A 288,358-nucleotide genomic window follows, 5' to 3' on the forward strand; every position below is an offset into this window, starting at 1 on the left:
CAATAGATAGTCCCTAGATTTGAGAAAGAGATAGCAAAATAGACAGGAAAGGCCAGATAATGTGTGTTAAAATAAAAGTAGGCAATATTTTCATGGGGCATTTTTTAAATAAGCCATATGAGACACATTAAAACTTTACTTTGGTTTTTTCACTGCTAATAAAGAAATATTCACACTCCTCCTGATTCATAAGCTTCTACAGCCAAATTTATTTTTCCTCCCATCTTTGCTCCAAATGCAACCTGGGTTCCAGCTACTTTTATCTTACGGTTCTCGAACACATCCTCTACCTCATTTCTCTGCCTTGCCATCTCAAGATGTTCCTTCTGCCAGATTATCCTGTCCTATCATACTTCAATTCTACACAGAAAATTCTTGCCTTCCTCAAAAGTAACATTTTCTGCAAAAAAATCCAAATTATCACCAAAGGCAAGAGTTAATTTCTTTGAATATTCCTCAATAATAGCACAGATCAAGGGCCCTGATGCTTTCTGATCTGGAGCTCCAGGCTTCAGAATATTGTCTGATGAAGAGCGAGCACTTTATAATATTTGTGAGTGAAAGAAAGAGGAGCAATGTGGGAGAGTTAATAGTCATCACATTCTTACATATTCTAGGCAGGGAGTGAGAAGCCTTTGAGTGTGCTGTCTCCCTTCATTTTTACAACAACCATTTGCAGTAAATTTTATCCTTTATTTTAAACTAAGGACACTGGAGATAAGAGAGTGACAACTTGTCTATGATCACACACCTATCAAGCAGAGAATATCATATATAAACTGTGCTCTCTCCAGCATGCATACTATAATTTCCATATCTAGAAAGTATTTCATAAATAAGATGTAGTGCTAAATTTTGTGTTTATTTTTTCCACTAGGCTAGATATTAGGATACAAAGGTTGTAGTCTTGGTTTTGCTGCTTACTACCTGTATGAGCTTGAATAACTTTAAAAGAAGTTAACTCAGGTATCACCTCTTTTAAAAGGTGTTTCCTGAAACTTAACCTGGATAAAATGTCTTTCTTCTGTCTTCCCATCATGACCTATGCATATCACTGGTATTCATCCAAATAATCATCTGCTTATTTGTCAATGAGCAGATGTATTAGATTGTACTAGACTGCTTTCTTCTGAAGAGCTAGGACTATGTCTTAAGATCACTTTATCTTTGAGATTAGTCCAGGGACTGGCATGCAGTAGACAGTCCATTAAATGTTTATTGAATTACTAAATACATGAAAGAACAAATTCTTTACCCTGTCCAGGCCTCACTTTTCTAATCTGAAAGAGAAAGGTTGGGACTAGATCAGGGATGGCACAAAATGGCACATTGCTGCCATTTCTTCTTTTCTGCATCCTTGAAGACATTGCAAATCAATTAATTACTCACTCCATCCAGGGCACCATTACAAAATCCTTCTCACTGTAAGATGCATCTACTACCAAATTTATCTCCATCCATAGTCTACATTTTCTTTTCTTGACATTCTCAGAGCCTGGTCCCTTCCATTCAGAAGCAAGTGGGTAAGATACTCTCTAAAGGTGGGATATAAGGGATGATGACTTGCCACTATGTCACTCCTGAATTTTCATCACTGCATTCCTCATTTGACAAGTAATTTAACATCCCAGGTTAGGGAAGGACTGATGAATGAATTGGTCCTCTGTGCATGGCCGTTGGACAGGAAATTAATAAGAATGTTGGCTGACATGATCTATGGAACTGTAAGCTCATTATGCCTGATTAGCTTCCAGCCTTTCACTCCCTCTGACAGCTACAGGGCCTCAAAGTTTCCAATGGCAACCATTTCCTTTTTTTCTAATTGATTGCTAGGTCTCCAGCCATGAAACCAGACCCTGCCACAGACTTGTCAGAGTGGAGGCCATTCTGCATCACGTTACTTTCTCCCTTTTGGCAGTAAGATGGTGGGCTCCTGGGTTGTATAAGTGGTGTTGACAGTGAGGTCCTTTGAACTCAGAAAACAAAATTTAAGGGACCATTTCAGCTCAGTTCATCAAGTTCTTTATCAAACCACTTACTCTGTGTAGACATCTGTGTTCTGTATGAAGGTGACAATAGAAGTAGATCACATGATGCTGAAAGTAGGGGAGAAATATTTTAATTTATGCTAACAAACATAATGTTCCAACATAATGATAGGTCAGGGAATCAAGCACCATGGTATATATTCAATTGAACCCATATGTGTGTGTGTGTGTGTGTGTGTGTGTGTGTGTGTGTGTGTGTGTACATACACAGTCACATTGAATACATACTTTCAAAGCATCTACTGCACCAACTATACCTTCAAATTTGGGCTAAACTCTCTCTGGTGTCTCCTCTCATCATCCTGAAACTCTACTCTTACTGCTTTAAAGCACACAAATGTTTTGTTTTTAATTATTTCACCTTCTTCTTTCTTTATCTTGCTTTTTACACAGCCATAGATTGACCTGCACTTGTCATTGTGAAGAAGATAGATGTAGTCTGACATTTCAATTTCAATACAGACGGGGGAAGAAATGAATAGTAAAGAAATGCAGTTTATACAACTGCTCCTGAAAGCTCTTCTAATGATCTTTCTTATGAATATAGCTTCTAAACAAACCCAACTGGAATACTATTGATTATTTTTCTCCCATAGGGAGCTGAGCAAAGACTTTTGCTAATATCTTAATATAGTAGAAAGGGGGCAACCAAGTCCAAAACTTGCTACTTGAAAGAAATCTTCTTTGACCCCACACAGAAGGTCAGATTCTCTATTAGACTGATTGAAATTGTGAAGTGCTCTAGAAGTACTCTAGAACTGGTAAAATGCCATGCAAATGCTAATAATTATTACCTACTTCCAGGATGTGATCAGAAAGAAATAAAATTGTAAGATGTTTTTGTTCTAACTCTTTGAGTTATGTCCAATTTTGCTGTAGCCTATGGAAAAAGAGTACATTTTTATTCTTTTTCCCACCACTGATTACCAACCATAGGGATCTCATTAGTGACTCAGCTGGTACTTGCCACATCTCTGACTTGATCCAAGAAGTGAGGGGGCCTGAAAGTACTCATGGGCTTGGAAGTATTTAAGCACAAATTTTATGGTATTTAAAGGATACCAAACAGGCAGGCAAACTCAGCCTCTTCCAAATCGTCTCTCGGTGGTCCCACCAAAAAAAAAAAAATTGATATAGTAAGTGCATATTGTTCTGGGCAGATTTTGTGCATGTTAGTTCTATAGTTAAAAGGAAAGAAAAGGCCCATACTCATTCACATTCCTAGGTCTCTTGTCCTAGTCAAGCTTTCTGACCCAAGTTCTATTCAGTTTTCAAGAGATTTTTCTAAATACTTTAAGAGGCTGTTTTTTCCTCTCTTTCTTTCCCAAGACTTGTGGAGGGTGGTGTGGTTTGTTTGCCATGTGAGTCACTTTGTGTCTTTGAAGCTGCTTCCTCAAGTATGAAATGAGAAGCAAAATCTTTACACTATCTACCTCCTAAAGCTGTTTGTGACACTATGTGAGCAAAAAAGGGAAGATCCCATAATATTATAAACATACAAGGAATCTATATTATTGGAGGTCTTTGATGGGAGAGATGGATCCAGGCTGTCTTGGCAAATCAGCTCCAACATTCTCAAAATCAAGTTGACTTGTACAAATAAATAGCCCCATCTTAACACACTAGCAAAACAAGTACAGATACCGAAGCCCTGGCTGATCCATGTGCCCCTCGCTCCTGCCCACTTGCTCAAAGAACATCTTTGTGGTTTGGGACAGCTTGCACTAAGAACTGATCAATGTGAAGAACTTGTCTCTTTTTGTTGTTTCTCATACAGCTTTAGTTTAGCCTAAGATGTAAGAGGTGAAAATTTAATTTCAATAGCAAAAGTAAGAACAAACTAATGTTAACGAAATCTGATTTGGTAAAATATTACTGGCAGGTTTTATGATGATTTTTTTAGGAATGTAGGCTCTAAACAAATCTGCCTAATAGTTTAGTTGATGATTCTCTTTCCCATAGACATCTAAGCAGAGTTTTTCTGTACATCTTAGTGTAGGGAAAGGGAAAAGGTTCTAGTTTCAGACAGTTCTGGGTTCTAATCTTGATCAAATCTCATATATTCTACATATGTATTATAGTAAAGACACTTTTTAGTCAAACATTTTCAGCTGTAGTTTCATGTCTTATAAATTTTATTGCCTGTGGGCCTTCTCATTCTTTGAAGTAATGAATTTCAGAACTTTGGGAAGAAGCATAGCACCTTCCCAAAACATCAGAACTATTGCTCAGTTTTGACAAAAATCAGATACTTGTTTGAATCTCTCTCAACTTGGGCTTAGAAATGACTATTTTATGATGCTGGGAATAGAATCCAGAACCTTGTGCATTAGGCAAGTAGTCTACCACTGAGTTATATCCCTGGTCCTTAGAATGGCCCTTTGCTGTGAAGGAATATATCAGTTATGGTTTGCATTTATTGTGTCTAATAGAAACCTAGGTACTAAAACTCAAACAATAGGGTTTCTTTTTCTCTCATAACAACAAATCCAGGGGCAGGCTATCCAGATCTAGTGTGGTGGTATCCTTTGTTGATCAATTTTATGTGTCAACTTGGCTAGGCTAAAGCCTCCAGTTATTCGTCAAATGCTGATCTAGGTTTCTGAGAAAGTAAGTTGTTGCTTTGATTAAATTCTATAGTCAGTTTAAGTAAGGAAGCTTATACTGAATTATTGAATGGACCTGATTAAATATGTTGAAGGGCCATAAAAGCAGAAACAAGATTTCCATGAAGAAGCCCCATTCTACCCATGGACATCAGCTTCATCCCATGCTTGTGTTCCTGCCTTCCCTTCCCGATGGCTGACCCACAGGTTCACATTTGCCCTGCCAACCCCCACAATCACATAATCCAATCTTTTCCAATCTATCTATCTATCTATCTATCTATCTATCTATCTATCTATCTATCTATCATCTTCCACTGGTTCAGTTTCTCTGGTAGAATAACAAGGATACAGACCCAGGACCATGCTTCCTCTCTCTGTTACCATCCCTTGAGCTTAGAAGCAGCTAATGAACCATGAGGCATTGTGTCTGGATGCTAGATAGGAAGAATGGGAAAAGAGCATAAACCAAACACTGAACACCTCTCACACTCTGCTTCTTTTTAAACAGGAAAACCTTATCCAACAACTTTCACTCATATTTTATTTCATTGGCTGGGACTTAGTCACATGACCATCTCTGATAACCTCTGAGTCAGGGGACTAGAACACTTTGAATTGGGCACAATGGGGTGATCTGCAATGAGGAAGAAGAGGGAAATGGATATTGGTTCAGTAACCATAAAAAATACTTTCTGAATTTCTTTATCATATTAAGAACGAAACTCGAACATCTTAGAGCATAGAGTTTCTTCTATAATTACAGAAAAATTCTCCTTCACCCATAGCAGGTAGGCCCTGAGGCTTGCTCCTTAGGCAGAAGAGTATGTATAGAAACTGGGAGTCATAAAAGCCTATCCTTGCCTACTTGAGAAATTCTCAGAATATGTGAACTAGAGATGAGAGGCAGGCAGGGTATACTTCCCCTCTCTGTGTGCCTCAGCCCAGTGTGGGAGGGGAAGAGGACCTCAGTGAGTGATGTGGGGGAGATACTTGGCTCTACACTTAGAAAGGAGATGCAAAGTAAAATTTTCAGTTCAGAATAAGGAGGCAGAGGGAGGATCAGAATTTAGTTTTTCCAAGCCACCTGTATTTCCCATGTATCAAGATCAGGTGTTCCAAATTCCTCACATGACCCTGGTGAGATGTGGAAAGTCAATGAGTTAAGAGGCAGTGAGTTTGAGATGAAAGTCAGGGACAGGATGGAGACCAAGGCTGAGATAGTTGAGGCCTGTGCAGTGCCTGAGAGGGTAGGAACATGTTGAGCTAATCAGGAAGCACTCTAGCCCTGTAAAATTGAGGGAGGTAGGACTGGATGATGATGGAGAGAGACTACACACATATGTGCACATGCACATACACAAACACACACCCACACACACACACAAATACACACTCACCTGGACTGAGGAACTGAGAGACAAAGAGGAAGAGATAGAGTAAGGGGGGCATTTGAGTTTCCCAGTTGCTGCCTTTAGTGGCAGGGAAAAGGGCAGGGATCCTGGCATAAGAACTGTTGCCAATAGCAATGGCAGCAAGAGCTTCAGATGGCTCCACTGTGGAAGAGGGCACTAGTGATCCAGGCCCCATACCCAGCCTAGAGAAGAGCAAGAGAAGAGAGCCAAAATATGTGAGGTTGAGTACAATTTTACAAGTATCCCCAAAGGGCAAGTTATGACATAAGCTATAAGTATAGTCAACTAAATTAGAATATACTCTCCCCTCATCCCCAACTACCTGCTGGATGTAGACTCAATAATAGTTGCGGTCATGTGCACATATGAATCAGAGTGTAATTTTGTGACCTTCTAATGCAAAAAGAAAATGACAATACTTATCTTGCAATGCAGTTGGAAAAATAAAAATGAAATCTTGTCCTCTCTGTAGAGAACTGATGAGAAGGACAAGCTTACTAGGTTAGCTTACTTTCACCCACCTGTGCCCACTGATAGGCAGCATCTATATAAAGCAAGGCCTCCTGTTGCCCTGGATATGTCAAGAGGAGCACATCTCACAATGGACAGATTGTCGCACTTTTTACCCCCAATCTTCCATCTCCCATCACTCACACTTGCTACTGTATCAACTCATTTCTTTACCTTCTTAGTACATCCACAACTCTGTGTATGTTCATATGGTTGTTGTTTGTCTCTAGGACAACAGCCACGTTTGATTTCTTTAAAACTCTGGTATGTAATGAACATGTAATAATTAGCCAATGAGTGATGCCATTATTTCCAAGGGGCCTTAGAAACATGACTGTATACACACAATTTGGTAATCCATTCATTGGTGTTTTTTCTTTTTTCCAATACTGGGGCTTGAACTCAGGCCCTACACTTTGAGCCACTCTGCCAGCCCTTTTTTGTGATGTGTTTGCTTTTTTTTCCAGATAGAATCTCAAAACCTATTTGCCTGGGCTGGCTTCCAACTGTGATCCAGGTACCTTAGAAATTTGGCTTTATACTCCAATTTGGTAAACCACACATTGGTGCATTTTTGATCAAGTGGAAAAATAATTATAGAACATTTTGTTCTTCTGCAATCACTATCCATTAACATAATTTTCTAAGTTCATTTTACTTTTCAAACCCCATGGATTATCAATATTTTGATAAGCAGCAACGTTGAAATATTTATAAATCAGGATTCAAGTATATGATCTACTTAATTTTTTAGCTTAATACATGTACTTTCTTATGAAACAAGAAAAAGCCCCCTTCCAAGAATTACACTTTTTTTTTCTAGTGCTGGGGATTATACCCAGAGTCTGGATGCTAGACTGGCTCTCTACCGCTTGAACCATGCCCACAACCCTTTTGTTTGTTTGTTTGTTTTGGGGGTGTTAGTGGGAAATGAGCCCAGGTCCTTGGCACATGTTAGACAAGTACTCTTTCACTTAAAGCCAACCCTCAGCCCTTTTGTTGTTTTTTAAAAATATTTCTATTAGCATAAATTAGCTGACCAGGAGGGTTTTACTTCACTGTGACATTTACACATGTGCTTTACAATGTAGCTTGATTAGACTCACCTCCCCATTAAATCCCCCATCCCTTGCTCCCACCCATCTTTAGAATAGTTTCAACAGATTTCATTGTTCTATTTTCATTCATGAATGCAAAGTGCATCGAATAATAGGAGAACAGGGCAATAGAGAAAAAGTAACAGAGGGGGGTAATTCAATTAAAGCACAATATATGCATGTGTGAAATAGCATAGCAAACTCCCCTTGAACAACCAATACACATTTTTAAAAATGAAGAACAGGAAGGTACAACAGGTCCTGTGTGGGAGTGGGTAACAAGTGGGAGAGGGGAGAGTAAACGGAGAGTGTGAAGGAGGGTGAATGTGCAATGTGCTTCCTATACATGTAGGAAAGATAAAGACTCACAAACTGCTGGCCTCAGACAGTGATCCTCTGTCTCTGCCTCCCCTGAAGCAAGGATTACACACATGCAACACCATGCTCAGTTTAAGAATTGTACATCTTTATCTTGTTTTCACTGTAATTTGTTTTCCAAATTCTTTATTCTTAGTGTTATGTGGGAGGAATTGCATGGGGTTATGAAGATTCTCTCAACTATCATATCTTATAAGAAAGAAGTTCCAGAATGGCTTTACAGAGTAATTTCTCCAAAAACCATGTGTACTATCATCTGAATGTTACTGTCCTTTAAAATTGGGACCTAATACCCAATGTGATAGTATTAAGAAGCGAGTCCATCTGGGAGTGATTAAATCATGAACGCTCCATCCCCCTGAATGGAATTAGAGTGCCTTTCTAAAGATCCTTAGTTGCCTGTTGCCATGTGACGATGGGGTGTCCCTCAGACACTATCAGCACTTTGATCTTGGTCTCCTCAGACTCCTCAGAACTATGTGCAATTTGTGCAGTAAATTTCTGGGTTTTTTAAAAATAAATTACTCACTAAATAGATTAATATAATATGAACATGTGTGCGTGTATGCACAGGTTTGCAGGTATGTTTTATATACATATAAATTGACATCTATGTTAACACACGTGTGTGTATTTGAAACACAGACTCTATGAAGAAAAATCATAGTCATACAGGTAAAGCCAGAAGGTTCCTAAAGACTAACATTCAACTGCCTTATTTTAGATTTGAGGAAACTAAAACTTAGTTTTAGAGAACAGACAGTTTGGGAGTGTCAGATCTGTGCCTCTCATGCAAAGCTCTTGACTTTTAGTTGTGAGCCCTTTGCAGGATTCTGTATTATCTTCCATAAACATGTTTCCTGTCTGGCTTGGAACTGGGTCCACATGACCAGCCTAGACACATAACACTCTTAAACGATGATGAGGAGAAACCCCATTTCTTGTACCTTATCCATATGACAGCTCTTTGTACACCTCTTCCATCCATGGGAGACTTTTCACCATACTCTCCTCTAAGCTTCATTGTTATTACAGCAGGAAATTGAAAAAATTCTCATGCCAAAATTGTTGCGCTGAAATTATAAAGCCAGATAGAGCTGCTCCTGGAGGGCATCTGTGGGGAGGAAGAAGCAAAAGAGAGAGAGGACAAGGGTAGGACAGGAAGAGAGACGTGATGAGGAAGAAATAGGAAAGGAAATAATGATAGAGCCAGTATAAGATTAAGACAGGAGCAGAGACAAAGACATTATCACAGGATGACAGAGACAGAGAAGAAAAGGAAGGGTACAAGCAAAAGGCAAGGGTGGAGGGGTGAAGACGGAGACTCCTAAAGGATGTCTAAGTCAGAAGACAGGGAATAAGCTTACTTTTAAACAGTACCTTCATTAATTTTTCAAATAATATGTTCAGTACATTTTCCTTCAATTTCCAGTTATCTTATCAGATGAAGTACCACCATATTTAAAACATGAGGGTCAATTGTTTATCTAAAAAGTTCAAATAGATACACTCTTTTCTTTGTATTTTCAGAAATATTGTATATATTGGCACCTTGGAAAGAGAGACAGGAAGAAAAAAAGAGGAATGAGGGGAGGGAAGGGGAGAAGAGAGGAGACAAGAAAACCCAAAACTACAAACAAGATATAGAGAGGCAGACTCAGAAACTTAGACAAACAAAAAGCTACAGAAAGTCCCTGCTCCTATGTTTGGACTGAGGCACATACAATGGAGTCCTGCCACCTGTCCTCACAAGTGAAGAGTACAAGTGGCCTAGAATAAGAAATCAGAGAAAAGCAAAAGCCAAATGACTTTCCTGGATGAGAGGCTTTGAGGAGAGGTGCTAGGACTGTGTATGTAGGTAGCTGGGGTCATCTTTTAAAGAATGGGTTGGAGATGTTCTTCCCAATGGATGAAAGTGAAGAAAAGACAAGGGGGTCTATACTTATCCTAGTTGATCATGTGTTCTGGAATCTCAGTAAGCATTATGGATAAATTGTATTCCCTCAAATACAGATATTGAAGACCTAATCTTTGAAACAGAGCTTTTAGGGGAGCAATTAAGTTTAAATGACATCATAAGGGAAGGGCCTAGTCTAATAGGACTGATGGATAGCTTTATAAGAAGAAAGAAGTGACATGAGATTTCTCTCTCCTTTCCACTTTCTACTCTCCTTTCCCCAGTCCCTTCTCTTCTCTCCCCACTCTTCTCTCCTCTCCCTTTCTCCTTCTTTCCTTTTACCCTCCCTCCCCCTCCTTCTCCTTCTTCTGTTTCTTCTCTCTCAACCCTTATCCCTATCCTTCCCCAAGGAGAAAGGACCATTTTCTCTCTCTCTCTCTCTCTCTCTCTCTCTCAAAGACCATGTGACTATCATGCTCATTTTACAGATGGAAAAATAAATGATCTTATTTCCTTAGAGATCCAGTTCCTGAAAGTTGCACATCAAGAAGCAGCACAGGCTGAACCCATGTCTTCTGACACCCTCCAGTGTTGTCTTTATCCAGAAATGCTTCTCTGGGAAGGAGTTAGAATTCACTAAATTTACCACAACTTTGAGTTTATCTGAAAAATCAAATGTGTTTCTTTACTGTTCAATGTGATCATAGCCAGGAATTTTTGGCAAAGATTTTTATCATCACAGTATGTTCTGGATCTACTCATGGGTGAAGCGGATGGAGAAGCAAGACATCCATCCATAATGCACAGGGGTGGGTAATGGAGAGAGAGAGGAGGGATAAGCAAAGCCTCTTTGGAAATAGGGACACCACGTGAACCATTGGAAGTTACATTAAACAGAGAAGAGGACTGTCAAAGTCCTGGAACTTAAGAGAAATCCAATACTGGAGCTTCAAGGCAGAATAACTTAGAAGTTCAGGACAAGAAAAATAAAAAATGACATATGATACAGGAAAATGTCTCTGACCTGGACAATAAAATAAAATTAGCTTGCACTGCATGTTGAGAATGCAGGATTTTAAAGAGAGAGAATTTTGGCAATGGTTTGTGACTTAGCTTTATGCAATGGAAAAACTTAACCATACATTGATACAAATACTGTTCACTTTGACTCCAGGGGGTAACAGCTTCAAAATGCATTTATTAAACACCCGTTTAGCCTAGCAGTGGCCAAATCAACAATGCACCCTTATGTTGGCTTTTTCTCCTTTATTTTCCTCCTGTCCTTCCTCCCTCCCCAACTCCTTAGAATCACTTATCAAACAAATCACCTACACACAAGACTTTGCCTCAGTGTCTCACCTGTGGGGACAGCCAGATTAAGACAGTTAGTTACAGAAGAAGTCCTAGAACGTAGACATTCAGGATGAGATTTAGGGGCCTGTCTCTAGATTCTGTTTTCTTAAAGGTCCTCCCTCCCAATCTTGGGGCACACTTCTAGCAAATACAGTAAGATTTCCACTAAACCTCAAACTGCTTCCACTTGACCATTTCAGTCTCTGCACTGCACCAACAGGCAAAGAAAGGAGTTATGTATTGGAAGGGAGAATGAAGCGTAGATATAAAAAGGCACCAGGGTTGTTGCTGTAGAATGGAGACAAAGTTGAATGTGTCAGGAACTTAAGGAGTTTAGTAAAGTGACTCTTGACACTTCATGCATGGTCATAATAGTGAAAAGGAAACTGAAGCTAACATGTACGATAGCCATCAAGGGCTCAAGTCCCTTAGGAATGAAGTTCTGGGGTAGCCCACCTGGAAAACAGCCCAGATCTGTTGAAGTATTGACTCTTCATGAGGGAAATCTGTAGAAGGTGTTAGAGAGGGAGGTGATGAGTATAGATGAAGGCTTGGGCCAGCTTTGCTATGAGGATCTAGCTTGTTTTACTTGTGGCATAATAGTTAGCCACCTGCTTGAAGGAGATGAACTTACTGGAAGGCAGGAGCAAATCTGACCTAGTCAAAGACTAGGACTATATTAGCATCTCTTGTGAGCCACTTCAAGCCCTCTCAACACCACTGCTTACCTCATCTGCTGCTGTGAGAAAAACTAAATTCTCCCAAAACTAATGAACCAATAAAGAATTGGGCACGTGAACTAAACAGAACTTTCTCAAAAGAAGAAATTCAAATGGCCAAAAAAACACATGAAAAAATGCTCACCATCTCTAGCAATAAAGGAAATGCAAATTAAAACCACACTAAGATTCCACCTCACCCCTGTTAGAATAGCCATCATCAGCAACATCACTAACAACAGGTATTAGCGAGGATGTGGGGAAAAAGGAACCCTCTTACACTGCTGGTGGGAATGTAAACTAGTACAACCACTCTGGAAAAAAAATTGGAGGCTACTTAAAAATCTAAGCATTGATCTACCATATGATCCAGCAATACCACTCTTGAGGATATACCTAAAAGACTGTGACACAGGTTACTCCAGAGGCACCCGCACACCCGTGTTTATTGTAGCACTATTCACAATAGCCAAGTTATGGAAACAGCCAAGATGCCCCAGCACTGAAAAATGGATTAAGAAAATGTGGTATCTATACACAATGGAATTTTATGCAGCCATGAAGAAGAACAAAATGTTATCATTCGCTGGTAAATGGATGGAATTGGAGAACATCATTCTGAGTGAGGTTAGCCTGGCCCAAAAGACCAAAAATCATATGTTCACCCTCATATGCGGACATCAGATCAAGGGCAAACACAACAAGGGCATTGGACTTTGATCACATGATAAAGCGAGAGCACACAAGGGAGGGGTGAGGATAGGTAAGACACCTAAAAAACTAGATAGCATTTGTTGCCCTCAATGCAGAGAAACTAAAGCAGATACTTTAAAGCAACTGAGGCCAATAGGAGATGGGGACCAGGAACTAGAGAAAAGGTTAGTTCAAGAAGAATTAATTTAGAAGGTAACACACGTACAGGAAAGCAATGTGAGTCAACTCCCTGTATAGCTATCCTTATCTCAACTAGCAAAAACCCTTGTTCCTTCCTATTATTGCTTATACTCTCTCTTCAACAAAATTAGAGATAAGGGCAAAATAATTTCTGCAGGTTAGCGAGGGGTAAGTGGGGGGGGTAAAGGAGGCAGTGGGGGGAAGAGAGGAGAAATGACTCAAATATTATATGCACATATGAATAAAATAAAAATTATATATAAAAAAGAAATAGTTCAATCTATAAGGAGCAGTGCCATTTTACCCAACAAATCCAGGAAAGTTTCACGTTTGAGTGAGTTAATTCCCGTAAGGTTATGCTTGACCAGTAGAACTGAGAACCAAGAAATCAATTTTTCCTCCATCCACACTCCCCAGGATAATAGTCCTCAGATGCATTCTACAAGGTTCCTTAGAAGCCCTGGCAGGATCAAACATCACTCTCTCACAGAGGTGATCAGGTCCATCATGTATACTCTTCTTGATTCCCCTGTGTGTTTTGTTTACCCTGCTCCTCACTCTTGCCTCCAGGAGTTACTTTCTAAATGAGCTATCTGCACACAAGCCTTTGTCTCTGCTTTTCGGGAATCCAGGCTAAGACAAAATAGTTTGGGTAATTAATTTAAGCAATACTATTTTAAGTAATAATATATTACTAGATTTTTATTTGTTTCAGAGACAGCTTTCAATTTTGAACTTCAGATTATTCACATTTTTATTGCACTTACAATTTTCTAGCAGCATTTGTTGTTGTTTTAATTCCTTCCTGCTGTTTATTCTTATCATCAGACTTTTGCCTTCCTATGTCTGGTACTCAGAATAATGATATTTTGGAGTCTTCATAACAACCTAGAATGCTGATCAGATGACTATTGCCAAGGTGAGTGAGTAACATTTCATAATCTTTTACATTTACTGTGCACTTTTTCCTTACTTTGCTGCTTACTTTTTAAATCAGTGGGTTTTTAAAAAATTATTATTAGTCTTGTATTAAAAAGTTTAGTAGTAGGGAATGGTTAAGGAGATAGGACTATATGAAATGAAAAATGTTAGTAGCTCATAAAACTATAATTATAATCACCAAATTTATTTATAATATAATAGCGAATTAAAAATAGAACATAAACTGTAGTATATTGAATACAATGGCTATAAAAAACACTGACAAGTGCTCTTTCAAGAGCGGAGGGAGCAGCTATAATCTCCCAGTCTTGGGCTGAAGGACAAAAATATGTTTAGAAATCTTTTCTAAGGCTGTTCTATTCATTAAAAATAATTTTAAACATAAATAAGTTAATGCAATTTTTTGGTGCTGAGTAAACTGATGTAATTCAAATTTCATCATGCCTGTCTTTTCCATGCAGTTGGTAATACGCGAGGCTTTATTCTTTCATTTGGAGAAAGTCACACTTTATTAATAATAACAACCCAATCTCTTGAGAGATCTCAGAGCAAAGGCACTGGGCTTTGGAATGCTGGATCCTGCCGGTGCTGTCAGGCTATTCAGAGAACATTTCCTTGGAAGCTAAAGGAACAGTGAGTTTGCCTTCTTTTCATGGCCTCCTCAAACACATGTAACTTTGTACAGCTTAAAGACTTACATTTGTAAAAGCCATTAGTGTCAATTAATGCAGACAAATGATTGAAATTGGGACACTGGGAGGTGCAACTCCACACCTTGTACCATTTATCAGCAGGAAATGAGGAACAATTAGGTTGGTGAGGCTGGAACCCCACCCCCTCCTGTCAACTGCCCTGCCTACATGGGGTCAGCTTCAGGAGCGCTCCATGGGCATGTAACAGGAGATGGGGCTGGGCCAGGATGAGAGATGGGAACAAGAGGCAGCAGTGATGACCAAACCAGATTTGTCACCCTAGCCACCCCAAATCCAGTGTCATTGATAATAATGATGGCAACTTAAATTGGTGTGGATCTATACATACAACATTGGTCTCTTAGAACCATCTTGGAAGTATACTCAGCTGTGGATTCACTCATCCTTTTCTCTCTTTTGACAATAAATATTGTCTGAGTGCAGTCTGTTGAAAGGATCCTGTGGTGCATGGGGCATCATTACCTTCATGGAAGTTACAGTCTAGGCAATTTTAAGGTTGTATGGCAGTGGATGAAGCCTATGGGAGTTCAAAGGTAGCATTCAGGTAACATGAAATTACATTGTGATGCTACATTGTGAATTTGATTTTGACTGTGATGCTTCATTGTGATGATTTGCTTATCCACTGTTGGCTTCTTTCTCCTGTTCATCAGTTGTGCCAGTTTCCAACACCTATCTCTTCATCAGCAGCTAAGATGAATGCTTACCAAGTTTGCTGCTTAAAATTGTATTTGGACTGGAAAATTTGATAACTCAACTCATTGAAGCTGTACTAGATTAGATAACAGATCAAAACATTCTTAGCAAGAGCAGAAAGCAGAGATCATTAGTTCAAGAGCATGAAATACTGTTTAGTAGGTGAAAATGAGGTACTGATGATGCATGGGGGAGAATTGCCCCTTTTAAATGGAGCAATCTACTACTCAGCACCGGTGGGTTATGTCCAGGTAGGAGGAAGCACTGAGTGTTTTGATTTTCCATGAGAATATCTGGATTCTTTTATGTATAATCTATAATCTTTAATGCTAGCAATAAGTCACTGCTTTAGAATGTACTATGTGAGGCAGTTTATTGGATCTTTCCTACAAGCCCACAATTCGCAACTGCAGGCCCATTAACGCCGTCTAAACTAAAACTACTGAGCACATTCCTAAGGGCCTACTCACATAGCTCATCTCACAGAAAAGCTTTGGAAGCAGGAATGATAATGATGCCCATTTCACAACTGTAAGAATGAGACACAGAGAAGTTAAGTAATCTTTCAGGGACACCGGGTAGCAAATGGTGGAGCTACCCTTCAGTTCAAGGCAGTCTGGTTATAGAATCTGCGTCCATAAGTGTTTTATTATAGACTTACTATGGCATTGCATCCCAATTAACCCATGTAAGTAGAAAATATAAATCAAGAGTACACATCCTGACTTAGCCGCACAGTGCACTGATCCTATGATCACGTGACCTACTGGAGGTTGTGGCTGGCTACCGCTGCCCAGCATCATGAGAGGGTCTCAAATCATGTATCATTAGCCTCAAATTATGGTTTCTACCAAGTGTATGCCACTTTCACACTATCATAGGGTCAAAGCATTCTAGATTGAACCATTGTAAGTGGGAGTCACTCTGTATAAGATACCATTAAGAAGTAAGCAGCTGAGAGTGATGTAAGAGAGAGGTTAAAACCCTCTGGAAGAGATCAGTGAAGACTATTTGGAGAAAGTGGCATTTGAGCTGGGTTTCAAAAGTTGAGAAAATTTTGGGCAAGAAGACCTGAAATTAGCTAATCACAGTTGATCTGGGAGAGCATAAACAGAGGCACCAAGATGAGCTAATGGTGCCCTGAAGTGCAAGGCCCTGAGTTCAAACCCCAGTACCACCAAAAAAAAAAAAAAGTAGTAATGGTGCCTCGAACACGCAAAGGCTACTTAATGTACTGGAACCGGAGAGCAGGATGTGAGGAAGACTTGTGTGTACAGACTTCTGCAGGGCTACTACTCAGGTTCAACCAACAGGTAACAGTGCAGCTTATGGACTAGGCCAGAGAAAGTCTGTGTTTGTACATTCTCTGTGCTGTACAGAGAAATCCAGGGGGCAGCTGGCAAACATGCAAACCTGAGGGAAGGAACTTAATTTCCTGTCCCATCAACATTCACTGACTTGCAGAGAAGGAATTTCAGTTGGAAAGCCAGATGTCCTCATATAAAAGCAGGCAGGGGAGGGGGAGATGTGTGGAGACAGAAGATGTTATAAAACAAGTTGAAAATTGGAAGCTATAGAGGTATCTACTCAAATGTGAAAGAAATTGTTCACCTTAAACCTGCAAAGCTTCCCTAAGAGCAGAATGGAATACTCTTCTAATGGGTTCTCTCCTTGCAACAAAGAGTGTGTTCACACTAGAAAAGGACTTCTTATGGTATCAATCACCCTGAGCCCAAAAGAAATCTTTTCTTGACTTATATTATGAACTCAAACATGTAAACTTTCAACTCCAATCTCTGTATCTATACAATAAAGATGATAATGTTTATTGGTTTTTTTGCAGTACTGGAGGTTGAACTCAGAGCTTCATACTGAGCCCAGTCCCCAATCATTATCCTTTTGTTTCTTTTTAGTTTGTTTTGCAGATGTGTCTCATGGTTTTTGCTCAGGCCAGCTTCAAACCTTGTCTTCCTACCTCTGCCTCCTAAGTAGCTGGGATTACAGATATGTACAACCATACCTAGCTTATTTTTGAGATAGGGTCTTGCTAAGTTTTGCCAATGCTGGCCTACAAATTGCAATCCTCCTAGCTCCACTTCCTGAGTAGCTAGAAGATGTTTAAATGAGTTGTAGATGTAGCAATGTGAGTGCAGGATTGTAGTTGTGAGAACTCCTCATGCATTCTCATTGGTGTCTTCATTTAGCATAACTCCTGGCATCTGTCTATCACTTCTCTCCATTTTCCTTCAGGTTACATCCTGTGTCTTCATCCTCCCAATATGTCTTTTCAAGCTACACCCAAAAATGATAAAGACAGACACTCACAGACAAAGGTAGTAAGCTGCAGTGGAAAGGATGATGGATTTAATTCAGAAATAATGGATTCTTTTTTGGGGGGGAGAGGTGGTACTGGAACTCAGGGCTTCACACTTGCTGGACATGTGCTTTACAACTTGAGCCATGCCTCCAGCCCCATAGATTCTTGATTTTAGCTCTTTCAGCTATAGGATGAGTGGCCCTAGACATATCACTTTACTTTTTTCAGGAACCTCTACTAAATTTGAAAAGAAAAAAATAGGGTGGGGAGGGAAGAAATAAGACAATATATGTGAAAAGATTTGTTGCAGTCTTGGCACTTGGTGTATGAGTAATGGATGAGAGAAGAGAAAAGGAAAAACCAAGCAATTCTTAGCCACCAGGTGGCTGAATACAGACTGTCTAAGGGTGGATGCAGATGACAGAGATAGCAAAGATTAAGAAGTAGATAAGGAGCATCCTTTGGTGACCCTGCTGACAGAATAGAAAAACTTGTTTTTCTCTACCCGCATGTTCATCTAAGCCAAACAGAGGCTCCCAAGTAGAGAGCAGAACTCTCCCATTCCAGCCACTTCTTGGATTTTTCATGTCTGCACCTTTGCCACCTGAACATCTATTCTTCTATATTTGATTGTCCTACCTCTGTTGTTGTACTACTGGGGCTCAAAGGCTAGATTTGCATTTTATGATGGTGTCTCTTATGTTTTTCCACATCCATGACCTTGTGCCATGGATGTGATAAGTTCTCAAGAGATTTCTTCCTTAGGAAATGGATAAGAAAATAGATGCTAAGAGTTAGAAGAAAACGTAGACACTCTTTCTAATCCAGGGCTATCATTTCATAAACTAAGATCCACAAAGTATACATGGGGCTCTGTGAACCACTTGAACATACAGGTAAAATGTACATAAATTTGCATCACTTTTTCTAAGTAGGTTTTTCCTATATTTTCAAAGTAGAATATGATCTGCATAATACTAAAAATTTAGATTTTTACTTTATGAATGAGGTACAAAGAGAATACATATTTTAGCCAAAGTGATATAGTTACCAAGATACTGATAGAGCCAGAAGGAGAAACAGGGTTCATCGTTTGTTCTCTCACAGGTTTTGTCAAGAGTATTTGTTCATCCATTCATTCAGTTTTTTTTATGTGCTTGCTCCATACTATTCACTATGGAAGGTGCTGAGCTTAGAGCCTTCAATTAAGTAGACAAATAACTGTGCCTTCAAAGAGCTTCCATTCTAGACAAGGGAGGCAGACAATAATTAGATAGATCAGTAAATCCATATGGAAGGTGATTTGTTCCATTGAGTAAAACACCAAAAAAGGGATGCCTTTGGGAAGGGGCCATGCTACTCTAAAAACAGAGATCAGGGAAAATCTCTTTGGATGGAGACTTTTGAGCTGTCAATAAATTACAATCAATTCTTGTTATTTGTGGGGCTGTTGTGAACATCAAATTAGCAAACAATAAAAAAAATTGCTCCTAAGGGAAATACCAGTTTAGATTCCCATGAGCCTCTGGTCACAATACCTACCTCAATCAAGTATTCCATAGCTTTGTTTTATGTGTGTTTCTGTCTAAAGGCACCTTTAATGCATATTGTTGACTCATTAACATTGAGTGCAGGGCCAGTGACACTGTAACTCATACCTGAATAAAGATTATCTAGCACACAAATTTTCCCCATTAGTCACATCACAGACTTCTTGCATGTAGGAACACTAGAAAATACTTCAGCATTGCTTGAGGACAATTTAAACAGCAAAACCACCAATGGAAAGCACAAAAATGTGAAAAATATAACAGTAATTGGCCAAAGAAAGGACACTTATTCACAGTAGAGAGCTAAAGTAAGATGTCAGAGCATCACCTTGTTAGAGTTCAACTGAGGGTACACACATTTGGTGTCTCAATATTTTTGTTGCCCCCACACATATCCTTGAATGATCATGAAAACAACATCCATGAGTATTGACTTTGAGATTACAAATGCATTTTGGTGAGCAGACAAATTTGTAAAGACAGAGTCAATGTGTAATAAAATTCGGCTGTAGCTGGCTTGCTGGGTAAAAGAGGATTTCTTAGAGGACTAACTGACACCTGCAGGTTTTCTGACTCCCCACTCAGTGCTCTTTAGTAGTTTATATTCTGTGCTTATTCTAAACATTTGTCCCCGACACACTTTGATACAAGACTTTCCTCTATAGTCACTCAAATGCTACTGAGTGGAAAAAAGAAAACAGTGAGAAAAGCCAGACACAGAAGTAGAGAAACATTTCCATCCAGGAGTTTTGTTCCAGCAGACAGACTGCTTATGTTTCCTTAGACCTTTACATGTTGGGGCCGATCCTGGCCACTGTGCAGGGGTAATTTGTGACTCATTTCCAGTGTAATTAATCCCTCCTCTCCATCTCACCTTTAACTCTCTAACTTCCCCATTCCTGAACACAGTCCAAAAAAAAGTTAATGAAGTTTCTTTTCTGATTTGTGACTTGTCCTAAAGAGCATAGCACTTCTAATTGGGTGATTTCAGTCAGAAACTTAGGGCAATTTTATACTGTCTTTAAGCCAGAATCCCCCATCCCTCCCACCCCATGGCTGCCCCAGGCAATGCAACTTCAAATTTTTAAAATGAAGATCACCAGAAACAGGAACTTTTGTAAAAGGTAGTTTGAGAAAGGTAGTTACAGAAAACAGGACTCAGCAATGCAGCTTGATCACACTAAGGGATGTCTTTGAGTGGAGTGACTGACCAATGGTATCTGGTTTGTATAAGTAAGTATGCTCCATGATGTTTACTCAATGGTAAAATCACCTAACCATGTGTTTTTCAGAATGTGCCCCATTATTACATGACAGGTCAGTGTCTCTTAGACACTAGAAAGACAAAATAAAATATCATTTTACTTTTTATCTGCATCCATTAATTTATCAGAAAAATGTTTTGAAATCTGTTTTGATGCCAGTTCATGTTTAAGAAAATATTTCTAAGATTGAAACATTTTAGAGATTTGGTAATTGTCAGTGTTTTGGAATCACTATTGATGCGCTCTGAAGATCAGAAGGTCATTATTAATACAGCCATGGTATTCTTGGCAAGGAAATCTGTATTCCTTAATAGAGTCTCAAACATCTTTTATAGTCTTACTCTTGCCTACCAATTTGAAATTTTGTCTCACTTTTCTTCATTTGCCCCTGGCCCTTTGTTAACCCAGACAAAATTCCTTCAATTCCCTCTCCATGAAAATCCTGTCCACCTTTGTTCTTTCTTTGGAAAACGCATTCTCCCATTTGTCTTTTCAGGATGGGTTTGCTTATTCAATTTTTATGAATCTTCTCATGACTCACCTATTCATCTTTCAAAGACATTGACATATTCTCCCATCCCAAGTCAGTGTAAATTTCAAACACAGTTCTAGTAACTTTCTGAGCTTACTTATTTATACATGCACCTTCCTCACTAAGCTGGGATGTCTCTGCAGATCTTTGTACCTGTGTTCTACGTGCCTTTAAAAATGTTTCACACATGCTAGCTACTCAGCAATATATGAGGAATGAAGAATGAATACCAAATGTGTGGAAAACTGAGAAGGCACACTTTCCCTAAACAAAGGGGTCAATATCTACTTAGCACTAGCTATGGGTGCCATGCTGAGTGTGGGACCAGTATTGCCAGATATTCCAATTTTTCAAGATAAGCCAAAAAAAATCTGATTTTAAATGTGAACTCCCACAATTTTTGATATTTAAAAGTATTTAAAATCTGGACTAACATATATAATACAGGTTTCCAGTTGTGCAATCTTTGGTCTAGGATAAAATCCACATTCTTTTGAATATGTATGGGATACATTTCTGAATTATTACCTGCCTGACTATATTCTCAACTTCATCTTCACCCACTTTTGGCAACCACTTTCAGTTCCTGTCATTCTTACATTCTGTAAGACCACTGCAGCTGCTTTTCCTTTCATGAGTTTCTCTTTCACCATTCTTCAATAGAAATTCTCTTGCATTTCAACACCAGCTATAAATCTTACCTATTTCCTATGAACACCTCTACTCTATCGAGAGACTCTCTCTTCTAGGATCTCATAGAACTCTGGGTGGACTTCTATTATTGTTTTTGTTGCCTGTAGTCACTTGTCTGTGAGCTAGTCTAAAACATTCTTTTATTGGTTTATTTTGCAAAGCTATATTAGATTCCTCCATTGTGCCAGATAATGTATTACTATTAAGGATTCAGATGTGAAATCAACATTGTCTGTGTTTCCAAGAAATAGTAATATTAAATGAATATTTGGAAACAAGAATAAGGCATGACCCCCTCCACTCCTGGATTTACAATCTCATTGGGAATACTGTATGGATTTACCAATCCTCATCTCCAGATATTAATGGAAAATAATGACTGCACTTAAGGTCCCATATAGAAAGTAGATTATCATTGTCACAGCAGTTTAACATGATGAAAATTAAACCATTTGAAAGAGCAGTTAAGAAAGGTTTCAGTGAGGAAGTGGTTGTTGAGCTATGGATTAAAAAATTAATGGTTCAGGGTTCTGGAGAGGGATAAGGAGATGATGTTTATGGATATAGGTATAGATGTAGAAATGGGTAAGTTTTGAAGGTAAGTAAAGGGGAAGCAAAGAAGTAATGCTTAATAAATGCTTCTGATGGGCCATGCATGACTATATACATGTTATACACTTTTTATCTCAGGTGTTTGCTATAAAGAGACTGTAAGTTCCAGAAGGGTCTACTTGCATTCTTGTACCAAATACTGTATTTTTTTATAGTATTTTATGCTGTACTTATCAGCATTCATAAACACTTGCTAATGATAGAATGAATAACTCTACAAATTAGACATTATCATCCTTAATTTAATAATAAGGAAATCAAAGCTTAGAGACAGATAGTGACTTGCCCAATGGCCAGGTCAATAGTTCTCAGAGTGTGGTTTTCACATCAGCACCATCAGCATCTTTTGAGAACTTGTTAGGACAGAAAATTCTTCAGTCCTATTGAGAAATCCAGGGAGTTCTGACTCACACCAAATTTTGAGACCTCCCCGTCCAGGATATTAGGTGACAATGCAAGGTCCAGGTCCATCTGGCTTAAAATCCTAAACCAAAGTTGTCTACAGCCAAGAAAATATTTAAGACTAAATTTTCCCAAGTTTGCTTTGTGGAACATTTTCCGCTCAATGTTAATAAATATTACTTGAGAAAAAAAAGTTCCATGCCCATGTTTTGGGAAATACTGTGTTAAGCAAAGATAAATTACTTTTTGAACTGTAGGAATTTTTTGAGATTTTTGAAGTGTTCTGTATCACCCATCTCTAATCTTAGTTGAGGCAGTACTGAGTATGGACTTTGGTATTTGATCACCTGTATTTAATTCTGTCTTTATCAGTGACTATCTTTGTGCCTTTATGCAATTAAGCTAACAAATAAGTCTCTTCATTTCCTAATCTATAAAATGGATAATAATAATAACTCCTACCTCCACTTGAACTACACCCTCAGCCCCATCTTGCCTCCTTCCATTTGTTTCTCTCAGGTATTTGTCCCAGTGACAAAAAACTGACCAACACACTGAATATCTCAGAAAAAACTTTTTAAAAGGATTCTAAATGTTTTCACCTTAAAGAAATGATGAATGTTTGAGGATCTAAATATATATAACCTAATTTAAACATTATATAATATATATATTGATTGAAATGTCACACTAATATGTACTTATTAAAATGTGCAATTTTTATATTGCATTTATCAGTAAAAAGTAAATTTAATCACAATGTCTGGCATATAGTTAGTTTTCAATAGTCCATTTCTCTTAATGTTGGTATTATCAGTATTTTTAGTAAATATTGTAGACTGGGTCACTCAACACCCACATCATCCACTTTCTAGGGTGTCTTTCTATACTTGCTGGAAATCTAAGAACTGTATTTCCTAGACATTCTTGAAATAAAGTGAAATATGTGACTTAGATTATACTAAGCAAACATACTTAAAACTGGCAATGGGAGGAAGCAGCCCAATAGGGTGATTGAATCTTTTGGAAAGGAGAAATGGATAGGCCTTCAGTTCTTCTGAACTGTTCAGTTCTGGGTAATTTGAGACAGAAGATCTAGATGTAATCTTAATTTTATGAATGCCCTTTGGCAGGTGTAGCAGTATCAATGGGGATTCTGCTAAAGTCTCACTACTCAATGTGTAGTTCAAAGACCAGCAGCACTCACACTATGGAGGGCTTGTTAGAAATACACATGCTCAGGCCATACCCTAGACCTACAGAATGAGAATCAATATTATCTATATCCGAGGAGATTTGTGTGCATATTAAACATTGAGAAGCAAAGCAGTAGAAGTGTCCTGTGGTCAATATCTACAGTGTGACTACACGTCTCCACTAGTTGCATTTGAGTATTTAACATTCAGTTATATAACATTTTTGTAAAACTCCTTCTGCTTACATTAGCTAGGGTAGACTAGAGTCCACACTAAAAGTCTTGACCACAGAAGTCTATTTTGGGGGAAAAAGGGGGCGGATTTAGCATGTAATGTTCTTGAAAGCACTTTAGTGAAACAATAAGGAATAAAAGGCTACTCATAATAGGGAACCAGATTTTAGAGAGAAGTCCACATTTATTCTCTTGAATCTGTTGCTCATAAAAGAAAAAGGTGCTTTGCATTAGCAAGTGTAAAACTCAACTGAGAAAACTGGATTGTGTTTAAACAAGCTGGCAATTTCCAGGGTGGGAGGGGCACTAATTTGCTTCTATGCACTTTGGATAAACAATTATTTCTCCTTACAGAAACCTTACTTTAATATGTGCCAATTGTCTTGGTTAGTTTTAATAAGATACTGAGGACATGTGTTAAAAGCTGACTTAATCCAGTTAGGTCAGACACACATTCTGGAATCCTTTTGGTAGAAAATAATGACTTCAAAGAGTTTGGTTTAGGAGATTATTAGCTGCTCCCTCATAACCTTGCCACCAAACTAATCTCAGTACAAATTTTTCCATACATATAAATGTTTCTTTAAAAACAGATACAGTATATCATTAGCAAGCTGGCATCTAAGAGTTCACACATGTGTTTTCTAAAGTTGATAAAGTTCCAGCTCTTTGTCTTTCCAGGCACTGCAACTCCTATTTTGAATAGGAGGTAGTTGATTCAATATCTGCATTTTCCCACATCTGGATCTGAGAGATCCAGCCTTGAGGCCTAAATAGTCAGAACTAATAAAAGTCAGTCCTGAAGCTCAGGAACCCACCAGTGTCTGCATTTTCCTAGCACAATCTGAGGAAGATCTCCTCTGGAACCTTCAGGGATGTTGTACACTGTGGCAAGATCTCTGTCTCACTGGTGTCTGTGCATCAGGAATGAAGAGGGCTCTGGCCCAGAAGAATGCAAAAACCAGGGCCCACAATACTTGCTCATGACTGGTAGGATCTAGGAGTCTCCCTAACCAACCCACAACTTACAGACTGCAGCCACTGGGACAGAAAGCCTTGGTATTACTCAAGCTTCTCCCTGAGAATCAGAGGAAGGACTGATTCATGTTCCTCAGTTACAGGAATCCACCTCATGAAACTGGAAGAAATGAACATCACACCAGACACACAGACACCAATTTAAGGACTCAGGAAATATGAAAGTAAACATGATACCTCCAAAAATAGACCAATAATTCTCTAGAAACAGAGCCCAATTTAATGGACACTTATGAGATATCTGAAAAATAATTTAAAATAATGATCAGGAAAAACTCATTGAGATGCTAGAGAATGAAAATAAACAATACAGAGAAATGAGAAAAGAAATTCAGAATATGAATGAAAAACTCACCAAAGAGAGAAATAAAAAAAAAAAAAGAGCTGATCAGAGATCTTGGAACTAAAGATTCAATCAATGAAATGAAAAATACAATAGGAAGTTTCCAGAGCAGATTAGATCAAGCATATGAAAGAATTTTGGAATTTAAAAAACAGTTCAAAAAACTGATACAGTCAAACAAGAAAGAGAGAAAGAAAGACAGAAAGGAGAACAAAAGAAAAATGGAAGGAGGGATGGAGGGAGGAAGGAAGGAAGGAAGGGAGACAAATTTAAAACAATTAAGAAAACCTAGGAGATTTATGAAGCATAGCTTAAAAATCAAACATGTAAATTGTGGAGATCCAGAAAGCAAAGAATGGGGGAAAGGGATTGAAATCCTATAATGACTGAGAAGTTCCCAAATCTTCAAAAAGATATGGACATTCTCTCAAGAATATCCAAGAAGCCCAAAGAACACCAGTTAGATTCAACCCAAACAGACCTTCACCAAGTATATTATTATCAAAACGTCAAAAAGACAATACAAAAATTCTAAAAACAGCAAGAGATCAATGTTAAGTCATAGATAATGACCCATCAGACTTACAGGAAATTTCTTAGCAAAAACCTCATAAGCCTGAAGAAAATACAAAGATTATATTGAAATTACTGAAAGAAAAAAGAAAAAAATGCCAACCAAGAATACTGTATTCACAAAAACTGAAGGAGAAATAAAACCTTTCCAAGATAAGCAGAATCTTCCTATAAGAACTATTTAAGGGAAACCTACACTAGAAATGAAAGGATGGTAATTGTCATCATTAAATCACACCAATACACAAAACTCACTAGAAGAAAAAGTTACATGAAAGAGAAGAGAATTTAAATGGAGTATGTCAGAAAACTACCAAAATACACACAAAAAAATATTAAAAGAGGAGGAAAAGAGCAAAATATACCAAATAAACAGAGTACCATAAATATAATGACAGAAAGAAGTTCATACACATTAATAATAGCATTGAATGTAAATGGATTAAACTTACCAATCAAAAAACATAGACTGGCTGAATGGATTTTAAAAAAAAAGAGCCAACTGTACACTGTCTACAAGAAACTCGCATCAGAAGTAAGGATACACATAGACTAAGAGTGGAAGGGTTGGAAAAAAACATTTTCATGCAAATGCAAATAATCAAAACTCTTAAGAGAGGCAATGAATGTCATTACATATTAATTAAAGGACCAATTAAACAAGAGGATATATAAATTATAATCATAGATGTACCCAACATGGGATTCACACACACACACACACATAAAGCAAATTTTATTAAATCTAACTGTAGAGTTAGACTCAAATATAATCATAGCGCAAGACTTCCCTTAATGGAAAGGTCATTCAAACAGAAAATCAACCAAGAAACATTTGAGTGTTACCATAGAGCAAATGGACCTAACAGACATTTATGGAACACTTCATCCATAAAAAGAAAACATACATTCTTTTCATAATCACATGGACTATTCTCCAGGACATATACATTAGACCACAAATTAAGTCTCAGAAAATTTAAAATATTGAAATCATGTACCTTCTCAGACCACAAAGAATTAAAACTACAAATCAACAAGAAAAACAGAAAGTATATGAACACATGGAAACTGAACATCATGCTCTTAAAGACTGATAGATAATGGAAAAAATTAAAAAGTAAATAAAAATATCTAGAAATTAGTGAAAATAACACATTGTGTCAAAATCTGTAGGATATAGCAAGAGCATTATAGAGGAGGAAGCTTATAGTAATAAATGCATACATCAAAAACTAGAAAGATCTCAAATAAACAACCTAACACTATGCCTCAAAACATAAAAACAAGAACAAGCCAAAAAAAAAAAAAAAGAAGAACTGATAGCTTCACAGCTGAATTCTACAAAATTTTTAAGGAAGAATTAATCCCAATTATTCTTCAGCTGTTTAAAAACTCGAAATGGAAGGAAAATTGCCAAAGTTTTATCTGAGGCCAACATTACTCTTATACCAAAATCAGGACATAGATACAGCAAAGAAACGGGGAGGAAGAAGAGGGGAAGGGGAAGAAAGAAACAAAGAAAAACTACAGATGTGGATTTCTCATGAACATAGAACAAAAATTCTCAATAAAAATTACTAGCAAACTGAATTCAGTAACATATCAAAAAACCATACATCATAATCAAATGATTCAATATATACAAATCAATAAATGTGATATACCACATCAACAGAATGAAGACAAAAAACCATATGATCATTTCAGTAGTTCATAGAAAAAGCATTAGATAAGAAGCAACTTGCCTTTATGATAAAAAAAAACTCAACAAACTAGGTAAATAAAGAACAAACATTAATATAATGAAGATTATATATTCATCATAATGAATGAGAGAAAACTAAAATCATTGCCTCAAAGATCAGAAATAAAATAAGAATGTCCACTTTCAACACTTACTTCATATACTGGAAGTCTTTAGCAAGACCAATTAAACAAGAGAGAGAAATAAAGGGCATCCAAATAGGGAAGGATGAAGTTGAATTATCCATATTTGTCGATGACATGATTAGAACTTATAAACATTTTCAGTAAGTAGCAGGATAAAATTCAATGTACAAAAAAAAAGCTAGGTACTGGTATTCATGCCTGTAATCCTAGCTACATGGGAGGCAGAGATCAGGAGGGTCGTAATTGGAAGCCAGTCCAGGCAAATAGTTCAGGAGACCCTATCTCAAAAATACCCAACACATAATAGGGTTGGTGGAGTAGCTCCAGTGATAGGTAACTTGCCTAATAAGGGTGGAGCCCTGAGTTCAAACCCCAGTACTGCCAAAAAAAGGCAGCACTTCACAAGGTATGGTAGAACATGCCTGTAATTCCAATTACTCAAGAAGTGGAAATAGAAGGATGACAGTTTAAAGCCAACTCCAACAAAAAAGTTAATGAGATCCTGTCTCAAAAATGAGCAAGATATGATGGCACACACCTGTCATTCCAGCTACTATGAAAACAGAGGTAGAAGGATCATAGTCTGAGGCCAGTCCAGGCAAAAGTATGAGAACTTACCTGAAAACAAACTAAAAACAGAAGGACTGGGAGCATGACTCAATTTTAGAGAGTTTTCAAAGCAAACACAAGGTTCTGAATTAAATTCCCAGGACCACCACAAAAAAGAGTAGCATTTCCATGTACAGACAATGAACTTACTACAAATGAAGTAAAGAAAACAATTCCATTCACAATAGTTACAAAAAATAAAATATTTAGGGATACACTTAACCAAGGAAGTGAAAAATCTCTACAAGAGATATAAAGTAGTGATGAAAGAAATTATATAGGACACAAAAAAATGGAAGGATATCCATGTTCATGGATCAGAAGAATCAACATTATTAAAATGGTCAGAGTGGTATATAGAGTCTATGTAATTCCCATCAAAATTCCAATGACTTTCTTCACAGAAATAGAAAAAATAACCTGAAATACATATAGAATCACAAAAGACCCAGAATAGCTAAAGTGATCCTGAGCAAAACCAAACAAACAAGGAAAAAAAACACACAAATAGCAGAAAACTTCATAAAGTCGGAGGTAACATAATATCTGGCTTCAAAACATAGTTCAAAACTATAGTTACTAGAACAACATGAAACTGACCTAAAAACATGCAGACCCATGATATAGAATAGAGAGCCCATGAATTAGCCCATGCTCATACAGTCTTCTGAGTTTTGACCAAGCAGCCAAGAACACACTGTGGAGAAAAGATAGCCTCTTAAACACATGGTGCTATGCTGGAAAAACTGGATATGCATGTGCAGAATGAAACTGGATTACTTTCTTGCACCATATCCCAAAATCAACTTAAAATGAATCAATGACCTAAATTTTAAACCTGAAACTATAAAATTGCCTAAAAAAAAAAAACCACAGGGGGAACACTTCTTGACATTGGTGTATGTAACAAGTTTTTAGAAAGGACCCCAAATGCACAGGCAGCAAAAGTAAAAATAGATAGATAGGATTGCAGCAAACTAGATGCTTCTGTTTATCAAAGGAAACAATCAACTGAGTAAAAAAAAACAATGGCCCATAGAATGGAAGAAAATATTTGACTTACAGAATATATTAAGAACTCAAAAAGATGAACACTAAAAAGACAAACAACCCTATGGAAAAAATGGACTATAGACCTAAGTAGACACTTCTAAAAGAAGACATACAAATGAGTAATGAATACATGAAAAAAATGGTCAATTTCTCTGGTCATCAAGGGAAATGCAAATCAAAACAACAATGAGAAATCATCTCATGCTACTTAGAAAGGCTATCATCAAAAAGACTAGAAATAACAATGCTGGTGAGGACACAGAGAAATGGGAACTCTTTACAGTGTTAGTGGAACTGTAAATTAGTATAGCCATTATGGAAAGTGTTGGTTTTCCTCATGAAACTACAAATACAACTACATAAGATCCATAATTCTACTACTGGATATGTATTCAAAGGAGTTAAAATCTTTCTACCAAATGATACTTGCACCCCATGTTTATTGCATCACTGTTCCCAAAAGTCAAAATATGGAACCAACACAGGTGCTCTGCAGTGGATGAACAGATAAAGAAAATGGGGTATATTTACATAATTGAGTATACATTGCCATAAAAAGAAATCCATCACTTGCAGCAACATGGATGAATCTGGAAAACATGTTGAATGAAACAAGCCATACTCAGAAAAAGAAATACCATGTTCTCACTCATGTATGGAAACCAGTAAATTAAACTTGTAGAGGTACAAAATGGAATAATAGACACTGGAGATGAGGAAGGGTAGGGAGAGGGAGAACAGAAAGAAATTAAGACAGACTTTTAGAGATGAAGGAGGATGTAGGGAGAGGGAACTTCTGGGTAGAAGGGTGGATGGAACTGATTATTGCATGATGTATACGTTTGTGGACATAGCACAGAAAACCCCAATACCCTGTGAATTAATGTGTCAAAAATGTAAATTAAATAATAAAAAGTAGATTGGAAAAAAGGATTTTCAGAAAATTAACATGACTTAAGTAATATTTTCTGTATTAAGTGTGTTATCAAAAACAAAATTTATAATTTTTAAATAAAAAAGTAGACCCAAGGTAAATACAGCAGCTTTTCAGAGGCATGGTTCTGTGACCCTTACAGTGAACACCACACTGTAAGGAACTGCCCAGTTCCCTCTTAGCCAATGGATAGAAACATCTAGGACTAAAGAATATGGCACCATTCTGAAAAGTACAGACTGTGGGCCTTGCTAAAATCTTACATTCTGTTACACCAGAGTGGACAGAGTGAAAATTAAGACTGTGGGAAAATCTACAAAATATTTCAGCCAATTCTTATGCATTTTACAAATCTATCTCTAACATATATCATGGAAACAAACCTACCATCAATTTCACTGATGGAATTTGCTATAAAAAGCAAAGCCTTGGAATTGATTCACCTTACTTCTCTAGTAGCTGGCTTTGGAATAAGCCCTTTTTAATGTCATGTTAGCTGATCACTTTTGTGGTACATCATCTTGATTAGAATGCTTGTGGAGGCCACTGCTTTGTAGCTTTTGACCTAAGAAATACACAGATATAGAGGATAAATTACAGACAGTTTAGAAGCATGGGTTTGGGGCTGAATTCTGCAATAACAGGGAAACAAGGCTTGAGTCCTAATAAAGAATTATATTCATTCATTCCTTCACTCATTGTTAAGTGCGTCATGGGCCAGGAGCTGAGGCATAGATTAAAAAGAGGAGTCTCTGCCTTAGGGAATGTAGCACACACAGATGAGGACACATGACAAAAACAACATGTTGGATACTACCACAGGCGAGTCCCAGGTGCCACGATCATATTAATAGAGGATAGGTGGGGGAGAGGGATGTAATGAAATAGGTGGCTTGTCTGGCTTGTCCCTGGGAAGTGACGTCCCTGGAGAAAATGATGACTCAGGTGTATTTTAAAGATAGGTAAGAGTTGGCCAGTCCATGCAGGGAGACAAGGTGGGCAGCAGTGGTAATATTTAAACAATGGCCCATGATTTAAAATCCATTGAGTAATGGTGAGTCTGATGAAGCCCCCTTATCTCATGTACTCTGCTCCACGTATGGTGTAAAGGAATGAAATGAATTTGCATTGTCAGATACCGTGAACTGGAGTTATTTATTTATGCATTTTTTTAGATTTAGAAAATCAGAGAATCTTAGAATAATTTACTGCTTTGCTAAACCCTCTAAAGTTTGGTATAAACACTTATTGCTCATCATTACTGAGTAACCTTCTCGCCTTTGGGGAAGAAGAAAAGCAGTTTCCACAGCTTGTTGTTGTTATTTGTTTTCTGTTATTCAAGTTAACAATTCCTTATACTCACACTTTCATATAATGTATCCCTCAGAACTTTAGGTACAAGTCTTATTCTGCCACTTACCAAGTAACTGAACAAAAAATGATCCTACTTTCTGCACCTTGCAGGCATATTTGTCACAAGAGTTAAATATTTATAGAAAGTGCCTAATCCAGTGCCTGCCTCATATGAATATCATATGATTGATATTCATAGTTCAATTGTATATTTTTTTAATTTAAATTTTTGTTGTCTGGCCCACTCCATAGGTAAGAAGAGGAGATTCATTTGAGGTGGTGGCTCACTAATTGGTTCACTAATTCATTTTGGGAGCTGAGTCATCTTTTAGTTTCAAAATTAAGCTTACAAGGTCTTTTCTATGTGGTTGGTGGTCTGATTTGGCATCCACAGAAGATGCCGCTTGGCTTAAATCATGGAGCTGCCTTCTATGCAAACTCACCTTCAGTGTTCATTTGCTAGCAGCCCTCCCCACTTCTGATCCTTAGCTTCTTTCCTAGATTTCAGAGCTCAGGTTCTGGGCTTCTTCCCAAGACACTTCTATCACTTATCTTCCCACCGTATTTCTAATCTACAATCCACACATACACAGCCAATAAAGACTGCACCATCCTTCATCACTGGAAAGAGCTCAATAAAACATCACGTATGTAGTCCTGGCTCTGAAAAATGAACAGTGTGACCTTGAACTAGGTATATCACTCCTCTGAGCTTCTATTTCCTCAACTGTAGGATGGGGATAAATTATAATGCTTAAGAATTGTTGAGGAGATTGAGAGTGCTGAAGCAGGCGAAGCATTTCATATCATGTTGGTAAATAGTAGATGTCAGGAAATGGGTGGGTGCTGGTTATGGCTTAAATGTGACCCCAAATATTCATGTGTCACATACTTAATCCCAAAATTCATATGCTGATGGTATTTAGAAGTGGGGGCTTTGTAGATAATTAGGGTTAGATGAAGCCATGAGGGTATGACTCCCAGGGTGGGAATATTGGTTTTATAAGAAGAAGAAGAGAGTTCTGATCTCAAGTCATATGATAGCATCATGATACAGCAAGAAGGCCCTCTCAAATTGCTGGCACCTTGAGATGGCCTCCCCAGCCTCTAAAACTGTGAGAAATGAATTTATTTTCTTGATGAATTTCCCAGAAAACAGACTAAGACAACTTTTGTTTGTTTGCTTGAGATAGTATCTCACTATGTAGCCCAGGCTGGCTTTGAACTCACAATCTTCCTGCCTCAGCTTCCAGAGTGTTAGGTTACAGAAATGAACCACCATACCCAGCTTTTTTTGTTGTTGTTTTTATTGTCATTATTTCTATTTTAATAACTTCTCTCCCTGTTTGATAAAAAACAACGCATACAGGTTTGTTCTTCTGGAGCTGTAAGGAGGAAGCAGTAATCTATGTATGATTTTCAGTCTTTTGACAGTTCATCTACTAGCGTCACTTGATCCTCACACCTCTGCAGAAGTCACCCAGCTAGGGTGTCTACACCCCAACTCCCTAAGGCATGGTTTCAGATGTGTGTGGCCCAGCACTTAGGCTAACGTGGCACACTAATACATTTTAAAGACAAAACAGCAAGCCATAGAGTATATGTGTATATACAGGACCTAGAACTTCAGCAAGATTAGTCCTTGAAAGGCAATTTGGTTGAGGGTTTAGAATGTTTTAAAGGGTGAATTTTAAAGTTCAACCCACTTAACCTGTCAGAACTAGCAGCAGTAGCAACACTACAAGTTGCTCCTTTCTTCATCCTACTCTTAAGGGAAGGGGGTGAGGAGGTGGGATTAAGTGTTCACATAAAAAGGATAGATTCAGGCCCAGGGACAGGCAGAGGGTAGGAAACTTGGCCTAAAATAATTCCTTCTTTCCAGTCAACCTCAAAGTCCTGAAGAGAAGCAGTAATAGAAAGTAACCTTAGAAACAGCTAGAAAGATACCTGGCTGTGGGGAACTGACTGGAGACATGGGACAAACCAGAGGGTGAGGTGGCCCAGCGTGGCTCAAAAAGAGCCATGTGTGGAACATATCCTGACCACAGACAAGAGAAAAGTGGAGATTTCCCTCTCTCTTTGTTTTCCCTATCACCAGATGTAACATATTTGTCTACATTTGCTTTTCAGTCACAGTAATTCTAAAGCACACATTACAATTAGTTTTACAGGTTGTCACTTTTTCACAGAACTTAGAAATGAACCACAGAAGGAAGGCAGAACTGATGAAATATATTCACAAACACCTAATGTGAGATGGCTCCACCAGAGGCCCTGCCTCCCCTGGTGATCATGTAGGTGTCACGTGATGCAGAAATAAGAGTAGACAAGTGGATACCACTATGCTCCAGGTATGCTATTAGGATCTTTGTATATATTATTAATAAGCCTCACAATAACCAAATGTTATAGGTGTCAACTTTCCTGTTTGCTCCCATTCCAGAAATGGAGCACCTGAGGTCAGACTCACACTGGGTAACACTACCAGTCAAAGGCTCAGCCTGTGGTCTGATTCCAAAGCCACGATTCTTTCCCCTTCATGGGGCTGCATTTGGAGTCTAACCTTTGGGGACATAAGAGTCCCTTTAGCTATCACAGAGTGACAGGAAATTTGGTACAATCCTTACTTGCCAGTTTCAGATAATGATGCCAGATTTGTTATTTCAATGGAATTCCTCCCTATTTTTGAGTAGTCTTGCTATCACTCTCTTTCCAGTCCCCATCTTTTCTTTCTCCATAGTTTTAGCCCATGTGAATTTCAGTGAAAATGAAACCTGTATGTTTTTTATTCATTTGCACTTAACTCATCAAAATATGATTTTGAGAGAGTAGATTTGCAAAGAAGTGAATTGCTAAACGGCCCATTCTCCTTGGAAAACAGGATGTCTACTCTCTCCAAAATCATAAAAATTTCAAACTTCAAGTGTTAGGGCTTAGCCTAGTACATAGAAATAATGTGATTTGAGGGGTTGTAATTTTAGACTAACACTTTGCTGCAAGCCAAGTACCACAGGATATAAGCTCACTTTAGTGCTACCAAATGAAAGCTTTTAGGTGCCCATAGCAAATTTTTTCTATTGCCATCACCATTATAACAGACATCAACATTGTGGCTAAAACAGTGTTCATATTTTAGGGTTGAAATGGATGACAAAACTCACATTACTCCTTATTATCAGCTTTATCGATGAAGAATCTGAGGTCCTACAAAGATCTGGGGTATGCTCAAGGTTGCAGAGCTGGACCTAAACTCCTATTTCCTGGACAAGTCAAAGCCAGGATCACTGCTCTTTCTCAACCATTTCCCTGGTTCACCATAAAAAATACACATGACATTTAATTGCTTTTACTAAAAAAATCTCTCCAAAATATACAACATCTTTGAATCAAAGTCTTCACTAAAGATGAAAAAGTAAAAAGCCTTTCCTATCTGTACAGCAAAAATAAAAATCCCAGTTTGTGTATCAGCATGAAAAATGATCCTAATTCACTTGAGAAAATGGCTTTTAAGCCACAATGGAGTACATAATAGATGGGAATAAATGGCTTTTTACACATGAAAAATAGAAAACTGATAGATTAAAAACAATTGATCTGCACCAGGCTTCTTAATGGACTTCAACAATAATAGCAACGTAGGCAAGGATGTTAGGTTAGCTCTGGCAAGTTATACCTCAGTAAAAATATCTTTAAGATGATATCATTAGCAATGCTCACCTTGTGGAATGTTGTGAGAATTAAAGAACGCCTGTGAACATGTGTCACACATGCAAAGTGGGGCATACTGATTTTGGTGATGTTGAGTATTTTCAGGTACCAGGTGCCTTGCTGAGCAATTCGTAAATTATTTATCTTAGTCTTTGTGACAAAATTATCAAATAAATGTTCTTATTATCCTCTTTTTCAGCAGAAGAATCCATGATTAGAGGCATATTTGTTTTGGTTTTGGTTTTTGTCTGCTTTTTATGGTGCTTGGGATCAAACCCAGGACTTCCTACTTGCTATGCAGGTGCTCTACCACTTCAGCTAAGCCCCTAGCCATTTTTGTTTTGTTTTATTTTTTGAGATAGAGTTTCACTAACTTTTCCCAGACTGGCCTCCAACTTGTGATCCTCTGCCTCTGCCTCCCAAGTATCTTAGATTACAGGTATGTGCCACCACACTGGGCTTGGTTAGAGAGATTTTACTAATAAGGGGCAGAACAGAGGTTCCACCTGAAATCTGACATCTATTGCATATCTTTTAACCATATTACTATATTTCCATTAATGCATTAAATAATTTTATTTCAATGTCACGTTTCTCTTATGATGCAAGGACTTTTATCTGTGTTATATGTAAAAAGAAAAACCTGCAGCTTACAGATGCCATACCTTAATTAAGATTACAATGTCATTAAAAAGCAAAGTAAAAATTAGTATCCTATTTTCAGATTCTAAGTTCTTAGCTCACTCCATGCATCCTGTTACATATAGAGGTTTGATTGGGGTCCAGGAACTGGATACCACACTGGAAAGAAGGAGCCCCTATCTGTTGTCCTTAGGTCTTCCTGACCTCCTGCTGAGCCTCAGGCAGCTCATAACCGCTAGCTATCCATCTTCTGACTTGAACCACAGGCTTTTAGAATTTCAGCATTTTATCTAAATTTGATCTCCCCCAGAAAATTGGAGTGGCTTCAATGTTTCAGTGTATTTGCTGCCTTGTCTAGACCAACTCTTTTGGGAAGGTGGTTTCCCTTGGCCCCAGCACTGACATGTGAGCCTATCTAACTGCAATTCTTTCACTTTTAGGGATTTTCAAAACACTTTCTTATCTCTATTATCTCTTTCATCCTTGTTACATGGATTCACTATTACTAAGAGTTGGGGAAGAAAAAGAAAGAATGTTCATTTTGTTCCACAATTTAAGTAAATGAATATTTGTTGAGTGTTTGCTTTGTGTTGGGCAAATGCTAAGTAGTAGGGATGCTGAGATAAATAAATGCAGGTTCTTTTGCCTTCTTTCTCCCCTCTTTTAATATGAGTCCAATGAGAAAAACAGAACCTACCCAGGAAGTTTAATGGTAAACTTTTGAAAAGAACTTGAAAGGGAAACAAAGAGAGTGAGGCAATTTCGGGATTAATAATTTACGGAAAGCATTCCTAGAGCTGTAGGAACTAAGGGAAATGAGAATATTAGCAGAACTCAGGAAAGAGGAGCTCCAGCAGGAAGTGAGAATGTGGAGGGAGGAGTTGCCAAAGGACATTATGAGAGTAGAGGAAAGACAGACACAGTCAGAAACTTCTGGAACAGAAAGAGAGGAGCAGAAATACTCTTGCATCTTCTTTCCTTATATCCTCCAACCTTCTACCCGGATCTCCTGTTGCCAAACTGAACTGAAAGCCAGCTGGCAGGGGAGTCTAGAGATTATAGGGTCAGCTTCCTGAACTCCGATGTCCACCATGGTGGGAAATGGATGACATGATCCTGAACTTTCTCCTTTTTTTCCTCCATCCCTGCCATCTTCTTTCTTTCTACCTTCAAATCATAGGACATGGAAAGAACATGATACAGTAAAAAGGGTTGTCCCTGCTGTGACCCTAAGTTGTTTGGTTTCCTCCAAGGCCAAATCTTACATCTTAACATATACACATAGCCATATTGGTTCTCAATCCTTCCTACTGCTCCCACCTCACTTTTTACCACTATCCTACAACCAACTGGCTCCTGTGAAGCCAAGGGGCCATATGAACCTTTCTTCTTACCTTTTTGCCTTTAGTGTCTTGTTTTCTGTGAAGTACTAGATTTTCCTGTCTTCAGTGTTTACTTATTTAAGACTTTTTCTCTAATTCTATGTGTCAGCAATTGTGAAGACAACAAACAAACAAACAAACAAAAGCAGGAATGACATGATCCTTGTTCTCAGAAGGATTCCAGTGTCTTCTTCCCTAATAGAGTGCTAGGTCTGGGTAAGACAGGACATTTACACAAGAGGACAGAGCAAGAAGAGACAGAAGGAAACACAATTTGAATCTTGGGCATGTTTCAAATATTTAACTAGGGCATCAGGCTTAACGATCAGTTTTAAGAGGTGAACACAAATCATAAATTCTAAAAAGCTAGAAGTAAGAAGGAAGGTCATCACTAGTTGGAAACAAGCAAGGTAGCTGATGACACTTGTAATGAGTGGGCTGGAAGTGGTTGGGATAATCTTAATTCCCCTGCTGCATGATGGGTTGGTGTGGCTGAAAGGCATAAGATTGGCCTCATCAGTTAAAGGGTGGTAAGAGGTTGACTAAGCATGCATATTCCTTTAAGCCTGGGGTTGGCCAACTTTTCCTAAAAGTGCCAGATAGTAAATAGTTTAGGCCTTGCTAGAAACCTGATCTCTGATGCAACTACTCAGCCCTGTCATTGTAGTGCAAAAGTAACCACAGATACTATGTAAACAAATGGGTGTGGCTGGGTTCCATTAAAATCATAGTTACAGAAACAGGCACTGGCTTGGGAGCCAGCCCCTGCTAAGTCATCAAACTGTCTCCAGGCCTCGTAACTGGCACTATAGAGTGAGCTCCTGGAACTCTGTTATCATCCTTAGACTCAATGATGAGGCTTGTCTGGATTCAATGTGCACCCTGCTTCCTAACTTGCTCCTGATTTCCATGCCTCACCTCTTCACCAATTATTATTATTATTATTTGGTTAATGGTTTTGCTGCATTCCTTGGAACTGATCTTCACACTACCCTTTCTAGCATGACCATTCTATTTTGGAAATAACCTCTTCCATTAATTCCAATTACATATACTGGATACGTACTAAACATTGAGAGTGAAACCACGTGCTTTATGTATGTTTCAACTACATTGTGTAATTTGACATTTATGTTAACTCAGTGAGATAACTATTACTATTCTAATTCAACAAATTATGTCCTTGAAATTGAGAGGTTAAATATTTTATCCAATGACCTAGCCAGTATATGGCATAGCTGGAATTTTAAACCAAGTATAATTAAACACAAAGCATATATTTTTTCTCTCACTATACCATCATATTGCATCTTAAGTTTTTATGGGAACATAAAAATTTGGCAAGGAGATTTACAAAGCTCCTCTGCAAAAATTAACAGTAGTGTACAGAGATTCAAAGGCATCGATAGACAAGAGAGGTGGGGTTTTCTCAGTGACTTCTAAATATCCTCCTGAGCAGGGGTTGAGCAAACATTTTCTGTAAAAGGCAGACAATAAATATTTTAATCTTTGCAAGTCACTTAAAATCCCAGTTACATATTCCACTTATCTTTTCTTTACTTCCCTTTATAAATACAAGAACTTCTTAGGAAGCAGCAGTACAATACCAGATGTGGGCCAAGAATTGCTGGCTCCTGCTTCAGAGCCCCACCTACTCCACCAGCTCAGGCAGCTGAAATCCACCATAGCAGTCTGCATGCTACTCCTGCACCCCAAATATCCCTAAGAACCAAATATCCCTAGACCCACCAGTGGTCATCTCACTCTTTTTCCCCAAGTCTTGTCTATGCAGGATGCCATGTCCCCTAAAGTATCATCTGACGTCCTATGCAAAGCTTGCAAGGTACTTTAATGGTTGTCCTTGACCTGACACCACAGAGTTTATTCCTAATATTGGGCTCCATGTTAGTTTCTAGACTTTGGTTTTTCATTGACAAGTTAGTTGTGTCTAGTAAGACCCAATTTTCAAATTCCTGTTTCATGCTGGTTCCCATCCTCAGCCAGGGTAGATAGGCTTGCTTCTGGGTATGGCCTGGTATATACTACCTGCTGGAATTTTTCAGCTCTTCTTTCAGGGATGGAAAGTCTATTCCAATTGCTAGGTCCATGCAAGTGTCCTAGCTTCAGCTCCCTATAATTATCTGAGTTTGGTACCCAAACCTTTCCTAACATGAGCATTGAAACTTTTGTTCCTATAACTTGTGTTGGACCCAATTCTCTCAAGAGCAATTCAGCTTCAGTTTCCACTGGACTTCCCTCTGAATTTCTGGCATAGTGATTTCCCTTCCCTGCTTTGTAGTTGGGTTGTATGTTAAAAAAAAAAAAAAACAGTGTTTTATCTAGAATTTCTGTGAGTTTGAATTGCAGAAGAAGTAATGTTAGCATGTTCTTAATCTACCCTCTTGACCTGAAGAGCATGGTTCACATCTGTGAAGTAAGAGGGTTGTGTTTAATGATTCCCAGAGTCTCTTCAAGCACTCTGCTGGTCTTAGTTGCTACATCTAGGCATATTGTGTTTATATATAAATATTGCTGCCAACACTCAGGCACATATGCTAGCCTTGTGGTTATTTATCATTGAAGGAGGACCATTAGTAGGAAGTTAAGCCAGCACACATTTAATATTTGGCAATGGAAAGGGAAAAACGTGGCCAAAATGTTGCATGCAATGATTCTATTCATCATGTTACCAATGCTAATGAATCCAAAAACCCACTCTCCATCACCTATTGTTTACAAAGGTACTATTCATTTTGGGAAGACAAAAAATGTATTAAATAGCACAAAACAAACCACACTTGATACTTGAATTCTAAGTTTCCCAAGTGTAGCAAACTGTAAGGAAGGTGAATTAGAAGCTCTCTGTAGCAGAAGTCTCAGATTTTATGTACAGCTCATATTCTCAGTTGGAGAGTTAATCCTTTCATTCATGCATTCATTCATTCATCATGTATTAACTGCACACCCACTATGTGCTGACCATTGGACTTGGTGTTTGGGATACTAGAGTATAAGATAGAGTCACACCCACTTCTCACAGAGCATGCAATAGAGGACAATAGATATGGATTACAAGGTTGTTGAGTGAAAGAAGATGTTAATTACAGAGTTCCAGGGACTAAATAAAAGAGAAAATGAACTTAGAAGGTTCCAGAGGGTGAACCTATGTAGATGAAATTCAGACTGGTATCTGAAGTCTAAGGGTTAACCAGGCAAGACGTCTCTAAGTGCATGGAAAGGCTGGAAGGCAAGCTAGAGAAAAAGAGAAAAAGGGGGAAAGTGGGCCCTAAAATGGTCACAGAGATGGTTTCATGAACACTGATTTGGGACTTTGTACCAATATAATAGGGAGGCCAATAGAGTGTTAGGTCAAGAAGTGACACTGCTAGATAAAAAGGTCACTCACTTCAGTGTACAGAGTGGATTTAGGGATGTTAATGTGAAAGTTTCTAAGGTAAATACTTATGTCATGATTAAGGGTAGTAACTTAGGGAGGGGAGAAGTAGGTAGATTTTTAGGAGGTAGAATGTACAGAAAGTGGAGCTTGGTTAAATGTGGGTTTGAAAGTAAAGGAAGCCTTTCAGTTTCTGGTTTGAGCTACTGTGTTGGTTCTACTTACTGGGAAAAGAACATAGAGGAGAGAGAGAGAGAGAGGGAGAATAAGAGGAACTAGAGAGACCTGATTTTAAATGCTGATGTGTGCATACACAAATTACTTAAAATTTCAGAGCCTTAATTTTCTCATCTATAAAATGAAGGTATCTGTAGTGTTGACATTCAATGAGGTTTGCATGCACAATGACTGTCACAGAGTAGGAGCATAATAAATGAGATTCCTCCTCTATCCTCTGCCTAGTTAGTCTAATTCTCCAATCTTATCTAGTGTTATCTGCCTATTTAGTCTTAGCTTCAATTAACTGATTAAAGAAGTATTATGCTTATGTGATGAGAATTCAAGCCTGATCAGAAGACTGCTTCTCAGTAAGTGACTGTGTGGTATTGGAAAATGACTGCTCCACTCAGTGTTTAAGTGTTCTATATGAGGAAGAGTCACTCTGGATGATTTCTTGTTTTGTTTCTTATTTGCAATGCTGGGAATCAAGCCCAGGGCCATGTACACGCTAGGCAAGTGCTCTATCTCTAAGCTACATCCCCAGCCAGTCTTGATGGTTTCTGAAGGTCCTCTCAGTTTAATGAGTAAATTATATTGCAGTCATAGCGTCTCCCAATGTTGTAGCAATGCTGTGGGGAACTATGTTGTGGGTACAGGACTGTGGGGGATGAGAAAGATCACATTTCAGTTTCATTCAGGACAGCATGTAGCATCTCAGAAGCAGCCTTGGTTACTGACAGCAGTGATATGGCAATTGCCTCAACATACTCACATTTCACTCTCCTTGTTAGATGTTAATGGTGGGAGATATTTATATCAGTTTCTTAAAAACCAACATCTTCATGGATTGGGTGAGCCTGAAAGAGAACCACACGTGAAAATGGAAAATGCCACAAAGCTACATTTTCAGGACAGTATAGAGAAGTAAGAATCTGTTCTTCATTACAGACAAGAATGTTTTCCTAGATAGTAGGCAGACATAAGTGTACTATTTTAGAATGAGGGGGTTGATGTCTCCAGTGTCCACTGTACTGGTGAGACCACAAACTAGGGATAATGTTTGAGTTGTCATGTGTAAAACTTCAGGCTCTGGAATTAGACAGTCATGAGTTCAAAATATGACACTGCTACTTTCTAGCCGTGTAACTCTGGAAAAGAAATTTAACTAATAAGGTTCAGTTGACTTATCTTAAAATAGAGATATCAATCACAACACCTTTCCCATAGGCTTCTTATAAGGATTAAAGAACAGAGTATGGCTAAAGGAATGAGCACAGTGTTCGGAAAATAGTGCTGCTGTTGATGCTGCTGCTACTGCTGCTTTTCCTGAGATTTGGGCTACAAAAGATTCAAGACCAAACCTGTTCCTTATGTCTGGAGTCTTTTCTGGGAGTAAGAAGTACTGGGGTTTGAACTCAGAGCTCTATACTTTCTAGGCAGGCACTCTACCAGTTCAACCAAGCCTCCAGCCCTTTGGGCTCTGGTTCTTGTGTTGATAAGCTCTCAATTTTTTCCCAGGTCAGCCTATACCACCATCCTCTCATTTTACACTTCCTTATGTCTCTGGGATGACAGGCATGTGCCACCATACACAGTTTTTTTCTGTTGAGATGGTGTCTTACAAACCTTCCCCCACTCCCTGTCTATGCCTGGAACCACTGATCTTCTCAATTGCAGCCTCCCATGTAGCTGGATGGCAGGTGTGCACTACCAGCAGCAGTTCTTGTGGAGTCTACCAATTGAAGTTACTTGGATGATGGTAGAGAACATGAAGAACTCTGATCATAGGTTTTCAAGGACTAAAGAGTCACACTGAGGAGGGAAATAGGCTTGGAGATGGGGTTCAACTACCAGATGGAGAATTGGATTCAATGGCTTTTAACATCTGTTTTGAGTCTGAGATTCTGGGATTCAATGGAAAGTTGAGAAGTAAATTGCTTGCTTTCCCTTCTGTGTAGTTCATATTTGCAAAATACATTCTATTCTTGTTGGATGCATAGGAATAAAGAAATAAATAAGGTATCTTATCCCTCAAAGAGCTTATATACTAATTTGATATCCTAAGACGATGAGGCAGAAAAGTCAAGAGACTTGTTTCTTTCTTCAAATCTACATTTGAACATTAATGTTTTCTGCAAGGCTTAGACCTCAGTCTTTTCCTCCATACAATGGGGCTCACATTAACCTTAAAGTTTGCAGTTATTTTGAGAATCAAATGAAATAATAAATGTGGGGAGCACATCAACATTTGATTTAACAAACAACTGCTAGGTACTGAATGAAACATTGCAATCTTCAGATTTTTCTTAAAGGCATAAAGAAGTCCCACACTCACATTTTAAATTAGAACAGTTCCAAGTTCAGGAGACAACGCCCTCCCAAGAGGTTTTACTGGGAACACTGATAGCTCCTTCTCAAGTCCATAGTAGAGGAGGACACTGTAATTCCCCTTCCTAAAGTTTGGTGTCAAAAGACTCAAGAAAAGTCCAAATAAAAACAGGAGATGCTCAGTGAGTGCCCCTCCACTACACTAAGGACTGCTCATCTTTGAGTTGCTTAAACAGTGAGCCAGCAGAGTGATCACTGTTGCCATGGCATGGAGAAATAGGAGAGGGATGGTAGGGTCAGATTCCAAAGAACAATCACAGTACAGGTGAATTTCCCATCATCAGGGAGTGGTGTATTGAGTTGTTTTGTTGCCATCCCTGAAGCAGGATTCTTAGTAAGATAGGGATACCATAGAAGCAAAGACTATGACCAGAATGCCCTTAGAAGAAAGTGAAGTGGGCAAGTGCAAACCAGTAATTTCATGTTGGGATGCTTATTGGAGATGGCCACAGTAGAGGACTTTGAAGAACCAGGAAAAGTACCCCATGAAAAAGCCACAATTTGGAAGTACTTTCTGCCTACCAAGAGAGAACCAGTGGCTAGTCAGTGTTACAGAAGCATCACAAGTCCGCAGCCTGCCCTAAGCATGTAAGAAGGGAAAATACATTTGCCTATCTCCGGTAGGAAGCTCAGGAGAAAAGGAGGGGGAAGAAAAGTATAGGAGGGCTGACCATGGGTGGTTTCATATACCATGGTCCCTGCTCTCAAGGACAAAAGACACTAGTCAAATCTGCATGAGTGAGGAGGGACGATTAAAACAAATACAAGACCAAGTTCTAAAATGAATGGCAGTATTTTTAGAATTGGAACGAAGGCTGTGCATGGTGGTTCATGCTTGTAATCCCACCTACTTGAGAAACAGAAATAGGATGCCAGCCCAGGAGAGAGGACGAGAGATAGCAGGACCCTATTTTAAAGAGCAAACCAAGGTGGAATATGCCTATGATCCCAGCTATGTGGGAGGCATAGGTAAGAGGATCACACATTGAGGCTGGCCCCAGGCAAAAAAGTAAGACCTTACCTAAAAAATAACTAAAGTAAAAATGGCTGGAGGAGTGGCTCAAGTAGTACAACACTCACCTAGCAAGTGCAAGACAAAGAATCAGGCCCCAGTACTACCCCACCCCCACACACAATGTTTTTAATGGAATGAGATTTTCTAAGTAACTGAGAGTAACCAAGAGGTATGGAGTCATTGAGATGTGTGTGATATAGGCAATTTGCATCCAGCCCTAAAATGGAGGTATAACAGAATATAGTTAATACATGTTTAGCATAAAAATAAAATCACTTTGTCCTTCAACAAATTGCAGTATCTTACTGTAGGTAATTGCACTAAAACTGCTTAATGAATGAAAGAGATCAGTCCATTGACCCCGTTGCTTGGTGGATTTTGATCTAGATTAGAATTTCTTAAGCCTTCAAGAGAAAAAAAAAGAAATCCTCATAGTGCAATTCTATTAGTTTCTTTAATGCATGCTTATAATTATCATTGCTGTCATTCATGCTGCTACAGTTGTATGAAGGCAAGAGTTCACTCACTTATGGACCTGTCTAAGCAAGTAATCTTTGCTTCTTCTGGATGCCCTGGGTTTTGCCACTGGACCTGATGATACTGAGCTAAGAGAAGATGCTTTCTTTCCCTGCAAGCACTTAAATACAGTCCTCTGGCTCTGTGGGCAGGAAGCATTGAGATGTTCTTGGTGCTCCTCCCATACACCTTGTACATCCTGGCTGGTATCTTCTTACTTTCTGAAACCACAAAAGGTCACACTGTCCAGTGTGCCAGGCTGTAAATACCAGGGGATTAAGCTGCAGTTTCCTGGTAGGATAATATACGCTTTCTTGACTGTCTTCCTTCCTCTCTTTCTCTTCCAGCTACTTTCTGCTGTTGTCCATTTACCTCAAATAATCCCTTAGTATTTGAAAGTTTATCTAAAGGTCTCAGAAGACCCAAACTAAAAGAATAAGGGTTATAGTTCTGTACTGGACACTTGTTCAATGAGAATAGGTCTAAACTTCCACAATGTGGAAAATAACAACATAGCTGTCCCATAATGTCTCTGTCCAGAAAATTTATAAAACATTGTGGGTAGGTCCTTTCAACTGCTAACTTGGCTTTGAAATATCCAGCCTCCTAAGCCCTAAAGTCATTTTGTTACTGATAGCAGGTCATTGCTCAGATTCTAATACCTCACTTTCCCTGGTTATGTAAGGGATTTCTTATGATGCTGAAGGTGTCCTGAGAGTTAAAACCTTAAAAATATCTGGTTTCTGTTAAGAGCAAGTCTGTAGGATTAGAAATTTCTTAATGTATAATTATGAAACACACAATACTAGATGTAGTTCCTCTGACGTCTTTCATGTACTTCCATTCCTATTGTTGCTCAGCTTCAGGCTTCTAGAGAGAAGAAAATCTCTGAATCTTAAAGGGGACAGACAGTTGGAATTCCTGAAGTGGACTCTTGATACCATACCCATACCCACATTTCTTTGGAGGTTATAGTATACCTTAGAACCCACTTCTACATAACCTCATTAACTGCATAGAAGAAGTTAAAAGGGTCCCTGCCTGGCAGGTGGAACAGGGTAATAGCTAGTATATCCATTCAAGCCAGTGGACTGTCAGAGGTCACTACAGTGTAAGTAGTCATCTAACTGGGAATCCATCCAGGGGTGACTGGCAAATAGCATCACAGAATAACAGGAACTATGAGGGCTCTACGGTTGGAGGTTGGGCTCAAGTCTTAGCAGCAGATTCATAAGAGCATTGTGGTTCCTTGCCTGCATCTGTGAAAGTAGAGATGAGGTCCAAGGATGTTCTACAATATTATAGTAATTACAGAAAGAAAATTGCCACAAACCACCCAGGCTAATAGGCCAACTTCCTTATTTTTATTTTGAAAATGCTGCAATTCATCGTGCTCATATACTCAGCAGAAACATTGAATAACATCTATGTCATTTTTACTAGGAAAACCCCATAAAAATGACTGATAAACACAAATGTGATTCGAATACTATTTGTTCATCCTTATATCTCCTCCAAGACATGTTTCTTAAGATCGTATTTCAATCATAACTTTGTATTCTCAACACCCAGCAGATGAATTGTTATATAGTAGACACTAAGTGCAGTATTTGTTGAGCGAATGCTGAATAAGAACCATTTGTGACCTCAGCACTTAACACAATGTTCTAGCATGCAAGCCATTTGCTGAACAGCTGAATTAAGTATACAAAATATAGTACAATGTAGCAATCATAATGGGGCTAGGGAATCCATTAAAATGAGTTCTTGTGCATGTTCTTTTATGTATAAGCAGGAGTGGGGCTAACTGCAGAGATGGGAAGAAAGTGAAGCTTTAATGGGCTACTTAATCCCCTAAGAGAACAGCACAATTATAGCTACCCAATAGCACAACAGAGATTTTTCTCCCCAGTCCTGAAATGCTGCTCACCCACATCATTGGTTTCAAATATTTCACAGCAACCACTAAATGGAAACAGACAATCACAGATATGCCTTGTTTTGCAAACATGTAAATAGAGAGGTTAAGCAAGTTGGCCCCTGTCAGTTTATGCGACTGAGAACTTGAGAGTGTCAACATTTGCAGTTCCTCTCCCAGAGCACCTAGTTTGTCATTCATGCATTGTTTCCCTAAATGATACCCACTTGACAGTATTTACCTAGGAGTTAGCTCCAAGAACAGTACTAAAATTGATGAGAACTTTATAATGTGAGCTAGGAATAAAACTGGCAAAGGAGGGATTAATTTCTGAGAGGAAGAGGTGGTACGGGATCCTCGAAAGAGGTAGGAGACTGGGTTTTATCCCTACTCCTGGCACTGACCTAAAACCTCTCTATACTTGTTTCCCATTTCAAAAGTAAAGGGGTTCTGAGGTATGATGCTGTGTTTCTCTTCAAGGTTTTCCAGGTAAATTAGGGGACATAAAAGCATGAGGTCTTGGGAGTACCACCAGGAACCATCAAGAGAGAAGGTAAGCCAAGTTCATAAAGCAATTTAATCCTTAGAAGCAAATCCCAGCCAACAGACGGGCTGTGATTCCCTTTGCTGTTTTCCTACTTTTGTGCCAAGCCCAAAATGCTAAGTCATTGCTTTTGCTAGAAGGATATTTTCTTATTGCATTCTGAGGATTTGAACAAATATTTTCATTTTAAGGAAAGCTTTGAGAACATTTTCAAATTGAAGGTTAGGTTTTCAGGATAAGAGGAGCCTCCATTCAGCAACGTGGAGCTTCTAGGTTTGGGCAGACCCTGTGCTTGGAGACAGGAGCTCAGCTTCTGCTGTGTTCCACTCTGACATGGCTCTTTCTTTCCCAGGAAACTGACATGGCTCTGGCTAAGCCTGTGGGCCCTGTGGTTACCATGGCAGTGCTTTGTTGAGGGGCAGACACCAACAACACATTTAGCTTCAGCCTCACGACTGGTGAGTAGGCCACCAACGTGGAAAACAGCGAGACCTGCTTCCTCCTTTGCCCCCCCTTTGCACAGAAGCCTGTCTGAAATTCCATTCTGGTCCTTACCCCTTTCCTAAAACCAGGCAGATTTTCCAATTTCAGAGAAAGGACAGCTTGCAAAATTACCAGGTCAACAAAATAAAGCATCACTTGCTGGTTATCCTATGAACCAGCAAACAAGAATGAGGTTCCTATAACTTTTCCATTTATTATATTTTTAAGTACTTGATTCTAGTTATTAGACAGGAAAAAATGAAACTGTGGTAGAACATGAGTAGCTTTTTTGTTTTCCTCTTTTCACAACCTTGGGGTTGTGAACTCAGGGCCTCACAAGTGCTACTATTTGAGTTACAACTCCAGTTCTTTTAGCTTTAGTTGTTTTTTCAGATAGGATATTAGGCTTTCGCCCAAGCAGGACTTAAACCATGATCCTCCTACCTCTGAATCCTGTGTGGCTGGGATTACAGCTGCAAGCCACCTTACCCAGCTATAAAACTAGGGTTTTCTTATACTGGCAGGAAAAAAAAAAAAAAAAGATGTCACATTTAAAAATAGCTCTGTGTTAAACAAGGCTCCAAAAGTGGTTATTCATATATTGTCAATTCATTCTTTAGGTAGCATTTTATAAGGAGTAGAAGAAATAAGCTTCATACATTAATGTGTATTTGCTCTTAAAAACTCCTATCAGAAATGAAGTTTTCCAGCCTCCCCTGAATTCCCAGATTAGAAAATTTCTCTCTGATCTGATTCTCATGGTTGGCATGGATGGCCCCCTAATGCCCACATGTTAAAAGCTTGTCCTCCCAGGTGGCGCTAGTAGGAAGTGGTAAAACCTTTAAGAATTGGTGCCTTATCCTTGAGTGGGATCATGTGACCTTGGTCTTTTGCTCTTCCTCTCTGGTTTTGTTTCCTGGGTGGTGAGGTGAATTACCATGATGTGCCACCCTCACAACAGGCCCAAAACAATGGAGTCATTTAAACATGGAAAAGAACCTCTGAAATTATGAATCAAAATAAACTCTCTTCATAATTGCCTCAGGAAAACTGATTAACACACCTGGCAGACTAGACTTTGTTTTGTCACTGGCCAAAATATATGAAAATTAGTATTCCTGTCTCTAATCAGAATAAGCACCTGTGTCTCATCCAGGTTTATGCCTCTCAATTCCTTAGGGACTTTGCTGAATTCTGCTTTCTCAGTGAGCCCACCTTATTTAAACTTTCAACCTATCCTTCACCCTTTCCTTACTGTTTTCCTCAGAACATATATACTAACTGACATACTTAGTTGTTTATTTACTTATTGTCTCAGTTTCTTTTTATTGTCTGTCTTCTTTAACTAGAGTGTAGACTTTACAAAGGCAGTCTTTGTTCATTGATGTATCTCAAAAACCTGAAATAGTGTCTGACATATACTAGCTCCTCAATAAATACTTGCTGAATAAGTGAACAGGGAAAAAGAAAACATCCAGGGTCCTTCAGGTAAAATACTAGAAATTTATTATCCTGTTGTGGTTAAAGTTGGAAGACTAGATTAAACAAAGATTAAGAAACACATTTATGAGGTAGAGGAATAATGGCTACTGTGTTATCTTTAATAATATTATTTGTTCCCATCCGTTAGACCTTGAATCTGGTACAAGGATTTGACCCAGATAACGTGAAGGAAAAACTATGAGATCAGTGTCTTTGGTTAAGGTTTAATGAGCTACGAGGATTCCTTCTTGAATTGAGAGGACAAAGGGTCAAAGGAGGTATTACATGACTCCTTTCAGAAGGAACTAATTGATTTCTTGGGACTTTTCTCCACCAGACAATGGGAAGCTATCATGAGCAGGAGAGATAGGCAGAGCCACATTCACCATTAATCTCTTTAGATTCTCCAAAGGGAAAAAAAAGGCTTTCATGGCCAAATCATGTTAGGAAACCTTGTATATTTCACAATCCACGATACCATGATAAAGGATTTGAGATATCCTGCAAGAATTTATTTAAGTTTGTTTAAACCCAGTGTTTTATTTGACCTCAGAAGTCTGTTTTCTTTTCTTTTTTTCTTTTTGTTTGACATCTTGTGCAAATATGTTTCTTTTGCTTGTGAAATTTTCCTTAAATCCCTCTTTCCTTCCCATCTACCCACATATGGCCTAAATCCTTTTAAATCAATTTTAACTTTAGGGCTAATCTATCGATGACTGCTAGGGAAATAATGTCTTTGGGGAGGCCCCATGCCAAGGATGTCAAAATCTAAGAACTATTTATTGAAAAACTGCTTTAACTAAGGACCTGGTCATAAGTTCATATAATTTTCAATTAAATATTGGGATGCAGGACATATAGAAATGCCACTATTGCAAGGTAGAGGATGGCTAATAGTAAGAGAGAGATCAGATTAAAATAACTTCTGCTTAGCAACACAGAATCGGTGAGAAAAGAAAATAAGGTGGAACTGAGGGACTGGGTGAATTTCGGAAAACTGACTGTCTCTAGAGTTAGAGAAGATGATCAGTAAACTAATGTCCAAAGCTCAGAAGAGCTGGGAGAACACATGCTTAGTTTCAACAGGCATCAGCAGTCACAGAACTTCCATCAATAAGGTTAAATGGCATGTATTTATTCAGCTAATATTTACTAACATATAATGGTCATTGTCTAGGAATATAGAAAATGATAAATATAGCCTTTATTCTGGGGATCACATTCTAATAGGGAGGACAAAACGGATCCATGGTGAATGATAGTTTTACATTTCAGAAAATTCTGGGTTCGGTATGGGATTTCAGGAAGAAGGTGATACTGAAAGTCAGAAGGAACTTGACCTTGTTGGGTATTACACTCTTTCATATCAGGACCCTGATTTCTGAGATTTGAGGAAGAAGTCAATTTTAGGGAGTGAGTTAGCAAGTGGATAACAGCAATGAGGCAGGCATCATGCTAGTCATCATAGTTATATGGTCTTATTTAATTTTCACAAGACTTTGAGTTTTGTATTTTGTTTTTTGGGTGTTTTTTGCTTCTTTTAAAAATTTTTTTTGTTTGTTTATTTGTTTTACAGTGCTAGTTATTGAACCCAGGGCCTTGAGCTTGCTAGGCAAGCTCTCTACCTCTCGAGCTAAGCTCCAGCTCTGAGCTTTGTATTCCACAGATGAGGGACAGAACAGTTTAAGAAGTGGAGTAATTTTCTCAGGATTCTGCAACTTGTAAATATTAGAATCTGGTGTTTTTGTTGAGTTTGGTTTTCATGATCACTCCTAAGTATCCAAGTATTAGTAAGTCAAAAATGCTACAATGTGGAACAAGATCCATACATTTATACATTAAATGTATAGCTCAGATTTTTCACAGTACAGTTGTTTGAATGGGAAATGTTAAGTGCTTACCTAGGTGCTAGCTCATTAGAACCTGTGGAGAACTGGAACCCAAATGAAAGGTGAAAGGTAGTAGTAGGCAGAAGAAGATCCAGAAAATCAAGGTCATCCAAAGCATAAGTCATAAGAGAAAACAAGGAGGAAAAAAATCTTCCCTTAAGTATAGGGTATATAGGGGAAATCTCAGTAGTTGCATAATAAAATATGAAGAATAGGCAGCCAGAAACCACATTTAGACAGCAAATTAAAAATGATGCACTATTCCAATGATTCTAATAGTCTAGAATCTAGACTCCATATAGTAAACTTTGCTTAACCTTTTAATTGACACTTAAGTTCTTTTCTTTTTAAAGTATCTTTTAACTTGCACTTAATGAGGATGATGAAAGTATTTCTTAAAAATAACTAAGCTGCCAGGCATGGGTCACACTGGTAACACCAGCTACTCAGGAGGCAAGATCAGGAAGATCGCAGTTCTGGGCCAGCCCAGGTAAACAGTTTATGAGATCCCATCTCAACCAATAAGGCTGCCTGTGGTGGTACAAACTTGTCATTCAGATACATAGGAGGCTTAAATAGGAGAATTGAGGTTCAGGCCATTTGGAGCAAAAACTTGAGTCTTAATTCCCAAAATAACAAAGCAGAAAGGACTGAGGAAGTAGCTCAAGTGGTAGAGCACCTGCCTAGCAAACTCAAAGTCCTTAGTTCAAACACCAGTATTATCAGAAAAAAAAAAAAAACCTAAGCAAATGCCAATGAAATTAAAAAAAAAATATCCTATTCATTAACAAATCTAAATGTCTCTTTCTAAAGTTTTCTACCTCTCTTTCTCTAGCTATATCTCCTTTCAACAGGTCATTTCTCATGCTTAGCTGATTACTGTCAAACAACGTCGCTAAAAGCATATGTAGTCCTTGTCTGGTCCAATATGGATCCTGTTTTCTTTTTGTGTGTATGTGAATTTCTAGTTTTTATGGCCCTAGACGTCTTCTGTGCATTCTAATAAAGTCCTGTTGGATTTCAGTTTGTTATAGAATAATTATATCTGTCTCTATTTATACCTAGTTACACCTCTCTCTCTATATATCTATACCCACAAAGGAAGAAGAGGTATAACAGGCAGAATGGGCTACTTGTTATCTTCCTTAAACACTCACTTAACAGAAAAACAATAATGCTGCAAACCAGTGATTCAAAAAAAGCTGTCCTATGCATGAATCAAAACCTCACATGGTTCCATATAAATCTATACATAAATTTCATTTGTCAATCAAAAGTATTCTGTTCTTTCTCTCTTGCAAAATATTAGTGAAATAAACTTGGGAAAGTATCAGGTACCCACTATATTTCTTTTTCACTTAAGTTTTAGATCACTGCTTTCTAAGTCGTTTTTCAAATATATTCTCAGATTAATAGTTATTATCTTAGAATGGGAAGGGACCCAGCTCAATCTTCAGATGTGAACTCTGGTTAAAACCCCTACTTTAGTTGCAACATAAAAAGCCATGGAGCTGGAGTATGAAAGTAACTTGAGTACAGACCTATCTATCCTTATAAACCACCATTAAAATAGTCAAAGGAATTTTAAAGGGGTAAAATGTGCATTAAAGCCAAAATAAAAAAGAATGCCATTCATATTCTAGATACCTCGAAGAATTCCTGAAGTTGGACTGAAAGATGCTGTGATTCAAATCCATCCTTTCTGATAAACATGTCCAGCACTAGAGCAGCAAGTAGAAGAGATTCTGGAAAAATCCCAGTATCAGCCCCAACAGAGACAAGAGCTAAAGGTGAGAAGAGACATCTTAGAGAAAGAACATGTAATTTGTTAGCCCTTTTAAAGCTTTGAATCTATAGTAGAGGTCAGCAAATCTTATCTGTAAAGGACCAGATAGTAAATATTTCAGGCTCTGCTGATCATGAGGTCTCTTTCAACTACCCCCCTCTGACATTACAGCAGGAAAACATCTTTAGACAATATGTAATTGAATGAGCATAGCTGTGTTCCAATAAAACTTTATGTGTAAATACTGAGATATGAATTTTTATGTAATTTCCATGTTAAAATATTATTTTTCCTCTTATTCTTTTCCCAACCATTTAAATGTTTTCTTAGCTTGTAGGCCAAACAAAAATGGGTACAGGCAAGATTGGACTACCTGATAATAGTTTGCCAACCTACAACCTCAGAGTCTCTACTTTGTGACCCCAGAGCATATGAAATCACTTAGGAAGTACTGAGAAGGCATGGCAAGCAGTGACACCGAGAATAAGGCCAATGCAGTCACATGGCTTTCCTGGCATGAAAACCTATTCTAATGCATTGTTGGAAAAAGTGAATTGTACAATCTCTTCACACACACACCCACACACACCCCACACATACACACACTCACACACCATGGATTTCACAAATTATTTTTGAAAAACAGTCTATCCAGGAGAAAAATAGGCAAGATAAAGATAAATATATAAGTTGCATGCACAAATAAACAAAACAAATATACAGGCTCTTTATAGATATGAAGAAATAGAAATATCCAAACATATGTGAAAGATTCAACCTCATTACAAATAAAGGAAGAGTACCTTAAAACAACCAGGTTCCACTTTTTATCTATCAAATTGCTAAAAACTGAAAGAACATCAGCCTCTAGAGAGGTTAGTAACCACATGGTCATCCTCAGACTGCTGGTAGTAGTGCCTAGGGTAACAACTTCAAAAAGCCATTCTACTGAGAGGAACTTATCCTATTGAAATAACCAATGATATAACAAAGATTTGTGTGTAGGAAATGCATTATTGCAATGCTATTTATTGTGGGAAAATGTTTGAACCAAGTGTTTAACAGTAGAGGGTTGGTTAAGTATGGCACATTCATAAGACAGAATTCAATATGGCCAATAAAATCATTTATAGATTTTGTTTTGACATGAAAAACTGTTTATAATTTATTATAATGTTATAAGTGAAACAAGCAGGTTATAAAACTATGATCTCAACCTCTAAAATTTTATACTATGTGGGTATGCAGTGTGTGGTGTGCAGTGAGTGTGTACATATGCTTATGGAACTATGGAACAAAGATTGGACACACACTAATAATAGTGATATTCTGTGTGTGGAGCCACCTTATATTTACAAAGATCCCGACAAAGATTACTGTTTTACATTTTATGAAAGGGACCCAGATGGCATACACTCTTGACTTACAGCTTTATGCTTTCAAGTTTAATCAACGTTGCATTGTATGAATATTCTGCACACAGTGGTATAAAGTCTTCTTATGAACAGTATTGTGTATGTCTCCTAATGTATATAAGAAGGAATTTTCTGAAAAATATGCCCTTGGAATAAAATCAACAAGTTGTTTAATAGGAATATTCAACTTTATTAATTAATGACGTAATTCATATTCCTACCAGTAATACAATGTTACTGTTCCATAGTTCTGAAAAATGTTAGCCATGATATAATCAGGTATTGTTTCTTTTCTATCTATTATTTGTCTAGAACTCTGATTAATCATATGTTAGGCCTTTAAATTATTCCTGCTATGTATTTTTAATTTCTCTTTCATACTTCTACTTCTTTTTTTTTGTCTCTGGGTCACATTTTAGGTAATGCATCTGGCTTTCTCTTCTACCCCACTAATTATCTTCTCAGTTGTATATTGTAACTTTTAGCCATTTGTTGATTTCATTTTACTATTATATTCTGTACTTTTGTAAGTTAATTTTGGTACTTTTCTAAATATACTTGCTAATTTCCTATTTACTTTTTAAGATAATTTTCCCAGATGTAAACTTCTTTTAATATTTTCAAAAATATTAAACATTATCATAATGCTTAATATAAATTACATAGGTATTGGATATTTTCAATATATCAAGTCCTCTAGCTCTGATTTTCCCATCTCTTATAAGGCGACCAATCTTATTTGGATTAAGGGTCTACTCTTAAGACCTCTTTAACCTTAAGTAATACTTAAAATACCTATATCTAAATACAGTCATATTAGGGATTAGGACTTCAACATATGAATTTGGGGGGAGGACATAGGTCATTCCATAGCACGCATTAATTTATTAACTTTAATCTCCTTATTCTAATACATTGTACAACTATCAAAATGGAAATTTAAAGTCACCAGACTCTTACAGATGGCTTTTACCCATGATGAAAGCTGTTTTCAGTGAAAATTTTACTCCAGAGTGTCTTCCTTCCGTTCATGTTTGACAACTTCAAATTTCTTACTATATATCCATTTACAGAGCCTGATTCTTGTGCTACTTTTCATCATATCATCTGTTTCATCTATATTTTTCTGAATTTTTGGAGATATTGATCATAATCATTGTCCCTTGTCTGATTAATTCCAGTTATCTTACTCATCAGTTACCAGTTTTGATTGCTTTTTTCTATTATCTGATTTTCAGGCATATATTTGACAGCTTATCCAGTAAGTTTTTCCTGAAGGGCAGGCAGTGTGTCTATCGAAATATAATAGAAAATCTGTCCATAATTTTGACCTTGCAAGTCTTTACGTCTTCAATAGTTTTCCCATATTTATTGCAGCACCATTCACAATAGCCAATATATGGTATCAGTTTATGTGTCCATTCATGAATGAACAGATTAAGACAAGGTACACATACGTATACATACCTTTATATTATATGTGTATACATATATATTATATATTGGAATATAATTGAGCCAATGAAAGGAATGAAATTCTACAGCATGAAGATGCCAGAAGGACTTATGTTAAGTAAAATAAGTCAAGCACAGAAAGACAAATATTTCATTTTCTCACTTTCACGTCTAAGTCAAAAAAATTGATCTCATAGAAATAAAGCATATAACAGTGGTGTTATATGCGAAAAGGGTATGGAGAGGGGATTGTTAACAGATGTAGGAGTCTAGCTGGATAGGAGGGATAACTTGTAATGTTCTGTAGCATAGTAGGGTAACTGTGGTTAGCAACAATTAATCTTATATTTCAAAATAGAGGGTAGAGAGGATTTTGAATGTTCCAAACACAAAGAAATGATAACTATCTGATGAATATGCCAATTACCCTGATCTACTTCATTACACATTGTATGCATGTAATGAAGTATATCATGCTTTACTCCATAAATATGTACAATTGTTATATGTCCATAAAGTGCTAAAGTATATTAAACAAAAAAGCTGCATGAAAATAACCAAAAGATGTTAGTGTTGATCTGCCATCATTTAATCTATAATTAATATGAGCATATTTATGAATATTTATATGAGTACATAAAATATGCATCAAAGAGAGACACAAACATAAGTGTACTACTCAATTATCATAAACCAAATATACACACACACACATATATATATGTATATATAGACAGCTATCTATACACACATTAGCACAACCCAGGTTGTACCCTCTATGTCAAAAACCCCCTCATTCCCTCTCTGACTACTACTCATCTACTCATCTTTCCTTCTCAATGGTAACCACTCTTCTAGCATCTTACACAATATTGCATGAAATATTTCACTACATAAATAACCCACAATTTATGGCTCCATTATTCTGTTTATGGACACTTGGTTGTTTCTGTTTGAAGCAATTATGAAAGTTTCTATGCATATTCCTATATAGAGATACTTTGATACACCCATGCATTTCAGAGTTGCAAGATTAGAAAGGACATTGATGGGTTTTAGGATACATTCATGTTTAATTTGATAGGTAATACTGGGTTTTCAAAATAATTTCTCAGAGAGTAAATGAGAGGCCCAGTTCTTCACAACTTCACAGCTGTTACTTGGTGATGTTTTGGTGTTATTACACCTTTTAATTTTAATTATACTGATGGGATCTCATTGAGGTGCTAATTAGCATTTCCCAAATTACTTTTTCTGTTTAAAACTTTTTAACTTGAATTTTCAACTAAAAAGAAACAAATCCTTTATACTTGCTAAAATGTTTATTGTTGAAACCTGTGCAGATTTTTAAAAACAAAATGTTTAATATGTATTGGTCATATTTTTTAAATATATGTGACATTTGTCTTCATTTTGTTTCTATGCTCATTTCTAATATATTTTCCTTCCATATTTATTTTGATATAATTGGATTGTGCTTAATGTGAGGCATATAATGAATGATATATGTAATGGTAGTAAAATTATAATTATTAATACTTATATAATACTAAAATGATTTTGTTTCAAGTTGTAAAATCAGAAATTGTTTAGTAAGAATTTCAGATTTGGGTACTGATGGACTTATGCTTCTTCCTTGATTGCTCAAAGGAGATTATTTCTCCATTCTTGATTTATAAGGAAATGTAGTTATATAAGTATTTGTTATTTGTTGATATTTACTCTGAAATGGTTTATGACCTTGTTTACTGTATTTGCTAGATTCTTCTATGAACAGAATGTGAATTTTTTAATGTTGAATACACTCTATATAAAATCAACCTGTTAATTTTGTTCATATCCTCTCTATTGTTAATTTTTGCTAGCTAGATCTATCGGGTGTTGATAGAGTGCTTCAACATATCTTCATGAGTTAGTGAATTTGTACCTTCCATCAGTACTTTCAAATGTTATTATCAAGAGTACGAGAGATAAACATTTTTAACTGGATTGTTTTTGAGCTTCATGAGCTTGATGTGTAGGTATAAAAGGAACCAGGGTGATTGGCTGAGTTCCAGTTCTGCCTCTGAGTACTGTACGTGAAGGAGGGCCTAGGCTTCTTTGGTGAGATTTCCTGGGTAGAAGAAGCACTATGGATGGAAACTACAGGGTGCAAATGTTAAGCCTAATATAAAAGAGCAAACAAAGTAGCAAAAATAACCTACCCAATACCATTTGGTCCAATACCAAAATGAACTTCCTGTGGTGATTGTGATATTTTTATCTCTGGAAGGCTTTAAGAAAAGTCCTGGACAACCATGGACATGAATGAAAAATGGGTTGGATTTATAAATCTACCCTGATGTGGTATCCACTGGAATGATAACATTTCCAACAAAAGCTCCCATGCATTTGCATAGTCTCAGCCCCAGTAGTGCCTTCTGGTGCCAACCGTGCACAGCAGCTCTGTACACATTCCCAATTTCTATGTACTAACCATATGTAAAACTCTGCACAAGTGTGGTCCACCTCTCCTCTTTTTTATATCAGCACAGACAACTGAAAGAGACAAGTACAAGGACAGAACTGGAGCAGAAGCCAGATGAAAAAATCCTAACATGTAGAACTGTGGCTATGGAAAACAAGATTCTGCAGTCTAATTCCAGGCAGAGACTACCACAATGAATGTTGCAATGACTTACTTATTCTTTTAATAAATATTTCTTGAATTCTTTTCTTTGGCAGGACACCAGGGGAGGATGTGATACCCCAAGATAATTTAAACAATTCCCTGAATGCTGAATTCTAAGCATCAATGAACTGTTCACACAGTACTAATAGCAGCAGAGATTTCTCTGATGAGTAAAACCCAAATAGTGGTTTTTTGTTTTTAAAAAGGATAACAAAAAAAGCACCTAAACAATTTCTGGTCTCTCAGATGTAGCCTCAAGATTACATGACAAACAATTATTGAACGGAATGAGAAGAATCCAATAGTCTTATCCACCCTGCACAGTTATTCTTAGAAGAGGACAATAAATAGTGACAATTATGAAACTTGATGGAACAAAATGAATGAGACCCCAAGAAATACTCTTAATCTTCATTTATTGCTCTTGCCATAGCTTTTAGTGAGAGCCAGCTGGTTTGAACCAGATCCAATGTCTGTTGACAAAATTAAACAGTTGTTTCTTATTTCTGCTTGAGTGGTATGTCTGAAGCTTTATTCTTACCCCATCTTCCAGATTCTTCTCAAACTATGGTTCTAATCATGCAACCGTCCTTTTGTCCAATCTATCAATAGGTGATCATTATCAATAGAATCACCTCTCCTGCCTTATCTCAGAGTCTACCATGTTACAAGACTTGTACCTTGTCCACACAATGTTGGAAATTATTTTTCTTCACTACTACTTCTATACATCCCCTCCCATTTCTCTTTCTTGCCTTTATCCCTTGCACTAACCTGTAAGGAATGTCATATTGCCCTTCTCTTAATTTCACATATCTCAGTGATCAACAGTTCAGGTCAACAGATATTTAAGGAGTACATAGATCTGAAATAAATAGTTCAATACACCCTGGGGCTATAAGGGCAAAAGGATAAGATCAGATCCTTCCAGATAGAGAGAGATAGGCAGAGCATGCCCATGTGGCAGAGAAGTGCCATGCTCACCACCATGGCATGTTGCAATGGTAGAGTGTTTAATGGCTCGGAAGGGGTGTCTTACTCAGCCTGGTGAAAGTGTTGCTACAAGAGCATACCAGGGTTTGGATCACATTTGAAGTGATTCATAGTACAGAAAATAGAGAAGGATGTCATAGTCAACAGAAACATCTTTCTATGATACTTTTTCGATCTTCCATTTCAGAAATGAATTTTTCCCCTCAGTTCTATAATCACATCTTGTTGCTTTTATACTCTTTTAATACTAACCATAGTCAGCCTCATAATTTAGTTACTTGACTATAATTGCTATTTGCCAAGTATCCAGTAAGTTTCAGGTATTGTACTAAGTTTTGGAAAATTTGTCTCATTTAATCTTCCCCCTCAATATGGGACACACACTATTGTCATATGCATTAGGTAGATGAAGAAACTGAGGCTCAGAGAAGTAAACTACCCAAGTTTGCATAACTATTTTATTGTGGATAACCAGGACTGGAGTACTTGATCATTTCCAGAGTACTGCAGCAGAGATTCTGAATTAATAGGTTTTAGCTGGGATGTGTATTTGCATTTTGTCAAATCACCCAGTAACTGGGGATCCATTCTTGGAGGATCATGTTTCTCAGGAAAAAGAAAGCTGGGACTTTGACCCAGACCTGTTGACTTCCAGAACCTGTTTTCAGATTTGTCTGCCGTTTGGAGGGGAGGAACACATTACTTAATGTTGCATCTCACAAAGTCATTAACAATAGACAGTCTTGCATGTTATAAATGTTAAAAATGTTTAAAAATTTTTATTTGACTCACACTGGGACTACAGTGGAGATTCCCAGCTTTTTGAAAGAAGGGATTACTCTCATATGCATGAAAATTTTTGCTTGTATTGCTAATTAATATTTATCTTAATGACAAAGTTAAAAGATTCTGGATCCCATATTTCCTCCAAAGAGAGTCAACAACTCTCTATAAACATTTTAATGCATATTTCCCCCTAGATTAGTTGATTTTTCCTTGAAGACAAGCCCTGTCCTGTCACTCTACCACCTAAACTTCTTCTAGGATCCTTGATCATTGAAAAGCAAATGGCCACCATGCTGAGTCTGAGGTCTCAGGCCATCTGAAGTGTGCCCATATCCCTCTCCAGCCTGTTTGCTCAGCATTCTCACGTGCAGCTTCAACTGACAAATGCCTATTCCTTCTTTAAGACTTAGCCTAAATACTTTTCCTTTGTGCCTAAGTCCCCAGTTCTCCTAAGCAAAATTGATCATTCTCTCTTTTCTCCCATATGTCTATTATGGCACATTTTGTTTATAAGCACACAGTCATCAGACCATATACTCCTCAAGAGCTAAGACTGAATCTGCATCACCTCCACACTGTCAGTGTCTAATTCAGTGCTCAGCAAAAGATCTTTTTGTTGAGTAGATTAGTAGGTGAGTGAAGGAATAAGTCAGGGAATAAAGAATTGTTAAACACATGAAGGTATGTGTTTTTATTTCCCATCTCACATCTAATCCATCAGGAAATCTATTGACTCAACCTTCAAAATATTTCCAGAACCTGCTTATTTCTCATCCTCTTCCCTGCCATCACCCTTATTCAAGCCATCCCAACTCCTGGCCAAGATTTCTCTAATAACTTCCTAGTAGTTCTCTGTGCTTTGATTCTTGATAGTCCCCAAAGTCTGTCTAGTCCCAATGTAGAAGCTAGATTTATTCTTTAAAAATAAATAGCAGATCAAAACACTCCTCTGGTTTCCATTTCATGCAGAACAAAAGCCCAAGTCCTTTCAGTGGCTCACAAGGCTTTATATGAACTAACACCTCCCCTTTCATTCTGCTACCCAGGTACTCTTACTTTCCAATTTCACCTTCCCCCATGTATCTTTTGCTCACTCTACTCCAGCCACACTAGCCTCCTGCTCTTCCCAGATACACCAGACATACATCTGGCACAATCCCTTTGCACTGGCAGCTCTGAATTCACCTAGTGTCAGCAATACCTATTCCCCTCATCCTCCACACCGCCTTCGAGTCTTTGCTTAAATGGCACCTTCTCAATGAACTCAACTTTGTCTATCATATTTGAAATTGTTCTCCAGATTGCTATTTTCTTGATTCTTATCATCTTATACTATACAGTGTAATTATCCTTTATGATTATTATTTATGTTCTGACTCTCCCTTTAGAATGCAAACTTTGTAAGAAATTGGTCTGTTTTGTTCACTGATATATTTTAACTGGCTGGGCAGTGCCAAGAACATAGTACACACTCAGTAAATATGCTTTGAGTGAACCAGTAAGGGCCTGACTACTTAAGCAAACTAAACTTATCAGAGTTCATCATTGAATCTCATTCCCAACTATAGTACGTGTTACTTAGTAGGTGCTCAGTAAATACTTTTTAGGTAAATGGATGTCTATGAATTTTATCTCACTAAATAACTCTTGAGGGAGAAAAAGCATGCCAGTTAATAGTCAGTGTAGTTTATTTAAAACCCCTTGATGTTTGTTTTAACAAAAGCCTTCTTGGAATTATAACACTAAAATAGGATATCATTGAGGCCTCTGTGGTTTTAGTGCCTATGACCTTTATCATCATTCCCAGGATGGGGAAGCAGTGTGCATGAATGCCTTAATTAATCCAATCCTCAGGCTGGAGTGATGTGCTGACAAAAAAAAATTCAAAAAAAAGTTACAGATGAGCTTCCCCCAAATAGTTTTGCATTTGTTCCCAAGCACAACAGAAACTCCAATTTGGGCAGTGCTTGGACTCTTTCAATTGACTCAGCATGCTTTTACCTAACATCAAATGCTTAACAAATCTCAAAGTTTCCCACGAGAACCGTTCATTTAGTTTGCATTCTGCCAAGGCACAGAGAAGAAAGTTCTGTCTTTTGCAAATACACAAAATAGATTTAACTGTATTCCATTTTTGCAGGCTCCTGGGTAAATTTTCCAATCAAGAACAGCCCATATGATCTGAGATTTGATCAAAATATAATGTCTAACAGGTGGGCTATTTTGGACTCAATCTTTGCCAGGTGGTGTGAACTAATGACAAATAATCATAAAACTATATGTAAATGATCACAGCTCACCCTTCTTGACCTGTAGTTCAGACTGGCCTTCATAGAGACCTTTTCCAAATTACACCCACTGCTGTGATTGAAGGTGGGTATTTTCCAAATTACTTGGCTCAACAAACCTTCTGCTCTGGAATTACTTTGAATTGTGGCTTGACTGACAAGCTTTATAGAATCAGATTTGGTATCTAATCATATAGCTCCAACAGGATCATGCATGACCTCTATGTTTGGTAACTTTTTTAAAGCACTAACTATATATGGCATTTATATAAGCCATACTTGTATAAATGGTTTACTCACTGAAAAGTAGAGCTAAAAACTATCCATAATTGTATTCAAACTGCAGAGTAGTTCCTAGCACAAGTCCATTACTTATAAATATTTAAGAATATATAAATAAATTGCTGATTTCTTTTAGAATCATTAAAAAAATCACTGTTTAGAATAGATATAATTCTTTTCCAGATAACAGATTTTCCTGTTGCTTGGTTTTCAGGAAACTCAGAGATGTCCTTAATTGTGGTAATTATCCATTAGCCTAAGAGGTTAATATATTTGTTTGCCTTTTCCTTTTATGGTTTTTTATATTCTATTTCTGTTTTAATACCATACTGTATTTCCAGAAATCATACTGCCTTTAAATTTCAAAAGTATTTTTGCACATATATTGGCTACACAATGCAACAATAAAAATCAGATTAGATATACTGCATTTCTTTAGTTTAATTTCCTACTAGGAAAAATCCAGTGAAATATTTGCTTTAAGAACTATAAATTTATCTTGGGCATATATTTGATATAACAGGCAAAAAGAAAGAAAATTCTTTCACTTTGATAAATCTTTTTCCATACATTCTACATGGAAGGCACTGTGCTTAATAATGAGTTAATAAATGATAAAGCCAAGTCTAAATTGGGACACATACACTCCCATTGGCAGCTGCAAAATGATTTGGTGACGATTCCATTTATATGAAATATCCATAGCCAGCAAATCCACAGAGACAGAAAGCAGATTAATGGCTGCCAGGGGGTAGTGGGACTAGGGAGTGGCTGATTAATGGGTATGGAGTTTCCTTTTGGGGTGATGAAAATCTTCTGGAACTAGACAGTGATGATGGTTGCGCAGCATTGAATATACTAAGTGTCATGAATGGTAGGTAGTTTTTATGTTAAGTGTATTTTCTACAATACTTACTAAAATTAAAACAAAAAACAAGCAAAGCTCCAGTGGTGAGGGCAAATCATTCATTCATTCAATAAATATTTACTGAGTGCTTACTATGTGTCCTCACTGCCAGGCATACTTGTTCTTTTATTGACTATTGTCTGGTAAAGTTTAAGCACAGATAAATGCTATAAAGGAAGGGAAAAGTATGATAAAGAAATTTGGCCTAACTGAAGGTTTGAACAAGGGTCAGGGAAGAATGTCCAGATGAAAGAACCATGAATTCTGCAGGATGACTAAAAGCTATGTGGGAGAACTGGGGCAGAGGGAGAGCTCAGACCCTGAGCTACCAGGGAGAATGAATAGTGAATATAAGGAATGAACAGCAAAGAAGGCTTTGAGAAGAAGATAGAATACAAATCATATGGGGCATTGGAAGGGTTGAAGTCCCTGAAGGAAGCCAAGGGTAGAGAGGTGGCATAGACAGACTACCGGAAATATGGTGGACCTTCTAGATCACTGGGATGGGCAAGGCAGACTAGGGAGAATACAGTGGACATGAAGGCAGTGTGAAGGGTGTTTAGAAAGTTAGTGATACAGAACCTGATGACAGACTGCAGCTAGGATAGTGCAGGAGAGATTGGGGAGACATAGGAAGTGTTTTTTGGCAATAAAGGGAGGTATTGCCAAAGAAAGCACTTTTCAATGCTTGGGGCAGGGAGAGGGTCATACTGGCTCAGCCAGGAACCCTGCGCACAGCCTTTTCTTCAATGATTCTCACGTCAGTCTTTCCTATATTCTTAGGAGCCTTCTTAGGAGCTTCTTTTAAAGGTTCTGTCCAAATAAAGTGTTAACGCTGCCTCTCATGTTTTTGATAGGCCTGCTGAAGAAAGGAGAAAGGATGAGGCAATTGAAGTCTCAGTTCTTAGAGCATTTTATGAAATTTACCTGAGAAGGAATCTTTTTGAAGCTGATTTAAAAAAAAAAAAAGTAAGCTTTTATCCTTTGGGAGGCCACCTCATGACCATAACTGAAATTATAAAAGTTCAGACATCCTGGGCCTCATGGTCCAGAGTCCACCCAGATGAGTTCACAAAGACAGGTCAAGCAACAAGCGAAGGCGGCAGTCAGGCCCAACTGAAGAGGGAAGAAACAAACCTACGGAATTTGGCTTTCAATGAAAAGAGGGGAAGCAACAAGTGCATTTTTGAGGACAGAACAGATGGAAGGAAAGTTAAGCAAAGTTAAAAAACATCGTGGTCTATTCCACAAAAACCCAGCAGAGCTGTGGTTTCTCTGGAGCCAGAGATTTGAAAGGTAAGAAAACAGAGATCACATTACACAGTCCTCAAGGGTTTAATGGGCAAGGCACTGATTCTAATGATGGTCTCGCTAATTCCCTCTCTGTCTGTTTCAAAGATGAGCAAGGGGACTGAGAAGTATCGAAACCTACATGTATTACCCCACTCTGAATGATTTACTGTTACCATATTTGGGCTGACTTAGAGTGCAGAAGAAAAAAATGAAGAAAAACAAGCTTACCCATAAAAAGAAATCGTAGAACTACATGTCCCAACAAGTGAGTAGAAATGTTAACATTGTTTTTTATGGCCTAATAAATGTCTTTCATAAAAATTGCTGAAAACACACTCCCTAGATCTCTTTATTACATTGAAAAAGAGATTATTGATCAGAAGAAGGAGTTGATTAAGAAAGAGGGTTAGAAGGAAACAAGGTCTTAAGTTAAATGAAAATATTGACTATCATTTAAAACTTCATAATAAGATAAAGATAAGTACTTTTTACATGCAATGGAAATAAGTCTAAAGAAGTTAAGCTGCATACCTGAAGATATAAGGCTAAAAAATGCAGAAATCCAGACTCAAAATCTGCCTGAATGTAAAACTCATCTCTTCATCCAAATCCCCAGGCCCTCTCTAACTATCAGGAAAATGGGAATGGCCCATATCCTGCTAATATTACATTTAAATTTTTATGAATTCACAAAGCAGCTCTGTGAAGAGGACATGATGATTTTGATATCCAGTTTTAGGTCATTACAAAATTATGGGCAGCAACTCTGTGGTTCTACCTCTTCTGCAGATGACAATACTAAGGCTCAGCCAGAATAAGACATGTTACTCCAGACAACACAATTAGCAAGAAGTAATTTCTGGTCATCCACTTCCAAACTCCTGTAATACCCTCCAATCATAGCAATTTTTGACATGGCATGGCCAAAAAACAGCTTACATGATTACTATTGAATGTTGATGCTCACTATTTTGGAGACTAAACTCTTCTTCAAGTAGAATTTAGAACTCAGTTGTCTTTGCTATCTTGAAATAAAGAAAATTTGTATGCAATCAAGTGCTCACTGAGCCTCCCTTAGTTCAACAACTTCCATCAAACACGAACCAAGAAATGAGGAAAACAAGTGGGTTGTGTCCTCAAGGTGATCACAGTCATGGAATTCCTCAGATAGGCAAGATATTTATATAAATAGGAAACCCTTCATGAAGAGCCTGCTGCAGAACCAGTGGACTCATCGGAAGCAGGGTCAGCCAGACATCTGTTGAGCTATAAAGAGCACAAACCCTTTTAAGTATTCTTTGAAATTTTTTTTGTGGGGGAGGGTGGTTACTGGAGTTTGAACTCATGACCTTGCACTTGCTAGGCAGGTGCTTTACCACTTCCATGTCCCAGCTCTTTTTCCTTTTTTTTTTCTTTTATTCATATGTGCATACAATATTTGGGTCATTTCTCCCTCCTTCCCCTACCCCCTGCCTTTCTCCTGCCCCCTCCCTCTCCCTTCCACCCCCTTGCTACCAGGAGAAACTATTTTGCCCTTATCTCTAATTTTGTTGAAGAGAGAGTATAAGCAATAATAGTAAGGACCAAAGGTTTTTGCTAGTTGAGATAAGGATAGCTATACAGGGAGTTGACTCACATTGCTTTCCTGTACATGTGTGTTACCTTCTAAATTAATTCTACTCAAAACTAACCTTTTGTCTAGTGCCTGGTTCCCTTCTCCTATTGGCCTCTGTTGCTTTAAAGTTTCTGCATTAGTTCCTTTGCATTGAGGACATTAAATGTTATCTTGTTTTTTTGGAGTTTCTTGCCTATTCTCATACCTCCCTTCTGTGCTCTTGCCTCATCATGTGATCAAAGTCCAATCCCCTTGTTGTGTTTACCCTTGATCTAAAGTCCACATATGAGGGAGAACATATGATTTTTGGTCTTTTGGGCCTGGCTAACCTCGCTCAGGATGATGTTCTCCAGTTCCATGCATTTACCTGGAAATGATAAATTTCATTCTTCTTCATGGCTGAGTAATATTCCATTGTGTATAAATACCACATTTTCTTAATCCATTCATCAAAGTAGAGCATCTTGGCTATTTCCAGAACTTGGCTATTGTGAATAGTGCTGCAATAAACATGGGTGTGCAAGTGCCTTCGGAGTAACCTGTGTCACATTCCTTAAGGTATATCCCCAAGAGTGGTAATGCCGGATCATATGGCAGATCTATGTTTAGATTTTTGAGAAGCCTCCAAATTTTTTTCCAGAGCAGTTGTACTAATTTGCATTCCCACCAGCAGTGTAAGAGGGTTCTTTTTTCCCCACATCCTCACCAACATATGTTGTTGTTGGTATTTCTAATAATGGCTATTCTAACAGGGATGAGGTGGAATCTTAGTGTGGTTTTAATTTGCATTTTCTTTTTTTTTTTTTTTCATTTTTCTTTTATTATTCATATGTGCATACAAGGCTTGGTTTATTTCTCCCCCCTGCCCCCACCCCCTCCCTTACCACCCACTCCACCCCCTCCCGCTCCCCCCCTCAATACCCAGCAGAAACTATTTTGCCCTTATCTCTAATTTTGTTGTAGAGAGAGTATAAGCAATAATAGGAAGGAACAAGGGGTTTTGCTGGTTGAGATAAAGATAGCTATACAGGGCATTGACTCACATTGATTTCCTGTGCGTGGGTGTTACCTTCTAGGTTAATTCTTTTTGGTCTAACCTTTTCTCTAGTACTTTATTGCTAGAGTTGGCAAGCATTTTTTCATGTGTTTTTTGGCCATTTGAATTTCTTCTTTTCAGAAACTTCTGTTTAGTTCACTTGCCCATTTCTTTATTGGTTCATTAATTTTGGGAGAATTTAGTTTTTTGAGTTCCCTATGTATTCTGGTTATCAGTCCTTTGTCTGATGTGTAGCTGGCAAATATTTTCTCCCACTCTGTGGGTGTTCTCTTCAGTTTAGAGACCATTTCTTTTGTTGAGCAGAAGCTTTTAAGTTTTATGAAGTCCCATTTATCTATGCTATCTCTTAGTTGCTGTGCTGTTGGGGTTTCATTGAGAAAGTTCTTACTTATACCTACTAACTCCAGAGTATTTCCTACTCTTTCCTGTATCAACTTTAGAGTTGGGGGTCTGATATTAAGATCCTTGATCCATTTTGAGTTAATATTGATATAGGGTGATAAACATGGATCTAGTTTCAGTTTTTTGCAGACTGCTAACCAGTTTTCCCAGCAGTTTTTGTTGAAGAGGCTGTCTTTTCTCCATCATGTATTTTTAGCACCCTTTGTCAAAGACAAGTTGGTTATAGTTGTGTGGCTTCATATCTGGGTCCTCTATTCTGTTCCACTGGTCTTCATGTCTGTTTTTGTGCCAGTACCATGCTGTTTTTATTGTTATTGCTTTGTAATATAGTTTGAAGTCAGGTATCGTGATACCTCCAGCATTGTTCTTTTGACTGAGTATTGCCTTGGCTATTCGTGGTTTCTTGTGTTTCCAAATATATTTAACAGTAGATTTTTCAATCTCTTTGATGAATGTCATTGAGATTTTGATGAGAATTGCATTAAACATGTAGATTACTTTTGGGAGTATAGCCATTTTTACTATGTTGATTCTACCAATCCATGAGCATGGGAGATCTCTCCACTTTCTATAGTCTTCCTCAATCTCTTTCTTCAGAAGTTTGTAGTTTTCCTTGTAGAGGTCATTCACATCTTTTGTTAAGTTTATTCCTAGGTATTTGATTTTTTTGAGGCTATGGTAGATGGAAATGTTTTCATATATTCTTCCTCAGTTTGCTCATTATTAGTGTATAGAAATGCTAATGATTTTTCTATATTTATTTTATATCCTGCTACCTTGCTATAGCTATTGATGGTGTCTAGGAGCTTTTGAGTAGAGCTTTTTGGTCTTTAAGGTATAAGATCATATCATCTGCAAATAGGGATATTTTGACAGTTTCTTTACCTATTTGTATTCCTTTTATTCCTTCTTCTTGCCTAATTGCAATGGCTAGGAATTCCAGTACTATGTTGAATAAGAGTGGAGATAGTGGGCATCCTTGTCTATTTCCTGATTTTAGAGGGAATGGTTTCAGTTTTTCTCCATTAAGTATAATGCTGGCTGTAGGTTTGTCATATATAGCTTTTATAATGTTGAGGTACTTTCCTTCTATTCCTAGTTTTCTTAGGGCTTTTATCATAGAATGGTGTTCGATCTTATCAAAGACTTTTTCTGCATCTGTTGAGATGATCAAGTGGTTTTTGTCTTTGCTTCTGTTAATGTGGTTTATTATGTTTACTGATTTTCGTATGTTGAACCACCCCTGCATCCCTGGGATGAAGCCTACTTGGTCGTGGTGAATAATCTTTTTGATGTGTTGTTGAATTCAGTTTGCCATTATTTTAATGAGGATTTTTGCATCAATGTTCGTTAAGGAAATTGGCCTACAGTTCTCCTTTTTGGAGGCGTCTTTGCCTGGTTTGGGGATAAATGTAATACTGGCTTCATAAAATATGTTATGCAGTGTTCCTTCCCTTTCTATTTCATGGAACATTTTAAAGAGGGTTGGTATTAGTTCTTCTTTAAAGGTCTGATAGAATTCAGCAGAGAATCCATCAGGTCCTGGACTTTTCTTTTTTGGGAGACTCTTGATTGCTGCTTCAATTTCATTTTGTGTTTTAGATCTATTCAGGTGATTGATGTCCTCTTGGTTCAGTTTTGGATGATCATAAGTATCTAGAAATCTGTCCATTTCTTCAAGATTTTCAAATTTATTTGAATATAGGTTCTCAGAGTAGTCTCTGATGATTTCCTGGACTTCTATGGTGTTTGTTGTTATCTCCCCTTTTGCATTCCTGATTTTACTGATTTAGATTTCTTCTCTCCTCATTTTAGTCAGGTTTGCCAGGAGTCTATCTATCTTCTTTATTTTTTCAAAGAACCAACTTTTTGTTTCATTAATTCTTTGTATGGCTTTTTTTTTTTTTTGGTTTCTATTTCATTGATTTCAGCTCTTATTTTTATTATTTCTCTCCTTCTATTTGTTTTGGGATTTGCTTGTTCTTGTTTTTGTAGGAGTTTGAGATGTACCATTAGGTCATTGATGTGAGATCTTTCAATCTTTTTAATATATGTACTCATGGCTATAAACTTTTTCTTTTTGCTTTTTATTTATTTTTCTAGGTAAGGTCTTGCACTGTTTGGCCCTGGCTAGCCTTGAATTGCAATGCTCTTACCTATGCTCCCCATAGAGCTGGGATGACAGTAATGTACCACCTGACTTGTTCTTTGATATAGAGCCTCTCTAACACTTTTTCCTGGGTGGCTTCAAACTGTGAAGGTACACCTCGCCACTGCACACATAGCTGGAATCACAATCACATACCACCACACCTGAGTTATTGATTGAGATAGGCTCTTGCTAATGTTTTGCCCTGGCTGGCCTCAGACTATGATTCTCCCAATCTCCACCTCCCATGTTGTTGGGATTATAGATGTGAGCCCCCACACCCGGCCCTCTTTGAGTCTTTATTCTTTATGTTTTAGTGATTAACAAATATTTTAAAATTGAAAATTCCTAATTTCAGCTGCCACAGCTTCCTGGTTTATCCTGGTTCATTTTTCATTATTTCTTTCTCTGGGGTTTAGCAGAACCTCCAATATCCCCTTGCACTTACCAATCTCCTATGTACACTAAGATTGGTAACTTTAGAACTAAAAAAAATTTTAAAGTGTGAGGGGAGAGGGTGAAGGGAGGAGATTAAGGTAATGGTATATAGTTATTGGACTTCACATACTTACATGAAACAGAACTATAAAACCTCTTGCAATTGCTTTAAGTGGGGTGGGGAGGGGGGTAAGGGGGACAAATGATGGGGCAATGTAACTAATATACAATATAAGTCTAATTAGAATGTCACTACAAACCCCCCCATATAATGAATATATCCTAATAAAAATTTATAATAATAAAAAAATTAAAAATTTGTTCTTTCACCAGTCTTTCTCCATTGAAATAAGTGACTCAATTGCTGCAGATGCTGCTTAGGCTAGAAATGTAGAATTCATCCTTGAATTTCTCATTTACTCTTCTCCAGTTCACTATCAAAACCCTAGAATTTACATTCCAAAAACCAAGATTTACATACCAAATACATCTTTAATTTATCAACTTTTCTCTTCTCCATTTCCACAGCCACTGTATTTCAATCCATCATCATCTAGTTCTTGAAGTGGTATGAGAGTCTCTCTCTCTCTCTCTCTCTCTCTCTCTCTCTCTCTCTCTCTCTCCCCCCCCCACCTCCACCCCACTCTGGTGCGACTAGAATTTGAACTCAGTCTTCACACCTGAAGCCATGCCTCTAGTCCATACTCTCTTAACTGGTCTCCATCCAATCAATCACTCTGCCCATTCTGCATCTGATCCATTCTCCACACTGTAGTAAGAGTGATCATTTCAGAATTAAATCAGTTCTTGTCACTCCCCTGCTTAAAACCCTGAAACTGCTTTCCATTGGTATTAACATACACAATTTCTTTACAATATTGGTAACATCCTACATGCCTACTTCTTCAGTCACGTCATGTCCAACACTCTCCTGTGTTTACTGGGCTCCAGCACTGACCTTCTGCAGATCCTCTGTCAGGTGAACTTTCCAGCACCTAAGGTCTTCCTGCTTGCTAGTTCATCTCTCTTCACCTCATTCTTCCCATTACTTTTGTGCCTCACTTATATTTAATTTCAGATAGTCCTTTCCCTGAACAGAATGCAGTCTGTAGCCATGGCCGTCAAACCCTAAAATTTCTCCTTGATCATATTATGTTCATGCTGTCTAGTACTTGTCTGTATGGGATTTCTTTGGCTTCTGATTGGATTGTCAGCTGCATGCAGATAGGAGATCACACATTTGTTCTAGGCACCATTTTCTACTCTTTTTCTATCAGAAAGCCTTAATGTTAATCACACCATAACTGAATTAGTGAATTTATCTGAACTTGTTCATTCATTTCTAAAAGAGAACAGCCATCTATATGTTAGAAGGCTTTGCAAATTAGATGAGTTAGTGTATACAATGGCCGTATACAATTTAGGTCATTTTAACTCTTATAGGTAAATTATTCTAATGAGACAAAAACTATCTGTCACATCTTTGCAAATAAACTACTAGGATTTGATGAAGTAGCTCTCTATGATGTCACTTCAAGGTCAGGAATAAGATTAAGGGATGGAAGTTCTCAGAAAGTAGTCCTCTTATTACTACAAACTAAGAACTATTAAAGTATTAAGTACTTCCAACAATAGAATAGATTCATTCCAAAATGGTAAATTCTCCAACACTAGAGGATGTTGCTTATATATATTAGAGAAAGGCTAGACTAAACAACCCTCACGTGTCTTGCAAACTCAGGGATTCTCTAATTATAGACAGCAACAGCCAGGACAAAAGCACCCACAAGTTTGCACATGCAAGCCAGAAGGAAAAAGGTTCACCCACAGCTCTCTGAGGTTTGCCACACAAGACAGCAGTGACTACTTCCTGTTAAAATTTTCCAAGGCAAAACTAAGTGAGACTTTGTTGTTAGTTAACAGGTCTCCCATATATTAGCTTTAAGAAAACATCACGAAGAGACCCATATCCCTTTCTTAGAGTAACCAGAGATCAACTTGTGAAAGGTCTCTAAATTTCATGTTAGAGAGCCTATAGTCAGGATCACTTGTTCAGATAAAATTTCATATTGCCCTTATAATTGTTCCCATGGAGAGCATGTAAAAGTACAAAAAAAAATCAAAAGTAGTTTTTCAAAAATGTTCTGGAATAAAACTTAAGTGAGAAAGACAAGGAAAAGGAGTAAACATTCCCAAACTTCCAGAAGACCATGCAAACATAGAAAAAGTAACAGCAGATCTCAGTCACCACATCACATCACACTAGTGTGACTCAGTCACTTCAGAGGTGTGTCACAAAGGATTTATTCCTGATGCTAAGTCCAAAAGAGTGTGAACAATTTATTTATAAAAGCAATACTAACTGGGAGAGTAACACTAGTCTTCTACCCAAGGGTGGTATTGGTTAAGAATCAGGATAAGAACCCCACTAGACCTCCCCTGCAGTCCCATCTGAGACATACACTTTGTCCCAAGAGTACAGAAAACTTTCCTCAGAATGTTTGTAAGAGTAAGTAGGGGTAATTACAGGAGAGATGACTGTGCAATTGTCCCATTCCTTAGGGACTTGTCAATCATATTCTGAGAGCTGTGTTAGACACTGTGGGTTTTCTTGTTATTGCTCTTGCTTCCCAGGGTTCAGCCTCTCTGGCTTCATGGCATTGCTTTGGTAAAGACTTTCTTGGTGAATAACTTGGTAATTAGATTGATGAGGGATGACTTTATCCAGAGATAAACTGTGGAAATGGATGCAAATGTATTCTAAACCATTGATTAACAACTAGAGTCATGAAGTTTCCCTAAAGAAGGAGTCTCACTACAGAGAGACCTTGAAAAAAGAGTATCATAAAGAAGAGAAGAGACTTGTAGCTAGCAATTTGAGGCAAGAGCTGATATCTAACAGTGACCCTCCTATAATGAATTTGTCTTTTTTTTCTTAGTTTGTCTTGGCTTATAATAAGCAGTGGTGTGCATCATTTTTTCCTTCCACATTATACTTAACTTTGCTATGCTTTACCTTTAGTGAGGTATTTGGGAATGGTATGGTGGAGAACAGAGGTAAAGGGCTCACTGCTTTCCTTCACTGCTGCTTATAAGAGGAGGTCCCAGCCTTGACTTGATAAACTACTAATTCTCATACTTGAATGAGCTACCACTGTCAGGCTCAGTATTATCTGTAAAAAGAGATACATTGCTGTCAGACATTGAGAATCATCACATAAAGATTAAAAGCAGCTAGCCATTGCTTAAGAATAATTATCTGTTATTTTTATTACCAATATTACCCAATGCTTCTAGCATAATTCTTGGAATGGAATAAATTCTTAATACATAGCAATATAAAATGTCTATAACACTTAGCTATGTTCTGGGCACGAATTTGAGCATTTTACTTGCATTAACTAATATAATCTTCACAATAACTTTTGAAGTAGTTAATTTTTTCCATTATCTAGATGAGGAAATAAAAGCCTGAGAAGTTAAGCAATTTGTCCAAGGTCACACAGCTAGTAAACGGCAGGCCTGGATTAGAACTAAACCCATATCAAGCTACAGAGCCCATTCTCTGATTTTATAAATGTTGTTACTTCTGCTCTGTCTCTCCCTGCCTCTGTGATAGAGGCACTGTGTGAGTAGATATGAAAAAAAACAGTCCTACTGGTGGAAGGAGGGAGGGCGAATGAGAGGGTAAAGGAGGACAAATATGGTCGATGTACTTTATATACATTGTATTAAAATAGAACACTGAAACCTATTGAAATTGTTTTAAGGGGGAAGGGGAAGAAAGATGGTGGAGATAAAACTAACTAAGGTACATTATAAGCATATATGGAAATGTCACAATGAAATCCCCCTGTACAATTAATATATGCTAATAAAAATGTTTAAAAAATAAGGTGTGTCACTAAGCTTGAAGCATACAGGGATGTACAACTCAGCTATATGAGGCCACTGGAACAAATATAAAACCATATGGACCCCAAAGGTACTTCACAACTTTTAAACTAAGTGCAGCGAAGATGGAGACATGGGAGGGAGCAGTAAGAACCTGAGAAGTTGTGGAAAAGAAAATGTGCCAGGAGTTAGCTCCAGTAGTCTCCCCTCTCATCCCAGGAGCAGTCAGAGCCCTAAAAGGAAGTGAAAGAGAAAACCTTTTCAGCATTTATAAACCCATTGGACTTAATAAACACTAGATGTTATTGCATCTTCTCATTTCACAATTGAGGAACCAGAGTCCAGGTTGAGGCAGTGCTCTGCTAGTGCTCACAGAGGTCAGCCATGTAAGGTGTCCAAAGGAACTGGAAGCAGCTCAAGTCAGCTGTAGGGGGGAGGTGTGACATGGAAGTGGGGACAGAGAGAGGTCTAGAAAAATGACAGGTGTGAATTACTCACACATAGCACATTGGCAGCAGCCTCTTAAATGCCAATCAGTGCTGTCTACACAATAATCATTATTTGAGGAATTACTGTTAAAATGCGGAGCATTATTTTTGAGGTGAGGAGGTCAGTTAGGAGATTATTGCATACTCTAGACAGTAATGATGAGAGTTTGTATGAGATTAGGGGCCATGGTGTTAACAGAGAACATCTTAAACCCCTCAGACACAAAATTGATGGGTCTTGTGAGCCACTAAGATCTGGGGATTTGATAAAATATAGTCCACCTTCTAGGTGGAAGACTGGCCAATACAGGAAGAGTAAGGGGGCAGAAACCAGGGATGGAGCAGATAAGACAAACCTCGAGGAGTCTGCTTGTCAGCTGGGCCCTCTTCCTCACTGTGGAGAGGAGAGTTTGCATTCCTTTGAGCACAGAGGAGCCCTTTCCTCTCTCCAGCTGCGCACATCTGGTTTTTGAGAAAAAAGGACCTGAGGTGTCAAAATTAAATGTCTTGACTGACCAGCTAAAGAGGAGAAAAGATGGGAATCATGTCAGGTCAACACAGTGACCTCCCTGGGGTGGAAAGTGATCTTCCCAATAATAAACATGGAGCCATGGCCAGCAGAGGCCATGACAGTCCTTGTTTCTCTGACTAGAATTTTATATGCACACAAGCCGGAAAACTTGGTCAGAAGTTTTAACCATGTGTTTCATTAGGTCCTACACTTCTTTAACTCTTTTCTAATAATATCTAAGTGAGAAATGTATTAGGGAACATATGAGCCAGACTACTGTTCTGATCGTTTGCAAGATCCATTGATGTTTGGGCAACTATGGTGAAAAACCCTTTACACCCTTTACACAGCCTTGCAGGAGTAGAGTCGGCAGTGAGAGTAATGGGCATGTTATCCTCCACACTGCCTGCTTGGTAATGTTAGTACCAAGACCCAGGAATCTTCTAATTGGTTCACAGTAAGGTGGGAAGTTGATAGAAGCATAAGGTGTTGCTTCTCCCTGGGCATTTGCAGGAAATGAGGATGAGGCAGACAGATGAAGAAGTAGGGCTAGGACCTGCTGGGTTTCAGAAACTGGCCTTAGTGGTATGGAAGTCAGCCAGCTGCTCCATCTGAAACACACTTGAACCCTATTCCAGGATGTCACCTGTTTTTCAAAACTCAAATCAGCTGCATATGCTCTGCAAAGCCATCACTGAAAACTCTAGCCTACAGCAATATCCCAGATATTGAATTTTTTGGAATTACTGAATGCTAGTAACATAACTCTTACATATAATTCCAAAACTAAATCAATTAATCATTTCCTCTTGGGTATCATAGTCTAAAAGGGAGTCCTTGGAGACCCAGGACTTTGAGTTCAAATTCCAAGTTTACCATTTACCACCTGGGTACTCTTAAGCTATATCATCATACCATACCTTGGTTTTCAAGTTTGTAAACTGGGTGGATTAATTCCCACAAAAAAAAAAAACCATGAAAATTAAGTGAAATCACACAGGGAAACTACCAAGACATGATGAGGATTTAACAAAAGTTTACTGTGTCCTTGCCCAACTGTGCCCTTTTACAAACTCTTAAAATAGTGGAAAGAGACAGCATATTTTAATTCAGTTATTCTGCAATATCTAGAAATTTGCATTCTACTGGTACAATTTTTGTGATATTGATGTGCTACTTGTACTAGTAATATTTAATGTTTTCTTTAAACCTACTTATGAAAAGTTAAAGTTTATTTAAAAACTAAATTTGCATTATAACTGTGAATGGAAAATCACCATCTCTTGCTCTAAGTAGATAGTAAATCTGTACTCAATAAGACAACGCAATCATTAATTTTAAGTAGCCTCTAGGCATTAGATTTCTAACTGAAAAAGGATTGCCAAATGTTAAAAAGATTCTTTAGATAAACTCATATCAAACAGAATATTTTCTTGATATAACCAGGTTTAAAAACTTATTGAGAATAGAAAAACTGTTTCATACCAGACTTTTGCCATTTAATTGATGTGGGTCCATCATTTAAATCATGTATCATCCTACTCACTCTTCAGAAACAAAATTACACTAGAAAAAGCAAGGCTTTGGAAGTAGAGAAACCAGGATATAAAACTTAGCTGCAGCTCTTACTTGCCAATTTCATTGGACAAGTTACTCAAGACCTTTGAGTCTCGGTTTCTTCTCATGTAAAATGAAATATTAATACTCAAGGTGGAGGATATTTACATGGATGCAAGTATATAAAGTGCTTAGTAAAGTGCCCTGAAGAGCAAAAGATGATGACAGGGAAAATTGCCTTTCAAAGTGCAGATAAATAAAATAAAGGGCAGCTTTTTTGTATGCCCAGCCACCTCATTTGCTGGGACAAAGATGTTCTGTGATTCTCATCCCAGACATCTGGACAACTTGTCAGCACATAACTGGGAGGTTTTGAAACACCCCAGAATTATATAACATTGGATGGTAACCAGGACTATTGGACTTTATTCTTTTGGTCCTTATTGCATTGATTTCATGTTTCAACCAAAGCCTAAAGCTTTTTTTTTTAAAAGATTGAGAAGATACAATTAAGCAGAAAGGGTAAAATAAAATCACTTTTCATCGATTGCAGTTATTTTCAGGTATTTTCTTTCAGACTTTTTGGTGGAGATTCTAAGTCCTTTATTTTTTTTCAAATGGAAAGCTACTCTGCTTTTTCTTTTCTTGTCAACTCTGGTTATTCTATAAATAAAACATGCACTCACACAGATATTTTTCAATAAATGTAGTTTAGCAGCTTGATTTTCATAGTATAGTTTATGGATGTAGCAAAATTTTCTAATATTATTTAGGCTTCTCCCCCTGAGTTAACATCTACTATGTTAAAATATTGCAATTCACTTTCTTTTAAATGAATGCTTACACATAAAAACAAAAGTGTTTTTTCAGATAAATTATAAAAGGTGGAATTTCTAGTCAAAGAATATGGTTAGTTTAAGGTTCTGTTAGACTTTATCACTTTGGTCTTAGAAAATTTAATATAAATTACAACAAAATTATAAACAACACACAATTTAGGTACCCTCACTCAAACTAGGAATTATCAAATAAAGTTAATTTTTCTAATTTAGACAAAAATATTATAATTTTAGTAGGTACATTTCTTCACATATCTGATGGCTTCTATTTTTCAAATATGAATTTTCTGTTCATACTTGTACTTGTTTCTTACTTTTTTCATACTGATCCTATTCTTATTGATTTGCAAGAAAACTTTATATGTTAAAGTTGATAATTTATGTTAGACACATTCCCTAATAACTTATTGACTTCTTATTTTTATACATGCTAATGTGATACACAAAATTGCACTACAAATATTACGCAGTGATATCTATTAGTGATTGATTGCTTTTATGGCTACATTTTGAAGATCAAACCTAGAACATTTTAGTCTAAGGTGATTATGTAAATTTGTTCATATATTTTTCAAGTCATTCACAAGCTTTTTAATTGTACAAATGATATGAAGTATAATTTTATTGTAAAAATTTACATATTTATGATAAGAATCACTGGAACATGCCTTCATTCCCTTGATTATCTTGTTGACTCTTGTGGCTTTAAAATATGATCTGCCTACACCCAAGTGTATATATCCATTTCTCATCTGTCACATGAATTCTAGAATTGTATATCCACCTGACTATTCAACACCTTTATTGGGATATCTTATAAGCATTTCAAACTTAACAGATTCAAAACTAAGATCTGGAATCCCTTTCAAGACTTACCCTGTTGCTATAATTTGAACGTGTACACCCAAAAGTTCACGTTAGAATTTTTTTTTTGAGGTACTAAGGCTTGAACTCAGGGCCTTCACCTTGAGCCACTCTACCAGCCCTTTTTTGTGAAGGGTTTTTCGAGATAGGGTCTTGTGAACTTTTGCTTTGCCAAGGCTGACTTCAAACCGTGACCCTCCCAATCTCTGCCTTCTGAGTAGCTAAGATTATAGGCTGAGCCACCAGAGCCCAGCACATGTTAGAAATTTAATCACCAATTTCCTGTGTTAAGTATACAGGAGACAATTAGGTTTCGATGAGGTCATGAGGGTAAGACCCCCATGTTGGAGTGCGTGGCTTTCCAAGAAGAGAAAGAGAGAATGCGCTAGCAAAACACACTCACCATGTGAAGCCCTCTGCCCTGTGAGGATGTGGCAGGAAGGCCCTCACCAGATGCCAGTGCCATGCTCTTGGACTTCCCAGCCTCCAGAAGTGAGACCTGTTAAACAGACCTCTATCCTTTGTAAGTTACCTAGCCGGTGGTATTCAGTTACAACCACAACAAATGGATTAAGACATCCTTCCACATCCTCTCCATGTCAGTTAATGTCAAATCCCCCTTTCTTATTGATCTTAACAGTGGTCTCAGAGCCTTTCTGACTCACTCTCTTTTACATTATATGTCCACCTTGTCAACAAATCCTGCTGGCAATGCCTCAAAATACATCCAGAAACAACTGCCATATACTCCTGCTCTGCCACCACCTTGGTCTCAGTCACAGCCATCTCATCTCTACTGTTAAAGCAGCTTTCTGTCTGATTTCCCCTTGTGCAATTTTCCTCAAAGAAACCGCAGTGATCCTGCTTTTAAAAAATTGTATCACACTTATCTTTGACTTAAACTTTCCAATAGCTTACTTCCTCATTCAGAGGAATCACCACAGTCCTCAAATGGTAAATAAAACCTTGCAAGATAAGCTGTATCTGGCTGACCTAATTCTTTTTTTTTTTTTTGTCCTGGTTTATAGTGATCTCTGCACCCTAGGGGCGGGGAGTGGGAGAGCTAGGATTACAAGCACAGGGAGCATTTCCCTGCTGCTAGGGATTTGGTTGGAGACCATGACTGCTAGCCTTTTCTGACTGCAACCAGTCTTCTTTGAGAAATTTTTTTTAATTTATTTTTTTATTATTCATATGTGCATACAATGCTTGGGTCATTTCTCCCCCCTGCCCCCACCCCCTCCCTTACCACCTTTCCCGCCCCATTCCTCTACGCCCCACCCTCTGGATACCCAGCAGAAACTATTTTGCCCCTATCTCAAATTTTGTTGAAGAGCGAGTATAAGCAATAATAGGAAGGAACGAGGGTTTTTGCTAGTTGAGACAAGGATAGCTATACAGGGAGTTGACTCACATTAATTTCCTGTGCGTGTGTGTTACCTTCTAGGTTAATTCTTCTTGATTTAACCTTTTCTCTAGTTCCCTGGTCCCCTTCTCCTACTGGCCTCAGTTGCTTTAGTTTCTCTGCGTTGAGGGCAACAAATGTTAGCTAATTTTTTAGGTGTCTTACCTATCCTCACATCTCCCTTGTGTGCTCTCGCTTTTATCTTGTGATCAAAGTTCAATCACCTTGTTGTGTTTGCCCTTGATCTAATGTCCGCATATGAGGGAGAACATATGATTTTTGGTCTTTTGGGCCAGGCTAACCTCACTCAGAATGATGTTCTCCAATTCCATCCATTTACTAGCGAATGATAACATTTCGTTCTTCATGGCTGCATAAAATTCCATTGTGTACAGATACCACATTTTCTTGATCCATTCGTCAGTAGTGGGGCATCTTGGCTGTTTCCATAACTTGGCTATTGTGAATGGTGCTGCAATAAACATGGGTGTGCAGGTGCCTCTGGAGTAACTTGTGTCACAGTCTTTTGGGTATATCCCCAAGAGTGGTATTGCTGGATCAAATGGTAGATCAATGTTTAGCTTTTTAAGTAGCCTCCAAATTTTTTTCCAGAGTGATTGTACTAGTCTACATTCCCACCAACAGTGTAAGAGGGTTCCTTTTTCCCACATCCTCGCCAACACCTGTTGTTGGTGGTGTTGCTAATGATGGCTATTCTAACAGAGGTGAGGTGGAATCTTAGCGTGGTTTTAATTTGAATTTCCTTTTTTGCTAGAGATGGTGAGCATTTTTTCATGTGTTTTTTGGCCATTTGAATTTCTTCTTTTCAGAAACTTCTGTTTAGTTCACTTGCCCATTTCTTTATTGGTTCATTAGTTTTGGGAGAATTTAGTTTTTTAAGTTCCCTATATATTCTGGTTATCAGTCAGTCCTTTGTCTGATGTGTAGCTGGCAAATATTTTCTCCCACTCTGTGGGTGTTCTCTTAAGTTTAGAGACCATTTCTTTTGTTGAGCAGTAACTTTATAGTTTTATGAAGTCCCATTTATCTATGCTATCTCTTAGTTGCTGTGTTGCTAGGGTTCCATTGAGAAAGTTCTTACCTATACCTACTAACTCCAGAGTATTTCCTACTCTTTCCTGTATCAACTTTAGAGTTGGGGGGTCTGATATTAAGATCCTTGATCCATTTTGAGTTAATATTGATATAGGGTGATAAACATGGATCTAGTTTCAGTTTTTTGCAGACTGCTAACCAGTTTTCCCAGCAGTTTTTGTTGAAGAGGCTGCTTTTTCTGCATTGTATATTTTTAGCACCTTTGTCAAAGGACAAGTTGGTTATAGTTGTGTGGCTTCATATCTGGGTCCTCTATTCTGTTCCAGTGGTCTTCATGTCTGTTTTTGTGCCAGTACTGTGTTTATTGTTATTGCTTTGTTAGGTATTGTGATACCTCCTGCATTGTTCTTTTGACTGAGTATTGCCTTGGCTATTTGTGGCCTCTTGTGTTTCCATATAAATTTAATGGTAGATTTTTCAATCTCTTTAATGAATGTCATTGGAATTTTGATGGGAATTGCATTAAACATGTAGATTACTTTTGGGAGTATAGACATTTTTACTATGTTGATTCTACCAATCCATGAGCATGGGAGATCTCTCCACTTTCTAGTCTTGCTCAATCTCTTTCCTTAAAAGTGTATAGTTTTCCTTGTAGAGGTCTTTCACATCCTTTGTTAAGTTTACACCTAGGTATTTGATTTTTTTTTGAGGCTATTGTAAATAGAATTGTTTTCATATATTCTTTTTCTGTTTGCTCATTGTTAGTGTATAGAAATGCTAATGATTTTTCTATGTTGATTTTATATCCTGCTACATTGCTATAGCTATTGATGGTGTCTAGGAGCTTCTGAGTAGAGTTTTTTGGGTCTTTAAGGTATAGGATCATGTGACTGACCTAATTCTTTTTCTCCTCCTCCTCCTCCTTCCCCTCCCCCTCACCTCTCCTCTTTTTCCCCTTCCATTCCCTGGCTCCCCCTCTTATTCTTCCTCCCTCTCTTCCCTCTCTCCCTTTTTCCATGGAACCTCACCAAAACCAGGGTATGGAAAATAGCATGCTTCTTCCCTCCCCAAGCTTTTGTGCTCTGTGTCCTCTACTTAGAACCACCATATCCACATGTTCTCTCCTTCACCCTTTTATATCTTTATTCAAGTGTTACCTTCCATATTAGTTCATTTTCCATTGCCGTAACAAAGTGCCTAAGGCTGAGTTATATATAAAGAAAAGAGATTTATTTATGAAAGTTCATTTATTTGGCCTCTGATGCGGGCTTAGAGTAGATGGAATAACATAGTGGACTCGTGCAAAGGTGATCACCTTTTAAGGCAGAAAATCACACACACACACACACACAAGCACACATACGAGAGAGAGAGAGAGAGAGAGAGAGAGAGAGAGAGAGAATGAGAGAGAGAGAGTCAGTGATCAGCCTCTTAGAGGAACTGACCAGGGTCCCAAGAGAACTACCTAAATCTCTTCTGAGGGCAGCACTCCCAATGACCTAACCACCTTCCATCAGGCTCCACCTCTTAAAGATCCCTGCACCTCAACACTACCCAATGAGGAGCAGATGTCCAAAATATGTATCCTTGGGGGACAACCACAGTACTGTCTCAGGGAAAACTGCCCTTCTCACACTTTTTTCTGCTTTACTTTCTCTTGAAGGATTTGTCACTTTTTAACAAGTAACATATTTAACTTCTTAATATTGTTTATGCTCTCTCTTCTTCACTAGAATACATGCTCCATGAAATCAGAATTATGGTTGTTATGGTTGTTCACTCTTTTGTATCACCAACACCAACATTAGTGGCTAGCACTCAGAAGAAACTCATTAATTGTTTGTTAAATGAACTAAATAATTCATTACAACCCTGTCTCATTTTTGGCAGTGTTCAAGTTTGAGCCCAGTTTACCACTGAGCTACAACATCCACAGCCTGATAAACCCCTTTTATTATCACTCTCAAATTCAATCCTTTCCACACTCCCCAGAGATCACCAACAGTAAATAAAGAAAGTTAAAGAACATTATATACAAAAACCCTTCATGTAAAAACAATAAGTAAGTGCCAAAATAAAGTTATGGAAGAACACACACCAAACTAAGATGTTGTTTTTCCATCTGGAACTTATTACTCTGTGAAGTGTGAGGGGAGAATATATTTTTTCCCAAGTGACTAGCCAGTGGTGCTATTATCATAAAAAACTATCCATTAATTCCACACCGATCTGTTATGCCACTTTTAACATACATTACATCTGTCTCTGCTAAAGCCAGGTTCCTGGGCTGTCTATATCTATAATGCACAATTTAAAAATTATAGCTTTACAGCAAACTTGCCTGTCTCTTAGGGTTAGTTATCCCTTGTTCTGTTTTTCAACATGTCTCTGGCTATTTTCATAAGTATATTTCCTCAGATAGCTTTTGAAATTAAGATGTTAGGTTAACAAATTAGAATTTGAATTGAGATTTCATTAAGTTTATAGATTAATTTCTGGAGAAGTTTCTTTCTTTTGTGGAACATAGTATTTCTTCCAAGTAATTCATGTATTTTATGACCCAGAGTATAGTTATTTTGTCTTCCTTTGATTTAGTACATTTCCTATTAACTTAATTTTAATTAAGTTATGACTGGTGAACAGAATAGCTATTCCTTTTGGGGTGTTTATTTTTATCATGAACCAAATGTACTAAGTCTTATTAGTGCTTTACTGCTATGGTTATGGTGCCTTTTTGGTTTTCCAGATAGATTCTTATCATCTCAAAATAATGTTAAGTTTGTCACTACTTTGATTAGCCTGGATTCCCCAGAACTCAGAAATTGAGAAAATAGTTTCTATATGAGCAATTTGGTACGGAGTACAATCTCATATAATTAGTTTTGCACACTGGGGAGCAAAACAGAGAGAGACAATCAGAGGATATGTGATTGAGTGGATCACAGCTAGACTTGACTAGTTGTCTGATCCCACAAGAATAGCTGAGAAGCATATGTAATATATCTCTGAATTATCTGTGATAAGGAGAAAGGAGAAGAATTTATTCACTTCCTTCCATCTGCCACTTGCCAAAGAGCCACCCCAAGAGATATTAGCATTGCTTCACTTCTGGATTTTGCATGTGTGGGTGCTGTGTGCTGTTCTAGCACCTCAAGATTATGAGGGAAGCTCCAGGGAAGGAAAGAACATCATGTTTTTGTGGAGTAAGGTTCTGTCAAATTGTATCAGCAATAAGTCAGTCTGAGAGCACACAGAACAGTGCTTGCTGGGATAAGAGACCCATGAGGCAAGGGGAATCTGGAGTGGTGTTTAAGAAATGGTGATTTGGTCCACCCCTTGCTCCCAAGATCTTCTAATGCTTTCCATCAAACTACAATATAGAGCCAAACATAGCTTTCCGTTCATCCCCGAGAGCAGGAAACACAACTCCCATTTTTCATGAGTCAAATTTGAAGGTTTTTAAAAAGAAAACTAATAAGACATGCAAAACTTTATGAAAGGATCAATGAGACAACTTCTAGTCCCTGTTGCTACAGCTTCACTGACTATCATGTTTTGCCCAGGTCCTCTGAATTTCCTTTTGGGAGGCTTGTGTATTTTAATGTATACCATACATGCATTTACAGTGAAAGGGGGCTTCTTTTAGGCAAACTTAAGGTAAGGCCTTGCTTTTTAAATCCAGTCTGAAAATCATCTTTTAAATTAGACTGTTTAGATCATTTTAGCTTAATGTAATTTGTCAATTCAGTGGGCATCAGTGGGCATCGTGCTATTGTTTTCTATTTGCCCTTCCTATTATTCATTGTCTTCTATTCTTTTTTCTTCTTCCTTTTGGTACTTTTCAGTATTTTAGTTTTTCTCTTCACTGGCTCAATAATGATATCTCTTTGGTTTACATTTCTTAGTGGTTGCTTTAGAATTTACAATTTACTTTTTTTAAACTTACTACAATCCACCTTTAAATGGTATTCTGTCACTTCATGTACTGTGTGAGAACACTGACATGGTAAGTAGACTTCAACTTTCCTTTCTTCTACTTCGAGCTAGTATTATTACATATTTTACCTCTACCTGTGTTATTGTTTGTTTTTATGAGATTGTTTTGAAGACATTAACAATGAAAAAAATGTCTCCTATTTTTAGCATTTTAGCATTTCTAAGGGTCATATTTTTGTATAGATCTGAATATCCAACTAGTAACATTCTCCTGTTTAAAGAAAAATTTTAACATATCTTATACTGAAGATATGGTAAAAATAAATTTCATGCTTCTTTTTCTTTATATTTTTGAAAATATCCTTCTTTTTCTCTTTAACACAGTGTTTCACTATGTAATGCAGGCTGACCTCAAAGCCACTATGTACCTGCCTCAGCCTCAAGAGTGCTGGGATTATAGGAATATACCAACTTGTCCAGCACAGCATCCCCTTTCTTTAGAAGAATATTTTCTCTGTTCTGTCTATTGGTTGTCACACAAACTTTTTCAGCCCTTTGTAAAATCTGGAATTGTTTTTTTTTTTTTTTGGTTTGCTGATTTCCAATGGTTCTTCCCTAGATATGGGTCATTTCTTTTCATGTTTGCATAGATTAGTATTCATCCAAACATTTGGAAGACTCCTCTGCACATCTCTCTCTCTCTCTCTTTCTTCCCTCACTCCGTGGGATTATATCCTCCAAATTCTCCCTGCTTTTATTTCACAAGCTTTGTTCTGATCTATCTTTAAGTCTGTCTTGTCTGTTCTGTAACGTGGATATAAACTGGACAATCATGGAACCCACCCTGCCTGTTTCCCTTCTTCAGTCCATGCTCCCCACTGTCCAATGTCTAAATGCCATTTTTCACATTTTTCTATATTTTAAGTCATTTAAGGAGGTAGAGGAAACTGTTCCCTATTATTCCCTTATGTCTTGGAAAGGGAAGCCATTAGCACATAATTTATACTTCAGAAAAGTTTTTTTTAAAATAAAAGGAACATGATATTCATTAATCTGATTCTAGGTATTTGGTCAAAGCGGGTACTTTTTAAGAATTCTTATTTCCTTTAATCCTGAGTTAGACTTCCAGTTTAACTCAGAACTTAGGCATATTGAAAAGGCTCTTCGTCAACATTTGTGTTTTATATTTTTATTTCACTAACTGTCAAAAGGAGAAAGAGGGTTGGAGTAAGACTAATGTACTTAGTTTGGGACTCATGCTTGAAGTTCTGTTTAATGCCAGGTGATGTTCAGAAGTCATTTGGATCTATGACTTCTGGCACTCAAGAAAGTTCTGAACTGCAGATAGAGGTTTAAGAATCACCATGGAGAATTGGTGTTAGAAGTCCATCAGGATGGGCTGAGTGCTTGTAAAGGAGAATCAGAGAAGAAGTACAGGATGGAATCCTAACAGAAAGGCAGTGTAGAAAAGGAAATTGCAGAGGAGTATAAACCTGAAAAATTGTTGGTAGAACTGAATTTAATGCTAGTTTTCTCAAATAAACTAACATTTAGGTGAACAGAATATTGTAAACTCATTAACCATAGGTAATAATGGTGTACTTCAGGTTGTTCTATAAACACTTATTTTATTCTCCACTCCTTTTCCTTCAAGCAGGGGTAAGCTTTAGAGCCTCAGCCCTTGGAGACTGAGGATCAGAGGCCTGCATGAGTAAACGATTGCCTCAGATCAAAGCCTAGGGCCTTTTCAATCTAATTATCTATGAAAAACTGATAAAATACTGACTTTTATAACAAAATAGGAGTAAAAATCAATCAGAAAACTTTGTGAGGTGCTCTGCCACACACTCTGTGAAAGTCAAAATAGTAGTTCAGTACTTTTTCCTTGACTGTAATAAAGAAATCCCCAGAAAACTATTGCAACCTGGCTTGGGGCTCCTCACCTACATAATTTATATTTCTATTTCATTCTTCTCCATTTAAGGTTAGAATTGTATTGTTTTTATGTGGTAAACTACAATTTAGTTGGTGAAATTGTGCTTTTACTCAAGGTTTTGGCAATCAACAGGTGTATGCCTTCCCTGAATGATGAATCTGTGAAAAGGAATTAGATTGGTTTTTGATTTGATTACAACTCTTCCCAATAGAGGCCATTTTTGATGCATTAACCACCAAACAAATCTGAGTTCAGTCTTCTTTGGAAGAATAAAACTGAAAGACTTAGACTCATATAGGCACAGTGAGTTATTTATTATTTATTTATTTGGGTAGTACTGGGGTTGAACTCAGGACTTCCCCCTTGCTAGGCAGGCACTCTACTACATGAGAAATGCCTCCATGGTTTATTTTGGTTCCTTATTTGTTGGTTATTTTGTTTGGTTAATTTGGAGATAGGGTCTCACTTTTTACCCAGGCCAGCCTAGATGGCGATCCTCCTGTTTTAAGTTCCACCATTGCACCATTGCTTGGATGACAGGCACACACCACCATGCCCAGCTTTTTTCCATTGAGATGGGATCTCACTAACTCTTTTTTTTTGGCCTGGGCTATCCTGGAAACATGATCCTTCAGATCTCAGTCTCCCAAGGAACTAGGATTATAGATGTGAATCTTGATGTCCAGCTGATAAGTGTTTTTTTGTTTTTTTTTTTAAACTCAGGACCTCATGCTTGCTAGACAAGCACTCTGTTACTTGAGCCATGCATCTAGCCTGTTTTGCTTTTAGTTAGGTTTCAAATAGGGTCCCACACTTTTTGCTTGTCTCAACCATCAATCCTCCTACCTCCACCTCCTATGTAGCTGAGGTCACAGGTATATGCCATTATACCTGGCTTGTTTCTGAGATAGGATCTCACTAACTTTTTTTCCCTGGGCTGCTCTAAAATTGCAATCTTCCCATCTCAGCCTCCCAAGTAGATGAAATTACAGGGGCGAGCCACCATGCCCAGCCTTAGGCCCTGTAAGTTCTTTCATTAAAAAATATTCTTTATTGGCAGTAGAGATACTCATTTGGAGAATGGAAGAGATGGTGAGTTAACACGAAATAATTTGCCTAGGTATTTAAAATATGTTTTCCATTTCTTACCACCCAGGGAAGTAAGGCACAATTACTCTCATTCTCCATATGGGAAAATGCCTTCATGGAGTTGTTTACCTGCTCAAGGCCATCTAGCTAGTACATTGTGATTGTTCTGCTCTGGTTCATGAGCCTTTCACTTTCTATATGTCATTCTGCCTTCGTAGTGAAGGAGGACAATTTCTGCTGTGGTCTGAGAAGACAGAGTCCATAGCATTCTGGAAGGTTTAGAAATGGAAAGAATGATAAAGAAAGTAATTTTCACTACTACACCTAGTCAGATGTACCATTTATTTTTAGCACTGAAGCACAGAAATGCATGGAACAAAGCAACCTGGCTCATTACATAACCAAGCAACACATACTTGGAAAATAGCAGAGCATTTGATCAAAATGCATATGGGTTCCAATTCTGGATGTGTGTCCTTTAACAAGGTAATTCATTGTCCCAAGCCTCAGTTTCCTCATTAGAAGAAATGGGGCAACAATGCCCACCTCACAGCACTGATGTTGAAATCTGAATATGCATCTGGCTTTAGCAATTTCCTGGAAGATCAAAAAAAGCACCTCTTGCCAGTAACTTCTATGTTTAGAGTACTGAAGCAGTTCATTAAGGGACTACCTAAGGGAATGCCAGATCATAATCCCTTCATGAACTCTGAGATTCCATCACTAACCTAATGGGTCACAGTAAGGAAATGAAGGTAGAGTATGGAAAAAGATATTACAGATAAGATAACAACCAGATAAAGAGAATATCTACAAATGGTGATAGCAGGAAAAAAATCTGCTTTTATTTCTGTGCTATAAGGAAAGTGGCCATACTTGCAGAAACCAGTATACTAGGCTGACCTGTGTGAATCAGAGGGAGCTGAATGGATTAAATGGTATTTTAAATGTTTAAGTGTATAGCACTTATTTAAGCCTAGCTTAAATAGGCTGTAAAGTAAATATTAATATTTTCCATTTCATTCTTTGTTGGAATTCCAATCTTAGGGAGATAAAGAGGTACAGATGAAGGGGGTTATGGATGTCAACTTGAAGAGCTACACCTTGACTTTGCAGCAATCTGTAGCCTTAGTGAATGATATTGAGGAGAATGATAACATTTGAGCAGCACTTTGGGAAGACTGGCCTGAATATGGTGTGGAGGATGAAGTGGAAGGATTGAGAGTTGAAATATCACTTAGGAAACTGATGTAAAAGGCCAGAGGAAACACGTTGTGAACCTAAACTGCCCAACAGCAGGGATAAAGCAAAGGATCAAAATTGGAAAACTATATAAAAAATTAAGCTTCTGAGATAAAGATGGGTTATGGAGCAGGAAAAGGCGAAGATGATTTTGAACTATTTAATCAATGACTGGGAAAGTGTAGGAGACATTATCTGAGGTAATCCTCAATGTAGAGTAAGGTTTCAGGGCTTGCTGAATCTGGAATGTTCTCCAAAGGTCTCTGTGTTAAAGGCTTGATCCCCAGCTTGGTACTATTGGGAATTGATGGAAATTTTAAGAGGAAGAACCTGGTAGGAGGGTTTCAGGTCATTGGGGAAGTGCCCTTGGAGGGGATTATGGGACTCTGGTCCCTTCCTCTCACTTTCCTTTTGCTTTCTGGCCAAGAAGGGAATGGTTTCTCTCCTTAACGTGTTCCTGCCATGATATGCACCATAGAGCCAAAGCAATTATACCAACTGATTACAGATTGAAAATTTTGACACCAAGAGCAAAAGTAAATATTTTCTCTGTCTGAATTGATTATCTCAGAATTTGCTATATTGAAAGAATACTAACACAGAGCTATAACTGAGATTGAGTGATTTTTGAAAAGTGCTGTATTAGTGGAGAAATTGGAAATTTAGCTGCAGAATTCAGTAACTTAAAGAAGATGAGATGGGTGAATTGTGTACACAACAAAATGTAGCTGCAAATTAAAAAGAAAATCCAACTGAACCTGTATAAGATTTCTGGCTTGAACTGCTAAATGTTGGGCTGGATAATACATGAAACTTCTGAGTATGAGATAACAGACAGGGAGAGTATCAGGTACAGTACTATGAGCTTATAACTTCACTCCCATCATATCCTATGACGTAGGTACTATCAGTATCTCTATTTTACAGAAGAGGAACTTGAGGAAATAAGTTTCCCAAGATCATGTTTCTAGTGAATTTGAATCTGGGTTTTAAACCAGGAAAGCTTCTCTAGTCTCCTGTTTTACAAATGAACATGAAGATGTTGAGGCTCTTGTTCCTATAAATTGTATGGTGAGTTAATAGTTAACTTAGAACTCTTTACATTGGTCACTCTGAAAGTCACTGGTGTTTTAAACAGCACTGTTTTTCAATGAAGTCTGTTTGAGTACATCGGAGTAATATCATTAAGGAAAGCCCTTGTTCAGCAAATATTCAATGAGTGTCCACAAGGTGTGAACAACATCCATCAGGCTAATTCCACATGTTAAATACTCTAAGAAAAGAGGACTTAGTTGTTAATATTCTATTCAATTCACTACACACTTGTTGATCCCTATTAATATTTCAAGCACTGTGCTGAGTTAATTTCAGAGATCAACAGCACAGAATCCAGGTCAAGCTTCACACACACACACACACACACACACACACACACACACACACACACATACACACAAATGGCAGCATTGCAGAGATTTGCTTGCTTAGATTTAAATAAATATTTAAGCATTGCATATGGGAAATATCTAACCCCATTTTGCTTCTAGAATATTTTATTACAGAAATTAGGGAATCCAATCTTTGCTTTTCTTATGGCTATTATACTACATCCTCTTTCCCCTACATATACCTAGAGACTCAAGTCAGATAAAGTCTTTTAATTTAAATAAGTAGTGATGGATAAAGGTGATATATTGGAGAAATGGATAAATCAAATTTGAATAAGAAAATGATACTTCACAAGTGGTTTCACCTAATATGAGAATTGGGCTTTGGCCAGTTTTCATACCTCAGCACCTTGACTGTATTGTATTTCTAGAAGGTAGAGAATATTAAATATACTTAATGATTGATTGCATCTCAATTTTCAAGTGTTACATCAAACACACCTTTAAATGAGGAGAATTTTATTCTTTTAAACCACATCAACAGAACTTTTTATTATTAAAATTCTAATGCCCTGGGTTTAATACATTTAATCCAAATTTGATCCAAGAGTGAAGTTCCTTTTTGGCAGAATTATAGATAATTTACTGTATTGTGGCCTTTCTTTCCAGGGTAAAAAATATTGGCTAGAGGAGTTCTGGCTGACACATTATAAAATAAAGCTGGCAAATGGATTATATGGGACTTTGCCAATTCTATACCCATGTGAAGATTCCCAAGTGAATCAATATGGCTTTCCTTTACAACTGCCCTCTGAAAACTGGTATGTACCATTGAATTTCCAGAAAGACTAGAAATGCAGAAATATACACCTAGAATATATATTAATAGTCATCTAGTCTACCTCCTCTCCTAAATCAATAATTATTTTATTTGAAAACACCCCTGATAGAGGTTCACCCACATTCAATTAAGCTGGTTTTGGGGGAAGATTACAACTTCATTACTGGCTATCTCTGAATACTATAGAACTGATAAATGCCTCTAAGAAACTTCTGCTCATTGGCTCTAATTCTCTTCTTTGAGGTCATAATGAACCTAGCAGCTTACTCTTTGGCACACAGCCTTGCAGATATTTGGAGAGTTGACTCTTACCCTTTCACTGAATCTTCTCATTTTCCTAGAAAACATAACCAGGTCTTTTAGCTAGGCAGACTAGTCTTTTCTTTGTTGGAATCCTTTAAAAATTGTGAGTCCCAAAATAATACCCAGGTTTTGAATCCATTTTAACATACTACCCATCAGTTGAATGTCCAATGGTGGTGAATATGTTTAATTCCATGTGCCACATCCAGGTTATCACTAGAGGCTTCCTGGAATGCTGTACCAAAGAAGATTCTAATGTTATCTGGCTCCAGTATATCTCTGGACTCTGAAATGTCTGCTATGGATTCATGAGGTGGGGATGGTTGCAGGTTACCCATACCTTAGATTTAGTGACCAGGGAATGACTGTCTGTCAAGTCTTTACATAGAGTTTTTGAAAGCAAAATTTAAGCCACTTTCTCATTTGTGTTTCCTGAAGTTTCTTTAAGGCTAGAGTACATTTCCTCTCTGAAAACTCTTCCTTGTGCTTAGATCCATGTATCTCTACTATTTAAATATTGGTAGCCAGCGGTGTCCATATTATGAAATATTCTGGCTGTAGAAAAATCAGATCCTGGTCATAAGATGGCTTCGTCAGATATTCTTTCTTGATTAACTGGTATCTCTGAAAATGATAAAATAATAAAAGTCATGATAAAAATAAGTGTCACTTCATTGTGTTTTATGTTTTTCAAATGACTCAGTGTACTATTTCTTTTGATCCCTATGACATCCTTGGCATTGTTATTCCTATTTTAAAGCTGAGAAGACAATTTTAAACATTTAAGTAACATGCCGAAGAACACCTGAATCATGTCAGATTGAATCCAGGATTTTCTGCTAAAAAGTCTGGACATTTTCCTATGCAGAATAAGCTTTGGAGACATTTGTTCTTTCTTTGTCTTTGTTAACAAGACCGTCCTTGCTACCTATGGTTACAGTTCCTACCAGACATACCTCTTCTATGGCTATAGCTCTCAGAACATTCAGTTATGGCTCTTTTCCCTGCCCATTCAGAACTAGAGTCAGTAATGGCTTCCCCATTGTTAGTCTCTAAGTCTTTCTTCATCTCATGTTGGTTCCCTGAACTCTGACCTTAACTTTAAATGTCTTTGATTAAACCCTCTTAAAATATCTCTTTGAGTGAGCCTTCCATTTTCCTGCCACGTAACCAAGAGCAGACAATAGCTGTTTCCTCTGTCTGGTTTACAAGGTGTACTTGGATCTAAATGACTTTCAGACTGGATAATACACAGCCTATCCAATTCTTTAAAGGAGCAATAACCAAGGCACCCCTGTTGAGATTAGTCTTTTAGGAAAGATGACTTCCCAACTTCAGAACCAGCTAGAAGGTTGGGGCAGTCCCCTACATTTATGATTATCAGAAATAATTTTCTGTTTTGTTACTCAACCAAGTTTGATTATTTACTTATCTATACGTATGGTAAAATAGAGCTGCCTTAATTTGTGTTCCTTTTTTTAGTGAAACAGTCTTTTAATTTTTTTTATTTCATAAATTTTTTATTAGGATGTATTCATTATACTGCAGGCAACTCATTGTGACAATTCCAATTAGGCTATAAGATAAGTAAAAATTTCAATCATGCAACCCACCATCCAGGCATATGTCTCTATGTGTTTCCCAAGAAATATATGTGGAAATATATGCCAAGAAATAAAGCCAGAAGAGAGAATAGGGAAAAGTTGAGTTTTGAAATCATCCACCTCAACTCTTTCATAAATCCTAAAATTGGAAATGGGAGGTAATCCATTAGTTTCTGAGCCTTCTACACGTACAGGTCATGATGGTTAGACTTTTCTTAAGCTTTGTATTTCTCCTGTACAAAGAGGGTGGCTTTCTACTCCTAAGTTAATAACATATGTGCAATATAATTATATCACTCAGACTTATCTATAGAAAACATCTATCATTTTAAGGATATTTTTGTCAGTACTGGGGATTAAACTCAGGGCCTCATGCTTAGTAAGCAAGTATACTATCTCTATAGCTACATTTCCAGTCCTTTTGCTTGCATTTTTTTTTTTATATCTTGCACTTTTTCCAGGACTGGTTTCAGACCACAATCTTCCTACCTCTGCCTCTTGAGTGGCTGAGGTTACAGGTCTTTGCCACCGTGCTCAGCCCTTCTAAGGATTTTTTTAACAAGCAATCCAAGGCTTTCTAAAGTGTTACAAAGGTTGGCAGTGTAGAATATAGCTGGGTTTCTAAGAGTGCCCCAAAACATCACAAGAATGATCCCACATGCACACAGAGAGCTGCTCCTTTTGCCACAGTCAAAAAGGTGAGGAATGTGAGAATGGCTTCTGGGACTCTGGAGTTGAAGATCATAGACAATGGCTGTGATCCAAGCCAGAATAGAAAGTTTTACTACTGTTATCACTACTTCCATGACCTCCAGAAATTTAATGATTAGTCATTGAACACTGAATCTGCTGTAACTATTTTGACACTCAGGCCTAGAGACAGGTGCTGGAATGCCACTGCAAAAGCAAAAAAAATGTCCAGCACCATGCATGCATGGCAAAGCCTTCTGCCTTATCTCCATTTTATTTTTTTTATTCATTTATTCATGTGTGCATGCATTGTTTGGGTCATTTCTCCACTCTCCTCCCCTCTCCCATCCCTTCCCCCTTCACCCCTGCCAGTTCCAGGCAGGTCCTGTTCTGCCCTTATCACTAATTTTGTTGAAGAGAAGACATAAGCACAATAAGGAAGACAAAGCATTTTTGCTAGTTGAGTTGAGGATAGCTATCCCCATTTAAAAATCTCATGTGAGCTGATCTAATTCTTAAATTCTCATTTACCTCCTGAATCCTGGATTCATAGGGCCCTAGGAAAAGTGGTTTTCTGATGTTCTAGATTTTAGCAGTACAAGAAAGTATGGTACACTGAGAAGAAGTGGGACTGGGTGTAAAACAGTAATTAACTAACTTTATCCATGCCACCAACACAGTAGGAAAACTTTGCTTCTGAGGCAGGTAAACCTGATTCTAACATTGAGTTACTGTGCTACCTAAATGGTTTATGTATCCAATATTAGCCACATTTTCCTTCTCCCTTCTCTCATAAACAAGAAGATGGACAATACTTAACTTGGAGTTATGAATATGTAAGTCACCTATCACTAGCGCTCTCAAACTGTATGGTAACATGCCCTGGAGCACCACAGCAAATTCACAGGGGCACCACAGGACATCTATATTTTTAAGAGAATTATAATTACCCTTGGCATTTGTTTTATCTCATGCAAAATATTAGCTTGCAGTAGTTCACATTAGATTAGTCTCAACATTAGTTTAAGCTATAGTCCTCTTGACAATGTCATATCTTTTTAGAAATAGATCTTTAACAATTACTGTGATGTCAAGCTTATACTGCACAAAATTCAGTGTGAGGAAGACAGTGTTAAATATGATTCCAAGTTTTGAGAAAATGTACAATATCCAGTAGGCATCCAATTCCATTAGGAAGTGTTATGGGTTGATATATATTCTTCCACATCAAATTCATATGTTGAAAACCTAATCCATTGTACCTCAGAATGTGGCAATAATTAAAGATAAGGCCTTTGAGGGAGATTAAGCTTAAATGAGGCTATTATATTGAGCCCTAATTCAATATGACCATTGTCCTTTTTTACAAAAAGTTCTCTTTATTTTTCATTACTTTTTAATGTTCAATTACATTTTGAATAGTATAGATTAATAATAAGAGGGGGTCTCATTGAAATAATGTCTATGGTGTACTTTAAACAACTTTACTCCTCCATTATATTCCCACTCCCCCTCTCACCTCACCCCCCTTTTTTATAGTGTTTGATGGGTTGCATTATTGTTGTCTTTAAACATATAGAGTGCTTCTATCTTTACTCTCCTCAATATCCTTTCCTTTCCCCCTCTTCCTTTCCTTTGATCTCCCCTCAGAGCATCTGTCTTTCACATTCATGTGCAATTAACATCATCACCATCATCATCATCATAATCATCATCACTGTAGATCTAGGTTCTACAAATAAGTGAGATTATGCAATATTTGGCTTTTTGAACTTGACTTATCTCACTTGACATGAAGACCTCTAGTGTCATCTATTTTCCAATAAATTGTGCAATTTTGTTTTCTTTATAGCTGAGTAATATTCCATTATCTATATAATATATTCTTTATCCATTTATTGGTTTGGCAGTGAGTGGTAGGCATATTAATAAGGTACATCTATTTTTAGTTTTTTCAGGGATCTCAATACTGATTTCCATAGCATTGATTGAACCAATTTACATTCCCACCAACAGTGTACAAGGGTCCCTTTTCCTCCACATCCTTGCTGTCATTTGCGTTGTTTGTTTTCTTAATGGTTGCCAATCTGACTGTGGTGAAATGTAATATTAGTTTTGATTTGCATTTCTTTTATTACTAAGGATGGTGAATATTTCTTCGTGTATTTATTAGTCATTTACATTTCTTCTGAGAACTGTCTGTTCAGTTCCTTTGTCCATTTATTAAATGGATTATTCTGTTACTATTTAGTTTTTTTGAGCTCTTTGTATATTCTGGATAGGAATCCTTTATTGACTAGCAGGCAAAGATTTTCTCCTATTCTGTGGGTTGTGTCTTGATTCTGGTAACTGTTACTTTTGATGTACAAAAACATTTTAATTTGATGCAGTCCTATTTGCTGATTCTCACTCTTGTTTTGTGGGAAATTGGTGTCCTATTCAGAAAATAATTACCTAGGCCTATATCTTTCAGAGTTTTCCCTATGATTTTCCTGTAGTAGTATAAAAGTTTCAGGTCTTATGTTAATATCCTTCATTCATTTGGAATTGATTTCTATACAGGTGAGAGATAAGTGTCTAGTTTTAGTCTTTTGCACATAGATAGCCAGTATTCCCTATACCATTTGTTGAAAAAGCTGTTTTTTCTCCCACTGGAGAAATACACTATGCTTTTGGCTCCTTTGTCAAAGATCAGCTTGCTGTACAGTGTCATTTTATTTCTGTTTTTTCTTTTCTGTTCCACTGGTCTTCATGTCTGTTTTTGTGCCAGTACCATTGCTATTTTTATTACTACAGCTCTGTGGTATAATTTGAAGCTCAATATTATAATTCCTCCAGCAGTGCTCTTTTTGCTCAGGATTACTTTTGCTATTCAGGGTCTTTTATTCTTCCATATGAATTTTAGGATTGGCTTTTCTATATCTATAAAGAATGCACTGAAATTTTAGTGGGCATTGCACTGAATGTATTAATTGCTTTTGGTAGTATAGCCATTTTCCACAATATTAATTCTCCAACCCATAAGCATAGTAGGTCTTGCCATCTTCTGGTGTATTCTCCAATTTCTTTCTTCAAGGTTTTGTAGTTTTCATTATAGAGGTCTTTCACTTCCTTGGTTAGGTTTATACCTAGGTATTTTTTTTAGGCTATTATGAATGGAATAGTTTTCCTGATTTCTTTCTCACCTTATTCATTGTTGCTATATAGAAGAGCTACTGATTTTTGTATGCTAACTTTATATCCTGCTATATTCCTCAAAGTGTATCAGATGTAGGAGTTTTTGGTGGAAGCTCTAGGGTCTTTTAACTATAGAATCATATCATCTTCAAGAAGAGATAATTAGCCTTTTTCCTTCCCTATTTGAATACATTTTAATTTTTTCTCTTGCCTCATTGCTCTGGCTAGGAATTCCAGTACAATATTAAATAAGAGTGTGGGATCCCACTCTTATCTCATTCCTGACTTTAAAAGAAATGGTTTCAGTTTTTTCCCATTTAGTATGATGCTGGCTTAGGTTTGCCTAATAAAGCTTTTATTATGTTGAAGTACTTTCCTTATGTTCCAAGGTTCTGCAGAGCTTTTATCATGAAAGGATGTCAAAGGCTTTTTCTCACATTAACTAAGGTGATCATGTGACTTTTGACCTTGGTTCTATTTATGTGCTGAATTGCATTTATTGATTTACATATGCTGAACCATCCTTGAATCCCTGAAATGAAATCAACTTGATCATGGTGTAGGATCTTTTTGATAGATTGTTGATTTCAGTTTGCAAGTATTTTATTGAGGATTTTTGCATCTGTGTTTATTGAAGAGATTGGCCTATAATTCTCTATTTGTTGTGTCCTTGTCTAGTTTGGAATGAATGTAATAGTGACTTTATAGAGTGAGATACCATTTCATGGAAAATTGTGAAGCGTATAGGTGTTAGTTCTTCTTTAAAAGTGCAGTAAAATTCAGTAGTGAATCCTGGATTTTCTTTGATGGGAGAATAATAACGGCTCATTAATAGTTTTATAACCTCTTTGTTCAGTCTTGGTTAATCCAATGCATCTAGAAATTTATTCATTTCTTCTAGATTTTGCACTTTATTTGAATATAGGTTTCAAAGTTTTTTCTCATGATCCTCTGGATTGCATTATTATTTGGTGTGATATCCCCCTTTTAATCTCTAATTTTATTAATTTGGGTCTTTCTTCTCTTTCTAGTCAGATTGGCTTAAGGGTTTATCAATATGATTTATCTTTTTGAAGAACCAACTTTTTGTTTCATTGTTGCTTTGTATATATTTTTGACTCTACCTCATTAATTTTTGTCCTAACTTTCATTATTTCTTTCTGTCTGATAATTCAGTTTTGTCTTGTTCTTGTTTTTCTAGGAGCTTGAAGTACATCATTAGGTAATTTATTTGCAATCTCTGGATTTTTTTTTGTTTTTTTTTAATTGTTATAAACTTTAGGACTATCACTTAGCCCTTCCCTGTAGCACTGCCTTTGTTGTATTGCATTGATTCCTGTAAGTTGTGTTTTTATTTTCATTAGCTTCTAGGAACCTTTTGAACTCCCCCCCTCATGGTTTCAATGATCCAACAATATGTTTTTCAGTTTCCATGTGTTCAAATAGTTTCTGTAGTTTCTTTTATTTTGGAGTTCTAGTTTTATTCCATTGTGGCCTGATAGAATAAAGGGAGATATTTCAGCTGTATTATATTTGCTAAGACTTCCTTTGTGTCCTAAAATATGATTTATTTTTGAGAAAGTTCCATGGGTTGCTGATAAGAATTTGTTTTGTGCTGCAGCTGGATGATATACTCTGTAGATGTTTATTAAGTCCTTTTGGTCTATAGTTTCATTTAATTCTGAGATTTCTTTGTTGATTTTTGTCTGGATGACCTATCTATTGGTGATAGGGGTATTGTAGTTTCTCATTATCACTATTTTGGAGTCTATCTATATTTTTCAGTCCAGTAGTGTTTGTTTAATGAAATTGGTTGCATAGACATTAGGCTCATATATGTTAAGAATTGCTATTTGCTCTTTCTATACTATTCCCTTTACTAATATTAATTGACCTTTTGTCTCTTCTATCTAATTTTGGTTTGAAGTATACTTTATCAGAAATAGGTATAGGTACTCCTGCCTGTTTGGGAGATCCATTTGCTTGGAAAATCTTTTCCCATCCTTTCATTCAAGCCATTGTTTTTGTTAGTGAGATGAATTTTTTTTATAGGCAACAAATTGTTAGGTCTTGCTTTTTAATGCAGCTCACTGTTCTATGCCATTTGATTGGGAAACTGAGATCATTAATACTGAGTGTTAATATTGAAAAGTATATAGTAACTCCTGCCATTTTGTTATTTTTGTAGTGTTGATTCTTTCTTAATTTGCTTTCCTACTATTTTTTTTTTCATCTTCTGTGTGTAGGATTCCTTTGAGTATCTTCTGCAGTGTTGGTTTAATGGTCATAAATTGCTTTAGTTTTGTTTATAAAAACTTTTTATTTCTCCTTCAATTATGAATAATAGTTTTGTTGAGTAATCAAGGTTTTATTTTCTTTTATCACTAGAAATAGCTTGTTCCATTCCTTCCTCGCTTTTAAGTTTCTACTGTTATTCTGATAGGTTTACCTCTATAAATGAATGGGATCTTCTACCCATTTTGATATTTTTCCTTGTTGTCTGTACTTATTTTAACTGCAATATGTCATAAAGAGGTTCTTTTTTATCTTATCAGTTTGGAGTTCAAGAGGCCTCCTGTACCTGGATGGACATCTCTTTTCCAAGAATTAGGAAGTTTTTTTCTATTATTTTGTTGAATATGGCTCCTGTGCCTTTATCTTGCATGTCTTTTCCTTCTTCAATGCCCGTAATTCACAGGTTTGGCCTTTGAATAGAGCCACAGAGTTCTTGCCTGTTCATATTTCTTCATTCTATTTTCTATATATTCATATGATCTTTCTATTATATCTGCTTTGCCTTCAAGTAATGAAATTTTGTCTCCACCTGATTAAGTTTCATGGGGAGGCTTTCAACTGAATTTATTTGACTTAAGGAGCTTCTTATTTCTAGCTTCAATTTGATTTTTTTTCAGGCTTTCTATATCTCTATTGAATTTTCATTTCATGTCTTGCATTGTCTCCCTTATTTCATTTAGCTGTTTATTTGTATTCTCCTTGAGGTCATTTAGTTGATTCCTTGTATTCTCTTTAAATTCATTTAGCCATTTATTCCTATTCTCTTTTTTTTTTGATATTTTTGTACATGTCTTCTTTCATCTCATTATTGTTCTTATCATTCTTTCCAGTGCCGAAAATAAGATTTCATCCCCTTCACTATCACTATCAATCAGATCTTTTGTTGTGATTGTTGACTTTTTGAGGAGTCATATTCCTTTGCCTTTTCATATTTCTTGTGCTTCTACTTTGAGACATGCCCATCTATAGTCAATTAATTGATTTAGGGTTTTCAGTCACCTAAAGTCTTTCTCTTGAATTGTTCTCTATGTTCTGGCAGGACTGGTCAGTGGCATAGTCAATGTCCTGTTTCTAACCACTAGCCTGGTGGTATAACTCAGCAATAACAAATTCACCAATTCAATACCAAAGCAGATATTTGCATGAATTAAAATATCATTGGCAGCATTATTTCTACAACTGATCACATGTTATATATTAAGGGGACTAGCATTCTTGTATGGTACAGTATGGGGTTAGAAAAATAAAATAAGTTTTTAGTAGCATTTAAAACTTAAGTAGTAAAAATAAGAAGGGTGAGAGAAAAATTAGAAATAAGGAAGATGGGAGAAGAATAGTGAAGTGTGAGGGCTGCAAGTAACAAAACACCAGTACGTAGGGATATGTTTCAATTATTGTAGAGAACAGAGCTATTGTCAGGGATTGCAAAGGGATAGAAATGTGAAGATTAATAAAAGAAGGTGTAATGTATTCCACTAATAGAATAATTTGTAAGAAAGAAATAGGAAATGTGAATAAAATGAAAAAGTAAGAAGAATGACAATATAGAAGAGATATACAAATTAAAATTGAAAAAAAATTCTGTCAGTATTTCTTCCTTGTTGAGAAGAGCCCAGTGTTTTCTGGGCTCTATTATGCTCCCCTCCAATTTATGATTCTAAGGTCTTTTTTTTTCCTTCAGTTCTCCAGTTGTGTTTATTCACATGCCCTATCAGACCTCTTGAATGACCTGCTTTAACTTTCTGAGGGGAGAAGGTATAAGAAAGGCTCTAAATTAGTCCAGCTTCTGAGGTGAGGTGAGGCAATTTCAGGCATATAAGTTAGCAGTTGTGGTTGAGTGGTAGGATCACTGAGCACAGCTAGTGGATCAGAAAGCTCTCTACAGCTTTGAAAGCCTGTACTTTTTCCTGTTCTGGCTAGTCCATGATGAGCATTTTTCCCCTTTTCCCTGGTGGCTTCCAGTTTAATGTTTCTGGATAGTGAGGGGTGGATAGTTCCTGTCATTTGTGTATATGCATATATTGCTGGGTTGGGAAGTAGGTTAAGGGTTTTTGCTAGCTGGCCAGCTCCTTTCCACATCCTCCTTGTCTTGGGATAGGTACTTGGATGTTGATCTTTAGCCATCTAGCTTGCTTGCTTCCCACTCTTCCTTTGGATAGAGACACTGGACCTGAGTGGCTTCACTCCACCAATGCTCACATGAGGCTACATGAGTGGCTTCACTCCACCAATGCTCACATGAGGCTACATGAGAGCACCTTTAATCAGCCTGATTAGTCAAAAGTTTTCTCAGGGGCCAGATATATTTGCACTCATGCACTGAATTGTCCTTGCAGCAGCCCCCAAAACTAGAAACAGTTTATTCCACTGCCTAGTTCCCATGGCAGCCTTTCTGATCTGGGTAATGGTTTATAGACACTGGTCAGCTTCCATCCAGTGGCCTAGGCAAGGCTTTTCAACCTGCTCTTAGCCCTCCATACAATTGTTTCATTCATAGGGCACTCTCATAAGTTGCTCTCATGGGAAGCAATTCAACTCTGGACAGTGAAAAGAAGAAGAACAAAAAACCGGGGTTGAGAAGACCATAAGGTGGAACAAGTCAGGGTCTGTGCCCATGCATCAGTAGTGGATTTGAGCTCTTAGAGGTTTAGTTAGTGATTGGTATTTCTGGCTACTCTCTGTCCCTATATCCTTATACTAGCATACTCTTTTTTAGCTTACTAACTTGCCCACCTGTCCTTGCAGCCACATACCTGAGGTTTTATTTCAGATTTGTAGAGACATGGGGAAATGGTACCTGTCATCAGTCTGTTATCTTGCCTTTTCTGACTATTGTCCTTAAAAGAAGAGAAAACTTGGATATAAACATATGTGCATGCAAAAAGAGATGATGATGTGAGGTTGGAGGGAGAAGGTGGACATCTGAAAGCCATGGAAAGAGGTCTCAGAAGAAACAAATCCCAATGATACCTTGATTTTGGACTGTTAGTCTTCAGAACTGTGAGAAAAGCAATTTTGTTTCAAAGCCACTTCTGGCATTTTGCTGTGGCAGCCTCTGTATGCATCAAATTGACTGGGACATGATTTGCCCAGATATTGTTAATCATTATTCTTATGTGTCTATGAGGGTGTTTATGAGTGATATTGATAACTGAAATGGTAGGTTGAATTGGTATAACCCTAAGAGTGGGAAGATTGGCTTCCCAAATACTGGCGAGCCCCATCCAATGCATTGAAGTTTCAAATAGAATAAAAGTCTGAGTAAGGAAAATTTGTTATCCTTACCTGACCACTTGTGCTGGAACATTGCTCTCCTGCCTTTGAGATGAGACTTGGACCACTGACCCTTTAGGGCCCAGCTTGCTGTTGGCAGATTATAGTCTTATCAACCTCCAATAATTATGTAAGCCACACACATACACACATCCTATTTGGTTCTTCTTCTCTGGAGAATCCTGAATAATTCAAAGCTGCAGCAAACAAATCCATTGCAATATTAAGAATAAGAATATATATGTATGTATATACATATATTCAACTTTTATTATTGTTGTACTGGGAGTACAATGTGACATTTACAAAAGTTCTTGCAATCTATCATAGTTGATTTGCTTCCTCCATTTTTCTCCTTCCCCACATTCCTGCAATAATTTCAACATGTCTCATTTTTTCCATTTACATATATGTGCACATAACATTTCCATCATATTCACCCTCCGCCACCATTTCCTTATATCCTCCCCCTTCCCACTGGTATCAACCCCCTAGTCAGGACCTGTTTGCCTTCCTGTTGTACATTTTTGAAAAAGAAAGAGAATGACTTTTTTTTTTTAACATAGCTGTATAGGGAGTTCCTTTGTGATCTTTCCATGTGCATATGTATTGTAGTTTGGATTGGTACATCCCCTCTGTTTTTACCATAGTCCCATTCTTATGGTGATTTCAACAGGTTTAAAATTCCACATTCATTCTTGTATAGGAAGTTCATCAACCATATTCATCTTCTTGACTTCCTTCTTTTACCCTCCTTTTTCATTTGCAATCTTCCCTTAGGGTGACCTGTTTTTCATAATATTGTTTGTATTTGTATTGGGTCTATGTTCCACATATGAGAGAAAACATGTGGCCTTTGACTTTCTGAACCTGTCTAACTTCACTTAAGATGATGTTCTCCAGTTCCATCCATTTACCTGCAAATGACAAAATTTCATTTTTCTTTATGGCTGAATAAAATTCCATTGTATATTAATACCACATTTTCTTAATCCATTTATCAGTGGTGGGGCATCTTAGCTGTACCATAAGAACATAATAGCTTAGCTATTATGAATAATGCTGCAATAAACATGGATGTCCGTGCCTTTATTGTAACCTAACTTACATTCCTTCAGGTATACCCCTTAGAGTGGTATTGCTGAACCATATGGCATGTCTATTTTTAGTTTTCTGAGGAGCCTCCATACTGTTTTCCATAGTGGTTGTACTAAGGCAGGAAGAAAAAATAAAAGGAATATAAATAGGAAAGAAAGATGTCAAAGTATCCCTATTTGCAGATGACATGATCTTATACCTAAAAGACCTGAAAAACTCCACCAAAAAGCATGTAGACATCATAAACACCTTCAGCAAAGTAGCAGGATACAAAATCAATTTACAAAAACACTATATACCAGAAATGAACAGATTGAGAAAGAATGTAGGAAAACAATTCCATTTACAATAGACTCCAAAAACATAAAATACCTAGGAATAAACTTAACAAAGGAAGTGAAAGACCTCTACAATGAAAACTATGAACCATTGAAGAAAGAAATCATAGATTACAGAAGATGGAAATATCCCCTACATTCATGGATTGGTAGGATCAATTTTGGTGAACATGGCTATATTACCAAAAACAGTCTACATGTTCAATATAATCCCCATCAAAATTCCAATGACATTTCTCACAAAGATTAAAAAATCAACCCTAAAGTTCATTTGGAGCACAAAAGACCACAAATAGCCAAGACAACACTGATCACAAAGAGCAATGCTGGAGGTATCACCATACCCGACTTCCAACTATTCTACAGAGCCATAGCAATGAACTCACACCTGCAATGCTGCCTATTCAGAAGGCAGAGATCAGGAGGATCAGGGTTCGCAGTCAGGTTGAGCAAATAGTTCACAAGACCCTATCTCGAAAAAACCCATCACAGAAAAAAGGGCTGGTGGAGTGGCCTGAGTTCAAACCCCAGTACCACACACAAACAAACAAAAAAGCCACAGCATTGCCCTGGCAAAAAAAAAAAAAGACATGAACACCAGTGGAACAGGATAGAAGATCCAATATGAATCTATGCAGCTATGCCCACCTGATATTTGACAAAGGTGCTCAAAACATGTGATGGAGAAAAGACAGCCTCTTCAGTAAATGTTGCTTGGAAACTGAATATCTGCATGCAGAAAACTGACAGTAGATCCATATCTTTCACCCTGTACAAGTATCAACTCAAAGTGCATTAAGGACCTTAATATAACACCTGAAACTTTGAAGCTAGTGCAAGAAGGAGCAGGGAATACATGGAATTAATAGACATAGGAAATGACTTCCTCAATAAAACCCAAATGCTCAGCAACTAAGAGAAAGGAGTGACAAATGAGCTATATGAAATTAAAAAGCTTCTGCAGAACCAAAAAAATGGTTACCAGACTGAAGAGGTAGCCCACAGAACAGGAGAGAATCTTTGCTATCTATACATCTGACAAAGAGTTCCTAGCCACAATATGCAGAGAGCTCAAAAAGCTAAACTCCCCCCACTACCCCACAAAATCAATGAGCCAATGAGAAATGGGTAAATGAACTGAACAGAGCTTTTTCAAAGGAAGTAGTTCAAATGGCCAAGAAATACATGAAAAAATGCTCAACATCCATGGCCATAAAGGAAATGCAAATCAAAACCATGTTAAGATTCCACCTCATTCCTGTTAGAATGACTATAATCAAGAACACAAACAACAACAAATGTTGGCAAGGATGTGAGAAAAAGGGAACTCTCATACACTGTTGGTGTGCATATATTTTATTTAAATTTATTATTTTTTCAAGTATTGTTAGATCATAACAATAAATACTTAAGTTGTTTTGATACTATTATTTTTAAAACAGAATTATCAAATTTTTTGTTAAGTCTACACATGCCATGAAAAAGTTACTGAAACACTGTTTCATAAACTTGAGAAATTTTAGGGTTATCTGAGCTATGGTAAAACATAACAGGTATCATAATAGTTCTCATTATGATGAATGGGGAATCTAATTTCTTACTCTTAAAAGGGGGTTACTTGTGTATAAGGACATAATTGAGGTGCATGGTCCTAGAAGATTCAAAAGGCTCTCTCGAATAAGATACCATGGCAGCATTATATAAAGTACAGTACATTAGCAGAAACCTTATAAGGAAGGTAGGGTGATTAAGGACAAAGCAGGGGAGAGATAAGAGCAAGAGTTATCTCTACTGATGTTTGTCCCTATTCTAAGGAAAAATAAACTAGATTTCTTAGATACTTTACCTGTTGCTTTCATTTTTGCAACTTTGGAGCTAATATTTATTATTCAAGCCAATGCAATTACAATGGAGGAGGAAAAATAGTAGCTAAAATGAGGAAAATATGGGGCAAAATTATACCCACATGGCTGAGGAGCTACAGCATCTGCTGCAGTGATTGACAGGTCCTCAAGATGAATCTAGCACTGGAGCAGGTTCTGGAGGGGCTCCTTCCCCTACAAGATCAATCTGTGAGTCAGCTGTGTACACCTTATGCCCTCCTCCATCCAGTGCATCTTATGACACATGCCTCTACAGGTTTTGCAGCCCTGTAGCCGGTGGTGCACACTTACCACTTCCCCAGCTCTGCTGCCACTTAAAACACTCCTGGAACTCCATGTGTGGTCAGCTGTTCTTCTTGGAGTCCATCTACTTCTGAAGTCAAAGAGGTGCAAGCCACCAATTCTACAGCACTGCTTCAAGGTCACAGACAGCCCCCACTCTGCCAGGGTAGCATTGACACGGGCAGCACAAGTCCCCAATTTAGGCCAGGTTAGGCACTACAGTTAATGTGAGTGGGCAGTGCTCTTCATTCTCCCTGACCCCGGGTCTCCAAAGGCTCTGCTCACCACATGTCCCCCTCCTCTAGGTTCTAAGGTTGTGGAGGATTGGAACAGGAAGCATGGGTTGCCAACCAAATGAGAGGCTTGCACTCTGCACTAGCATTGCCTATCTTGGAACCTGCCTCCTGAAGTTGTGATTTCCACACTGTTAACCTGATGCCTATGAGCCTCCAGACCTGACCAAGAACCCGACCCTGCCCACCACTCCCATCACACTCATACCTGGCTGTCTCCATGAGGTTCTGGGAGACATTTGCAGAATTGGAGCCTCTGCTCACCATGCCCGTTCCACCAGGGATGTGCTAGCAGGTCTCCCTGGATGCTCTCTGTCAGACTGGGGTGGGGGTACATGTTCCAGGATGCATGCTGTATTCTTTGACACTGTGACCCCCAATATCACGTTCTTGGAGAGTTTCTTAGAATGATCTTCTAGGTTCTCAGTACCTTTCAGCTATCTCAACAGACATAAGATGCTGGTTTGGGGCCCACCATCTTGTGAGGAGGGTTCTAAACTCTGCCTTTATCTGTTGTCAGTAACACCCCCCCCTGCAGTGTTGAATATATAAAGTTTTAAAACTGAATTTCTATCTCCTTTCTGTGTCATAAACTTGATAATTCTTTTTCTCTAGGAAATAAAACTGCACTATTCATACCAGGGTCCAGTATGAAGTATAGCCATCACTACTGCGGTGAGAAGTCTCACTGGGTCTGCCTCAGCTCCTTCATGGAGGGAAACTATACAGGCTTTGAGTGAGGAAGAAATACTGCTCCTTGTCTCTAACCATAGTAAGCCATGAAAAAGGAGAAGATATGAGGGACCTTGGCAGTTTCCTGTAAGTCACAAAATGCTGCTAAATACCTTACCTTAAACTTCTAATTTTAATCTACCCAAATGTATATGAGGATTCTGTTAAGTATGGTGAACAAAACAGTCTGGGATATAGAGTATCATATACTAAACAAATGGGTACTTTCCTAAATTTTTTAATGTAAACCATTAGTACACTGAAACTAGACACACAAGGTATGTATTGGCCATCAAGGCATTATTAACCTTTACTAATTACAAAGCTTATTATGTGTCAGATACTTGTCTAGACACTTTCTGCACATTCTCTCATTCAAAACTCACATGATTTTAAAAGGTTGGCACTACTAGTATCCTAGTTTTCAGATTAAAAAAAAACTGATACACGCAAGAGTGAGTAACTTCTTCAAAGTCACACCACTAGTAAGGTGGAGGAGACAGAATGCATATGCAAGCAATCCTATTCCAGATCTCTATGCTGTATTCATTATTACTTCTTGAATATATGTAGGAGTACCTAGTTTAGCCTCTTCAAACTCTTCTCATGTCCACATGATCTGATGTTTATGTTTAAAAGGATCTCAAATTAATGATTCTCCATTGCTGTACTCTGAATGTTTGTGTCCCTCAGATTTCATATGATGGAACTTAATCCCCAATTTGACAGTATTAAGAAGTTGGGCCTTGTAGAGTGACAAGGTCTTAAGGGGAAAGCCCTCATGAGTGGGATCAGTGTTCTTGGGAGAGAGGCACAAGAGAGTTGCCTTGGCTCTTCCATCATGTGAGGACACAGTGAGAAGTATGTCAGAGCAAACCCTCAGCAGATGCTGACTCTGCCAGTGCCTTTCTCTTGGATTTCCCAGTGTCCAGAACTCTGAGCAATAAGTTTCTGTTGTTTATAAGCTAGCCACTCTATAGTATTTTTTTACAACAGCCTGAATAAATTAAGACATCTGCTTTCTTCCCAAGTCATTCCACCTTTAGCCTCTCCTTCAGCCATTCCTGGTACCTTGTCCCATATTTACCTGAACTTACCAGACTCTTCATTTGACACCTCATTCTTAGGCTTATATCCTATGTCTTGAACCTTATGGATAGTCTGGTCATCTTGATTTCAAACTTGGTTCTTAATCCAATGATTCCTTCCTGGATACACTGTCTTGGGATATCCTAGGTGATGAACATCTGAGCTCAGTTCAGTCCCAGCAATGTCCTACTTGTGTCCTTCCTCTTTCATTCATCTAATTTATGTAATTCATGCTAATTTATATAATGAATTATGATTGTGCTAAGCATTAGAGTTATAATGGTGAAAAAGAAATAGTTCCAACTCTCATGAATTTACAGCCCAGTAGGGAATTCAGGCAAGTAAATAATCTGTATGGAGAAATATGCTGAGAGGATCCAAGATGGCTACTAGAGGGCAGAAGCAGACAGCGTACACTCCATAAATCAAAAGTTTTGCTAAGGATGCTGGAGCCACACTTGGCAGAAAAAACCACCAAGAAGAATCAAAACACCGACACGCTGAACCCACAACGCGTATAAGGCTTCTCCAAGCCACGTTACACTGAGAAACGGACAGCATCCATGCTGCCAGACAGCAGCTCCAAACCTTGGGAGACACAGACCAACAGGTGAGCAAATAAGCAGCACATGTTACTCCCACAGCTACTCCTGGATAAACTAGCATAGCTCCCTGGACAGACTGACCTCTGCCCTGCAAAAAAACCCAAACACCAGAAAACTGAATAATAAACAAGGAACTGAAAAGGAACACACAGCAGATGGGGCAGGGTGCTCTAAGTGCACTGGAGAAGCGGGGAAGAAAGGAGCTGATCTCCATGTGAACTTTCAGTAAACAAAGACTGGAAAGGCAGAAGGGCCGACAGTGGGCAAGTGATGAGCTGCTGCCTAAAATAGGGCAGATAGCAGTCCACAAAGCTCATCTCCTGAGGCAGTAAGCAACTTCCAAAGTCAAACAACATTGCAAAATTGAAAAACAGTCAGAAAACCAGCATAGCATGTTGATAGCAGAGAGCCAGCTGATGGATCTCTGACCTTGTCCCAGAGAAAGGGCACAAGGGAAAGAAACAAGACCCCAAGAAGCCAACACAGTGAAACCCAACTCCAAAGCAGGATGGCTAGTGGGCCACAGAGCTAATCCCTGGAACTGGCTAGTGGGCCACAGAGCTAATCCCTGGAACCTGAGGACAAGCCAAATCTCACTGAGGGATGAGCTGACTAAGCAGCTGCTGCTGAAAGAGAGGAAGAAAAACTGGCTAGACTCCCCAAACACCTGGTGAGACTAAGACAGAGCTTCTGCATAAATACCAACACCAGGACTAGATGCTGAAAGAGTAACACCAGAACTACTAAGACTGAAATTCTATTTTTCCTGAACCTGGAAAATTTTTTATGTGCTTGTTTGTTTTCTTCCCTGTTGGTTTGTCCACCACCTCTCCCTGTTGATTTCTTTGGTTCTCTCTTTCTTTTTTTCTTTTTCTTTCTTTGTTTTATTAGTTTTACTATTGTAAGTTAGCTAATACTATATTACACACAGACCAGGGACAGAAACAGCACCAAGTGGAGCAATGGGAAGATGAAAAAGGGATAGAAACCATTCTCCCCCCAAAATTAAATTAATACAGGATTCAGAGGGAAATGAATAAAATGGATGCCCAGTTCCAGACTCCAACAAAACAAAGATAAACTATACCAAGGAACCCAATGAAGCCCACAAGAAAATTCTGAAAGAAGAAATCTTGAAAGTAAACACTGAGAAGTTCATGGAGATGTTACTAGACATGGTCAACCAAAACACACAGGAGGCACTTAAGAAATTCCAAGACAACAAAAATAAAGAATATGAGAAGACACAAAAACAAATAAATGAACTCATAGGAGCCCTAAATTAATACCAAAGTGAAATAGGGAACACTATAAATAGAGAGATAAAAGAATTACGGACAAAAATTGACAATATTAAAGAGGAAGTGACCCATGATACGGAAAACCTCAGAAAAAAGAATAAAACAGAAATACAAAACACAATAGAAGGCCACTCCAGCAGAATAGAACAAGCAGAAGACAGACTCTCACAACTTGAAGATGAAAGGAAATTAAAGGAAAAACTGAAGAGCTATTATTCAAAACAAGACCTGTGAAAGGAATATGCAAGAAGTCACTGACTCCATCAAAAGACCAAACCTGAGAATCATGGGCATTGAAGAAGGAGAAGAGGTGCAAGCAAAAGGGATTCCTAATATATTCAACAAAATAATAACAGAAAACTTCCCAAATTTAGAGGAAGCCTCCCGGACACCAAACAGACTTGACCAAAATAGAATTACCCCACAACATATTATCATTAAGACAACAAGCACAGAAAATAAAGAATATTGAAGGCTGTAAGAGAGAAAATACAAATAACATACCAAGGTAAATCCATAAAAATCACAGCAGATTTATCAATGGAAACCTTAAAAGCAAGTAGGGCATGGAGTGAGGTATTCTGGGCATTGAATAAAAATAACTTAAATCCTAGGATACTCTACCCAGCAAAACTATCATTCAAAACAGATGGAGCAATAAAAGTCTTCCATGATAAGCAGAAACTAAAACAATATATGACCACCAAGCCACCACTACAAAAGATTCTTCAAGGAATTCTGCACACAGAAAATGAAAGCCAACAAAACCATGAAAGGACAGGCAGTACCAAACCACAGGAGAAGAAAAGGCAAGAAGTAGAGAGTAACATTGATTCAGAAGCACACAATCAAACCCTTAAACAACAAAAACAACTAAATGACAGGAATCACCACATACCTATCAATACTAATACTGAATGTTAACGGACTTAATTCCCCCAACCAAAGACACTGTTTGGCGAACTGGATTGGAAAGGAAGATCCAACAATCTGTTGCTTACAGGAGACCCATCTCACTGACAAAAACAAGCACTGGCTGAGAGTGAAAGGCTTGAAGAAGATTTATCAAGCCAATGGCTCCCAAAAACAGGCAGGAGTAGCAATACTTATCACTGACAAAGTAGACTTCAAAACTTACATTGATCAAACAAGATAAAGAAGGACACACTATACTAATAAAAGGGGAAATAGACCAAAAGGAAATAACAATTATCAACCTATATGCACCCAACATCAATGCACCCAATTTCATCAAACATAATCTGAAGGACCTAAAAACATATATTAGACTCCAACACAGTGGTAGTGGGAAACTTCAATACCCTTCTATCACCAATAGATAGGTCATCCAAAAAAAAATCAATAAAGAAATTCTAGAACTAAATTGATCATACTGTAGATCAAATAGACCTAGCTGATGTCTACAGAATATTTCATCCAACTTCTGCACAATATACATTATTCTCCGCACAATATACATTCTTCTCCAAAACTGATAATATCTTAGGGCACAAAGCAAGTCCCAAAAATATAAGAAAATAGAAATAATACCCTGCATTCTATCTGATCACAATGCATTAAAACTAGAACTCAGCAACAAAAACAACAGTAAAAAAACATACATACAATTGGAAGCTGAACAACACATTGCTCAATGACCAATGGGTCACTGATGAAATAAGAGAGGAAATTAAAAGTTTCCTGGAAGTTAATGAAAATGAAAACATGACCTACTGGAACCTATGGGACACAGCAAAGGCAGTCCTAAGAGGAAAGTTTATAGCCATGAGTGCATATATTAAAAGGACAGAAAGATCTCAAATCAATAACCTAATGATACATGTCAAACTCCTAGAAAAACAAGAACAAGCAAATCCCCAAACAAGCAGGAGAGAAATAATAAAAATAAGGGCTGAAATCAATGAAAAAGAAACAACAACAACAAAAACCATACAAAGAATCAATGAAACAAAAAGCTGGTTCTTTGAAAAAATAAATAAGATTGACAGATCCCTGGCAACCTGACTAAAAGGAGGAGAGAAAAAACTCGAATCAGTAAAATCAGAAATGCAAAAGGGGAGATAACAACAAATACTGTAGAAATCTAGGAAATCATCACAGACTACTTTGAGAACCTATATTCTAATAAATTTGAAAATCTTGAAGAAATGGACAGATTTCTAGATATTTATGACCATCCAAAATTGAACCAAGAGGACATTAATCACCTGAATAGATCTATAACACAAAATGAAATTGAAGCAGCAATGAAGAGTCACCCCCCCCAAAAAAAGTCCAGGACCTGATGGATTCTCTGCTGAATTCTATCAGAACTTTAAAGAAAAACTAATACCAATGCTCCTTAAAATATTCAATGAAATAGAAAGGGAAGGAAAACTGCCTAACTCATTTTATGAAGTTGGTATTACACTCATCCCCAAACCAGGCAAAGACACCTCCAAAAAGGAGAGCTATAGGCCAATCTCCTTAATGAACATTGATGCAAAAATCCTCAATGAAATAATGGCAAACTGAATCCAACAACACATCAAAAAGATCATTCACCACGACCAAGTAGGCTTCATCCCAGGAATGCAGGGGTGGTTCAACATATGAAAATCAATAAACGTAATAAACCACATTAACAGAAGCAAAGACAAAAACCACTTGATCATCTCAATAGATGCAGAAAAAGCCTTGATAAAATCCAATACCATTTCATGATAAAAGCTCTAAGAAAACTAGGAATAGAAGAAAAGAGCCTCAACATTGTAAAGGCTATATATGACAAACCTACAGCCAACATAATACTTAATGGTGAAAAACTGAAACAGTTTCTGCTAAAATCAGGTAGGAGGCAAGGGTGCCCACTATCCCCACTCCTATTCAACATAGTCCTGGAATTCCTAGCCATTGCAATTAGGCAAGAAGAAGAAATAAAAGGAATACAAATAGGTAAAGAAACTGTCTAAATATCCCTATTTGCAGATGATATGATCCTATACCTTAAAGACCCAAAAAACTCTACCCAAAAACTCCTAGACACCATAAACAGCTACAGCAAGGTAGCAGGATACAAAATCAACTTGCAAAAATCATTAGCTTTTCTATACACCAACAACAAACAAAATGAGAAGAAATATATGGAAGCAATTTCATTCACAATAGCCTCAAAAAAATCAAATACCTAGGAGCAAACTTAACAAAGGATAAGAATGACCTCTACAAGGAGAATTACAAACTCCTGAAGAAAGAGATCAAGGAAGACTATAGAAGATGGAAAGATCTCCCGTGCTCATGAACTAGTAGAATCAACATAGTAAAAATGGCTATACAACCAAAAACAATCTACATGTTTAATGCAATTCCCATCAAAATCCCAATGACATTCAGCAAAGAGATTGAAAAATCTACCCTAAAGCTTATTTGGCAACACAAGAGACTGCGAATAGCCAAGGCAATACTCAGCAAAAAGAGCAATGCTGGAGGTATCACAATACCTGACTTCAAACTATATTACAAAGCAATAGCAATAAAAACAGCATGGTACTGGCACAAAAATAGACATGAAGACCAGTGGAACACAACAGAGGACTCAGATATGAATCCACACAACTATACTCACCTTATTTTTGACAAAGTTACCAAAAATATACGATGGAGAAAAGACAACCTCTTCAACAAATGTTGCTAGGAAAAGTGGTTATCCGTTTGCAAGAAACTGAAACTAGATCCATGTTTATCACTCTGAACTAGTATCAACTCAAAATGGATTAAAGAATTTGATATTAAACCCAAAACTCTGAAGTTAGTACAGGAAGGAGCAGGAAACACTCTGGAAGTAATAGGTATAAGTAAGGACTTCCTTAATAGAACCCAGCAGCCCACCAACTAAGAGAAAGGATAGACAAATGGGACTTCATAACATTAAAAAGCTTCTGCATAACAAAAGAAATGGTCTTTAAACTCAAAGAGACCACCCACAGAGTAGAAGAAAATATTTGCCAGCTATATATAAGACAAAGGAGTGATAACCAGAATATACAGGGAACTTAAGAAATTAAACTCTCCCAAAATCAATGAACCAATAAAGAAATGGGCAACTGAACTAAACAGAACTTTCTCAAAAGAAGAAATTCAAATGACCAAAAAAAAAATTGAAAAATGCTCACCATCTCTAGCCATTAAGGAAATGCAAAATCAAAACCACACTAAGATTCCACTTCACCCGTTAGAATAGCCATCATTAAAAACACCAATAACAACAGGTGTTGGCAAGGATATGGAGAAAAAGGAGCCCTCATACATTGCTGGTGGGAATGCAAGCCAGTGCAACCACTCTGGAAAAAAATCTGGAGGCTTCTTAAAAATCTAAACATAGATCTGCCATATGATCCAGTAATCCCACTCCTGGGGATATACCCAAAGGAATGCAGCATAGGTTACTCCAAAGGCACCTCCACACCCATGTTTATTGCAGTGTTATTCACAATAGCCAAGTTATGGAAACAGCCAAGATGCCCCACTACTGACGAATAGATCAAGAAAATGTGGTATTTATACACAATGGAATTTTACTCAGCCATGAAGAAGAATAAAATCTTATCATTTGCAAGTAAGTGGTTGGAACTGGAGAACATCATTCTGAGCAAGGTTAGCCAGTCTCAGAAGACCAAAAATCGGATGTTTTCCCTCATATGTGGACTTTAGATCTAGGGCAAATACAGCAATGTTGTAGGACTTAGGTCACACGCTAAGGTGAGAGCACATATGGGAGGTATAGGGATAGGTAGGAAACCCAAAACATAGACGTGTTTGATGTCCTCACTGCAGAGGAACTAATACAGAAACCTTAAAGTGACAGAGGTCAGTATGGAAAGGGGATCAGGAACTAGTGAAAAGGTCAGTTTGAGATGAATCAACTTGGGTTGTAACACATTTGTACATGGAAGCAATGCTAGGAACCTCTCTGTGTAGCTATCCTTGTCTCAACTAGCAAAAACACTTGGTCTTTCTTATTATTGCTTATGTTTTCTCTTCAACAAAATTAGAGATAAGGGCAGAACAGGTTCTGCATGGAAGCGAGGAGGGGTGGGGGAGAAAAGGGCGATGGGGGCGAGGGGGGAGAAATGGCCCAAACAATGTATGCACATGTGAATAAATGACTAAAAAAATTTAAAAAAAAAAGAAATACGCTCAGGCAGAGATAGATTTGCATAATGAAGGCATTTAACTCAGTCTTGGAGATCAGGGAACATTTTTCACAGGAACTGATATCTAAGCTAGGATGAAAAGGGTGGATAGGAATTACTAGTAGTTAATAAGTTAGAATTTAGGTGAAGGGTGTGAGTGTGCACATGTGTATGTGTGCGTATGTGTGTGTGTGTGTGTGTGTGTGTGTGTGTCAGGAGAAGGGGGAGAGAAGGAAGGTAAAAGAAGTAAGCTGTGTTGAGGAACTTGTACTTTATCCTCAGAGTGATGGGAAATACTGAAGTGTTTAAAGCAGAAAGACAAACTTATGCTTTGGGAATGTTACCTGGGCTATAGCTTAGAGAGTCATAATAAAGGCTATCCCAAAGCAGGGAGACAAACAAGGAGGCCATTACAACAACCCAGGCAAGAGACAAACATAGGAATTGGCAGAAAGAATGTACCTGGTATTCCCAGATAGTTTAAGGACTTGAAGATGACAAAACTTCATTTTTCCTTGGAGTCTTCCTCTTTATCTTAATATTCCTGCTGGTTCCACTAATAATTCCCTGAGCTTTGTAGAATTGACTGGGCCCCTTCTCAGCTACTTATCCTTCCATAGTAACTCAAAGTTTCTCAATAGATTTTCATTTTTCTCTGTTGCAGCTCTTTCACCTCACCAGTTATTACTTGACCTTTCATCTTCTGAGGACTGACTAGTATGCAGATGGCTTACTTGGGTTTTTTAGCTGACAGATGTGATCTAAAGTTCCTGCCATTGGCTTAGAAGAAAGAGATCAGAACACCAAAGCTTCTCTTCCCTGTAACAGAAGGATGATAAACTAAGTGTTGGGGGAGGTAGTAATGAGAAGACCATACCTACTCCTGGTTTCCATCTGTATACACTCAAAGTCCTTCTCGATGAGAAATACTGGAGGCCTTGGGATTTTATATCCAAGAACATTTTTTTACTTGAGATTCCACATGACCAGAATTTCGGCAAGAAAGATTAGAAACCTTCTGTTTTTCAATAGTATTGCTTATAAAAAAGGACAGTGATTATCTTGTGAATTTTTGAGATAATCAAAAAAGAACTAGACTTGTTGGAAATCTGAATTTGAAATTTTATTCCAACAATCAATAGATATGTGAAGTAATAATCCATATATCACAGGAGTTTTCAAAAGTAAAGCAGAAAACAAGAAGCCATTTTGACTCTCATGTACAGAACTAGATTAAATTTGCCCTAGTCAAGGTTACCCACAAAGGCCATCAAATGAAATCCAAGGACCTCCTTTATGTTTTCATCTTCAACCTTTTAGCTCCATTTAACACAGCTGATCATTCACCCTTTATAGAAACACTTTCCACTCTTAAGAACCTTCTCTTGCTGCTTTTCTCCTTTGGCTCCTTCTCAGTCTCCTTTGCCAGTTTCTTTTCCTTCCTCTGATGGAAATGCTGGTGATCTTAGCTCTTGGTCTTGATCACCTAGCTCTTTCTCTCCCTATTTTCTTCAAACTGATCTCACTTGGCATTTTCATTATTATGTTTCACAGACATCTCACACTTAACAGGCATGTACTCCATATTAACTGATTTGATTATCAATGCTGCATTTGCTCTTTTATGTTCTCCTAGACTGGTAGGACTACAAGACTGCAAATAACATTCCCAGACTCCCAATCCCGCTGACCTGCCATCTGGGTCTACCATAGAAAGTCTTGCATGGAGGTGAAAGGGTGAAGAAATGAAAACCCATTCAGCAGCTGGTCCCTCCTCCAGCAATAGCAACCCTGATGCTTTCAGATGACTGGCAGCTGTCCCACTTCCAGAATTTCTGTGATGGCACCTTGAGCAGATCAGTAACAGGGTTGAATCAGTTATGGAGGGAACAAGGACAACTGAACAGCAGTAGCTGATGGGTCCAGCCCATCCCTAGTGAAGGATGGCTCTGAGTTCAATCCCATTGGTGGTAGCAACCTCCTGATCTATTCCCTTTCCTTCTCCCCTTTAAAAATACAAAGACAAAGATAAAACTATCTTAGGCACAAAGATACAGTACCCTGGGCCCACAGTCGAGGCTTTCAAAAGATTTCAATGTTTTGTTTTGTTTTTCGTTAGTTAGAAGAAAAAAACTAACGTATAACGATGGATTTAGCTTAAATTATAGTTTTCTTAGGCCAACATGTTCTTTAAATATTTTCAATTTTTTATGGAGGAAGAGGCCAAGAACGTAAAAGTGGCTAGAGCCACATAAGTTATAATACAGTTCTCTAAGTGGAACTTTCTGACTGTTTACCTATAGCAAATTCTGCTTTCAGAAAAATATCTAGTAATTTCTTTTTTTTTTTTTTGTCTTGCTTGATTTTAGTCATCAAATTCAATGCCCCATTCAGAACTCCTGATCTCTCCTCATATGGCTATTCCATACCCCAGGTACTGTGTCATCGTTAGAGATCACAGCATTATCCTTTAAGGATGCCACCTGTCAACTTCCACAATTAAAATATCACCAAAACAATACATCTCAAACTCACCCACTGGTTCTACCTACTTCAAGTTATCATTGGGACTTCCTTCTTGGCCTTAAAATAAAGCCAAACCCTTTTAGCATGCCCTCTGAGGTCCTCTGTTTTCCAAATATTACCCCAATCTCTTTTCATGTCATTCCTCCCCTTGTTTAATATGCCCTAGTATGACACAACGGATTTCACCAATGGTCCCAGCTTGGGGAGGTATGATTGCATTCATTCCTCCTTCCTGTTCTTTCTTTTATTTTTTTAAGAACTAGAGGGTTTGAACTCAAGATTTTGTGTTTACAAACAGGTACTCTACTGCCTGAGCCACACCTCCAGCCCTTCTTCCTGTTCTGATGCCCTATGGTAATTCTTTCCATATTAACTCTGAGCTCAGGTCCTTCACATCTTTATGCAGATGTTACCTGAAAAATAACTTGACCTAAAATATATTCACCTCTTCATAATTCCTATTACACCCTTGGAGATGTTGTAAACCTGGTTTCTAATGTTGGCTGCACGATTTTGTATTTCAGATCTTTTTTCTTCATATGTAGAAGAGTAATAAAATGACCTTATAGGGGTGTTGAATTAATTTAGCAAAGTAAATGCATAATACTGATCCAAATGTTACCAGCAGATTTATCATGGTAGTACATGCCTGTAATCCCATGTATGCAGAAGGTGTAGATAAGAAGATTTTGGTGGTAGGCTGGTCCTGGCAGAAAGCATGAGACCCTATCTGAAAAAATAACCAAAGTAAAGAGGGCTGGGAATGTGAATCAAATAGTAGAGCACTTGCCTAGCAAAAGCAAAGCCCTGAGTTCAAACCCCAGTACAATCAAAAAGGAAATGTTACACAGAAATATGTTCAAATTAACTCTTGTTTTTGATTTAGGAAATCTACCTAAAGTATAGTAAATAAAACCAAAACAATAACTTTGAGGAATAAACACATCTTTCTTTTTATATTTTGAATTAGTATACATTAATGATACATGGGAGTTTCATTGTGATAATTCTATACATGTGTACAGTGAACTTTGAACACGTTCACCCCCTCCATTATTTCCCAATCTCCCTTCTCTCCTCCCCATGTTTTATACAGCATTTGGTGGTTTCATTATTCTGCCTTTGAACACATGCATGTAGCATGTATTGGCCCTCTTCCCTCTTCAGTATCCTTTCCTTTCCCCCTTCCCCTCCTGTTGTTCCTCCCTCAGACCATCCCCCTTTCACATTCATCTTCTGTCATCTCATCAGCATCATTTTAGAGAAAGTAAGAGTGTCGTAATTACACTACAGCACTGAGAATCTCCAAAGGCCTTGGTGTTCAGTATGGGTCTGTGCCTGTATGTGCAGCACATTGGCTGTCATGAGACAGATAACACTGAACTCCTGACCTGACTATGCTTTATGAGTGTTTTCCTGAAGATCATAGGATAGCCATTTATGGCTGTAGAAAAAGAGACTTTTCAAGAGTCATTTCATGAGGCAAGAGATACCAAAATGGTTATAAAAAGACAAGCACTCTGCATAGCACATCTTCTGGAGAGTGGATCTACTAAGGACTTGGCACCAGTCCTCATCTCCTTCCCTGGGTCATCTTCATTTGCCTTGTTCCCTAAGGATCTGTGAGATATAAAAAACAGGTGTGCTTTGATGGCAACTGCTTCTGCTACTGAAAGATTCCACTCCTTAAAACCAAAAAATTTAAAAGGGGATAAAACTGCCTACAAAGGATTTTTCCTTTGGACAGCCCTGCCATTTATGACATGCCAGACTCAACCCTTGGCTACCATTAGCACTGCAAAAACTGTTGATGAATCTTTTCCCTTGTACTTTGAGTTTCTAAATATTACAGCTGCGACTTGGATTTATGTCTTCAGCACAAGCAGCAAAGGAGGTCATGCTTTTGAAGGAATAGAATCACGTTCTAAAAGAGAACTCAAAGTGAAGTACAGATCAGGATCCCTCCCTACAACAAGACCTCAAAGACAGAAGTGCCAGCTGCATTTTCTTACCAAGAGAGCAGTTTTAACAACTTAGTTTACCTCCATTTTTTTGGTCCTTCAAGGCATTTTATTTGTATATGTATTTTACATTCCTAGAAAAAGAATCCCAGGATTTTCACTCCTGTGTGTTTTCCTCTTGCTTCTTCATGGTCCATGATGCCAGCTAAGGTTGTTAATACAATGAAATCAAACTGATAGGATGGGGGCAGATTATTCTGACATCTTTCTAGATCTTTGAGCTGCACATCAAATCTGGAGCTAATCGCTTCACACTTGTTCAACCTGCCTGTGAGATTTATCACAATTTTCCCAGCTCTGTGATAGTCAATGCTTTCAGATTAACCAATATAACCATGCTTCATCGTCACAGTCAGAATGCAGACCATGACTTTAGAACATGGCCTGATAAGGATGTGGTATTTGCCTCTCTTCTCGACATTGTTGATGCTCTTCAGAGCACAAGCCAGGATGTTTATGCACGCTGTGATGGCAGCATGAAAAGAGGGCAGATAGAGGAAGCTCAGTTTACCTCTTGCTATACAGCATTCTTCTTTTAGAGACAAGTATGAGGAAAATTCCTTTCATATTATAAAATCAGTGGATTCCACTACTTACCTATCACCCTATAACAGAGAGAAAAGGAACATTAACACTTGATCTTAGCAAAAAAAAAAAAAAAAGATGAGAAAAGACATTCAAGGAATCTAAAAAAATATTACTTTCTCTTTCCTATGGGACTTCGTAGAATCTTTATCTACTAATTTACATTCTGACTCTCCAAGATTAGGATATGAGATGCAGAAATTTTGATGGAAGCACATTAATATCTTATGGGAATAAAATGGGAAAAATAAATACTAAACAAAGTTCTCAAGTCAGGCATTGCCTAATGGGGAGGTAATCCCATACATAGACTCTTAAAATGCAGTGATTGAAATGAAATAATTGCAGTAAGTACATAGAAGACTGTAGGGGCCCAACAGGAAAAAGTAGCCAGGCAGTGGGAGCCAGTGCCTCAGGCCACCAATCCTGACCATCCACATGGAATAAACAATACCTTCTCTTCACTATAACATATTGTTTTTCTACTTTGGCATGTATATATGTGTGTTCATTTGCCTTTTGTTTTCTTTGGAAGTCAGATAGATCTACATCCAACTTTCAGCCCTGCCTCTTACTACCTCTGTGATTTTGAGCAACAACCTTAACCTCATCTGTTTCTCTGAATTGTCATGAGAACCAGAGTCCATTTAAGTAAAATACCTAGCAAAGTTCCTGAAACATAATAGGTTCAACCACTTAAACTATTATTATTTTTATTAGGCTTTACAGTTGAATAGACTTACAGACATCTAATATAAGCATTCACTGGATATACCAATCCCACTCATCATATGTTTATATTATAGCTTCTGTTTGAAACTCTGTTTAAATCCAATTTGGCTTAATAAACTCCCAGTCTCTGAAAGACATACTGCTTTACTTGGGATAGATACAAAATGAACAAGCCACAGATCAAGTACTAGATCATAAGTTTCCAGCCTAATGTTTGAGGCAAGGTGGAGTCAGGTATTTGGCAAGGTACAAACATAGCAAATAAGCATATCAGATGTAGAAGTCTTAGGAACTAAATAAGAGATACAGATAACACACACTATGAGGGAATATTGCTTCTCATTCGCAGATAAGGAAAAACTTCATGGAAGGAGGGATAGTAAACTAGACCTTAATTTATGGGTAATGGATGGACTTATAAGGTTAGTAAAGGAAAACAATCCTAAAGAAGAAACCAGCAGAAGCTGAGTATTAATTTGCCTATTTGGGAAAATTATGAAGTTAGCATGGGTAATAAATGGACTATGAAAACAGAAAGAGAACTGGTATCAGATCATGAAAGGGTCACTGTACATTTCTGTTAATATGTCACATTAACCAGCTCCAAAAAACACTACAAGCATCCTTTAAATAACATAGCTGAACCAAAACAAGAAAGGAAAATACACAGGAAACAAAAAACAAAAGCAAGTCTCTGAAAACCTCAACAGTAAGCTTATGACATGATCTTGGGACTTAAGAAAGTTTTTGAATTTTATGTACATTAGTGGAGAAAGAGTGAGGCATCAGGCTTGACGTGTTGGGTAGATAGATGCATAACTGATACCTACCCATAAAGTAAGTGCCTTCCAAGGGATACAAAAATAATTTGTTTAAATGAATATGCTATTATAGGAAGTCACAAGCAAAACTTGTCAGTATGGCAGCAGAAATAAAGTACCATTTCTGGTGACTTGTTACCAAAGAGTTGTTGCACTGGAGTTTGAAGTTTGAATTAGTACTCCATGAAAGATCTGGAAAGCTACAAGCTAAGAGACTAACAAAAAAGATGTCAAAGACAGTTATTAGTTTGGAAGCTCCAAGAAGAAGCAATCATTGATACATTCTGGCAGGACAGATCCTCAAACTAGGTAATAAAATGTTTCTAAAGCTAAACCTCTGCTAAAGATTAGCTCACAAAGCAAAAGCATATACTTCATGAAGGAACAACAACTAGGGAGAAGTAGCAAAGTGATAAACAACAGAAGTAGACATCAAGAATTTCAGGTAACAGGTAGACACTATGAGAGATGTATATTTCATATGATTAATGACATAATTATTAAACTTTTCAAGGCATAAAAGAAGAAACTACATGTATGAGAGAATAAGATAGCATTACAAAGTATTTAAGAAAGAATACATAAGTAAAAATATTGTTAATGATATTAAAATCAAGATAAACAGTAGAATAAAAAGTGGAAGAAATAATTAGTGAAATGAAAAATAGAAGTGAAGAAATTATGAAGTAGAGAAGGAATTTTTAAATTAACAGACATGGAATTTGGAATTCAACAAAATAACATACACAAAAATGGAAGGGTAGGTAATATGAAAGTTGACAGGTAAAATTTTTTACATTTCTTTTCATTATCTTTACTCACAACAATGACTATAATCCAACCCACTTCTATTGTTCACCAGCATTATTTCAATAGTTTCTTACCTGCTCTCCCCCATCCTTCCCCAAGAGTTTACTATCAACATTTGAAACTTCAGTCAGGTTCTGTCAATCCTGTATTTAAACCTTGTAGTGCCTTCCTATTCCATCACTGGCAAGCACACTTAGAATACCTCATATATCCTTACGTGATTAATTGTCAAATACCTTCTTGCTCTCTCTCCTTTGTTTCAACCATTGCTATTGGTGATTCTCCTGTGCTTTCACTAAGCTTCTACCTGAGAGCCGTGGAATTTTTTTTTTCATTTTTCTTTTATTATTCATATGTGCATACAAGGCTTGGTTTATTTCTCCCCCCTGCCCCCACCCCCTCCCTTACCACCCACTCCACCCCCTCCCGCTCCCCCCCTCAATACCCAGCAGAAACTATTTTGCCCTTATCTCTAATTTTGTTGTAGAGAGAGTATAAGCAATAATAGGAAGGAACAAGGGGTTTTGCTGGTTGAGATAAGGATAGCTATACAGGGCATTGACTCACATTGATTTCCTGTGCGTGGGTGTTACCTTCTAGGTTAATTCTTTTTAATCTAACCTTTTCTCTAGTTCCTGGTCCCCTTTTCCTATTGGCCTCAGTTGCTTTAAGGTATCTGCTTTAGTTTCTCTGCATTAAGGGCAACAAATGCTAGCTAGTTTTTTAGGTGTCTTACCTATCCTCACCCCTCCCTTGTGTGTTCTCGCTTTTATCATGTGCTCATAGTCCAATCCCCTTGTTGTGTTTGCCCTTGATCTAATGTCCACATATGAGGGAGAACATACGATTTTTGGTCTTTTGAGCCAGGCTAACCTCACTCAGAATGATGTTCTCCAATTCCATCCATTTACCAGCGAATGATAACATTTCGTTCTTCTTCATGGCTGCATAAAATTCCATTGTGTATAGATACCACATTTTCTTAATCCATTCGTCAGTGCTGGGGCATCTTGGCTGTTTCCATAACTTGGCTATTGTGAATAGTGCCGCAATAAACATGGATGTGCAGGTGCCTCTGGAGTAACAGTCTTTTGGGTATATCCCCAAGAGTGGTATTGCTGGAGCCGTGGAATTTGCACCTTCCTCTGGTTAGATGCTCTTCTCCTGCATATCAGCATGAATCTTTCCTCCACTGCCTTAGGGATTTTGCCTTGGGATGTTACCTTGTGAGAGAGGGCTTGGCTAATAATTCTCTTTAAAGTTGTGAAGCTCCTTCACAATCCCAGTACTCCTTACTTCCTTTCCTTGCCATATTTTCCCTCAAAAGTTATCACTTAGAAGATATATTTTTCCTACTAATTCATTAGTTAATTTAATTTCCATCTATCATGTTCTACCACTCTACCCAAGAATATAAACTTTGTGAATGATAATATCAAAACTAGTAGAAATTAAATAGTATAGTAATTAGAGAAAAATTCATAACTTACATTATAAAAGAAGCCTGAGAGTTAAAACGCTAAGGTTAAAACTTAATCAATTAGGAAAAAATTTGAAGTATAAATCAAAGGAAACCCAAAGGAAGAAATGAAAGCATAAGAGTAGAAATCAAAGAAACTGAAGCAAAGCCACACTAGATCACTAAAATTGAAAGCTTATGTTCATTTTTGCAAAATGAATTTAATTAAAAACTCTGAAGAAGTTAGTTGTAAAACAAAGGAAAGGTAAAGGTCAGTCATAGGTCTTAAGAATTTTTAAACAGTAGACATAACTATAAAAATAGCAGAAAATAAAAAATATGAAAGCTATTCCATAGACAATACATTTGAGAATGTAGAAAAAATGGACCATTTCCTAGAAAAACATAGCTTACCACAATTGACCCAACAATAAATTTAAAATAAAAACCTGACCAAATCTATAAAAGCAGACAGGAAGGATTGTGAGCTATACGTAGAGAAGGAAGAAGTATATTAGCTATTCATTTGTAAAGAAAAATAAAATTGTATCTATATCTTATACCAGGCATAGACATAAACTTCAGTTAACTATAAGGACTATAGCACGTATATACATTTTTAAACCTGAAAATGCCTTTTTGGGTATAGTCTAACTATAGTAGAAGGAGAACAAACTCAGGTCTTGCGTGACTTCTAGGGAGAGCAGTAACGGAATGAGATGAAGGATACATGGGATTCTGCAACTCTAGCTCCCACTTTCAGAGTCATAGAAAAAACATGATGCAATCCAGCAAAATGTGAAGATCTGGCAAGGCTGATTTATAAACACAGCAGTCCTTATTGCATTATTCTTTGTCATTTTTAGTCATCTGAGATATGTCACTATGGAGAAAAGAAGCATAGACCAAATGATCTGGCTGTTGTTTTCTGAAAGCAGTGAGGAATTCTCAAAGTTGTTAAGCAGAGTATCTGACCACATAGTGCTTCCATAGTCCATCTTGGAACCCCAAGTGCTCTTTCTCTCCCACCCCATAAGACAGAAGGCCACGCAAAAGCAACTCAGAGCAAACAAACATCCCAAATGCACAGGCTCAAGCCACATCAGCCTTTCTTGCTAAGCCAGCTCTGGAACAAATATTCTTAACCAAGAAACAAGAGATGCTTACATTTAAAAATTTTGTTTATATGTTAATGCACCCAAAGACAACCACACAACATTGTGTAATCTTTGGAAAATAACCAGTTTACACTGGAGGCATTTGAAGCTGGGAAAGTTAGAGCTTCTTTGTGAAAGGGTCTTGAAGCTGCTCAACACCTCTGTGGAACATTATAATCAAGGTAAAAACAACAGCAGTGTGTTTCCCCAAAGTGCATTTCTAAAATAATATGTGTAGAAAGAATCATTTAAAAACTATGTGCATTTACATATCTTCTTGCCATTGCCTAAAAGTTCTTCTGTTATTTACATTTTATGTTTTTCAGTTTTTCTCAGCAATATGTAATTGTTTCAACCTCTGTCCCTCTGTATGCTCTCCTGTGGGGTCAAATTCAGAAGGATTTCTTTCTAAGAACCCCAAAAACTCAAGATAGTGACCTTCCCTACTCAGCTCATCTTCTCAGTTCTAAATACTTCTATTTCTTGAATGTGCCTCAATGACTTAAAAAAGACAAAGCATCCAAGACATAATGTTCCCATAAAGTATTTAATCTCAAAGAGTTGTAAGCTTTAGTCCCTAAAGGAAAAAGAAACTAATGCCAAATATGAATTGCTTTTCATTTTCTGTTCTTTTTGCCTTTCCAAGACTGTCTATACAGATAAAGGAACAAGAGAGCCAGACCCATTATCTGGATAATTCAACTCCAGTACATTTTAACCAAGATTGGGTGACCAAGACAAAAAGCAGATTTTTTTAATGTTGAGCTCTTCCCTGGAACCTTGACATTAGAAGTATTCAGAAAAGGTTAGGAGTCTATATTTAAGGGATGGGAAGTTAGAGTAGAAGATGAAAAATAAATAGGGGGAAAGGAAAAGAATGAGCACTTTCTGAACACTCAATATGTTCCAGGTCCCTTAGGTTATATTATCTATGTGAAATAGCACCTTATTGCCATGGAGTAGTTATTATTCTCCTCATGTCACAGATAGCAGATACACTGACAGGTGGAATAATGGATCTAAGATCAAGCGCTGGGTATGGAGGCATCTTGCTCAGATCTGCATTCAGGAAAACTTGCTGCAGGAAGCCAAGATGCTGTTGTTGCTACATCTTCAGATCTGCCTTGGCATTCACACCAAGGCCACAGTTTACCTGCACTGCCATCTGGCAATGACAGAGCACAGCCAATGGTCCTGAGTCATTCCACTTCTGCCCAGTGCAGGACTTCTCTAAATCTCCTCTGCGATTCTACATTGGCCTAGCCAGGACTTTGTCAGAACTGTGCTTACAACTGCATCTTTTAACCCAGCTTCCTTCTTTCACACCCTTCCTTCACACCTGTCAGGGTGGCATCACTTACCCTTTCCTGCTCCCTCCATCTTTATCCTTCATAATCATTTCCTCCAACAAGTCTCTTGTGCAACATCTAATCCTGTTTTGTCTTCTGCTTCTCAAGGAATCTTACCTGGCATAGGCCATATAACTAGCAGCTTTCAGCTTGAAAGATGAATAAGTTATAGAGCTACAGTATACCACATGGCTACTACAGTTAATAATGATATTATGTATGTCAAATTGAAATTTGCTAAGAAAACAAATGTTCTCAACACACACACACAAATAATACTTATGCGGAGTGATAGGAGTGTTAATTAGCCTGATTGAAAAATAATTACACAAAATATACTAAAATATGCTGTATACTTTGATATGTACATTTTAAGTCTGTATATCATAGCTTCATAAAGCTGGGAGTAGGGTAGTAATGCAATAAGTATTCCAAAATATTAGTTACTTTTGCATTGCTGTGCCAAAATATCTGACACAAACAACTTAAGGGAGGAAAGATTTATTTCGCTCACAGTTTCAGTCGTCCTGGTGATGAGAACATGCAGAACAGCTTGCAATATGGCAGACAGGAAGCAGAGTGGAGCATAACACAAGAGGGCAAGATATAGTTCCCAAAAACACACTCCTAGTGACTTACTTCCTCCAACTAGGTCCCACCTTTCACAGTTTCATCCCCTCACAAAAATCTGTTTAAATTTTGAATCAATAAATAAATTAAGCATTCATTAGGCGAGAACCTTCATGATCTAAGTGTCTCAGGACATGCCTCATGAACATATCCGAAAGTGTGTTTTACTAATCTCCTAGGTGTTTCTCAATCTAATCAAGTTGTCAATCAAAATTAATGATCACACAGAAGTGGAGTCTGATGCCAAAAATATTTATCTTTCAATATTGACATTAATACTACCAGTGGTGGTACTCTTCTTATCAATTGTTAGATATTATCAATATATTGTCATATATAGGATATAAGTATTTTACTAACACACATTATCTCATTCTGTTTTCATCAAACTATGAGATAGATGCTATTGTCTGCACTTTACAGATGAGAAAACAAAGACATAGAAATATAATTTACTTACCTAGGTCATAGTCACCAGTAGCTTAGACAGGACTTAGAGTTCAGCATCTCTGGCTCTGAAATCCACATTCCTAACTCTTCCGTACATTTTTTATACTTTAATCACTTTTTGTGTTTCGGACCATGAATTGATGGATATTTTTCCACTTAAAGTGAGAATAAGCAATAATTATTTATAAAATACCAACTCCATGTCCAAGTTTTTATCTATATTCCTGCCAATCTAATGGAAGAAAGACCTAGCTTTCTGCCCTGAAGGAAATCATTATTAATCTGGGAAGTTGTTAAACATTTAAATAAAAAGAAAATATGACACCCCCAAAACAAAGAACCATACAAGAAGCTAGCCAATTATTATTAATCATTACCAAGTGGGGTTAGTTATTCTTCCAAGCAAAGTAATAGAAAAAATTAGAAAATGTCAAAATAGCAAATAGTCTCTATTAGCTGAGAAGAAGGAACGAGGCCTTGAAAATTCTGCAATATTTGGAGTAGAATGTGTAGGTTATTCAAGTGAGTGAGTAGTTGTTGATTTGCTAGCTGGAGGGGAAAGAAATCAGTCCTTAAAATAATAGCAGATTCAGAGAGAAATGTAATTAGCAATCTCCTACTTGGTATTACTTAAAACATTTCCTCCATATAATATAATTGAAATAGTGCACTCTCACCAGTCAGGTAGAACAATAGCTCACAAGTCTGTCAATCTGAACTGGTTAGACAATCAAATCATGAACTTGGGCAACAAAGAGGATGCTTTAATGAAGCTTTATGGGAAATTTAATGCTGTCCAGGAGTGTCTCAATGAAGGAGGTTTTTTTTTTTTAAATATTGGACCTTCATTTAAGAATTTATCCTTCCTTATAGTACTTCTTCCTGCCATTCAATATAAAATTAATAATTTTAAAACAGACAGAAACCAAATACAAAACTCTAAATAAAAACTACTTGGGCAGCTGGCTTGAGTACACAGATTAGCAAAGGCTATTGTATTCCATAAACAGAAATAATAGCCAAGATTCATCAGTAATAACTTTCTACTTATCAACTGTTACTGCCTGAGAAGCAAGGAAGCTTCCATATCAATTCTTTTAAGAATCCTCAATATTTGAAGTAAACACTTAAAAAAAGCAAGAGCAAAAGTTAAAAATTATCTATAAAATAGAATGGAGAGCCCTGTTACAAATGTTAGAACTCCAGAATGAAGCTGTCTTAGCCCATAATGGGTGAAAGACTCAGAAAGAGAGCCCAAGAATTTGGACAACACAGCAATGAGGAGTTGAGACCAGACAAACTAAACCCAAGGTGTTTCTGTAGGCATATCTGGCTAAGGTTTTCCTCCTTAATGGAAAGAACTGAATGTTACTGTCACTAATCTGATTTGTTCCTCTGTTTGATTTTGCTTTAGTCAATATTAGTAGCACCAAACTGAAAGGTGAACAGGGCAGCTAAAATAAGAAAAGTGATACAGTAGGTGAGGGAAGGACATAGTTAGAAGGCTTGGAAGGAGCCCTTTTATATGGGCCCTGAGAGGCTGTATTAAGTAATCAATTCCACAGGTTGTTTTCTAGAAATGAAATAATACATTGAATTTGCATTTTCAGAAAAGCAGTCAGCCTAATATGTATAGAATAGATTCATGGTACAACTGCAGATACCAGAGTATCGGTTAGAAAGTTAAAATAATCCAGACAAAAAATGATGATAACTTGGACAGTGTTGATGGTGTATGTAGAAACAGAAATAAATTGATTCAAGAGAAAGTGAGAAGGGAAATTGACAGAACTTGGAGGCTGGGATGGTGGCAAAGGTGAGAGGTAGGTAAGAATGAGGGTGACACCTGGATTTCTGACTCCTTTAATTGGGCAGGTAATAGTGCAGAGGCTGAAGAGTATATCAGAAGAGAAAATTTTGCTTCTGAGGGTGTCAATTTAAAGTAACCAAAGGGAATGGGAAGGTAAATATGCGTACCTGAAGGTCAGGGGAGTCATCTAAGCCAGATGAGATGTGTTGTAACTTGTATGGGTGTAAATATCTTTGCTGAGATTCAATGATAATGATGAAGTTTGCCAAAAGTCAAAGAGAGAAAGGGCATTTCAGACAGAGGGAATCAAATTTGTAAATGACATGATGATGACAACATTCTAGGTGTTACTATTCAGATGTTAATAACTATCAAACCTAAAGTTTGTGTTAAACACTATTCAGGGAGAAAGAAACAAATTGTTAATAGTGGTTACCTTTGCCTAGGAGGGTAGAGGATGAGAGAAATGTAAACTTATTTATATTATGTGAATATTTCTATGTATTTTCAGATTTTGAAAATCATATTTCTCATAATTGATTTCTTTTCAGAATCTATTAAAATTAGAAGAGAATTGGTGGGAAGGGTAAATTTCTCTGCTTGGTTTAGATACATACAGCTGTGAAGGTTGTGTATTTTGCCACATTGGGGGCGGCATTCACGAATATTGCAAAGTACAGTATGAAACCTAAACAACTACTCTTCATGGTGGCCTTAATTACAATTATTTTAGATGCAAAATTACTTTGAAAGTAGTCAAGTGAACAATTAAAAGCCCACAAAGTTTTCCTAGAAGAGGTAACCTACATTTAGACATTAAGAATGAGTAGGTGAAGTCAGATGATGGAAGGGCAGTGTTTGGGAAAGAAAAGAGAAAACAATTAACAGAGAGAGGGTGAAGTGTTTATAGATTTTTCAGGATAATATTTTTACCAAAGCTTTCAGTTAACTGGAAATGGTGATCTTTAAAAAATCACTTCATCTACACAATTTGTGAAAATTGATGATGGCTTAAACTTATCAGTGTAGATTTAGCATACAACATTCCCCTCCAGATGATTGCCAGTTTAGCCACTTAGAAAATGAGCCATTTATTAAGACCCAATTCCAACAGAATTAGATATTTATAAGGGGGTTCTCAAAAGGGGAACTGTGGACAAAGGTATTATCTCCAAATCACTTTTGTTATCGTCTCCTTGGTCAAATTCTCTGTTGTAAGCTTTATTAAAAGGTTTGTAACTGATTTTCTCTGTTTCCTCTAGTCTATAAGCTAACGGAGGGTAAATCTCTTTAATTGTACAATGTTAACACAGAATGAGTGTGAATGATGGGGGGATGAATGGATGAGTGAATGGATGAATGCAAACTATGGGAAAAGAATAAACATTGAGTTGAATCTTTCTCCTGTGTAAGCACTAGAAACGCACTTGTGCTTTTATAATTTTGGTTTTTTTGTGTGTGTTTGTTTTACTTACTCTGACATGTCACAGGTTCTTAGTTTGTGTTTAGTTAGTAGATAAGGCATGTTCCTCTTGATTTCATATGAGAAAGGTTCTAATATTTGTTATTACCCAATATGTGCTACCACCTTGATTCTGCCAGATACACAGCCACACCCACATACTCAACGTTAACCATCATCACCATGCTTGGCTAGATATCATTGTTTTCACTTTTACAAATGAAGAAATTGAGACTGAAATATATTAATCAATGCTTCAGTTGCACACAGAATAAATAACCAGGATACAATCAGAGGTTGTCACAGGCCCAACCCTTTCAACCTCACCATGTTGCCACTTGTTTGAGAAAGTCAAAAACATAGACAAGGCTTCCCCATTGTTTCAGATTTTAGCCCAGAGGCACATATCTACATGTTTGTTTCTATATGAAATAGCCAAACTGGTTCTCATACCAACTAACACAGGATGTGAGACAACAGATAGACTTAAATATTTATTAAGTGGGAGGGTACATAGTCCAGATTTTGCCAAAGACTGTTTTGTTTTGCTTTTTCCTTGAGACCATGCAACTAATAGCAAGTGAAAAAAAGTGAAATGTTGGCAGACAACTTGGCCAAAGGACCAGACTTCTTTGTCATCCCGTCAGACACTAGGGGTGGAAAAAAAATCTGCCTGGTTATCTTTGTCTGGTCTCTCTTGGCTGAAGAGTACAGTATTTTTCAGAGGTAAAGGGAACGGTCTGTTTCTATGGTTAAAAGACCTTACATACAAATGATTCTATGAGTGAAAGGGAAAAATTTCTCAGATCTCAACTTAAAAAAAATAACCGTATTTAGAAGAGAGGATGGATTATTTAGATTAAGAATTTGTCTGGGGGAGGGAAGATAAAGGAGAATGATGGAGGGGGTGAATTCAACTATGATATATTGTAATAACTTTTGTAAATGTCACAATGTACCTCCAGTACAACACTAATATGATAGTTAAAAAGAACTTATCCTCTTATATATTTAACAGCTCATTGTCTAACCATAATCTATGTGAAATGCATCTTGAGTAAATATATTGGTGAATTAGATATGTGTGTACATATTTAGTTTTCTTCATAAATTGGTGCCCTTTCTTTTCTCAGACACTTATTTTCTTTCTCCTTTTGCCTTGATATCAGGAATATCAGAATTCATGCCCAGGCCTAATGACATTTTCCTGTGCCCTGGGGTTTCTATTGAAATGGTGTCTTTTAGACTAGCCTCTTGTCTTCTGTGCCACTTGCTGTAAGCTTCTGCAAATCCTTGCTGGAGGTATGAAGCAGATTTTGTTAACAACCTTGATTTTTCAGCCACCCTCCCAATGCACTACATCCTCATCACCGGTGGAGCTTGCCGTCCTGGCCCTTCACTTGAAACTTAACAATGTAGCTTGCTTGGGATAATGAGAAACGGTGGAAGCAACAGTGTAGCCATGCCCTTCTGTTTCCTCATTATCTGCCATCACCAGAAGAAGGACATTCGCAGACAGCCCACTGGTCCCATGGCGCAGAGCTGCCAGAGCAGAGCCCCACACACACCAGATCCATTGTCTACAGACTGCTGGTGGGCTTGCAGAAACATAAGCAATGGCAAACCACTGTGTCCTAAGCCACGGAGTTTGAGGGCCATTTTTTATGCAAGTTAAACAGTTTAAGGCAAATGGAAAATATTTGTGTTTTAAATATACACATATGTATTTATTGTTAGTGAGAAAGTTTAAATAAATGTGTGAAAAAAACCTTTTAATTTTCAGAAATAGTATAGTATTTCATAATACAATAACTTTGAGCATCTTGTTTTTGACCCAAGTTGCTGGATGAACCTCATCCTTAAAAACTCTGTTCTCATGTCAGAATTCTCTGAAGCCTTGGCTGAAGTCTCTCAGAGACTAAATCTCTTCCTACTCTGTGCTAAATGTCAATCTTGGCCGTATTTCTATTTTTCCTTTCTCTCTCTCTCATTAGATTTTTCTCTGACACCCAAGTTCATGGACTATGTTTTAAGTTTCTTTGTAGCATACTTCAAGGACATATTTGACATTCAAAAACATGTGTAACAGAATATGCTCTAAGATAGGTTTCTGATCAATTCATTTGTTGAGAACCTACTCTACAAGCAAATACTCCTTTAAGGAACACTAGATTTGTTGCCTTTGAAAAAGACAAAGCACTGGTGTTGCTAAGGAAACAAAACACAATACAGTATATAAAAGTCCATTAGCATGAAATATGAGTTAATACAACAAAGCTCACAGGCCCACACTTGCTCTCAGGCATCAAGATGATAGTTGATAGACACATTACAACAATTTTGGCATCAATTTAAGAGTTAATAGACACATCACAACATTTCTGGGTCTCAGTAAGAAAGGCAGAGTCAAATTAATTTGTTCCCATTAACTTTAAGAAGGCCTCAGTTATTTCTTTATTCCTAATGACAACAGACTGAAATAATTTGGTAAAGAAATAACACAAGTTGCTTTCAACAGCAGCAAACAAAATCCAGGGGAAAAATATATATAGCGCATGGAAATGATGAATGTGGGAAGAAATTTTTCTGATGGTCAAAACATCATGTACGGTTTGAAAATAATTATTTATAGTTTCATGTGGATATGTTACTCAGAGCATGGAACTAGGAAAAAAATTTGTTGAAAGAATAATGAACACTAGTGCCCCAGTCATGAAGTTTGTTACATTATCTAGGTAAATTATGGTAAAGTGGTTTACTTTGGGATTTACATCTTACTCTTAAATCATTTGTAAGTGGTGCAATGACTGCGGTCCATAACTCTCTGACCAAGACTCTTTACCTACAACAAAACCGTTCAATAAGCAAGGGAGTGTGGAGCAGCAATAATCCTAACAGTTATCATCTGTTAAACTAACCTTTTACACTGATAAACTCCTTTCAATATCACAGCCACTCTATGAAGTAGCACTACTCTTATCCCTTTACGGGCAAGATTTTTGTTGATACTTAATCATGGTTCCCTTCTCCTCCATTTCTGAATTCTCAGTCATAGAATAAAGCAAGCACAAATTAGTATATTGGTTATTGATAAATAATGGTAAGAAAAGATAGCTTAGTCTATGGCAAGACTCTGGCTTCCTATTATATTCCTCCAAGTTCAGATATATATATATACACAAAGATTCACATAATATATGACTACGTTCTACAAAGATTTAAAAGTATTCATATCGCTAACATCCCTTCTCCACTGATATGAAACACCTTCTGCATTACATATATAGCTCCCATCAATAATTAATTGGATCTGCTTCTGGGATTTCTGATTTGTTCCTTTGCTCTACTGTTTGTTCCTGGGCCTATTCCATACCATGTCATTTCAATGTTTTAGATTAAAGTTATGTCTTAATGACAGGTGGCCAAAAATGCAATCAACATTTTTCTTCTTCAAATTACCTTTTCTATCCTCTGTTCCTAACTTGAATATGAATTTTATGGTCATCTTAAGTTTCATTTTTAAAATATCAACCAGAATCATATATGTATAGATTAATTTTGAGAAAACTGTGAAGTTTATGATATTTCTCTAATAACTGAGGACTTTTCGTGTGTCCATGTTTTCCCCAAGGAAAAGGCTTGATGTTCTTTCTTTTCTAGGACAAATCTTCTTGCCTACATGTATGTTTTGCTACTTCCTTTAGTAAGGATCTTACTCATTGTATGCTTGGGCTTTGGACTTGTGTTTTTTGTCCCTGCTTTTTGAATAATGATTTCCCATAATACCTTTCTTTAAGAGACTGTTTTCCTCATAATGTTCTGTTATTTCTTGTTGTTAATAAAAGTTTGCTGTCAGAATAATTGCCAATTTTGTAGAAAATCTTTCTTCTTTACCATGTTTGTTGTAAAAATGTTTTATCTTTGATGTATCTAGGTGGGGATTTATTTGTATTTATTTTGTTAGTATTGGAGCTACTTTAATTAAAAGACTCACAGCTTGGTGAAAATTTCTTATCCAACATATCATAAACATTTTTTCTTCAACAATGTTTTATGGCATTCTGTTTTTCTCCCCAGTATTGGGGTTTTAACATCAGGACCTTGTGCTTGCTGGGGAACAGCTCTACCACTTGATCCAGAACCCCAGCCCTTTCTGCTTTTTGTTTATTTTTAGATAGGATCTCATGCTTTTCTCACACTAGTGTTGGGATCCTCCTACCCCTGCCTCTCAAGTAGCTAGGATTAGGCATGTGCCATGGTACACTACCACTATGGCTCTCCTTTAGGACTCTTCTGAGATGTATATTATCCTATAGGACATCTTGACACCTTCCCAATATATCAATAAACTTTCTAAGTGTCTCACATATTTTTTCTGAGCTATATCCTTAGTTAAGACCTTATTGCTATCCTCACTGTTGTTCAAAGAAGAGTTTTACCCATTAAATAAGGATGTAAAGAAATTTAAACAGACATATTTGTCTATGTTGGAATTTTAAAAGGTTTTTTTTTCATATCTTCATATCCTCGTCATGCTTATCCTCTTAGTTTTCTTCCAATAATTTCTTGTTCTTGATACAGATATCATTTCTTCATTTACCCCTCTGAAGACCTTAGAAGCATCTTTAGAGTTTTTTAAATGAATTATTATTTTTATTTACACCAAAGTGAATTATCTCTCATTTATTGATTTTGTTGGTGGTCTCACTTTGATACTATGAATATAATTTTCCTCATAGATTTTTGACATGCAAGTTTGTTTTGAGTAGTAGTATTACATTAGTCACAATAGGCTAAGTCTTATCAAAATCAGGTCTCAAATGTGACAGGCTTAATGCAACAGAAGCTTCTCTTTTTCTCATATCACCATCCAACACGAGAGTTGTACGGCACCTCTCCACACAGTAATTTAGATAACCAGGCTCATTCTATCTTATGAATCTATTCTTCTTTAAGTCCTTTGGTTTAGAGATTCAACTATATGAATCCCTGGCCTTCTGTCTCCCCAAATGTAAACTGGAGATTGCAACAGAACTTACTTCATAGTTGTGAGCAGTACACATGTCAGTATTCATTAAATATTTGTTATTAATATTAATAATGAGTATATAGCTATATGTAATGGGACTCACTTATAATTTTAGGCTGAGGCGTGAAATGTCATATTAATATTCAATGAATATATTGAGTACCATGCCATACATATGTGATGTGCTGAGAGAGCAGTAAACAAACAGCTTCTATTCTAATGGAGGAGACATAATAAAAAAAAATTGTGCTCCAGGGAAGTCACTGTGGTGGCAATGTGAAGAGCGAAGTAGAGAGTGGGAAGTCACTTGGGCAACAAAGATGCAAAAACCTGTACTAGGGCAATAATAGTAGAGATGGAGAGGAGAATTTGGACTTGAGCATATTTAGGGATAAAAATAGCAGTTCTTAAAAACACAATAAAGCCTAGAAATAAGTAAACATAAGAAAGTCTGGGGGCATGGCTCAAGTGGTAGACCACCTGCCTAGCCAGGGCAAGACCCTGAATTTAAATCCCAGTGGCACAAAAAAAATTTAATTCAGCTTCCTTCTACCTCCCTTGCTCTTGTCCTCTCACCTTTTGCCATGGGATTATGCAGCAAAAGGCCCTCACCAGATCACTTGATGCCATCATCTTGACATTGAACTTCCCAGACTTTAGAACATGGAGAAATAATAAATCTCTGTTCTTTATAAATAACTCAATCTCTAATATTTTGTACCAGTAGAAAAGAGACCAAAATGAGCAGTAATGAATCCCATTTTATGATCTCCACTAACTTTTCCAACTATGCTTTTCTATATCTTTCTTATATTAAATTTTTTTGTGAATCATCTAACTTGTACGTCCCACATGCTTTTTGCTGATACACCAAAAATTATGGTACAAAAAATTTACAAACAAATATATAGGTTGGTGAATGCATCTGCCCTTAAGAAATTGAATACTGTTTAGCTATCTGGGTAACAATAAATGTCATGAGATATTTGAGAACTTCTCAGAGTGCCATCAGAAGGACCCATTGCCTGGGTAGGGTGAGAAAGAACTTGAAGAGTTAAGCACATTGGGCAGAGGAAACTCCAAGGTGCTGACGATGATATTGGCAAGGTACCTTATTAAGTTATTTAGGAATTTCTCTTTACCTAGTAAAAAAATACATTGCTCCTCAGAGATAGGTTGAAGATAAGATAGGAAGAGAATCAAAGGTAAAATTAAGGAAGTAAAATAACAACCCACCCACATTTCTTAATTAGTTTCAAGGGAGTAAGTGTTGCCAAGTATAATGTTGCACAAGTTGGAATGTCTTTATTACTCAGGGGAGAAAAATTCCTGCCACCCTTTTTTTGTCCAATTAAATTGGCTTAGATTTGTCTGTTAGAAACTTGGCCAGTTCCAAACCAAACACCTTCTTCCCTTAAAACTGGACAGAAATAGCTGTAAAAGACTGAATATACATCCAGCAAATAATCCTGGCAAGAAATATTTGCCACATAAAATGTAGGTAGCCTCCCTTTCTACTCAGAACTATAGGCCATGGCTTCCAAAATGCAATGAAATTTTTGGGATAGTAGAAATTAGCCCTATAAATACCCTTCTAGATATTCCTAAAGTGAGCAACAGAGGAAGGAAATCCACCATAACAGTAATGTGGGATGGTGACCAAGTTCTTGCCAGGAATAGAGAACAATGGTCACTGCCTTTATCCGCACACCACCCACTCATTCTCATTTTAAAACAGCAACCCGGTAATGCTATTATTAGTAAAAAGAATTTTTAAAAACACCACATGAGAAAACATTGAAGGATAATAGGTATTTCTCTATCTTTAATGTGATAGTGTCATAGGTATACACATGTAACAGCTTATCAATTTGTACGCTTTAAATATATATAGCTTATTCCATACCAATTGTACCTTAATCAACTTGCTTAAAGCAACACAATACAAAAAAATCCACCACTGTATAACTGTGTAAAATGCAAGTATGATTCTGCTAGGGAACTAGGGGTTAAGAATTTAGGAAACTGCTATGATAGATCCAGGAGAAATTTTATGTATATATCTTCCAGCTATGTTCTCTACATCACTGACAGAGTGTTTTCAGGTCATGCCCTTCTCTTTAAGGAGACTCCAGTGTCTCCCATGTTTCATTAAGTCAATGTCAAATCCTAATAATCCTCATATGATACCATGATGCCCAGCCTCTACCCCATGACCCTTTTAGCTTCTGTGTTCATCACTTTCCCTTCTTCAGCCACATTGGCCTCTTTGTTATTCTTGATCTTGCATAGCAAATTCATCTCAGTGTCTTTGCACTTGCTATTTCTTCTGTCTGAAATGTTTCTTCTATGCCCAAACACATGCATGACTTCCTCTGGCTCTTATACTTCTTTTAGCTTTGTTTTCAAATTTTACCTTCCTTAGGTAGGCCTTCCCAGACCTCCCTACTATTAAAAGTGTCTCTCTTCCATCCCCACCTTTCCCACAATATATTTTGTATATACAATATACAGTACTTTTCATCATCTGATAGTCTCTATAACTTGCTTAGTTATTACTTATTATCTTTCTCTTCACCCTCCTACTATACTTCCTTCAAAGACAGAAGTTGTTGTCTCTTTTGTTTATTGTAACATGTATAAGTACTCAATAAAAGCTATTTGGAGAATAATTTGTTCATTGAAAACAAAAAAATACAACTCAAAATATTATGATTTTATGTGCAATGATAAATGTACTTTTATTGCATTTATTTATAGGGGATTTTTTATTATATTTATTTATAGGTGGTTACCTTGACTTTCATTGTAACAATCCTAAAATTATTTTCACCTTCTAAAAATTCTTTTGTGGTATATGCCACTCCCAGACTCATGCAATACAAAATGGAGAAACCCTAAAATTCATCTGACTTGGCCTGATATTTGAATGGTCTTTACACTCTCTCAGCCCATCTTAACATGAACACCTCTAGTATTGAGTAACTCACTTTTCATTTATTCTTGAAGTGTTTACACTTCAATTCCACTTCAATTAACTGGGAAAGTTAATTTTATGGGAGGCTATGTTGCCAGATGTCTAGCTAAACACCCTCTAAATGCTAACGTTAAGGTATTTTTTTTGAAATGTGATTAACTTTTAAATCTGCAGTGTTAAGGCTCAGAAAATGATACCCCAAAGTATGGCACTTTGACAAGCTGAACCAGAGAAACAGTCTCAGAATCAATGTCTCTCTAATCCTCACTAGTTTCTCACCCTAGTGCAGGGTCTCTCTCTCTCTCTCTCTCTCTCTCTCTCTTTCATTCCTTTATCAGCCTGAGAAAACTTCTTCCAAAAGAAATGCTTTGTCTTGTACTTCCTCCCCACTAATCTCATCAAATAACCAGAGAAGACTGACTAAAGAAAAGAGAGGAGACTAAAAGCTATCACTCACCCAGACAGGTTCTTTGTCTATTTTTCTAACAGCAACTCAGAGATCACCTGGGAGACTGTACCTGCATAATGAGACATCCTTGTTCCCTCACCTTTCTGTTATTTATTGCTACCCTCCCCATATCCTTCTCCCCCATGGAGAGGGTATTGAAGTTTCTATTAACACATGCATATAAGTGTGTGTATATATCTCACAACAAACAACGTGATATAGACATTGTTATTGTCATTAATGTTTCTCATAATATTTTCTTTCCAATAATTTTCTCATCTGTAAAAGGAGGAAATTTTAACGTTTGATTATAATTCTTTATAACTTTCCCCCAATGAATGATACCATCTTTACAGGCAAGACTGCAGTACCCAGAACAGTGTCTGAGGTCAGTATTTCTTTCCTAAATGAACACTTGAAGGAGATACTGAGTCCATGAGTGTATGAAGGAGCTCAGAGGGTGATTAAAGGTAAAGAATGAAGAAGAGTGATAGACCATCTTCTTTAATCCTTTTCCAGCAAAATCAACATACAGGAACTTCCAAGAATCCAAGAAGAAAATAAATGCAAAAAGAAAGACCAAATCAAAGCAAAGATAAAAGATTAAAAATTCTCTTTGCTGATAAAGAACTTACAAAAAAGACTCCTTTATTGGAACTTTGGTGTAATATTTCTCATTGTAATATGGAGCTCTGTAACAGTCCAATCTGAACATCCGTTTTCTTACTTCATTTCCTTCGCTAATATTTCCATGACCCTAAGCTTGTACAACTCCTTTCCTGGTGCCATATGTGCATTTGGGGCTAACAGCCAGTTGCAGAAATGTCCTGTTTTGAATATACACACTGTGTATATAACACTGAGGGCCCTGGAGTCAGCAGTGCAGCTTTTTTTTTTTTTTTTTTGAATAGGATAAATGCATGAGAACTTTGCTTATGATTTCCTGAGCCAGGAAAACCAGCCACCAGGGATGGAAATTCAGGAACAAATGAATTGTTAAGTATTCTTCATCAAATGACTTATTAAAAAAGCCACAATACTAGGTGCATTGAAATTCAATGGGAAAAATCATTGATGGGGTTTGTTCACAATGCAAATTCTCAGAATCCACCCAGCCCACTAGAGATTCTCATTCAGAATATTCAGACTATCTGGGGTTGGGCTCAGGAATGACAATTTTTAATCAAGCACCAGAGGTGATTCAGCTTCAGGTAGTGGTCAGATAACACACTGTGATGGGAAGAGCCCAGAGCTTTTGACTTTATAAACCTGACCCCATATACAGAGCTTTTAAACTCCCCGAGCCACCAATTCTTTAACCATTTAAAGGAAGCAGTAATATATACCTCAACACTACTAGCACATCAGGCCATGTTTCCAAGTTTTGGCTTTGGTCCATATGAACCTGTCACTTGGTCTGGCAGTCTTTTTGTGGAAGAAAGGTGGTTCTGAATGCAATCTAATACTATTTTTACAAACAGACGTATAGATACTCAAATCATGACAAAATACCCAAAGATCTCTGACAAACATAATTTGGCATAAGGCATGAAATGATTACAAAGATGGACACTTACAAGCTTAGTTGAAATGGACACGTTTCAGAAAAAAATATAAATTGACTCAATAAAAATTAGAAATCTAAAATAAACCAGAAACCATTAAAGTTGGAGTGTGATCAAAATTATCCCTATATGAGGTTAAAACAGGTCCAGATGCAAAAATATTACATAAAATATCAACATGTGGATTTCAGCTGAGTTTCAAAAAGACATGATGAGCAAATAATATTTACTCAGGAAGCAATGATGGTTCGCTATCAGAAAAATCTATTATATTCTATACTACATTCATATACTCTTAAAGAAAACTCAATAGATGAAGAACAAACACTTAAAATGTTCACTCAAGATGAAAAAAAAATCTTCTAATGAACTCTGATTAGAAAGGAAGCTCATACAAGTGCCTACCAGAACCTACCAAACATCATACTTGATGGTAAAATGACAGAGCTAATTCTACTTTCAATTAAAATTATAGTAAGAGTCCTACACAATACAATTACAGGAGAAAAACTAAAAATATGAACACAGCCAGGTACAGTGGCACTAGCCCATAGTCACAGCTACTTGAGGCAGGAGGGCAGTCTGTGAGACTGAGATACAGACTCTATCTCAAATAAAAAGGAATTATAAAGGGAGATAACTCTCCTTATTTGTAGGCAATATAACTGTTTTGTAATAAATCCTAAGAAATTCATAGATACTATGTTAGATTTAATTAAATAATACAGCAAGATAGATTCAAGATAAACATAAAATATCAGATACATTTTTATTAAGTACAACAATAATAAAATATGTATTCCCTTCAAAAAAGTGATAAAAATACTTTAACTTATATAGGAATAAGTATGTCTTCTAATGCATATTCTCCATTAGAAAAATTATAAAAATATTATCGAAAAGTCTGGATATATGGATATATAACATCTTGATATATATATCATAAGATCATACTTGTATAGACTCAATATGGTAGGGATATCAATTCTCCATAATTCAAGTTACTCAAAACCAAACCTTCATGTTATTTTCTTACTAAACTCAAAGAACCAATACCTACACTACAAGATATCAAGCTTTATTATAAAAAAACTCTAATAATTAAAACCCAGTGGCATCAGCAGAAGTCCATATAGACAAACCAATGAACAAAAGGTTAAGAAAAAGAATCATGCACATACAGAAACTTGATATATGACAAGCGTAGCATCGTAGATCAATGGAGTAAAATTGGGTTGTCCAAATACCTGTTATGGGTGCAATTGTTTACATTTTCAGAAAAAAGTTTAATTACTTTGCTACCTCACACCATATACAAAAAATAATTAAAAGTAGATTAAAACCATAAATATGAGAAATAAAGTTCCAAAGTGTTTTGGGGAAATCACAGTAAAGAACTATTAAATAAGCAAAAAACCTCATAAATCATAAAATCGATATATTTATCCAAAATTTTAAAAATCTGTTAAACAAAATAAAGTATAAGATGAGAAAAGTAACAAGATATTTGGAGAACTCATATGCAATAATAAAACTTAGAAAAATTAGCACCAAATTATTCTGTTTATTTTTGTAAATCAGGAAGAAAAAGGTAACTCAGTTTGAAAAGTAGGCCAAAGATATGAGCAGATGTGCAAATGGGTAATCAACTCAGAAAACTTCAACTTCACAGGTGATCGTATGTATGCAAGAGAATAACCTGAGATATTCCATAACCATGTCTTTGAATCCTTCAAACTATGTGCTAAACAAACCTTTTTTCCATAAATAACCTACGTCAGCTATAGTGATGAAATGCTAATACACCTTGCTCTGCTTCTAATAGCTAGTCAGATATAGTTTCATAGGTGCTGACAGAAGACATGAGACTCCTGAGTAACAGATCAAGGCCAGAAATAGCAGCAGACAGAATATCAGCATTTTTCCTATTTCAGTTCTCTAACTAACAGTCCTCAGAGGGTGATATGAAGAAGGTTTAATGACACATTCTCACACAGTGAAGTGCATTGCAAGAAAGAAGCTCTGAGCTTAGGGAACCTGAATATCTGCCCTTTGCTCCAAAAGTACACATTATCTCTAGCTTTCCAGGCGGTAAGCAAACCTTCCCTTTGCTCTGGAGGAAGAACTCTATCTTCAAGAATTTTAGATAAGCATATCTGAAAAGATAGTTCAGAACAAAAGCAATCTACCCGTTTGCAGTAGAGAGATGTCAAAGACCTTTAGAAACTTGTCTTCTAGCGTAGTGCTGTCAGTGAAATCTTTACCTTCAAATTCTGCATTAGAAAGATATGTAAATTTAGTTATCTGAGTTTCTACCTTTCAAAGCTAAAACAGAGGAATTAAACCCTGAAAGTAGAATTTTAAAAAAAGAATGAAAATCAGTAGAATGAAGTAGAGAATGGAGAAAAATCAATAAAAACCTAAAGCTCTTTCTTTGAAATGGGTTATAAAATTGATAAACTTCTAGCTACATTGATCAAGAAAAAGAAGGAAGACATAAATTACCAATATTAAACCTGAGATAAAGGAACAACACTACAGATCCTACAGACATTAAAAGACAGTAAAGAAATATTATAAATAATTTGGGATAATGAATTAAACAACGGAGATAAAAATGGACAAAATCCTTGGAGAATGCAAATTACCAAAACAGATTAAAGAAAAACTAAAAAATCTGAATAACCTATACCCATTAAAATTTGACTTTGTAATTAATAATATATGTGTAAGGAATCCTTATGTCCAGATGGCTTCTTAGGAAAATTATTTCAAATACTTAAGGAAGAAATCAAACCAATCCTGCTTAAAGTTTATCACAGCACAAAAGAGGATCAATTCTTAGTTCATATTACCCTGATGGATACCAAAACCATATAAAACATTTTTCAGACCAAGAAACTATATTATGCAAAAATGTTAGACCACAAGAGTACATGCTATATGATTTCATTGAAATGAAATTTTATAAAATTTAAAATTAATCTACAGTGACAGAAATTAAATAAATTGTTGCTAGGGCCAGAACTGGGAGATAGTACTGATGTCAAAGGTTCACAGGAAATTTGGGAGATGATGGAATTGTTTAATACTTGGATTGTGATGGCATTGTGTACAGAGGCATGCACATTTGTCAGAACTCACCAAGCTCTACCCTTGAAATGAATACACTTTTTTATAATGCAAATTTACTTCAATATAGTTGTTTCTTATAATTTGGCAATTTTAAATATTAATGGACATGCTCATAAAGGCTGATTGGATTATTGTTTGACGTATCTATTTATCTTATAAAGTAGAAGATGCACATACTTTTGACTGAGCAGTTTCCACATATGACAAGGAGACATGTACAAGGATGTTTATTATTGTTTACAAAAGTAAAATATGAAGCAGCCTAAATTCCCATCAAAAGGAGATGGAAAATAAGTTACGCATATTACAATTAAGTAAAAAGTATAGTTGCTAGTCACTGTCTAATGGTGTATGTTCCAACAGGGTAAGTTTCAAAACCAATGTTAAAGAGTAAAAGCAAGGCTGGCAGAGTGGTTCAAGGGATAGAGTGCCTACCCTGCAAACATAAGGCCTTGAGATCAAATGCCAGCCAAAAAAAAGAAAAAGTAAAAGCCAATTTTCCAAATAATATGTGCTATAGAATAGTTAGAGTTTGCAAGCATGAAAATAATGTTATACATTTTTGTGAATATATCCTTTATTGTATTTGTATGAATGATAATACCAAACTCAGGACTGAGAAAGGAAAAAAGACAGCAATTGCAACTGCATCCTTTATTTTTGTTGATGAATAACGTTACTAGTGAAATAATGAAGTATTAGGATTAAATAGAGGAAGATAATGGGTACATATGCATTCATATGTATTCATTAATTTGGGGGGATTGACTATGAGTTTTGAAATATGTTAAAACATAACATGTAGAAATATAATTAAGTTTATTCTTGAATTAATTAAGAAAGGCAAAATCTAGATAACTTTTACAGTCACCTTAACTTCATTCATTCATTTTTCCATACCATTGGTCCACCAAAGTTTTCAAGCCTCTAAAAAGTGTCAAATACTACAATAAACCTTGGGAACATAAAAATTACACTGTGTTTTCTACCCTTTAGGAACTCACAATCCAGTTTGGAAGGAAATGAACCACTGAAATATATGCAGAAACAACTATAATAGAGCCGAAGTGTCAATACTGATGAATGTTAAAGTGATTCAGTTTGTACAGTAAATGTCATTCAAGTGAGCAATTAAAAGATGAATGGAGTTTACCAATGAAAACAGCAGTATGTTTGGGGACAGAGGAGCACAAAATGGCATGACATTTTGTTTATTGAGATGATAGGGAGAATGTGAAGAAAGATGGTGGTAAATTGGGGGGATAGATTGAATAATAGGTTTGAGAGTTTGGGCTTTATTTCTTAGGTTGCTGGCAGCCACAAGAAGCATTTAAAGCAAAAGTGGAATAGGTATGATTGGACTTTTATATTAGAAATATAACTCTGGCCATTTTCACTATCAATGGTGAAATAGGGTTGGGCTGAGGAAGGGATAATGAACATGGATACCAAATGACGAGCTAGGAAGCAACTGAAGAAATTCAGTTTATGAAGTCCTGAATTAAAGGATCTAAGATTGAAGTAGCAAAGACTATTCTCTTTTAAGAGCCAGACGTTCTGTGTCTACTCTCCCAAGAACTCAGTATTTACCTTGAGCAAGTTCTTCACTGTTGTAGGTCTTTGGAACCATCCTCTATAAAATGGGAATTGCTGATAATAAAAGCTGTCAGGAATGGCCTATATTGTGCCATCCTAGGACTAGAGGAGCACAAAATGGCATGACATTTTGTTTATTGAGATGTTAGGGAGAATGTGAAGAAAGATGGTGGTAAATTGGGGGGATAGATTGAATAACAGGTTTGAGAGTTTGGGCTTTATATAATTAGAGTTAGGACTATATATAATTAGCTCTACTTATGTGTTCCATGTGTCTGAAAGGATCTCCATCTGTATCTTCATATGGTTGATTTCTTTGTCTTTCAGATATGGAAAAATGTCACCTCTTCAGCGAGAAATATTTTTCTGACTGCCAGACCAAAACAGTTTCCATTGGTCATTCTTTTTAATACATTATTTCATTTTTTCTCAATAGTATTTACTAATATCCCAAATTTACTCATCCAATTGCCACCTTCTCATTTGTCTATACCCAATTAGAATGAAAGCTCTGTGAGAAAAGAGCCTTTACCTACCTATGTTCCCACTATACTTTCAGCATCTAAGATGATGCACATAAAGGACACTCATGAGAACATTTATTGAGTGTTGAACACAATAAACTCATTTCTTTTTATGAATGACATGGGAGTTGCCTAAGATCACATAACAAATAAATAGTAGAGAAATAGGAAAATCTTTGTCTTTCTGATTTCCTGGGTCACTGATCTTTCAATGCATGATATTCAAACTTTTACCTCATAGGACCAATGGGAGTATCAAATGAAATGATAAGATGAAGAGCTGTAAGTTTTCTTACAAGTTTGTGATTTATAAGTTGCCCAAAGAGAAAATAATGACTCAGTCTCTCTAGAGACTCAGACCTACTCACAAAAGACTCCACGTGAGTCATGTCCAACCTAAGAAGCTTGGAAAATGTAATTTTTTGTTTCTACAGTGTCGAGGCCATCATTAGGTACTATGGAGAATGAGACTTTATATGTATATATAATATGGGAAAGAGGTAGATGGGCCAAAGGAAGTAGATATGTCTGTCTTATTGAAGACTTGCAAAATTTTGAGGTGGGCAGGGTTCCCAATCACTCATATCTAATGAATTCTTCCTCTTTGTGCTGAGTATATCCTCCTGGGTTTCTTCCAGTTAAAGGATTAAAGAGAAAAATATATATTTAGGACTTACAAGGAGACAGAATATCTAGCAGACAACAGATGACTAAAAATATGAATTTGATTTTATAAAACATATTCATCTCTACACCCATCACTCATTAATTTATTTATTGAATAATTAATGAATTAGTAAATAAATATTGCCAGACATTTTTCTAGGGTAGATGTGAGGCCCTATGCTATGCATGTAATAAAGACGTGAACAGTAGATATGAATTTTGCCTTAGGGTACTTGATGGTAAGCAAGAAAAGAGATATTAAGCAAATGCAGGTATCATATGTCCCCATGTTGTCATCTTTCTGTTAAAGCAGAAATGTAAAGCAATCTGATTTTAATACAAATGTTTAAATTTTGGGATCAATCCTAAATTTTAAGTGTACTTTTCCCTTAAAATATATATATATGATCTGTATAGTATTTTTATTGAAAAGATCCAGCCCTTGGCTGGTGGAGTGGCTCAAGTGGTAAAGTGCCTGCCTAGTAAGCATGAAGTCCTGAGTTCAAACCCCAGAACTATCAAAAAAAAAAAAAAAGATCCAGCCTCGTATGCAATCACCTCCAATTTAATTAGATATTCTACTTGACTCTTGTTTCTTAGCTAATCAAATAAAAGTGAAGACCATCTCTAACCAACCCCACAGAGGTTCAGGCCTAATGCTCGTCTCTTAGGGATGGTTGAAAGCAAAAGAAAACACATCCAGTCTATGATGAAGCTTTTCTTCTCTGGGATCCAGAGAACAAAGGACTTCTCTGATTAGATAGGAAAGGTTCTACCTTGTCAAGTAGCCGTAGACTTGTCACCTCAGCAGGATAGTTGCTTCATAGGTTAATTTCTTGCTAGTAATAGGAATGACCCTACCCTCCCATTTCCAGTGAAACTATAGAGTTCAGCTGGTAGTTCGTAACTGCCAGAATCCAGGATTGCAATGATCATAATGACTGCACAAAGCTAGAACAGAAGCCAAGGGAGCTAGAGGGTTGTAGAGATAGTTAGGAGAACACGTCCCTAGGGGCAAAATAGGTGGGTACTCAGTGAATGCGCTGTTCAATGCACAATCTAAAGATAGCAAGAGTGAAGGAAAAAGAGACCATAGGAATTTGTCCAATACTTTGCTTACCTCCCGTTCTCGGTTCAATCCCCAAAAGGAGGGGCACTGTTATACCCAAAGTCTGTTAGTCTGCTCTGTGTTAATTCCCACAGTTCTCATCAAAAAGAACTTTAGTTACTTACTCTATTGACTGGAAAAAAATGGAAACTCCAAGAGATGTAGAGAATTGTCACAGATCCTCTTTAAAAGTGGCAACATATAAAAGTGGCAGCATATAAGTGCCCTGTAAATGAAAAATTATCTAATAGTCAGTTCTTCTTGCTTATTATTTCCTCAGACTCTGAAAGTATAAGTGGTATTGACAGATGTGGTGGTTGGAGTTATTTCCACATTGGGTGTATGAGGTGAAAGCTATTACAATGGAGAAACCAAAGAGAAACCTCTGACAATGCACACTTCACCTTGGCCATGGAAAAAAATAAACTCACATCCCCATGGTGATAGAGATTAGTGTTACCCTTAAGGATCTCGAGGAGACAGGGGTAGTGGACCGTATCATTTTTAATTCACCAACCTGGCTTCTGCTAAAGAATTGGGTGCTGGAGAATGAGTAGACCACTGAAAGTTCATCCAAGTAGTAGCCCAATGCTGCTGCTGGGTTTGAAGGAGATTAATAGGACTCCAGGATACTTGACTTGGCAAATGTGTTCCTTTCTAGTTCAATTGGAATAGATGACTTTGAAAAGGTAGTATTAAAATGGAAAAGACAAAATATTCATGGGCAATCTTTCCTCACAGGAAGGGATTTGTACATGTCTGTTATAATATATTCCAAAGTGATACAAATCTTATGTCTATCCCACGGAACATGATTTTGACACATTACATTGGTTACATCATGGTGCTACAGAAGCTGGGAAATAAAACCTACAAAATTTAGAGATCTGTTACTTCAGTGACATTCTTGAGGAGTCAGTGGTCAGAAGCATCTTGGAACATTCCTGCCAAAGTAAAAGACACATTGCTAGGACTTAGATATGCTATCATAAAGAATGAAGCAAAATAGTTTGTGTGAGTCTCTGTGTTCTAAAAGCATAGCTAGAAATAATGCTCTGGACACATAACAGGTGACATAAATGGCTTCCAGCTTGACCAAAAATACCAAGTGACCAACAGATGTGGGCTTTATCTTATGGTGTTTGAAGGTAAGTGAAGACAGATATTAAACAAATGCAAGTATGATGAGATCTAATCTTATTGGGGTGACTGTAGGGAAATCCCCTTTCCTAGATAAAACAGAGATATCCAACAAAAGATAACTAAAAATGAAGGTATATGTCCTGGCTGCCCATTAGTCATTGGATGGGAGCAGCCCTGGGAATGGTTTGATCTTGGTAAGGTGGCTCCCTGCAGCTGAGATGATCCTCAAAGGAGCTAACGGCTGAAGATTGTCTGCTGGCAGTACCCTTAGCAGCTGGGACAGCAAATCCTTTCTTGATGGGGAATCTAGGCAACACTTCTCCACGTCTGTCACACACAGGGGTTTAGAGCCAGAGTAGTACAGTTATGTAGATGTAATATTGAAATCTGGCTCCTGTATTTTCTAAGTGTTTGAGTTCAGTAACCTTCAATTTTAACCTTTCAATTTTATCACCTATATGACAACAATACTTAGAGTATGAGACTATTATTACCCGTAAATGAGGTGATAGTATGCTAAAAACAGCAGAATTCTCAAAAGTGCCATCCATCACTGTTATCATTAATTATTTGTGAATCAAGATTGAACAGTTAAAGAGTAATGCACGCATCAGGTGTAATCATGATTAATAATGCCCAGGTTATTTCTCCTTATATTTTTCCTTCTGATTTCTTTCTGAATAATGTTTCTTAGTCCTCATGTGGCTTTATTTTAATGAATGCTTGGCAATGAGGAGAAAGGTTAAGACTGGTGGAGGGTTAAGAAGGGAAAATTCTTTGTTGTTGTTTGCTTACTCCACCAGTAGCCCTAGCAACACAGCTACAGGTTGGCTCTGCGGACATCCCAACTCCACTTAGATTTATGCTGCTGGGGTTAAAGACCTGCATTAGAATGAATTCCCCAAGTTTCTTTCTTTCCTAACCCTCTTCTGAGACACCTTAATCTTCTGATCAAAGGCTTCCACTTGCAGGAGAAGTGAAGCGTGGTTTGACCAAGTCTAATTTTTCCATGGATATGGGTGTGTTTTTATTTCCCCATGCATAAAGGAGAAAAAGAAAAAGAAAATGGGAGGAAGCAGCATATGTTATTTCTTTGCTGCCATCTGAAACAGCCAAACTGAGAGCCAATTTATTCAGCTTAATTCATTCCAGATTTCTCAAGGAATAAACAGTATTCTTGAGAGTTCTCAGATGTATGGCCAGTAGAGATCCAGCTGCCCAAGAGAGCTAATGTCAAACATGCAGGTAGCCCTCAGTTAGGGTACCAGGCACTACAGATGGAGGGTGGACCCACAATATTTTCTGGGAAGCCCTTCAGGCTCCAGGACTGTGTGTGGTGATAACTAATTTGCATACTCTAAACTCCAACTAAATAGCCTGTTAGGGTCATTGGAAGCAATATTAAGTTTCATTGCTCAAACCTTAAATCAAATCTGCAGAGAAAGGGTTTCTTTTTCAGAGAAAGTAAGGCAGAAGGGACTCTATTTATACCCTTTCTCTATGAGTGCTACATATCCTTCAAGACCCCCTACCCCCAAGTTTCCACCATTTCTGCACAGTCTTTCAAAATGATTCCAGACTATGCTTATAAAGGGTTCCTATGGTACTTGTCTCAAATCCCATTCCTCCGATGAGGAAATAGAGAATTTACTGTTCTCTGAACACCTATCTCACAGAGCCCTTGCAACACTTAATATATTCAGAGAAAGATTGTGTCCTTGGAGGCAAGAAGTTGTGGGTTCTAATTTTGCCTTGTTTTTACTTGCTGTGTAAACTTAGGCAAACTAGATCTCTGATCCTGTTTCCTCATCTGAAAAATTAAGACAATAAATTCTAGGTCTCAGATAATATATATGTATGAAATAGTTTGACTATTAGTATTCTTATTTTTGTCGCTTTATCAATGTGAGCTTGGTATCCCCGAACATCAGAAGCTCCTTCATCAAGCACTTTGGTGAAGGGCTGATCTGTGCTCTTTGTACTCAGATCCTTTCCTCAGTTTCCCCTTGCTTTGCTTTGATTCACTGCAGAAGACCCCAGAAGGCTGCATCTCCCAGGCTTCTGAGGAGAGAATTCTCGCTAGGTTCAAGTCAGAGATGAGGCAAAAGAGAGAAAAGGTAGGGGACACTGCTGTCTTTTCTAACTAAGGTGGTGTCTCTGGCTCTGGTTGTTTCTCTTCTCTGGCCACTGGATTGGCCTTTGTGGTTCTGTCTCTGTCTAAGTTACCCTGACACTTGGCCTCTGGCAGCATCAGCCTCTCCTTTGTCACTGCAGCCTCAGGGGTGAGAGCTCAGCTCAGGGTGCCCCATTGTCCTCTGGCTTCTCAGCTCTCCTTTCACCAGTGTAACCAGTTTCCTCTCCACTCAATATTGAGTGCTTCCTTATTGAACCCTAACCCATATGTTGAGTATGGAGACAGTTCTAATAAATAGTTACTGCTCTTCATTTTAAAGGTATTGGAGGGTCCTGGTAGACACAGAATATTGGGAATCAATGAATCCAAAGCATATATAGGTTCAGTATCCTCATTTTATAGATGAAACAACTGAAGCCCAGAAAGTAGAAATGCTTTCTTCAAGGCATCACAATGAGGAAAATATGCAGAATGCATACTTGTGAAAGGCATTTCTACAAATGCTATATTACTTGAAGAGAGAGACTCCTCTTGGTATATTGGTACTGCCTAACATACAGTCTGACATTTTATAAATGCAAATGTTTGATACTCACTAGCTGGTCTTTGCAAACCTCTTGGAAAGGGAAACAAAGATACAATAAAGACAATACTATGTATTATAATCCCCAACTTATGTTCAAAATTTGACATGAAAAAAATTTTTACCAATACTATAGAAGACAAATTTTAGATAGTTTACACTATAATTTCTCACATAAGCCACAGAACAACTGTGTTGAGAAAAAATAGTCATTTATTAGGATTATTTTGTAGTTGAGTTGTCTAAAAACTGAGGGTTTCAAGTGACTTGTTCAAAGTAAGATCCTAGTCTGAACCTAAACAGATCTTCTGATTGCAAAATGAATATTGTTCCAATTACACTATCCTACGCTCCCTATCTGACAGCCGAGGCAGATACCACATCTGGAAACCATAACGTATTTAACCAGAATGGCAGCATTAACAAGTTGGAAATATGCTTCTCAAACTGGATACTTACAGCCCCAGGGAGTTCCAAAGGGTGTCCTGGGGCTACTTGAAGCCAAGGAATAAACCTGCTGGGTCTTCCTGAGCATGCAATTTAGAGTAAAGATGTAAGTACTTTAAATAAAAGATCAGTTCCCCATAAAGCTAGCATGAATATATGATAAGAAAGAATGCAAAATCCTCATGATTTTTATTATATATATATATATATATATATATATATATATATATATATATGACTTAAAACATTTCTGGGTTTACTGTTGAAGCTTTAGGGAATGTCTCCATTTTGGGAATGTCTTCACTTCCCACGACAGAAGTATTAAGAGTTTAAGAAACTGTATCTTTTTAAAAGAAAGAATATCTTTTTTCAAAAAAAGTAGTACATGCACATAACCAACAAATCAAATGGTATACACAGATGACAATGAAACCCAACAGTCTTTTTATCCATTCCTTTCCCACCCACCCTTACCTCCATCCCTATCCCCCAAATAGTCATTTATTATGTGCTCTGTGTTTTCCAATCTTTAAATAATGTTTGTATTATTATTTCCTGATGAATCAATTTTAAACATTATCCATAAATTTTTATGATAATTAAAATGCACCTACCCCTAAAAATATCACCCATTCTCTGTAGACTTGCCTTTTCATCCTCTTAATAGCAGTTTGGGGTGAATAATGTCTCAATATTGTGATCAAATTTATCAGACTATGTTTGATATCCTACTTAAGCAGATTCTTCCTACTACAAGGTCATGAAGAAGATATTCTATATTATCTTTTCAAAGCTGTATTGTTTGGTCTTTTTTATTTAGACCCATGATCTATTTGGGATTTATTTTTTAATATGGTATACAGAACAAGTTTACATTCTCACAGAGTGGAATAATATATATTTTATTCCATATATAACCAGCAAAGAACAGCTTTAACAATATATGAAGAATATCTTCAAATAAAAAAGAAAAAAACCCTGAGACTCCAATAGAAGCACACATAGGTGTTGGAAAAAAAAGACATTGTAGATATCCTAATGACCAATCAACGTGTGAAAAGGTACTGATCCTAATTTGTAATCACAGAAATACAAACTAAAACCATAGTGAGAAACTATTTTATATTTGTGAAGGACAAAAAATTAAATCTGACAATAACAAATATTGGCTGTAAAACAATAGAGACCATCCTGAACTGCTGGAAGAAATATAAATTGCTTAGTCACTCCAGAAAACTTTTTTCGTATCTGCTAAACTTGAATTTAGTCTAGAATAGACTCTTATAGTCTAGAATTTCTTATAGTCTTATAGTCTAGAATTTCTGTTGTAAATACACAGCAGAAAATATGTGCCCATAAGCACCAAGAGAAGTATAAAAAACTTTTATGGTAGTGTTATTCATAACAGCTCCAGAATGGAACCAACCCAAAAGTCCACAAACAGTAGAATAGGTTAATACATTGTAGAATAATTTTATAGCAAAGAAAGTGGTAAATTCACAAGAATAATCTTTTTTATTCTTTCTTTCCTCTCTTTCTCTCACTCTTTCTTCCTTCTTTCCTCCATTCTTCCCTCTTTCTTTCTTTCTTTCTTTCTTCCTTCCTTCCTTCCCTCCCTCCTTCCTTCCTTCCTTCTTTCTTTCCTTCCTCCCTGTCCTTCCTTCCTTCCTTGAGACAGAGTCTCACTATGGTTGCCCAAGCTAGCCTCAAACTCATGAACCTCTTGTCTCAGCTTCCATGGGCTAGGATTATAGCATGTGCCATAGCACCTGGCTGCACAAATATAATCTTGAGCACAAGAAGACAAACATGTACACACACACACACACACACACCATATATATTGAATGCACATATTTCTATGAAGATTAAAAAGCCAAGTAAAATAAATTATTGCCTTGGAAGAAAGCAGAGGGACTCACTAGTGGGCAGAGAGGAACTCACCATAATGAGTATATTACTTTGCTGGCTGCTATAACAAAGTACCTTAGAGCAGATGACTCAGACAATAGAAATTTATTTTCCCCCAGTTCTGGAGTTAAGACATTTTAGATCAAAACTAACAGACTTGATAGGGCAGATTTCTTTTTGGGTCTCTCACCTTCTAGAAGTTCATCTTCTCCCTGTGTCATAACATGTTCTTCCCTCTGTCAGCCCTAATATCATTTTTCTATAGAAATAACATCAGCTATAGTGGATAAAAAGGCACCTTAATGACCACATTTTAATTTAATTACTTCATTAAACACCCCGTTTCCAAATACAGACACATCCTGAGGTACTAAGAATTAGGACATTGATATATGAATTTGGCTGGTACAAAACTCAGCCCTTAAGAATGGAGAAGGAGTCCAATCTTGTTTCTGAGGGCTGGCAAAATTTTACTTCTTGATCTGAGTGCTGATGTTCTCATGGGATTTAACTTAGAGGTAATTTAAGGCAACGAACACTTGTTTCTTTTTTTGGATGCATGCTATATTTCATGACACAAGGCATAAACCCAGATATACTTAATAACATGAATTAGTGTTCTTTGAAGCAACATACAACCCTAAAATCTCAGCAGTTTATAAGAATAATCATTTGTTTCTGATTCCCATAACTGGCTATGGAGCTACTGGATATTGATTAAAGGAAAAGCCTTTATTTGGGACATGTCATTCTTGTGGTGGAGGGAATCGAACAGGAGATTTGGTTGAAATGCCTGATGTTCTTTAAAGCAGAAAATAAATGTACAATATTCTGTGAAATATTGGGTAACCATTTGCTAAGCATGCATTGATGGGGGAAGGGTGTAGATGCCTTCTTCCCTAGGTGGGAGGCATCACAGGTCATATAGCAACAGGAGAATATATAAAGTCCTCCTGGAGATGAGAGGACTACAAAATAATCTACCACAAAATGTCAACAAAAAAAGTATAGGCTTGGAAGAAAATATTTGAGATGCAGATGAGAGAGACATAAATTTCTGACAGATCAAAATATTTTAGTACTTTCAAAATATGAAAATTTTATTTTAAAGAATTTGTTTTAGAGCCTTGAAGTAGATAAAGTCTAAACTGGACACAAGATTCTGCAGTCATAAGTTTGACTATAGAAAAGTGAAACACTCTGAAGTAGAAAAATCATAATGTGCAAAGCTAAAAGACAACCTCTAAATATTTGAAACTCAAATTACAAACAAAGAAAATTTTTTTCTGAGAATATGATATGCATCTACAAATTAATAAGAAAAGGCCTAACAACTGGACACACAAATTTCCTCATGTGGCATCTCTATTCTTTGTGCCTCAGACCACCCACCTGGGCAATGCCAAAGGCAGAAAGGCAAAGGTGAAAAGATCCACAGTCACAGTTATAAGTTATATGCAAATTAAAACCGTAATGAGACACACTATTTTTAACCTATATAAAATTCAAATGCAATTGGGTAAGCCTATACTTTTATTTGTTCAATCTGACAACCCTTTCCATGAGGGAAGACGGCCAAGGACAAATTTGTGCATTCGTTTAGTAAAATGCCAAGTTCTTCAGAGCTACTCATTGGGAGCCATCTATCCCTGAGCACTTTGCAGTATAAAGGCGGAGGCTGGACTTGGGGTAAAGGTTGAAAAACAAAAGGAAACACAGTGTGCACAGTTAACCCATGGTCTAAAGGTGCTGTGTCAGATACTCCGAGCCTTCCCTCTTCTTCCTTGAGCTGAATGAAGAGCCAGTAGATTAAAAGACACGTTCCACACTTCCTGCCATTGGTCCATTTCTAAGCATGAATGTGCAATGATGCTTGCTTTGGAAAGCTAAATCTGGCTGCCTGTAGCACAGTAGAAGGGCTTCTGGGGAGGTGGGTTTCTTGCTTCCTCTCAGGGCAGGGTATTTTACTACCCACTTGGTAAGTTAGCAGATCATCAATAGTGATGGGAGGGGTGAAGCGAGAGCCTTCTTTCAGCAAGGTCTTTCTTCTCATTGTGACCTCCAGGAGGAAGAAGACTGTTGGGTTAACTGCTCCTTTCACTTCTGCTTCTCCTACAAAGAGTTGTGGTTTCACTTCTTCAGGAGAATTTGCTCTTCACCTCATCTACCTACTGTAATTCCAAACAGGACAGTTTCTTATGGGGAGACATGAGCCTGAGATAATTCCCAACCCCCGCCCCCGCACCGCCACTTTTCCTTTGGACGTGGCCTGGCCTGCTTTAGGCAAAGTGGATGCCTGCCTATAGGAGCTCACTCACAAATCCCTGAGAAGGGCCCATCTCTCATGAGTGCTCACCAAGTCATTCACCAAGAGAATCTGTGCTCCCTGAAGGAACTCTCAGGGCAACTGCCAATAGTCCCTGCATTAAGCAGGAAAGACCAGGATACTATTTAAAAAAAAAAAAAAAGAAAGAAAGAAAGAAAGAGCACTGAAATTTTCTGCCTGCCCCCAGCTTAACAGAGGTTTGAGGTAGGGCTGGGCTGCTCTTCTCCATAGGAAGGCTGCTTCTAACTGCATAGTGTATCTCTTCTCTCCTCCATCAGCATTTCTTAAAGCAAACTCCTGGTCAGGGCTTGGGCACGGAGCCAAACACTTCCCTTTGGAGCATTCTGCTCCCCTGGGTTAGGGATTTCCATATATGGAGCAAGCAAAGCTCAAGTTTGACTGTGATGAACCATACCTGTTTTATCAGGCCAAGCTAGGGCCTGATAAAACACCAGGCTGATGCTAAGAGTCACTAGAATACATTTATACTCAATAAGGGTAAACTGCCAAGTAGCATCTGAGTGGAGGGAAGGAGGAAAGGTACACTTGACCACTGTTTCAGGAAGGAAGAAGAGAAAGGGTGTGTGCTCGCCTGAGACAGGCAGTCTGCTGCTTCTCACTTAATTTCAGTAAGTTTTACAAATGAAAATAGTGAGAATTTAATGTGCAATAAATTCATTCAAATATCATGTTGTCGTACAGCACTGGGGAGGCAGAGACAGGAGGACCATGAGTTTGTGGTCATCCTGGGCTCCATAGCAAATTCAGTGACATTCTATCTCAGAGATAAACAATAACAAAAAAATCAAATATCATAAGGAGAGGTAAAGTGAACACCTGAGAGTTCATTTGGGTACTTTGAAGAGACCCCTGAACAGTATGTCATTCAAACAAACTCTGAATAAGCACTTGATATTAAGCATGTTCCTTTCTAAGAGCTACACACCCAGACTGCTTCCATCAGCATGAAGCGGATGTTAGGAGCAAATTCTTGTCAACTTGCCCATCATTGGCAACTGAATTATCCCACGTGTCTCAGATTCTGAAAGCTTAGGCACCTCAGTTTGGTTCATTTTACAATTAAGGACCTACAATATGCATGGCTTCTTGAGATGTATGTCACTCCAATCAGCAGCTCACCTGTAGGCTGGAGGGGCTGGTCACTTTTTGATGAAAGGGCCATTAAGTGAATTTTGCTGAGTTGTGACTCCAGGCAGGCATTTAGCCTAATTGAAACATTTCAAGGCCAGCAGCCCATGGTCTGTAGTCTTGTCAGGAATGCCTCTAATCTGCTTGAGGAATGGTACTTTATGAATCTAAACTCTTAAGACAAATGAACATAATTTAAGAGGATAAAACCTTCTAAGAGCCTTGATATCTAGTGTCAGAAAGCTCTTAGAAAGATGTTGACTTTCCCTTTTGGATTCTGCCTTCCCACTTTGCAGGGACTCAAGTTTCCATAGCCTGTGTCCTTGAGCTCTTACAGTCCAGTGATTTATTTCTGCCATGCAGAATTAGAGTGACCAGCTGGTAAAACCATTTGAGAAGCCCTGAATTGATTCTCATGACACAAAGTGTCTTAAGACTTATAACAATTTTATGGACCTCCCTGGAAATTAGAGTCATTTTTCTTATCACCCATATAAAGGTTTTAAGGCAAGCAGATGAATTGTGTAGAGGTGGTTATTTGGCAACTAATGGACATCCAGGCTACAGTTATAGCAAGCAAACCTCTTTAACTGGTGAGGGTGGGAAAAGAAAGACTTTAGCTTATCCATAAGGGTTTTGGAAAACCAATGTTTGGGTTAGCTTATCTTTTCTAATACAGATGTATCCCTAGCCTCGCTATAAATTTTTAAATAGCCAGCCCTGAACCTTGCCCAGAGTGCTTCCACAAGCAGGTCAAATCCTATTCAAGGAGAAAGATTCCCTGAAGTTTGTATAAATACATTGACTCTTGACTCTGTGAAAGAATTTGAGGAAAAGAGCTCTGGTTAAAATGCTTTCAGAGAAGTGAGCATCAATTGGGTTGTGGATCCTGGGTAGAATTTACCTGGGTACAGATCAGGTGGAAAGAAAGCATATATGTACCGGGTAGGAATGAGAGTGGAGTGTGGGGATCATCCATTATAAAATCTTGGTGCTAAAGGCTGTCTTCTCTCTCTAATCATAAAATGCTTTCACCTCTGTTTTAAGAACCTTGGTCTACTTGATTTTCACTGTGCTGGCTACAGCCTCAGAGCTCACCATATTCTCTAAATACGCCATAAATTCTCAATCCTGTGCCTTAGGTCAAGCTATTACCTTGGCTCATAAAGCTTTTCTGCTCCGTCCTCCAGAATTCTCACAATTCGGCTTCTAGTTCCAGTGTGGCCACTTCCTCAGCCTTCCTGTGGTCACTGAGGTACAGGGTATGCGAAGCTCAGGGTTGAAAGTGAATCTCAATTCAAATCTAAGTGTTATGTGACTCTGGGTTAACTTCAAATCAGTGTCATCTATAAAATGAGAAAATGACCACTTTGGGGGTTATATTAGTTAGGCTTCTCCAGAGAAACAAAATCAATAGGAGATAGATAGAGATAGATTATAAGGAATTTGCTCACATATGGAGAAACTGAAAAGACCCAAGATGTACAATTGGCAAAATGGAGACCCAGAGGGCTGGTGGTATACCTTCAGACCTGCAAAGCCCTGAGAACCAAGAGTTGATAGCATAACTTCTAGTTCAAAAATAACAAGCTCAAGACCCAAAATGAGCCCATGTTTTAGTTCACATCTGAAAGATGTCATATGTCCAGCTTAAGCAAATGGGAGGAGCTTCCTCTTCTCATGGGAAGGTCTTCAACTGATTGAATGAGTCCCACCACATTGAAGAGGGCATTCAACATCTCTCAGTCTGCTGATTCAATAAATGTTAATCTCATCTAAAAACACCCTCTCAGACAAAAGCAAATACTGTTTGAACAAATATTTGGGCACCCCATAGCCCAGTCAAGTTGCCACATAAAATTAACTCTCACTTGGGTTGTTTTGAATTTCTGTAAAGCAAGTATTCACATCTGCATATCCATTGCATCAGAGAGTATCTATTAACTAAGTTGAACACTGAATTGTAAGAGAATTCCTAGCTTTTCTTCTGTTGTTACTTTAAATTAGTAATTTCAAAATTGGCATTTATCCATTTTAGTGGCTTTGAGTTTATAACATCAAAAATAAATTAGTTTGATTATGGCAGAGAAAAGAAAACATAAATATTTTAGGGTGGAACCTAGAGTCTGTGCTGTAAGTGCTGATGCCTGCTATAAAAGTTTGGGGCGGGTCTTGAAGACAAGGTGATAACCACTTGTGTGGCACCAACACAAGAGTAAGGAAACTAGTATCTGCCTCAAGCTGCACAGGTCCCACAAAATGGACAAAAATGTGCCTGAGTTCCAGAACCTATGGGCTGCTTGCTACCCAGCCACCCCTGCTTCTGTATACCTGTCAAAGTTTCCCTGCAGAGCTCATTTGGGAAAGCAGCTCAAGAGACTTCCCAGCTGAAGTAGACAACTGGCAGGACATTGAGATTTCAAAGATCTACTCTAGTTTTTTAGCCTCCCTAGCCATAACCAAGGCAAGACCATCAGATGTAAGACAAACACCTAACATCCCCACATGGCTTTGAGATTCTTTGTACTGAAATAATTCTGAGGTAAATTCCAGTCCTCATGCATTGCCTCAGCAGACACCAAATATGATGAGACTATTTAAATACCAGGAGACTGCTAAGAGTCTAAACTTGAAGTCCAAGCCACATGAGTGACAGCTTTCCCTCCTCCTCCATCCCACCCATCCCTCCCCCTTCCACTGGCCCAGTAGCTGTTTGATCCTGCTGCTATACCTCAGAGAATCTCAGGAGAACCATTTCTCTACATGATTAAACACAATTTACGTGTGCTAAATCAAGAAGACACTGCCAACAGCAGTGTACAGTGAATTCATTTGGCAACTTCTTACTGTCAAATGCCATGTAATATTCTTACTCTCCTTGAGGAGCTATAATTATGGCCAGTGCCGCTGCGCTGTGATTTTTCACACTGTTAGAATATATAGTCTCTTTGGGTATGGAAGAAAATGTTTGCTTTCTGATCTAGAAGGATATCCTATCCTATGAAGGAAGGTAGCTGCCCCAGAGCAAAAGTTCAAGGAGAGCAGAAGTTTTTTGTTGAACTCATAGTCCATCTGGTTCCTAGAACAGAAAGCAGTTATTCTTACACTGGAAGTTTTGTGGAACATGAGTTGGTAAAAGATGAGTTAAATAAAATTAGTTAGCTATTCCTAATCCTGACTCTTGTAGATAAGTCGCCCTTGCTCCTAGATGGAGGCACTGTTTTAGGTAGTGGGGGCTTTTGATTTGTGGTCCAACATGTAAGGAGCTCAGAAATTGTCACTGCTATTCACACAACTAGCAAAAATCTGAACAAATTGAAAATCAACATTCTCTCTTAGATCTATCAGAGAATTAGGCCACCTTCTCCAAAACTGGAGAGCCAAACAAGCAAATGCAGAGAGTAAATTATCAGGGCAGAAACCTACTAGCAGAACCCTCACAGGACCCAGTACTAGGGTAAAAAATCTACACTGTAATTGAAGAATTATGATAGTTTTACTGTGGATAAGTTTGAGAATTAAAAACTCTAGGGGCCCTGGATTTTTCTGGGGAAGAGGGGTTACACTTTTGTCAATGTTATCATTAGTAGTTCTTCCAGTTTTTCACAGCAAAGGCAGGAGAAAAGACCCCCTTCTGGTAGAAGAAATATGTGAAATATGCCACAGAATTCTGTACTTTTTAACAAGGCCTGAATTCAAGAGAAATTTTACCAAAAACTAAGCTACTGGGGCTTTGTCAGAAGCTAACTGACATGGCGGAAAGAAATGCTCAACTCTATCCTGCTCTCACCTAAGTGAGAAAGAGAAAAACCAACATGGAGAAGGACTTCTGGACCACAACCCAGAGGCACAGGCTCAGCAAAGACTGTCCTAATAAAAACCAAGGAGTCCCCGTTTCCTGCATGGGAAGAAGAAATGTTTCTCCTTTTTTTTCTCCATTTCTCCTCACTTTTATCATGTTGAACTAAATTCCTTTCTTAATAACTTTGCTGTTAATTTTACTAAAAACAAAACAAAAAACCAAGGAGTCCAAAACTCTAGAATGCTTCCTGTCCCCTCACACCTTACTAATTAATCACTAGTTCACCTGTGGGGACTGGGGACCTCAGTAGAAGGAACTGCACATCTCAGACCTTATTTAGGAAGAATTTTCTAGGGAACAAAAGAGGAGACAAAAATGAGAACACCAGAGAAAAGTTTACCCTCTGACACATACAACCGCAGCAAATTATAAACCAGACTAACCCTTAGCAAGATAAGGGTTATATCCAATTCATAATGTTCAGTTTTCATCAAATTCTTTTTCAGAAATGGCAAAGATGTTAGAATTAATAGACTAAGAATTAACAGACTGTGCTTATGGAGGAGCAGTGATAATTACAGTGGACTTTTCATCAGAAACCATGCAAGCAAGAAGAGAGTATAGTGAAATACTTAAAGTGTTGAAAGGTAGCAAACAAACAGTCTCACCAACCTAGAATTCTGTATCTTAGATCTATGTTTAAAAAAAAAAACAGCATTAGGGAAGAAATAAATTAAGCAAAATAGTTTGCTAAGAGATCATTTGTTTTAAATAACAGCATCAATGTTGAAATGAATGACAGAAATATTATAAGTTACAAGAGGGAGGAATCAAGAATACACTGTGACAAAGCAAATACACTACTTAGGAAGTAGTACTTAGGAAGTATTATTCGAACCAGGATCAGTGGTAAATGCATACTGAAATCTCTAGATCAACCACTAAAAAACAAGTGCAACTGATATACTAGAAGAGAAAATGCAATCATACCAATTAAAACCAGAGAAGGCCAAAGGAATTAAAGACAAAAATGAAACAAAGAACAAATAGAAAACAGAAAAAAGTATGGTAGGTATTAATTCACCTATATCAATCCCTGTTAACATCAGTGGTCTAAATATGCCAGTTAAAAGGTAAACTATCAAGATGAATCACAAAACAAAACCCAACTCTATGTTGTTTACAAGAAACTTTTGTAAATATAAATACACAAGCTAAAAGTAAAGAGATGGAGAAAGATATGTCATGCCAACAAATCTAGTCATGCTCAGGTTTGTTCTTGGCTCTTCCATAAATAGACTATTGTCAGGCCTATCTCGGTTTATGAGTAAACTGGGAAAATCTGACTGAACCGAGCTTGTAACAAGCAGTTCTAGATTCCTGGTCACTTGTGTCTCCTGGTTAAACTTCTGGTCTTCACTTATTAGCATAATAACAACTTCTTTTAAAGGCATGCAATTCTCTAATTGGGATAGCAAGAACATCTATGTTCTTGTTTCAACAAACAAAAGACAAATCATATACTTCTAATCTGTTTTTTGTTTGTTTGTTTGATTTATCTGATTGTGTTTGGCTACAGCTTACTAGGTCTTACATGAAATGATGGGTTTAAACTTGTCTCATAGAAATTTTAGGTTTATTGCCTCAGAGGCATGAGGCTCAATGAAAGAGGTAAAGCAAATAAGTGAAAGCAAAAGCCAAGCCTGCCAGTTATATTCATATAGGGTAGAATGGTGGTAATATAAATTATATTTATGTAAAAGGAAACAGTGCATAGCAGTGAAGTCTAGATCTAAATGAAGAGAAATTTTTAGAAAAATGTTTTTTGGTTGATTAGTAAGCAGTCCTCTTAGAACTGTCATTTGACAGTCTTGGGTAGATACCACTAACAAGCCAAAATGAGAGTGAGGGGCTTTATGAAGATGTGTGATAAATGATTCCAGGAAAAGTACACAGCAGGTTAAGCCTGAAAAGCTGGAGAGACTTGAGTGCTAAGATACTGGCTTCCTTTTTGTTGTAGTTCAAATTCTTTGCTCTCCAGGCTAGGAGAGGGAATGTTTACATGAAGTGTGATGGAATTGATCTTAAAGCTCTAATCTCATTTGCACCTTGAGTTTTTGGCTCATCAGTGGAAAGGATGGAAAACATTATCCACTGTTTTTGTGCTCAGAAGACAGATTATTATGGGATACCAAATTCCTGAAACTCCCCAAATGGAAATGGAAGGCCCCTAATAGGATGTGAGGCATTGTCTGACATGCAGCTCACATAAAACTGAACAGAGCAGCTGACTAATCAATTGCTCACATGCAAATTGTCCCCAAAGGACTAATGGCAATTGGTGCCATTATAGTTCTGGGAAAGAGAAGACCAGAGACGTTTCTCCTGAAACATTTATACTACAATAGAAATGCTAGTCAAATATTGCAAGTCATAAAAGATAATGTAAAACAGATGCTCTCACCTTTGGAAGTTTAACTCAGTTTTGATCAATGATGAGCTTATCTTAAACTTAGTGGAAAGACATGCAAATGTTTAAGCTTTATGTCATGGCTACTATTACTTGCATAAAAGAAAACAAAGCTAACACATTGTCTAGTCACAACAACGAAATCATTTCTGAGTAATATGGAGCCTCAGGATTACAAAGCAAGGAGCTAACAAAGAACCTTGACAGTACACTGAAAGCAATGAGTATATAACTATGATTTTCCTTCACATAAAAGCATTCTGGACTCTGGCAAGGGGCCTACAAGTTTACTTCTTCAGAAATGAACCCATTGTCAGAACTTCTTGAGTTCCCTATGATATGAATTATTGATACCATTTGTACCTTCTGTTCCCTAATGTATAGTAGCAACAGCCTAGAGAAGAGCAAATTCTTCAATCGCAATAACATTCACATTCCTTTTGCCACACACCACTGGGTACTGTATGGGGTATCCTCACAAACCATGTGGGTATATTAGTAACATGCCCACTTGGGACATGGGTAAGTTGAGTAACACTAAGTAAATAGCCTCACATTGCTGAGACTTACCCTACATAATCTGACTCTGAAGCCCTTTCTCTTGACTGACTATTCTCTTGCCAGCCTCTGAAGCACATGAGTTATGTAAGTAAGTCACAAGTTACAATGCTATTCCTTATGGATTTTGACCATAGGGTAATAGCAAGGAACCTCCTAGTGCTGACTGTCAACTGCAGCTTTGGAATTTCAGTCCTTTCTCCAACTGTGTACCATGGGATCATGATCCCCAAGGCAGTGGACAGAATTAACCAGAAGCTTCCAAAAGTGTCATCACCACTCTCAGGGCATTTTGAAAATTCATGGAGGCAGTTTTATTTCTCATTACTTCAACTAATAATCAGGCCTCCAGGAGCTCCAGAATGTTCAATCTCAATAATTGTTGACAGCCCAACAGTACATAATTTACATGCGGGTGAAAAAACTGTTTAAAATTTGAGCTTGGAACTTAACTATTGTATTAGTTAGCACTTACTGAGTTTCCCAAGAATGCATCCTCTCAGAGCAGGGTTGACTTTTTAGCATCATTTCGAAAACAAAGTATATCCTCTCCAAAAACAAAAAACCATCATATTAAAGATAATGCCACTTGGATTATATGTGGCCACTTTGATCCACTTGAATTGGTCTGCATTTGTAGTTACTACCATACAGTGTTTGTACAGGTAGGTACAAGCACCTGACTGCTTCATTTTGTCTAATACTGTGACTGTGCGGGAGATAAACAATGAAATGAACAAATAATTTCATCTTATTTTATCAAATATTAATCTGCTCCTAAAAACATGTTGGGATAGGAAACGCTTGGATAGCAGCAATCCAAACCACATTTTAAATTGAAAACCAATAAAGAATTCCCAGCCTGACCAAAACCCCAATCAATTTCTTCAAATATCACAAAATACCCATAAACATGTAAATAACAATACACCAAGGGTTTTTAAGACAATGCCTCTGAAACACCTATAAGCTTCATTGAGTGCGTGTTTGTACAGCATCAGCAATACTGAACAGTAATAGATACCAAATTAAGATCTTTCAGCACTAGCAGAAGAGAACCGAGAGACCCAGGAGGGGTTCACCTCTCAGGAAAAGGGGAGGAGCCGCAGGCCATTAAGCACAGTGCGTGAAATGGGAGCCCAAGGTCTGTGCTCACCAGGAGAATAACGGAGATGATTGGCATGAAACTCAGGCTTTGTCTTTAAGTAAAAGGATTTATGGATTAGCAAAGAAAATTTGAGTTAAGTTTGAATACTGAGGAGTGCCTTTGCATAAGTTAACAGCATTGTTTCTCTTTTTTAAAAGGTGGGTTAAAACGTGTGTTTCATTTCAGACTAACAGGGACATACAAGCTTTGTTTTTAAAAAATGAGTTTCTCTCTCACTGGATGAATAATTTTATAATAAATAATTCCCATCTTTCAAGACTTGAAACCTGACTTTGACACTTGCTGGTTGTGTGACTTTGGCAATGTAACTTTCCTCTTTGGTTCCCTGTCAAAAAATTAGATTGCTACCTTCTGCAGGTGTCTGAGGATGATATAAGAACTACCTACTATGTCTCTATTGTGTACTAGTTGATCATAGAGCTCATTATCCTACCAAAATTTAATCTCAATTTCAGTCTCTAGTGAATCTGTTTTACATCTTAAGAGCAGGATTTCTACATTTGAAGACTCAGCTACAAAAACAACAAAATTGAACCAGTACCTAATGCATTTAGCTATGTAAGTGGTTGACTTCCAGTCTTGCATATTTTCCAGAAATCTATCTTAACACTATTCTTTATGAAAATATATTTTGAAAATAGCTCACTCTCATTTGGGATTATATTAACCTGTCTTCTCTGAGGTCCTAGACTAGAAGTACCCAAAGGATATGAGCTTTCTCAAAGTCTCTTCAGCTGATCATTCCTTCATGTCATAAAAGTATTTATCGAGGATTCCTTTTTCCTTAAAAAATCTTTCTAGTCAATTCCCCCAGTTGTAACTGGGCTATTTTGATTTGTCAGGAGGTAGTACAGAGTTCTTGTGAAAAGTACACAAGAACTTTTGTTCTTGTATGGCATTTGCATTAGATTTAGATTCAAATTCTACCTATGCTGGGAATTTGTTCAATTCCTGGGTTGACTTCATCTGTAAAATGGGAAGAGGGTAAAGATTAAATTGGATACAGACAACCCAGCTCAGGAAGATCACTCCATTCTGGTTCAGCATCAACCTTACGATCAATGTGACAATATACCAGTGAGGTAACAATAGCTTTCAAATAATTGCTCACAACCTGTAGCATGTAATAAATATGCCACTTTATTTACTACTGAAATAACTTTGAGAAACAACTTAATGCTCACTGTGAGTGATACAAACTTCTACTGCATTAAATGTCATTAAATGCTGAACATGACCTATTTAGCTTGATTCCATCAAGCTGCCATAAGCCACGGTTAGCAGACTGAACAGAGCATTGCTGCTAGCTAGTGTGACATCACAGGCACCTATACTGGTACAGACGAGGACTTGGAAAGCTCTACCTCACCTACCATCTTGAAATCAGTGCCTTTAATTCAGAGGTCATGAAGATTTTTCTATAAAAAGGCCAGATAGTATATATTTGAGGTTCCATAGGTCACAAAAACTTTCTATCTCTCTCTTTTCACTTGTTTTTGCTACCATTTAAACCATTCTTAACTGCTTAGCTATACAAAAACAGACCTTGGGTCAGTTTCAGCCCAGGGGTTTTAGGTTGCTAATTGCTGGTCTAATCTAACAAGCTTATAACATGAGAAGGTCAAGGGGGTTTTCTGGGACATGCCCCTTGGATACTGTAGAACCTTCTACCTCTTTAAAGCATATGGATAAAACCTTCTCAAAGTTCAATGTTTGACCGATGGTACCATCTAAAAATACCTTATTTTAAATGCTTCACTTTTAAGAGTGGAACAGCATAAAGTTTTAACTTGATGGATATGTAGAAGTTCCTTTGTGATAGAATTTGACTTCCTCTTGAATATGGCTACTATTGCCACTCCTTAAAAAACCCTTCAGCCCTAGTCAGACTGGCAATTGGCAGTTAGGTGTGGGAGGCTGAAGTTTTTAGGAGTCTAATGATTTGGGGAGCATACCAGGACACACACTAGCATAAAGGACACCCTCAAATGAAGAAGGATGCCCAGACTGATATGCTTTTTAGGCCCTTCAGGCTCTGAAGCCAGCATATACAACTTTTGGGAATAGTGTTCTAACCTGTATACCAGACGATACAAGAGGTTGCCAGCTTTGTTTAAGACCCAGAATTGAAAAATTCCTTGCTGCTTGGGTTATAGAACCTGGCAGACTCTATGGTATAGATTCTACAAACATAATGGAGGAAAAATGTCATGGCATGCTGTAATAAACTCCCAGCATAGATCTCTGGTGTGTTATAGCAAGACCTTTCTATATTTGTCAGATAAATATGCACCTTTAAAAAATAACTCCTGGAGTGCTATTGGACCCAACAGAGAAGAAGCCTCATTTTAACCCCACACAACAAGGCTAGAGATGCCCATTTCTGTGGGGTTGTATGAGACTCACTAAGTCATGAGTTCAGACCCAGTAGTAATCCATCCAAAAATGGAAATGATCTAGCTAGAACCAAACACAAGCAAACTATGCAACTATGTGACTCAGATTGCCATGTCATCTACAAACGTTTTACTGATACCTCTTCCTCAACTCACACCTGTGGACACATAAGAGATTTCTTATGACTAAATGACAGAAGTAAAAAGATCAAGGTTGAATTCAAATGGGTTACCCTCATATGTGATTACAAGAAAAAATATAGCTACCACACTTCAGCTCAACTCAGATGCTGGAGAGAAAAAAAAAAACTCATCCCAATGGACAGAACTCTAAGTAGTTAAACCCAGAGATGCTTTGTGGGAAAGAAGTAATGCAGAATACAAATGGAATCATGGACAATAGCAAAAGACCTGGCTAGCTGGTGATGGAACTGGAAGTACAAGTATTGGAAGTCTGGGGAAAGAGGCATGGAGACATACATATGGGGGTGTGCAGTATATGTGAAGACATGTTAACATTCACCAGAGAGCATCTGCAACAGAAGAGACAATTTATAATAAAGCAGACCACATTGCTTTCCCAATAAGTATATGAGTGGAATACCCATGGTAATAGAAACAAAGGCAATACAAACTACTGGCTCCCATTCCCTACTGCAGCCAAATATAAAACAAATTAAATTCTGAGCCTCTGAATATGACACCATCACTGGAAACCTACTGATCTCTTGGCAGTTTGTTCTGACAAGAATAGACACATATTCCAGGTACAGGTTTTGCCTTTCCTGTTATCAAGGCCTTGACCAGTACTGCTATTCTAAGGCCTCCAGGATGATAACCCAGTGACAGAGACTCTTGCCTGTTCATGGAACAAGGGACCCACTTTACAGCAAAGTAGGACAGCTGTGAGCACATGACCAGGAAGTTTGCTGGTCTTATTGTATGCTGCAGCAGCCAGAGCTTCAGGTTTAATGAAATGATAGAAAGTATTGCTAAATTCCCGGTGTAAAAATTATCATCCTGGGAGGATGATACCCATCATCACAGATTAAACCAACCTCAATCAGCAACCATTATACAGCACTGTATCATCAACCAGAAATTTACATGGCCCAGGAATCAAGAGGAAAATCGAGAATAGCCCCACTTTTGTCATTTCCAATAACCAACGTTGATACTTTGTGTATCCAGTCCAGAATACCCTGTGCTCTGTGGTAATCTTTAATACAGGACACAGCTAGAATTACAATGCATCTCATCTATAGCTACATCTAGTTATTTCAGTGCCATTCTGCTAAGAGACCATCAGTGAAAGAGTGACCATTCTGTCACAGGTAAGTGGACCTGACTACTAATGAATGGAGACAAAACAAACATATATGGGATTCAGTTGATCACTTAGACACCCCTTGTTTTTCCCCCGCCAAATTGTAATCAAACGGCCAGTGCAATAACACTGGTCTGAGAAGTGCATGATGACCAGAGGTGGAGGCCCCTCGGGGGTCATTCCTGCTGGCAGTCTAACCAGTACTACTGGTGACTCTGGTGAGTCACCAGGCCATCAGAGGAGTTGGTTATGGGCAAGGGATATCTAGAATGAGAGAAGAATGACAAATTTTAGTTAATGACCTTGATAACAGATGCAAGAGCTAGTCCCTGTGCTGGGCCCTCCCAAGAAAGAAACCTAGAGAAACTTATCACATGAAACAAATTTATCCAAACAGTGCATGAAGGTTGATGCCTTGGTGCCATCTAGAATCCCCACTCCCACCTCCACTTCAGAATGAGCACCAGTTCCCTCAGCTTCTGGAAACGTTGAAAGAGGACAGCTCTCAGCAAAATCTTATTCCATCTTGTCCTAAGCTAACTACAGCTGCCTGCCCAATATCACACTCACTTTCAGAACTAATTTTAACTCAATGACTGTTTGATATGGGTAGTTTGCATCAATTTAGGATGACTCTAAAAGGCCATCCCAAATCCCAAGTTCCCTGTTGGATTTTTTAATCATTAGCTGGCCTTTGTTGTTACTGCATTGCACCTCCTCTGCACAACTTATCCCTCCACCAACTGTGCTTCCTTTCCTTGCCCGGGAGAAGTGCTCCTGAGGGACTTCCCAACAAACTTTCTGCATGAAAAATCACCATCTCAACCTGATATTTTGGAAAATGACCTGAAGAAACTGTACCTTGCGCTCTTTCTATGCACCCATTATGTTCCATAATAAAAATATTTATAAAACAAAACTCTTAAAATTTAAAAGAATAGCAGTTACATTTAAAAGATATCTGTTATATATTAAAAATAAAATATGATGACTCAATAGCAATGACACCTGCTGTGTACAACATCTTAGGAAACACTGCTTGGAATGGGCATTTAAATTAATGGTTAAAAGGAAATCATAATGTACAACTCTCAACATTTTTAGCAATGAGATTAGCATGAGTGATATGCTTTAATAGCAAATCAGAAATGGGCCAGGTGGGGGAGTCTGATGCTGAAAACCAAGGCCCACATAGGCACTTTATTTTTACTAAGCACTTACTCAGTGAAGCCCTTAATCACCTTTAAGGAGCAAAAGCATAACTTACTCAGTGGAGCCCTTAATCACCTTTAAGGAGCAAAAGCATAATGTAGTCCAACCCAGGAAAGTACTCACTTACCCTTGGATAATTTCTAACACCATTTCAAACATTACTCCCTACAAGATTGCTGTAAGTCTGGGGCTTAAAACGTAACTGTTCTCTATCTGTTGTCTCTAAACAAATCCTGTAAGCATTTCAAATGAAGTACTCAGAGATTAAGTCAGCTAAATACACCTTTCAATTCTCATCAGCCTCTTGTTACAAACCATTTCTTTTACCAGTATTTCATAGATTAACTAACCCATAATGAATACCTATGGATCCATTTAGGAAAATACATTCTATGTGCCATCTGCATCATTCATTTGCACTGTCAGTCTATTGATGAGAATCTATCCCAGATGTACTGATTGAGAGTCTCTGGAGGTTGTGTCCAAGATTCTGCAGTTAGAGACTTCTTCAGGTTTTTCTTATGCATGTCAAATGCAAGAACAATCACTTGAAATGTGCAACTGAGCCCCAGCTTAGTTAGTTAGTGGCCAGCTAATGATTAAACCGAGATTTTCTTGTGTGTAGCACCACTAAGTCTCCCAGCCTCTGATGAGAGGCTCTGTGCATGCTTCAGAGCTCCAGCAGGAAGCTTACAACTCTACTTTACCATAGCTTCTGCTTATGTAGAATCTCAAGGATAACCACAGGTAAGAAATTCAGACTTTTGGGATGGGGCATAGTAACAAACACCTACAATCCTGGCTGTACAGGAGGCAGAGGGACAACTGCAATCTGAGGCCAGCCCTGGGCAAAATTGTGAGACCCTTTCTGAAAAATGACTGAATCAAAAAAAAAAAAAGAAGGAAAGAAAGAAAAAAGAAGTTCAGACTTTCTCAGGTCTAACTGAGCATGCACACACTCTAGCATGTGCACAGCCCTGCACATGTACATAGCCTGCTATATTCTCAAGAATTTGTTGGACCTTTTCCACACCTTTTACGGACCTGTCATCTCTCAAATTTTCCTTTCAACTATTGCTCATCCCAACTTTTATCTCCACTCCAGGCACTGTGAGGTTAAATTATTGCTGCTCATTGTTTTTTGATAGATACTCTAGTGAGAATGCTATTTGCAAAGAGTAAACTATGAGTCAGGCCCCAAAGACAAGCCCTGTGATTGGAGATTTCCAGGGAATTGGCAGGAAGGGCCTACCTATCTATTATCTAGATATTTGGCCTTTTTGGTTGAACATCACTCCCTGGCTGCCCCCTCTAGTGCCAGGCTGCTATTTATTGTGGTTATCAGGATTGTCAGGCTGCTTCTTTACAAGACTACCATGAACCTGGGGAAAAGGGAATGGAAATGAGGCAGATTAAAATGCCATGAAGTTTATTGTTCTTACTAACATTCAACTGTTTTTCTTAAGCACTGCACAAATTTTTACAAGCTTTGATCAATTGCTGTGTTCTCCCACTAAAATAATATTTTAAATATCTAAATAAATGGAAATATGTATTATAGCCATTAATTGAAAGATTCAATATTATTAAACTCTCAGTTCTCCTCAAATTCATCTATAAACTCCATGAAGTTCTAACCATAATACTACAAGCTTCTAAAACATAAACTAGCGAGCTTATACTAAAATTTACATGGAAACACAAAGAACCTAAAATATCCAAAATAATCTTTTTTTTTTCAGGATTTCACATGGTTTTATTACAAAACAAGCAACAAAACAGCTTTAGAAAATTATTTTTTGCTACATGCCAATTAGGAGATCACATAAACTGAAAAGCATTAAGTTTTCATGCACTCCCCTCAGGGCTTTAAGTGAGAGCATTTTCACAGCCAACCCTACTGGGTTCAAAACACAACTGTCATCCCACACCTTCATAAGCAGGCAGGGGGGACAAACTGTGTTTTGCCAAACATTTGCTTTATTCAAACTCAACCTAACACCAGTGACTGTAATTGACTTGGCAGGCAATAACACAAAGAGAAAAGGGGACTGAAGGAAAAGAAGGATATATATAAGAGAGAGAGAGAGACAAGACCACCTGAAACACTGGCACACACAACAGGTCAAGACCATTTCAGAAGCCTCATGGGAATAGACAACTATTCCCATGGTTCGTATTTCACAAGGAAAATGCACTATGTCTTTTGGTTCCTTTAAAATAACTACTCAGAATTTTTCCAAGCTTATACTTGATCACTAACCTCTACTGCATCCCATTCTAGCTTCAGTCACGTGTGCACCATCTTTGGCTCACATGAAAACACTGTGGAAGGCCTGGCATGGTGCCACATACCTGTAATCCCAGTACTCAGGAGGCTGAGGCAAGACCAGCCTGGATTATACAGAGAGATTCTATCTCATATACAAAACAAAACAAAGCAAGGACACAAAAAAAGACCGTGATGTAAAATTAGCCAGAAAGTAAGAAATATAGACAGAAAAGGAATTCTGAAATAAGATTTGGGAATGTATTCACATTTAGGCTTCATGGAAGATATTTTTCTGATATTGGAATTACATTAGCAAGTGTTTGCCAGTTAGAGTCCTCAAAAAGAAAGAAAGTCCTTGTTTTCCCTTTATTAAGCTACTACAAATTGGATTATGTTTAATTTAACACACTCTCAAATAGACCTAACTGGATATAAACGTATCAGCTTATTATAATAGCCAGTGAATTTACAAGTAGCAATGTAGCAGAGTTTATTTTAAAAAGAGAGAAATAAGTAGATTGTGACAATTTAAACACCAAAAGTTGTGACATCATTTCCATGAGTCAGGGGATGTTTCCAGGCACTGCAAAAGTTCCTTATTTTCCTTAGTTCCACATCTCACACTATGTACTTCTGTTGACTAGGCAAAGAATTTTCTTGAGAAAAATCTGAAGGTAAAACCAGACACAAAGGGTTTAGGAATTTTGAATAGCTTTTTAAAATCATGCTACATGAAGTTGGTTGTGACCATGATCACTCGTAAATAAGTAATTCCCAAACCCAAAATGTCTGAGAACAAAAGTACACAAGAGTTTATTTTTAAAGAGGAGGTGGGGGTGGGGAACCTGGGACCACAATGCTAAACTTAAGTGAGAGACAGCCACAATGGAGTGACCAGGGCAAATTCTCACCATGACCCAGGCTTCAGAGTGACTACACTTCCAGAAAGAAACATAGTCCCCCTCAAGCCACTGAAGAATGTCACAAGAGCTTTCTCTCCAGCATTAAATGTGGGCACAGGAGGGTGGGGATTTACTTAGGTCACTAAGTAAATTAGGTTACTAATTTCTAATTAAAATAAAATTACTTGATCTAGCTCGTAAAAGTTACAAATGGAGATGAGCACTATTTGCTTTCCCTTTAAGAATCCCCTACAAGTTTCTGGTAGCAATTTGTCACAGGCATTGGAGAGACATATGCTCCCAAGTGCACCGGAAATAGGACCTGTCTATTGGAAGGAGGCACACCCTAAAACTGGGCGGAACACTCAATTTTCTAGGCTCTTTTGAAACCTGGGAAATCTCAAGCCAGCAACTTGGAACCTCTAACACTATCTATCTATATAGATAGATAGATAGATAGATAGATAGGTAGATAGATAGATATAGATATAGATATAGATATAGATATAGATATAGATACTTCCACTAAAGTACAAGGAACCTCCTCAGATTACAGGGTTTCATCATGCAAGTGCTCATGGCTTTGTCCAAAGGGCAACACAAGGATAAAAAAGTAACAAATCAATCAGGGTACGCAAGACACAGCACTTATAATTAGACAAATGTTGACCCATTGGAAAGGAGCTCTGAGGCAAAGATTCAAGATAGTCTGCCTTTGCCCAAACAGAACTTTTCTCCTTTCTGGAAAACATGAATCAAAAAAGCTAAGCAGGATGACTATCACCCATCTCTTCTTGGCACCTGCTTTCAAGCTAATCTGAACCTCTAACACAGAGCTAGATGTATTCCACACATTACACCCTCACCCCTCACCCATTCAAATAACACTGTTCTGCTCTCCACACTCCTAACACCTAACACTGATACACGCATCCTTGGGCCTGATCCAGAAACTAGACTGTTGGATCTGCCACTCTTATCTATAGCATTTGGGGGTCACAGAGCATCAAGAGGAAGAGAGTAATTCCCACAGCTGGCTGGTGCACCTCACAAGGGATTGCCATCTTCCCCAGAAGGTTCTCTAGGAATCTACCCTGGCTGATATTCCCAGCACTGCCTCTCAGGGTGGATCCTATTCAAGCTAGACCTCATCTTCCCCATCTCATTATCTTTCAGCTGGGTTAATACCACCTTGCTTCTTCCCCCAACGCCAGCCAGTAAAGAGAAATGGGATAAAACCAGGTGACCGGCCTAAGATCCTGAGCCTAGACTGAAAATGAAATGAAGAAACTAAACAAGGACAAGGAAATAAAACTTGGTTGGGGTAAAATAGAACTCCCAACCTCCTCAGAAGAGGAGGCACAAAAAATAACCCCTACCAGGAAGACCTTGGGAAAGTCAACAAGAGGCAAGGAATGCTCTCTCCACTGGTACGCCTATGAGTCTAACCTAATGATTTTCCTAAATTAAATACACTGCCTTGATAATACAAAAAAAAAACCAAAAAGCCAGCTGGATGGACTCCTCCCACAGGCTTCCTTCAGGACATGAGGGCCATGAAGACCTCTGAATGTCCTCCAACAAACAAGGCAGAGAAACTGAGTCACAGCCCTCTTTCCCTCCCTTCCTCCTGTGGCCATGCTTCATCACACATCAGAGGTCCGTATGTTCTCATCGTCAAGGCTGAACACAAATGGTTTCTCCTTCAGGTGCTGGGGCTCTGATCTGTGCCTCATCCGGGAGCTGGGCAGCAGCCCAGCAGTACTGCTCTCCCCAAATCGAGGCAGGAACAATGAGTCCTCCAGAGCTTCCTCAGCTGGAACCAGCTTTTCCCCGGCCTTGGGGACAGGTGTCCAGGGTTGCCAGGAGGAGACCACAGAGGGGGCCTTGCAGAGGGCTTTCTTTTCTTCCATAGGTGGCCTCCCTCTACACGAGACAGAAATAGGCCCACTTGGGAGGCTGGAGCTTCCAGGCCTGGTCAAAGAAATGGATCTGGAAAAGGACATTTCTCTGGGGTGGCACTTGAGAGCCTGGACAGCTGCCCCAATCTCCTTGATCCAGCTGTGCATGTCTTCAGGGCTGTCCGCCTGTACGTAGAACGTCCTGGAGCTGGTTATTATTTCAAACGCGTTGTCCCTCATTAAGAGATCACCAGACTTGACCAGACACTCATGGGTCTTGAGAACATCCTTGAGAAATATAGTGCGTCGGGGTTCTCGGTCCTGTTCACACTTGAAGTAGCAGATGGTAAAGTCATCAAGTGCAAAGAAGCGACGTTTCCAGCTCTTCCTCACATTCCCTTGCTTCACACAGTAGCCGCTCTTAATGAGGGGGGGTCCGGTGGAAGCACGGCAGCCTGACGTGGGGATGTAACTTTGAGACCTTCGGAGGATGGCATGGGATCCTGGCTCACTCCCCTCCTGCCCATCCCCGCCGTTCTGGCTGATGGGTGTGTGCACCACCACTCCTCCGATGATCTCTGTCTTGTAGGCCACCTGCAGCTTCTTCTCTAGGGCCAGAGGAGCTGGTAGGCTTTTGAAAATTTCAGTAGCCAGGGGTAGGGTCCCAGCTTTGGGTACAGTGATCTTGCTGGCTTGGTTCAGGGCTTCAACCCAGTCCTTCAGATCTTTCTGGTCATTGGCTTGAAGAAAATACCTCTGAGACAGGGCGTTGATAACAAAGCAAAATGGAGTTTTGGGTTTCTGCTTTGGGGTAGCTATGCTCACCTTCGAGATGTAGGTTAGCTGCAGGGATCCAACAGCTCCTGCCCCAACTGCCAGGTTCTGGGGGTTGTCCATGTACCAGAGAAGGCAGTTGGCCTGGGTGTCCAGAATAAAGTACCTCCGCAGGAACTTGCCACTGTTTCCATTCTCCTCGATGTCCAGAAACCCACAGATTCGGTTCTGCTGATCCACATAAGGCATTCCTGGGCTCTGCTCACATCACCCTGGGACGCTCTCTGCTCTCCTCCCCTACCCGCAGCCGAGGCAGTTGTTGCGGGGCCGCTGCCCCAGCGCCAGAGAAGTTTCACCGCTGCAAACGTGAGAAAACGCAGCTCAGCAGAACACCCGCCCCTACCCTCCCCCCGGCCCCACCCCCGCTCCAAAACAATCTTGAGAAAGAAACTGGAGGACACAAATTGACTTTAATGCTAATTATTAATCTGCTATAATCAAAACAGGGTGGGACTAGCATGAGAATCAATAAGTAGGTCAAAGAAAATGAAAAGAGATCCAAGAAATAGGACCACACTTAATGATAATTTAATTTTTGACAAAGGAAACAACTGTCTTTTCACTAAATTGTGCTGGAACCATTAGACAGCTATTTAGAAAAAAGTAAAACTTGACCCCAATCTCACACCACACAGGAAAGTTAATTTCAGATGGATTATTTAACTCAATTTAAAAGTTAAATCTACAATGCATCTAGAAGAAAGCATAAGATAATAACTTCACACTTGGAGATAGGAAGGAGTGCTTTTTATGCAGAATAATAGAATTCAAGAACATATAATATAAATAAATTGGGTTACATTAAAATAAAAAACATTCTCATCAAAAGATGGCCATTAAGAAAGTGAATAGACATGCACAAACTGGGAGGAAATGTTTATAAAATATATGCCCAACAAGGAACTCATATTCAAAATATAAAACAATTCCTAAATTCAAAAATGAAAAACACCCCAATAAAAACTCAGCAAACTATTTGGACAAAGATAGTTATAGAAACAACCAATGAGGGAATGATACCAAGAACATGGGGGAATAGGAGCCTTCTGACTCTTTCTCCACCCACAGATGAGCCAAATAAACATCTCTCTGAAAGAACATTAGAAACAAGAGACTCCTACATGTGGAGCAACAGAGAAAATATTCATATCAAATGAGTTTGGAAAAGCTGAGGCACACTCAGGCATGGACCTGTCCTAGGCACTGTGCCATACAATTGTGAAGAAATTCACACTACCAAGCTTCTCCCTGAGGATTAGGGGTGTTTGGACCACACATATAACTAACTATATGGCTCCCTGTTGTTTGGTTCTTAATTCCTTGACTCTGGGAACAAATGGAGATCAGTCAGTCTTTCCTGACCACACAAAAAGTGGCAGTTTATATAGGCATACAAGTACTTCCTGGGGCTTTATTCCTTGGGATCAGACAGAGAGTAGGCTAAAGCTCAAAGATCCAAGTTTATATCTGGAAGAAACTTTCCAGAATACTTTGCCAATGGCTGCTGCTGTTGAGTTTCCAACTAGAATGCATCAGAGAGTTAATGGAGCCAACAAACAGTAGACCTCAACAGCAATAACCCTAAGTGTACCAACTCCTCCTGGCAGAAATTTGTCTGCACATTGAGCACCTCAGCTTTTAGAGCTCCTATCCAAAGTACCATATCTTAAACCTCTTAGCTTTAAGATTGGGGGTCAGGGAGCTGAGCTTATGTGAGTCTCCTTAGATCACAAAACAAAGAGGTGGTTTTGAATGGGTGCTCCATCATTTCCAGAGGCTACATGCCTGGGCACAGTGCAGAAAAATAACTAAAAAGCACAGTTCCCTGTTTCTTCTTGGGATGGATTTACAGCACACTCTTCCAATGGTGACATTGTAGTCTGGCTTCTAACTAACTAGCAATAGGGAGTTAAAGGTCAGAAAGAATAGATCTCTTGCAGATTTCCTAATTTACTCCCCCATTTTACCCAACGATAAATCCAGATTTAAACATTCTTCCTGGAAGGAGTTTATTCATTCACTGAGTGCCACAACTTCTATAGCTCTCATTCAAAGGAATGCCTCTTAGCCACTTAACTGTAGGAGTTGATGGGATTCTGCATTCTTGAGTCCCCCTAGAAAAAAGAAAACAAAGAGGTGGACATACAGTGCACATACATCTACTCTTAGCTTAACCAGAGACAGATGCACTGTAACACTCATCTAACTCCATGAAGTTTCTACATAGATCTAGAGGGCATAGATTGTAACTTACCTGTGTCCTGGTACTGAAAGGAAATGACACATCCTAATCTCCTGGGGGACACCAAAAACAGAGATAGCAGTTTGGACAAACACAAAGATTTGAGATTTGACAGAATCTCTGGTCAGAAGAATTGGTGAGCTCTTTCTCCTGTATAAAGCTAGTTTGATAAGACTAGGAATGGCAGAACCCATTATAGAGAATCAAGAAAAATGGAGCTCAAGGAAATATGTTCCAAATAAAAGTAGAAGCTAAACCTCCAGAAATTAGTCCTTGTGAAATGAAGACATATGACTTACCTGACAGAGAATTCAAAATAACGGTTATACAGATGCTCATAGAGAACAATGAAAGGACAAAATAAAAAGTTTAACAAAGAGAAAGTATAAAAAAGTACCATACAAAAATCACAGATCTGAACAAAACTATAACTGAATTGAGAAATTCAGTAGAGAGGTTCAATAGCAGGCTAGATAAGCACAAGAAAAAGGATGAGTGAACTCTAAGAGAGGTTGTTACATATCATCTAATCTGAGAGGCAAAAGGAGAAAAGAAAGAAAAATAATTGAGATATATACTAATGGACTGAAGAGATACCATCAAGCAGAAACAATATACATATAATCAGCATGCCAAAAAGAGAAAAGAGACAAAAAAGAAAATCCTAGAAAACATTCAAAAAGATACTGGCAAAAGATGCCCTAAGCCTAGTGAAGGAAATAGAAACCTTCATTGAGAAAGCCCAAAAGATACCAAATAATATCAATCCAAAGAGACCAAGAGTGAAACATGTCATAATCAAATTACCAAAAGGTAAATTTGGAGAATTTTGAAAGCACCAAGATAAAAGCAACTTGTTATACATAAGAGAAATTCTATAAGACTATCAATGAATTTTTTTCAGCAGAAATGTTGTGGGATAGAAGGGAATAAGATGATACATTCAAAATACTGAAAGGAAAATAAAAACTGCAAATCAGGAATACTAAACCCCCAAACCATGTCATTCACAAATGAAGGGGAGATACAGACCTTCTCAGACAAGGAAAAACTGAAAGAGTTTATCACCACTAAGCCTACCTTAAGAAAAACTGCTAAATGTAATTCTTTACTAAGGTGAAAACACACAAAGTATGAAACATATTGATTAAAGTAGGTACATTGTCAAATCAAATACTATAATAATGGTGGGCAAATAAACTTTATCTCTGCTATAAAATTTGAAAGGCAAAACTATTAAACATTAATAGATTCAATAATTTGTTACAGGGTACAAACTACAAAAAGATGAACTGTGAATCAAAAACATAAAACATGGGTGAAGCAGGAGTAATGGTGTAGAGTTTGCATATGTGATCAACATTAAGTTATGGTCAGCTTCAAATAGTCTGTTATAAAATGCTTTATGCAAACCTCAGGGTAACCACAAAACTAAATCTTATAATACATGCATAAAAGAGTCAAAGACTACCACTACCAAAAGTCATAAAACCTCTAAGGAAGAAAACATGAAAGGCACAAAGAATCTATAAAACAGCCAGAAAGTAATTCATGAAATAGCACTAGAAAGACACAACTATATTCTGCCTGACACTTCACCTTAAAGGATATTCACAAGTTAATTGGGATGCAAAAATATCTCACGAAAATAGAGCAGGGGTAGGTATATGAATGTCAGACAAAATAGACATTAGGTCAAAAACTGTACAAAAAAAGACTAAGATAATTATATAATGATAAAAGGGTCAATGCATCAAGGCCATATAGCATTTGTAGATATATTGAACAATTATCTAAAAAGAAATTAAGAACATCACGTTAAGTGAAGTAAAGCAGAGTCAGAAAGACCAAGGTAGCATGTTTTCTCTCAAATGTGAAAGACAGATCCAAAGACAAACAGAAGCACTGTCATCTGTGCATGTATACACAGAGCATGTTTCCAACTATAGGACTGTTATAAGACACTAGAGCAGGAGGAAAAGAAGAAGAGAATAATAGAGAGTGAATAATACTGAATTACATATAATGTGTATTGAAAGATGTTGGGAGGCAAAGGGGAAAGAGAGAATATTCTAAGGGATTGAACAGACCAAAGTAAAGCAAACCCACAGAGGGATACATTGAGACACCCATCAGAACATCAACTCAAATATTATGAAAACCAGGACTGTAAAATAAGCATGGTGTGGGGGGGGGTATACTAGTGGGAGGGGGAGGGTGAACTAAGGAGATTAAGGTGATGGTGTATGGTACATGGACATCATATACCAATATGAAACAGAACTAGAAAACCTCTTACAATTGCTTTGAGTGGGGTGGGGAGGGAGGGGAGGGGGAGAGAGATGATGGGGACAATGTAACCAATCCACAATATAAGTCTAATTGGAATTGTCACTGTGAACCCCCCCATATCATAAATATGCCCCAGTAAAAATTTATTTTTTAAAAAAAGTGTGAATAGTACTGAAATACATCACATCTATGTAGGAACAAGATGCAACAAAACACACTGAAACTGTTGAACAATACAGGGTAGGAGAAAAATGGTAAGGAAGAATAATAGAGGGGGTTAGACTAATTAAAGTATAACATACTTACAGATAAAATGCCAAGGCAAAAACTCCACTGAACAATGAACAGACACTTAAAACAATGAAGGACAGGAATATAAAACAGATCTTATTTGGGGAAGGAATAAAGGAAGAGGGTAAAGGACAGTGAATATGGTCAATGTATTTTCTATATATGTATGAATATGGACTATTGAGACCTGTTGAAGTCAATTCAAGAAGGGGGAAGAGGGAAAATAATGGAGGTGATGAAACAAACTGGGGTACATTGTATGCATATGTGGAAATGTCACAATGAAACCCCTTGTGCAACTATTATGTACTAATAAAAATGTTTTTAAAAAAGAGAAAACAATTTCATTTACAATAGCATTAAAATAATTACAAGTAAATTTAATCCTGAAGACAAAAGTTCTATATACTAAAATCTATGAAAGAAATTTAAGATACAAATAAACAGAAATACATCCTCTGTTCATGAATTAGAAGAGTTAATATTGTTAAAATGTCCATTCTACTCAAAGTGATTTACCTATTCACTGCAATCTCAGTCAAAATTTCGTGTCATTCTTCACAAAAATAGAAAAACTGGTAAAATTCATATGAAACCACAAAAGACCCTAAATAGCAAAAGCAACATTGAGCAAAAAGAGCAAAGCTAAAACATCCACTGACTATTTCAAAATCTGTTACAAAGCTACAGAAACCAAACAGCATAGCATTGGCATAAAATAAACACATGACCACTGACATAGGATAGATAGCCCCGAAATAAATTCATGCATTTATAATCAGCTGATTTTCAATAAAAGTGCTAAGTACACACAATAGGGAAAAGACAGTCTCTTTAATAAATGGTATTGGAAAAACTGGCTATCCACATGTAGAAAAGTGAAATTGGAGTTTTCTTACCTTGTATACAAAAATTACTTAAATGGTCTAAAATACTAAAACATAAGATCTTAATCTGTAAAGCCACTAAATGAAAACATATGAAAAAACTCCATGATGTTTTTTGGGGCAGTGATTGTTTTTTATATGATCCCCAAAGCACAGGCAACAAAAGCAAAAATAGACAAATGAGACTACATCAAAATCTTGTACATAGAAAAGGAAGCAATCAACAGAGTGAAGAGATAATCCACAGCTTGGGAGAAATTAATTGAAAATCATACATTGTATGAATAGATAATATCCAAAATATATAAGAAACTCAAAATATTCAATAAGAAAATGAATAATTCTATTTTTAAATGGGCAAAGAGCATGAATAGACATTTCTTAAAAGAAAATAAGCAAATTCTCAATATGATATATGAAAAAATGCTCAACAGCATGAATTATGAGAGAAATGCAATTTAAAATCACAAAAATAGCACCTTACACCAGTTTGATGGCAAAAATAGGATTTATATGTTGGTGAGGATGTGGAGAAAAGGAATTTTTTTGTACATTGCTGGTAGGAATGTAAATTAGGACAGCCATTTTAGAAAACAGTAAGGTGTACCAAGTGAAATAACCTAGGCACAGAAAGACAAATACCATTATGATCTCCCACATGTGGAATCTTTAAAAGTTGTGTTCATTGAGGAGAGAGTAGAATGGTGTTTACCAGAGGCTGAGGTGGGTATAAGTAGATGGGAGAAGGAGAGATGGTGGTCAGGGGGTACAAAGCTTCAATTAGACAGGAGGAAGAGTCCGTGACCTGTTGCACAGCATAGTGACTGTGATTAATAATAATGTTTTGTACATTTCAAAAGTAGTATAAGAGTGGATTTTAAGTAGTCTCACCACAAAGACAAGTATGTAAGGTGATGAGTATGTTATTTAGGCTGACTTGATCATTCCCACCTTCAATACATGTATCAAAACATCACAATGTACCCAATAAATATGTACAATTATCAACTGTCAATTAGAAACAAAATAAAACTTAAGAAACTAAAATTTTCTAAAAAAATAAGCAATGAAGCCTGGAGCCAGTGGCTCACTCCTGTAATCCTAGCTACTTAGGAAGCAGAGATTAGGAGGATCATAGTTCAAAGGCAGCCCAGGCAAATAGTTCATGAGACCCTACCTTAAAAAAAATTCAACATAAAACAGGACTGATGGAGTGGCTCAAGTGGTAGAGTATCTGCCTAACAAGTATGAGGTCCTGAGTTCAAACCTCAGTTCCACCAAAAAAAAAAAAAAGAAATAGATAATGAGTACAGGAAAATGACTACAAAGCCAGTAGTCATGACAGAAATACAAATAATTGAAGTTTGGGTAACAAAAGAGCATACATTTTCAAAAATCATCAAGTGGCAAGTTTTGTGTATTTTATGATATATAATTTTTGACTAAAACTATTAATAAATATGGAACTCTTCTTGAAAGTTTACGTGGTGGAATGTTCTTAGGTAAAATGGCTGATTCTAAAGTAAATCAAGAAATGAATTAAATATTAAATGAATAAGTAGTAAAAATATTAATTGTGGAACTAGGTCACATACATAGGAATATTTGTCGTATTGCTCTTACCTTTTCTGTGTGCTTATCAATCTCATAATAAAATGTTAGGGGAAATACAACAAAGCCAGATTTATATATCAGTTCATGGTTTTGACTTGCCTTGTTTGCTACCCATTTCATGTTCTTCTTTGAAAATCAGAGTTTTACTCCCCAGTGAATGAACACTCCCTTCCTGTACTTGGCCTAAATTATGTGCCATTCCTGATCAGCTCAGCCCCAACTTGTCCCATGGGCCCCAGCAGGGGAAGCCCAGGGCAGCACAACAATGCATTACCTTCTGTCCTTAATTGGTGGCTTTCCCTTTCCAGCAGGTGAGGGCTGGCATTCTGCAAGATCTCCATGTCCTCAGAATGGGAGAAAATCTTTGCCAGATACTCATCTGACAAGGGACTGATATCCAGAATCTACAGGGAACTCAAAAATCTCAGTCCCCAAAGAATCAATACCCCAATGAAGAAATGGGCACATGAATTAAACAGGGAATTCTCAAAGGAAGAGGTACAAATGGCCAGTAGTACATGAAGAAGACTTCAACCTCCCTGGTTATAAAAGAGATGCAAATCAAAACAACACTTAGATTTCATCTCACCCCCATTAGAAATGGCCATAATCAAGGGTAGTAGCAACAAGTACTGGTGAGGATGTGGCAAAACAGGAACCCTTATACACTGCTGGTGGGAATGCAAATTAGTACAACCACTATGGAAAGCAATATGGAGATTCCTCAAAAAAAAAAACTAGAGATAGAACTGCCATGTGATCCAGTGATACCACTCCTGGGCATCTACCCAAAAGAACGTAAGACAGTATACTGTAGAGACACCTGTACACAGATACTCATCACAGCACTATTCACAACAGCCAAGCTCTGGAAACAACCCAGATGCCCTACAACTGATGAATGGATCATGAAATCGTAGTATATACACAATGAAGTATTACTCAGCCACAAGGAATAATGAATGACATGAGGTTTGAAGGTAAATGGATGCAATTGTAGGACATCATGTTAAGTGGAGTTAATCAGGATCAGAAACACAAAAGACACATGTTTTTTCTCATGCTTGGAAGATAGACCCAAAGATAAACATATAAACAAAAAAAGCATGATCATATACAAACTCAATTGTAGAACATATTTATAACAGTAGAGCTATTCTATGGAACTTGGAGAAAGAAAGAAAGGAAAAGAGAATGATAGAGCATCAGTAATATCGCATAAAATAAGAAGTGAAGGTAGAGGATATGAGGATGTGTATTGAAAACTGTTGAAAAATGGAGGGTGAGAAGTAAAGGGGTAAGGGAGACTATTTGAAGAGATTGAACAGACCAAAGTAAAGCACACCAGAGTGGGCATACCTTGAGACACCCCGTTGAATGTCAACTCAAATATTAATAATGAAAATCAGGACAGTAAAGTAGGCATGGTGTCTTCAGGGGGAGGGAAGGTACTAGTGGGAGGAGAAGGAGGAAGGTGAAAGAAGATTAAGGTGATGGTATATGGTAGATGGACTTCATACACCTATATGAAACAGAGCTAAAAAACCTCTTGCAATTGCTTTCAGTGGAGGGGCTAATGGAGAGAGATGATGGGGGCTATGTAAATAATGTATAAGAACTAATCGGAATTGTTACTAGGAACCATCTCCCTGTATAATGAATATATCCTAATAAAAATTTTATTTAAAAAAAAATAAGATCTCTGTGTCCTTCCTATAGGGGCCACAGAGAAGCTCCATTGCCAAAATCTGACTCACTTGCAACCACAGAGGACCTGGCTTCCCCAGTGTCTTATAGCTGGGCTGCATTGTCCAAACCTGAAAGTGTGGGATTCATATCCTGAAAGGCTTGAAAGAGTGGTGGAGAGGACAGGAGTACTTCATCCTTCCTCAGACTCAGTGGGTATAGGCCTTTACTTGGACCCCTCCTGGGACTAAGCAACCAGCTATGAAGTCTTCTAGAAGCTATGGCCAGCTCAGCAATGCCCCAGTCTTATTTACACCACCCCCACCCACCTTTCTTCACTAAATCCCCTATCCTTCCTTCCTGTTTTCTTGGGATGTACCTCCAATAATGTGCAAGCTTCTGTTCTCAAGAAAATGGAGCTAGAGGTAAATCAAATGCTCTTCTTTTGCCTGTTTTTTTAACTACTCCCTTTTTGTTCACTTCTCTGGTGTTCTTTAAATTACATGGAGCAGTGCTCTTTGACTATGAATTGGAATATCTAAGTAACCAACAAAAGGGAAATTGTTACATTACTGTAAAATTATTATACAATTACCCAACAATATTCAGGACATGTAAAATTTTGTTATTGTCAGTTGATAGCATTTTTATTGAAACATATATTCACATATTGACAAGTAAAAGACATGTATAAAAATATTCTTAGCAGCATATATACAATAGCTAAACACTGGAAAAATCCAAAATTCCAAAAGCAGAATATTGATACATTTTGTATGTCATTAAAATTAGATTTGCCAGACAATATAAGGGATATCCATTTAACCTTCAGATAAACATTTTTATTTTAGAATAAACATGTCACAAATAGTACAATGGGCATATTTACACTAAAATTATTACTTATCTAAGACTCAAATTTAATTGAGTGTCCTGTATTTTTATTTCCTAAATCTGGTAACCGGACATATAATTGACTACTATTCAGAAATGAAAATGAATTATAGCTGCATGGAACAACATGAATCAGTCAAGTATGTTGAGCAAAATGTGGTTCTCTTTATGCAAAACTCAAACTCAAGGTAAAACAAAACAATAGTTTCAAAATCAGGAGACTGGTTACAAGACTAGGGAAGGAGAGGGTAGCCATCTATAGGAGTATGAGGAGACCCCCTGGTTACTGGTAATATCTCTAATAACCTCAAACAACGTGGGGTATATAGTAACACAAAGATTTTCATGTTGCTTTAATTCACTGAGATCTAACAAAACTTCTGTGCTTTTCCTCTACTGATTATAATTTGGGGAAGGGTCTGAAGATTAATTTGGATTACTTTTTTTCTTTGTGCTTTTCTAGCTTCTCTAATTTTAAAATTTGAACCTCAGAAACAGACTACTTCTTGTAATCAGAAACCACTGAAACAATGTAGTCTTACAACTTAGTTATCTTTGGAAGACCAGAAAACATTGTGTCACAAAGTTTGACTGTGAACTCTTTCAAAATTGAGAGAGAACCTTTTTTAAAAACAAATATTTTAAGATGGCTTTGTTTTTAACCAAAAAACATATCCTCTAATCCATTCCTCCAGTTTCAGTATTCAGGGGAACAAAAACATAAAATTTCCTCTGAGTGGGCCACCTAGGTTTTTAGAAATAACAAGGATCCCTTTGAATATTTGTCAAAAAATAGACTTTGAAATGTGAACGATCTGTCTCAGCCCAGGTTCAGAACATGGAACTTTGACAAAATGAAGTTTGTAAGCAGCTCTGACTACAATCACCTTGGACAAATTAGTAAAGCCCCTAGAGCCTCAATTCTCTCGCTTTAAAATCATTTAAGCCTCAACTTATAAGTAACATGCTTAGCCCAGAGCCTGGCATAGCGAAAGCCTTCAGTTAACAACATAACCCCCAAATTGCTCTACAGTCACCAGTGGAAGGCTTTTAGTTCAGCCTTGAGCTTCTGGTGGACCTACCTTTGCCTTTCTTTCTTTGTACTGGCAGCAAGACTGGGATTGATTTATTCTCAATGTCTTTCCTCCTTGATTTTAGCAATAAAATACTCCGCAAATGGGAAGCTGATAAAATTATGAAAGTTAAGACACTTTCTTCCCAAGCCCACTGATTCATTCCCAGAACAATCTGAGGAGAGGGCCTTGTAAGCTAGAAAGCTAGACCCGCATCTTTGTAAATTTCCTTGGGCAATGACTGTGAAACCGCCTAAGTACAAGATGGTTATCTTTGGTGAAGCTGAATACCTTCATTGCCCACATCTAATTAAGAGAGCTGATTTCATTATAACACTGTGTCACTTGGCCACTCTCCAGAGTCTTTCTTCTTTGGGAATATTCTGGGAAGAAAAGGAATGGATGTGCTTTATTTCACTTTGCAAGCTCCCATGAAACAGCAGAAGCAGCCATCTGAGATGCTGGAGATAATTGCTGTTTAATTCTGGATTTGATAAGTTAGTGAGTTGCTGTACAGAAGGCATGGATGGAGCCTGTGTAACTGTGTGTTTTGGGGGATATGTGTCGTCTGTGTGTATCCTTGCAAATTGCATTTTTCAGAGTAAGCAGTAATCCTGCCAAATAATGACAGTGTTTACAGAACCTGACGCAGCCCAACTGTTGAAAAGGCTTTTCTGTATTTAGGCTGATACAATATAAAACAGTTGGGGAAGACTTAACAAAATCCATGGATCTCGATTTTAGGAGAGTGTGTCATGTTCTTTCCAGGCTACGCAGTGGCAATTCATGTTGAAAACTTTCCAGAGTCCTGTTGAGCTCCACAAACTCTGTGGGATGGAGAACAGCAGTAGTGTCAAAGATCAACTGCCTTCCCTGGTCCACAACCTTCTCTCTAGCAATTGAACACCAAGACATGGTCAGGTGCACCTGAAATACAACTTTGAAAGCCTTCAAAGTTCCTATTCTTCCCCCTAGGCCAGCATTCTCCCCTTACAGCTAAATTTTGTATCATATTAATAGAAAGACTAGAATTCAAAGCATCTTAGCTGAAGAGTCTTCTCCCTTAGGAGGTTGATTTTTACTACTGACGTGAGCTAAAAAACAATGAGCTAGATGCTTTGTAAATGTTAACTTCTGTGGGACTCAGTGTCCTATTTTGGGTTCCCCAGATCCATGAATTGAGTGAAATGTTCAATTTTATCTCAAATAGCTAATATGGGATGTGCAGGAATTACTGGATTGGAAATTTAAAAGTGAAACAGAGAACATAGTTGATGACTATAGTAGTAGTATTAGTAATACCTCCATGGGTGACTGGAACATCATCATAGACAAAATAGTGCAGCACACACCCTTCAGGAATATCCCAGTTGAGAAGCAAAGGAGCTGGGGTACCTCAGCTTGCCTCTCATCCATCATCAGCTGAGCACTGCTCCTCAGTGCTTCCAGCCTGCTGTGCATGTGGCAGCTGAGCAGGCTTCTGGAACTAGTAGAGATGTAAACACTGGAAGTTGATGGGGACACAATAAAACACTCAATTCCAAGGAATAAATGTGGGAACCACCAATGTCTGCCTTCCTGTATTTCCATTCTAGTTTTGAGATTTTAATTCAACCCACACTGATTCAATCATTCTATTTATGAGATTTGTATGGGCAAAAAATGGTCTAGTTTAAAGGGGGCTCAAATCCAGAAGACTTACCTTGAAGCAGTCTTAGCATAGTAAGCCCCTAGGTATTTCAAGTGGACCAAACTTCATTGCAGGTTAATTTTGATGTTGAAAACTATGTATATCATTTTAAATACTTAACATGCTTGACCTATCTCCAAATGTAAGTTGTTATGATGACTGCTTTTGCTGACTTCATCAGTAGAAAAGCCCCAGTAAAGAAGTCAGAATCATCCAGAAAATTCAGAGATTAGGAGAAATCACAAACATGGATATTCAAACATTGGGTGGCTAAAAAAGACCTAATGCCCTATTCTAAAATTGACTTTGTGAGTACAGTAGGCTGTGGGACTTGGGTTGCTAAACAAATCCTTAGTTAAAGCTGACAATAGGGTGCTTATAACAACAAGATTGTTTGATTTATTTCCATATCCCCAAAACACATTATTGATGCCTACCGCAGTGCAAATTTAGCAAATACATTGACTAGATGGATTGATAGGGCAGTGAACAGAGATACTCTAGCCCGTGAACCGGATATCTTGCCCATATTTGCCAATCACTTAAACTGAGTGACTGACAATGTTTTTAAGGTAATCTGTTATAAAATGTGGTAGAGTCAGCTGGTGGGGCCTAACCTAGATCTTCCTCCCATTACCCAGCTGACAAGTGTGAGCTCTAACAGTTCAGATGAACACCGCTCCAAAAAATTGTCCTCATATAATGGGAACTGCCTCATCTAGAAATGCTTCCTATTTGAATCACCTACTGACATCAGGATACAAAACACAGGCCCCTTGCCTCAGAGTAGGGCAATTTCATGGTGCCATTCATGTTACAGAGCTCAAGAGGTCATTCTAAAATAGACTTCTCCTAAAGCCACATCTTTTCTTATCCTTTTCCCTGCCCTCATCTGTTCCCTCACCTCCTCTCAGAATTCTACTGAAAATACTACCTCCATAAATCACTTGCACAAGAATAATTGCACTTAGGAAACCTGACCTAAGGCATTTGGTGCCAGGAGTGAAGGTCAAATCCACATGTGAATTAGACCCACTGATCCTTCCATGTTACATACAACACAGAAGCTACTGGAATAGCAAAGTAGGCAAACCTTCTTAAAGATGCATTAAAATACGAATTCAAGAGGTACTTGCAAGCAGGAGGCAAAGAAGCACTATCCTTCCAGATGTGGAATTCACCTTGAATCAACAGCCACTGTGTGGTACTGGGCCCTCACTAACAAAATACAGAGGTCTAGGAACAAACAGAGGGAGTAGGAATGCCCATCTCTCCCCCACTCCCAATGACCTCTTGGGAATTTGTGATTCTCTGCAATACCAGGCTTTGTGGATTAGAAAGTCCTAATTCCTATGTGGGATGTCCTATTAGTCCTAGCATTATGACTATCTGGTAACTTTGGGCTCCTTATGCCCACACAGCACCAGGAAAAGCAAGGAGTTATCTTACAAAAAGCTATTACTACTATTGGTTGTGCTCATCATGAAGATGTAGAACTGCTGCCTCATGATAAAAGCAGAGAGGAATATGTTTGAAATCCAGGAAATAGATTTTGGCATCTCTTAGCACTGCCAGGGACATTGTCATTATACATGGTCAAGTACAGAAACCATTGCCTGATAATGGCATAGAGTAAGAGCCTAAGACTCTTCAGAGGAGACTGGTCTCCCATCAGTCACGCCCCTTTAGACTAGTGGAAGTGCTTAGGCAAAGGGAAGAAGAAACTAAAATGAGAGGTAGAAAAGGAGGAAGAAAATTAGTAAATCTTAAGGCTTTTAGATCAGCAACAATAGTGGAGGCTCTTGTTCATCCCATCAAATTCCCCTTATAAGTTTCTTCAGTAATTATAATCAACCAGAACCTAGGGACACTGTGCCTGCATTAAATGTATTTGGTAGAGAAGCATGTAGAGCTGAATGGTGGACTCCAATGAATGGTGACAGTGTCTGACCCAGCTTCTCTTTACTGGTGCAAGCTTCTTCTAACTGCTGTGTTTGCTGTCTATAATTCACAGTAACACTCATCTCTTCCAAAAATACCTGGGATTATACTCACCCTCTTTATAGCAGCTGCTATGGCTTAGATAGAGGTTGAGTGTGTCCTCTGGAGGTTCATGTGCTGGAAGGATGGTCCCCAGTGTGGTAATGTGAGAAGAGATAAAACCTTAACGAAGTGAGGTAAAGTGGCAGGTAAGTAGATCATTAGGGGAACATCTCAGAAGAGATTAATACTTGTATCTCAGAATAAGCAATAAAAAAGAGTAATGAAAAGAGTAATAAAAAGAGTAATGCTGGCCCCTCCTCACTCTCTGGTTTCTTGTGTCACCATGCAATTCTTTTTGCATGCAGCCAGTTCTCTTTCTGTTTCTCTGCCATGTTGTGACCCAGTCAAAGGGTCCCATTTCAGAGGCCGAACTGATGAGGCTGCCCTATCTTGAATGTCCCACATCCTAAACTATGAGCTAAATAAGCCTCTTTTCTTTATAAAGCACCCAATCTTGGATATTTTGTTATAGCAACAGAAATTAGAGTGATATAGAAGCCTATAAGCCAATAAGAGATAGAAAAAGATAAAACCACAATTACTTTTCCCCAAGAAGGGTCAACTCTTTTATGCTGTTCATATTCCAGACCTCTTCCTAAAATCAAGGCTGAGATTTGACTTCAAATGACAACACATCTCTGCTGAATTTCTGCAGTAGCCTGCTTTCCTCACTTCCTTACAGGATTCTCTCTATTGGGCGTTCCCTTACAGTCAATTTTCTTAAGAATTCTCTCTCTGGTTCTGCTTCTGAGGCACCTCAATACAAAGAATACAGAGATCATCGAGTCCTCTGCCCTCCTTTCTCAGATATGGAAGCAAAATATGACATTTAATTTGCCAGGTCATGAAACAGATCTCAAGAGGTCAAGTGAATCACTCAAGATCATTTAACAAGAAGCAAAGCTGATCTTGAATCAGATCCAATTCTAAAAGTTTTTATATTTTCCACTACAATGTAACTTCTTGCTGCTCAAGCTCACTGCTAATAGCCCTCGACTCACAGTGCCTTCCTGCTGGACCTCACCATCCTCTCATCTGTCATGGCTGGAGAAGTGTAGGTCTGGTCAGAAAGGGAGCATAAGACAATCACCAGTGGTATCTTGAGTGGTCACAGTAGGAAGACATGTCACTTAGAGATATCTATTCATCCCTACACTGTCTACAACTCTGACCTAGCATTTTCTCTTAGGGCTGGGTACATCAGGCTGGTTCTTTACGATTTCTAGTTATCTCTGTTCCAAAGATGGCATGAAACATGTTTCATCATATGTGCTGATCATTTCCTTAGGAAGTTGATTTGTACCTGTTTCAACAGTTACTATTCCCTTCCTAGCCATGATTCTGGAGCTAGTCAAAGTGTCATGTTTATTTGGATTTACTCTATTCTAGTCTCAAATGGATTGTGAGAAGTGGAGAGTATTCAGTTGATGGAGAATATGGAGATTGAACACAGTATTGTTGAGAAAGATCACAACCCATTTGAAAGGAATAACCAGTCACACAGTAATTACACATACATGTTGATGCTCAAGTCATTTCAGCACAAATCCAATTGCCAGGTAGGCTTCAGGCCCTATGTGGTAGATTTCAAAGTCAGTGGGACTGGATTTCATGTACACAGGCTTCCTGAAAACCCCATAGTAGTTTGAGGCTTTCCAGCTACAGCAGATTTGTTATATCAGACAGAAATTGTATGAACTTTCTTGGATTCACTTGACACCATCTACTTCCTGGCCTCACAGCACCTTGTTCTCCTGGGCTTGACCAAAAACCTTGGAACCCACTGGAGACCAACCAGTTATTTGCCTTAGGAATGGCAGGGTTGCCACCTACAAGCAGCGTAACTAGTTAAACACCCAGAGTTTTTAACTCCAGCTGGTGCTTCTAGTCTAGGGTGAAACATCCTCCTCAGAAGATGGGATACGGCAGCTCAAGATGAAAAAAGGAGCCAGAAGACAAAGTTCTTGAATGACAAACATTGGCAAAAGTAAACAGGACACAGAAGGTAATAAAGAGAAAAATCTCTTCACCATGAACTATTGTCAGTGTGATTTTTCCCTTAGCCTCTCTGGAAAAGTCTCACATGCCATGCAAACCTCTCTGATCAATATTATGTCTCTTCCCAGTTTATCATAAGAAGTTGCCAGTACGTCCCAATAGTAATGGTAGCTTCCCCTGAAAAGTTCCTATGGAAAGCATTTGTCTATGGTCTACTCAAAGGAGTTATGAGGCTGATCTTCTGATCTAATTACCAGAAGGTAATAAATACTATCTGTACAAAATTAGTCCCCATTCCCAAACAGTCAGTTGTACTAGAGAACTCCCTTCATGTTCAAGATCATCAGAAAGACAAAAATTCAGGTCATTGTAGCTAGGTCCTGCTAGAAGGCTAAGAAGAGAAATTTTAATTATATGTTGTATCAGAGTTCTTAAGAGAAACAGAGCCAATAAAACATCTATAATTAGGTAGATAGGTAGGTAAATAAGTGATAGATGGAAAGAGAGAAAAAGAGAGAGAGAGATGACATGCTATAGGAATCAGCACACAAAATTATGGAAGACACCTCAAACTGGGGAACCACAAAAGCCAATAATTGACTCAATTCATCCAGAAGGCCCAAGGACCAAAGAAGCCAATGGTGAAATGCTCAGTGCAAAGAAGAAAACTTGGGATCCCCAGGTGATCACTGGTGCAAGTCCCAGAATCTAAAGGTTGAGGATCCTGGAGTCTTGATCCTCAACCTTTACCTTCTAAAGGTAAAAGGACAGATTGTCCCATTCTGGAAGATCCTTCCTTAAATACTGGCCCCCCAGTCAATTAAATGTTATCTGCACACACAGAGGGAAGCTCTTCTCCAACCAGCCCCTCACATAACTGTCAATCTTCTCTGGAAACACTCTCACAGACACATCCAGAAGTAATGGTTTACCAGCCATGTAGGCATCCCTCAATCCAGTCAACACTTAAAATTAATAACCACTTTTCAATTCCTTGTCACTTTAGCATCCATGCACATCTCCTTAACCCATATTTAAGCCCCAAAGACAACATCAAAGTCATAATTATTCCTATCTAGTTTCACAGGTAGCAGGATGCAGAGCCACCTCCTGCCATAGCTGTTGCACTGGTTCCTTTGGCACCAGACCTGTGACATAGGCAAAGTCACAGTCACAGGAGCCAGTATTTTGCTACCTGTTGAGGGCAGAAGATAGGTGGCCTGACTTCCAGCCTACCCTGTGTAGCTAGACCCCTCCCAAGTCACTCTGGGTTACAGTTTAACTCTGCTAGTGAGGTAGTTGTACACATCAGGTCTGGTGGGCAACCAACTCACATGTGTACAGCTATGTCCAGGCCTCAGCTCTACAGGATCTTGGCCCCAGTACCTGGGAAGTTTCCTACTCACAAATGTGGGTTCATGAGTGCCTTCATTCTGAGCCAAGGAGCTCATGATACTCAGTCCCTCTGGAAGCCCCTTGGCCATGGACCCCCTTCATACCCACCTCTCCCCACCCACATCCATATCTCCTCACCCCACCCACCTTTTCCTTAAAGCAATAGAATTTTGACTAGAGGTAATTTAACAGAAGTAGTTGCTTAATCCTGTGAACATTCTCCTCAAAGAACAGTCCAATGACCTACAATGAGCCAAGGTTTCAGGTGCCTCCCTCCCATCACAGATCAGTGATCATTTCCAGGGACTTTGATCCTACACAGCAATATGGGCAAGAGGAGCTGAGTGGGAGCATTCTGCAAACCACATTATTGGCCACTGACACCTCTGACAACCATCTTAAAGGGAATTTTTTTTTAATTTAAAGTACAATTAGTGAGGGAGTTCCTCATTTTTCTGCTTTGTTAGAGATTTGGAAAGTTTGAAAAATCTTGTCTGTTGATTAGCATTTCTTCCTGAGAGTAAGCAAATAAGAATGAAAAGCATACATTTTAGCAAACAGTTTATGACAGTGACTGGATTTTGGAATAAGATTAATTAAGCATTTGCAAAGCCTAGGATAGCACACTGCTGAGAAATGTTCACAGACAATTACAAGTGGGAGTATGAATATTCTAAAGTAGTTTAGAAGAAGCTTGGAGGAGGAGAGGAAATAAAGAATACCTCTTAGAGCATTCCCTTCGCCAATGTCTATCATAAGGTAGGTATCCTAACTATTCTCTGAACAGGTCACTCAACCACCTTTCACTTGATTTACATCTGTACTTTAATTCCTACTCATCCTTAAGAGCTCTGCTTAGTTGTTACTTCTGTGGGGGAGTTTCCAAACATGGCAATGATACCCTTTATAGTACATTGGTATAGGTGGCCATTTGTATTCCTGGGTTTTGCATCTTTGGATTCAATCAACTGAAGATTGGAAATATTTAAGAACAAAATTATAGAAAGTTCCAAAAATATAAACTTGAGTTTGCCATATGAGGAATACTACACTGCATCCACACAAAGGAATTGATGTATGGGCATTGTATTGGATATTTTAAGTGAGCTAGAGATGAGTTGAACTATAATGGTCTCTTGGAATACATGAGGAATTGGGTCCAGACCTCCTCAATACTAAAATCTGCAGATGCTTAACTCTCTTATATAAAAAGGTGTAGCATTTGCATTTAGCCTACACTCATCCTGCTATATACTTTAAGTCATCTCTGGATTATTTATACTATCGAATGCAATGAAAATGCTATACAAACAGTTGTTACGTTGCCTTGTTTAGAGATTAATAGCAAAAAAAACCTGCTTAAATATAACCCTCTGTATCTGCTTTTTCTATATCCTCAGATTCACTATACGTTTTCAACCAGAAGTTGAATGATTTCATGGATGTAGAATGTACAGATATATAGAAGGCCAACTGACTATAGGAGAGTATGCATGGGTTATATGCAAATGCTACGGCATTTTATACTAGGGACTTGGATATCTTCTGATTTTGGTATCCACATGGGCTTGGATCCAATCTTGTTTGGAAATGGAGGGATGACTGTACCAGTCCCGGTCCTTGTCTTACATTTATTTCTCAAGTGTCTGTCTCATTTGCCAGTCTATAAGCTGCAGAAGGCAAGGGTTCTCATCCTACTGTATCACGGGGCCACAACAAATAGTCTTAGTGCATTGCTAGATGAAGGAGCCTCTCCTCTGAGCTTGTGCTTCCCTATGTTTGAAAGGAGGAGGCTGGAGATTTTTAAGAAACCACTGAGCACTAAGGTGATGGCCAATCAGATTATAGGGAAGACGTCCATCCAATGTAGGGCATAACAACTTTCCACTTCTAAAAGATGTTTTGGGCAATGTGTAATTTACAGATTAAGACAGACCTTAATTTCTCCTGAGAAGGCTTCAAACACCAGTGTTCTCCATGATCAGAGTTCACTGATGAACTCAGGCTGGGGCTGTTTCAGATATATGAGCTCAACACCAAATTGGCTCTAAAACATCACTCTGCACAGGATGCTGCATTGATGTGAATAGAAATGGTGCTACTAATTCTGACTTAAAACCCCAAACAAGTTCAAAGGAACCCAGGTGAGAATCTCAAATGGCTGTTTTCTTAGTTTCTTTAAAGATTTTTTCCTTCTGGCATGTCGGTGACTAATAATTTGCAGCAAAGCTTGAGTTTATACTAGCTCATAGGTGATTACACTGGACAAGTAGTTTTCTCAAACCCTATTAGGGCCCCTTGGAAAATGAAATAACCTACATATGGAAGGAATCAGCAGGCAGAGAGGCCCCTACCTACCTGCATTCTCTAGCTGCTGAAATCGTGTTTTGATAAGATAAGAGGAAACAGGGAAGGGAGGAATGTGTAGACGCCTAGACACTGGAAAAAAAAGCTCGTGCTGCTGTACAACCTGTACTGAGCAGGCCAATCTGCCTGAGTGACTGTTGCAGGAACGCTGGGTTTAACCTCGCCCTCAATTTTAGTCTCCATTCCATCCCTACTTTTAATTACCTTTTGCCTCCTACCAGTGCATGATTCCAGAAACCATCTATTTCACAAGTTCTAGAAGAGTTCTGGCCTCAATGGCCTGCATCTGGTTTGGTGTGATCACTTACATGCTCATCAACCGAGGAGTTTTGATTTTTGCCTTCCATAGCCCAGTCCCTGAAATCACACCCAGGGTGGTAGCTGCAGTCCTAAAAGCAGATGGAGGCCAGCAGCTCACAGAAATGGGCGAAGTCAGTTCAGTGCAATAGAGAGTCAGTACTAAATCCTGTACAATTATTGTACAGGAGAAAAACAGGCCCAGATTTTTTAGATCTTGCTATAGTTTGAATATGGTTTGTAGCCACCAAAATATATGTTGAGGCTGAATTCCTCAAAGTGGCAGTACTGGAAGTAGGATTTTGAAGAGATAATTAGGTCATAGGGCTCCCCCTCATGAGTGCAATATCATCCATTGAGAGTTCCAGCTCTTCTAGGATCAGATTAGTACTATAGAGCAGGTTGACACACGCAAGCCTGACATACCCAAGTGCCTCTTCATAGGTGCTCTGACAATGTGCTCCTGGTCTCTTATGTGATGCCCAGAACTGCCTCAGGACTTTGCCAGCAACACAGCCATCACCAGATGTGTCTGGTCCACCTTGGACTAGACCACAAATCACAATAAACATCTTTTCTTTATAATTTGCTCAATCCTGTCCCCATTTTCATTTTAAAAACACAAAGACTTAGATGTTGCTAATTTGTCCACGGTCATACAATTCAGATGAAACAGACCTAGGTTTTGGAAATAATCCTTTCTGATCTGCATGTCCCTTTTCTTTGTCTTGTACCAACATCATCTGACAGATGTAACAGCTCCATCTCCATATTTTAAGAAAGTACAGTGATAGAGCTTTAAAAATCTATAGAAGGAAACGAAATAAGAAAATTAATGTACAGAAATTTAGCTTCAAGAATTGGGAATTTGGGGCAAGCCACAGTCAGATATAGACTTAAAAATGTAAAAAAATAAAATAAAATAAACCCAAATCAGTCAGTTACAAATTCCCAGTCATCAAATGGGTAAAAGACGTATGTAGTACACGACTCTTTAAATAACCTTGTTTTTGTCAATGGGCTGCATACATGATGGTGGTCCCATAAAATTACAACACAGCTCAAAAGATTTCTCTCTCCTAGTCATGTCGTTGCCATGTTACTGTTGTAGTGTGAGGCATTGCTCATGTGTTTGTGGTAATGCTAGTGTAAACAAACCAACTGTACTTTCCATCACCTAAAACTATAGCACATGTAATTATGTGTACTACATAATATTTGATAATGATAATAAACAACTGTCTTACTGTTTCACATTATTTACAATACTATAGCTTTTGTTATTTTAGAATATACTCCTACTTATAAAAAATAAACTCAGTATAAAACCTCTTACCTGTCATATTTACTCATCTCTTGATTATATCGTTTTCACTTGTGCTTGATTTAATCTCATGTTGTCATGCTCATCATGGCCCCGAGAGCAATAAACTACGTTGTCTTTATACACCATAGGGCCTAGGTGCAGAATAGGTTTGTGTTACGTACACCTTATAATGCTTACGTAACAAATTTCTAGTGTCTCATCTTCCCAATGCTTGACTGTCCTCGTTGATGTTGTGATTGACACTACAATATAAGATGAGACCCTTCATCATCCAACAATTTAGAAAAAATCTGATACTACACAGATGGTGCCAGAGACATTTAGGGAGTAAATAAATATGGGGTGGTCTTCAGTGTGGGAATGATGCGACATGGGAAAAGGGTAAGATGTATTATAGTTGAGAGATTGATAAAATGGTCTCATTCATTACAACCAGGATCCCAGAGGCTTTATTACCAGGAAAACTATAAGCCTCACCAGAACCCTTCTCTTCAAGAATTCTAGGGAGATAAAAAGGCCAATGGGTTTCCCATCTTGTGAGATAAGAGCTCAGGCTAAATACATTTGTATCTCAAAGAGCAGGGCAACTAATCTTGTGTTCACATTATATCTGGAAATACACACACACACATAATAAAAGGTTTCCGTAGCCCCACTGTACCTTGACAAGCAAAACCAACTGCTCCAGCATGTGTGTTCCCGCAGTATTTTGTTATGGCGTACGTTACATTGAAAGTATATAGTCCTGACAGAAGAGAGGACATTCTCATCCCCTATCGTTAATACGTATCACAATAACATGAAGAAAAATGCTGGTAATAAGCCAAGTGCACTGGCTCATACCTGTGATCCCAGCAACTCAGGAGACAGAGATGGGGAAAATGGAGGTTTAAGGCTAGCCCACAAAAAAAGTTAGTGACACCCTCTCTTAACAAATAAAAAACCGGGCATGGTAGCAGGCATCTATCATCCCAGTTATGTGGGAGGATTGCAGTCCAGGCCAGCCTAGGCAAAAATGCAAGACTGTTCAAAAAACAAGTAAAACAGAAAGATCTGAGGGCATGGCTAAAGTGCTGGAGCACTTGCCTATCAAGTGTGAGGTCCTGAGTTCAAGCCCCAGTACCTCAAAAAAAGATGGTGGTAATAGTTTTAGGTGTTTTAAACTCCTACCATCTTCAAATTAATAGCTATTTGGATTGTGTCTGTGTTCATCAACTCTGTTTACACTTCGTCTCCTTTTGTAACTCTGAGTTTAATTTCCCAGAAGGTACTAATTTTATTGCTTCCAAAGTGGTCAATTATTTTTGTTTATATGACATTTAATGTTTCAATTTTCCTTCTGACTCCTTTGCAAACAACTGGTTGGGATACACACTTGGTAATGTAAACCCAAATTAATTTGCACAGTTTTGCTTGACTGGGCTTTTTTTTCTCAAAGTCACGCTCCATGAAAAATTCTAACCAGGTGAGCCGTGGCAAGGCAGCTGTTTCTCCCACGGGATAGAGGGAGGGGTTGTGGAGGTATGAGCTAAGAGGAGCCAGGTGATCCTCTTGCCTTTTGGGGGGCTTCATCTAATATTGACTTTAATTATGAAGGCCAAATGTTTGTTTTCTTATGGGATCCATTTCTGCCCCTTGGTTATTGACGCAGTTGGGATATGAAACATGTTTACCTTTTTAATAGGGGTGGATGAGTAAGTTTATATTACAGCAATACATTCTGAGTGTCAACTCTTGTAAACTCAGATTCTATGTCTGTTTTGTGAGCTTATAACTAAATGTCCTGCATGTGCTGATCAATTTATTTAGGTTTTTATTATACTTTATAAGCTCACTAAAATATATTAAAGATATGCCACATTTCTGGTAAACACTTTAGAAATATGTTTTAATACTTTCTAGTCACTTAACATTGGGACTGGCACATAGAAAAGAATTAATTTATCAAGTAGTAAGGATACAATGAAGAATAAAAAACCATGGCTCCTGCCCCAAGGATTTTCTTTTGGCCAGGGGGACGTGATGGTGACTCGGGAAAACTTGGCTATTACAATGGGGAGTGGTAAGTGCTACCATAGCCAAAGACATGGAGTATTTGTATTCAGAAGTTCCACTGCTAGGAATCTATCCAAGGAAATATGAAATGCAGGCATGATTTACAGAGATTGTTCATGCGGTGAACGTTATCACAGGCAAACTCAGTTCACATTGATATGGCTCACATAATGCATTATTAAACAGTAGAAAAATTGTGGAAATGGTAGAAAAATTATAATTAGCCAATTTTTTTCTGTTATAATAAAAATAAGGGAAAGTACAATGTGTTAGCAATTCTGCCCCAGGCAATGTTCAAAGCATTTAATCGAAATTAACATATTAATTTCTCAATAACCCTGCGAGACATAGTACTACTCTCACCAATTTACATATAGGAAAACCTACATCAGAAAGCCAAGTAAGGTGTCCAACATTGCTTAACAGGTAGTCATTTGACAAGCATTGTGGCTTTAAGGTCTGCCTTTTGTTACAATCATTAAACATGCTTACATTATGAGAAAAAGGAAGGCTTATGATATTTATGTACAATTGGAAACATACTACTTATCTTACCCTGGGTTCTCCTAGAGAGTATGGAATAAGATAAGAGTTTGCTAGCATGTGGATTATTGAGGGAAGTTATTCTAGGGAAGAGGAGTGGGGGGAAGGAATTTAAGACAGGAAAATAGGGACTCACAGGATGAACCTCATGGTTCATTACTGTGAACCATGAGGGCTCAATCACAGAGGGACCTCTAAGAGTCCTGCAGAATGTGCCTCACAATTATCCACCCAATGAATGGAAGAGGGGAGCACACAAAGCCACAGACCCCATTCTCCTTTGCTGAAGGATTACTCATGTGTTCCCTCCCTTTCTGTCCAGTTCAGCACAGCCTAAAGATTGAGTGAGGGTGTCCAGGGAAATCTGAGGCAGAAAATGAGAAACAGGAAGTGTTCAGAGCTTACATTCATGTGAAGCTGGAGTCATGGTAATGGGTGAAGAGAAAGGTTTACAGAACCAGGTCTATTTTGCTCACCACACAGTATGCCAATCACTGACCAATGAGTTTTGCAAAAGAGAAAGTTGATTTTCAAGGTGCCAAGCATGCAGGGGGAGACCCAAGTCTCAAATCTCCCTCCTCAAAGATAGGGTTTGAGATATTAATCAAGTAAAGAAGCAGAGTGCTTTAAAGAATGGAGAAAAGCAATTAGTTGTGAAGTAATCAGTCTACATAAGTTTAATCAGTCTTCATGTTCTTCATGGAATGCATGTTCAGAAAATGGAGATGTTAGCATGAACTGAAGGTGCAGATTTTGCCCCTCTGACATCAAAAGGTCACCCAATGGACACCTGCACAGGTCTAAGTGAAGAGTCTATGGTTTCACCAAAAATAGCCTTCAAGTACCTAAAAAGGAGCATAGGCAACTGTTCCCATCATAACCACGTTACAGGTGACATAACTCAGCTGTGTGACCTCCAGAATTTATGGTTTTTAAAGTCAACTGAAAGCAAGAAACTAAAGAAGAGTATGGAAGCTGAGTATTAGAGAAGTAAAAAGTACAAAGGTTGTTTAGTATAAATGAGACTAGACTAGCTGTGTCTAATCTAGTGTGTTTGTTGACTAGTAATTATCAAAGTTAGGTTTCTGTCCTGAAACAGAGTCTTAGAGACTGACATCTTATTTTTTCAATGCTCACATTCTTGAGAATGGCTCTCAGAACCTTTAGAGATGCTTCTGAGCTTCAAAGATACATGTTTCCAATTGTAGGTCCTTCTCTGGGTAAATGCCCAGCAAAGGGTTGTGACCATCAAGTCAAGGCTTGGTTTTAAAGGAAGGTCTATCAGACAGGAGGAAGGCTATAAGGAATGTCTGACACAGTCCATCCTTCACATCAATCATACCCACAAAAACTCTGCTCCATCTCAGAGCAATCTCTGCAAGACTAGTACAAGTGGGCTGGTGATCCAGTTCCAGTCCCAGTACTGCAGGCAGTACCCAGGTTATAGCTGGCAGTTAATACCCTCCTCCTCCACTACTCATCCTGGGTTTCCCTCACACTCAGTTTGTGCTTGGGCAGGACTAAGATGTTTACCTACCGGAGTAAGCCACACCCTTACTACCTAGAGACCCAGGCTCACCTCAGAGGGGAAGCACTGTCTCCTCTGGAAGCTATGGGACTCCTCATTGGACAGATGATTTTAACACAGGTAAAGATCTTCCCTTCCATTATGGGCACTAAACAAGCTGTACAGACATCTGGTTGCAGGTTAGGCAAGAGAGCTCTTTTGTTTATTTTTTTTTATTATTTGGGTATTATTTTATTATTTGTTTATTTTGTTTATTATTTGGGTATCCCACAGAAGTATAGAAGTATAGAAGTATAGCAGATGCTTTCGGTCACTCCCCTACATCTCTTGAAACTTACAGTGCACGTTACCAGGTACATTAAGCCCTTGTTATTTGTCCTCATCAGGCTTTGGTTGCTGAAGTTGGCTTTTTGCCATTTTAATGGTCATGGAATCTCTAAAAGGGAGAACCCCTGTTTGGGTCCCACAGCAATGAGGATTGCTTATACTTAGAACAGCTATTGCATCTTTTACAATAGCTAAAATGAGCCAGACATGGTAGCACAGGTCTATAATCCCAGCACTCAGAAGACAGAGACAGGAGGATCATGAACTTAAGGCCAGCCTGGGTTATGTAACATAATCCTGTCTCAAAAAAAGTCAAAATTATATATTTGGTGTCACATATGTTTTATAATACAAATATTTAGAAGAATATAAAGGGTAGTTGACGTATTGCTTATCATATACACAGTTTTTATTCCCTTTTGGGTTAGCATTTATTCCTTTATTTCTTATGTACACACATAATACCATCAATGTTTACTTCTAGGTATTGCTGATATGAGTGATTTTCACTTTCTTCCTTACACTTTATATATTTTTTCAAACTATGTCTAGTGTTTTTATGTTTCAAATAATGAGCTTTTACAATTTTGAAATCATTCAAAGGAAAACATTTGATTTCAAGAAATGCCATCTGACCCTTAAAACCTAAAAGTTGTTTATATATTCTAATTGACCCTTCCTTTTAAAGCCAATTTCAGGCAAAACATTTTGGGGACAGTTCTAAAGTAAGAAGGAAAAACTGATCTGTGTACCCTAACTTTAGAAGATTCAGCTCATGCCCCATCCATGATCCAGCCTCACCTCTCGCTTTCTGTTTTGGCTTCATTGCCATGATCATGGACTCTGGTCTACACACAAAGGGGTTTGCAGAGATCATTAGGAGCAGAGGCAATTGCCCCTAATACCTTAGGTCCCTTGAAGACTTGCCCTGCTTGTACCCTACCACCAGCCTGTTATGGCTTAGATCTTAAATGTCCCCCCATAAGCTCATGCAGTAATGTTCAAAGATGGGGCTTTTGAGAAGTGATTGGATCACAAGGACTCTGACCACATCAACAGATTAATTTATTTATGGTTCATAACCTGATGGACTATGAGGAAGCCTAGGAGAAGAGATGTAGTTGAAAGGAGTAGGTAGTTGGGGGTATGCCCTTGGGGTCTATATCATGTCCCTGACATGGCCCACCTTTTCTCCACATCCCATCCACCATGATGTAAGCAGCTTTTTCTCTGCCTTAGTACTCCCTGCCATGATGTTCTGCCTCAACACAAGCAATGAATGGAGCCAAGAGAACATGAAATAAAATCCCTGGAACCCTGAGCCAAAATAAATATTTCCTCCTTTAAGTCGATGTTCTCAGGTATTTTTGTTGCAGTGATGAAAATCTGACTAATACAACACATAGTTTCTTGCCATTTACCCTGGGGCTTTTGCACCACAGCTGAGGATTGACCAAAAAGGGAGCGACTTTCTCCATTGAACAACCTAGAAGCACTAGGGAGTTAGCACCCTCCTGGGGCCATGTCTAACCTTTAGGAAATTGTGAATAAATACTTTCAAACGGATAGTCTGGAGACATGGACGCCCCTAAAGATGCCCAGTAAGAGAGCAGATAACCAACTCATTGGCAAGCTGTGGCAGCTCAGAGGGCATAGTTCCATTGACTTTGCTCCTCCACACCTCACCCTTTTTCTTTACTCTTGCCTCCCTGGAGCTTTAGTCTCCAACAAAGTATTAACACAAAAACTTTAGACTCAAGCTAGGGGTGTAGAGTTTCTAGGGGAACATGGTCAAAACTCGGCCCATCTATCCTTTAGGCCCGGGGTGTTACTTTAAGCAAATCACTTAAATCCAGGATTACCTTTTATGTAAAATGAAGCTAACAGAGCTGAAGGCTTGAATGAGATGATTTTTACATAGTAATGCTTGAGTGTTTGTTTAATGTAAAAAGTGCCCAGCATATTTCCTGACATAAACAATATTCAACAAACGTTAATCCCTTTCATTTTGCCCTTGGCAATCCCATGGTTTTCATTGTGTTGACACTGCTTGTGTGGCTGGTAACCTGTAACAGAAGAGGAAATTTAGTAAAATGAATCAAAGTGAAAATTGTCAGAGAAGATGGTAGGGCATTGGTGATTACATGTGGCTTTATATGACCTAGGTAAGCAACCACATAACCCACTACAAAATGCACTTGGCCACACAAATTCAGACCCGATTAGGCAGAAGTCAGTGTTCTCCGATCTTCTGGGAGGTAAGCCGTCAGCATTTTTCTTGGTGTTTTTCTTTGTAGGGTCAAGGCAAGAGCAGGATTTCTCATCAGCATTGCTTCCCACATATATTTGTTTTCTCCCTAACCTTCCAAACTTCAAATAAACTTGCTTGATGTAAGGAAAGTCATCCGATGCTCTCTGTATTTTTTGAATAGGTAGGTTTGTGTGCAATACATTTTAGAAAGGTCTTATGCAATATTGAAGAGACCATGGGTTTTCAACTCATACAGATCTGCTTACCTATGTGGTCTGGAGAAGCCATTAGTCTACCAAGTGAGAATAAGAAAGGTTAGTACCTAGAATCAAAAGCTCTTGAGAGAATTGTGCTTAATTTAACACAATGCCCAACTTTTAGGGAATGCTAAACAAATCCTTAAGAAATGTTTTCCATTCTTCTTTTGTGCTACTGAATGGTTGGTATTGCTATTACCGACGATATTGTCATTTGAGTTAATTCTAATAGTCATTATTTTCTCCTGTCCAAGCTTCAGTTGTGTAAAACAGCTTCTATTGGTCCTTTCAGATCCATTCTCTAGCTTTCCCATTTTGCTGTCTGCCCAAAAGGCTGGCAGTGATGAACATCCGTCAGATCTATTGGCATCTGGTTGAATTTGATCATTGGGGGATCAGAAGGAGATAAAGGAGGAAGGAGAGTGATGTTCAGGGAACTTGCTGCCCTACCTCATTCCATGTATAGGTGCCTCGGGCTGGCTGTGTCCATCTTATCTGCACAGTCTTTCCTTCAACTTCTTGGAACCACTCCTTCCCTTTCATTATCTAACCCAGGAGTGATCAGGAATGACATGATCCAAGTCCAAACATGCACTTATAACTTATGCAAGACCTAATACAAAATAGTACTGCATAAGACAATGCTGAAGACACACAATTTACAAAAGCAGTAGGAAATGTGTTAGTAAGATCAGTGTCACTGAAATATCCAGTTGTGGCTGTCCTCTATCAATCACATGCAATGGGAAATTATATGCATTCACATTCCCAGTGCTATGCTAACTTGTCTGCCTTATCTTATAATATAGTTTGAAGCAACCCAGCCTAATTGGGCACTCTAAAGGCCATCAATGAGCTTTTACATCAATGAGCTTCTGTGACTTGAGCCCAGTTGAGCAAGAGTTAGCCAGAACACTGTTGTCCATGGTAGGGCATATACTCTAGAATATTCAGAGGCTTGCACTACCTAAAAAATTTAAAGGTCTAATTGTCAAAGGTATTCTGGAATTTCCCCTACAAAGTAAAAAAGACGTTGTCACTAACAATGCCACAAAGGAAGGAAGCATGATGCATGACTGACTTCTTTGGGTTCTGAAAGTAGATTGCTCCACACATAGAAGACCTGCTCTAGCTCATACACCAAATGATGTGAAATTCTGACAGCTTTGATCAGGCACCAGCAGAAAAAGAAACTGATGCTTGCCTGGCCACATGCAATCTGTCCAATAACTTGGATCATATAATTGGCAGACCCTCTGATATCAGAAGTGACTACTGGTAAAAAGTGCATGTGCAATGTGTGGCAAATCCAAGGACAATTACAACACGGGCACTGGGATTTTTTAGCAAAGCTATTGCATCTTCAATGCATAGTTATATATCTTTTTTATTTGTTTCATTAATTTATAGCATTTGCTTTTAAAAAAATTGACATAGTGCATTATGAACATAATTAGACCTCATGAGTATTTCTTTATGCTACATAACTTCTCTTTCTGCTTAGTAATCCCTTGCAGAGTTTATTGGGAGTTGACATAAAGCTCTTTGGTCTATAGTTTCCAAGACTCTACCATTCTTCTCCCTTTTCAAAAGTTTAGGAGTGTTTTCAATTTATAGACCCTATTATTTCATGTCAAACCTATGTTTTTTTAAATTTTCTTAAGATTTGCTATGCTGATCCTATTAAAAGTTTATTGTTGAGAAAACTGGCTATCTACATACGGAAGACTGAAACTAGACCCCTATCTCTCACCCTGTACAAAATCCAACACTAAATGGACCAAAGATCTTAATGTAACACCCAAAACATTAAAACTCCTATAAGAAAAAATAAAGAAAACTCTGGGTGATAAAGATTAGATAATTATTTTCTGAATAGAACTTCAATTGTTCTGGAAGTAAGAGCAAGAATTGACAAATGGGACTGAATCAAATTAAAAAGTTTCTGTACATCAAAAGAAACAGTTACTCCAATCAAGAGACAACCCACAGAATGGAATAAAACCTTTGCCAGCTATTTAACAAATGAGGGATTAATATCTAGAATATAAAAAGAGATCTGGGTTGACAGAGTGGCTCAAGTGGTAGGAGGCCTGCCTGGCAAACCTGTGTTCAAACTTCAGTACTGAAAAAAAAAATAGACAGTTCTAAGAAGAAATACAAATGGTCAATAAATACACGAAGCAATGTAGGATGTCTTTAGCCATAAAGGAAATGCAAATCAAAAGTATAGTAAGTTCCATCTCTCCCCAGTCAGATTGGAGAGTGCATCAAGTAGGTTCCTCAAAATGACTAACAATTGACTTACCTCATGACCCCATCATTACACTCTTGGACATATATCCAAAGGAGTATAATCAAAATACAAACAAAATTATCTGCATACTCATGTTTATTGCAGCTCTGTTCACAATAGACAAACTGTGGAATCTGCCAAGGATCTAACAACTGATGAATGAATAATAACAGTGATATATATATATCACTGTATATTGCTCAAGCATAAAGAAAAATCAAATTATCTCATTTTCAAGAAAATGGAACTTGAGATCATCATGCTGAGCAAGATAAGCCAAGCTCAAAAAGCTAAATATCCAATGTTCTTGCTTATTTGTGGAACATAGACCTAAAATGATGATGCTGATGACAACAACGACGATAACAATAATAGTGGACATGAAGGTATATGGGGGACTGTGGGCAGGGGAATCAGCAGAGGAGGTAAGGGAAAGTGAAGGATACTGAGGATGAAGCAGATGGAAGTTCGCTGCATATATCCATATGAAGGCAGTATAATGAAACCCACGAAACACTGGAAAAGGGAGGAAAGGGGGATAGGGAATGTGAATATGATGGAGGGACTGAACTTTTTCAAGGTATATTGCACATGTGTATTGAATTATTATGATGAAATCCCCTCATATGATTAATGTATGATAAATCAAAAATAACTAAATTTTGACAGAGACAAACAAAAATTTTTAGTTTATTATAGTTTATTGTTTGGCTCATGTTATTGACTTTTCACCTTGTTTTATGCTTGTGCCCTCATAAGTATTTTGAAAATTATTGTCTTTGATAGAAAAAGTAGAAATAGAAAAAATACCAGGTATTCAATCTTTTTTATTCTATCACCAATTTTATTCTTTCAAAATCCCTCTCCCCACCAAAATTTTAATATTCCTTCTTCTTTGCTTATCAGAATCACTTTTAATTATCAATTCCTAAAAAATATGCTTATTCAGAGATATTTTTTTTGCCTCCTTAACGTTATTTTGAAAACCACCACCTACTGTGCTACAGGAGAATGCTAATACCAAGTAACCATGTGTCCACAGCTGCCTCTCATGAGTTGAATCCTACCAGAACCACCAAGTCATAAGGCTAGATGAACCCAGTAGCACTCTATCCAAAGATGGAAATGGCATATTAAAGATAAAACACCAACAGAATAAAAAATTCCGATAAACAGCTCATACCAGCCACTTATATACCAGCATCTTCACCTCAGTTGATGCCTATGATCTTGGCTTTGGCCATTTCAGCTTGGAGACATCCAAGGTGAGAAATTGAGTCAGTGGTTGTATGTATGATTCTGGAGCTTGGGGAAGAAGTTTGTCTGGTTTACTCACAAATAACATTCATAAGTCAGTTTCTGTCCATGTTACAACTCTTAGTATCACTGAATGCCAAGTCAGCAAATAGACTTCACTAACTGCCTTGAGTTTCACTCTTCAACTACATTGTGATGGCTCTTAACTGGGATATCACCTATTGCCACCTACCATTAGCAGTTGATTTCATTTCCTTACTTATTCCTTTGGCTTTCCAGATAACACTTACTGTTCACCCACGTCTTTCCTGGCCTTGACTTCTGGTTTGTCCTCTGTACCCTGAAGTTAACGCACTACTTGGTTTTCATCACACAGTGACTAGATCATAGCTTCTTCAAAGACTAAAAACACCTAAGCATTGTCACAGCCAAGAGGTCCAAGTGAAGAGTAATCAAAGAATATCTCTTGAGACTTTGTTTAAAGAGTCATATACACAGAAGTTTATCTTTTTTATATTAATATTCATAAAAATAAGCATAGACAGGGCTTCTTCAGTAAAGTACTGTGCTATAAATGATAAAAACAGATAAACCTCAGTTCCTCATCAATATTGAAACAAAGCATAGTAGTCAGAGCTATCTATGGAACAAAGGGCTGACTCTAGAAGCAGAGATGTTTTGCTATTGGAATTAGAGGGAAGACAACTGACAGGGGTATTTTAGGGATAATCCAAGCATTATATTTGTGCAGGAGTACAGGTGGATATAAAGAAGCCAAATGAAAACCTTTGGTTCTAGTATGTAAAGTCTACAATTAGAAGAGACTTGACAGGCATAGAAACTATATTGATTAGTCTGGTCAGGCTTCTTATGCTTTCACTTGAGCCCATTCTGCATATAAGGAGTCCCTAACAAGCACAGGGGTAGTCTCTCTAGCCTTTTTTATAATCTCATTCCCAGATTATTCTTCTCAACCTACCTCATTGTGTTCACTTCATTCACCTTACTTTCAGTGTCTACTATGTGCCAGCCCTTGTTCTAGATGCTGGAAATAAAGGAGGAGAAATGATGGAAAGTTGCTTTCTTCAAGTTTAATGGAGAACTCACAAATAAACATGTGTAAACCAAAAGTTTTATAATAAGTGCCATGAAAGAAACAAACAAAAAGCTGAGATGAAATTGGTGGGGCAGAAATGAAACCTGCCTTGGGAGCAAAGAAGGGATTTCATCTCTTATCACCTCCTAAAATTTTGATTGATTTCTGTTTTTGCACCTTTGTATCTAATACTGGAGCTGGCTCTTGCAACTGATGCTCCCAGCTTCTCTTCTCCACACTTTGCAGTCCTCTTTAAGAAGCTGTTATGAGTGGAAATAAATCACCTTCTGGTATACCCTAGGCTCTGGAACTCCCTGTGACTAGCATCTTAGCTGGATTCACCTCACCCTGCAAATCAGATCTACATCTGATCATTCAACCCAATGCCCTGTTGACTAACATGTAGGGCTGGCTGTTTTAACCTGGAATTGAATTCAGCCACACCAACCCTCCATTCAGCAATAGTTCTGACCCATTATCAGAAAGAATTGATCTTTGAATCAACCTTTCTTTGAGTTGGTTGTGAATTTTATTCCCTTGTCTTCTGAGAATGAAGGTAAAATGAAGGAAAGAATAAAAAGTCTTGTCTTACTGTTGATTTACAAATGTCTAAACTATGGCCTTAAAAATATATCTCCACTGTACCAGTCACTGTGATGCTTAGTGGGGCAGAAATATTAGCTAAAAGCAGAATGTTGAAGCCAAGCAGTGACTGGAACTCAGAAAATCCATGGATCTTTTACTCTAGCTATGTGCACTGGTCCCTCTGAATGTCTCCACCTCAGATTTAATATGGCTGAAACCTAATCCATCTTTGTTCCTCCTGTTTACCATTTCTTCTTTATTATCTCCTTTTCCTATGTTTTCTCTTTCTCTGTAAAAATAGCTACTCATTTTCCTAAGCCAAAAACCTTAATTATATTAGATTTTTCCTCTCTCTTATCTCCAGCTACATTCAAGTTTTACGAAGTCTACCTTTTCCTCTGTTGATCCTGTGAGGACCTTCATTCATTCAAACTGTCATACTCTCATGAATAAACTACTCAGGATATTCCAAAATGTTTTCTTGTCCATGTCACCAATCTACAGTTAATCCTAATAAGCAACATGGAGACTTGAAAGAATCAAGACTCCATGTTCCTGCTTAACTTTTTTGGTCTCATTTTCCATCAAGTTCCTCCATGATCTCTGCTTAGTACATACTGTCACAGGTGTGGAAATACTTATGTACATGTTGTTCCTTTTATTTAGGATGCCCTCAGCTTCTTCTGCCCCCACTATGCCTTTCCTGGATCTCCTTTCAAATATTGTTTCTTCTTAGAACCTCTGTGAGTCACCTGAATGGAGACAAAAGCTTTTCTTCACACCTCCCTGGTACATTATAGCATTTATTACACAGCACTCTAATAATTGGTTTATATATTTTAAGAGATAATGGGTCATACACATTCATTTCTACATTTCTTTTACATTAGTTGATGTGCAAACTAATTCAAGAGACGGGGTGGATCAATGAATCTCACCAAAACACTCTTGCCCTGGCTTCTTGAATCTGAAGCAATATGCAAAAAAGTTTATAGATATTATTTAGGCTTTTGGGAGTCATCCTGCTTCCATATTTATAGAAATTCCAATATGATAGTCTATCTCTCATGCCCTTTGCAATCCTATACTTACAGGTAATGGATACCAAAAGAAACTGGAGAATCCGTTCCAGTATCTGGGCTCTACAGCAGATCAAGGGCATAAGAAGGCCTAGTGATGTGTAGAAAATAAGAGATTTGTGAAGACAACGTTATTGCTTTGTATATTATACTTCCATCCAAGAGGGGGATGCTAATTTCTTCACTTCCAGCCTAATGTCAAGGAGGCTCCCATGGGCCCATTGGAAAGAGGTCAATAATCCATCCTTGAGTTTGGAAGACATGAGACTAGTGTGGGGTTCTTTCTGAAAAAATCTAAAGCTGCCTTTGACACCTAAAAGAGAGAATGATCTAAGATCAGACTGTGGGGGCCAGAGGCATAGGCATGTCTTCTACAGCTAAAAGGAAGCAGCTGTTGGGAGTTGTTTTAAAACTGCTTAGAAGAGTTTTTGCCAGAGGTCTAGAAGACTAAAGAGCAAGAATCTGAAAGCCAGACCTGAGAAAAAGGCTCAGCAGCAACCAGCTAAAGACAGTGTTTCTGAGACCCATCATTCACATTGTTGTCTCAGGCAGTACCCAGTAAGAAATCTCAGAGCTGCCCAGAGAAGCCTAGAAGAAACTGTCTACTGTGAACACCTGATGTGGTCGGAGATCATGGAGCCAGCTCCAAGAAGACGCTTCCTACCACTTTAGTTCCTTTCCTCCTCTTGAGACTTCCACACAAGCAACCCCAAAATTAGTAATGAGAAAACTTAACTATCAACAAGGTTTGGAGTTTAGGGTTAATATCTTGGAGTTCTGAGTTCTGAATTAAATCTGTGTTTAGCATAAAGTACTTAAGAGTGAATGGAAAGGCCATAGATTTGTTGGAGTTTGCATCTAGTCACAGGGGAAAATGTTTCAGCTAATTACATTATAAAGAGAAAATGAGAAATAAAAACTAAGTTTTGGTAGTTCCAAGATGGAAGATTGCTGACAGGCATTGCTTCCCCAACTCTCCACAAATCAGAAATAAAACTTCAGGTACAAGGCTCCAAGGGGAGGTGGGCAAGTTAGAATGCTAACAAAGAGGGTGCCTGTATAAAGACAGGTAGTAGCTAGCAATACCAATCTTTAACTAAATATCCAAAAGCTCAAGTCTTTCAAAAAACCTTTGGCTAAGTGGGCTATTAAAGACTCCCACATCCTGCCCCAGACCAATGGAGGAGATGGTGAAGCTGTGCAAATTTTAGTATAACCAGTGATACCCCAGAGGGATGCTGCTCAGTCAAGCCCAGTGTGCATGCAAATACCTAAAACCCCCTCATATTGTCCATTGGTTTGGGGGGAAGGCACTTGTTCCGGAGTCTCTATTCAAATAAAAGGCAGAAAGCAAGGAGGCTAGCTGGCTAGAGCACATCATCTGAAGTGTGCTCAAGTGAATTGGCCAGCTAGCTAGAGTTCTTAACTCACCACTCAACCCAGCAGTGTATACATATACATAAGTAACAGGAGCTACTCACTCCTCACTCTCCAAGTGAGACATTAAATTAGAGTCCAGAAAAGGGGGGAAAGCTCATGGTGGAAAAGACAGCGTGCACTGGACTCCCTAAACAGGGGGAAAGCACAAGCTTTGAAAGCAGCAGAGTGCTTTCTGACCCACTAGCAGTGCTCAGTGACCCCACTGCTACCTCATATGCCTGGAGTGGTCTCATTTCACCCTAGCACCTGTCTCTAATTCACAGCTCCCCCCAACCTCAGGTTACTCTTAGTCAATCCAGAGCCCTGAAAGAACATATAAGTAAACACAACAGGAGAACAGCAGACAAAAACCAAAGGACCAGATATTGGAGAGGAACACCCAGTATACTGATAGACTCCAGCAAACACTCAGTCTTCTCTTCAACAAAGAAGAAATACTGACTTACTTGTAAAAATTTATCAAAATTGTTAATGCTTTTATCCCTTATATAGTTATTTTTTTCTGGTTACTTTTTTTTCCCAGTTTTCATTTGTCTTGTTTAAAATGATTCTACTCATGGATTATTCTACCTCCTCCTTTTATTACTCTTAACCTTTCTATCCTTTTGCAGTCCCTGACAGTAGCACCCTTCTCCACAATAATTAAACTACATCTCCTTCTCTCAATCTTCCTTTTTCCATCTTTTCTCCCCTACCTACCTTATTTTTGCCTACCTTATTTTTAGAGTGTCACATTCCTTTGCCTTTTCATATTTCTTGTGCTTCTATTTTGAGATTTTTTTTTCTTTAATCAAAAACTTGGTTGGAGATTTTCATCACCTAATGTCTTTCCCTTGAATTATTCTCTGTGTTCTGGCAGGACTAGTTAGTGGCAGGATTGATATGTTGTTTCTGACCAATGACCTCTGGGTATAACTCAGCAGTAAAAAATTCACCACTCCAAAAAGTCACAATCATAACAAAGGATCTAACTGATAGTGAAAGAGATTAAATCTCAATTTCTGAGTTCCAAAGAATGATAGCAACAATTAATGAGATGAAAGAAGACAGGCACAAATAATGAAACCAAAAAGAATACAAGTAAATAGCTAAACAAATTCAAAGAAACAGCTAAGTGAGCTCAGAAAGGGCAAACAAACAGCTAAATGAAATAAGGAAAATGCAAAAGGGGAGATTTAATGAAGATATAAAAATTCTGAAAAAATTAAATTGAAGTTATGGGATTGAAAAGCTACTTAAGTCAAATAAAAAATTAATTTAAAGCCTTTTCAGCAAACTGAGTCAAGTGGAGGACAGAATATCACACTTTGAAGACAAACGAGATGAGATAGAAATATCAGATGAATATATAGAAAACAGAATGAAGAAATATGAACAGAATATGCAACAAATCTGCAATTCTGTTAAACAATCAAATCTATGAATTATGGATGTTGAAGAAGAAGAAGTGAAAGTTAAAGGCATAGGAAACATATTCAACAAAGAAATAGCAGAAAATTAACCAAATCTTTTTTTTAACCATTTAAAGAGTCTTCTTTACTTTTTTTCATGAAAATAATTTCCTCTTTGTATCCAATCTCCATGTATTTTTCTTTCCCAGTGGGCAAGAACAATGCATGGTAGAAAACCTGAGTTCTTCTATCCTGCTTGGTAGAGACAGATTTAAGTTTTGAAATCCATATTTGAAATACATTTTAGAATTATAGAATTTACCCCAATTTTATAGGTAGTACACTTGACAAACAGATGCCCATTCAGGTACAGAATGCCTCTAGGACTCCAAGCAGACAAGACAAAAATATAATCTCTTCATGGAATATTATGGTTTAATTATTAAGTATAGAAAAAAGGAAGAATATTGAAAGCTGCAAGAGATAAGTTCCAAGTCATTGTATGAAGGCAATCCTATCAGAATAAGAGCAGAAACCTTAAAAACAAGGAGGGAATTGAATAAGGTATTTCAAGTGCTCAAATAAAATAACTGCAAACCTAACCTAGACTACTCCACTCAGCAAAGCTAGAATTCATAACTGAAGGAGAAATAAAAAGTTTTCATGATAAACAAAAACTAAAACAATTTATGTACCACAAAACCAGCACTCCAGAAGATACTCAAAGGAGTCCTACAAACAAAAGATGAAGATAAACATAGCCATGAAAATATGGGAACATAAATTTCATCAGATGAGTTGATAAGCAAATGAAGAGTAAGAAAGAATCAAACACTAAAAAAAGTAACAAAATGACATAATTTACTACACAGCTTTCAATATTAACACTGAATGGTTAATGGTACCAATTCCCCAATCAAAAGGCATTGAATGGAAAGATGGATTAAAAAGCAAGACCCAAAAATTTGTTGACTACAAAAATTACATCTTATTGACATAAACAGCCATTGATTTTGGGTGAAAGATTTGAAAATGGTTTTGAAGCAATTGGACCCATAAAAACAGTAGGAATAGCTGTAATCATGACTGACAAAGTTGACTTCAAGCTGAAATCAATCAGAAGAGACAAAGAAAGCTGCATCATATTGATAAATGGAACAATACATCAAGAGGAAATAATCATTGTTAACATATATGAGCCTAATGTCAGTGCATACAACTTCATTAAACAAATACCACTGAACTTAAAAGCATTGATAGACCACAACACAATGACAGTGGGAGACTTCAGTATCTCACCATCACCAACAGATATGTCATCCAGATAAAAAATCATCAAGGTAACCTCAGAATTAAATGATACTATAGACCAAAAGGACTTAACAGACATCTACAGAGTACTTCATCCAGCAGCTGCACAATATACGTTCTTCTCAGCATCCCATGGAACTGTCTCCAAAACAGATCATAGTTTAGTACACAAAACAAGTCTTAACTCTTGCGACCTGCATGAGCTCATCCTATGGACCTAACTGGGAGTGATGGGAGAAGGAGAAAAGACAAAAGACAAACATGCAAAAAGCTGGGATCAGGTGGGCTGGGTGCTCTGGTGGAGACATAAAACAGCCTCAACCACCTCCAGCAAGTTTACTATACACAGCACACAGCGGCAAACCAGGAAGTAGAACAACAGTTCTTGAGGTGGCATGACATTATAGTTACTGGGAACGGGGAGAACCTGTGATCATTACTCTCTGCATGTACTGTTACTGTTCCTGTCTGAAGGGTGTGGAGTAAACATCCTTGTTGTTAGTAAAAGCAGCTGTGCTGCATTTCGCTCTCACTCCCTTCTGCAGCTGGGGGCTGTGCCAATCCCAGCCTACAGATTATTTGACATGGCTGTGCTCATGTCAAGTTCTCATAGGCTTCTCATACTCTGCTGTCCACACTTAGCAAATATACTAAAGTTGAAATAACTCCCTGTATTCTATCAAATCACAATGGAATAAAACTAGAACTCAACAGCAAAAGAAACTATAGAAAATATTCAAACACATGGAAACTGAACAACACATTGTCAAATGATCAGTAAGTCATTGAAGCAATAAGGGGGGAAATCAAAATATTCTTAGAATCTGATGAAACTGAAAACAAAACCTACCAGAAACTATAGAATACAGCAGGGGCAGTGCTAAGGGGAAAGTTTATAGATATGAACACCTACATCATAAAAACAGGAATCTCAAGTAAATAGACTAATAATGCACCTCAAGCTCCTAGAAAACAAGAACAAGTCAAACCTCAAATTAGTAGATGGAAAGAAAATAAAAATTAGGACAGAAATTAGTAAAATAGAGACAAAAAACTGTACAAAGACTTAATGAAACAAAAAGTTGGTTCCTCCAAAGGATAAATCATATTGATAAACCCTTAGCCAATCTGACTAGAATGAGGAAGAAAAAGATACAAATGAATAAAATAACAGATAAAAGGGGGCTATCACAACAAATATCAATGAAACCCAAAGGATCATGAGGAAATACTTTAAAAACCCATATTCAAATAAGCTAGAAAATCTGGCAGAAATGGACAAATGTCTAGATTCATTTGACCCACCAAAATTGAACCAAGAGGATATAAACTACTTAAACAGCTCTATATCAAGAAATGAGATGGAAGAAGTAATAAAATGTCTCACAGAAAAGCCCAGGACCTGATGAATTCACTGCCAAATTCTACCAGAATTTTAAAGAAGAATTGACACCAACACTCCTCAACTTTTCCATGAAATGTTAAGGGAATGAACCCTACCAAACTCATTCTATGAAGCCAGTATAGTACTGGAAAACAATCCCATTCATTATAGCCTCAAAAAACCAAAAAGTCTAGGTATATACCTAACCAAATAGGTGAAAGACTTCTACAACAAAACCTTGAAGAAAGAGTTTGAAGAGTTCACCAGAAGATAGAAAGACCTCCCATGTTGATGGATTGGCAGAATTATATGATGAAAATGGCTATACTTCTGAAAGAAATCTAAAAATTCAAGGCAACACCCATCAAAATTCCAATGTCATTTTTTGCAGAAATAGAAAAATCAATCCTAAAATCCATATGAAAGACAAAAAGACACTGAGTAGAAAAAGTAATCCTGAGCAAAAAGAGCAATGCTAGGGGTATCAAATTATACTACAGAGCTACTTTAAAAGTATAACATGGTACTGGCACAAAAACAGACACAAACTCCAGTAGAACAGGGTAGAACACCCCAAAATAAAACCACAGAGATACAGCCATCTGATCTTTGACAAAGTAGTCAAAAACATACACCGAAGAAAAGACAGCCTCTTCAATAAATGGTGTTAGCAAAACTAGTAATCTATTTGACAAAGATTGAAACCAGACCCGTCTCTCACCCTGTAGAAAAATCAACTTCAAATGGGTCAAAGACCTTAATTTCATCTCTGAAATGTTGATACTACTACAGGAAGAAATAGGGGAAATTTTGGAAGGTATAGGGTAGGTTATTTTCTGATTAGCACAGCAATTGCTTAGGAAACAAGAGCAGTAATTGACAAATGAGACTGCATCAAATTAAAATGTTTCTGTGCATCAAAAGAAACAGTTACAATTATCAAGAGACAACTGACAGAATGGGAAAAAATCTTTGCCAGCTGTTCAACAAGTAAGGGATTAATACCCAGAATATACAAAGAGTTCAACTAAACAGCAAAAGAACAAATAATCCAATATGTTTGAAGACAGCATAATGAAGCCCACCAAACACTGTATAAAAATGGGGAGAAGGGAGGAGGGACTAGGAATAGAATAGAATGCAGCGAAGTTGTTCAAGTATACTGTACACATGTGTGGGATGGCCACAACAAAAGTCCCTCATATTATTAGTGTATATTAATTCAAAATATAATAAAACAATTTTTTAAAAAACTAAGTTTCAATGTGACTAAGATTTGAGTTAAACTTACTCATTTTCTGAGGATCCACCACTTTTACCAGATTTCCAGAGGGATCTGGGATTAGAAATAAAAAGTGAAGAACTAGCTCTCTTTACTTTATAAAGCAGGAAAATGAGCTAATACATGCATATGTGTACAGAGGACCTGAATAAATGTCTCCTGATCCCAGCCCAGGGCTCTGACACTAAAGCCTTAGGGTTTTAAACACCAAGAAAAACACACAATTCTACATCTAAGATCAGATTTATATGTACGTTCACATTTCTCTCCTATTGAGCAATCTGAAGGCTGTAGACCAATTTGAAGCACAAGAGAAAAAAAGGGAGGACCTGGCTTTCTCCTAAGCAAAGCACACAAGGATTATGTGTCACCATAATGAGACTCCGGAAGTATCTAAGCCATGGTCCCATTCACTGCCGACCACATCTGTCTGCACATTTGATGGACTGCAGATTTCATCTGTCCAGGAGGCCCTGATCACACTGGACAGGGCCAGGAACCCAGAGACCATCAGGCTCAGTGAGGCAGAGCATCCTGAAGGGTTAGCCATCCTACGGCATTTGTGTTCTGTGCTTCAGTGCTATTGCTCATGGCTGGGGTAAAATCAATTTGTGGATGCATTTATCATTGTAAGGAGACAGAAAGGAAGTTGAAGGTCTCTAGTAATATCCTGTTTTTGGTGGTAGAAGGGGAAGATTATGCTGATGCAGATGAGGGTAGAAACCTAGCTCCATAGGTGGCTCCTCTATTCATTAGGAAGAGGAGAGATAAGTGCTAGAAGGTATTTTTTAGGTAGATGAAGACCTTCCCAAGTAGTTGCTCTCATCTTTTCTTCTGTCTCATTTGCAGCACATCCTCCAGTGCCCACCCCCAACTTCTAGCTTATTCCCTTTGTTTTGCTATGGAATTACTTTTTTGTGTTCTCTAGCAGTCCATAAATTTCTTAAAAAGAGAGATAGTCTATGGGTACAAATACACGAATAAGACCATCGTGGTATTCAGCTTATGGTAAAAGCCCAGTAACAATTGGCTGAATATTTTCTTTACAGTGAAAGACTGAGCACCATATAAAAGACACTGTACTACACATACCAAGGCTACAATATAACTCCTAACTTCTGGAAGCTCCAACCCAAGAGGAGTTCAGACAGATAAACAGATGTGTATAGGGGATGACCTAAGTTAAGTGTACACTCAACCAGATCATGTGTGAACTCATGCCTAAAGCAATAGTGAAAACAAACTACACCAATTTAAGGAAGAAAAGGTTATCTAAGAAGAAAAAAGAGAATGAGCCAGAATACAACCTGGGAAAGAGCCAGCTGTTTAATGAGACCCAAGCACTGAGTGCCTTAAGGAGGAAAGGTTAAAGAGGACATTCAAGCGGGGGTGTCTGAATGATGTGGGGCTTTGGCATGTTTCCACATGCATTTCTACCTTCCCTTTGGTCATAGGGTTCAGAAGCCTTGGAACCACACTTTCCAAACTCCCTTCCCTCCAGAGTTCTGCATCAATAGCATGCACTCATGTGAGAGCTGGAAAGTAGAAATGAGGCAAAGTCATATTCTCTAGCAGTGATAATGGACATCAAATTTTCAGCAGATAAGAATTTTTGCAGCAGAGTTGGGGTGCCATGCAAGATGGTTACAATTCCTCCTGGAGGTTCTGGGGGACTTCTGGAGCCAGTTGAACTGAGCTAGAAAAAGGAAGACAAAGTGAGAAGGTAATTATTACAGTTGAAATGTAGTAAGAAGCCCTGAACTAATACAATGACTATTGGGATGAGGCAGAGAGGGATAAGAAAAAATTTGGTCGATGGATGAATTATGTTGAGTTACACAGTAGGCATGTAGATATTTATTGACTAAGGCAATTGACTCACACAGGTATAAGGAAATTTGTATTCTAATTCCAGCTCAAGAAATATTCAATTCAGGAACTGTTATTTTCAGTTCCAGAATTCATTTGATTCTTTTAACAATGTCTTTCTCTTTATAGATATTCATATTATGTTCATATCTCCCATCTCCTTTCATTTCCTCTTAGCATATTTAAGACAGTTATTTTAAATTCTTTATCAAGTACGTCTAAACCCTATGCCTCCCTTAGGGTCTGTTTTTTTAAGGTTCTTCTGGCTTCATCCCATTGGAAGGTCCTTTTTGCCCTGTTTCTTTGTATCTACTGTGATCTTTTGTGGAAAATGGGCATTTGGGGGAAACAAAAAAGCTACCTATCCCTGCCTTTGTAGACTGGCTCTCTGTAGGAAAAGAGCTTCACTGCTCTTCAGGCCTTCTCTGAACATGCATGTGCTCCCCTCCTCCTAATTTCCCCATCTCCTCAGCTACATTTAAACATTTTAATTTCCTAAGTTTCCCTCTGATTCTTCTTGGGGAAGAAATATAACTATGAGCTAAAAGTGCAATAATATATGCACAATAAATTTCTATTGTTTCTATCAGCCTATATTCTCTTGCCCCCAAGCAACTGCAGGTTACAGTCCCCAGCAGGTGACATTGTACCCACCACTGCTTTCATTCACCTCCAAACTGATACCCAAGCTATACCACAATTCTCAATGGTGCTCCAAGTCAGGTGAGACAGAAGATAGTCCCATGATTAGCTCCAGATCATATGGAATGTTGCAAATAAGTTCCATTATTTTCCTTCTGTGGCAAGGGAAAAACCAGTAAATATATATCTTCCCTCTGACTGGGTCCATACATTAGGGAGAGGATAGGACAAGAGTAAGAAAAATGCCTCAAAATTTCTTACCATTTTAGTGTGGCTTTTTCTTGGTTGGACATTCAGTTGGTTGCTGCAGCTCCTTAACCATCTCTAGATCTTCCCCAAAGCTATTTTGTTCAGCCCATTGTGTATTTGGTGTTTCCATGGATGAATGAGGGTCTGAAGCTTCCTAACCCACCATTCTGCTGGTGTACATAGCTCGTACATATGTTACTTTTGTCATAAACTTTTTTTCTGGCTTTTATTATGTATCCACAATATTTTAATGACTATATTTTCTAATGTATGGTCTGTTACCATTTGTATAACCCTGACTAAAAACTCATGTGCCACTACATTGCGTGTGGCATGGAGTGAGCATCTCCTTTGATGCTGGATAGATCTAGACTATCTTCTGTTCAAGGTAAAATACTTATAACTAGCAGAGCTAATTCTCTCAGCCACACATGGGTACATGCTTGTTTTAAAATGCAAACATATATTTTTATTATAAAATGAGGTTATCATTTAATAAAAACAAATCTATCTTATAATAGGATTTTACCTATGTATTATATGATTTCTATTCACTATTTGCAAATTATTATTTATTTGTATCATTACATATTCCTCTTAGCATAGAAAGTAAACATTCTGATGGGATTTGAAATAATACTGGTTGTTAGACTCTCATACCTAGAAGACAACTGCAGTCCTTGACAGTGATACATTCATGTGTAGTAATTAGTTTTTGGTGTGCATTTCAAGTGATTTTTTTGTTTATATAGTTTGTATAAATTTGAGATAATCTATAATCCCTTTGCTGTAGTGTTATTAACAAAAGAAATCAGATTAGCATCTGAAAATAGTTTAAAAGGTCATTTAAATCATCATGCTGTCTCTTAATTGCAAATATGAATCCCACTCACAGTACACATAAATAAAATTTGTTCTTCCATGAGTCAGCTAGTCTACATGTTCTTTTCCATGACCGAACACACACACAAACACACACACACTGCCCAATATCTCTTCCCTCTTTAACTTTTCCAATCTAGTGTTCTAAATCCTTGCCTGTGACATCTCTCTTCTGTTGTCTACCAACCCTAACCCCACCATTTCAACTACCACTGACACACTCCTATTCATTCTTCCCTCAGCCCAAGACTATCTGCAAGATGGAGCCAAATAATGTTCTTCCTGCTTCCCACAATATGTCAGTATGAAACAAGAGAACACATGTGAAAGGGCCTTATAAATTAGAAAATGCTACAAAGGCAATTTAGTGTATATTAGATTTCATTGTATTAGAATGCATAAAGTCATCTAGTCCAAGTTTTTCACAATGCTACAAGCAAGAAAGACACAATAACTTGCAAAACTTGAATTGAGTACACTAGAAAAATGTGGTCCAAAATCATGTGAAGATCCTTCTGATACTGCCAGACACCTAACTGAGAGCCATGTGTTCACATATCCAGAGCTGAGAAATTTGCCTAGTTCCTCGTGGAATAGGATGTACTCTAGGGAAGCAGTACACATCATTCTATCTCTAAATCCTGTTCAAGAATTGAATCCGAGATTTGCCTTAGAGACCAAGAAAAAGGCTATTGCCCTCACTCATTTAGTGTTTGAAACACTGAAAAAAGGAAGATTCTTCTTCAGACAGCAGCCTGGTGTTTAAGGAGAAAACTTGAATTTGTTCTTTCAGTAGCCATAGCATCCATGTTTATTTTTCTAAACTGCAATAATCCATCTAAACCTTGCACAGGTAGGAGTAATTGCAATTTTCTCTTTTATCGAAGAGGTCATAGAAACTCTAAGTGCTGAAATAATTACTCAAGGATAAGTGGCTGGTAACTAACCGAGTGGAAATTAAACTCAGGTCTGTCTGCCTTCTACAGAGCATGGTCTTGACTTTACCCCCCGCCTATGATAAGGATGAATGGTGTCATCTTTCTCCTTCCCCTTGTCCATCTGACCTGGAAAGGCTCATGATTCTTAGTTTCCTCATGTGTCAAATGGATGTAGTGGTGTTTTTCTCATCATTTTGTGGTACTAAATTATTAAATAATGTTAGGTAAAATGCTTTTAACATGCAAAAAGAATGATACTTTTTATTTAAAATAAAAATAGTCTCACTTTGCTCTGATTAAGTAAAATTTTAAATTTCTTATCTTTATAGGAAAGTTAGTTGTTTGAAAAATACCTAACTATTGTGGACTTTCCAGTCATAAATCTCAAGATATGGGTCTACTTACGCTCTCAGTTGTCTGTCTTTTGGCAAGATACATTACTGCTGAACCATCTGCACAATGGGAGGTTCAAATGAGATCTAAGGTATTAAAGCTCCCATTCCAAAATTTAGCACCTAGCAGGTGCTTACTACACATGAACTGAATTACAGATTATTCAAATCACTGATTCCCATAAACTATTGATTCCAACACCCGGATATAAGAATACAAAGGATAGATACATTGTTATACATATTACACATCCATATATTATATCTTCTTACTTTTCTTCATCACTGCAGTCACTCTAGTCCTAACCACTACTATTTCTCAAATGGTCCATTTCAAGATTCTCCTTGTTCTATTCTTTCTCTCCAAATAAGATGTGATAGTCAGTGTTCACAGTGACTCCAATGATCTCTGTGTCCTGATATTGATACTCTTGTATAGACTCCATTAACATTAAACTAGAGCTGTTTGTGTCATCACTAGGCTAGTGGAGGTATCAATATGCGACTTCCATACCAGGTCACAAGGAACAACCTTTTACCTTTGTCTCCTTAATTTCTTACACTGTGGATAAGGCATATGGCATAATGCAAGGTTACTCAAGAAGAATGGAGGAGCTGGGGGGCATGGCTCAAGTGGTAGAGTGCCTGCCTAAGAAATACAAGGCCCTGAGTTCAAACTCCAGTGCTTGCGGGAGAAAAGAATGAAGAAAATTCCTATGTGTAAAGGAATCGAGGTCTTCCATTAACAGCTACCCCCAACTTGCCAGTTGTGTTACTGAACAGGGTAACTTGTCATCCCCATTTGCCTGGAACTCTTCCAGACTTAACACTTGGAGTCCTAGATCAGGAAAACGCCTCCATCCTACACAAAGTAGGATGGCCACTCTATAAATGAGTCACCTTGGGTGTTAGTCCTCTACTCCCAGTCATGTCTTCAGTATCTGCAGACCTACCTTCTGGAGAGCTTCAAAATTCATATATTGAGCTACCCCAAAGGTGATGGCACATGGAGATGGGGTCTTTGAGAGGTAATTAGGTTTAGATAAGGTCATATCAGTGCTCTTATAGAGAAGATGTGAGCAATAAGAAAAGGGTCTTCACTAGGAACTGAATTAGAAGCTTGAGCTTCTCAGTTTCCGGAACTGTAATACATGTATACTGCTTAAGCCACCTAACTTACTGCATTTTGCTACATCAGCCCAAACAGACTAATACACTGCCTGAATCTCCTTGGAAAACTTGAGCCAGGACTGTTCAAAGTGAATTTCTGACCCTTCAAAATTATGAGAGATAATAAATATGTATTCTTGTTTTAAGCTACTGAGTATTGGATTAATACATTATGCAGCAATAAGAAACTAATAAAGAGGTGCTGGTTTTGTTTGTTTGCTTTTGTTTTGTTTGCAGTGGTGACGTTTGAACTCAGGCCTTCCTTACTCTCTCTCTGCTTCCTGGCTGCCATGAGGTGAGCAGCCTCCTCCACCATGCACTCAGGCTGGCACAATGCTCAGTCTCACCTCAGGCCTAACAAAGCAACAGGGCCAAAGGACCACAGACTGAAACCTCAGAGACTGTGAGCAAAATGAATATATCTGCCTTTAAATTGTTTCTGTTAGGTACTTTTTACAGTGACAAAAATTCTGACTAACACAGCTAATGAAACATTTTCTGGGTGTGATGATGTTTCTAGAGGTGACTGGCATTCAAATTGGTGAACTAAATTAAACATATGTCCCTCCCCACAGTAGGAGGGCATATCCAATCCACTGATTAAAAAGGCAGATGAAGGAAAAATTTGTTCTCTTTCTTCTTTTCTCTATCTTCTGTCATTAGACACTGGTACCCCTGGTTCTCCTTTGAACCCAAGATCCTATCTTCCCCTAAATTCACAGGTCTTAGGCTCAGACAGAATGACACCACCAGCTTTTCTAGTTCTGCAGCTTGCAGATTGTGGGACTTCTTGGAGTTATGGATTTCCTCCATAACAATGTGAGCCAAGTCCTATAATAAATCTCCTCATATATATCTGTATATATTTTATTGGATCTATTTCTCAGTTACATATTACACTTAAGTTTCAAATTCAAATCATGACCATTTAGAACATGTACTCTGCTGACTTGATTTGCAAAAGATTGTGAGGAAGAAGAAAATGACAATAATAAAATACTTTTAGAGCAGATGTGATAGTTAATTGCACATGTCAATTTGACTGGGCCATAGGGTGCCTAAAGTATTCACTTAACATGATTTCTGGATGTGTCTGGGTCTGGGTGTTTCTGGATAATATTACCTTTTGAATTGTTAGACTGAGTGAAGTAGATCACCAGTAGAACTCTGTGTAAGTAGGGGTCATCCAATCCATTTAGGGCTTGAATAGGATCAAAGGCCAAGGAAGAGACAATTTTTCTTTTTGGACCTGTTTGCTGGGGCTGGAGCATCTGTCATCCTGTGTTAGGATTGGAACTTATGACACCAGCTCATTTACAGCAGTTCATCTGGGTCTCCAGCTTACCAAGTGTAAATGGTGAGATTTCTCTCTCTCTGTATTTCTTATCAGTTTTGTTCTCTGGAGACCCCTTTGTGTGATTATTAATCTAGATGAAGGATTTCAAACAAATGGAATACAAAGGTGACAGCAATGAAATTGAAACTTGAGAACTTGTCTGAACACGTTTTTTCTAATACTGAAACATCTTTTCCAGAGGACGCTCTTTCCTTTGACTCTTTTTAGTTACAAAATAGCTCCTTTACCTTCACATCACCCAGCACTTTATTTTGATACATGTTGTTTTTTATACACTGTAATTAATTTTAAGAATCAATAAAACTAAAAACAATCATCTTCTCATCAAATGCTGCCTAACTAATCAATATGAATCAGTGTTGTTTTTAATATAATTTTAAAATTCAGATCTCATTTTTAACTTATATGGAAAAATTTGCTTATGTATAGTATTTAGTTTGTTGTTATTCAATTTTCTTAGCATGGTATATATTTGACATATTTTTATAATTTGTCCTAACTTGATTTTTACTATGCTAATAAAAATTTCATTTGGAAGGTATTAAATATTCCATTTCACTTCTTTGTAAATTTTATATTTTGAAAATTCTTATGAAATACTGTTATTAATATCAGCATCTCATTAAATTAAAATAAAAATCCTTAAATGTGCATATGGGTTTTGGTTGGGGGAATTGGAACTGCAGTGACTAAAGCATCCAGGTATCCATGATTTTTCAGAGATAGGAGATCCCTGTTAGAGGCCATCGATCCTTAACAATGTTTTGAAAGTATAGAAATTAGATGGGTGATATCCCAGGAGGAAAGGACCGTAAGAGTAATCATGTGGAAGGAGGAAAGAACAAACATGGGTGCTGGCAAGAAACCAAGAGACAGGTAATGGCAGGATCTCCAGATGCAGACCTTCACAGAAGTGTGGTCACCCAGGGTCTGTATCCAACAGCCGTCAAATGACTTGTTCTCACAGTACTGACCTCTGATTTCTTCTGCTACTAGTTTTTTTTTTTTCCTTAAGCTGCTATTGAGAACAATTTCATATTGCCTATGTACACACATGTATGGAAACCATGCATATATGTAGTTTGTTTGAGTCTTGCCTAACTAGCTGAACCTCAGGCCTCTGTTTGATCCTGATTTTTACATTGTACAGCAGCCAGACATGCAGGAGGTATGCTATAGAAACTGCAAAGACAAACATGTTTTAAAAAGAGAGATGTTTAGCTCATCAGCCAAATTGTATTTCATAATGACTATTGAAACCAGGTCCCAATCAAGAGATCCATTCTCCAGGCCAGGTGATGAGATGCTAAAACATGCTCTGCTGTGCAGTCCAAATAAACACACAAGTCTGCACTGTGTCTTCTTGATACACAGCATTCTCTGAACCACTGCCTTCCTTCACCCATGCATGAGTAAGTACACACTAACACACACATTCTCTCTCTCTCTCTCTCTCTCTCTCCCCTTCCCTCTCTCTTTCTCTCTCTCTAAAGAACTCAAGATGATCATCAACAAGCTTGTTTTGACCTTGTCGGAGTTCAGAAGTCCAGAAAGAAAGAGGAGCAGGGTAATAGATTTAGCACTGACTACACTAAAAAACCTAAGCTGTGTGCTCTGCATATACTGTCTCAAAGCCCTCTCTCCTACTCTTGCCAGTCCTAATTTATAGTGGAATGAACTAAACTTTGAATCTTAGCCCTGTCACCTGTCACTAATGAGCTGTGTGGCCTTGGGTGAGGAAATGGTGGAAACAGGAAGCAGCTTGCTTTGAGGTGAAAATGTAACACATATAAAGTTGATGCACACACTTATTGCACACCAGACTCCTGGTAGAATCAGGTTATATTTACCTAGGTCTAGGTCCAATGTCAGGTAGTTATAACCTTACAACTCCCCTGCTACCTAAATCCAGAAAGCCCTGCTGTTTTTTAACCCAGTCATCTCCCTGAGCCAAAGGGAGGCAAAGAAATGCAAAACATTACCCAGAATTAAATGAGTGTTCTCCTAAAGCAGAAGAGGAAAACTGGATTGGGAGATGCAACTAGCAGTTTCTATCACAGTGGTTGAAAGGAATTTCAACATCATCAGTGCTTGTAATTGTTTGTTATTGCTATCATTTTCAGAAGTAACACATGGAGTGTTAAAAATCACTATTTCTGAGCTAGAAGTATGACTTAAGTGGTAAAACCTAGCAAGCATAAGGCACTGAGTTCAAACCCCAGTACTGTCAAAAAAAATTGCTATTTTAAGATACCTTAAAAGCAACTGAGGCCAATAGGAAAAGGGGAACAGGAACTAGAGAAAAGGTTAATCAAAAAGAATTAACCTAGAAGGTAACACCCATGCACAGGAAATCAATGTGAGTCAATGCCCTGTATAGCTATCCTTATCTCAACCAGCAAAAACCCTTGTTCCTTCCTATTATTGCTTATACTCTCTCTACAACAAAATTAGAAATAAGGGCAAAATAGTTTCTGCTGGATATTGAGGGGGTGGGGGGGAGAGGGAGGGGGCGGAGTGGGTGGTAAGGGAGGGGGTGGGGGCAGGGGGGAGAAATGACCCAAGCCTTGTATGCACATATGAATAATAAAAGAAAAAAAAATTGCTATTTCTCACCATATAAGTGATATAGAAAAATATAGTGATATATTTGTTTTTAAGAATTTTAGAAATAGTAATATTTTAGCATATTAAGCAAATAATACAGTGTTTAAGGAACTGTATGACTTTTGTGTATATTATGCTATTATGTATGTTTTCCTAGATCAACCACAGCATAAGTTTCCTCCTGCCTGGAATCCTTCCTGAAAACTCCTCCCCAGAACTCAGGTCCAGTTCTCCTTGGAGGACCTTAATGATCCAGTCAAGGAAGGTCAGTTATGCCTAACTATACTCCAGTATGCCAGACATATAGCTGCAGCAATAATCACATTGTAGTCTAATTGACTTACTATCTCTTGAACTGTAGCCTCCAGGAGTGCAGACATCACATTGCATGTCACTCTGTGCCCCACTCTCTGCACAACTGGCCCATAGTGGGTACTAAATATTTTTGAGTTGAGTGCATCATCAGTTTGTTCCTAGATTGAACTATGACACTGAATTTAAGCTCTCGAAAGACATAATGTATTTTTAATATTATCTAAGTTCAAATATGATCTTAATGGGTCAGAATATACTGAACTATTTTGTTTTCCAGATTTTGGGTTTCAGCATGGTGCCTGACCCAGAGTAGGCACTTAGGGAATTAACAAATAAATGAATGAATACATGAATTATGAGAGCTAAAAATCCATGAACAAAAAAGTGAGCAAAACCAACGCACACCCTTTTATGTTGGGATTATCCTAGTTTCACAAATATTAGCTGTCAAAAAACTGAATGGTCTCCCCCACAAAATTCTCCAAGCTTGTAAGTGGCAAGATTGATATTTAAATCTGAGGATGATTATCTTTAAATGCCATGTTCTTCACTCTTCAGAAGATTTTTTTTGTCTGAACTTTCATGAGCCCAAACCATGGATAATTCCAAGTGTGCTTTTCTTTTTTTGCAAAAGCATATCATAAATTTAAACGTCTCTTGAATAATAGTTTGATATTTACTCAACTTCTTCCAGCATCTGTCTTGGGAATCTTTCCAGCCAGAAAAGGAATTGAAAATTCTTTTGTGGTAAATATAAAGATGTAATTAACAATATGCTACACTCTTTCTGTGGTGATATAGCTGTAAAGAGTTAAAAACCATGAGTTTCACCCTGTGCCCCTAAACAATTGTTCCAGCATGCCCTCCTCTTAAGGAATAACTGGTGCAGCAATTACCAGGGTTCAAGGATATATCCTTACTCTCTCTTGAGCCCAACAGCAACAGAGCTGTTTTCTGTAAGAACACAGATGATCCCTTTATACTTGCTCTGTGACCCAAGAAGACAGACCATTCACAATGTCAAATTCATGGGCTCCTCATTGTGACCTTGGAGAGCCAAGGTCAGCATATGCTTGCTTCTAGTGAATGCATATATTATGGTGGATACTCCAAAATACAAGGCCTTTCAAAGGTCCTGGTTTCAGTGGATGTCTCTGCCATCATCAGGACTCATGGTCCTTGAGCATCATTAATGATCCCAAAATAGCCAAAATATAATGGGTTGCTGGGAAGCTTAGACTGAGACCATCTGGAAAGAGTTTGGAGCCAGAACCCACCTGTGATGCATTAGGCCACAACCCCAGACTGGCTCAGTGAAGAGAAGCTGCTGGGGCCTGCTAATCGAAGAACCTGGGGGAGTGTAATTGGAGAAGGGTGATTTTAGAGCACAGAGCTTGCCAGGATCTTTGTGCCTCCTGAGAGTGTGCAGGCAGACTGTCTGCCGAAAGGTTTAAATTTTCCACATCATGGAAGAAGAAAATGGCTACACATAGAGATGGTTTTTCTTTTCTCAGACACCTCTAGTGATTGCACAGAATTGCCTTTCATATATATCACCGAGTGAAAGATGGTAGAGCCTGGCATATTGAACTTGAAATGTGAGGCCAAACAGGCTAGGTTCTAGCCTTGGCTCTGACTCTATCTGAAGGTCTTTCTCTCTCTCTCTCTCTCACTCTTCCCCCTACCTACCTCCCTCTCCCTCCCTCTCCCTCTTCCTCTCCCTCCCTAATTTGTAATAGCCACTATCTTAGCTTATTCAGGCTGCTACAACAAACCTCATGGATTGGGTGACTGTAATAGCAGATGTTACTTCCTCATAGTTCTGGAAGCTGGAGAGTCCAAAAAAAATTTCCTAGTGAGGGCTCTCTTCCTAGCTTGCAAATGGCAGCTTACTCATGGTATCCACACATGGTGGTCAATAAGTGAGCTCTGAACTCTTCCTCTTCTTTGAAGGACATGAATATCATTGTGGGAACTGTACCCTCATGACCTCAATCTAATCCAAATCACTTACCAAAAGCCTTACTGCCAAATATCAGCACATTGGTACTTAGAGCTTCAATGTATGAATTTGGGGGAATGTAAACATTCAGTCCATGAGAGTCACCTTATGAGAATTTATTATATTCAAGTATTTTATTTACATTGGTTCTGATCTTCTGAATAATTTATAAGGGAGGGGTGATAGTAACTGTTATTTTACAATGAAAAAACTAACACCCAGAGAAGAGGAGAAACTTGCCTAAAGTCACACAGCTATAAAGAATTTGAGTCCAAAAAACCAAAAATCGTATGTTCTCCCTCATATGTGGACATTAGATCAAGGGCAAACACAACAAGGGGATTGGACTATGACCACATGATAAAAGCGAGAGCACACAAGGGAGGGGTGAGGATAGGTAAGACACCTAAAAAACTAGCTAGCATTTGTTGCCCTTAACGCAGAGAAACTAAAGCAGATACCTTAAAGCAACTGAGGCCAATAGGAAAAGGGGAACAGGTACTAGAGAAAAGGTTAGATCAAAAAGAATTAACCTAGAAGGTAACACCCACGCACAGGAAATCAATGTGAGTCAATGCCCTGTATAGCTATCCTTATCTCAACCAGCAAAAACCCTTGTTCCTTCCTATTATTGCTTATACTCTCTCTATAACAAAATTAGAAATAAGGGCAAAATAGTTTCTGCTGGGTATTGAGGGGGGGAGAGGGAGGGGGTGGAGTGGGTGGTAAGGGAGGGGGTGGGGACGGGGGGAGAAATGAACCAAGCCTTGTATGCACATATGAATAATAAAAGAAAAATGAAAAAAAAAAAGAATTTGAGCCCAAATCTCATTCGAATGCACCTATTCTTTTCACTATAATTTACTAACTTGGCTTAAAAAATAGGCTAGATTACATAATTATACATTCTCAAACTTAAATAGTTTGTGAAAAATGTCCTACTGCATTGGAATGAGTTGATTTGTATTGGCCTCTTCAAAACAGAAACATATCTACCAAAGGAAAATCTATATTAAAACTTTAGATTATAACAACTAAAAGGTCTACAACCCATCTGCCCCACTTCCCTGATAGGTAAGGAACTCATGCAGAAAATAGAAGGAAACTACTTAAGGTCACAGCATTTGTGCAGCCTATTTAGAAATTAAACCCAGCCATTCTCAGCTCTCTTTCCTCCTGCTCTTTTTTTTTTTTTAATACTTTTTTTCTTCTCTTTTTTTTAAATTTTATTTTATTATTCATATGTGCATACAAGGCTTGGGTCATTTCTCCCCCCTGCCCCCACCCCCTCCCTTACCACCCACTCCACCCCCTCCCTCTTCCCCCCACCCCCTCAATACCCAGCAGAAACTATTTTGCCCTTATTTCTAATTTTGTTGAAGAGAGAGTATAAGCCATAATAGGAAGGAACAAGGGTTTTTACTGGTTGTCCTGCTCTCTTTCTTTCCCTGCTCTCTATGACTCTGAATTTAAGTTCCCAAGAGACATAATATATTTTATTATTGTTTAAATGCAAATGTGGACTCTCTAATGGGTCAGAAATCATTGAAATCCAGATTTCAGGTTCTAATTTAGTAACTTAAACTTAGGGTTTTCCTTACAACTCTGAGAACATTAATCTATATTCAATCTCCCACCCTAGATCCCCCAATTTGTATAATAGTAAAAAAATCTTTAAGTAAAAAGAGTAAGAACCACACTGAATCATAGGCATAAGTGCTTGTTCAGTTATTTGGTTTGAAAAAGAGTGTGAGAATATAAATCAGGTCTACCTCTGGTCTTTCTATCACTATTTGATGACCTCTTTCTACTCCTAAGTAATCACTCCTAAAAACTTACTAGCTACAGCAAAATAAGAAAATCATTGTACTTTGTTGAACTTCATTGTCTTACAAATAATGTGTGGACAATGATACTTGCTTTTTTATTTTCACAGAAATTTATGAATCTCATATGAAATTGTGGATATGTATGCACTTTGTAAACTATAAGAAATTGTGCAATTATCTAATTTTTAAGATTTTAAGATAGAGATTCACTACCCAAATCTAATTCACACCTCCTTGCTCTGAGGTTTTCTAGTTAGGTCCTAGTAGAGTCCATGCATAAGAGTCAATAACCAAGTCTGAAATAAAGAATCATACGGACCACAAAGATAGAGGTTTCTGGTAATACAAAGTTAGATTCTATACATAAACAATCATATCAACTGTAAATGGTGGCCGTTTCCTTTTCCCTTGCTAATATTTATACTTTTCTTTTTCTTACCTTATTGCAATGGCTAGGAATACCAGTATAATACTGACCAGAACTAGTGCGAGTGACATCCTTACCAAGTTCCTGCTCTTATGGAAAGGAGTTCAATATTTTATCATTAAGTAAGATGTTAATTCTAAGATTTTCATAGACACTTTTTATCAGATTGAGGAATTTTCATCCTATTCTAAATTTGATGATACTAATATACTTTCACAATTTGATTTCTACTGGGAATAAAAGGAGAGAGAAAAGACAAAGTAGAAGTTAAATGACTGACATTTTAGAAATTATCAGTAGAAATTCAATAAAACAAATATTTTCTGGAAAACATCTTCCTTATTTGATGATGAGAGAAAAGTACACCATCTAAGCTTTAGATTCCTATGAAAAATGTTATCATACCGTCATTTGCCTGAGAAGATTCTGATATATTCCTTTGTCTCTACATCCCATTTAGTTTAGGAGTTGGTCTGGAGTTTTCACTTTTAAAAAAGATGTTATTAATTTTCAGTGTTTCATTAAAATGCTCTGGGATGGATCTGGTTAAAAATCATTTTGTGCTTTCAGATTCTGCCATGGTCTTGTCAAGTGTGTGTGAGAAAGTTCTCATTTTGGCACATAGTAAAATATGAAAGATAATCACAATAGCTCATATGATGACTAATTTTCCTCTGACATTTTTCAGATAAAAAGTAAATAAAATGTCCTCCAGAACAGTTTCCTTGTTATTGATTGACAAAATGAGATATCTTGAATAGACAGGTAACCCCTTCTGGTCTCAGGAAACTCATGGTACTTCCTCCACCAGCCTTGGACTTCAAGAGACACAAAACTGCCAAGCTTCGAGACAGTGGAGTTGGTAGAAAATTTGTGGAATTATACATTAAGTGTAAGTGAAAACTGTGAAAGGGAAAACAAGGCTGAGCAGTCTTGAGGTACTCTTGCAAAAGGAAACTTAAATATGGATGTCCTGGCCCATTGGCTGAGAGGCATTGTGAGGGAAGAGGTCAATTCTGAAAGAGTCTCATTCTTGTAATATAAACTTTAACTTTCAGGACCACAGAACTAATTTTCAGAAGTCTGCATCATTCACAGGATAGGTCATATGCTTTTCTTTTGTCTTTATAGATAAAGTGACACATAAATTATTACCAAACTTGAATACTTGTGAGTGTACTAAACTAAACTTCAGTATTTGTTGGCTGATTAGTGTTTGTCCAGTTTATAAGAGGATCACTTTAGCAGCAACTATTTTTATTTTTTGGTAGCATTGAGGTTTGAACTCAAGGCTTCATGCTTGCTAGGCAGGTGCTATTCCTCTTGAGCCACTCCACCAGCCCCGAGAGTATCACTCTGGTAGCAATATGAATAGCTAGAAAGGAGTCGTTATAATATGTGTTTGATCAGAAGGCCAATTAGAAAGCTATTAGAATGATTATTGATCTCCATCAAAACAATGAAATAACAGACTGAAAAAGCAGTTGGAAAGTCTAATCTACAGAAGGTAGGAATGTTTTGGGAAAGGTAGAGTTGAAGATGATGGGGAGACTTCTATTTGAAGTATATGGGTAGACAGAACAACATACATTGAGTTTATAGGAGGAAAGGAGATATGGAATCTGGGGAGTAAGAAATAGCATAAATTTTGTTAGCACAAAATTTAGTTTGGACCTGGTAGATGGATCTCCAGATTGGAAATATCTCCCAGATACATGAATGTAATTCTCAGAGGAGTGGTCAGATAGCTTGGCTAGAACCATGTAGGAAGGAGAAGCACACTCTGTAATTGCCCCATCGATTACTAAAACTTTAAAGCTTTTTGTTCTGATATCTGGAAAGTACCCCAGAGAAACTTCAGTAGGTCAGTGGACATTTTCTACAAATTCCCAGAAATAGAGAAATTATAGAAATGCTAATAAAATCAATTCCATGTATTGTTCTTACAAACTTTTATTTTATTAGTTAGTTGCCTCTAACTTTGAAAAACTGTGTGTTAGTGCATGTCTGTTCTTTCTCGTAATAAAGGCCATTATATTTTAATGCATTAGGTTGGAATACTGCCAAGAAGTTGCAGGCAACAATATGCAACTATAAGTGAAAATACCCAGCACTCACTTTGCCAAACACAACCCTTACAAGGACCACCCATTCACACAGCAAGAGAGTTCTGTATCATGCATGTTATGCCCCACCCACTGTTCTAGTAATCTAGGGAGAGGATCCACCATGCCTGCTAAAAACCTGGACACTATTTAGGAAGGTAAGGAAGAAAATGGAATAGATCAGATGAAGATTAAAATGCAGATATGGGATTTGGAAACTCCAGTCTCTGCTTTGTTCCTGGCCAGACCTAATTGTCTTAACTGTCTCAAGAAGGCAACTCCTTTAGCCTAGGGCTCTTCTACCCCCTGCCACTGCAGGAGCAGTTCCTGGCAGAGCCTGCCCTTTGCTGAGCCAACATTTAAAGAATGAATTTGAATAATATCAGGGTAGTCTTAGCTGCTTGGTAGTTTAGTTAAGGTTCTTTTGGTTGCAAATAAATATAAACCAGTTAGCACTGGCTTAGAAGACACCATTTTGGAAAGATATTGGGATATCATATGGAATTCAAGAAAAATTAATTAAGCACCAGAATGGGGAAAGAATAAGTATTTCTTTAGGGGCAACAGGAGTTTGTAGATATTTTCCTAAAAGTATTTTAGTGGAAGTGAATTGACTTCAATTTCTAGGCTCCAGGCATTGAGTAAAATTTTTAAAGGAAAAAACCTGGCCCATTTTGACCTACTCTGACCAAGAGGTACTTCAGATATATAATAACAATGTGACTTCCACGGTCCTAACCTATGAGTCAGGATTCTCCTCTATAGCAAAGAAAAATGGCTGGTAAAATTTTACAATGAATGTCTGCCACACTAGGGTAGTGTCACCAATTGGGATGTTCAGTGTGAAGGTATCTGAGCTACTTTTCACTAAGTTATCTATGTCAGCAACATCTCAGTGGTAACAAAACTTATTCTTCATTTACATTATCTGCTACCTTCAGATAGACTATGGCTTCATTCCAACTTGTGGATCAGATGAATCTTTGTTTCACATGTCTTGTATTCTAGAATCCAGAATGAGATAAACAGAAATAAGTTGAACCACAGATGACTTAACCATAGACATGACTGTCACTTTCCCTCACATTCCATTGACTAAACCAATTCATATGACCAAACACTACAACTGAATTGCTGGGAATTCTGGTCTTCCAATAGGGAAGCATTGTAAATCCATGGCAACAGGTATCTGTACAATCCTTTGCAAAGTAGATGTGCATCATCCTTCATAAGAAGGGGCATAAATAATAGATACAATGAGACTATCAAGGTAATGTTTGAGGTCTTAAGATGGAGGTGTTCAAGTCAGCCTAGCTCCTGGTGCCATTCAGACCTGGTACCCAAGATTTGGCTTTTGTCAGTAAAACAAGCACAAACAACATGAGTTGACCTTGTTCCTAGCTCTTATCCCTAGAATTCCTAGCACTGTGTCATGTTGCTCTCTAAGTTACTGGCAGGGTAACTTACCTGGCCCTATTGTCTCTACCATATGCATTTAGGCCATGCTGACCTTCTTACATGGAAAATATCTAGTAGCTAATGAAAGAAAATGCCAATTGGGTCAAGTTAGTTGACAGTATTGTTCAAGTCTTCTATATCTTCACTGATTTTCTAAGCATTATCAGGAGGATTATTAAAATTTCTATGGTGGCTAATTTTATGTTAACTTGACTTGGCCACAAGGTACCTGGACATCTGTTCTGAGTGTGTCTGCGTGAATGATTCTGGATAAAATTAACATTTGAATTGGTAGGCTGAGTAAAGCAGACTCCCCTCCTAAAGTGGGTGGGCCTCATCCAATCAGATCAGAACAGAAGCAAAAGGCTGAGTAAGAGGAATCTGCCTGTCTGACCTTTATGGTGGAACATTTTTCCTGCCTTGGACTGGAACTCACACCAGTCTCCAGCTATCCAACTACAGATCCTAAGACTTCTCAGCCTCCATAATCACATCAGCCAATTCCTTAGAATAACTGAATGAATGAATGAGTGAATGAATGAAAATGAATTTATATATGCTTATATGCATATATATATATATATAGATAGATATATGTATATGTAATACACCCACACACATAGATACTCCTTAACTTATTATGATGTTACTTCCTAATAAACTCACCTTAAGTTGAAAATATCTTAGGTCAAAAAATTACAAATTTTTGACCCAAATTACAGAATATCATAGCATAGCAACGCAGTATACTGTGTAGTATTGGTTGTTTATCTTCCTGATCATGTGACCGACTAGGAATTTCAGCTTGCTGCTGCTACCCTATTTTGCACAATATTGCTAGCCCAGGAAAACATTAAAATTCAAATTTTGAAGTACAGTTTCTACTGATGCATATCATCATAATGTCAAAACAATTCTAAGTTGAACCATTGTAAGCCAGGGGCCATCTATGTATTTCCTAGTCCAACCTTCAGTGGATAGAGAAATGTGACTCATTCTGGCCAATAGTTTGTGTGCAAAGCAATGTATGTCACGTTGGAGCCAAAAAAGTTGAAAATTGGTTCATAATTTTCCACACTGTCTTAGGCTGCTCGGGCTGTCATAACAATACCATAGCCTGGGTGACTTAAAGAAAAATGTATTTTCTCACAATTCTGGAAGTGGAAGGCCAAAATCAAAGATTCAGTTCCTGGTGAAGAATCCCTTCCTGGCAAGGAGACAGCCACCTTCTCATCTGTGCCCTCACATGGAGGAAAGATGGAAAGAAAGCTCTCTGGTGTCTGTTTTTATAAGGTCACTAATCCCATCATGAGGACTCATCTGTCATAGCCTCATCTAACTCTAATTGCATCCCAAAGGCCCCATCTTAAAATATCATCACATTGCAGGCTAATGCTTCAGTATAGGAATTGAGGGTGAAGCAGAAACACTCAGTGTATGACACAAGCTTTCTTCTCTTGCCATGATGGCTAAAAACCCACATGTTTCCGATTATGCAGAATCCAAATGTTGGTGCTGCCATCAGTTTAGAATTCTGAGTAGCTATGTATAGTGGAGAGCATCCTACCAATTCTGTCAGGACATATAGTATAAACAGAGTTCTGTTGCTTTAAGCTATTAAGAGTTCAGTATGGTTTGTTATTGCTTCATGACATAGCTTAGTATAATCTAAGATGCTGGCAGAAAGATCAATGTGTTAAAAAAATCAAAGATGAAATACGAGATTATAATCACAATGAACAAAATAGAAAATGATAAAATGCAAATGAAGAATTAGTAAACTAAAAATAAATCTGGCAAATCATACAAAATGCAGCAGAGAAATTGTCCTTGAGGTCCTCTGCACCTCAACAAGGCAATAAGCACAAATACAAATTATCATGACTGGGGAAAAGAAGAAAGCAAGCTGCACTATAGAGTGAGGTAAAATAACTAGTTGAAAAATCCAAGAGACAATACAGACAAACCGAAAGAGTTCTTCATCATGGTTTCAAGTTACTATATCAACAAGCAAAATTCAACTATTACTATAAACCTGCAGCAATTTACAAACTGTAAACACCATTTAGAATACAACAAAAATTCAAGGTGTTTAGGCATAAATCATTCAAAACATATGCAAGCTTCTACTGACACATTTATAAGAGGAAATTATGAATCATTGATGAACACAAAAGGATCTAAATAAATGGAGAATTAAATCATATTCATACCCAGGAAGATGGTCATTCTGATGACATTTTTTTCTAAATTAATATAAAGTCCATATAACTCAAATCTTAAATTCTACAAAGGATATTTATACAGATCAAGATGTTGATTCCAAAATTTTATAAAAAGAGTGAAGGGACAATAATTACCAATCCAATGGAAGGGATGAAGTTTTACCTTACCAGATAGGAATATTTATACAAAAATTATAATAACTGAAGTTTGTGGTATTGACACAAGAGATAGACAAACCATGTAAAAAAGAGTGTTTAAAATGGATCTACACAAGTATGGGAATCAAAAGTATGTTAAAGAGCATTAGAAGTTGATAGAGAAATGAAGGAGAAATTAGTAAATGATGTTAAGGAAATGAGCTTGTGGAAAACAGATAAAATTAGATCTTTTCTTCAAAATTCATAAAAACATAAATTCCAGAAGGTTTCAATCCATAAAGGCAAAAACAATGCTCCAAAAGTATTAAAAAATAAAAGAGTAAAAATTTCTCACTACTTCAAGGTAGGGAAAATTTTTTCATAAAACACAAAAAGTACATCTAAAAGAAGAGATTAATAAAATTGTATAAATTAGAGATAGAAACACCTATTCAGTGAAAGCCAGTTTACTTGCATTGGAAAGAGAAGCCATAGGTAGAGAGGACGTTTGTCATGCAGATGTAGTAACAGTTTTAAAGGGTATGGGAATGACACTATTATCAGGAGTGGGACTGCTTTGTCCTCAGAGAAGGGTAAGAGGTGGGCTGGAGGATGCAGGCCTTAGTAGCAAATGAAATCTTTGACTTCTTAGAGAGAAGAGATAGAGGCATAGCAAATCCTGCCACATAGTGACTATTAAATCTGAACAATGGAGATAAATCATGTTCATATCCAGACATATATCCTACTATTATTTGATTTTTGCACAGCTGGCACATTTCATAATTGAAAGAAAAACCTAAATCTATAATGATCACTCTTGCCTCTGTGCAACCCTTGTACCTGGAACAAACTCTCCTGTTACACTATTTCTGAGAATACCATGATGAGGAAAAAATGCACCAGTCATTAGCAGTTTACAGTAGCCGGCAGAGTTTCCCATACTTTACTATGATAAATAGTACCTACTATAGAACAGATGCTCAATAAATGCTTATGGGATTGATGTGATAGATTTCTTTACTTCCCAAAATTCCCTGTGCTTTCTTAGATCCAGGGCTCTTAAAGCCCCCTGTACTTTCCTACTCCATCCAATATTCATCCAATTTAACTATAAATAACCTAGTTAATACTTACTTAGCATTGTAAAGGCAAGAAGAGTATTTACTGGTTATGGTATCTCCAGAGTCAGCCCAATGCTTGACACTAACTAAAAAGACTTAATTCATCAATAACCCCACAGTAGAAAGCTCCCAGTGTCCATTCTTCACTATTCAAGATTAGCTCATCCCCACCACATCAGAGACAAAACATCAATTGCATTTTGCTCACCTATTACTTCCTTCTAGGCAGGCATTCCAGGTCTGTTCCCACTCTGCTCCCTCCTATCTGAAGACTATCCTTCTAGGACATTTGAACCCACCAACTTAGGTAACCCCCCCAAACCCCCAGCATCAAACTCCTTTCAAGACTGCATGTGGGTCTTCTGTCTTGATTTTGACTGCCCAGGCAGAAAAATTTGACAAAGGAATAAATTTATGCTTGAACTGATTTTAGTACTAGGCCATCCAGATTTAGCAACCAGAAACCAGGAAGAGTTTCCTTTAGCAACAAGGAAACTAACACTCAACAACTCAAGTAAGAAAGCCTATCCATAAATTTACTTCCCAGTTAATCTAGTTTCTGACCAATAGGGAAACTGCCTGGTAGCCAGAAATGACTCTTGGGGTTGGCCAACCTGGTCCCAAGGGGCATGCTCTTTATTGGGCAGAGACAAATTTGAGGTAGTCACACAGTAATCGCCAGAACAGAACCCCCTCTCTATTGGAATAGCAGTGCTGGGCTTGGTGAAATACACTCTATGGCTCTCTCTCTCTTTAGAAATGGGACACTACTAGGTTCTAGCTTTGTTTTCTTCCAGTAGCCAAGGTTCAAACACAGTCCCATCTCCTGGCACTTAACATTCCTACCCTGGGCAGCACTACTGCAATATATCACTTACACTCCCTCTGACATTTTATGAAGATTTTAAAGCAACAGGTGTGTGAGATAGAAACCATTGTCAATCATTTCATGAAAAATGCTCCACCTTTTTAAGTTGCCTAATCAAGGGTTTAATGGGTTGCAGCTGGCTGCTAACCAGGCTGAGTTGGATGTTTTCAAGGCAAATAGCACCACCCCACTCTGGGAGAGGATAGGGTATAAAGTTGAGGAAAGGGGCTACTGAGAAGCTGGGTCAAGGCCAAGGACCTACGGTCTCATGGCTGAAAGTAGTGGGAGTGCTTATCAATTAAAAAGAAGTTAGCATAAAATGTATAGTTTGCCTGCATACTGTGACTGTTAGCATGGTGATAAACACTTGGAAGTTTCCATATACAGGAGCACAGTCCTGTGCAGTGCCTGATTCCCTGCTTAGATAACCTGAGCACAGCTCCCTCTGTCCTCCTGAGGTTCTGGTCTCCTCCTTGGGGAATACTAAATGAAAGAGGAGAGACTGAGCCTCTTCAAATTAAGGTACAGATAGGTTGTGGGACCATTTCAAAGTTTGTTGACAAAATGGAGTTCATTCAGCTTATATACAGCACTTCTTTTTTTTTTTTTTTTGAGCTTTTTACTTACTGCAATTAAATTATGTCCATGGCAGTGTGATAGTAGGTCTTTGTCCCACCAATTCCAATAGCCCACCAACACTGACTTTTTAATTTCAACAATTTACATAATATTAATCTTTTATAAAAAGATCTCTAAATGGGCTTTATATATCCTTTATGATTCAGTCTGTGATCTTAAATCGTCTACTTATAAATACCACCATTGCACTAAAAAACAGTACCAGGCCTCTAAGTCAAGCTGAAGATTACTGGGAGTATGAGTCTTTGGCCCTCATAACTTTCACAGGATAGCAGCTTGCACACTGTCTCATAGAGACCCACTAAATAAATCTGAGTCACTGTCAGTCCTGGTTGACTCTCAAACCCTGGCTCTTCCTTTCTGTCCTTTCTTGGACTTCCTATCTCCTGTCAACTTGGTTCCTGACCTAGTTGTCCACTCAGTATGTCCTGTACATGCTAGCTATTCACTTTCCTGTGAACAGTCTCTAGCAGCTCATGAGACCTTTGTTTATAAATCATTTATCCCCACCTCATTAATACTTTCTGGAAGTTATGGACTATATTTAGTCATACTTTATCTATAGTAACTCAAAGCAAACTGTCTTGATATTTTCTTATCAATAGATTTCTATTATAGCATTTGTCCATAAAAGATCCAACTTTGAAGTATACACAATCTGGTATAAAAGCAAGATAAGCAAATCTATTTTAATAGATAAGCAAATCTATTAAAAATGCCACAACGGATGTGTGTACAAATGGCAATATGGAAGAGACAGAACTTTATGGGAGAGGAAGGTGTTAATTGCCACGCATGGATCCAGGAAGCCTTACTTAAAATAGGTGATACTTGAAAACACTACAAAGACCAGTAGGGCTACACTATACAAAGTGGAGTTGATGCTGGGAAAATACAAGGAGAAGCTGAGCTGTGGGGACCGTGCATGCTAATGTAAGGGAGAGATTGAGAAAAGACTTCACTGGATGCAAAACTTCATTCTTTTCCCCTACAGTCTTTTCAAACCCCTTCTGTTTGGCTATGGCTTCCCTGCATACTGGGTAAAAATCCGGGGCAATTCTCTTGATCCTTCTAAGAGTCCTTTTTCATCTTAAAAATGAAAAACTCAACCGCAAGTGATAGTCAAAATTTTCAGAATTCATTGGACATTAAAATCGTTCATTTTGATGATTGAAGGGCTTAGTATCTTTCAATGTATGGAATTCTGCTTGCTTTTTTCTCTCCAGCTTGCTACCCAGAGTGTGGACAGGGTCACAAGAAGGAGGAACAAGGAGAACAGTTCTTACTAGGCTGGTCCTGTCATGAGCAGTGCCCCTTTTGTAAATGTTTAAAACTGAGCTTATTTGCTAATGGGCTGTTTTATGGACCTTCAGCAATCATCTTGTGGGAGTATTTGACTGCAGCTCTCTTCACAAGAAGTATTTCTAATCTAATACCACACACATGTACATAAAATACCCCCAAAGCTTAGCAGTTTAAAACAGTAAACCCTTACTATCTCACATGGTTTCTGTATTCAGGACTCCAGGAGCAGCTTAGCTGGGTGATTCTGGCTCAGGCTCCCAGTGAGGCTGCAATCAAGCAGATGTCTGGGGTTTGGGACAAGAAGATGTTTCCAACATGGCTTTATTCAAATGGCTATTGGTTTGAGGCCTCAGTGCCTAGCAGTGTGAACCTCCTCTTAGAGTTATTTCAGGGTTCTCATGACATTGAACGTGATTTCTTGCAACACCTTCCACCAATCTCATTAAGAATTCCTCTTGGATGAGGATCTAGTAATACAGTCTTCGGTCAGTATTCAGTCTGGTCACTCCAAAAGAACATCTAACTGATTTCTGAGAAGGAAGTACCTTTGGCCCTGATGCTAGGGAAGTACAGCTTGCTCCCAAAGTAGCCCTTATCTTTGCTCTACAACTAAAGAAATACCAATAACTGTTGTCCTTAAGATATCTCAGATGTGGGTCAGAGATATAGTTCAGAGAACATAAGCATGTATTTTGAATGAACTCACCAGGTGCTATGGTTTAAATGTGTCCCCTGCAAAATTTGGGTGTTATTCCTTAATGGCCAATATGATAGTATTAAGGAATAAGTCCTTTAAGAAATTAGCAGTTAATAAGGACTAATGCCATTCATCATGAAATGAGATTAAAGCCTATGTAAAAGAAGCTTCATGCAACATGTAGTTTTTGCCCTCCTGCCTTCTACCAGGTGAGGACAAAGTTCTTCTTCTTCAGAGGATGTTGCACTAGGGTGCCATCTTGGAAGCAGAAAGCAGCCCCAACCAGAGAACCAAACTTGCCAGTGCCTTGATCTTGAACTTTCCAGCCTCAAGACTCTGAGAAAATAAATTCTTATTCTTTATTGAGTACCTAGTTTCAAGTGTTTTGTTTTTATAGCAAGATAAGACACTAGCCTTGAGGTGAGGAAACATCTGTGGAGGGAGCAGAAAAGGAAAAAAAGGCCACAGCTTTATGAAAACTTTCTTCTTAGCCCAAGTCACACTTCAAAGGTATAGAAAAAAATTGAAGTTCAACACGCCAAGAGTTACAAAACCCTCTTTGATCATCCTCTTTTCAAGGCCCATATAGAGCTTTTGACACATATTTTATACCCAGCTATTGAAATCTTTATGTAAAATTGAGTGAAGACCCATTCCATTATAACATTTTGTTATACCGGGATATGGATTTAATTAATGTGAGTGTCAGCCCAGCTCTATATTTTGCAAGTCATTTATCTTCAGTTTTTCCTACAAAACCCTAAGACAAGGATTTGAGTGCAAGTGGACTATTTAGGAAACAATACAGGAAATAGCTATAGAGAAGTAGAAACGAGAAGAAAGGAAGGGAGCAAAAATATGTATTATCAAATCTGTTACTACAGTAACTGGAGTACAATCCTATTGAGAACTCCTGGAAATAGCAGAAAACTTGCTCAGAGCCCTTATCAATGGCAAAGACCCTGGGTTTTTATCCACCAACTCTCTGTTTCTCATTGATGGAGGGCTGTTTCCTCAGCAGTAATTAACTCTGGCTCAGACTGCTTGGAGGCTGAACACCATGCTACCCCAGATAGAGTGGCCAATCATTTAGTTTACTCAGGACTGAAATGCTGCAGTGAAGAATATACCAATTCCCTTTATTAATAAGCCTTAGTGCTGCTCAGTCACAGAGCCTATGAAGATAGAATCACACAAGTGGACTGTGTTCTAGACACAGGAAATATTGCTTTCATCTTGCATTCTATTTAGGTGAAGCTGAAATAGCAAATACTAAAACATAAGATACTAATGAATTTATGAAGAAAATAAGTTAAAGTGGTTTGATAGAAGGAGGCACACTTTTAGAAAAAGTAGTTTAGAAGCCTTGTCTAGAAGGCTAATGGAACATACTTGAGTGTAGAATCTGCATGGAAGAAAAAAGAACCAATCATGGGAAGAACTGGTAAGATGGCAATGGACAGAGATGATCCCTTTGGTCTTGACTTGCATAAGACCTTGGAGCTATTTTACAACCCTTGGATGGAAAAAAAAACCTAATAATAATTAATCCTATATTCTTAACAGCTCAGTTGATTAGAAGCTCAACCAGAGTAAAGTTACTGGAAGAAGAAGGAGAAGAAGGAGGAATAAAAGAGAGTACAAAGAAGATTGACATATTGTTTTGCACACCTAAATGTATGAACTGCTTCATACTCAATAAAGAAGAAAATTGCATATGAGAAATGTGAATACATTTAGTGACAAATGCATTTAAGCATCTTTTTATTGATCTCCACCAGAACACTGCAAACTTAGTGTTGATATCTTCAAGTCATATGTAAAGAAAAAGAGGACCCAAGTAGTGAAGGAACTTACTCAAGTAATAGCTATTGAGTGCCTTATTTGAGACTAGAACATAATCTTTTTATCTATGGAACCCATTTCTTTTTCCTCGTTTGCCTCTCACTCTTTATTCCCAATCTGAACCTCTCTAGACCCCAGGTTTCTTTTCCCTATTTGTCTATTCATCTATTATTTACCTACTATGTGTAAGGTTCTGTATTGGTACCACTGAAGATATATGATTACATATAAACAAGATATGGTTCCTACCAAAAAAAGAGCTTAAAATGCAATGGAGTGGATATTTCCAAACATAAACATTCCTCATTTAAAGTGAGGAATGAAGGGTGGAGTCAGGGCACAGGGAGGTGGTGGGGAGCTGATGTGCTACGTGTAAAACAGACTCCTGTGGGTTAGCTACCCACTTTTCATATTGACATGAAGCTACTTAGAAAATGTTCCCAGCTTGCAGAGTCCATAGAGGGTCATCTTGGATGTAGGTGTCAGGGCAGGCTGGTTAGAAAGTTGCTTTGAACTGTGAGTACTGCAGTGTGGGGAGAATCAAATCGATCCTAAGTGCCACTTTCAGTTGCAAGGAAGATGCTGTCAAACTCTTTAGCCCCAACATTTAAAGCCCTTCTGTTCCTGCTCTGACTCCAGCCACCTTTGAGAGAGAGAAAGAGAGAGAGAGAGAGAGAGAGTGTGTGTGTGTGTGGCAGTTCTGGGGTTTGCTTGTTTGGCAGGCTCAGCCTCAGCCACAGACACCTTTTTGAGCCTTATCTCCCTCTGTTCTCCTCCCTGAACCCTAACTTTCAGGACAACTCAATGTTATGCTTCTCCATCACACTGTCCTAAGTTAGCCCTTTTCCTCTTCTACTAAAACCAACATTCCCTACTCCCTGGAAGAGAGAATGGCACAGATTTGCTAGAATTTCTGAAGTCAAAGACAGAGCAGGGTTTGGGGCAGGAAGATGATAACCCTGGACTCAAAATACAGAAATTCAAATTGAATTTCCTCCAGTGAGGCTCACAAAATCTGCAACTTTAAAGACGTCATCTCTGTGGACCTCAGTTTCCTCATCTACAAAATATAAAATGAGCCCTGACTACCTGGCAGGGCAGTTGCAAGACTCAGATAATGATTGTAAAATGCTTTGCAAATTGTGAAGCAATCCCTCATGCATGTTTTTGCTTATGCAAACGTAAGGGACTGTCATTAGTATTCAGGATTGTCCTAGTTGATGTGTTTTGTGGCTAGGAAACACGATTAAGAAATGTCCCAGCTGAGTAGCTTCTTCCAGTTCAGCTTCATCCAATAGCCACAAAGGGGATAGAATGGGCTTTTTGTGATTGTTTTTACATAGTTGGAAACATTTCAAAGCATTAGATCTTTTTTTTTAAGAAAAAAAACCTCGGTTTTCATTGCATTCAGTCTTCTTCCATCGGTGCCTAAGAAGCATTGTAAATTTATGCTTTCAAAGGTAATATTTTAAAATCAAAGATACATCTTCTATTATTTTTCAAAAGATTTGGTATTTGCAAAGAATTCATGTGTCGCTGACAATACTGATGAATCACTTTTGAAAGAAGAATTGAGGAAGAAATTCTGGTTAAACAGGAAGTTTTTCTAGGGAGATAATGAAGTGTAAAGCTTTCTCTTTGACTGTTAGAAAAATAAAACTAAATCCAGTCAATTTATCAATCAATAGATCCTTGAGCAAACAAACACAACCTAGAAAAAAAAAACAGCCCAAAACTTTTAGGAGAATATTCCCAAGTGATAGACACTCGAGAAGGAGCAGGTTGGGGAGAGCATGATGAATTTACTTTGCCACAAATTGATTTCAAAGTTCCTTGGAGAGAGGTCGCATTGGAGTTTGAATACACAAACCTAAAACTCAAACATGATGTGTAGAGCTGAGATAAAAGTATGGCTGACATTGACATATGGATGGATGGAAACCCTGGGAATGGAGATGAGGAGTGAAAAGGAGGAGGACCAGCATTAAAGAATTAGGACAAAGATGAGTACACAACAAAGAAGGCTCCAGAGGGGCAGCTAGAAAGGTAAGAAGAAAATCAAGTGAGTGTGACAACATCAAGACAAGAGTAAGCCAAGATTGAGGGCTAGTAGCCAACAGTGGTAAATTCTGCTGGTAAGACTAGTAGAATGAGAACTCAAAGTTGTCCACTAGATTCAGAGCCATGAAGGTAACTCTGGTGAGAGCCATTTTGCAGAGTTATAAGGCAGACCCAAATTGCAAAGAGTTGAAGAGAGAATGAAAAATGAAGTGAAGACAGAACGGTCAGGGAGAGGAGAGAGAAATACCAGTATCTGAAGGGAAATGGGGCACCAGCATAATTTTATAAACTAGTAGAGACATGGGCACACTTGATTATTGATAGAAGGGTCAAATCATGAAGGAGAAATTGAAGACACAACCAAAAAAAAAAAAAAAAGCATAAGATTTTCAAGAAGAACAAAGAACATGAAATCAAAGCACAGATCAGGATCACCTATCCCAGGTCTTTGTCCAGGAGAAGACGCCTGACCCAGCCTACTTAAAGGATGAGTAGCACTCCTCCAGGCAAGGGAAGAGAATGCAGAAAAATAAGGCATTCCTCATCCAGTGCTCTTTTCAGTTCCAATACCAGGGCCTCTTAAATTTGCCTAGATTGGGTAAAGAAAGTGCCCATAAGTAACATTTTGTGGGGGGTACAATTTTTTCTAAACTAATTTTTATAAATAAAATGTGGATTTGCTTACACAAAGCTTATATTGTGTGTCTCCACCCAAGGTATATTTCTCATCTATTTCCTTTAGAAAGCATATAGCCAATGAGAGTCTTAACTCTCAAATGTCTGCAAGTATTTATGTAATGTGATGGGTTGCCTACTCCCTGTCACATTTCCTCTGTATTTTGTAAGTGAATAATTTCCTTATAATCATGGTGCTGCCTAATTAGAACCTGTCTATCTCAGCTAAAAAAGAGAACTTGGCCTTTTAGGTGGTCAAGTCTGAACTCACTTGATGAAAGACATATTTTTCAGTGGTGAGAGATTGGGAGTTGGGTCTGGATAGGCAAGGAAGTTTAAGATGCAGAATGTTCTATTAGATGCTTTATCCACAAAAAAAGTAAACTATCAAAGATAAAAATGATTTCTGTTCTTCAAAGATAACTATTGTGTGCTAACTAAAACTGAATACACACTAAAAATTCAATTCACAAATAAATACAAAGCATACTATTTAAGCTCCTTAGTGACTTAAGAAACATTTCCTGAATTGAAATAACATTTTCCAGTACTCAATTAGTAAAATTTTGCCTTAAATACTAGCAACTAAAGCTAATGAATACATGTTTAAATCAATACCTTCAACAACTCTTGATATCAAGATAAATTCTTGTGGGAAATGATCCGAAACTATGAAATAAGAGATCTTAACCACATATGTGTGTATGTGTGTGTGTGTGTGTGTGTGTGTGTGTGTTCATGAGGGAATTTACTTTAAGAAAATAATCTAAAAGAAATGTATATATATATATGCATACACACACATCTATACCTTATATCCAATCAAATAATCAATCAATAAATCCCTAAACAAACATAAATTAGAAAGAATAAGAATTTTGGATTATACACTCAGAATGAAAATATCCTATTTCTATAATTTAACTCAACACTAACTCTAAATCCCATTTCTTCCATGGTGCAGAGAAAATTTAATCTCAGCTATTGGGGTTTTCCTGAATACACAGTTACACTAAAGTTCCTGGATTGTAGGTAATGCTGAAGCTTCATGGATTTTGGAAGAGGTTGGTATTCAGTTATTCTTGACTCTATTCTCATGGTGCCTTTGAGTGGAGCCTCTATATTGCTTTTGTGTCATCTATAAGACAAAGGGTTTGTTGATAAGGCTAAGAACACTTTTCTTGGGGTCCCACAGCCCCTCTCAATAGGGTCTTGCCACCTTTCCAGCTGTCCTGCCAGGTTGCAGACCTTGGATTCCTACATCTTTATTTTTCTTGGAAACATGGTTTTTTCTCTCCAACTTTCCTTTTGGCCCAGGAGGTTTGGGTGAGGGTGCCAAATAAAAAGAAAGGAAGAATCTTGTTCTTACTCTTAATTTTCTAAGACACTCCGCCTCTCTCTAAAAACCCTTATTGCTCTCTCTTTTTGGCCACACTGCTATCTCAAGCTTTGATAACTAAAGCCAATAAGGACAGACTTTTGTAGTTGCCTATGGTTTTATTCAAACCCTGAGCCATCTCTAGGCTGGAGCAAGAGCAATATCTCTGTGTGGGAGGTCATAAATACAGAGAAAAAATTAATATCTTAAAATATTCTGGAAGATAGGCATGGAGATTTTCAGAACAGAAAAAAATTGTAAAGTAATTGGAAAGAACAAACAAAAAGAATCTAAGAATTAAAACATGACCATGTACCAATCAGCAGAGCAGAATTTTTTCAACCATTGCTATAATTTAATCCTCAGAATAGTCTTTGACTTAATTTCATGGCATAAGAAATCATTTTCAAGGCAAAGCATCAACCCAGATTCATTGTAAAGTCCAAGAGTCACCAGCAAAAAATGGAAATATCTTATATGTTTGGATGGTGGAATTTGGTGTAAGTGATGATTAAAAAGAAATAGAAATTAGAGGAGAAAACACTTCTTCCCAAATTTCACGTGAGAAATGAAGAAATCTTTGTGGATTGTGCCTCAAAGCATAGTGTCAAGATTCAGTTCCAAGAATTCAAAGTTATTCCAATTGCTTCCATTGTCAATGAGGTGAGGTTACAAAGAGAGTTTATTTCCCTTTGGATTTAATCTTTCCTAATACATTAAAAACTATGATCTGTCTCTCTAGATCCTATCCACGGCTTAGATGCTGGAGAAGAATTTGTAAATAACTAGTCAATGATGCTACTGAGAAGAGGTGAGAGGTGTGATAGATTTCTTCTAAGGAGGGGAATTCCCACTCATTGAACACCCTCTATGTTTAAGGCATTGGAGTAGAGATTTTGCTGTCATCATTACATTTAATAGACTCCATTGGTTCCATTCTACTAATAAGAAATCTGAGTCACAGAAAGGTGAATTGATTTGCTTACTGTCACTCTGTGACTGAGTCAGATTTCAAACTCAAGTCTGACTGAGCACAAGAGCCCAGGTATTTCCCATAGAACTATGTTGACTCTCTTTGAAATGGCCTCTTACAGGCAAGTCCATTCTTTCTGCCTAAGGAAAAAAATTTTAAAACTAAAAATCTTATGATCATCACAGATCAGTGGAAATATTTTTTAAAAATCTATTCTTACTGAAAAGCATTAACACCATTGCCAGCATTTCCTAAAACAGAGCCTGTGAAATGTCTATTGATAAAGGTGTCCCACAGTAAATAACATGAGAAGAAGGTCTATCCAACAGGCCCACTTTTGAAAATTCACAGTCCATTCAAAGGCTCTGAGTAGTTAGAATAACACAAAAAAGAACTACCTATTTCATATTTTTGAATTCAGTGTTTCAGACTTAGTCATAAAATCCTTTTTATTCTAATTCTGTCATAGCTTTTAGATACATTGTACAGACTTGTGTCTGAGACCAAAAAGAGATACACCAGGAAAAAGGAAACTATTTTCACAGGAAAGGAGAGTGCTTTGTAAGACAATGGGAGCAGCTGTATTCATTGAAATTGTTGCTGGAGTTGAGAGAGATTTTTCTCCTCAATTAGTGAGAATTTATGAGAATGGCCTCAGGAAACACAATTGTACTCTGGTGCCTCAAGCACCTGCAGCCTTGGGAATATCAGGAGTCTGGTGACAATATGGCATGAAATAAAAAAAGCTAAGCTGACCCTAGCAGGGATACAAGGTCCTCCAGTAGTTTTGAAGCCACAAAACTACCCTCATCAAAGGCAGTTAGAACCAGAGAGGAAGCTCTATGTCCTCACAGAGTAGGCATTCAATCAATATGTCCAGCATTAAGTACTAAAGATAACAGAGTACAAAATTTAATGAGTTCTCTCAAATCCCCCCTGGGACTTTAAGAAGTACCTTGGTCTATCATTTTGGTCTTGGAAGGAAAGAAACGGCAAAGTCATCAGGGCTCACCAATTGAGATTTTAAGAAGGCACCTTGTACAGAGACTCAGAGAGGGAGAAGGGAATCAAAAAAGGATAGTGAAGCTTCCAGAAACTAGCATTGCAAAAAGCATTTAGTGCTCCCCCATCTGAAGGGAGAAGAGGAGATAGAGGTGTAAACTGAGCCTGGTGAGAAATGGCACAATAGAGGAGGCACAATCTGACAGTGGAATGAGAAGCAGAGAACAACCTAGTAGCTGGGGAATTTAGGATGGGCTTAGAGCTTGCAAAAGCAGATAGCTAGCAAAATGTGGGGAGTAGTTATTAAGGAGACACAATTTGTGTCCATACACTAGAGAAGCCTAGAAACACAAGAATTGCACTGAGAAACTCATCCCTAAGAAGCTCTGAGTCTTGGAATTTTTAAATATCAGAAACTCATGTTCAACCCAGAAAAAAATTGTAATTTAGTGAAATCAAGACTCTCCTTCCAATTTCTGTAGCACACTGAATTTGCTCCCCACTCATTTGTGTAAGGCATGCTGAGTTAATTTATGTGCATTGCCTTCTTTTCAGCTTTCCTCACATGGGACACTTTGAAACTGTGGTGGCACATTTATTTGCTTAAAGCCTTTTCTGTGGATAAGCCTGTCCACCACATCTGGGGAAGGGATTATGCCTTGAGAAGAGTCCCTCACCCCAGCTAAACAGAAAGGCTATCAGCCACCTCCGTGGGCCATTTTCTAAATCACCCAAGAAACTGTTGTTCTTGGGACTTGGGGTCCCCATGTCCTTCTCAAAAATGTGCTTGGAACCACAAGGATAATGGCCCATAATGTGTGGAATGTAAGACCCAGGATTTTAGACCCAGGATTCTGATAACCAAAAAATAGACAAATATAGTCAGACTTGTCTCTGGGAGGGGGCTCTGATGGGGAAAAGATGAAAAAGTGACTGGAGGAATGAGGCAACTGTAGTAATAACCACAACAGAAAGCCACTACCACACAGAGAACTAGAAAGACAAAGGAAGAAGCTATTGCTTCTCAAAGGAGGCTGGAGCTTCAGCAAGCCTGTCCAGTAAGAGCTTGGTCCACAGAGAGAAGATTGTTCGGTGGTAGCTAGAACCATGGAGAGACAGACCCTGCTTGGGAATGCTACATAAAGCAAGGGAAGACATACTCTGGCTTATCTTTTCCTTTTGTTTCCCAATCTCCTGCCAGAATCTTCCATAAAGTCAATCTACTTTGAGGCCAGTTGGCAAGGGATGCCAGAAACTATTTATTTGCAATGTAGACAGGCTGAAAAGGATGGATGCAAGATCAAACAGACACATGATCATAGTCATTCCATGCAAATGTCTACCCAACACACTTCTAACCTGCCCTCATCAATGTTACCAGTGGCAAAGGACTCTTAGTCCTCAGTGATCTCTTCTGGTCTCATGGACTTATCTAGACACTGTCACTCTGAAATTACTAGTTCTAGTCCCATCCCCACCTTGACATGCTGCTATTGATAGATCCAGCTGTCTGTTAGAGAGCTCCAGTTGGATGCTGGTGGGAACATCAAATGGAGTGTGTTCTAATATTTTGGAAAATTATTTCAGAGATCTACCCTTTTCCCAGTTTCTGAGCTCAGTTCTGTGCTCATAGTAGGTGTGGAATGTGTATATATTTTAATAAATATTGTGAGTGCATTTCCCACAATCATCATGAAAGATTTCATAAACATTTCATTCAACAAATACGCAGGATGCCTGAGAAGGGCCAGGCCTGCACGAGTCACTAAATAAACAAAAGTGAATCAGACATGGTACCTGACCTCAAGGGAGGGACAAATGGGAAAGACGATTATTTGTGCTTATTTGTGTGTAAAATCATCTCCTTCACCCAGCTATAAGTTCCATGAGAACCAGTGTGTTGTTGTGGTTCTCTGAGTGGAAATATTGGCTAGTTTGAGTAAGAAGCAGGATGTTGGGGTCTCTTCCAGAAGCCATAGGAGGTAAAATAATCAAACCATAGGACAGACAAGGACCTCATCAGAGGTTTGTAGACTTTTTCTCCAAAATGCTCTAATAACAACACTTAGGTCCAACTCTCAATAGCATTGGAACCACAGAATAATAAAATGTAAGAATGACAAAAGAGATAATCTTGTGTGTAGAATGGACAAATGAATTATACAATGTAGTGGTGAGCATTAAAGAACATAACACCCAGGAAACATGAGGCATGAAGCTTGGCCACAATAAAAGCAAGTTCCATGCACTGGGTGCATGCTATTTTTGGTTTTCTTATCTTATTTATTACCAACTCCTCATTTTTTGTGTTGATGGAACTTAGAGCCCAGGTTGAGAGAAGCAACTTACTTAATGTCACCCTGTAAGTTGGGCAGGCACACAGCTGAGTCCAGAGCACTGGCCACCAAACTGACATCCCAGCACTGTTGTAAAAGTGTGCTTGTGCCTCGTCCTAAGGTTAATTCTCAGAGAATCCTAGAAGCACTGTATTTTCAAGAATCTTCGTGTTCACAGATGATTTCCCTTACATCATGCGGCTAGAGACTAGGCCTATCTGTGAACTGATGGACTCCCTATCAAAGCCCATTTGGGGGCAACATTTTATAGAAAATGTTTAGAGACAGCTTTCTACCTAGTTCAAATCTACTCCCGACTTCAGCCTTTTTTGTTTGCCTTCAGGAGACATATGGAACTTGAATCAATTGATATGTTTTTCCCTCTGACAGCTCTTGAGATATTCAAAGAAAGATTTCCTCTCGTTCAGATTCCCCTTTTCCAGTGCCAGTTTCCATTAATTCCAAGACAGAAACCTTATCATTATCCCAGATTCTAGTTTTCCACATCTGATAGACCCAATTAAATACCGATCTTTTTAGTTCTACCACATTACTATTTCTCAACCATCCCATCTTCTCTGTCTCCACCACCACCACTCTGTAGAAGTTTCTGGTCACTTTTCAACAAGACCATGGCAATTGACTTTTTAGTTTGGTCTTTTTCCTCTACTCATCCCTTTCAATCCACCATCTACACTCACAAAAAAGAGTGACTTTTTAAAATGCAAATCTGACCTCATCACTTGGCTCCCCACTATTACTTACTAAATAATTCTTAACTCAAAGCATATGGAGACCTTTATGATAAGACCTCTGATATGTTTCACAATTCCTGTCCAGCAATATTCAACTTCTGGAGGCACACTTAGAGAGGCTACTTTAATAGCTAAAGTGGGAAATTGGACTTTTAGAACAAGGGCTAGATTTGAAAGGCACCTCAAAGATAGACTTCCAAGGCAATGTGGTGGCTTATCTCTGCCATCCAAAGATGACTGCCAAATTTTTGTTTTGGTTTATGAAAGAGATGCTGGTGTCATTCTCTGAGACTGAGATACACCAGAAGGAGCAGATTCTGGGGCTGGGGAAGTACTAGATGGTGAGTGCTCTTTTCAGTGAGATGAAAGAAGCATGGAACATATACAGAGGCGAGGGGCTATGGGTACTATACTGCCAGAAGTTATACATCAGTAATGCAGCCTGGTATGGAATCAGCTTTTATGGTGACCACAAGGTATGGGTGGTTCTTACTGAGCAACAAATGGAGTAAATTCTGGAGATGAAAGAATAATAAAGTTCTGTCCTCTCTCTGACCTTGGAGTGGGAAAGCAGCCTCAAAACAGTCATTGCATGTGATTAGGGAAGGTTGTTTTAATTATTGTAAAGAAACATTTTAATTTGCTCAAAAATTTGTTTATTTATCCTTTGGTCATGAAGGATGCCTCTGGCTGTAGTAACTCTTCAAAACATGTGATACTTTTACTTGCCCATGAGTAGGACAGTTCTTTTTTGGAGTAGAAATGAGAGCTTGATCAGAATAACAACCTTATGCCTCCAAAAGCAGCAGACAACCATATAGTGGCCTCCCTGGAGGCCAGTTGAAGTCAGAAAATCAGAGTAATACATTTTAATAGTAATAACCACATTTTATTATGTTAGATAGTAATATGTGATCAATAATTATACAAAAATACATTCTTCAGATGGAGATGCTTTAAATGGTTTGTTCAAAGTTACTCTTATAGTAGGTATAGAAACAGACTGTGAACCCAGACTTACTAAACTTGGCCTCATTCTTCTCTTCAAAGCAATAGGTAAAGCTAGAGGTTAGTTTGGCTCGGTTCATAGCTATGTTCAGAGACCTATAGTGTCAGGACTGTGCGACAGTTTGCCACAGGCTGGTTTTACCTGGAAGGATGACAATTACTTTCTCTCCTTTTAACTATATAATTTTGAGCAACTCAGTTCATCTGAGTCTATTTCTTACCTGAAACATAAGAACACTTCCTGTCCTGTTTGCCTATTGATGTTGCTCTGATGTTCAAACAAGAACAGTTAAAAAAACTATAATTTTTAAATCTTTATACACATATGTGTAGATATTAGTCAAGATCATAATTCCTGCCTGTTATGCTTGTGATTATTATATATAACAAAGTTATTTTCTCTTTTTCTGAGCCCAGATTACCACTTCCATAAAATATTTAAGTTTCACCAAATACCTTCTAGGATGCTGTGAGCTCTTATTAACAAAGAGTCATGAGAATTTTAAGTACAGAAAATAAGAGACTGGATGTAGGGGAGACCTCCTTTGACTAAGACAAATGAAATGTAAACTGAGAAAGAGTGTTGTCAAATTAAATCCTAATCATCTGCTTATGAACCTGGATTAAAACTCAAAGGGTAAGACAGCCAAAAACCTACATTCTGGAAAATCAATCAGCAAGTACATTTGGAGCACATAAATAGAATCACGTTAGTGCATGGTCAGCCATTGACATGAAGCCATAAAAGGTGACTCATATGGCCTGGGGGTGGTGCTATTTTGGAGGACAATAGTGCCTAAAGATATTTCCCTACTGCTTTCAACCATGAACACCGCACATTAGGTGCCTCCTGGAAATGTGCGTTTTAAGATAGTCTTCTACACAAAGCCCATGTGACATATTTATCCCTCATGTTCCTATACCACTGGTCCTCTTTCTCAGTATTTTCACATATGACTAAAACATGTCCCTGGGGGAAGAGCCTAGCTGAGGAGTGTGGAGAGTGGTGTAGGGCCCAGAGCCTGCCACCTATTTGCAGTGTTGAGACATTGGAAAAATTGGATTTTAGTTCAGGATTTCTTCCAGGAGGACTTCTCTGACCATCTCTTCCCACACAGCCTCTTCATTTAAGCACCAGGAACTCCATTTGGTACTACGAAAAACCCCAAGTGAACTAATGACTTTTCCCTGGTCAGAAATCCTAGACTCACAGTGCTTAGGTCCCTGGATTCAGTTTCCTAGCATAACCTCTTCCTAGTGTCACCTTTCAAGAAATTACCTAACTGTTTTGTGCTTCAGATTCTTCCCACTGAGAACCCCTGCCTACACAATGAATGCTAAATATTACTTCAATAGCATTATTCTCATTAGTGATGTCTTCCTCTGGGGTATCACAGAAAAGAAAGAAATTTTAAAGTTCAGATAAATTAAAAAATTCTAGTATCAGAGATTTGCTGACTCGTTTCCCCATGTGTTAAACAGGGACCATGTTGTGAATTAGGTTGGCTAAAAATTCAGTGAGTAAATGCAGATCAGTTTGGTTCTGAGTGGGAGCTCAATACTGTCACCAGAATCACATTGCTGGTTCCTCTGGGGAGAGGTACTCTAGGAAGAACACCTGTCACCATCAGGAGGAAGGGACCATACTGGGTGGCAGGTCACATGCAGTGTATGTCTCAACAGACCAAAGTCACATTTAGCAAGCATAGCTGGGAGTGGCATCTCCATGGCATCTAGGGATAAAACCTTTCTCTGAAGATGAGGCTTTTTGGCACCAGGATGGACACAACTAAATCCAGCTGAGTGTGTGCCATGCACACAGAGAAGATCCAGCTTTGCTCATTCATCTACAATTCTCTTCTGTGATCATCTGGTTGGGAAGAAACTACCTCCACCTGAGTCCTCTGCCTGGAGGAAAACTCCATGTCCCTTGACTTTCAAATAGCTTGCAAGAAAGCCTGATAGTGAACTGGCTCAGGGTGGCACATAGGTATTCAACACACTTTTTCTAACTTTCAACTGTGCTAGTTTTATATACAATGCTTCACTGAATCTTCACAATAACCCTTAGGAGTCAGTGGCATCGTTGAGTTTTATAGATGAAGAAATGATGGCTAATACAGGTTAAGTGATCTTCTAAGAACAAGTTCCATGCCCTCTGTTCTTTACAACATTGCACCTGTAATAAAAAGAGCTGGCAAAGAAAAGTAAATCAGGAGGCTGTTTTCTAAGCTAGTCAGGAGTTTGAATCTCATAATAAATGTGTTGACTTTCAAGCAAGTGAAGAGGTTGCCAGCTTTCACAGACCCAAGTAAACAATTAGTCTTTCTAACTGTATTAGGAGCAATTTCATACCTCTGAGGAATCAGTGTCTCATCAATTCACCCTTTGGCCAGGAAGACCCAGTGTTAGAAACCCAACAAGAGGACTTTCTTGCATTTGAAAAGCCCATGGGATAAAAAGAAACAATGAATCTGTTGACATTTCTTTACAAGGTCCCAGTGGTGACAATTATGCATTCCCAGGTACCGTGAGGGACATGGCAGCAGTAACCACTTCTGTCTGTGGGAGTTAAAGCTTCTTAGTAGAGAACACAGCCAACTGGGTCTTAAAGGGTCAGTAGGAATCTACAACGTGTCCCTGAGTCTGGACCTAGCCAAACAGAGTGACATGTAAAGCAGAGTGTTTGGGGGAACAGCAAGTAGGTTTATATGACTAGATTTTAGGATCTGTCATTAGGATGTGGCACTCGCTAAGCATTTGATAGGTAATTCATAACCCTCTAGTAGGTCAGGCCAAAGCAATAATAAGGACACTGTCCCTGAACCGTGAAGTGCTCAGGACCACATTAGCAAAAACTCCTCTCATAATTCCCAGAAAGACACTCTCCTCACCACACTGGGCTGCCTCTTGCATAATCACCCTCACTTGGAGCCACCACCTATTTGTCTCCTCCCTGGCTCAGATTTCTGGGACTGAAACCACAGGAGACCTAGGATGGTGTATTAGTCATTTATATTACTACCCGACCAGCATCGTTTCCTGGCCTTGTAGATGTTTCACATGTGCTCATTTCCCTGAAGAATTTAGCTTCATTTAAGCTCAAACAAATGAGAAATGCTATAAAGAAAATTCACAACCCTTGACCTTTGAGCTCTTCCAATTGGCTGATGGCCTTGGGTGAATTCTTCCCCTGTGAATCAAGTCAGAAGCAAAGATTCATTATTTTAAGGACTTCAGGCACTGTGTCCTTCCCCTGTCTGCAATACTCTCCCACTCCCCCAAATCCTGTTGCATCTTTGAGGCTCAGGCCAAGTGCCATCTCTTTTGGCAGATTTCTCTGATCCCAGTTCTCCATCTCATCCAGTCTACAACTATTGCTCTTCTCTCAGAATTCCTAAAACACCATCTGTAACATCCATTCCACATCCCACATATTTTAACTTAAATATTGAAAAAATTCAAATTATGTCTTGCTGCTTTCCCAAGATTATACACCTGAAAGTTTTCCCCTATTTCTGTTGGCATTGTCTGTCTCAGGTCAGTACATATTGGCTTACTTCTTCCTGGGGATGTCATTCCTATCTCTTTTCACATTGTTTTGCTTTCGTACCCATAGCCACTTCTCTGGCTTGCTACTGAGCCTTAGTAGAGACTGAACTCTTAGCCATAACCTAAGCTACCATGGAACTTGAGTGGCCTATGATGAACTGGGTATCATCTGACCCAGTAAGCCATGCACAGCAACAACCCATTATCAAACAGAAGTAAGATATAGGAGATGGGGCTCAAGCACGACCCTGGAGGCAAAGGTACATTACATGAAGAAGTGGCCAAATGCCCACTTCTACATTATTTTCTGTCCCAGTCTGCATCTGCCAAACCATAAGGAAATTTCTGGAATTGTTTGACACCTTTACCACCCTCCTGGATGACTTCAGAAGCCTCTGAACTGGTCCACCTGCTTACAGTCTCTTTCGCTTCTTTTTCTCTACTACAAGCTGCCTCCCAAGACCTTCAAAACCATGGCACTCTGATAGATTGTTCTTCTCCTCAGAAAGCTGTGGCCTGACCATAGCTTGGAGTACTCCTGTTCCCTCTCTAAGGCTGAGCTCAAAACCTGCTACCTGCTCCAGTTTCTTTCCAGAGTATGTGGCTGGATATGTTTCTCAAACATTTCTCCCAAAAGACCCTTACTCCTGAGTATCTCAAAGGTAGAGTCCAAAGAAGACTTCTGTGGGGGCAAATGGCTAATCTAAGAATTATGTCAATTTCACTTTCTGTCCTATAATAGTTTGGATGTTTTAATATTATTTAAACTTTTCACATTTCTCCTAGTAAGTCTGATATGCCATGTAAATGTCCTATCTTTATCCTGTCGCTCTTGATGTACACCATTGACATGCTATTATGCTCCCCTCCCCCATGTAAATCCTCCAAATTTGAGAAACATTGATCCTTGAGGCTTTTTTTTAACTTCTACTATATCTTGTGGGCATGGTCCTGAGCCTCTGAAGTTAAAGGTCTACTTGAAGGAAACTTCACGCAAGGTTGTGAGGATACGCACAGGACAAGGCTGGGCATTTGGAGGGTTAGGGGATTCTCAGTATTAATTAAAGACCAAATTCCTTACCCAGAAATTGAAGATAAATCATGATTGTACACAATAACAACAACAATACTAAATACAATACTAGTAGCTACAATTTATATAGTCCTGCTCTGACCAAACACTTCTCTAAGCTCTTCACATATACTAACATATTTGATGCTGAAAACCACACTATGAAATAAGTACTATGAATATCCTCATTCTAACCATCTGGTGAGAAAAATGAACTTGGTTTTGAAATAGGTCGACTGGATTCTACGACCACCACCTTAATGACGTTGTTATGACACTTCTCACTATCTTCAGTTTTAAATGGTGGTAACAGTAGCAAGAGTAATAATAATGGTGATAGTAGCTTATAGTAGCAGTAACACAGTAAGTGTACACACACTCTTTAGTTTTTAAAAGAGATAAATCATATAAAAATATCTTGAAATCTTCATGGTACAGATGAGACCTTTCTGGACAATCACTATCTGAGTTTCTCCTCCCTTCCTCCTCTCAGAAGTTCAGGCAGAGGTCTCCCAATATCCCTGTGGTGAAAAGCTTTGGTGAGATCATGTTAAAGTTGGATGGCTACACGTAGAAATTGAGAAGGCTCCATAACTAAGAGCCACAGGCGATGAAAAGGTGGAAATTCAAACATCTGAAGTCCTCTGATTGACATTCCAGAACCCATTTTGGTCTGGCTCCTGCTCACCAACAGGCAGTCCTCAAACTTGTGAGTCCTTTCCCAGAATGGAATTTGTATTTGGTACCGAGAAAAGACTGTATTATCCAAAGAATGCAAAGGAGTCAATGCAGTGGGGACTGTGCAGCCCCCGTACTTGACTATGTACAACAACTGACCTCAAGGATTTCTTATGATATTCTGGAGATGAAGGGAGCATCATCACCCTCATACAGATGAGGACAATGGGATTCAGAATCACTAGGCTTCCTAATGTAATGGAGCAATAAATCTGCAGTGCCAATGTTTAAAGTCATATTCATCTGACCATAAACTTTATAAAAATAAAAATGTAATTTCTGTAAAGGAGTTGTGTTTCTGACCAATGATACAATGTTCTTATTTTCTTTAAACTGGATAGGTCAAAAAGCAATAGAAATTTTAATCAGAGTCTTTAGCTCTTATAAGCTCTTATATTAGCTCTTATAAAATGTGGCTTCCTAAAATCTAAACAATTCAGAATTCCCTTCATTGCTCCACTAAACAAAGCCGTCCTGATTTCAGCAGGGTGCAGGTAACAATGGGTTAGTGAGGTGCATGTTTTCTGGGATCTAGCCATTCCAGAGATGAAAGGAAAGGGCAGGCAACCTAGGATGGATCCAGCAAATGATGGCAGGGAAAGGCTAAGCAGTGGGGGAAGCACCTCTGAAAGCCTAGCAGTAGTACAAGAGAGAACCCAGAGACAGACCAATAGTTGGGGTTAGCTATAGCTCTCAATCAGCTGGAGAGAGATCAGTTATAGGCATATGGAAGGAATGGTAAGGTTGAGATTCTACCCTTAAGGGATGGAGCAAGCAAGAACTTTTAAGCTTGGATTTAATTGGATTCCAAAAATGTTACCAAAACATCATCTCAGGAGCATGACTTAAGGTTAATTATAGAAACATGAACAGAATCCACACATCAAAACCAGGGCTCAAGCAGGAGATCAATGAGCATAATAGGTGACTTGAGGCAGAAATAACAAAAAAGGATGCCTTATGGTCCTGTGTCTGGGAATGGTATGTGCAAGATTTTGCCAAATGCTGACATCAGAAAGGACATCAAAGGCAGAGAGAATAGCATGTGCCAAAATATAAAGCCTGAACATACATGGTACTTTGGATGATGGCAAATAGTCTATTGAGCCTTGACTTGAGGGAAGTTGTGTGCTATGGTTGGATCTCCCCCTAAAGGTTCATGTGTTGGACACTTGGGAGGTGCAGGGGAATATAAGTGGAGGAGAAACTTAACGGCAGATCCTGGGTCATAGGGGTGCTGCCCTGGAAAGGGAATACCAGTCTCCCAAAGTGAATTCTTAGGAGAAAAAGTTGTTATAAGAGCCTGATCCTGACCCTACGGGTCTTTCCCTCTTCCCTCCCCCTCTCCTTCTCCACCCCTGTTGCTCTAACTTCTTGTATTGAGATGTGATCACTTTTACCCATATGCACTCCTGTCATTGCCATCTGTCATGATGTGACACAGCCACAAAGACTTTTGCCAGAACTAAGCCAATGCAAACTCTATGCCCTTGAACCTCCAAAACTGTGAGCAAAATATATCTCTTTTTTCATAAGTGGCCTGCATTGGGTATTCATTGTAGTGAAAAAAAGGTGACTAACACATAATACTTAAAATGTCCTTTGGGAAGAGATTACAGAAGACTTTGAATGTCAATTAAATTGTGTAGGTTTTACTGTCAGAAGTTAGCAACTCTGGGCAATGCTAACTGGTGGATGATGGGAGAGGAGAGAGCAGAATTCCATGTTTGGTGCTCAGGAGAACAAAAGTGGATTGTATATTGAATTTTGCTGTAGAATAACACACACAGCAAACAAATAAATCAAAACATTCAAGTTAGGGCTCGTCGTGGTGGTAATCTATAATCCCAGGTACTCAAAAGATGGAACTGGCCGGGCACCTAGTAGCTCATGCCTCTAATCCTAACTAATCAGGAGGTAGAGATTAGGAGGAGCGAGGTTTGCAGCCAGCCAAGGCAAACAGTAAGACCCTATCTCAAAAAAAAATCCATCACAAAAAAATGTGGAGTGACCCAAGGTGTAAGCCCTGAGCTCAAGCCCCCAGTACCACAAAAAAAAAGTGGAACTAGAAGGATTCCAGTTCAAGGCCAGCACAGGCGAAAAATTAGAAGGTATGGTGGCTCATACCTATAATCCCAGCTACTCAGGACATAGATGTGGAAGGATAGTAGTCTGAGGTTGGCCCAGCCAAAAACACAAGACCTTATCTAAAACCAAATTAAACCAAAAGGCCTGAATTCAAACACTAGTATCTCAAAAAAAAAAAGTCCTTTCAAGCTAGAGAATTTCTGCATAATTTCCTTATTTTGCAGCTGAAGAAACAAGTCTTGAGAACAGGAACTCGCAGCAATCTTGGATAAGGAGAACCCAGGGCTTTTTCTAATCCATTTTATTTTGGGATTACTAGGTTAAAACAAAAATAATAGAGTTCTCCAAATTTGGACATTGTTGGTTATAAAAATTAGTGGAAAATAAGGAAAATCAGAAAGTTGTTTGTGTCCGGGGAGTAGGCCTGAAAAATAAAACTCAAAGCCAATTTTCTGACCTAAATTCAGAGCCCAAGGACTTGACTATGGGCCACCATTGGCTCTGCTCTCCAACTTCTGTAGGTCGGTCTTATGTGTATTTGATCCCTTGGTCTGCAAGCCTTTTAACTCACAAATTGCACAAACCACAACACAAAATCAGGCAAATAATTGCGAAAGACTTGCTGTTTTACTGACTTCACCTGGAAATGAAATATGATTCCAGGAAAGAGCAAAACAACAAATCCAGGGAAAGGCAAGATGTATCTGAAGATAAATCCATTCTAGTAATCAGCCACTGACTGACACTTTTTTTTTTAACTCTAATGGGGCCTACATAGAGGAGCAAACATTGATTTATAATACTTGGGTTTCCCAAGGGACAAAGACTCATTGCTTATTTCTGTCTGTTTTACCACCTTTGCTAGTGTTCATAATCGAAGTACAGACACAAAAGTGCAGATGGAGCCCATAGAAGGAAGCCATTGTTACTTGATGGGGGGAGGGGGAATCCTAGAGGAGGAAAACATTTGAATTTGTTTTTCACAGATCAGAGGTACTGCTCCAGACAAGGTAGGAGAAAGGTTATTCCCATCAGAGGAAATAATTTGTACAACAGAGGAAATAATTTGTGCACAGACATAAAAGGGACTGTTGGGTGGACAGTAAATGGTTTAGTGTGGCAAGAAAATGAGGCGTTTGAGGGTGTGGAGAAAGAAAAGCATGTCAGGCTTGCACAAGGCAGACAGGTGTGAAAGAACACAGAGTGTCAGGACAATGTCAAATAGTTCCATGTGGTTTGAGTGGAAGTTCAAGAAGGGATGTGGGGAAAATGAGACTGGATAAGGGGGATGGACCAAGGGAGGAAGTCTGTGAATGACTGGCTAAGGAATCTGACTTATACCCTGCTGGTGGTGAGGAAGGGCAGTAAAGTGTTTAGACAGGGGTGTGATACTCTTAGGACTGTGCTTTTGGGAGCCCAGACTGGAAAGTGGAAATGGAGTGGTTAAGATATGTGCCCAGGTGAGAAACTAAAGGACACACACTAGGGGCTTATGCGTTATCTAAATCCAGGTTTGACCAACAACCCTCCTCCATGTTTTTCCACCCAGTCCAGCATCACCCTTCTCTGAACAACTTGCCACTAATGAAAGTACTGATCACTGGACCCCTATGCTGCCTCCCCTGTGCCGTGAAAGTTCAGATGCCAGGATGGGATCTAAACAATCTCTGTATCTCCTATACTCAGCACAGAGTCAGCCCCACAGGAATACTTGTTGACTGAAGGCAGGCTGGCATACCCAAATAAATCAATGCAGAAGAGGAAACAGGAAGAAGCTATGTGCTCCATCTACCTACTTCCATCCCACCCCTACTAGGTCCCAACAATGGCTGGGTAAATGGAGTAAAGTCATTTCTTCATTCTTTCATGGATAATACTATATTAATTACTTCTAGTGCCCCTTGGTTACCACTCAAATAGGAGTGTGCAAGCAAATATAATCAGCTCCTTGGATGACTGATAGCACATATTTCCTGTGACCAGGGCACCATAAATGAATACCTCAGGTCTTCCTTGGTTCTGCCTATAAAGGCTCATCTTGCAGAACCAAGACAAATTTCCTAATACTGAAGATGGCTGATTAAAATGAACACAACTGGGTCCTTAAGACCTATGTGTACACAGCTCAAGGCATAAATCCTTCTAAACAAAGATCTGCCAGATAATTTTTGCTCATTCACATCTGTGCCCATTATTGGTCCTCACAGCAACACTAAAAAGTAGATTTTATCATTCCCATTTTACAGATGAAGAACCCAAAGCCTAGAATGGTTACATTAGCACTGGATGTGGTGAAGAAGCACCTGGGGAGCTGGTAAATATTCCTGTCAGCCAGACCCTAATCCAGACTGCTCACATCAGTTTCTGGGTTGAGGCTCAGGCACTAGGGTCTGTGGTCACGTGCCTGGGACTCAGCTTTCCTTAGTCTCTGTGTCCTTTCCAAAGCTCTCATTGCAATAAGTAAGGTTCTGTTCTAGTTAGAACTATCCCTTGGTTCTTTAAGTCTGCTGTAAATGTTTCATAACTGGGTGGGATGCAGGGGAGGAGACAGTTTTTCAGTTTCCTATACTGCTTGCTTTTGATCTCAAACCAAAGGATTTATTTGTGGCTTCCATGGTACATTAACTGTTTACGTTCCTGACCAGAATATAGCACAGTCTCCTTCCTGCCAAGCAGGGTTGTCCTGGCACTGGGGCCTTGAGTCTTTCTCCTCTTGATTTGAGCCAGAGCAAGGGGCAGTTATGGCAGCTCTATGGCAGTTATGGCTGCTTCTCTGGCTACTGACACTGCCGCCTGATAGATGACCTGCCATGCTGTGCTTCTGGGGCCATGTCCCGACTTCATCAAAGGAGTTCACTCAGGCCATGTGTTTTGGCTTCTTTTTATGAGAAGATTTGTGTTAGCACATGAATCACAGAGTAGCCATGCTCGAAAGGACCCTAAAGATCATCTGGTCTACCACCTCCATGACTATCATTCCCTGGACACTTCTCTGATGGGAAAATGGAAGCTTATTTGATAATTAAGTATTAATAATTACAAAATTCATCACACTAAAAATTTCAGTACAAAAAGTTATTTAAAAAATTCATGTTTGTTTTGCACCAACTTCATGCCAGAGTCTTTACATTCTTTATCTTAATACAAAGGACCACCTGCATGCACATATCTAGGACAGTATTAATCTCATAGAATATATATTGCATTGGCCAGGATGGTCTCCTAGAATAGTGCTGCCCATAATTTGTGTGGCCATTTCTGACAATCTCTTATGATTAATGGCAACCTTATAAAGAAGTTGCCATTCCTGTAGTGGTCCAGGTTCCTGGATACCCCCACCTTTCCACCTGGAGAAGGAATGGTTCATCACACAAAGATTGCCAGCCAAATGGGAAACAAACATTTTTACATCTGTACCATCACCATGTATATCAGACAATTTGTAACTTAACAAATCACCCCAAAACTTATGGGCTTAAAACAATATCCATCTGCTATTGTTCACAGATTTCTAAGTCAGCTGGGCAGTTCTGCTGATTTAGACTGGGTTCAGCTGCTGTTGGTTGAACATCAACTCATGGGTTAACTAGAAGCTGGCTAGTCTATGTAGTATATGATGGCCTTGGTTAGGCTGGCAAGATGCCTGGGACCCCTTTCCATGTAGGTAGCTTGGGGTATTCACATGGAAATCACAAAGTTTCAAGAAAGCAAATAGGAGGAGGGAAAATCTCTCAAGGATTCATATGATCACTTCTTCTTTGGCCAAAGAAAATCACAAGTCCAGTCTAAATTATAGCGGTGTAGAAATTTACTCTATCTCTCAACAGAAATTTGTGGACAATTTGGTAATTTACTGCAACCTGTAACTTCAAATTATGGAGTCATAGGTTAACTTCCCCAGAGAATATGTCTTAGCTTTCCACCTGAAAGTGTCAGGACTTAAACTCTCCCCAGGATGTGCCAGCCTGACTAACAGCAGCCTACTCACAGGTGGAGAAGCTGCAATACAGAAAAGGAGATGGGGAGTGTTGTCCACTCTTACCAAACCAGATATTCCTTTTCTCTTAGTGAAAATTCTATAAGGGATTGCACAGAGAGTTGGTAGGCACTGCACTTAGCACTGAGAGGAGAGTAGAATATAAATTCTTTCCTCTTTGCATTAAGGTGGGAATGTGGGGAGAAGAGGGAGAAAGTTCCTTGCTGATCAACAATCCTCAAATCTAGAAAAGGCATGGAAGCACAGCAAGATTACTATACATGCCCGAGAACACAAAGTGGAAAAGATCAGGCATATGATCCAAATCGTAACAGCAAGGCCAACTAACATCAGCCCTGCTTGGGTTCCCATCATTAGCATATTTGCCAAGAGAGCCAAACAAGGTTGTCAAATATATTGAGAAGCTATTTTCAATCAAGCACCCTTCTCAGCCCCTTCATATTAATTAGCACAGAAAATCACCACTCTGGCAAGCATTATTATTCTCATAATTAATGAGGCATACTAACCTCAGAAAGGTAAAAAGAAATATTCAAAGTTACTCAGTGGGTAACATGGCCTAATTTGAATTCAGTTTCTCCTCAAGTCCAAATGCTCTCACCATTTATTATAATTTCTTGTTGCCTTTGTCCTGCATTGTATATGCTGCATACCTGGGCTATTTTCATCTCCAAAAGATTCTTCTTTATTCCTTAGTCCCTGCTTTCCTTCTGCTTGAAGGAACTACTTTTTTGATAATGTGACTGTCCCCATTACCACTTCCATCTGCTACCCGAGCTCTACCTATAAGATCCTTACCATCTTTTAAGAACCAACACAAATGCTCCTCTATAGGGAGACTCCGACAGTATGTCATTTCACATAGCTTTTTTTCATATACCATTACTATTTGTTTACTTCTTTATGACTACTATGCCTTGAAAGTTCATTGGTTCAGAGGATTTCAATAGCCAGAACCCAATGTTGTCATTGACATTGCCTGAAGAGACAAAAGAGAGACAGAGAGAGAGAGAGAGAGAGAGAGAGAGAGAGGTTTCCTCTGCCCATGTGGCAGTTAGTGAATAAATTCTCAACTGCTGCTGTCCAACTTAGGAAGAATGACTGGAGGAAGGCAGCTGTAGGAATGAAATCCCAAGAAATTTCTGTCTTAGCGTCCTCAATCCTTTTGGTTCTTCTCATCCCTTCAGCTCTAATGTCTAAATGACATTGAAATTGCTTCACCAGAAATCAGTACTTCTTCAAGGTTGGTTATGACCATTCTTGGAAAAGAAAGCGGGGGGCGGGGGGTGGAAGTGTGCAAAGGCTGGTGTGGTAATAATTTAAGTTTTATCCAAATAACATGTTCCATGAAATGTGGAAGACTGCTGGAAGTGACACATTTCTGGCAGCTGATTGTCCCTGGAAAAGATAAAAGGAGGATGAGAAGAGAGCATTTTGTAGGAGCCCTCGCCACTTCGGAACTAAGCCACTTTTGTTTCTAATTCTCAGAGGAAAAGGGATGGGAAGAGCAATTTTCTGAAGGTAATAGAGTAAAGATCTTTGTGTTGTGTGAGTGTATGTTAGGTATCTGATAATTTCTAGCATGTGTCCATTGCTTTCCAGTCTCTAAAGTGTCTCCCATCTGCTCTCTCATCTCACAAGTCCATGGAGTAGATTAAACTCACTGATGAGCAAGAAGAACTTGAAGCTTAAACTCACAGTGTAATTTAATTCTTCATTGTCTTTTTTAAGGAGACTTTTAGCATGACACATGTTTTCTTTTCGATGACCTTTGATTCTTTTTCCAAGACTTAAAGACTGACTCTTTGAAGACAATTCTCCCCCACCAGGCAATCTAATCCAAAGGAAGTGATCCAAGACAAAAGAAGAAAAGGAACAAGATAAAGGCTTTAAGCAAAAGAAACATTTCTGGCCCCAGATTCTAGTCTGTGCTTGCCTGTGACCCACTGCAAGGCTTTGAGCAAAGTTGCTTCAACTGTCTTTTAAGATTTCCAGCCAGAGAAGTCATCATTTTCTCCCTTCTGCTCCCAGAATATTTTAACACAATATTACAGTTTAAGTTTTGTACTATAATGTATTAATTGTTTACAGAAAGACTCTCCTTGACCATCCTATATGGAGTGGTTTGTGCCACCGTTATTCTCTATCTCTGCCCCTTGCTTGTTAGCTGCATAATACAGCAATTCCTTCTTGTTTCTTTATTGTTCTACTTAGTCAGTAGAGTTTCCATCTCCCCAGCTAGAATATCAGCTTCATGAGCACAGAGGCCAGGTCAGATTTGTTCACCAGCCTGGTACCTCAGTGATGTAGGTTCTCAAATGCTGACAGAGAGGATGATTTCTCCTCCAGAGGACTGGGGACTCAGTTCTTTGCTGACCCAGGATCTGGCACTGAGTAGGTGCTGTAAAGAATGAGGAAGACGAAAATGTCTCTGTCATCCCTTGACCCGTGAAGGAGGAAACACGTAGTGTTACTCTTGTATTCAGTGTTTCTCCCCAGAGAAGTAATTGTCTATCTTCTTGGATAGACCCTGACAGTCTGGACCCTGGATTATAAGTGGCATGACACTTCATTGACATGTGACATGTAGCTGTGAATACATGCTAAGCTACACTCATCAGCTCTTCTTACGTGTGACTTATATGGCAATAAAGGCTCAGGTAAGCCACCCTCATTCTTATGGCTTCTTGAGTAAGTGAATTTGTGGTCTGCTTCATCAATCCAAATGCCTTGCTTTGCACAGCTGAGGTTGTAGACTCAAATCTAGACCTTGAACGTAAGTTAAGGCACACTTCAGTCCAGGCTACTTTTCCCAACACAACCTTTATCCCTGCATTGCAGTGAGGTTCTCTGTGCTTGCTCAAACATCAATAAACTTGGTACATGTTCTGTTTTGTGATGGATTTGCATGTATCCCTAGAGACAGGAGGAAGAATTCTGGAGATTCAAGTACCAAACTCTATCCTAACTTCTAAGAGTGTTTTGCTTCTCTGTGTATGATTCTAGACCACCTGTCTCCTAAAAATATAAAATCACTGAATCTCAGGACAGAGTAACTAAATACAAGGTCACCCTAAACTTTGAAAACCATATCCAAACAATTTGCTGACTAAATCTCTCAGGAACTTGACAGATGGATCTTGTAGAATGAGTGAGCCTGTTCTGAGATCCTAAGTTTACTACCTCACTCTCAAGTAAGAATCCAGTTCACACAGAAGGCTGCTAGTTGAAGATTTATGGGCTTTGGCAGTACACCTATCTGAGTTAGGGTCACAGCTCAGCCATCCCCTAGCTGTGCAACATTAAGTTGGGTACTGAACCTCGCTGAACATTAGTTCCTTCAATCCATAAAACTGGAAGAGTGATACCCATTTTCAAGGTATTTGTGAGGATTACCAATAATTTATATATAGTTTTGGATGCAAAAATATAGTTAGTGAATATATTATGAAAGAAAATGAGCAAAATATAAAGAAAACTTTCTACTCTGAAGGACATAGAGTAGAATGGTGAGAGATGCTTTATGTGGCAAAGAGTCTTTGGAAGACCTTGAACTCTCATCCAGATTCTGGACAAACAGACCTACTTGGCCATGACTACCACCAATCAGTCCCAAGGCAACAAAATAAAACAGTTTATTCTGACCCCCAGATACATCTGACCTAATTCTGTTTTCTCTATCTGACCTCCACCGAGTCTTCATGGCAGCAATGTCATGTTTCCATCACCCTGAGGATACCAAGTACACTATCTGCTGTGTGAGGAGATAAAATATGCAAGGTCACCATATTTTGTCTCAGAACCTTCAGTTCTATTCATAAAAATAAGTAAAATTAATTGGAGCTCATTAGTTGGAGAAGCAAAGCTTTCTCACACAAAACTTATTCCCAAACCAAAATCAGAGAGTGTTAATGCTAAAAGATACTGAGGGTGATTTTCTAGTCTAACCATCTCTTTCTTGTGAATGGAAAACAGGAGCAGAAAGGGAAAATGACTGGCTGCTGGTCAGCCATGTCACTGGTTTCTGGTTAGAATTAGAGTTTGGGGAATGGGTGTGTTGGCTCATACCTGTAATCCCAGTTACTGAGACAGTATAAGTAGGAGAATAGAAGCTCAAGCCAGCCTGGCAAAGTTAGTGCAGAATCCCATCTGAAAAATAAGCTAAAACCAAAAGGACTTGGAATGTGGCTCAAATGGTAGAGTGCTTGCCTAGAAAGCCTGAGGCTGATCCCCAGCACTGCAAAAAAGAAAAGAAAAACTGCCATTGGGTGCTAGTCAGAAGTTAGGGCTCCATCACAACCAAGCAGAGCAAACCATGAAACTGGGCCTGGAAAAAGTTCTAGAAACCCATGAAGGGAACTTCAAAGTAGGTTCCCTCGTGTGCACTGGGCTGAGTGAGAGGACTGTGCTCCTTGAGGCCTAAGGGCTCATCCTTCCCCTTGGCAATCCACAGAGCCCTTCTGTAGCTGAGTATTGGGGGCTTAACAAGTTGCCTCCCCAGAGAATCTGTTCCTTGAAAGGCTTTGGATGTTATTTAGTCCTCACAACTGTCCACAGAGATGGACCCCTCATGCCAAGGCAGGGAAGAGAAAAAAGGTGCAATGGCTCGGAGTCTCCAAGTCAGGTGAGGCAGCTGGTTCTGCCTAGGGAAGAGCTGCTGAGTTCAAAGGCCTTCTCTCCTTACCCTGAGGCACCTGCTTTTTCTTATCTCATTCTTTCTTTAATAAAGTCCTGTTCATTTGTTTCTTTGAGTTTTTAACAGAACATACATTTCATGGGTGCCAAGGACCTTGTCTGTCTTCTTCCTTACTATTGCTCTAAGCTGTGAGAAGTGCCAAACCCTCTTCAGGGGCTCAGGAAGGGAAGGAGGGGATGGGAGAGAGACAAGGGAGGGAGGAGAAGAAAGATGACAGGAAGAAATCCTGCTTTGGCTCCCTGTACCTCTATTTTCTGTCTTAGAATCAGCTCATCATAATGACTGTCCTTCAAACTAGTTTCATCTTCTATTGAACACTTGTGTATTATTGAATCCTTTCAATGGCCCTGTCAAGTCGAAAGGGAAGGGATCTTTATTCTACAGACAAATTCATACACAGATCATCTCCTGAGAAATGCTAGGTTCTAACAGCTGGGTAGTCATGAGTGTCACTGTGGTGGTAACCTGAGTCTTTGGAGCAATGTTTTCACCTGTTTCCCCAAATGGGGAGGCCCATAGTGCAGCTGTGTACCAAAGCGGAGAACTTGTTCTGGGTGACCTCCCTGAGTTCTGCCATCCAGGCAGGGTGGAGTGTTGAGATGAGTTCTGAAGGCACACATGCACAGAGTTGTGCACTTTTGAGAAGGTGGGGCACCTCCTAGCAACAAGTGTCTAGAACCTCCATGGCCAGTGGGACAGTGGACAGAGGTGCTGGGACTGCACAGTGAGCAGAGACCTCTGAGCTTCAGCCAGGTTCATGATGGCCACACAGCATTTTCAAAACCACAGCAAGCAAGCCAGGCAGGTCCCTGGCTGTTTAGTGGTCCAGGTGATTGAGATGTCCACTTGAGTCTGATCAAACCACAGTGTTGCTCAGGGACCACAAGAAGGTGACCCACTTGGGATAACAAAGGGGAGTGGCTGTCCCTGGTCCCTAGGAGATGGAGCACAGATCTGGACCCCAACGGCACTCTCGTGCATCTGGTGTTTATCCTTCCCTCATTCTTTGGTGATGTTCGCATTGATGAGCTATGGATCACAACCAGAGTGTTTTCAGAGCTGTTAGCTATTATGTCCTAAGAAATAATAAACTGCACACTGTGGCTGTTTCTTTCTTTCAAAGCAGCTAGAGAGCTAAAAATACCAAGCTCCTTCTAGGGCCCACATCGTGTCAGAGTTACCAACAACAGGAGGGTTCCCGGGCCTCGGAGACCTTGTTTACTTTGAAACGCTCACTCAGCACCAGCTGAGGCCCTGCCCTGCAACACCCGACACCCCCATGTGCTCCTCTGTCCTACACCGACAGCAGGCTGCCCATTGTTGGCAGAGCACAGAGCTGCACACCCAGTCTGGGGCCAGTCCGCTCCTCTGGCCACCGACTCTACATTTATTATTCCAGATGATAAAGCACACTGTCCTGAGGAGTTCAAAGCCACAGATAACATGGCTGTCTCATTGGCAGGAAAGTAGCCATGTTTTTTCCTAGAGCAACTAAAAAGCCTCCTATTCTCTCACCTTCTCTTCCCTTTTCTTCTCCTCTCCTCTCCTTTCTCCTCTCTTTTCATTGTTCAACCTCTCCACCTTCCCTTCTTTATCCTCTTTGTCTCTCCTCTCTCTCTCTTTCTCTCCCTGTCCCACCCCCCTCCCCAACCTCCCCTGTCCCTAGCCTCTCTCTTCTTTCCTTCTCAGGCCCTATTCCCATCCTTCTTGTCTTTGCTTTTTCCTATCCTTTTCTCTCCAGAGCCCCTGGGCCAGCTTTGTTTCAAGCAAACAGTTTGTGAATCCCTAGGTTACAGCTAAGGAACTGAAGTATCCTTAGCACTGAGACTGATAAGGAGCTAATGCTTTCTATTTTGTTGTAGGCCACAAGTTTGAGATTTTAAACACCAGCCACTACCTGATAAATCCCTAGCTTTCAGACCAAGAGACAGAAATCCTGAGCCTAGCCTGTCTACATGTTATTCTATTAAAAAGCATGAAAAGAAGTGAGAATTTCCATATACCATGGAATTGACCAAAAAATTAGACAATGCTGCAGCATTGCTAGGTTTGGGATCTTGGGGAAATAATTTCTTTGTGACCCTTAGTTTCTTATGTGTCTAAAGGAGTCAGAAACCCCATTCTTCCCCTTCTAGAAAAAATTTAAGGCCACCTAGGATCTAAGGTAAAGCATTGCTATCAGGTAAACACGTTAGCTGCAGTTACCATTCGCCACAAGACAACTCCCAGGAAGCAGCTGAAACTGAGAGGTACCTACAGAAACTGTAAGGCAGAGCTCTCAGTATCCCCACATGGGAGTATGGGAAGCAGAGCAGGAAGAAGCATGTGGTCATAATAATGTTCTTAGCCAACATTACAGGAGTCTTGAAGCAGGAAGTTGGGGTAATGGGGCCTGGCATCTATAAACCAACAAAGTTCTGTTACTGAATGTGGGCTTCCTTAGAAAAGAATTGTGATCTTGAAAGAGGCAGCTCTCTTTAGATCATACAATCCTGAAAGGGAACTAAGAGTTGCAGGCTGTCTGCTAGCAGCCCTTTCAGCAATTGAGGAGGTCTGAGCCATATATCCACTGTCTCCTACATTAGCATTATTATTACATAAATAAATAGAGATTATTTTATTTCCTTATGCAACTTGAAAAATGTCATGTCAGCCTAACAGTTTATAGCTACCAGAGAAATGTAGGAAAATTATTTGTACTTAAAAAGTGTTAATTAACTACTATTAACTGCTTCCCAATGGAACATGTTAGAACAACTGATACAAGGGGTTCACAACACAGCATCATGACTGACAAGACCACTAACAATGGCTTCCCTCTCAATGGTCTCCTAGCCTGCACTCTCTGTCACCCCCTACTGGTCAATTCTATGTACTGTCTCTAAGGTTTGTTCTTTTTTTTTTTTGTTGGTCTTCAATATTTTTTTTTCCATTTTTCTTTTATTATTCATATGTGCATACAAGGCTTGGTTCATTTCTCCCCCCTGCCCCCACCCCCTCCCTTACCACCCACTCCACCCCCTCCCGCTCCCCCCCTCAATATCCAGCAGAAACTATTTTGCCCTTATCTCTAATTTTGTTGTAGAGAGAGTATAAGCAATAATAGGAAGGAACAAGGGGTTTTGCTGGTTGAGATAAGGATAGCTATACAGGGCATTGACTCACATTAATTTCCTGTGCATGTGTGCTACCTTCTAGGTTACCTTTTCTCTAGTTCCTGGTCCCCTTTTCCTATTGGCCTCAGTTGCTTTAAGGTATCTGCTTTAGTTTCTCTGCATTAAGGGCAACAAATGCTAGCTAGTGTTTTAGGTGTCTTACCTATCCTCACCCCTCCCTTGTGTGCTCTCGCTTTTATCATGTGCTCATAGTCCAATCCCCTTGTTGTGTTTGCCCTTGATCTAATGTCCACATATGAGGGAGAACATACGATTTTTGGTCTTTTGAGCCAGGCTAACCTCACTCAGAATGATGTTCTCCAATTCCATCCATTTACCAGCGAATGATAACATTTCGTTCTTCTTCATGGCTGCATAAAATTCCATTGTGTATAGATACCACATTTTCTTAATCCATTCGTCAGTGCTGGGGCATCTTGGCTTACTCTGCCCTATGAACTGGCTGTGACTCTTCCTTTGCAGCCTCTTTCCCCACCTCTCTTTCTCTCCCTCCACTTCGTGACTCCAGCGCTGTCCTGTCCTACATTCCTGAATAGCACTACACCTATGTCTAGAATACCCTCTCCTAATCTTCTGTATGGTAGACTCCTGCATATTCTTTGAAGCCCAGACAAATGCCTTTCTAGGCTTCCTCTGCCTTGCATGCACCTCAATTGTAACACTCACATAGATGACCCAGCTATCGGGTTCATTGTGAAGCTTCTAACACTCAACAGAAGTAGGCCGCGGAGTGAGAAATTGGTTTGGCTTTAAAACCAACTGACCTTAGTTTAAATCTCTCATTTCCTGACTTCAAGCTGCTAAGCAAAGTTTCATAAGGGTTCTGACACTGTTTCCTACCTGCCTAGTTATATTATACCTACTTCAAAGGATTGTGGTAAAGATTAAATGAGATGATAAATGTAAAGTTCCTAACCAAGTGCCTGGTATATACTTGATGCTGTATACTTGGGGTAACTGCTGTTTGGGGTAGGAGAAAGGGGTCCCCCATTTCTGCCTTCTCTTCTCTGAGTATCTCCCTCACTAGACTGTAAGTTTCCTGGGGGAAGAGTCCATAGTTCCTTGCTTCTGGTTGCATTCCTAACCCATGGCTCAGTCCTTCAACAAATATTTTTAAATAAATGTTTTTAAATGCTCTGTCAACAAATTGATTTGAATTGAATCTTTAAGGTTTTCCAATGCAGAGGTCATATCTCATTTTTAGAAAAGAGCAGAATGGAAATCCTGTAACATAGCAACCAGAGTTGCAGCCTTGACAGAGAAACAAGAAGGAAGAGATGGCCTGCCAGGATGACTAACACCCCCATTTTTCTTCCCTTTTACACTTCATTCTACCATGATGCAGCCATGCTGTACAAGTTCAGACTAAACACATATACATCATTGTCTCTGTGTGCACTGCTAATGTGTCCACATCAAACTCTAGAGCAGGCTCCTGGGGACAGTTAATGGGACTAGGAACACCTTGAAGTAATTTTGAATGCCCATACCTGTCATCCTCCTGTCACTCTTCCTGGAGCAACTTCAGGGCAAGTCCACAGGGCAATGACCCCACAGTAAACTCATCCTTCACAACCAGGGCCCAGGCCAGTTCACTACATCCTGCTCTGAAGAAGAGAGCACATTGTGTGGTTGACATGAATTCCACTGAGAAGAGAGTCACCTCTTGGCTCTTTTAATTGTTCCCCATAAGGAACATTTATGATATAATGACGGGTGCTTGGAGGAACTCATGTTCAGACAATAATTTATTTGGAAGGAAAAAAACTCATATGTACTGGAAAGATGACAAAGAATCTCAAAGGTTGCATTCTTCTCTTCACATGATATTGAACAAATATTTATTAAATGACCACCATGTACTAGTCATTAACCTGGGCACTGGAGTTCAAGGAAATGAGACATGTGCCCTGCCCACTTGAAGCTTCCAGCTAACTGGGTAGGCCCTGTGATAAGCACTAGGGTGAACACATGCAGATCGGAGCCCCACTGTAGACTTGGGAATGTCCTGAGAAAATGGCAATGAAACTAAGACCGAAGGGATTCTCTCAAACTTACTCAAGTGAGCATGGGCAGTAGCAAAGGAGGGAAAAGTGTGTTCCTGTCAGAGGAGCAAAGGGTGAGAAAGTGCAGGGGAGAGAAAGAGCATTGGTGGCTGAAACTAACCAAGTTCAGTCTCAGTGGCAAATACACTGAATGTGCCAAGAAGTGCCATCAGAGACTGCAGAAGCAGGCAGAGACCTTACACACAAGGAGGCACAGATCTTTTCCTAAAAGCATTAAGGATCCAACAAAGTCCTTTCAGCAAGATCCTAACCGAAAATCCTAGCCAAAATTCTTCCCTGAATAATCTTACCTGCCACAATCATTAAATGGGAGTATCCCAAGTTCCAGATCCCACACCAGCCTTTGTGTGCACTCTAAATCATCTCTCAATCTAAGGAAGCTTGAGAAAAGTTCCGTTCAGAGCTTCCCTGAGTCTGAGGAAGTGTAAGAAATAAGGGGAGGGAGAAGGATGATTGTGTAACTCTATCAACCTGGCTAGGTGGGGCGCCCAACTGTTCAGTCAAATACTGGTCTAGATGTTGCTGTGAAGATATTTTGCAGATGTAATTAACAATTATAAAATGTTTTATCACTTGACTTTAAGTAAAGCATATTACCCTCCAAAATGTGGGTGGATCTCATCTAATCAGTTAAAGGTCTTGGGTGCAAAACTTGAAGTTTTCCAGAGAAAGAATTCTGCCTAGCACTGTCATAGAAACTCCACCTGGGTTTCCAGACTACTGACTTGTCCTACAAATTTAAGACCCATATCTACCACATAATTCTTACTGAGTTTCCAGCCAGCTCTTTAAATTTCAGTTACCAGCCCTATAGGCACAAGCTAATTCCTTAAAACAAATCTCTTTGCTAGAGATAATAGGAAAGGGCCTATTCCAAACCTACTTTTTCTTATCATTTAACCATTTTCCCACTGGGGACTAATCACCTTCCCTTTCAAAACTGCTCTGAAGGTGAACCAGTATGTAAAAACACTTAGCACATGGCTTGGACATAGTAGTTGCCTTGCCATTACTTCTTTTCCTCCTCCCTTGGTTGATTAAGAAGATAGATTCATGCCCAATAAAGAGGTATTTTTCTGCTGACACAGGCTGCCCTTGATGAAATCTGACCTAGAAAGGGAAGTGCTAAATAAATAAAAAGAACTTACTCTTGGAGTGTTATTGCCACCTTGATGGATGGCTGCTCCAAGGGCAATTTCTCAAGAGTTCACAGGAGAGAAAAGTGTTTGGGCTTGATTTTATGTGTGTATAGAAAATAAATTGTATGACAAGGGTGGCGACATTTGGACGGGGAGAAGGCTAAGCCAAGGAATTAAACGTGTCAGAAGCCTCAAAAAGAAAATAACATTGAAATGGAAGGTGAAAGGGGGCATTCTTGAAAAGCTTGACAAAGTGGTACAATGGGAGGAAAGGTGGCATGCTGGAATGGGGTGTCAGCATTCTTGGCAACTAATGCCATGATCTGCCCTTAATAACTCAGCAAGGTGGAAAAGGAATATGAGCCCAGGTTCTAACACTATTATCACAACTGGCTCAAATTATTATTCTTTGCTTAATTGACCACACAGCAAATACAGGAAGAGGAAAACCAGGCAAGCCTTTTAAATGGACTCTTTAAGTGAGGTGATGTTTCTTCTGGTAAAATTCCCAACATTACAGCCACCTGAGACACACAGAAAATTTCTGAGATAATGTCACACAGCATATAAGTGCCCAGGTCTGTGGGCTCCCAACCATGACTTTATCTAAGCAAGGATGGCAAAGAAGTTGCATGAAACTTATCAACTCAGATTGATTGATTGATTAGTTGACTGACTGATTTAGAATGCTAGATTGAAGTGTGAGGCACTCAGCATAAGAAGGGACCATGGTAGATTAATGGTATCTGTCATGGGAGCCCGAGGGTCTGCAAGTGGCCAGAAGTTGTCATTCCTATTCTGAGCTGATCTTTTTCCCTCTCACAGGTCAGCAAAATAGAGCCCAGGAGCCAAAAAGGTCTAGTGCCAACTTTTTATAAAAAAGTTTTATTGGAACACAGTTCTTCTCATCCATTTGCATATTGACTATAGCTACTTTTGTTCTGCAATCACAGAGCTCAGTAGTTGTAACAAAGACCATGTGATCCACAAAGCCTAAAATATATACAAACAGATCCCTTGCAAATAAAGCTTGCCAGTTCTTGATCCAGAGTACATGGAGGCTAAGGTTGAACTGATTTCAGTCAAATAACTAGGTATTCATTCCTCATTCATGTCGAATATGTGTTAAACATGTACTAGGTGCAGTTGTGTGTGTGTGTGTGTGTATTTCCCCTCACAGTCATAGCATGGCTACCAGACACAATCTGGTCTGCATACTTCCTTGTTTATATCCAGCAGAAAAGAAGGAGAATAAGTCTCTTTCAGTCCAATTAACCTGTTGGGTCATAAGCCTAATTCCAGACTAGTAGCACTAACCAGAAGTATACCATGCCAGATTAGTTCTATCAGGCTACCACTGAGCTGGAGGTGGTTGTAGCTTCCTCTGAGTAAGATATATGGGAGAGAGATGAATACTTACATTAAGTCAAGTTTCAATTAAGAACAAGGACAGGGACACAGGTAATAAATGGACCACCACCAAGGCCCACTACAATGCCTACTGCCATTGTACAAGATAAAGGTGGTAGTCTTGGATTCAAGGAGAGAGAGAAAGAATGGGGGTACATTAGGGGGAATACTAGAGGTAGAAAGACTTGTTATGTAGACAGGACAGTGGTAGGTTGAGAGAACAAATTTGACCTTAAATTTGACTCTATGCCAGTATTCTCAGTCCTGCATGCCCATGAAAGCCACTAGGAAGCTTTTTTTTAGAAAGCCTTATGTCTGGGCCCTTCTCCAGACCAGTTAAACCAAATCTCTAGAAAGATGCCTGGGCATGAGTGTTTGTGAAAAATCACCCTACGGGATTCAAATGCCTGGACTGAGAACTGTTGCTCCAAAACATTCAAAGGCATAAAATCAAGTGACCACCCCACTAACCTCTTCATTTTATGAGTAAAAAACATGAGTCCTGCCCAAAGTCACACCACTCTCCATGATCACCTCCTTCCAGGAGTTTGTGTTTGGGCATCCACAATGTGTAAGGAACTAGGCTATGTTACTGGAGGTCAAGGTTAGGGAAGGGTCTAACACATCTGATACACAGGAGTACAGACATTCTGGGGAGGAAGGAGAACTAGGACCCATTAATTGCAGAGCTTCTACAACCAGACACACCACGTTTCACTTCCTGACTGTGAGCTCTTGGGGCATCATTTACACAATGCTAGTCTTTAAAAGTCACTGAGAAGTGGGAACAAAAATATCTACCTTGTGGAGGTGTGGAGGAATTATGAGCGAATGAATGGGAAGGCTGTATAGAACAAGAGTAGCCCTGGAGATTTTTAGCACCTTTTCAGCAGTGTGGGGCTGGTGAAAGCCCCAGAGTCCAGATGGAGAAATCACTCTGTGCCTTGAGGCTCTGCCAAAAGATCTCTGTGGGCCAGGGCATATGAATTCACAGCATGATGACTTATTATGGTTTCAGTTCTGGTTTTCATAATGCAATGACATCTTTCCGACATGACTGATCCCAGAAGAGAGCTCAGTCTAAACTTAGAGGGATTCATAGTTCTTTTGAAAATCCAGAAATGTGGCTTGTCTTCATGCTCCATAGCTTTCTGTGGTAGCCAAGCTGACCATGATGATGTCTGTCTCTGGGTTTGGAGCAGGGAGTCGCTCTGTCCTTTCAGTCAGCCTTAGTCTGAGAGAGGCACTAAGTGCAGCCCCTCTTCCTGGAGCCTTCCCCTCCCCATCACAGTAATCACCCATCATTAGAAAAGGATGTGAGTCACGAGGAGCTTGCACGTGTGTATGTGTCAGTGCAAGGGACTCACTCATTCCTTCAACACCAATCACCAAGAGCAATCAGAAAGTCATGAGTGGCCTGGAGTGATGACGCCAGCAAGCCTGGGCCCTGGGATCTCCAGGCCTGATTTAAGATCGTCAATCAACTAACATGCTCCACATCCCACATAGCTTGTGACCATCCCCAGTGGACATCTTGCCTGAAATTTCCCAGTCAGAAAAAACAATCCTCACCCTCAGGGACAAGATTCAAGTGTCTTGGCAGAAAAAAAGAAAAGCAGACTAAAAATGTGCAAAAGGAGTGCTTTTCCTTCAAACATGATGTCTGAGTTAAAAGTATTGTTTAGAAAAGGGAAGAGGACAAGCATACACTGAGTGCTTCCCACATGTCACGCCCTGAGATCATACATACAAAGCATCAGAATAAAATTAGTTAACTCTCAGCACTAACTCCTTCATCTTAGAGCTCTGTTTTTATTTTGTACCTCATAAATTTGTTTTGAATTATAAATTATTCAATAACCATCTATTAATAGCCTATTCTGTGGTGGGCACTGTACTAAATACATTACAAGCACTCTCACTGAGTACCACAATAGTCCTATGAAGAAGGTGCAGCCTAGGATAACTGTACAAATGAGGAAACTGCCTTAATGAGGCTCATCCATCTTATTTCATAGAGTAGAAGCAAAGCCAGGACTATGAGCTGCTAAACTCCAAATCTCATTTCTTAACAAACAAAGAAACTAACTCTGTGGCCCTTTAATTTTTTCTGAGCCTCAGAGTAAGAAACCAAGGACTTGAACATGGAGTTTCCTAGTTTCTGATCCCCTGTAATTCTGTACTATAGCTTTAACAGGTCCCACAAACTAAGAAGAGGATCAAAGGGCCATGGAGGCTGGCCAAAGCCACCAGAGGTTTCACAGTATTGAGGTGTCTCCTCTGCCAAGCGTGAAGAACACAAAGACAAATGTGCCAGATAAGCACTCACAGTATAATGAGAAATGCTCACCAGAGTGGAGCCATGTGCCAGGCATCTTGTCTTGTGCCATCCATTCCTCGCCTTCTTATAGTACTATGAATAAGATATAATTTTCACTAATTTGTAGGAAACTGAGACCCACAAAGTGGAATGATTTGCCCAAGACCACTTAGTTGTGATGTGACAAAGTTTGTATTGTGGCAATAATTTGCCTTTGCTGTTACACTGAAATTTCTTGAGTTCAGGAGCATATTTCTATATCTGTGTTTTCCTGGCACTTGTCACAATGACTGGAACAGACAAAGCCTTAATAATCGACAGATTATGTTCCTCTTTGACACTAATAAATTCACTTAAGAATGTGATCCCTGTCCCCCAGGGGCACAGTCAGAGAGCTGGCTTAGAGAGAGTGAGGCACACAAAGCATTTGCAGTGCCTGTGGATCAGTCAGTGCATTCTGTAGGCAAGGCATCCCAAGTGGCTTGTGCTAAGCTTCCTGATAGAGTCTGTGGAGTGGTCACCCTCTTCAATGCATCTATGCTCATATTTTATTGCCCAATGGTATATTAGAACTTGTCTGCTGGATTCCTTGATTCCCTCAAAGGTATTTTATGTGTCAATCATTGTCTATATCATAGTCTTATGGTAGGATGTTGGTAAAAAACTGATGTCACTCCCTGGAGTCCAAGTAAATTTCAAAAGATAACTGGTAATTCATCAGATAAGGAGGTCTTTGAGTAATGGAATTCCAGACAGATGGAGGCAAAGGCATGGAAATACAAAGTCATATAGATTATCATTGCACGCATCATCTTCATTATAGAATCCTATGCTTCCACTAGATACCATGCCCCTTGAGGGAAGAAGCACAGATTTTCATTTGCACAGTACCTGACTCAATGCTGTGTTCAAAAATATTTGTAGAAAGAATGAATGGGTGTTCTCTAGCTTTTCCTTTATATCTGTGCTAGTACCACCCATTTTATTAATCTTTACTGAAGTTTTTCTATGTGTTTTAAGGTCAGCTGAATTAAGAAGCCCATATGATTTGGTTCAGTTGATAAGAATTGACCACACATTCCATGTGAGCCATACCCAGAAAGATCAGGGAAGGATCCAGAAGCTATCTTTTCAATAGCTACAACTAGGATGTCTCTATAACTTATCACCCAAACTTACACCTTTCTAAAAGTAAAGATGTATGCCTTTAATAATTACACTAGGATAACAAGCATTTGTCATTGATTAAAAACAACCAAATCGATGTTATAACTAAGGGTGAAAATAGACTAAAGTCTTGACTGTGGGGGTTCAGTAAAAAGAGAGATGGCTTCTGACTGCAGGACTTTGGGGTAGTCTTCAGAAGAGGTCCAGCATTTGAGCTGAGTTTTGAGGAATGTTTTGAATTCAGAGCCTAACTGAGAGTAAGCATTGCCACCTGAGTGGGAGAATGGTGTGTTGAGTTTTGGAAGCAGCAGAGTATATGTGGTACATCTGGGGAAAACAATGACTACTCATTGTTTCTGGAATTATATCATAGGGAGGCTGGAACTTAGTGTTGGACTCAGTCTAAAAATCCTCAAGGTCCAGGCTAAGGAGACTTTAAAAAATTGTACTTCTGAGATCATGAACACAAAATTTGGAGAGGCTTAGGTATAATTCATTACCTTGAAGAATCCAATCTTATTTGTAGCTCATTATAATACCTACCTTATTTCATAGTGTCAAATATTCTCTATTGACTGGAAATTGTGCCGTGCACCTATAAATTCAGCACTGAGAGGAGATGGGGACTTACGTAGGAAGCTCTCAAATTCAAGGTCAGCCTGGGATCCATAATGAGTTCAAGACCAGCCTGAGCTATGTAGCAAGATCCTGTCTCAAGAAAAACAAAATGAGGGCTGGGAATGTGGCTCAGTGGTAGAGCACATTAAAGCATAACGGTCTGGTTTTGATACCCAGCACCTGCCTGGCTACCCACGAAAAAAAAAAAAAAAGAAAAACTCTCCTATTGTTCCTCTTTGGGTGCCACTAGTGCTCCATGTTTTCTTGGAAATCTCCTGTAATTCATCTTTCTACACTTTTAGGGTCTTCAATGAGACTGTAAGAACTGCTTCACTTTTTTTTCCAGAGTCCAGATTCCCTATAACAAACTGACCCTTTCCCCATAATTAACTTTCTTGTTTTATTATGGAAAAGGACCTTCCCTTACTTAGTGAAAAATAACAAAATTGAATGACGAGAACCAAGAATTCCATATTCTTTCATTCATTTGATTATTTATTCATTTAACAAATATTTGTTTTGTTGGGCAGTGTATCTATAGTGTTAAATATAATATTTTATCCATGTCAAAAGGCGGCAATCATCATCCCAGATGCGATAACTATGTATTATTTTTTTACTGTTCAAAACAAACCTAGGAGATGATTTTAGGTACATTTTTAAGATGGGGAAACATACTAGCAGAGACTAAAATTAGATTATTAGTACACGGCACAGACACATTTAAATCCATATTTGTGCAACTCTAATATTGTTGGTTGTCCAAGAGTATGATAGCAGCAACTGCCCAGCACCCACAAACAAGGCCTCTACAATGTGCTTCTGAGTACCACTCTACCTTGCAAAGTAAGAGACTAGAGAATTTGTGGGAGGAACTAAGTCTTCCAACATTTTGCAGGCTGTCCTCACCTTCCTACAATCCAAAGTAATAATTCCTGGAGCTTGGTGCTCCTTGTAAACTATTTTTATAGCTGGAATGTGTTGGGAGCCAGCTGGCTGCTGCCACAGCTCAGATATCACCTGGCACTTTCTTCTGAACTGGGTGAATAAATCACGTGAACAGCTAAGCCAGACTGTGTCTGTCTGGGTCTGTATCTGATAAGAAGCTCACAGCAACAACTGAGTTATGTTCCACTTTCCTCAGAGCTGGCTACGGAAAAGGTGATAAGAATCTCCAGATTCCAAATGGGAAAGCCCATCCAAAGCCTTTGCTTTACAGGTAGAGAAATGGGGACCCAGAGCCTTGGGCTGGCATATTGAGTTACAAGACACGGAAATCTACTCAACTTAATTGAGGGTTATTTGTTGTAAATACGGAATTCACTGCATGCATGTGTGTGTTGCATGGAATTCACTGCAGAACCACCAAAACACACAAGAATTAGAAAGTCCTCCCCCTGTGGTACACACAGATATATACCACACAGACTCCCATTCCTGGAAAACTTTGTGCCTAGCTGAGGGGAATACCACTGAGCTTCTCCAGCAACTGCCTTAGCTATAGAGACCTGCCTCACCCAAGCTCATGCCCTTGCAGAGGTAGCCCACATTTCATGATGATCAAATTTGGTCCAGGTCACACCTACTGGGTTGGCTGAGGCACTGCTGCACCTCTACCACAGTTCAACTTCTCCTTCTGCCTAAGATTGGCTTTTCCCACTTCTCTTCCTAGGGATTGGTCCCTACTACACATCTTATGCTCCAAACTCTGTCTCTGTTGGAGAACCCAAATGCAACCCTGACTCTTTCTGGTTAATGGTATTTTCTTTTTGCATTTCTTGATCTGTCTGCTCCATGTGACAGTCCTTTTCCCTATAAACCATCTTTGACTTTTCTTCTTACCTGTAACCTACCATTGAAGCCCCCAAATGGCTGGGTCAGCTCCTGTGGCGATTTTCTAAATTGTCTATAACAGCATTGTCAATCTTTGGACTTATTCCAGAAACTAGCCACTCCTTATCAAAAGGCAGCATCTATTTCTCCTCTAGTCTAAGCTGAGCTGGACTTTGTGACTGCCTTATTGAACAGAATGTGGTAGAAATGACATCTGAGGTCAAGCCATAAAAGGCAATATGGCTTCACCAGGCTTTTCTCTCTCTGGGGCACTCAGTCTTAGAATCTAGCCACCAAGCTAAGGGAATACAAGCTAGCCTGTGTGGTAAGACCACACAGGAAGGAACTAAGGCCTCCAGCAGACAGTCAACATCTATAGCCAGACCTGTGAGGGGATGGGGTTTCAAATGAACCTACCTTTGTATCTTCAAACAGACTCCAGATGGAGTGAAACAAAAACAAGTTGTCCCTATTGTGCCCTTTCTAAATCCCAGACCCTGAGAATTCATGATCATAACAAATGGTTGTCATATATTACTAAGGATATTTTTTTCATGTCCATACAATTCTGAAAAAACGATGTTCACAGGATTCTTTCACTTGTCTTCCACAGCCACCTGACTCTATCTTCAACTCCCAATTTCAAATTCCTTGGAGAGGGAAATTGGTTGATTCCTGGGATGGATACCTGATCAGATTGGGTCAGTTGGCTTTGGCCATGTGGCAATGTGGACAGTAGATATTCAAATGTGGAGAAATTTTTCCACTAAGAATCATTTCACTTGTTAAGCAATTATCACATGTATTGTGCAAGTTATATACTGGGTGGCTTCTGTATTGACAGTAGTAAGTAAGACACTGTCCAGCCAGCATGAAGCAGAGGAATCAAATGATGAACAGGGGGGACATATATTATTTTCCTGAGGCAGTGTGTTGCAGGGAGAGAGGCTACCAATGGAACCTTATTGGTGAATCACAGTGTGGCCTGGGTGGAAAGGGCTAACTCCATCCAGAACTAGGTTCAGCAAAGCTTTATTTGAACACCTACTGTGAAGCTTTAGGGCTATACCAGATGATTCTGTAGGATAAATATTCAAGCTTCCCACTGTGTCTTAAACATAATATATCCACAGAGATGACAATCACTTGAATTTGAGCTCAGGCCTAGACCTACTGTCCAGCACTCTTGTAATCTCTCCAACACTGCAGTGCCTCACACAGCATCTCTCCCCAGCACTACACTGTCTCATACAGCATCTTTTAACATGGCTCAGATGTGGAAAGCGTTCTGAGGACTAATTATCAAGTACATGGGTTTGTGAGATAGCCTGCCCAGGTTCAAAAATCAAAACTCTATTACTAATAGACACAGCTGATAAGAGGGCAATAAAGGACAAGTTTGGCCTCTCTGAGCCTCAGTCTCCTTATCTGTAGAATTGGATAAAAGTGCTACCTCA

At 38.3% G+C, this 288,358-nt stretch overlaps 1 long non-coding RNA gene, 1 other non-coding gene and 2 pseudogenes across 3 annotated transcripts; 1 reads left to right on the forward strand and 3 right to left on the reverse strand.

Moving 5' to 3' along the window:
* Window positions 1-30,904: 30,904 nt before the first annotated feature.
* On the reverse strand, window positions 30,905-189,492 carry LOC141424936 (uncharacterized). 2 transcript variants are annotated; one of them, XR_012449902.1, is made up of 6 exons: window positions 188,569-189,492; window positions 179,658-179,694; window positions 116,648-117,004; window positions 103,385-103,569; window positions 41,982-42,066; window positions 30,905-31,076 (listed from the first exon to the last, which is right to left on the reverse strand). It is a non-coding gene; the product is annotated as an uncharacterized lncRNA (long non-coding RNA). The 2 variants fall into 2 exon arrangements; XR_012449901.1 differs by lacking the exons at window positions 30,905-31,076; window positions 41,982-42,066 and adding an exon at window positions 91,708-92,957.
* Window positions 119,777-123,768, reverse strand: LOC109676183 (small ribosomal subunit protein uS8-like; annotated as a pseudogene).
* LOC141424935 (pleckstrin homology domain-containing family A member 2 pseudogene) lies at window positions 163,007-177,892 on the reverse strand (annotated as a pseudogene).
* Window positions 184,500-184,572, forward strand: Trnav-aac (transfer RNA valine (anticodon AAC)). The gene has a single exon. It is a non-coding gene; the product is annotated as a tRNA-Val (tRNA).
* Window positions 189,493-288,358: the final 98,866 nt, after the last annotated feature.

The sequence above is a fragment of the Castor canadensis genome, chromosome 7 (assembly GCF_047511655.1).
Source record: "Castor canadensis chromosome 7, mCasCan1.hap1v2, whole genome shotgun sequence".
Lineage (NCBI taxonomy): Eukaryota > Metazoa > Chordata > Mammalia > Rodentia > Castoridae > Castor > Castor canadensis.